The 241283-nt window shown below is 42.9% G+C and overlaps 1 protein-coding gene, 1 long non-coding RNA gene and 1 other non-coding gene across 5 annotated transcripts; 1 reads left to right on the top strand and 2 right to left on the bottom strand.

Moving 5' to 3' along the window:
• Positions 1-2992: 2992 nt before the first annotated feature.
• On the bottom strand, positions 2993-165504 carry EEF2K (eukaryotic elongation factor 2 kinase). 3 transcript variants are annotated; one of them, XM_089674796.1, is made up of 20 exons: positions 165329-165504; positions 109553-109866; positions 83212-83262; positions 79579-79679; positions 71242-71302; positions 66498-66535; positions 59732-59903; positions 41604-41753; positions 40431-40563; positions 36734-36861; positions 35280-35481; positions 31998-32065; positions 31834-31905; positions 30274-30333; positions 29055-29114; positions 19409-19543; positions 16478-16666; positions 15642-15766; positions 15238-15416; positions 2993-10968 (listed from the first exon to the last, which is right to left on the bottom strand). In XM_089674796.1, the coding sequence occupies exons 2-20, from the start codon at positions 109784-109786 to the stop codon at positions 10859-10861; spliced, it is 2268 nt and encodes a 755-aa protein (XP_089530922.1). In that variant the 5' UTR covers positions 109787-109866; positions 165329-165504; the 3' UTR covers positions 2993-10858. The 3 variants fall into 3 exon arrangements, with proteins under 3 accessions (XP_089530922.1, XP_089530924.1, XP_089530923.1); XM_089674798.1 differs by lacking the exon at positions 29055-29114 and having other exon boundaries at positions 165329-165503; XM_089674797.1 differs by lacking the exon at positions 83212-83262 and having other exon boundaries at positions 165329-165503.
• A 2337-nt stretch (positions 165505-167841) lies between these two features.
• On the bottom strand, positions 167842-178848 carry LOC149463778 (uncharacterized). Its single transcript, XR_016312390.1, has 2 exons — positions 178676-178848; positions 167842-168130 (listed from the first exon to the last, which is right to left on the bottom strand). It is a non-coding gene; the product is annotated as an uncharacterized LOC149463778 (long non-coding RNA).
• A 20021-nt stretch (positions 178849-198869) lies between these two features.
• On the top strand, positions 198870-198951 carry TRNAL-UAG (transfer RNA leucine (anticodon UAG)). The gene has a single exon. It is a non-coding gene; the product is annotated as a tRNA-Leu (tRNA).
• The last annotated feature ends 42332 nt before the right edge of the window (positions 198952-241283 follow it).

Genomic DNA, 241283 nt, shown 5'->3' with positions numbered 1-241283 from the left:
GACCCTGATGTTTATGTCCAAGGATCCATAAATCCAATTTATTCCAATTATGTCCAAGTATCCATAAATCCAATTAATTCCAAGGATTTACAATCGCTCATTCTGGGTGGCAGGGCATTGAACACTCGTTCTGAGTGGAAGAGCATGGCTACAAGGTCAAACGCACACTGTACGGAAGACGTCAACACTACGTATTGCTCGACAAATTTTTTTTTTCGATTTGTTAATGTCGGCCACGATTTCGACCAACGAACGGTCGTCGGATGACCGATTGGTTGATTTTCTTACCGTGTATACCTGCCATTACTGTTGACTGACTCACTACCTCTGCTGGAAATCCATTCCAAGCAATTAAAATAATACTTTCTAAGGCTACATGTACACTGGTACTGCCTTAGACGTTACTGGCAGCAGAAAAATGCTAATGGCTGCAAAAACATATGTAAACAATTTACCGCATTTAACGGTGTTTACCCATGTTTAGCCGCAATTAGTGCTTGGACATTTATTCATTTAATTGGCCAGAGTACTTGCCATTGAAATGAATAAACGCACAAGCGTTTGGCATTTTTTGGCCAAAAAGTTCTCCTGAACATGATTCTTTGGCACTCCGGAGAGGGATTTTTAACTGCACAGGCCTGAACAATTGTAAAGCGAGACAGGTTTGGTATCTATTTACTCGGCACAACATCATCTTCTTTATTCTACAAAAATCAGGCAATGTATTGTGTTTTTTTTGCATTACAATTCAAGAAAGTTAATTTTTTTCTCAAAAAATTGCATGTGAAAAATGCTGCACAAATACCATGTGATATTAAAAAATGCAACACCCACCAATTTATTCTGCAGGGCCTCTGATTTTAAAAAATATATAATGTTTGAGGGTTCTAAGAAATTTTCTAGCAAAAAATAAAAATTAAAAGTTTAAGTCGCCATAAAGCCACTTTTGTTTTCAAATGTCCCAGACATTCCCTAAAATCACCCTTCATATTTTCTATCCTGGCAAAAAATTATTTTTTTATCAGGACAAGTAGATTGCCATGAGGGACAAGTAGATTGGGACCCCCATTTAGTCCCTTGGACAAGTAGTTCTTTAAAAAAAATTTCCACACCCGTGTTGCAATATTATAATATTTTTAATATACATTTTGGGTTTAGTATCGCTTTAAAGCTGATCTCCAGCTTTTAGTGAAGTTTTAAATAGTTTGTTTGGATCAAGCCGGTCCAAATGAACTAATACCTTCACCAAGAGAAGCAACGGCTGGAAGCGCTGTATAGACTGTATTTAACCTCAGCTACATACAGCGCTGTGTCCCGGCAGTGGGATGGGAACTTCCATCCCACACCTGAGTACATTCACCTTGGGCCTTTCACAGGTGGCTTTTTATTCTATGAATGAATACATACAATGGCTAGCCGAGGAGGAGAGGTAAACAGATTTGACTCAGCTTCCACTACTGAAGGGGGAACCTTCCCTCCTGCAACATTTTTGATGAATTTGTCAAGTGCCTCACCAAAAAGACTGGGAATGTCTTTTTTAGATTTATCCTTGTGCTCAAAGGGGCATGACGAGATGGAGAGATTCAAGTGCAACAATGCCAAGGCTTTTGACCAGAGAAGTGAGCATATCAACATTGGCAATCATACTGCATGCAACTGCAACTTCAGGTGTATAGGAGTGTGAGGGTGAGAAATCTTCTGCTGCCTCCTCTAGCATTGCCTCCTGGTCCTCTTAATTCCCTTCTGTGTCTGCATCTTCTAGAGCAGGCATATTGAGATCTGAATCGTGTAAAGACAGTAGAGCTGGAGAAGGAGCTTGGTACCTTGGAGTCCTGGACAGCAATGGCTGCATCAAAGCTGTTAGGCCCCTTTGACACTGATGGTCCAACCGTATTTGCCTGTCAGTTTTTCAGGTGGACCCGATTGGACCATCCATAAACCTCTATGGACCGGTGGGTGTTAGTGGACAAGTCTACTCTGACACCCACCATCATCTGATCCTGTATGCCAAAAACAGATGGATGGGGATCTGTTCCCCATCCGTCTGCCGGATCGGATGACAGTTGGATGGAAAAGGACAAGTGGTCCATTTCCATCCAACCGCTCCATAGGAAAAAGCAGGCCGTGTCTGCTCTGCAGCAGCGGAGCAGACATAGAACTGTCATCCGCCTGTTCTGCAGCCATCAGCAGAGAGATCCCCCGCTGAGCAGGAGGATTCACTGAAAGGTCTGTCCCATCTTAAAGTGGCCTTAGTTTTTTGAGAAATTGTGACATAGTTTCAGAAAAATCTGCCTTTGTCAGGTAGAGTGCTTGTTGCATGGCTGAAATAGTACTAGAGTCAGATGCAGAGACAAGTGTTAAGATCAGATAATGCTCCGGAGCAAGGGAAGCATTGTCACACTGAGACTGAGTGTAGTGCAGGTCTTCGGCAGAGCAAATGTTCATCTGTGCCTTTTGCTGTGGGGGGGGGGTAACTCACAGAGTAGGGTGTGTAATATAAGGTGTGTCCGGAAGGAAAATGCAGCAACCCAGGTGCAAATCAAATTACATAGCAAAGTCCTCAAGGCAAAAGGTTCCTCCTCTTGCCCTGAGTACCATATAAAGGCTCTAGGTGGAAGTGGCTGTAAAGTGCGAGACCTGTAGTGTGATGTAACACTAAATCCTCTGGAAGGCAAGTGGTTAACACCTATGTGGATGTGTTCAGGTGCATTATGACACACATATAAGCACACCACAATATGCAAATGTGAACTGTGCGTTGGGTGTGCCAAAATATTCCAGGTATGCATTTTTTAATGAATTGGGTTTGTTAAGGGCCCTCTCAAAGTGAATGAGCTAATAAAAGAGCTTTATGGACAATAGGCTGCTGTAAGGTAGAGACTGGTGTGACTGGTTTTATGTATTGAAATCCCTGCTAAAATATGCTAAATGAAAATACATAGGGAGAAATTCTAGAGCCACACGTTCATCAAAAAGTACAAGTGCGCAAATGTATGAAACAGTATTACTGTTTATTTGACAAAATAAAATAAAACATTGAGACGATGAGTTAAAAACTCATATTACATGCTCTTTGCACATAAAAGTTATTTTGCACATTCTCTCAAACAAGCTGCTCTGTTATCAATAAAACTTAATCTAGACATAATATCTGCTTTTATTTTTTAACATACAGCTTATTGTAACAAACATAGTTTTTGCCAAACAGGCATCGCGAGCAATATCCCTATAGGATTTCAAATACATTGCATATTTTTGTTTAGTTTTTTTTGTTTTGTAAACATTACATTTGGAACTACCCATCACATTTTGGATTAAAGTTTTTTTTTTCAAAACCATTTAATAAAGGTGAGCTTGGATATAATAAAAAATAAGCATCTGCACAAAATATGAAGTGTGTGTAATTAAAAAGGTAGACAATTACATTCAACCTTGAATTCTAAGTATATGAAAAGAAACAAGTGATAAACTGCAAAAACGCTTACAAAAAGTGAACTACAGAAAAACACAACTCCTGAAAATCTCAGTTTTGTTTGTAGGCTAGTTATAAACAGATCATGGGGCAATGGAGTTTAGCAGATTGGGTGTTGTCAGACTAAATTTCAGACAGGGTTCGGGTTGGATTCAGGGAAACAGAATCCTAAATCTAGATTTAAATTTGTGAAAGTCATGGACAGTCCTAATTCAAGTGAGCCTAGTTATAGTTAGGAAGACATTTTGTCAAAAGCAACATGTAATGAAAAGTTTTCCTGTAATTAAATCCCAACTCAGGGAAAAAAGCCCACACTGCAATGGCTATTTGCTCTTTTATGTCTAGGAAAACAATAAAAGGAAATATACTTGCTCGCTCCTCCCCGCAGCTTCTGCATCCCTGCACTCTAGCGGTCCAGAGTCCTGACACCATCAAGACCAGAGCAGGATCCATAGGCCTTGTTCTGGACATGGTGATGCTGAGCGACAGCCCACGACCAAATCATGGGGGAGTAGAGGATCAGGCAAGTAAAATTCATCTCCCCTGGACAAAACAAACCTTGCAGTGCAGGAACAAGCCCACTGTTAGAGACTTTTTTTTTTCACAACAAAAGAATTTGACATTTTAGAGGGGGAACATACATTTGTCAAATATATCTGAAGAATGAGGCATCACACCCTTCTGAATGAAGTCAAAATACAAGATTTCAAGGCCGCTCTTTCCTCGGGTCAGGGCAACTAAGGAACAAGTATAAATACATCCTCATAAAGGATAAGTTTACCTTTAAAACCATATTCAAGGTGTAACGCAAGGGTGTCAAACTGGCGGCCCTCCAGCTGTTGTGAAACTACAAGTCCCATCATGCCTCTACCTTTGGGAGTCATGCTTGTAACTGTCAATCTTGCAATGCCTCATGGGACTTGTAATTTGGCAACAGCTGGAGGGCCGCCAGTTTGACACCTGTGGTGTAACGTGTTACTGTAGCACTGACCCATGCAACCCCCCTGATCCTCCCGTGTGAATGGGAAACTACAAGTAATGACAGCTTTGCGGCTGTCGGCTTGTAGTTCTCAATGAACTACCATGGCACTGTGAGCACTTTGGTAGTTCATGGACAGCTTACACTGACAGTCCGTATAAGTCCTGCATGGCATCTGCATGTGCTGGTGCAATGTTTTTCAAGCTCCTACAAAAAAAAAATTGTAAATGAACATTTTTTTTTACCTTAAGCAACTTATCCTTTAAAAGTTGCTTAAGGCATATTTCCACTTTTGAAAAAAAAAAAAAAAACACTATAGGTTTGTTATATGTTTCTATTTGCACAGCATACTTTTTTTTTTTTACCTAATAGATGTTTCTGGGGAGAAGGTGTCATGGCTGACTGCAAGCATTTCTCAGCTAGCTCAGCGTGATCTGTCCCAATAGCTGGGCTGGGGACTTGCTGAGATTAGTTCTCATTAATGTACAAGGCAGATGCCCAGCACCTAAATATTTAACCCTCCAGAAGAGCATGTAAAAAGCTAAGCTGCAGTATTTTTTGCTATATGAATGGGAACATGTAACAAATACGACATATTATCCCAAAAGTGGAAATGCCATTTAAGTAAACTCAACGAGAAATAAAACATCTTTTTTTTTTTTAACAAACACTCTGAAATTGCAAGTTAAAGCGGAGTTACAGCTGAAAAAAAAGACAAAAAAGTCAGCAGCTACAAAAACTGTAGGTGCTGACTTTTAAAATACAGACATTTACCTGTCCCTTAGTCCAGCAGTGTCCTCACCACCGCTGGTTTCACCGTCCATCTTCTCTCCCTGGCATCTTCAGTGTGGGCACCCGGCTGTGACAGCTTGCGGCTTCACAGCCGGGTACCCACTGCGCATGCACGAGAAGCGCTGCACTTTGTGAATGGCCCCGTAGTCTTCTGGAACCTGTCACGTGTCCCAGAAGACTACGGGGAGGGAGAGGGGAGGACAACTTCCTCCGCTTCTGATTGCCTTAGTTGATCGCAGTGGAAGTGGGAGTGAGTACTTGTCAAATTTGGGTACCCCCCCCCCCAAAGGTGCCAATCCTTAATGGGGAGCAGGTCAAAGTGGAACATCCCCTTTTGGGCGCAGCTCCGCTTTGAGAATTGTATATGCATTCATCTGCATTACTGTTTGCATCATCTGGGTTTCATATTAACTATATACTGTACAATCTTGACTAATTTGTACATATACTTTGCCAGAACCGGGCATGTAATAGGGCAGTTCTATCCTCACCCAATACTTCCTCTCTCCTACTGCTTATAAGCTATTACTTGTTACTCCTTTAAAAAAAAAAACACAGGGCAGGAGTAATCTGTTATGTGCAGTAATGATCTCCTCCCATATGCAAATATAGGAGAGTAAGGACATACTAAAATTGCCCATACACGAGCAGATTTTCAAACAAATGTTTGTTTGAAAATTCTCATCAGTACATTCAATGACTTGATTAATGATGTTCAAAACTACTTTAAAATTTTGTGTGCTTTAACACTCGCTTTTGGAATTAATGTAATTTCCTGAGCAGAAACACCATTCACTGCTAGAAATTAGTTGGGAGAAAAATTTCTCATCCTGCTTTTTCAAATTTTCTCATCTCTGTTTTGGAAAATAATGGTCGATATTACCCCACTAACGAAAATCGAATGACTGTTCCTGAAATTAAAGTTTTCAAAAGAAATTCTTCTATTGTATGGCATGGAAAAGCCACAAAACACTTAGCTTTGCATGCATGATTTCTTTAAACTTGCAATATAGAAGCATTTGCATAAAAAAAAAAACAAAATCCTATTGTGCTTAGTATGGCCAAATACCACTTAGTCCCCTTCAATGCAATTACAGCCTCACGGTCATGTAATATTGTAAAAGATTGGTAGAACATTTCAGTTTCCTGGGAACCTTGGTTTTCCATTGTTTAGCAAGTGCCAAAATTCCTCTTATTTTCCTGTGTGTAAATGTGTATATACCTGAAATTACACATTTCTAGTATTCATTTTTTTTACCTCAATGCATTCTGTGCATTAAGATAAAAAACCTTTCACTGTTTTTGCCTCAAACCCCCCCCCCCCTCTCAATATTTACCCTGCCTTGCTCTGCATTCTCTTCCTGCATTCACGGGCTTTACAGAGAGCAGAAGGGACCTTTGGCTCCTGCTGCTGTCAGTCAAATCCAGTAAGGAAGGAGTGTTGGTGCTGAGCCGTACTGTGTGCATGTCTATAGACGCACACAGCCCAGCTTGGGAACGATCCAGGACCAGTGCCCCCATAGCAAGTGGCTTGATATAGGGGCACTTGGAGAAGAGAGAGTGGCAGCAGGGGGACCCCAGAAGAGGAGGTTCAGAGCTAAATACAATTGCACAGAGCAGGTAAATAGAATATGTTTGTTATTTTAAATAAAAAATAGCTTTACAATCACTTTTAAGGAATTTAGTAAAAGGTCTGTATATATAGAAATAGCTATTCAGAAAGGTTACTGAACATTTTTGTGGTATTTACCAGCAGCCATTTTGTTAAGCTTACTCCAAAACCAGAATCATGATTTGCTTAACAAAGTCTGTAGCATAAGGCAAATATAGAATATATAAAAAAGTGACAGGAAAGGCTGCTACCAAGAAGACAAAACATGTCCCATAGACATATTATGTATTAGCACACTGACTCTCATGCATACAAAGTGAACAGCCAAGAATATACAAAATTGAAATCAACATCTCTTGTATTGCCATAGGCCACAGATAATGTTCTTCAGTCAACTGACATCACTATGCTTTTCCTTATTTTTTACTGATTATAATACATCAATTTCTCATAATAATTATCAGTTAAATATTCCAAAGGCTTTCTGTTGCATATTCGTCTGCAGCACCTAACAAATATTAGTTGTAAACATGGCATTACATTTTGTATTCCCATTTCATATTTTATTAACCTATCAAGTGTACTTAAATATTACTTTATAATCCTTGGCTTAGCTTTTGTAGCCTTTGAAAACCTAAAGAAAAATTCTACAGCAACCTCAGTGTTGATTAAAAAATAACCCCCCCCCCCCCCCCAAAAACACAGACATCAATCAATTGATGTTCTTTCAAACTTTTCAGATCAGAAGCTTAGAATATCACTTTTTCAGTTTTGTTCAACAAGAGAAAACAATTTTTGCTAGGACAATGAAATGATTAAGCATATTCTTGAAAATTAGAGGAAAAAAGCTGCAGGCTAAATTTTGCTAAAGCACAACTAACAGAAGTGAACAGTGTTTTTGTTCCCAGCTGATCCCATGTGGTTTGATTCCTTACCAAATTGCAGGACAGTAGAAATTGACGATGAATATTTAACATTAAGTTTGGTTCCAGTTTGCACCACCTTATCTTATCTGGGCTCCCTGAAACTTCTGCAGTGTTTTGCAATACCTCATTTATTATAGGTGCTTATTTAGCATTGTCAATTTATGCATCACTTTACATATATATATATATATATATATTACATATCACATCAGTCCCTGCCCTCAAGGAGCTTACAATCTAAGGTCCCTAACATTCATACATACACACACTAGGGCCAATGTAGACAGGATCCATTTAACCTACCAGCATGTCTTTGGAGGGTGGGGGGAAACCGGAGTACCCGGAGGAAACCCACGCAGGCACAGGGAGAACATGCAAACTCCAGGAAAGTAGTGTTTATGGTTGGGATACACATTAACGCATTATATGTTAGCTGGTTGAATGGGTCTGAATAGGCCATCCAAACACTACAAGGTACGATAACATGGGCATGCATTTTTAATCACACTACACTGCAATGCACACTCATTTGCAAAGTGTTCCCAGGTGCCATTCAACATTGCCAATGAAGCATTTCTGCAAGGCACAGATGTAAAGCCCGCCTTAGTGGGGTATTAGTGTAGGCACATTGTTCAAGTTTTCAGGGTCCTTCAATATATAAACCAGGGCCCCAAAAAATATCTACACTACCAATAACGCCTACCATTTACATATTCCGCACAAAATAAAATGGTGACAAGGAAGTCTATTTCATATAATATAATGATCATGACGAGGTTTCCATTGGTGAAATGAAGGTAAAACCGGAGATAAAGTCCCCATCTCGCCTAACTTGTGGTTGCATTACTCTAGTAATCTGTAGAAGTGAAGAAAGTCAACTTACCACATCAGAGGAGGTACATATTAAAGGAATGCTAAATAATATATCCTAAAACCAATTCTAATAGGTAAATTAGCTATTTAAAACGTAAAATGATTGTTCAGAAACTATACATGAAGCATGAGAGGGTAGTGGCAGTAAACGTACATATCAAGGGGTACTGGAGACAAGCTAATCCATGCCAGAGGGTACTTGGTAAACACGGACATTTTTGTGGTTTTGTTAAGGCATATGCAGTCCAGTAAAAATAAAAAGAGCTGGTTTATGCAAAGTTATTTGTTGGCAGGATGTTGTTTAGTATAATTGTGAACATTACCAAGAATAAAATTGGCTTTCATGCCCCTAATTAAGTCAAACTTCATATATTTTCCTGCAGTACTGTCTATGCTTATATAAAAAAAAAAAAAAAAAACAGGACTACTCAATGAAGTCTGCACAAAGCAACCATCATAGGCAGGAGCAGAACAAAAAGGGGGCACAGATTTTAAGCACAATAGCCAACATCTATGTACCTGAACACAACCTGCTAAGCCTTATGGATAAGTAACCCGGTACGGCAAGGGAAGTCAGTCCTAAATCTTTAATTGTTGCAGTAATTTATTTGTAGTTAATAAAAAAAATAGACGTTTTGAGTAACTCCAAGAGCTGTCAGTCTGGGCCTTATTTTTAAGCAATAGGAGAGTAAAATTTTTCTAAAAATTAAATATACCGCCCCCCCAACCCCCCAAGCTTTTGGGAGACAGCAGTAGTGCCTTCTTCCACAAAATGTCACATGAGTATTTTATAAGCTACATGGCAATTTCACAGTTTTAGTAAAAGATATCATAAATGATCTACAATAGGCAGTCTTAGGTCTTAAGTCAACAGGCATTTTTTTCCCTGCATTTGGAATGCACCTTAAACACAAGCCAGCAAAACAGAACAGTACACATTGCAGTTAAGAGGCCGCATCTGACCTGCTTTGCGCTGCGTTTCCTCAGATGCAACGTGCTACTGGGGTGTGTTTAAACTGCTGGCAAAGCAGGTCAAATGTAGCTTTTTCTTGTTAAACACTGCATTTTCCATTCAAATGCAGTATTTGGCTAGAACATCTATTGACATAAACCTCTAAAGAAAGGTGCCACAAAGCCTGCAACCCATTCTATATGAACAAATCAAAATATATCAGCACCCATCATCTTTTCAGTTTAATCCCACCTAATTGTAGAGCTATAAAAGTGAGAAGTCAGTGTCAGCCCTTTTTCAGTAATACAAAATATGTCAAATAAAAATGAAAAAGACAAGTAACATATTTCTACATTATGTTTGTTTCACTGCCCTCTATGCTTATACTAATATCTCTATTAGCTAGTAGTGGGCTAAAGCCAAAGGAAACCATGAATCCCCTAAGTAAGGTACAACATGATGCCAGATTCTTCTTTCCATCACCACCTCTCTTTGACCAGTCAAGCACTACTTGAACTATGTAGTGTACAGATGGTGCTGCCCCATACAGACTTGTGCATTGTTGAGGTACAGATTCTGTATATGTATCATATATGAATGAATGAGAAGCAAAAGTGAGCAACCTGAAATCTGCACAAGTCTAATGAATTTGCAATACTTTAATGAAGTCAGTCCACCCAAAACTGGCATGTACACTATAGGCAGGTGCTGATGGTCAGAATGAGAATTGGTTTCTGAGTATCCCTAAGCATTTCAGTGCTGGAATCCTAAGCAAATACTAGAATGAATATTCAAGCCTCTAGTTTTGTTCAACTTAAAAGAAAAAAAAAAAAGAGAGAGGTCAACCCTATAACACAGTGAGAAGCACGTGATACTGTGACTGGAACTTTATTCCTGAGAGATGGTGATACACCTCAGAGTGTAATGGGACTTCGGCCAGCAGTTAGATTATGTGAGGTCTGTTGATTTTTGCCAATGCAGCAGAAGACAGCAGTGTCACTTACTGTCACATAAGGTATGCACCGGAACAGTCATTCCACATAGGTTGTACTGTTGGATCTGCACGCATTCGTATACTCTATACAACATCTAACAAAAATACACATTTTTTCTTTTTTTTTTTTTTTTTTTGGTCAGTGTAAACAATCAAGAAGGAAATCCAGAAAGAAAACATTTTGTAACATCTACAAAATAAACTCCTTATTGGATGAATAGCTGAAGCTGCCATTGTCTTTGCTCTGAGTAGGGCAGATCACTCCTCCATGGCTGCCCAGGCTTCCTCTGCCTTCTGGTAATACTGATTTGCCAGTCTTCCTTTCATAGCCTCCATTGCAGCTTCGGCAGCCTCTGTGTACAAGTCACCTAAATGGAAAGGAAGACAGTGTGAGTGTCCAACAAATTAGACTGACAGAAGAACATAATTCCATACATGTGTGCTCACATGTAATGCAATGCTGGTGTCTTGACAACAAATTACAGGGTCTGCACTGCACTGCATGGAGCCAGTCACTATATGATCACTGCACTTTCAAATCAGTGCACTGTGATAAGCTTTAACCAGACACAGGTGCATAGATCAGTCATTAAAGAAGAGTTCCAGTTATGGCATTTTTACATAGTTACAATGGTCCAGATTGGAGCAATGTAACTATGCATATACAGTTGCAAGAAAAAGTATGTGAACCCCTTGGGATTACGTGGAGTTTTGCATGAATTGGGCATAAAATATGCTCTGAACTTCATCTAAGTCACAACAATAGAAGAACACAGTCTGCTGAACATAATACTACACAAACATTAGATGTTGCCATGGTTTAATTGCACATAACATGTAAACATTCACAGTGCAGGGGGGAAAAAGTATGTGAACCTTTGGACTTAATAACTGGTTGACCCTCCTTTGGCAGCAATAACCTCAAACAAACGTTTCCTGTAGTTGCAGATCAGACCTGCACAACGATCTGGAGTAATTTTGGATCACTCCTCTTCACAAAACTGTTTCAGTGTAGCAATATTCTTGGGATGTCTGGTGTGAATCGCTCTCTTAAGGACATGCCACAGCATTTCAATCAGGTTGAGGTCAGGACTCTGACTGGGCCACTCCAGAAGGCGTATTCTGTGCTGTTGCAGCCATTGTTTTGTTGAATTACTTGTATGCTTTGGGTCATTGTCCTGTTGCATCACCCATCCTCTGCGGAGCTTCAGTTGGCAGACAGATGGTCGTACGTTTTCCTGCAAAATGTCTTGATAAACTCTGGAATTCATTTTCCCATCAATGACAACAATCCGTCCAGGCCCTGAGGCAGCAAAGCAGCCCCAAACCATGATGCTCCCTCCGCCATGTTTTACAGTGGGGATGAGGTTTTGATGTTGGTGTACTTTGCCTTTTTTTCTCCACACATAGTGTTGTGTGTTCTTCCCAAACAACTCAATCTTGGTTTCATCTGTCCACAGTATATTTTGCCAGTAGTGCTGTGGAACATCCAGGTGCTCTTTTGCAAACTTCTAACGGGCTGCAATATTCTTTTTGGACAGCAATGGCTTCCTCCGTGGTGTCCTCCCATGTACTCCATTCTTGTTTAATGTTTTCCTTATTGTAGATGTGTCAACAAAAATGTTAGCATGTGCCAGAGATTTCTGTATGTCTTTAGCTGACACTCTGGGATTCTTCTTTACCTCATGCAGCATTCTGCGCTGTGCTCTTGCAGTCATTTTTACAGGACGACCACGCCTAGGGAGAGTAGCAACAGTGCTAAACTTTCTCCATTTGTAGACAGTCTGTCTTACCATGGACACATTAACATCAAGGCTTTTGGAGATACTTTTGTAACCCTTTCCAGCTTCATGCAAGTCAACAATTCTTGATCGTAGGTCTTCTGAGAGCTCTTTTCTGCAAGGCATGGTTCACATCAGACAGTGCTTCTTGAAACCAGTAAACCCAAAACAGGTGTGTGTTTTTTAAGGGCAGGACAGCTGTCAGCAACACATCCAATATCATCACACTGATTGGAGTCAAGGTTGGCTCACTCCTGGCTCCAATTAGCTCTGGGAAAAGTCATTAAGCTAGGGCCTCACATACTTTTTCCTCCCTGCACTGTGAATGTTTACATGTTATGTGCAATTAAACCATGGCAGTATCTAATGTTTGTGTAGTGTTATGTTCAGCAGACTGTGCTCTTCTATTGTTGTGACTTAGATGACGTTCAGAGCACAATTTATGCCCAATTCATGCAAAACTCCACGTAATCCCAAGGGGTTCACATACTTTTTCTTGCAACTGTACCATATCTGTGGGGTCCATTTAGAAGCTGGAATTCATTGCAATAGAGACACCTACTTCAGTGATCTCCACTAGTTTCCAGATCCTGTGGCTGACCTGCTTCATTCTAAACACAGGAAGTCAGCCGCTTGGCATGGGTGCCATTCAGAGATGCTTTGCAGGTGCTCAATGAATGCAAAGTTTTCTCTGATTGGGCAAGATGCAGAGGCTGAGCAGGATCCCACAGGTATGGTATGGTATATGCATAGTTACATTGCTCCAAGCTGGGCCACTGTGACTTAGAAATCACTCAGTAGAATAATAAAAGGTGTCTGTACAGCCGCTGTGTCCCAAATGAAATGAATGGGATTGCTTGCATGTGGATTCATGAAACACCTGTGCATCCCATGCAGGAAAAAAATGGTCCACACACAGGTGTATGCTTAAGTACGCCTCATGTGAATGAGGCCATAAATGGGCACCATATGTCAGACTCTTAAAGGATAAGTTCACCTTTAAACAAAAAATAATAAAAATGCACATTTTTTGCAGGTAACAAAATGTGCATTTATTATTTTTTGTTTTTGGAGCCTCTAAAGCACAGGTGTCAAACACAAGGCCCGCGGGCCGAATCTGGCCCTTCCAGCCATTTCATGTGGCCCCTGCACCTCTCCTGCAGGTACTCCCTTGTCTCCACCCCCACCTCCTCTCAGCAGTCGGCAGCAGAGAGGAGAATAGAACTCCTCTGCCAAATCCTGCACCTCTCAGTGCAGCTGCAGCACTCCCTCATCTCTGCCTCCCCTGGTCAAGCATTCAGCAGACTCTGGTAACTGACTCCACTCCTCCTCTGGTCCTCCTCCGGACCCTGCACTTCCTGCTCTGCCCCCAAAGGGGGTGCACGGTGATGAAAGGAAGGGCGTGGGATTCTTGACATCTGATATCATGGGGGTGGGGTGCTCTTGACATCTAGTCTTACAGATACAACCGGCCCTTTGAGGGCAAGCATAATGCTGATACGACCCACGATGAAATGGAGTTTGACACCCCTGCTCTAAAGCATTGCACCAGCAATCAGCAGCTTGCTGGTGCCATGCAGATCTCCTTCTGACCTGTCGGTACATGCTTGCTCGTACATCCCGTTCTATGCATGAAGGTAAAATCTTTCTAAGCATCCCCCCTCAGTCTCCCGTTATACTCACCTAAGCCTGATCTTGATCCAACGATGTGCACGGGAGCGGAGGCTCTCTAACTTCCTATTGGGGTAGAGACAATGGCTCCCGTAGATGTCAACCACAGCCAGTGAGGAGGGAGCGGGTGGCAGGGCTGAGCCATGCTCTGTTTGTTATGGACACACAGAGGAGGCTCAGAAGCAAACCCGCACGAGTGCTCCCATAGCAAGCAGCAAAGAAGAGGAGGATCAGGGCTGCTATGTGCAAACCTATTACACAGAGCAGGTAAGTGTAACATGTTTGTTATTTTTAAAAAAATTAACATTTAAAATAATTTTAAGGGCATATTTATAAAGCAGTGATTGCGACTATCATGAAACATTTACTGCTGGTGAATGAATCACTGCTAGTTATAACATTCAGCTTGACTATTCACCAGCAATGGATCCCTTAGGGCTCATGAACATGGTTGGAAAGCATCCAGAGCTTTTGTAAATGCTATCCTGAGACATGCAGCTACTGTGTACAGCCAGATATTCTAATTTCTGCGACAGTCTGCATTTGGAGCATATGCCCGAGGGTGTGCTTAACATATCCCCCAGCGCATAACCACATACAGCCTAAACATTTATCTGCTGTCTATTGGCAGCTGTGCACAGGAAACCTTTTTACAGAGGCTCTGAATGCTGTGTAGCCCTCTTACAGCCATGTACATTAGCCCTAATAGTGAAAGGCCAACCATCTGTTTCTAGGGAAAGAAGCACAGTAGCCAATTTCCATTTTCTGCTCTTTGTTTTTAGGAACTTATATCAGACTGGTTACCTGATGTTTGAAAATTCCACATTCTCTGAAGCATTAATAGGAGTAAGCTGCACACAAAAATATATGGGACAGGACAAACCGCCGAAAGGTAAGAAAAAAAAAAAAAAGAGAGAGAGACTGGCAGAATAAAGAAGCTCCAAAGTATGTCTAGAGGCTTGTCAGAAGAACACAGAAAAATTCAGAGTGAATCAAAAATGAACACATGCTAAAGCTTAATGACAGTAATTACTGGCTTGGAAAACAGATATATAATATATGCTGACTAAGAGACACTGTCAGTGACCATGCTTTCTCCCTGCCCCCCACCACAACTCCTTAAAATAAAAGCTTTAACCCCCCCCCCCTTTTAAAAAGGTTAATTATATGGGGTTAAAATTTTACCTGATCGTTGTGGGTCTTTCTCCAAGTTATGTTCCCCAGAGAGCAGCATTTCAGCCTCCCTAGCCAGCAGTAGGTATTTGGGTTCATCTTGGGTGCCATCGTATTCTCCACCTTCATCATAATCAGTCATGTTCAGAGCAGAATTGTACCAGTGCAGAGCTTCGTGCCAGTCTTGTGCCCTGTACAGATATGTTTATTAGCAAATCATAGGCCATCAAGCTGCAGATAGCCCATAGCCCATTATATTATCCATAACAAGGGCAACTCAGATATATATTCAGCAAATCAGATCTAGAATTAAACTAAAACCCCAAAACCAGGTATGTCAAAAGAAATACTGGACACTGATATACATTATTGTTATTATTGTAGCAGAAGGTATATTTATAATCTTTAGTTATTACCTGTCTACTGCAAGATTCATTCCTGTGTCATAAGCTCGAGCAATGTGTATCATAGAAGGACGGTCACCAGCTTCTGCCGCCATCAATAAATAGTTAAAGCCCTTAGTTCTGTTTTCTTCTGTGTCCTTTAGGTAAAGAATGTAAAAAGCTTATATAAATTCAGGGGTCACTGGGCTTTTTTTTACACAGTAATGCTATGGCCAACCAAAGTTGAACTTCACTCTCTCAATCAACATTGACTATGTTGAATCCTTATGCTGCTAGCATTAGTAAATAGATAGGGAAGTATTTTATATTTACTTGTTTTAAACATTTTGTTCACATTTCTTTAGATACTTCATACATCTAAGGAGTCTTCAGGAGGGGTTCTCCCAGCTAAGCACAGCCTCCTGCCTGAGGGCCTGAGCTAAGGGCAGATAGATTCCAGGAAGTAAATGCTCCATGAATCATCTGCCACAACCAGTAATGCTAGAGGGTGTTTTTCAAAGTGATTTCTCAGCAAAATAAAGCATGGAGACATGGATGGATAGGGGAGTTTGGGTAGAATATTAAAACTAAATTAAATAGCACTTTTGGTTTGTGGTGCTCAGATACAGTGTAGTTCCACTTTAATTAGTATTTGTTAGCCCAGATTTCAGCTTCAAAATCTAAATAGTTTCTAAGCAAGCAAAAGACACAAACCCCTACCCAACAAACAAGTACCAAAATAAAGATATTGAATTAAAAAAAAAAGCCTTAGCAACGCAGAAATGACTTATGATGGTTTTCCAGAACAGTGTAACCCATGACATTCATTCACAAGGACATATGTGTTTATCTTTGGAAAAGGATTTCACCTGCACAGAAACTTCAGTCAAGATATGATGAGGCAGCTGAGAGTACATGAGACCAAGGCCGATGATGGCTTCCAGTTCTCCACAATGAGCAGCATGTTCAAGATGAAATATGGCAGATTCCTGATCCCAGTCCTGATCCTTCTCACAGAAACGCCCTCCTTCATGGTAGCGTACCATAGCCAAGTGAACCTACCAAGCAATTAGAAAAAACAGAAATATAATAGTGTAATAAGTGGATTGGAGGTGGATTTAAACTTCCCATTCTCATTACTGCAGATTTCAGAGTAGCATGCTTTTTGATACCCATCCTTTATACAGTACTCTTTCTTGGAGTTGTCTGCAAACACTGTTTTCTGTCTGCTGTAATGCAGGCAAGCTTCTAGGCACATTGAAATGTTACCTGACATTTTATTAATATGGATGATCCCCTCAGTTGTTAAGCCTGACCCTTTGAAGCCATGATGAGTTCCAGCTCTCTCACATCAACAATAAGCTGCAAATTTGCTTCCTTCCTCACCTTTTCTCAGTCCATGATGAGCTCCCTTCTCAGGTTCCTCTCTCTTTACCCCCAAGTCAATGACAAGCATCTTCTCCCAATGGAAGATCAGCTACAGCACCTCTCCCCCGTACACAACTCAGCATCAATCAATCCTCCCACCTCCGCTTTCATTCTAACTATTCTTCCAACAGTCCACAGTGTGTTCATGATAGGCCTCTTGTGTTGTATGCCCTGTCAACAATCAGATTTCGCTCTCCCTACTCTTGCTTCCCAACAATCCTTGGTCATGCTATGTTCCAGCAGCTCTATTATTTCCTTCCCAAACCCATGATCAGCTCTTGTTTTCCTTTCCAATATTCCATGGTCAGCTATAACTACCCTCTTTCTTCCACTCCATGATTTTATCAGGTTCCTCTCTAACTCTCTGTGCCTTCCTGATCTAGTCTCTGCCTCCTATCTAACCATCCCTATGTCTACAATCAGCTGCCACTTTGTCCCTCCCTATAATGTCCATTGTCAGCTCCCATTCTCTCTCTCTTCTCACAGTGGTGCACAATCTGTTTCAGCCACACCTCCTCTAACCCCACTACCACCATGTTTATTCAGCTTCCACTCCAACTCACCACTAGTCCATGTAAGACAGCACCACCCAACTTTATGTCAGACGGGTGATTAATCGCCGATACAAATCACTAATGCCATTGTTTAACAGTTCTATGTAACTGGTAATGTAAATGGTATATTTCTGACAATTTCTACCAAAAAGTGACTTAGCAGAGTTACAGGTCAACGTCGTGCTACATCAAAACAGTAACATTCGCTGTTAGAAATCACTCTCCCACTTTTCGCTAAGCAAAAGAGGTGAATACACAGCAGTGGTTGGTGACAAAAAAACATGGCAAAAACTCAGTTGATAAGCTATAAATTTGTAATATAAACAAAATGTAGTCACAATCTTTCTTGTGAGAAATTGTTTAACCTCCCTAGCGGTATGATTATTTCAGATTTTTGGTGCTGAAAGCGGTACCATTATTTTGCATGGAAATATGTAGTTTTTTTTATTGTAGGCTGTAATATTTAGGAATAACTCACTGAAATCTGTCCGAACAAGAGTCTATTAAACATCCCGGGTATGATAAAATTTGAAACACAAAATCATAAATTATAATTTAATAAATAATCATAAAAAATAATATAATAATATTACATTTAATTCAATAATATAATCAAACAAAAACACTGAAATTTGAAATATAGAGCCAAGTTCGCACATCGCTGAGCAAAGTCGCAAAATCGTTTTCAGTGTCTGATGACGAATTTCTCCACAAATCATTATCACTCAATTCTGCAAGTAGTTCTGATTTACTATCGCTGTTCTCTAGCTGATCTAAACCCGCTTTTGACCTAAAGGGACACTTTTTGGACGCCATGGACATTTCTAAGTTTCCAGGCAGAAAGAACAGTCAAAATGCAGACAGGGGACAGGACAGAGCACTAGGGACAAAATGTATGTGAAATGGGTTGAAACAGCAATGTTTTACTATGTAAAATCGTTTTGAAAAAAATGACATTTTTTTTTAAATTTTCAAATTTCCCGCCACCGCCGGCGGCGCCCGTACGTCCCGACGTCACAGGGACCGGTACACAGGAGCCAGATGCCGGCATCAGCCGGAGGAGATGGCCTGGGACGCTGCAGGGGACACATCGCAGGAGTGAAGGACAAGGTAAGTGCTGCAGGGACTCTCTATGCAGCGCCGCATGGTAAGCCTGAGTGTAGCTCGGGGTTACCGCTTTTGGTACAGACATTTTACCCCGAGCTACACTCGGGAATACCGTTAGGGAGGTTAAAAAAACAAAAAGAAAATGGATTGCTGCAAATAAATCACCAGTGTGACACGGCCCTTAACATGCTAAGTTTTAGCAAATCAAAGTTAACGTTTTACCAGCCTAGATAAGGAAAACAGATAATAGGATTAAAAGTGCTTAGCCAAAAATTTATTTTAGTGAAAACTGAATGTAATAGTGATAGATCCAGATATACAGGCAGCTCGAAGGTAATGTCAAAATGTCTACATTCCTGTAAGTTGTGCTTGGCCTAACCCCTACTGCCTTTCAACACCCCTTACTGGACCTATAATACAAGGGGAAACTGAAAAAGGTAGGCTTGTGAATGTACAATGGAGGGGGTTAGGCTAAACTTAAAAAGTTGAGATTTGTGTAAAAATTTGGATGTTTCTAAAACTATTACTTTGGAATTGAGCTTTCACTCAAGGTCAGTCAACTTTGCTGGTACTACTTTCAACTTTAAAAACTTAAAATGCAGATACAGGTAAGGCAACTGCTGGGAACTATACAACAAAACTGTGTAATGTGTTTGCTTCTGGAACTATCCCCTTTTTTATGATTTCATATTGTATTCTTCAAAATTTTACCTTCCCAAGAATGGACTTTCCAATCTTCTTTTCAAGATCAAGGGCATTAAGCCTTTGCATTTCAACTGCAACACAGGAAGGTCGATGAATATGCACACGGTCTGCATGAAACTGGTTCCACTTCTCTACTGTCACCTGAAAGAATCAAAGAGAGAGAATTAGTTTAATCTACGGTATCTAAATAGAAATTAGCGCACAGTACAACTACATTCCTGTATAAAGACTGCCCGCATATAGCAACACTTTTATGACCACAGGTTATTGTTACCTAGATTTCCATACCCAATTTAGCAGCATCAGCATGTGTCAGTTAACCTAACAATTACTCTATCACTGATTTTCATTCGTATATATATTTTTAAATGACATAAAAGGCTTTTTTTGGTTCATGTTTTTTTGGAAAAATACTGTGATCAGTTTTTATTATAGATTGAAAAATGCACAAAGTGTAAAAAAAATAATTTTTTATAACTGTATGTGACAGTTACACTTTTAAATAAATAGCACAGCAGATGAACACTGCCACCTGAAGCTAGCAGTACTGATCTTCTAGCTGAAGGCTATAATTTGTCTTAACGAAGTTTCCAGCCTGTATGCAATTACTATATTAGAGCTGAGATAGCGATCATCCGATTGTTAGTGGTTGTACTGACAAAAGAGAGCCAACAGCTGTGCAAAATGGAGAACCCAAAATGGCACAGATATTTGGTGCATTTCTGGTAGCTTGGTAACAATGGTTTCCAGGAGAAAAAAAAAAAATCTCCTCAACAGAGACACAAACAGCAATAACTTGACAGGCGTCTAACCCTGCCACACCTACCAAAAATCTAGAAAAAAAAAGTTTTGCATTTCCATACACTTTAGGCATTGTAAAAAAAATACAAATTTATCTCTATGGTATCATAACAACAAGATTTTCTTTCCTAAGCTTCCCGATTTGATCTTTGCCCCAACTATTTTTGCTTAAATTAGGTAAGAACAGATAATCTGACAATACTGAACTCTTTACAGCAGGCATGTCCAAAGTCCGGCCCGCGGGCCATTTACGGCCCGGGGGTCGGTTTAATACGGCCCTCCAACAGCCCTCCCTGCTCTGTGTAATGTGGCCCTCCCACGGCCCTCCCTTCTATGGCAGACAGTCTTCTGCTTGAGAGCAGAGGGCAGTGCGCATGCCTGACTGCGGCGCGTTCTCCCTGGTCTGTGTAAATGCGGCTGTCGCACGGCCTTCCCTTCTGTGGCAGACAGTCTTCTGCTTGAGAGCAGTGCACATGCGTGACTGCGCCGCGCTGGGAGCGACAGAGGGCGGTGACGTCAGGGCCGGGCTTCCAGCGTGAAGTGTGTTTCTCTTCCCCTCCCGGCTGCCGAGCAGAGACTTCAGCTCCAGCTACCTTTTTCACCCTTCACATTAGTGCAGGTAAGTTTTTTTTTTTATTTATTTTCAATACATTGTGAAAACTCAGCTGTCAGTTGATCTTAATGTTATGAAATGAAAAGTATGTCGTTTGCAATTAACTTGGCATAAAATAATTTATTTGCATTTAATTGTAATGGTTCAAAGAATGTTTGGAAAAATGTTCGGCCCTCCACCATGTTCACTTCATCCAATCTGGCCCTCTTTGAAAAAAGTTTGGACACCCCTGCTTTACAGGGTTCAGTGGTCCTGATGTTCTCATTCTGCAAAAATTCAAAACAAAGGTAATGGCCACAGCATGAAGGGGGGAAGGCACACTTGCTGACCTGCTGATTGGTATCTTACCAATACTGTCAAATATATCTCAACAATAGTGTCACCAATAGTGTCAATATGTAGTGAAAGGGCCTGCTTCACTGCATAAAAACTGAATAGATTGTTTTGGTGCCACAGTTGATCCAGAGGAAGGCAAAAAAACCCAGCAAAGCATGATCCTTGCTCTTGCAGGGAAAAAGATTCTTTCCTGATCCCCAGAGAGGCAATCGGATATTCCCTGGATCAACTTTACCTATAAGTGTTAGTATCCAGTTATATTCTGTGTATCTAAGAAAGAATCCAGGCCTTTTTAAAGCAATCCACTGAGCAGGCCAGAACCAACTCTTGAGGGAGTCTATTCCACATTGTCACAGCTCTCACTGTGAAGAAACCTTTCTGTGTTTGGAAATTAAATTTCTTTTCTTCCAGATGCCCCCTTGTCCTCTGTGATGACCTCAGGGTGAATAGCTCTACACCAAACTCACTATATGAACCACTGATTTATTTATACATGTTGATCATATCCCCCCTTAATCTCTTCTCAAGAGAGAATAAATTCAGTTCCTCTAATCTTTCCTGATAGCTGAGCTCCTCCATGCCTCTTATCAGTTTGGTTGCCCTTCTCTGTACTTTCTCCAGTTCCCCAATGTTCTTTTTTTGTAATGGCCAAAATGTCAATGGAAAGGTACTCTAGTGAAGAGGCCTACAGGATTCTGAGCATGCCAGATGAGAGCAAAGGGGAAGACTAACTGACACAACCAGCCTTAGAATACGAACCTGTAGACAGCAGCAGCACCCTGACAGATAGCTCAGACGATGGAGAAGAGGTCCCTGCTAAGATCAGGCGTACCTGACCTTGTTCCCAGGTTGCTGAGATGTTACAATCGCATGATGACTCTCATATGCAGCAGAATGCCAGTACTAGTGCCTCTCTACCTTCTTGTGAACTGGCGAGCACCAGCGGCCTAGTACATCCTGGTCTTTCACATTCCAGCACTGCAGTATCACTTGGTGACTTGGCAAATCCCTCAAGTGCAGTACAAGCTGGTGCAGTGGCGAGCACAAGTAGTATCCCGCAGCCACCAAGAATTGGCACACAGGCACATTGAGCCCACAGTATCCTTCCAGATGTGCTTGTAAATCCCGATTAGTAGCCCACAAATTCTGCAGCACCCGTACTTCCCCCATTCACAGCCAAACCCGGAATTCAGGTGGAAACAGCAAATTTAAATACTCCCCTTGATTTTTTTGGAGCTGCTTTTCACAGAAGATCTGTATGCATTGATTGTGGATCAAAGCAATTTATATGCACAACAGTTTATTGCCGTCAACACAAATTGGAAACCCATTACGGTTTCTGAATTTAAAGTTTTTTTGGGCCTAACCCTCCACATGGGCATTACTAAAAAAAATGAATTGTGGTTGTATTGGTCCACAGACCTGATTCATCATATGCCTGTGTTCTCTGCTGCCATGACCAGGCATAGATATGAGAATATTATGTGTTTTATGCATTTCAATGACAATACACTCTGTCGTCCACAGGGTGACCATGAATTTGACTGGCTCCACAAAATTCGGCCCCTTGTAAATCACCTTAACCAAAAATTTGCAGATGTTTATACTCCCCAGCAAAACATATGCATTGTTGAGTCCCTCATTAATTTTTCTGGCCACCTTGCACTCAAACAATTTCTCCCCAGAAAGTGTGCCAGATATGGGGTCAAGATGTACAGTGGGGCAAAAAAGTATTTAGTCAGCCACCGATTGTGCAAGTTCTCCCACTTAAAAAGATGAGAGAGGCCTGTAATTGGCATCATAGGTAGACTTCAACTATGAGAGACAAAATGAGAAAAAAAATGCAGACAATCACATTGGCTGATTTGGAAAGAATTTATTTGCAAATTATGGTGGAAAATAAGTATTTGGTCACCTACAAACAAGCAAGATTTCTGGCTCTCACAGACCTGTACCTTCTTCTTTAAGAGGCTCCTCTGTCCTGCACTCATTACCTGTATCAATGGCACCTGTTTGAACTTGTTATCAGTATAAAGGACACCTGTCCACAACTTCAAACAGTCACACTCCAAACTCCACTATGGTGAAGACCAAGGAGCTATCGAAAGGACACCAGAAACAAAGTTGTAGACCTGCACCAGCCTGGGAAGACTGAATCTGCAATAGGCAAGCAGCTTGGTGTGAACAAATCAACTGTGGGAGCAACAATTAGAAAATGGAAGACATACAAGACCACTGATAATCTCCCTCGATCTGGGGCTCCACGCAAGATCTCACCCCGTGGGGTCAAAATGATCACAAGAACGGTGAGCAAAAATCCCAGGACCACACCGGGGGACCTAGTGAATGACCTGCAGAGAGCTGGGACCAACGTAACAAAGGCTACCATCAGTAACACACTACGCCGCCAGGGACTCAGATCCTGCAGTGCCAGACGTGTCCCCCTGCTTAAGCCAGTACATGTCCGGGCCCATCTGAGGTTTGCTAGAGAGCATTTGGATGATCCAGAAGAGGATTGGGAGAATGTCATATGGTCAGATGAAACAAAAATAGAGCTGTTTGGTAGAAACACAACTCGTCGTATTTGGAGGAGAGAGAATGCTGAGTTGCATCCAAAGAACACCATACCTACTGTGAAGCATGGGGGTGGCAACATCACCACCTCTGTCATTGCCAACAAAGGATATATAACAAAGTATTGAGATGAACTTTTGATATTGACCAAATACTTATTTTCCACCATAATTTGCAAATAAATTCTTTCCAAATCAGCCAATGTGATTGTCTGGATTTTTTTTCTCATTTTGTCTCTCATAGTTGAGGTCTACCTATGATGCCAATTACAGGCCTCTCTCATCTTTTTAAGTGGGAGAACTTGCACAATTGGTGGCCGACTAAATACTTTTTTGCCCCACTGTATAAGACCTGTGAGAGGACAACAGGCTATACTTATAAGTTTTGGATTTACAAGGGAAAAGATAGTCACGTGGAGCCCCTCGGATGCCCAGACTACATGGGGAGCAGTGGCAAGATAGTTTGGGACTTGGTGTCATCCTTTTCCATATGGGGTACCACTTATGCGTGGACAATTTTTATTCAAGCGTGTCACCATTTAGACATTTGTATAATCTTGGAATTGGCACATCTGGAAGCATGGGGGCCTGGGATGGCCAGTGAGTGGATGGCCCCTATGCTTCAGCATATATATTTTATAATATTTTTTATAATATTTTTTGGCACATTTCACATTTCACACTCTTTCTGACAGAGATTTCTTCATCCACAGGATGCATAAAAAAAAAAAAAAAAAAAAAAAAAAAAACCAGCATATACAACCCAACAAGGACCAGCAGCATACTGGTACATCACTGGATTTTGAGTGGTTATACCAGGCATCATCCTGGTATCGATTTTTTCAGCTGGCGATCGGCTTTCATGTAAAACCAATCCCAGTGACTAATTAGCTGCAGGATTGCTTTTACAAGCAGTAGGAGAAGATGCCCCCCTCCCCCGCTGCCTTCTTGGGAAGTCCCGTGCCATCAGGGGAACCTGAGAATGCAGCCGGTGTTTCTGCCAGCTGACCATTGAGCTGATTGGAGACCAGAATGGTGCTAATCATCTCTATAGTCTAAGAAATCAGAAGCTACGAGCATTTCATCACTTCAGTTGCGCAGGATATAAACAGCGCCATTTGTAAATTGGGAAAGCATCTGATCATACCGATCTTGGTGAGATTAGATAATGTAAGGGCAGAGGAGATATCTAGAGTCTGATAGACCCCAGATTTCTCAAAAAAGAATATATAACAATGCCCATTGAAATTAAAGGGGATATTTGTGTTCCCTGTGATAGCATTAAAAGTGATCAAAAAAAAAATTAAAGGGACAGTGTAAAAATAATTTAAAGAATCAAATTATCATTAAAAAAAAACAGAAAAAAAACCCATCCTCGCCCCCCGCGCGTGCACCTAAGTGCATGAGCGTTGACCTTGTGCCAGTATGTAAACAGCGGTTGCACCATGCATGAGAGGTATCGCCACGAACGTCAGATCAAGGGCAGTCATTCCAGCAGTAGATCTCCTCTGTAAATCTAAAATGGTAAGCATTGTCTATGGATATTAAAAATGTATGCAGCTTGTCGCCATTGCACGGGGCATGTGCAGTTTTAAAGCATGTCATGTTTGGTATCTATTTACTCAACATACCATCTTTTCTGATACACCAAATAATTGCCCAATATATTGTGTTTTTGTGCATTAAAAGTAAAAAAAAGTGTATTTTTAAAAAAATTTTGCGTTTGAAAAATTGCTGCGCGAGTACTATGTGAATAAATAAATTGCAGCACCTACCATTTTATTCACTAGAGTGTCTTCTTTAAAAAATATATAATGTTTGGGGGTTCAAAGTAATTTCCTAGCAAAAAATACAGATTTTTTTCATGTGAACAAAAAGTGTCAGAAAAGGCTTAGTCTTCAGGTGGTTAAAAGAGTAAGTGATATGTGGCTGTGTAGATTCCATTATCTATACCATAGTTTGTAGATACTATAACTTTCACACAAAGCAATCAATATACACTTATTGGGATTTATTTCACCAAAAACATGTAGCAGAATACATTTTGGCCTAAATTTAGGACGAAATTTGAGGTTTTGTGATATTTTTTCTGACAGAAATGAGAAAATATCGTTTTTTTTTTCAAATTTTTTGGTCTTTTTTTTGTTTATAACGTGAAAAATAAAAAGTGCACAGGTGATCAAATACCACCAAAAAAAAGCTCTATTTGTGTGAAAAAAGGACATAAATTTAATTTGGGCACAGCATTGCATGACCACGCAATTGTCAGTTAAACTAGTGCAGCGCTATATAGCAAAAAATGGTGTAATCTTTTTCCATTCTAGATTCCCCCAGAGGTTCTCCCCCTAGCGATAACTTGCATTCATGTTTTTACCCCCCAAGTGCATTACTTTACATTTTTCAATATTAAACCTTATCTGCCATATAGCTGCCCACTCCTCTATTTTATTGAGGTCTTTTTGTAAAGTTGCTATATCCTGCTGTGAAGTTATTGCCCTCCTTAGCTTTGTATCATTATCAAACACTGATATTGAACAATTTATTTCAAACTCTATATCATTTATGAACCTCATCATTGGTTTATCTCAGATATTTTATGTGGCACACAGGGAGCATGTGAGCTCAGATGGAAAATGGCTACAGGGCTAATCAGAATGCAAAATGTTTAAAAAAAAACAAAACACAACTATACAATATCAAGTAGGCTCTGCTGCTACTTTTCTGAACATTTGTTTGAACAAATATAAAATCACATATTACTCATGCATATCCACTCGCATAGAAACTTCAAATTTTCACCTTGAAGTTTAGAGCTTTAAATTAAACCTGCGCAATTAGGAATAAAGGATATGGTGGAAAAATTCATAAGCAGAGGTTAGATCTGAGGAAAGCTTCAAATTAGATTTGTTAGTAAATTAGGATTTATAAGCAAATCCAGATTTTTCCTGTAAAGTTATGACTAGCTCTGCCTTGTTCACCTCCCTACTAGTCTTTAAATGCAATGGGCTACTTTACTAACCAATAGTTAGATTTGGAAGGCATGAAGGGAGAGGCCAAGCTCAACCTAGAGAAAGCTGAGATTTTCACACAATTCTGATGGCCTAGATCTTTTGATCTCATGATGGCATGTGCATTTTATTGAAGGTAACCTCTAATGCATTTTCCCACCATATACTCAGGTGGCTATATGGTTTACATTAACGACATTTAAACAAACTAAAATAACATGCATACTGAATTTAAACAGGTATAACTGAACCAACCTAAATAATTGTTAAAGTTTCTCTGTTGCTAAAATCAGACTGTCAGTACAAGTAAATATAATACATTTTCAGTGAATTCAACACTGCAATGAAGAACAGTCACCTAGAATCTTTGGAAACCAACACTTCGGTTGTCTGAATGATTGGTCCCACCACTGAACTCTGTGGTTTCTTCTGTCATCCCCTGTTACTATACAAAACATAAACAACAGACTAGTGCAGGCATCACCAAATTGCGGACCGAGTCACTATCCCCTCCGGGCCCATGCAGTCCCGCCATTTAGGAGCCTTTTCTTCCCCCAGCCATCTTTCGGTATCCTCACAGAGCTGACAGCGAGAGACAGGACAGTTCTGAATGGAGGGCGGGAGCTGCCCGAGTTTATCAAGCAGGTGATTGGTTGCTAGGATGAAGGGCAGTTTTAGCAAGCAATCACTGTCTGTGTAAGGTTAGGAGTGTTTGTGGGTGGGGCAAAGTTAAAGGGGCTAAGGACATTACAGTGAAGGGGGGCTGATGTGAAAAGGAGGCGAGGACTGAATGTGGGGGGGGGGGGGGGGGGCTGAGGACTGAATGTGGGGGGGGGGGGGGGGAGGACATTAAAATTAAAGTGGAGGAGCTGAGAATTTAAATGTGTGTGTGGTGGCAGAGAACATTAAAGTGTGTGTGTGTGTGTGGGGGGGGGGGGGTGGCTGAGGACTGCGGTGTGTGGGGGCTGAGGACATTAAAGTGGGGGAAAGTGGTAAGTGTGAGAACACTACTGTGAAAGGGGTGGAGGGGGGGGGGGTGATGTAAAGGGGGAGCTGAGGACACTCATCACCTTGAGAAACACAAAGAAGTCCCTTTTTGTTTTTCAAAATTCACAGCAAAGTTCACAGCAACACGTGGTTTGGTGTACACAAAAATGCACCACAGGGGCCTACATGAGATTCGGACCTCTGATGGATGAACATTTTACTGCCTGGACCACGGTGAATTTTAATTCAATACCCCTGGCCTAGTGCATTACCCTTGACATTTTATTGTGCAAAACAAGTATAAAATATACTCACAAACATTGCAAGCTTAATAGCATAAAAATGCATAAAGCCACGTAAAAGAATCCACTCTCCACCTGGAGACGAGATGACAACAAGCCACTAATGCGTTTCAGGGATCCAGTACCCTCCCTCAGAGTTATAGCTTTGAGGAAGGGGACTGGATCCCCGAAATGTCTTGTCTCCAGGTGGAGTTGGAGAGTGGACTCTTCTACTGGCTTTATGCATTTTTATGCTTTTAAGCTTGCAAGGTTTGTGAGTATATTTTATACTTGTTTTGCACAATAAAATGTCAAGGGTAATGCACTAGGCATTTGCGCCCTGTTGTATATGTTTTGTACATTGCTGGATTTCCCCAATCTGAGGAGGGCTGCATCGCCATTTCCCTTTCCATACCCTGGTTGTTATAAGTCTGGCCATCATGGTTATGTGATGGGTGCCTCTGTTCACTTCTGAGGATTTGAGTGTCAAGTTTGCTTGTTCTATTCATCCCCTGTCACTACCCTGTCTTGTAGTGAGTTAGGGGTTGGCAGGAGAAACCACCGAGTACAATGGGGTACCAGCAAATCAATACTTACGGAACTGCCAGTTGGTAAAGAGTCTTCAGGTGACGATTGCTCTCCATTACTATCTTCTTTGCAGGTAACATAATTGGCAGTTTGATTCTAGCAACAGCAGCTTTAAATATTTATACTGTGTTCACAAAACAAATGACATGTTTTTGCAAATATAGTTTATGTATCATGCAACCAACTTGAGACAATGTTGGTGTTATTTAGCAAAGGAAACCACAACAACCAATCATGACAGACAAAGCTGACTTCTGATTGGTTGGTATATATATTAGCTATTCATAAACAGATATCTGTGCATTATTTTTAGGAATCTGCACTGTAAAGCCATGCATTAGCCACTTCTTGTTATCATATAAGTATCCATCCAAATCATGTGCAAACAACACAATAAAGATGGCACCATTAAGTAACATAGATGGCACTCATTGGAAAATTTGGCAGGGCAGCATGCAGAATCACCAGTTTATTCCGGGGGTTGTTTTTAGGGATCACATAGGCCTTATTTAAGGGACATTTGCTCTAGTTGAAGAAAAGAAATTAGAAACAAAAAGATGATGTGATGTATTATGTGATGAATTAATTAAAACAGCAGTACTATCCTTCTGTTGTATTGCCAATATTCCAGAATAGGACCATTTACAAACACCCACCTGCTTCACCTAAATCATTCAAAGTATACACCCTTCCATTTAAAACCTGAGATTTTTAAGAAAAAAAAGAAATCTGAGAAGCAACCCAGAATATGTATAGAAAGCAGTTCTGGAGCCACTGACTCAAATTATACATTAAAGAATTACTTGTCAGTTTTTTTTCTGGTAATCATTTTTACTAAAGTAAAAATGCAAATTCCCTTTAAAAACATCTTCAGATTAGACATTAAAGACATAAAATGTTTTAGTTGGAAATTATAAAAAGGACTAAAGGTGGCCATAATCAGGAGGATATCTCCTTGTGAACTACAGGTAGGGAGATATCTGCCCCTCCTTGTGCAAGTTGTTAGTACCAGCTTTGGAAACTGTCCAATGATGATATTGGTGCACGCAGAGTCATTTCTCCTTATTCAAGTAGGGACAGAATGATTGGGCCTCCTTCCGGAGAGCTTTTCTAATCAAATAAAAACATAATCCTGTACAATGGGAAATACCTGTGTTCTTTATTGCCAACTATAAAAGCAGGAATGGTGCTCAAAAAGCTGTGTATTATCTGAGCCATTAATGGCAAGGCTTAAAGAGACCCTTCTGGCAATAGTGGGTGCAAACACTACAGGTAAGAAGTGCAGGCAGTTACTGCAACAGCCTCCCAAATCCTTTTATCTTAGCTAAACCTTAGTTAGCTCTCACAAAACTAATCAGTGTAAGAGCTTGCCACTAAGCAGCCCACCTACATCTCTACTGGTCCACCACCATGTGGTGGATGTTTTGGAGGCTGCTGTGAGCACATGCATGCACCTCTAGGCACTGACACCTCATTCCTGCACCAGTTTTTTTTTTGTCCCCTGACACAGCCTTTTTAAAGCTAGCACAGGGACGAAAATATATGACAATTTTTACAACTGAAAATGGGTACAAGCAATTTTAAGCAGTACTGCTGTTTTAAGGACTAAAATAAAAACAAGTAACAGTGAAATGATAAGAGTAGAGAAAGATTATGGAAGACATATTGATTCACTACTACATACCTTGCCGAAGCTGTCCTCGGACTCTGATTCCAGTCTTCTCCGGTTATAATTTGCATGAGTCTGTGTCAATAAATGAACAGGGATTAAAAATACTGTTTGTCAAGAGACAACTAGCATCACTGTTAAACTTTCTAAAAAGCTTACTGTATGATGAGAAGAAAGTACACACAAGATGCTAACTAGATGCACCCATGTACATAACATCATAGTCAATAGTGAGGATTCGCCCACAAAAATCCGCAGCCTTTGGTACATATTCTATTATAAATTTGGGTTAAGTTGAAAAAAAAAAAAACTAAGATTCCTCCATCCATGCTACACAGAGTAGATAGACAAATCTCCTGCTGTGGATATTGCTGCCGGCTCCACTAGCTGATAAAATGCTCAAATCTGATTGGAAGCAGGTGCCATTTTGGCAACAGTTTTCTGTCTGGCTTTTTTTGAATATTCAATCGACAGATGTTGGGCAGGAGGGGGCAGACTGGGTCACCCACTGAGAGGGTTTTGGCTGGCTGGAGAACTCACCAAAAATTTGCTTTGTGTGTGGCCAGCTTAAGAATCATGGCATCGGGTTGTTTACAGTAATCATTACCGGAAAGAGGGACTAACTTAATCCTTTAAATCCTCTAAATGCAGGGGCACGTTTGCCACGAGGCAAACAAGGCGTTCACCTTCGGCGGCATCTTTCAGTGGGGCCCATGAAGAAGGGATGCTGGTTTTCCTGGGCACTGGGGCTGGACTGCAGAGCAGAGTTAGGGCAGCATCGTCCCCCAGAAGAAGGGATGCTGGTTCACCTGGGCACTGGGGCTTGGCGGCAGAGTGGAGTCATGGGAGCTGCTGTGATGGTGAGTCTCTCTCCAGGAAGGGGTTGGGATGGAGGGTGTGGGTCGTGGGGCCATTGTGTGTGGGCCGGGGGGATGGAGGGGGGTTGTCGCTCATGGGGGGATTGCTGGGTGGTGGCAGGGGGATGTGATTTGTCAGATTTTTTGTGTTGCCTAGGGCAGGACAAATTCTAAATACACTCCTCACTAAATGCATTCTAGATGTGCCATATGAAAGGCGTTTTAAAGAAGAATTATCACTTTTTTCAACAGTATTCAGTTCCCATTGGGACAAAGTACATGTATTTCTTTGTCCTATTTTTCTAGGTGCCCTGTAACATTAGCTGCAATGTTGGACATGGCAACCCCCTTGGCACATGGCCACCCAACACTGCTAGCAAGGAGCGCAAGCACAGCTAGCAAGGAGATGGCTGCTTTACTAGTGAGCAACTGTCTCCAGCTCCCAGCACTTGTCAAAGGCAAGCACCAGGAATGCAGGACAGATCGATAAAACATTTGGTTTTACCTATACAGTACTTTAGGGATTCATTTTAAAAGAAATCTGTACTAAACAAGTAGACAGACTGCCCCTTCTGGAAATCTATCTCAAATGGCAGTTGGCTGAAATCAAGCCAAGTTCACATGCTCATGATAGTTCTATGTTAAATATATTAAATTACAGGAATGCACAAAATGTATTAGTAATATATGGATATAAAATAATAAAGTTAGAACTTACTCGATGCTCCATTTCATCAGATTCACTTCTTTTTTCACTGGGACAGCCGCTGTCACCGCCATTTTCGGAATCCTTCAAAATGTAAAATCAAATTGTTGACCAAAAAAACTATAAAAAAATAAATTTTTGCTATTTGACAACATAGAAAATCAAGTGCAACATACTCTGTGGCTATCCAGACTGTTATTATCTTCATGTACCAGATTATCAACTTCATTGAAAATAGGCCAACCTGTATAAAAAGGTTTAATACATAATTATGAGAGCTAGGTAAACTGTTTTGTGTAAAAAACATTCCAAAAAGTGAATTGTTGACTGAGCAAAGATTTGAGAAACAAAAATAGAAAGTGATATTAGCATCACCATAACTTATCGTGCTCTAGATATATTTTTAAAGCTTTGTTAATGATTACAATATCCTAACTGTATGTAAAATATTCAGTATTAATAGTTACTACATTACAATAGTAAATGCATTTATATGAATTTTAGAGGTACCAACTGGATCCTGGATGATCCAGAATTTTATTTTCTCTAAATGCAACTAAACCAACTGCACTTAAAATGCAGGTAAACATGTAGCGTGACTGGCAGCCTTGAAAAATTATTACATGCGTTTATTTGCATTTTGAGATGCCTTCTAAATGCATATAAATGCAGGTGTTAACGAAGCCTAACAAGTACAACAGCATAATTTCTAAATATCTGTGATACCAGGTTTCACCTACAGATGGCACTGAAACACACATTTGAAATCCTAAACCACAAATATCAGAAGGTGGAGTACAAGAAGCAAAGCGTAAACCTGGAAATTCATTTAATGCAGAGATTTTATGCCACATAATCCACATAAACCTCTGCTGGGAGAAATATGCAGGCTGCCATTGCAAATTTCTCCATTTGAAAATTCTAGTTTGGCTGTGATACTGATCCAATAGCCTCAATATTCTGAGTTACTGACCCTGAAACAGTTCCGACTTTACTTAGAACATAATTAAGCAAAAGATACAACATGACAACACTGCAATGTGGATTTTTTTTTTGTTTTTGAAGGAACATTCACAACTATTTGGAAGATCTCTCTGTGTGTGATAACCAAGAAAACTGACTGCCTGAAGAGCTTGTGATCATTCAAAAGAAGAAGAGAAACTGACAAATAATTGCAAAAACAGCTTGAGGCTGGGAGAATCGCTTGCTTTTATAAAATTATCTCTGACCATCTTTCAGTAACTGCAGAGATGTATGTAATAAAGACAGCTGAAGGACATGGCACAGTGTTCACTAGGTTCCATAGTAAAAAAAAAATACATTAGGGGTTATTTACTAAAACTGCATGGTGCAAAATCTGGTGCAGTTCTGCATAGAAACCAATCAGCTTCCAGGTTTTATTTTCAAAGCTTAAATGAACAAGCTGAAGTTAGAAGCTGATTGGCTACCATGTACAACTGCACCAGATTCTGAGTGCTCCAGTTTTAGTAAATCTACCCCATTATGCCTGCCACAGCCTTGAACCTTCAGATCTGTATCTAGCAGATTCTAAGCAATGTCTTCCTTTAACAATAGAGAATTATTATTTGTGCAAAAAGATTAAAGGCTTGTTCACACTGCCCTTATGTTAAATGCTCTGTTCTGGAGTGTAGGTAGCTGTCAGTTTTGCCCTGAGGTAATGGGGCAGTGTGATGCTTATTTCAGCACATTGTATAGATGCAGTGATATTTCATTCATGTCCCTGCATAGCAGCATGGCGCGTTGCAAGGCAGTGACATTCAGTGCCATCCAGTGCTCTGCAAAAATATGTAGCATAGTGTGAAAGTGCTCTGTTATTTCTGATGTGAAATTCATCAATCCTAGAAAAAAATTTTGTTCAGGGAGCCAGATTGAAGCTTTTCATAGACATGTCATGACCCTCTCCTGATTTCGACAATCTCACATCTAGAACAGCAGTTGACACTCTACAGCATACTCTCAACATTTTCAGACCAGAGGAACCCTTAAAATAATCTGCAGGAACCCTTACTAAAACCTAGTAATGATGGATCAATGGAAAAAATGCCTCTTACATCGGTGGTTGGTAGATAGAATGAAACTCTTACAGTGGTGGTTAGAATGGGGACAATCCTTGCAGACAGATAAACAATACATTGGTTCATTTGCCAAGTGGCATTTGCCCTGAAACTATGCAGGAATTATCAAACGGGAGGCCAATGAGCCACTCCTCAAGGAAGCTGCCAACTTGGCCCTTGTTGGATCTGCAGTTGCCATGGAGGCTGTAAAGGATAAGAGGGTTTAAGTACCGCTTGAGGGCGATTTTATCTTTTTAACCACTTTCCACCCAGCCCCGATGTCCCCTTAAGTGAGTTGTCACACCTCAAGGAAGCTGCCAACCTAGCCCTTGTTGGATCTGCAGTTGCCATGGAGGCTGTAAAGGATAAGAGGGTTTAAGTACTGCTTGAGGGTGATTTTATCTTTTTAACCACTTTCCACCCAGCCCCGATGTCCCTTTAAGTGAGTTGTCACACCTCAAGGAAGCTGCCAACCTAGCCCTTGTTGGATCTGCAGTTGCCATGGAGGCTGTAAAGGATAAGAGGGTTTAACTACCACTTGAGGGCGATTTTATCTTTTTAACCACTTTCCACCCAGCCCCGATGTCCCTTTAAGTGGATCTTTAGACTCCGGGCTGATCGGCTGTAGCAGTAGTCACATGATCAGGAGCCTGTCCCACCAGCTCCCGACTATATATACAGAGACAGTCACTGTACTTGGAGCATGCAGTGAGCACACTCTCTGCATGGAACCCTCAGCCATCCATGGAGTCATATGTACAGAGTGTGAACATTAAAGGCCACAATTTTGCCACTGAACATATGCGTTATGTAGGTGGGAAGAAGTTAATGACAAGCTCAAAGGGACAGCAACAACTACTGAAAATGTATCCAACATAGTAGAGATCACTGCTCCAGGTGAGACGCCATTAGCCTTGCACAGCTCTCATGTGGATGCCCACCACGGCTTGCCACTGCAATACTGTGAGAAAAGAAAGGAATGGCTGCACACAACTCTAATGCTGTTCTATAGTTTATTCTGTCAAATCTTCAAAAGGACAGCACAGGGATACAAAATAAGTTTGTTCACACGTTTCACAAAAAATTTTACTTATTTATAACTATGAATAACACAATTATGTGTGAAAAGTGTCAACAAACTGCTATTTTATCCTTATGCTGTCTTGTTGAAGATTTGACAGAATAAACTATTGAACGGCATTATGGTGGTGTGCAGCCATTCTTTTCTTTTCTTACTGGAATGAAGATGTTTTATTTTAGCTGGTACACTGTTTCTTAAATACCAAGCAAGTCAGATACATAAGCTAATATGCTGGACTGGTTGATGGAATGGTAAGAAAATACTTTGTATGAACCAATCCCTTTAACGGAAGTTGGTCTTACCATGCACATCAAATCTGTGGCCCTGTGGGGTGACTGGGGAAGGGGAGCTTGGCAGAGAATCAAATGTCATATCACTCATGTTCTCATCCGCAGAGTTCTCTGAGAGGCGAGACAGGAGAGGTGGACGGCTTCCTGACATAGTCCTCACCCGACTGCTGCCACATCGCTCTTCTATGCCGCGCACCACTGTCTGGGCAGATTGCTGTAACAGAAAAAGAGACTGTTCGGGAATGCTGTCATTTTACAAGACACCGCTCCAGATTACAAGGCTTCTCGTACCCACTGTATGCAGCAGAAAGAATAACCTTTTTCCCAAATAGGCCCACAGCAAGCCAATGCTGCAACTTTATCCTCCTGACATTACATCTACAATTCATCTCATATTGCAGGTCAACAGGTACCTGACCCAGTCCAGAAGTCAATGGATCAACAGAGACCACTTCCAAGAAATGGGAACATCCATAGCTGAGCATTTCCAAAAAGTCTGTATTTATTTTCCACAGAGATGAAACAAGTCAAGCCAAACTGACCCAAGATCATTGGCATTGAGGGGAAAATTAAAGTAGGTCTCAGATGTGATTGAATCAAATAGACACTGCCCAATCTCTCACCAGCTGCAGCTTTCATTTACAGATCTGATCTTGTATAGCCAAACATAAAACAGGTATTTACCAACAAAAATTTGGACAACTTGGATACATTATAGATCTGGTGGTGACCATGGTCAATCCTATTTACTCTGATTCACTGTAAGTTGTGATGCACTTGATTTCTCAGTCTTCCTTTGTGATACACCATTGTATTTACTCATGAGATGACAGATTAAGGTACCATGCTATACACCCCTACATGGTTTAATGTATTTGTTGTTTATCTCCTGTTCCTTGTTATTGTCTTTTTTTTTTTATCTGTGACATATCTTAATAGCATTGATCATATACCTGTAATAAATGTGAACATTGTAACAACTTTCTAGAGGTTTTTTAGGAATATGAGGTTTTGAGCATGTTGTCACAATTTTTTTTTCCTCTCGCTTATGCCCATTACAAAAGAGCAATGTATGCGATGTTTAATACACTGACCTTCCTTTCCTCTTATAAGATCTGCTGGCATCGCTCTCCAGGCTGCTAGAAAGGTACCAGGTGAAGTGCACTTGTTGTCTCTTCCTGGGACAGGTGCTGGCGCCACAGAGAAAGCATCGACTTATGCAGCTCCTGCTCCCACTGTGGCCGTCTCCTTCATCCACTGCCTGTGCCAGCTCAATGCATGATAATCTGGGATGGTGGGTCAGCAAGCCCAGATCACAATCAATGTTATGCAGATCTCAGGCATGCGCTTTCCCTGGTTTGAGGTCAAGGGCCGCATCAGAGGGCTCCGTGGGCCACAGGTTGAGCACCCCAGCTTAGAATTATGTCGAAACCTCATAAAAAAGATATAAAAAAAATGGTATTTACCAACATCTTGCTGCTGTTTTCCAGAACTGATTTTTCCTTTGGGGAGAGGTCGAATGGCGTCAGCCCCATGCTTTTGCAAATTCGGTTGCAGGCGTGGGAATGGAAGAACAAAGCCATCCCTCGAACCCCTAAACAAAAGTAAAGTAAAAAAAAGTTCACTATGAAAAATTGAGACTCATTAACCAAGGGAGTTTCCTAGTCAGTAATAAAAATAGTTTACCATAACAGACCATTTTATAAAAAATGTTGCTGAATAAGAACAATGAATCAACACTTGCAATCTTTGTTATTGGCTTTCTTTTTTGTGGGTTTCCTCTATTCTCTTTTTCTTTAAACTCTAAATATACCCCAAAAATATAGACTAATAATATAAAAATAACCCCCTATGGGGTTTATTTAATAAAGGTAGATAGTGCAAAATCAGGCTCAGCTCTGCATAGAAACCAATCAGCTACTAACCTCAGCTTGTTCAATTAAAACAAGCTTTGGAAATAAAACCTGAAAGCTGATTTGTTTCTATGCAGACGTGAGCCTTATTTTGCAATCTCCAGTTTTAGTAAATAAACCCCTATGTTTCTTGCTCAGTTTTTTATATTCCTATGAATCCTAAAAGATACTCTGCTGCAAAATTATATAAAATGTTACTTGTTTAGTAAAGTTAGAAGATCTGATAACATAAATTATACATGGGGATAAGGGCCAGACTTTGAGCATCTCTGAGGCCAACAAAAGTAAATTTTACCACTGTACCTAAAAAGAAGTACATATAGTACAGGATAAGTGCTTATGCAAACATGCACTGCTGCCAGATTTATTTTACAGAATTGTTTATTCAAGTGCATCTATGAGGACTGATTAATCCTGTGCATTTTCTCTATAATCTCCACATAATCTCCCTTTTCCTTTGCTCTAAAAGCATCCTGGCAGATTAGTTATAATAACCTAAATGCAAAGATCTCAAATATTAGTAACTTGATTAGACATCAAAATCCATCTACAGAGAACCTGTCACATTTGAGAGAAGGATGGGTGGCACTGGATCCCTAAAATGGCTTTGCTTCCACCAGAGAGTGTTGAAATAGTGGCATGCAGTGTGTTGACAACAGGCTGGCAGCTCTCCCAAGCAGAAAGGCTCTCAGATATGTTGTGTACTGCAGGGAGAGGTAATAACACAAGTGCCACAACACAATGATGAAGTTCAAGAGTGTACAGCCAGTCTTGCTCACAGATGGATTGAATCTCCGCTGGTCCCTGCTGAATCGGCCGAGATTTAATCTGTCTATGGCCAACTTTTAGCAAAATCTGTAAATTTAACCAACAAGTTTTGGGGACTTGAAAGTACCCTTTCAGCAGGGCTTGATCTATCGGTAGAATATCAAAAGATGGACTCCAGATGTTGGTGGATAATCAGTGAAGGTTGCAGCAACCAGCTATTGATAAGAGTGCCTATACAATTAAATGTCCAACTTAACTGTCCATTTCACCCTGATTATCCACCAACTTTTGGAGTCTCCCGATATTCAACCTATAAATGATGCCCTGAAGAAAAAAAACCCTTGAGCCTCTAAAATGCATTGGGTAAACATACAGATTTTGCTTGTTCCCTGTATTGAAATAACACTTTAAACTGCAACACTCTGGACTGGCTCTCCTGTTTTTGCCTCTCCCTACAATACTGTTAATGGGTTACACAGATTACACGGATCAATTTTTACTGTGTGAATGAATCTTTTAAAATGGAACTGTATTCTGTTCAGTGGTTCAGGATCTGCACATGAGATCAAATTTAATGTATGAATGTAAGTTAGGGAACTTAGATTGTACACCCCTTGAGGGTTAGGGACTGATGTGAATGTTCAATATATATATGTAAAGTGCTGCGTAAATTGACAGCGCTATAGAAGTACCTGAAATAAATAAAAAAACATAAGAGAAGCTGTGTAATAAAAATACAGAAGTAGAAAAGAGAACCAGCATCAATGTCTTCTCCTAATTTCTACTAGTGGATGACTCCCCTGAGATACCTAATGGTATGGACTATAGTAAAGGACACACTGTAAAATTGGTTTATAAGAATAATACTGAAGCTGCCAATGCTAATGCCCTTTCAAAAATGTTAGTTGACTAGCTGCTGTCTCTGGGTGCAATACATCATGACTCACTGGCCATAAGCTGCGACTCAAAAATTGCTAAAGCCAGAGGGTCAAGAATGGCCGGTTGGGAACTAGCATTTTCAGAGGACGATCAGCAGTGGCAGCCAAGATTATTTTCACATGACAAATTTCTTTAATGCAAATAATTGTTTCAGCGTCCATTATTATTTTAAGAACTTTTTTTTCTCTTTGAAGATTTTAATTAAGAGCACCAGGGCAGATTTTTTGATCCTTTAATCTTGCTGCTGTTTAAAAACAAACTCTCTGCAGCAATAATTGCCAGCCAAAGAACGTGGAACTTAGGCCTGTAGCTGGGAACACCAGTTTTTTTTAATTCACATTAAGAAAGAGGTACTAACAAAGTACTGTAATTTGGTAATGTCAATAAGATCCTTACTGATCTATGCAAAGAGATTTATGCTTTACATTCGGTGGGATTTTTAAGGCAACCTTAAAATATATAAATCAGAAAATTTTACATTTTATTTGACACATCAGTACACATTTCCCCTATAGAGTATAACAATTCTTGAAAGCAAAAAAATATATATATATACCCCAATTTTTTTTGTAAAATATGAAAGTGGATGTTAAGGCGAGTAAATAGATACCCAACATGTCACGTTTTAAAATTGCGCACACTTGTGGAATGGCGAGAAACTGCGGTACTTAATCTCTACAGGTTAGCAGTGTAAAGTTACAGAGGAGGTCTAGTGCTAGAATTATTGCTCTTGCTCTGACATTCATGGCGATACCCCACATGTGTGGTTTGAACACCATTTACATATGTGGGCATGGCCTACGCACACATTCACCACTATGTGCGAGCACAGGGGGACGAGGGCACTTTAAACTTTTTTAAAATATGTATTTAATTTTTTGGGGTTTTTTTTTTTTTGCACTGTCACTTTTATTCTTATCACAAGAAATGCATGCATCTCTTGTGATAGAAATAATTAGTGACAGGTCCTCTTTATGGAGAGATATGGGGTCAATAGGACCCCATATCTCTCCTCTGCAATGTAAAGCATTGGATAAAAAAAAGCATTGATCTAGTACTTTAAAAAAAAAAAAAATGGTTGGAATGGGAGCTGACATTGCTCTGGTCCTCCAAGGGCATAGAGATGAGTGATGGCCATCTTTCCTTCACTCATGTCTATGCGCAGCGCAGGGATCGATGGATTCTCAGGTAAGGCTGAGTGGTGGCGGTGAGGGCGGGCGGCGGCGAGGGCGGGGGTTTTTGGCACCTGTATCCGAGCTTTTTTTTTTTTTTTCATTTCGGCCAACAGCTGAAAGGGGTGTTTTTGGCCGAAACGTTTTGGCCATTTAAATGTTGGTGCATCCCTAATAAATTCTAAATAAATAAAGGGATAATGGAATCATGGATGTGAGAAATATTAAGTTCTAGTGACGCTACAGTGGAAGCATCCAATTATACAGTAATGTTGTGCCCATAGTCTTCTAGAGACCTCAGCAAATGTTATTATACAGGACAGCCTTCCACTCCAATACAAGCATGAAGGTTACACCATAATGTAATATACCTAAGTTGCCATCTCCAAAGTCAGTGCCACCCTCTGTGTGGATTTGAGGATCCGTGTATAAATCTCCTACTCCTTGAATGTCAACAACAATCAGCTGATGTCCTGATCGTTCAAATGTAAAGTGACTGAAAGCCTAGGAGGCAAAAACAACAGAAAAATGATGAGAAATGTGCAAATAAAAAGCATTAAAACATACACTTCACTACATAGTGGCAGCAAGGGCCTTTCTGCTGCTCTACATCAGTCAAATGGTAATCTAACATTGGACAGAAAGGCAAAACAAAGCACAGCCCAGTAATTTTGTTAAAAAAAAATAACACATTTTTGGAAAACAATCTCCTTTTCTGATGCAAAATAGATGTGTAGGGTGTAGAGGAAGTGCAGGGCCAACAAAATATATATTAAAAAAGAAGAAAATTACATTAAAAATTAATTGCCGTTTTAAGTTTAGTGGCCGCACCAATACGACAGTAGTAACCCAAGAGTGCTTTAAAAAAGACCACCGAAAAAATCAGAAGATTAACAGCCTGCAGTAGAAAATTGTAAATACTTATATCTTTGTTAGGTGGTAACTTCAAACACCTCTGTCTTCCAGAGTGGCTGCCTCTAACGAAGTCTTCATCATTCGTGTGGAATGCCTGTATCCACCCATTTTACTATGGCTCCTCACTTTGGCCCCAGTGTCACTACAGGATTTAGAAGTGATATATTGGCCATTGGCTTTGAAGGCTTTGCTGAAGGCGACAGCACTAGAACATAGAGATGGTCAGACTCGATGGCTGCTGGAGAGGTAAGTAGTCACAGTGCTTTATTGTAGGGAGCTACGTTTTGTATCTTTCTGGAGAAAGCAACAAAGTCACTTTAAATAATGTGACTGTGGGAGACCACCAGGAACCAACGTGCATTTCTGGGATACGTGCTGCAAAACATAGTTCTTTCGTTCACAGTGGGAACTCTAAAGACAGACGTGAAAATGATCAGTGCAGCTTTCTCCACCATTCATGATGTAGCAAAGGAAAGCAGGCAGAATTTCAATGGAAAGTTATCGTGCTTTATGTTCCTGGGATTCCATCATATTAATGAAATGTGGCCAGACTTTCACCTCAGATGCCAATTTTTGCTTTCACAATGCAGTAATGTGGACGGGACCTTACAGTCTTTAATGAAGCCTACCTGTGGAGTGAGCCGAATATTGTCATCCCTGACAAATCCAGAGTTGGAGTTATATTTGATATATTTGCCCTCAATGTAATGTTCAAGGTGGAACAATGGTTTTCCAGGTCGGTCTTTCATCTCTAGGATGCACATCTGCATGATGTCCACCTGTCAGAACAAAACCAGTAATTACCCTACAATACCAAAGCATGCACAGTTTTTGAGAATACGATCATCATCTAGCTTACTTTGGGGCATAATGTAACATTGATGACTGGATGAAATGTGCTTTGGTCAGTCAGGGTCATGCTGTGCCAAATTCATAGCTGCCTGTGTCAATTCTGATTCCCCTGACCAAAATGTTCATTATGTTTTGCATTCATCTCGTCACTGGTCGGCTCACTGACTTATGAAGGACCATCATTGTTTTTCTAAATATGTGTTTTACATTGCTGTTTGTGTTCCTGTTTAGGGGATTACTGATTTTCCATGGATACAAGGAGAGGATGTTAGGGAAAATACCCCACAGACAGCCATAAAAGCAATTTTTTAACAAGGTGAGGAATGTACAGAACTTTTGCCATTGATTGCTGACTGTGACCCTGCTGAGGTGTCACTAGGACAAGATATATAGAGAAAACTACAAACGTTTTATATGAAGGTCCACTGTATGTTAGGAAGTTTTCAAAATATGCTTCTTTTTCATTTTTTTTATATTAAAGAACAGCAGGTTCCAACAACGTAAAACATTGCAATAATATCTGTACAGTGTAACCAAAATGTGGTGATAATCAGTGGATCTCCTCAGTGTGTCTAGTAAACCATGAACATCTTGTACAAAGAATACTAGGTAACCCCTGGAAATTGGAAGGCCAGGGGGTAATGCCAATTAGAAGTCTTTCCACACCTTGTGGGCAATGGAGGGCACTGCTGAGTGTTTTTGTCTTCTTCAAGAAGACTGCATCAGAAAGAATACAGTCCAAGATGATGACAAATAGAAGGAGGGGAAGAGGATGGATGAAGGAAGGAAGGTAGAAGGGGGAGGGTATATAAAATAAAAAAGGGGGGGAAGGGAGGGGGAAGCAAAAATATGCTTCTGATGTCATACAATAAGTAAGATACTTTTTCAAAGTATACAAAACAAGCTCAGAACGCTGTTCTATCAGATATTTCTGAAGCCGAGTTAAATTATTTGGTATAAACACCATGTAAAAAAAAAAAAGAAAACATTTTTTAAAGGTCATCAGTGTGTGAGCCCTCATGCACTCTGGACGTTTTGATAACGCTGGTAATGTCAGCTCTGTAAAGTCATGTTAAAAACGTGAGTTTTTCAGCTTTTTTTTGTGTTTTTGCATTAGCGTTTAGCGGAGTTTGCGTTTTGGGGGGGTTTGAAAAAAGTCCAAAAACACTGGTTTGCTGTGTTTTACAGTGTTAGAGCGTTTTTACAGCTAAAAAACGCCTCTAGAAACCCACTAGTCCTGGGGGTGTTTTCCAGCCAAAAAATGCCCCTGCCAAAAAAAAAGTTGATTACAGTCTCTGTGTGCATGGACACATAGGATAACATGCTGGGGAGTTTACTGACTGTAGAAAAAACCCATCAAAAGCCAAAAACAGCCGCTGTAAAAATGTCAACTGTGCATGAGGACTACATTTCAACAAAATGGTAAAAGTTTTAAAAAGCACAGTATGTACAAATGTTTTTAGCAAAATCCTGCCTATCAACAAAACATTTCCAAGGACAACATTTTTCACAAGACATTCTTTTTTTTTTTCAGTTGTGTCTACTTTAAATAGTAAACTGATGCACTGTTTGGCTTCATGCACACAGTGGGATAGGGTCTCAACAGCCTGCAGAGCCTGTGTAATCACTCTCCTTGGACTTACATTTGCCCATTGCGATGAACTAGAATATGGCATGGACATATGCTCTAAACAATGTGCGTTCAGAGCTTATGTCCGTGTGTACTTGTGCTGTATGACCGCCTACAGCCACCTCTTCTAATTTATCTCATTGGGCAGCAGTACATGGCAGCTACGGGTCCCAGGATAGTAGTTGCACAGGCTCTGCATACTGTATGGCTAAGGCTACATTCACACTAGCGTTGTGTGCAGGCGGCAGAGAGGCGTTTGGGAAGCAATTTTACCGCTTCCCAAACGCCTCGGACAATTCTGCCCATTGCAGCACATGGTGCTTTTCTAACGGGAGCGGTAGTGTCGTGGAAAAACGGACGCCTCTGGTCGAGTCAGGAGGCGTTGAAGCCTCCTACTCTAGTCTATGGTGCCGCTGCTGAAATGCCGGCCGGCGTTTGCGGTGCGGTTGCGATGCGTTTGCGGAAACAACATTCAAACTTCATTATAGGCGTTTGTGGGGCATTTTTAACGCTCGACAAACGTCTAGCAACCTCCGCTAAACCGCGCATGCGGCGTTTGCGGAGCATTTGCCGAGCGTTAAAAACCGCTATAGGGGCGTTTGGCAAGCGTTGGTAAAACAGTCAAGTGTGAACGAGCCCTAAGTGCATGAAGCCTTACCTTATAGTTTCTCATATGTTAAATAAAAAGTCAATCAATAACAAAAATTCCTTGTTTGAGACTTCCTGCCTTTCTCCAGACTTTTCATACAGCCAATAGAGGCATGTACATTTGTTAATAAAACCATATTTAACACTTGAATCAAGTGTCAAAGAGCAAAGATCAGCAAACCTCACATAAATGCCACCATAAAAACATAAAGGAACACAAATGAATACTAAAAATAAATAAGGAAAGCTGGCATCCTTGATATGTAGGTACCCATCACCATGCTTTTTATACTTAAAGCGGAGCTCCACCCAACAGGGGAAGTTCCGTTTTATGGACTGGTTCCCGGTTCCCCATTAAGGATGGGCACCTTTGGGAAACGGGTACCCGAAATTGACAGGTACCCACTCCCACTTCTACTGTGATCGCCTAGGCAATCAGAAGCAGAAGTTGTCCTCCCTCCCCGTAGTCTTCTGGGACAGGTCCCAGAAAACTACAGGACCATTCACAAGGCGCAGCACTACTCGTGCATGCGGAGTGAGCGCCGGGCTGTGAAGCCGCAAGCTGTCACAGCCCGGTTCCCACACTGAAGATGCCGGCACTGGGAACACAGGGCGGCTGGTGAAACGGGCTGCGAGGGGAGGGACAACACAGGACCGAGGGACAGGTAAGTGTCCGTTTTTGTTTTTTTTTTTAATTTTCACTGGAACTCTTTAAACTGAAACTTCATTCTCTTAATCAGCACTGATTTTTCAAAATTCTTATGCTGCTAGCATTAATAAAAAGATAGGAAAGTATATGATATTTACTTGTTTAAAACTTTTTTTGTAACATTTCTTCTGTTACTTCCCAGTTTCTATGCTTAGGCAAATTATATCACACATCCCATGAGTCTTTAGGAGAGAAGGAGGAGTTTTCCCAGCTAAGCACACCTTCCTGCCTGCATGTCTGAGCTAAGGGCAGATGGATTCCAGGAAGTAAATGCTACATGAATCACGTTCCCTTAATCAAGATGGCCAAGGCCAGAAATGATAGGGGTGTGTTTCACAGTGATTTCTCAGCATTTTTTTTTCGCCTGCAGGAGCAAATTGGACCATGCTCTGATGGTTTTTTTCTGCCTTCCTCTGTATCAATTGTGGGTATGGGATTATAACTTTTTCTTTTAATGGTGGAACTGGATGGACTTTTGTCTTTTTTCAGCCAGACGAACTATGTAGCTAGCAAGATAAAGCATGGAGACATAGATGGATGGGTAAGTTTGCTTTGAATAATAAAAATGAATTAAACAGTGTTTTTGGTTTATAGACCTCAGATGCAGTGAAGTTCCACTTTAAACATTTCTACTGACTTTACAGAGGATTATGCACTTATTGTATCCTACTCTACCTTGCCACAAAGTTGTCATGTTGTTGATCAGCTTTTTGTACTGTAACTGTATGTGGTGGAGCAAGGAATTGTACTTTTGGAACAATTTTATAACAATTAAATAAATAGGAACTACAATAAAAAAGGTCATCAAACAGCACTTTATATGACCAGTGTATATTATAGTCCACTTTGATATGCACACAGACATTTGCAAGCCCATTGTCCTCTTGCGTAAAGCTCCTGGGGTAGAGCATGGGGAAACACTGGGAATTCTGTGCTAAAGCAAGCATCTGTGTGCATGCACCAGTACACAAACAATCATACAAGTTAGAAAATTCATTTAAGATTTATCCTTAAATGAAACTAAATGTAAATTTTATCAATAGGACAGAAACAAGAAAACTACAAGTCTTTTTTAGCCAACCATATTAAAATATCCTGATGTACTTTCTTTTCTACCTCTCCATTCCATATCTCTAATCGCTTCTTTTATTTGTAATTTGTTCTTTTCCTCAATCAAAAAAGACTTCTTAAAGCCAGTCACGCATATATGATTATAATCTCTGCATTGTCAACATGTGCATGCACCTTCCTATACATACATCCCACTTCTATCTTCATGCTATTTCCAGGTCACTACGAATTCATATACTAAAGTACTGTGTGACAATGATTTATAAACATGTGTACTTTGATATGGCTGTTGATTGGGAGACCATGGCACCCTGATATTCCTTTATTTATCCCTTACGTGAATGGATAACCTGTGTTAAACAATGACCTGTATATAAGTGGTGCACCGAAATGAAAATTCTGGTGCAGAAACTGAAACTTCAAAATGCACTTGGCCGAAAACCGAAATGTGCAGTTTTGAATATGAAATGAATATATATTTTTTGGAAAAAAATACACTGATTAAAAAAAAAACAACAACAAAAAAAAACAACATATACCCCAATTGTTTTGTAAAATATGAAAGAGGATGTTACGATGAGTAAATAGTTACCCAACATGTCACACTTTAAAATTGCGCACGCTCATGGAATGGCGTGAAATTGCGGTACTTAAAAATCTCCATGGGTGACGCTTAAAAATGTCTACAGGTTAGCAGTGTAAAGTTACAGAGGAGGTCTAGTGCGAGAATTATTGCTCTGGCTTTGACGTTCATGGTGATACTTCACATGTGTGGTTTGAACACCATTTACATATGTGGGCATGGCCTACGTATACGTTCACCACTACATGGTGGGGGCACTTTAAACATTTTAAAGAAAAATGTATTTAATGTTTTTTTTTTTTTTTTTGCGCTGTTCCTTTAAAAAAAAAAAAATGTAATCACTTTTATTTTTATCACAAGGAATGCATGCAACCCTTGTGATAGAAATAATTAGTGACAGGTCGTCTTTATGGAGAGATATGGGGTCAATAAGATCCCCCATCTCTCCTCTGCAATGTAAAGCATTGGATCAAAAAAAAAAAAAAAGCATTGATCTAGTGCTTTAAAAAAAATAAAAAATGGCCGGAACGGGAAGTGACATCGCTCCAGTCCTCCAAGGGCATAGAGAGCGGCGGCCATCTTTCCTTCACTCATCTCTATGCCCAGCATCAGGATCGATGGTTTCTCAGGTAAGGCTGAGAACTACTGAGTGGCGGGCGAGCAGAGGCAATGGCGGATGGGCGGCAGCGAGTGGTGGGGTTTTTTCAGCAACTGTATCAGTGCTTTTTTTTTAAATTTCGGGCAACGGCCGAAAGGGGTGTTTTTGGCCGAAATGTTTCGGCCACCAAAATTTCGGTGCATCCCTAGATAATACTCTACTTTAATTCTTTGGAAAATAACATCTTTGTATAAGAAATTATCATGATATAAGATCTGTAATTGCATCATACTATATTCTAGAAATTATTATTATACAGGATTTATATAGTGCCAACAGTTTGCTCAGCGCTTTATAATATGAAGAGAGACAATACAGTGATACAGTTCAACAAGAGGGTTAGGAGGGCTCTGTTCCTTGGAGCTTACAATCTAAGAAACTTAACATATACAAAAAACACACACACATTAACTAGAAAAAAAATTAAATTAGGTTTTAAAAGTACATTTGTACATGGACAATTAAGATACATCTACAGCTTTGTGTGCCTAATACAAACAATAAAATCCCTATACTCTTCAGGAATGTATGTATATATTAAAATCCATGCTTTCATTTCAACACACATAACTGCGGTGGGCTAGAATAAACCCGTGGGCCACATGGCTTTCTAAAATTAGACCTCTTGTGACCCATGTTTTCTGATGAGACATGTAGAACACACGTGTGCCGTTTACTATGGATTTGCAGTGTGAAATGATTCTATATACATAAGATAAAGCTAAGTCAAGCAATGATCAGAGCGGGAGGTGAGTTTTCCTTCTTCTGAAGGCTGTGTCATCTGCAGGGCTGATTAGATGTCTCATTGTACACAGCAGAGCGGACTGAAGAGGCTGTGGGTAGTGATCACACGCTGCAGCAGCCATTCTTCTCGCTCTCAGGCTCACGTTTCAGGAGGAGCATAACATAGAATGTAAACAAGTCAGCGCACAATCTGCTTCCTCACGTATACCACGTCTCAGAAGGCCGATAAAAAAAACTGGAACTGCAGGATCTGTTTATATACCTCTGTACAATATGTACGATGCCCGAAGGAACATCAGCTGTCAGTTCTCACTTGCTTACATTACAGGCTATAACTGGAGACACGCTGTATGATTTAACATACACCATAACATAAAGGGAGGAGCCAAAAATGTACAGACAAGAGTCAAAGCTGAACAGTGTAATGTCTCTGCTAGTTGGGTGTCAAAGCAGGAATAGAACACCGAAAGTGTTTGCTAAATACTTGGTATGTACAGTGGATATAAAAACTCTACACACCCTTGTTAAAATCTCAGGTTTCTGTGATGTAAAAAAATTAGTGGTGCACTGAAATAAATATTCTGGTGCTAAAACCGAAACTTCGAAATGCACTTGGCCGAAAACTGAACCCAAAACCAAAACCGAAACGCCCAGTTTTTAAAAATAAATATATATTTTTTGGAAACAAATACACTTTGATTAAAAAAAAACAATATATACCCCAATTTTTTTGTAAAATATGAAAGAGGATGTTACGGCGAGTAAATAGATACCCAACATGTCATGCTTTAAAATTGCGCATGGAATGGAGTGAAACTGAGGTACTTAAAAATCTCCATGGGTGAGGCTTTAAAAAGTTCTACAGGTTAGCAGTGTAAAGTTACAAAGGAGGTCTAGTGCGAAAATTATTGCTCTTGCTCTGACGTTCATGGCGATACCTCACGTGTGTGGTTTGAACACCATTTACAAGTGGGCATGGCCTACGTATGAGTTCACCACTGCATGCGAGCACGAGGGGGCGGTGGCACTTTAAACTCTTTTTATTATGTATTTAATGTTTTTGTTTGTTTTTTTGTACTTTCCCTTTAAAAAAAATGTTATCACTTTTATTCTTATTACAAGAAATGCATGCATCCCTTGTGATAGAAATAATTATTGACAGGTCCTCTTTATGGAGAGATATGGGGTCAATAAGACCCCACATCTCTCCTCTGCAATGTAAAGCATTGGATGAAATTCTTATTCTTATTACAAGAAATGCATGCATCCCTTGTGATAGAAATAATTATTGACAGGTCCTCTTTATGGAGAGATATGGGGTCAATAAGACCCCACATCTCTCCTCTGCAATGTAAAGCATTGGATCAAAAAAAAAAAAAGCATTGATCTAGGGCTTTAAAAAAGAAAAAAAAAATGTCCGGAATCGGAGGTGACATCGCTCCGGTCCTCCAAGGGTATAGAGATGAGTGGAGGCCATCTTTTCTTCACATCACTATGCCCAGCGCCGGGATCGTTCGATGATTTCTCAGGTAAGGCTGAGAACTACCGAGCAGCGGCTGGTGGCGGCAGCGGCGGTGAGGGGCGGGGTTTTTCAGCACCTGTATGGGTGCTTTTTTTCATTTCAACCGGTGGCCGAAAGGGGTGTTCTCGGCCAAAACTTTTCGGCCACTGAAATTTCGGTGCATTCCTAAAATAAAATGAGACAAAGATAACTAATTTCAGAACTTTTTCAACCTTTAATGTGACCTATAAACTGTACAACTCAATTGAAAAATGTAAATCTTTTGGGGGGGGGGGGGGAAGTAAACGTAAAAAAACTAAAATAATGTGGTTGCATAAGTGTGCATACCCTCTTATAACTGGGGCTGTAGCTGTGTTCAGAATTAAGCAATCACATTCAAAATCAGGAGTCAGTACACACCTGCCATCATTTTAAGTGTCTCTGATTAACCCCAGATAAAGTTCAGCTGTTCTAGTAGGTCTTTCCTGAGATTTTCTTAGTCACATTCTACAGCAAAAGCCATGGTCTGCAGAGAGCTTCCAAAGCATCAGAGGGATCTCATAGTTAAAAGGTATCAGTCAGGAGAAGAGTACAAAAGAATATCCAAGGCATTAGATATACCATGGAACACAGTGAAAACAGTCATGAAGTGGAGAAAATATGGCGCAACAGTGACATTACCAAGAACTGGACGTCCCTCCAAAATTGGTGAAAAGACAAGAAGAAAACTGGTCTGGGAGGCTGCCAAGAAGCCTACAGCAACATTAAAGAACTGCAGGAACATCTGGCAAGTACTGCCTGTGTGGTACGTGACAACAATCTCCCGTATTCTTCATATGTCTGGGCTATGGGGTAGAGTGGCAAGATGGAAGCATTTTCTTATGAAGAAAAACATCCAAGCCTGGCTAAATTTTGCAAAAACACATCTGAAGTCTCCCAAAAGCCCGTGGGAAAATGTGTTATGGTCTGATGAATTTTTTGGCCATAATTCCAAATTATATGTTTGGAGCAAAAACAACACTGCTCATCACCAAAAGAACACCATACCCACAGTGAAGCATGGTGGTGGCAGCATCATACTTTGGGACTGTTTTTCTTCAACTGGAACTGGGGCCTTAGTCAAGGTAGAGGGAATTATGAACAGTTCCAAATACCAGTCAATATTGGCACAAAACCTTCAGGTTTCTGCTGGAAAGCTGAACATGAAGAGGAACTTCATCTTTCTGCATGACAATGACCCAAAGCATACATCCAAATCAACAAAGGAATGGCTTCATCAGAAGATTAAAGTTTTGGAATGGCTCAGCCAGAGCCCAGACCTGAATCCAATTGAAAATCTGTTGGCTGATCTGAAAAGGGCTGTGCACAGGAGATGCCCTCACAATCTGACAGATTTGGAGTGATTTTGTAAGGAAGAGTGGGCAAATATTGCCAATTCAAGATGTGCCATGCTGGTAGACTCATACCCAAAAAGATTGAGTACTGTAATCAACTCAAAAGGTGCTTCAACAAGTATTAGTTTAAGGGTGTGCAAACTTATGCAACCATATTATTTTTGGTTTTTTATTTTTACTTCCCTCCACCTAAAAGATTTCAGTTTGTTGTTCAACTGAGTTGTACAATTTATAGGTCACATTAAAGGTGGTAAAAGGTCTGAAATGATTCATCTTTGTCTCATTTTCTACCTCGCAGAAACCTGACATTTTAACAGAGGTGTGTAGGTGTAGGTGTGGATATTTTTTACCATAGATTTACAAACGTGAACACGGAAAATAACTGCGTTTGCTTGACAATAAAAAAAATTGAAGGGAGTATAATATACACAATTTTGGACAAAAATATAACACTCCAACACTACGATACAAAGCCAAGAAATGGGGCACCTGGTAGATGACCATAATGACCACAGAGCACTACTAGAATCAAGGGAAGGAAATCTTCTAAAGCCTAACTCTAGGTTATGTGTTAGTTCGATTAGTTTGTTAGGGCCCAATCAAACGATTTCCTTTTCTACAGTAACTGCTGTGGCCACTGTCAGCACTGTATACCTATGTATAGTATAAGCTACATACTGTATACAGTGCTGTGTTCTGGCTGAGGTTCGGGGGCTTCCTGTCCCGTTTTCATACAAAACTGAGCAGAGTTGAGTACAGCTTAGCCATTCACAGAAAGTCTTGTATTTTATCAGTGAATACAATGCTTCCTTTGATTCTCTGAGGTGGCAATCGTGATATCATTCGCCCGCCTCTCCACCTTAGCCAAGCAGTGAAAGTCTTGTATTCATTGAGAAAAATACAAGGTTTCCTGTGAATGGCTGAGCAGTGCTTAGCCTGACTTGATTCCGGGAACAGGAAGTCCCTGAACCGCTGCCAGAAAACATTGCTGTATACTGTGTATAGCTGATGTTACATACAGTTTATACAGCGCTGACAACAGTCACATTTCTTAGTAATGGGAATAGTTTGTCTGGGCCAGCTTGGCTCAACCAAACTATTTAAAGTAACGCAAAACTGGGAGTTAAAGTGTTCCTAAACCCAGGACCCTGCATTCACTATATCTGGTCTCCCAGGACCCTGCATTCACTATATCTGGTCTCCCACAGAACACACAACATGGACATGTAATAATTTTACAAAATATAAACTGCTAAATAAATTTTCTCATCATCAGTTAGAGCAGTCTTGTAACTTCTATCAGTGTCCAGCAGAGCACTGGTTAAAGCTTTTAGGAGGAGTTTTCCTTCTTCTCTAGGAGGATGCAGAACCCCTGACTTCTGTCTGGACAGTGCTGATTGTCCCTGTGCTGATCACATGCACTCTCCCAAGAAAAAAAACAAAACAAACCTCTATAACAATACACACCAAATTGAGCATGTGCAGAGTGACTTCACCCGATATGTCTTATCGGCAGATAAGAGGGGGACACTGGAAGAAGGGGAGGATCAGAGAAAAAAGGATCCAACAGCCTTTTTACACAAAATGGAGGATTAACTCTTTAGATTCCACAGTGAGTATAACAGGCATGCCTTACTGCATATACAGTCTGATTTTACAGTTGTGGGTTTAGTAACACTTTAAGCTTTGAAGGAATTGTCATAATAGTTGTCAAAATCATTCCATACAGAGCAAAATATTTAGCAAATGTTAGCCCAACAAAGTCACACCAAAAAAACTAAAAACACTTCTCAAAGAATGCAATTGTCATCCAATCAGTTTCTAACAGTTCTGCACTAGCATCACCTTAAAGTGGGCCTGTCGCTTCAAAACTGACTCCAATTTCTTTTACAGGAGTTCACTGAGAATTAAACCAAGATAACAGTTGACAAAGACACGTCAAAATGACATCAGATAGTCAACAATACACAGAAATAACAACATGTAACAATGACAAGTGTGAGAGAAGTCAGATTAGGATTCCTATTTAGGTAGAAGATAAACATAGGGGGGTATAGATACAAACACCCAGTAATCCAGGCCATAGATGGGTCGTTTATCGTCCGAATTTTCGTCCGCACGAAAAATCGGCCGATAATCACGCTGTTAGTGGGGCCAGCCCGTTGGCCGTTTTTCGCGGATCTCCTCATTTATTTTTATCGGTCATGCTGGAAAATCTGCAAAAAAACGGCCATTTCTCGTGGACATGGGTGGCAGCATTGGCATACGGGGCCGACTGATTTTTCGTTTATCGTCCAAAAATTTGGCAGATAAACGGCCCGTCTATGACCTGCCTAAGGAATATTTAGGGAAAATAAGGGAGAAGGCTATAGATGCAGGAAGAAGATGAAGGAACGAGGAAAGATCTGAAAAGAGAGGGGGGGAGCAATAAGGGGACATAGAAAAAAAAGAGGAAGGAAAGGGCCCCAATCCAGTGTGGAATCAATTGGTCAGCAGAGATTCATCGAACCGTGGAGAAGATATCCAACGCTGCCAAATACAGAGGAATTCATGGTGGGTATTGGCCGGAACTACAACTGACTAAAATTTTTTATTTTCTGGGCTGAAATCTATTCACCTGAGCTATGCCACCGATCAATAGTTCTGGGCCAAATGCTGCATTATGGGGTTCTTATGTCAGTATGTATGTCACCCCTCACATTTTTTGTAAATATTTTATTCTATCTTTTCAGGTGACAACACTGAAGAAATGACACTTTGCTACAATGTAGAGTAGTGAGTGTACAGCTTGTATAACAGTGTAAATTTGCTGTCCCCTCAAAATAATTAAACACAGCCATTAAAGTCTAAACCGCTGGCAACAAAAGTGAGTACATCTCTAAGTGAAAATGTCCAAATTGAACCCAAAGAATCAATATTTTGTGTGGCCACCATTATTTTCCAGCACTGCCTTAACCCTCTTGGGCATGGAGTTCAAAAGAGCTTCACAGGTTGGCACTGGAGTCCTCTTCCACTCCTCCATTATGACATCTCGGAGCTGGTGGATGTTAGAGACCTTGCGCTCCTCCACCTTCCATTTGAGGATGTCTCACAGATGCTCAATAGGGTTTAGGTCTGGAGACATGCTTGGCCAGTCCATCACCTTTATCCTCAGCTTCTTTAGCAAGGCAGTGGTCGTCTTGGAGGTGTGTTTGGGGTCGCTATGTTGGAATACTGCCCTGCGGCCCAGTCTCCAAAGGGAGGGGATCATGATCTGCTTCAGTATGTCTCACTGGCACAGAAATGTATTTATTTAATTCAGGTACTTATATAGCGCTGTCAATTTACCCAGCGCTTTACATATATATTATACATTCACATCACTCCCTAACCCTCAAGGGGTGTACAATCTAAGGTCCCTAGCTTACATTCATACATACAAAAACTAGGGCCAATTTAGACAGGATCCTATTCACCTACCAGCATGTCTTTGGAGTACCCGGACGAAACCCACACAGGCACATGCACCCACAATTTACATTGTATGGCATCGTGCCATGTACAAGAGCAAAATGTTCACCTGACTGGTGCAAAATACAGAACCTATAGGAACCGATCTGAACCTATTATGTACTGTATCTGGATTCTGGAAAATTATTTCTGATTGGTTTCTGTATGTTGCAGGGCTTTGCTCCACGCACTGGTAATTGAATAAACTGCATTATCACCCACAATAATTAAAAGAATTCTATTTTTGTTTCCAGAGGCTGATATCAAGCCAATTTCATATACTAAAACTTCTTGCACTTTTTAATACATTAACAGTTATAATTACTATAACAACATTTTAGAAAGTGGACCTGTGGCATATACTGTATAAATGGCACCATAGCCCCCCCCCCCCCCCAAATCAATGACAATGCTGTGGTTATTCAATAACACATTAGATTTTAGGGAGAATTTCCCAAAGGCAAATAAATAGACCATGCACTCTGCAAGTGCAGTTGCACACATTCTATCCAGAGCATACTGGATGTGGTGAAGCTCTGCCGATTTCCATCATCCAATAATGTGCAAGCAAAAAATGCTGCTTTTTATTCTCCTTGCACCTGATTTGGGTATTCTTTGCAAAGTGAAGCTTCACCAGTTACACTAAGCTCTGGGGAAAATAAGTGCAACTGCACTTGCAAAGTGCACAGTCTATGCGCCTTTAGAAAATCCACCTTATTGAATATGTTATGAATACAAAATGCTATTTATTCCCTTTTTTGCAGTTTCCCCAATTTGAATGACCTCAGAGCTTGTTTTGCTCAAGCCCTAAGTGACGAGTAGGTGTAGTAAAATGTAAGTAGAACACAAGGTCATGAGTTAAATTCCCAACTCTCACCTGTCTGCCAAAAGCTGTGTAAACTAATATATCACATTACTGTTCCCAGACAAATATTACTTCATGGCTCGTAGTGCTAAAATAACAAAATACAGCAATTGGTATTTTCACAAAAAGATAGCACTGGAAATGTGCAAAAGGGAAAACCAAAATTTAGTTCCTTCTAAAAAACAAAATGAGGGCATATTGGCCATCAGCTACAACTATCATCTCACAAAAGCTAAAAGAAATCATTAAAATGTTGTAGAAATCTAGAATAACTGACAGCATTGCTTGGAAAAACTGGGAGGACACTTTCCTATGATAGGGAAAACAGAGGTGGGCTTCATATGCCTCCTGCCCTAGAAAATTGCATGATGCTCCATAAATGTTGGCGGTTTCCTTGGATTAAGATGGGGACTCAAATACAAAATAGGGAAATATCCTACAGAATGAGGGACACTAGGAAGCTATCATCACAAACAACGAGAAGTTCTACCCTGTCTTCTGTTTCTTAGGACAGTCCATTTTTCTCTTTTAGTTAAGGTAACATCACCATTAGGCTCCATGCACACTGGACGTATTAATAATGCTGGTAATGTTACCTGTGTAAAGTCACATTAAAAACTTGAGTTTTTCAGTGGTTTTTAGCGTTTTTGTAATAGCGTTTAGCCCCCTTTTTTAGAGGGTTTTTTTTTTGGCCAAAAAAAGTTCAAAAACGCTGGTTTGCTGCGATTCACCGAATTTTTCAGCGTTAGAGCATTTTTACAGCTAAAAAACTCCTCTACAAACCCACTAGCCTTGGGTTTTTTTCAGCCAAAAAACGCTGATTACAGTCTATGTGTGCATGGACACATAGGATAACATGCTGGGGGGTTTACTGGCTGTAGAAAAAAAAACGTCAAAAGCCAAAAACAGCCTCTGTAAAAAGTGTCCAGTGTGCATGAGTCCACATTTTCAGGGGAAACTCCTGGGTCTATTCCCAGGAAATTGGTATTCCTGTATCTTCCCTGTCAGCCTAGGCTAAATCTTAGCGCTGCCAATGCTGGTGGACGTTTCTAAACATCCCCCTGCATCCTCCCTGGGAGTGCGCGGCTCCATGATCAGTGCCCACTGTGTCTGGAGGAACACAGATCGCTGTACGGGACGTCTGCGCGAGGTCCCAATTCATGTGATCACTGATTGGCCAATCAGTGATCACATGAATAGTAGTAAACAAGATGTCACTTCCTGATGTCATTACTTACTACTAGTGAAATCTGTGAATGATCACAGAGGTCACATGGTACAAGGCTATTCACAACAGCCTTGTACCATGTGACAAGCTGTGACCAATCACAGCTCTCACAGTATTTCTCAAAGGCTGCAAGAATGCAGCCAGAGAGAAGGACAAATGATTGCTTTTACAGCCTTTGTGGGTGTAAAGTAATCAGCGTAAAAAAAGAAAAAAACAATCAGTGTAAAAAAAGAAAAAAAAAATCTTCATCACCCCTCACAAGTAGTACAGTGTCACTATGGTGACACTGTACTGCTAGGATGACAGTATGTTAAAAAAAAAACCCAAATAATATGAAAAAATAAAATAAAAATGTAACAAAAAATAATTTTTGGTTGTAAACGAATTTTGTTTTTTTACTAAAAAGATAGATGAATACATTTTGGACAAGATTTATGAAGAAAGATTATTTATTTGCAAAATGTTATAAGAAAAACATTTTTTCCAACATTTTTGGACTTTCATTTATATAGCAAAAAAATTAAAATGCCAGAGGTGAATAAATACCACCAAAATAAAGTTTTATCGGTCTCAAAAAAATTCATATGGGTACAGTGTTGCATGACCGCATAATTGTCATTCAAAGTGAAATAGCACTGAAAGCTGAAAATTGGCCTGTACTGGAAGGGGGTTAAAGTATCTGGACTTGAAGTGGTTAAAATATACACTTATGCACTTTTACCTTGCAATCTGTGTATTACTTGCTATAACCTGACCTCTGCTCCTGACCCCCTGAGCTTTAGGTTACTTGCTCTTAACCTCTGCTATTGATGTATTACTTACTACTGATGTCTCCTGCAGATCTCTTTTCCCCACTACTGACTTATGCAGGCCATAGACGGGGAGAAAACCGGCAGAAAATTCGTCCAAAAAAATAATCGGACGATTTTCGGATCGTTAGTGGCTGAATTGGTCAGCCGTTTTTCTTGATTTTGACACTTTTTTTAATCGTTCATGTTGGGGAAAAAAACGTCCGATTTTGCCCATCGGCTGATTTTCACGGCAATGATGGGCAAATCGGACGATCTTTTTCCCGATTAAAAAAATGTGCATGAGCCATGACCAAAAGAAAAGAACATCTGTATCTATTTGTATCCATACAAATAGATGCAATGTTTGCAACCGCAATGCTTCTGTCAAATCTATTAGCGGTGTCCCTACAGAGAGCTCCACTATGATATTTGACATTTAAAAGTATAAGGGTTGCAACATTGTATCTATTTGTATCCGAACAGAAACATCTGTATCCAAAATGGATACAAATAGATACAATGTTGCAACTTTTTCTTCTTATTATTCATATTCTATTTCTTCTTTTAAATGTCAAATATAGTGGAGCTCTCTGCAGGGACACCGCTATTATATTATTGCCGGCCGTAGACGGGACGAAAATCAGCCGACCAATGGTGGTAACTTCGGCTGATTGAACGACCAATTTTTAGTTTTTCTAAAAAAAACAAAACAAAAAAAAAAACGCCGGTTTTCTCCCCGTCTATGGCCTGCATTACTATACCTGTTGTGTACTGAGTCTCTGTGTGGACTGGCTATCTTGCTAGAGGCAAAGTTTTGCTTTCTGATGCTGGAGCCTCCAGCAAGGAGAACAGTGTGCATCACAGTAGTGACATCTCAAATTCTGACTACAAATTTCCCACAACTAGCACAGTCAGAAGCAGAGGTTCCTTAGCTCTCATTCTCACAAATACAGATATTAGGCTGTAGGCATAGTACATCAACATACTAGTAAGTTCCCCGTAGTAGCTGTCACTTTTCAAAAATCACTCGGGCTTTTGTACGAGTAAGCAGATATTTTGACAGATCTGCAGGAGACCTGCATGGCTCCAGCAATCTGCTGATCCCTGGTGCAATGCTTTACAGGCTTCTGCAGACAAAAACAATAAATGCACATTTTTTTACCTGCAAAAAAAATGTGCATTTATTGCTTTTTACTAAAAAGTGAACTTACTTCACAGGATGAATTCCTAAAAAGAGCAAATCTTGTTTTTTGTGTTCATGTCCACTTTAAAGGGTAAGTTCACTTTTTAGTAAAAAGCAATAAATGCACATTTTTTTTGCAGGTAAAAAAATGTGCATTTATTGTTTTTGTCTGCAGAGGCCTGTTTAGCATTGCACCAGGGATCAGCAGGTTGCTGGAGCCATCTGTCAAAATATCTGCTTACTCGTACAAAAGCCCGAGTGATTTTTGAAAAGTGACAGCTACTACGGGGAACTTCTCCCTGTACTTCTATCATAGGGAGAAGGGGGCGGTGGCTGCAGGATCGGGAACAACCCAGCCCAGTGGATGGAGCGAACCACGTTAGAGGGCATGGCCAGAACGGTGGCTAAGGCCATTCCTCAACACTGGACTCCTGGGGTCGGCTGAGCAGCGTCCATCCCTTCACTTATTTTGGCTGACATTGGAATCGCTCAGACTCGTGCTCCCCTTTTCTCACTTGCCAGTGGGGTGATCTTTTTCCTTACATCCATAGCTTGGAGTGGTGCAATCAGGTAAACCTTTCACTAGGATCAGGAACATATTACATGTTCCACCCTAACAACTGGTGGAACATGTAACATGTTCCCAACGGTGAGCTTATCCTTTAACAAGGCTTGCAAGGACCTTTACAATTAGCCAGTACTAGACCAGGTTCATCCAGTGTCCAGGGCAAGGATGCAGAATAAAGCACCCCTCCCCTGCTCCTAATTCATTTCATAGAATGGGTGTAACACCCTGCGTCCATTCTCTGCCCCTTGCTTTGACTGTTCATGGTTGGCATGGAGTATGCCCTGCACATGCACGGCCAATCACTTGCTTTCTACCAACTGGAAGATAATTGCACAGTCCTGGTGTGTTTTTTATGTCAGCTGCGGGAGGATGGGGTGGAATATGGGCACGCTGGAGCACAGATTGACAGCAGTAGCTGGTAGAACATACATGAAGCTGTGGCCTGCTGGTTGCCAGCCACTGATCTGGAGCTTGCGTGGGCCTACTGCTGTGCCCTGCACGACTGCCCCTCATGCCCACCCCTTGCTCTGGGCCCTTCTGTGAGCACAGAAAAAATGCATGAGGTCCAAGCTGTCAGGATATTGTCAACCTTCCCCCACCCAAGTCCATGTGCTTGTGCAGTTCTCCCATTACTGGAAATCTTTCTACATGCTTAACACTTAAAAATCATAGATAACTTCATAAACCAATGCAGTAGCTTCTTGAAAACAGGGTGTGCCTGTCTATTAACAAAATCCACAGAGATGAGCAGAAGCACTTAATAGGAATATGTGTGCCTTTATTTTTAATGACACATACATAGCGAGACACATAAACAGTTCCCAGGAAATAAACTAATCCTACCTGCTTTGGTGGTTTATGCCGATTGTACTCCTCCCCCCATAGCTTGGCCTCCATTTGGAGTCGGACATCTTCAAAATAGACATCTCTGTCTACAGTCTCTAAGTACCTCTTGGCTACATAGTTATAGGCACTTTTCCACTGCTGACTGTGAGAGAAATTAGACAACTTCTTCCTGGGAATATGGAAAAGTTAGAGAAATTATTACAACGTATGTATAATCAGAATGAAGACTAACTTTAGTAGCTGTCAATGTTGTATTGAGAACAGAGATCACTGAGGCAATATATCTCTACAATTACCTTTCCACCTAAAATGGGCATTAAATTGATCAAATTGTGGCCAGTTTCAGATGAACTAGGTGAAATTCGGACAGTGGATGGCCCTGTTGACACCCTACTGCTTGACATGCTTTAATCCAAAAATCTATGGAGCCCAGCAGATGGCTCTTGGCCGAACAGTGACTGCAACCAATCAACTGAAGTTACCATTTTCAATGTCCACTGTATTTTAATAGCCATCAGCGCTGGCTGTTAGAATGCAATATCATCAGTGGGAGATTTATCCACCCTTGCTGTATAGGGTGGAAGAAAGAATCAGTGATTCAAAAACTCTGTTGATTCACTATATACTGCATACATTTTTAATATACTTAATTTGGATATATAATGCAAATTTTTGGGTCACTCACATTTGTATTTGTATGGTATAAGGTAGTTTTATGTAGCCATACAAGTTCACAGGTATAAATTTTTAATTTCCCCAAGTTTTATTCTATTTCATTGGAAGGAAGAATCAGATTGATTTCTTTGCGTTCAGCCTGGAGGCCAAATGAAACAAAACTGATTAATGAAAGGACCACTTAAAGCTGATGCTGATGCCGAATTTGTAAATCTTTGGCATATTTCAATAGAAAAATGTCCATGCTGTCTTTGTACCAACTTTTTTTGGAGTCTCACCTCTCCAGCTGCTTTCTCTACAGTATAAAACAAATATGAAAAAAAAAAAAATACCAGACCTGTATACAGGAGGTGGTAAAGAAGAAATCATTAAAATCCAACTGATCCTTAAGTCACCATGCTGCTCATTGTTGCCCTCCATGCATTTCTGCACTGTAAACAGACACATTATAAATCTGTGCTGGGTGCAGAAAAAATGTGCTTGTGACGTTGTGACTGAGGATAGGGGGGAGCAACAACAGGTAGGTACAAGGATCTGATATGCCCAGAAATGTCAGACTGGCTAGTGGCGCTCATGAAACTGGTAATTGTAGGATCAACATGCAATTGGTTCTGCAGGGAAAGGCTGAATTTCGATCCATGTGTAGCCGACCCTGTTCGACAGAAGTTGATGGAAAGATTGACTTTTGTTGGACAGGAATGTTAGAAAACTATTGGCTGGAGCAACTGACTAGCGTATTCTGACAGCAAGAGTCCCACTGTCAAAATACAAAGACCCGGCAAGGGAGCTGGTCCATCCACCTCGCATGTGTGAATAAAGAATCTGTTTTTTGTTCCTGCTGGCTAAATGAAAAAAAGGAAAAAGTGCGTGGTTGGCTAAACCAGAATGTTCGTGTACCTTAGGCAGGTATACATTCAGCATTTGTAAATGATGAAGCATCAAATAAGGATGGAGTGTCACTTATATTTGCATTATGTCATAAGTCATTCATTCATTTAGACAGAGCTCACTTATGTGCAGGGTTGGTTTCAGTGCAATTTGTAAAAAGAGCCCGGTGCGATTTCGTTCAGCGGTTCAGGTACAATTCAGTTGCAATTTTTTAAAGTGTATGACACTGGAAATCGCACCTGAACCAGACTGAAATCGTACCCGACTCTTTTGAAAATCGCACTGTGGCCGGCCTGCACATATGTGAACTGGCTCCATAGAAAACCGGTTTGGTTCACATGTCATGAAAATCCGGTGCGTTTCGAAATGCATCCAATTCGCATATATGTGAACTGGGGCTTAAGGTGAATTGCTGTTTAGTCACAATGAGGAAAAAAAAAATAAGGGTAGCCAACAGGGCAACCCACGGCTCAAATCTCAGGTGGTGCATCACAAATTGGTCAAAATCCTAATGCAGGCCATAGCCGGGTCGTTTATCGGCCGAAATTCACACCGTTAGTGGGGCCAGCCCGTCGGCCGTTTTTCGCGGATCTTCTCATTTATTATCGGTCATGCTGGAAAATCCACGAACATTGGTGGCAGCATTGGCAACGGGGCCGACCAATTTTTCATTTATTGGCCAAAAATTCGGCCGATAAACGGCCCGTCTATGGCCTGCCTAACCCTTCATGTCTAGCTTTCGACAACCTGATATCAGATTCTCTGGCATCTTATCAGGACTGTAATAAACAACTGGTATGTGGTTTAAAAACCTGTTTGGGGCAATTGTGGAAGCCTTTGATAGATAATTTACAGTTAGCAATGTTGACCCTTCTCATTCTTTGTTCCCTTTTGTCTGAAAAACAGCAGAGTTTGCTGGATAGAAGCATTTTATAATATATGCACAATACATACAACTGTAACTTTGGGTGTCAGGTCTCACGGTCCTACATAAAATGAAGTTCCTGAATGTGCTATGACTGACCATACAAAACGTCAAAGAAATAATAGTTGTATGCAAACTATTAAAAAAAAAAAAAAAAGAGTTAAAGTGTCATCTAATGTTGTTGCTATACAAATATGATTATACATAAATATTATAAATAATAAATATAAAGTTTAATAGTAGCACATTTTATAACGCAGATTAGAAAATAAACTGTCTGACTAATATGAAAAACAATTTCTTTTCTCTGGCTATGAAGCCCCTTATATGGTCATAAAAGCTCTATAGAGCTATATGGTGCTTGGTCCCATAGGAACTCCCTTTAGGAAGCTGTCAAACAGGAAACCCCATCTATAGAGGCCAATTACAGTACAGTACAAAAACACAAATAAAAGAAAAAGAACATCTGCCATACATAGCAGCCAATCAGATTACAGCTGAAATTTTCCCACTACTGCCTGGAAAATAAAATAAACAGTAATAAAGACCAGCCAATGTGAATTGGTTGATAATGCTGAGTTCCAAATTTAAACTTGGCCTAAACATTCCTATATTTATTTATTTATAATTTATTTCAGGTACTTATATAGCGCCGTCAATTTACGCAGCACTTTACATATACAGTGGGGATCGAAAGTTTGGGCACCCCAGCTAAAAATTTGTATTAATGTGCATAAAGAAGCCAAGGAAAGATGGAAAAATCTCCAAAAGGCATCAAATTACAGATTAGACATTCTTATAATATGTCAACAAAAGTTAGATTTTATTTCCATCATTTACACTTTCAAAATAACAGAAAACAAAAAAATGGCGTCTGCAAAAGTTTGGGCACCCTGCAGAATTTATAGCATGCACTGCCCCCTTTGCAAAGCTGAGACCTGCCAGTGTCATGGATTGTTCTCAATCATCGTCTGGGAAGACCAGGTTATGTCAATCTCAAAGGTTTTAAATGCCCAGACTCATCAGACCTTGCCCCAACAATCAGCACCATGGGTTTTTCTAAGCAGTTGTCTAGAAAACTGAAACTGAAAATAGTTGACGCTCACAAAGCTGGAGAAGGCTATAAGAAGATAGCAAAGCGTTTTCAGATGTCAATATCCTCTGTTCGGAATGTAATTAAGAAATGGCAGTCATCAGGAACAGTGGAAGTTAAAGCAAGATCTGGAAGACCAAGAAAAATATCAGACAGAACAGCTCGCAGGATTGTGAGAAAAACAATTCAAAACCCACGTTTGACTGCACGATCCCTCCAGAAAGATCTGGCAGACACTGGAGTTGTGGTAGACTATTCCACTATAAAGAGATACTTGTACAAATATGGTCTTCATGGAAGAGTCATCAGAAGAAAACCTCGTCTACGTCCTCACCACAAAAATCATCGTTTGAACTTTGCAAATGAACATATAGACAAGCCTGATGCATTTTGGAAACAAGTTCTGTGGACCAATGAGGTTAAAATTAAACTTTTTGGCCGGAATGAGCAAAGGTACGTTTGGAGAAGAAGGGGCACAGAATTTAATGAAAAGAACCTCTGTCCAACTGTTAAGCATGGGGTTGGATCAATCATGCTTTGGGGTTGTGTTGCAGCCAGTGGCACAGGGAACATCTCACGAGTAGAAGGAAAAATGGATTCAATAAAATTTCAGCAAATTTTGGATGGTAACTTTATGCCATCTGTGAAAAAGCTGAAGTTAAAGAGAGGATGGCTTCTACAAATGGATAATGATCCTAAACACACTTCGAAATCCACGGGGGATTACAACAAGAGGCGTAAACTGAAGGTTTTGCCATGGCCTTCACAATCTCCTGACCTCAACATAATTGAAAATCTATGGATAGACCTTAAAAGAGCAGTGCGTGACAGACAGCCCAGAAATATCAAAGAACTGGAAGACTTTTGTAAGGAAGAATAGGCAAAAATACCTCAAACAAGAATTGAAAGACTCTTGGCTGGCTACAAAAAGCGTTTACAAGCTGTGATACTTGCCAAAGGGGGCAGTACAAGATATTAACTCTGCAGGGTGCCCAAACTTTTGCAGACGCCATTTTTTTGTTTTCTGTTATTTTGAAAGTGTAAATGATGGAAATAAAATCTAACGTTTGTTGACATATTATAAGAATGTGTAATCTGTAATTTGATGCCTTTTGGAGATTTTTCCATCTTTCCTTGGCTTCTTTATGCACATTAATACAAATTTTTAGCTGGGGTGCCCAAACTTTTGATCCCCACTGTATATTATACATTCCCATCAGTCCCTAACCCTCAAGGGGTGTACAATCTAAGGTCCCTAACTTACATTCATACATACACATACTAGGGCCAATTTAGACAGGATCCAATTAACATAACAGCATGTCTTTGGAGTGTGGGAGGAAACCGGAGTACCCGGGGGAAACCCACGCAGACACAGGGAGAACATGCAAGCTCCAGGCAGGTGGGATTCGAACCAACAACCCTAGTACTGCCAGTCGGAAGTGCTAACCATTTAGCCACTGTGCTGCCCACTAGAATTTTGATTTATATCTGAAAAGTAAAAAATAAAAAAAAAAAGCACTCAAAAGAAATTATAATTATGTTCTTTCTATTTTAAGGCTGTTGCACACTCCCTATTCACTTTAGGTGACAGACCAAGCCAGTTATAAAAGCACATTGATATAAATGACTAGTACATATTTCAGGAAGCAAACATTTTGATTATTTAATCTTAATTCTGGGACTATATACTGTGATGGGACATTGGTATTTGGAAGTCTACTGGGTTGCATATTTGTTTTTCATTTTCATCATGAAGGTCCATCGAATTGTCCCTGAGGAAGAGCAAGTCTTGAAACGCATCAAGAATATGGGCATGATATTTTTCCACAAGGAGCATGGGGCATTATATCTGTAATGACTGAGAATAGCATTCTACTCTGTGCATTACATATAGATATATGACACATACAATATGTGAGGTGCAATAGTATATGGCTTGTGCAGAGCTTCTGGTTTTTACCTTTGAAATTATAGAGACTTGTTACGCATTTTCATTTTTTATATATAGTGCCTACAAAAGTCCCTGCCACCCAACACCTCCTCCTATTTTTGTATTTAGCACTTAATCTAAATCCCACCTAGTATTTTACCTCTTATATTCATGTTGGGTTATATACTGATTTGTAGCTTCTCATACTACTCGTAATCTGCATGTCAGGCAGTGCAATAAGAAACACTGCTGAATGAAAGCTGATAAAAGAACAAAACAGGCCCCCAAGTATTTTCTGTGTTTGTGCAGATTTGTGGGTCAACTCAGACCCATGGTCAGTTCGAGATCACAGAATTTATTATTTATTACAGGTACTTATATAGTGCCATCAATTTACGCAGCGCTATATATATATATATATATATATATATATATATATATATATATATATTACATTCACATCAGTCCCTAACCCTCAAGGGGCATACAATCTAAAGTCCCTAACTCACATTTATACATACACATACTAGGACCAATTTAGACAGGAGCCAATTAACCTACCAGCATGTCTTTGGAGTGTGGGAGGAAACTGGAGTACCCGGAGGAAACCCACGCAGGCACAGGGAGAACATGCAAACTCCAGGCAGGTGGTTACATGGTTGGGATTAGAACCCACAACCCTAGTACTGCAAGGCGTAAGTGCTAACCATTTATCCACTGTGCTGCCCAAGAATTAACATAATACAATATTTTCTGCCTAACTAAACAAAAAACAGAGAATATCATACATGTATGCAGCCATTTCATATAAATTTACAGTGACAAACGATAAAAATAGGGCTCATGACACCAAAACTGACAGTCTTTCAGGTTTAGAGCCGCTGGGACTGGAGAATAAAGGACTCATGTTGAATAAAAGGTACTGTAGGAGACCCCTCTGAATGATTCCTTTATTTGAAGAAAAAAAAAAAATATCCAAGGGACATTCAAAAGAAAAATATTAGCCCCCAGTTGGACTATGAGAATATATTTTCCGTTCCCTTGCTTTTACAAGTTTATAAATCTTCCCAAAAATTACATTTTACAAGCAACACTGAGCACACCAATTTATTATTATGATAAAAGATGATTACCCTACATTGCAATCCATGTAAGATGTTGTGCAAGCACTAACTTGTATTACTAACTTGTATTACAGTACATTAAAAAAACAAAAATAAATAAAATAAAATAAAGAACCTATACTTACGTCCGGTAGCATTCCCTCATAGCACCTCGGCCAAATGCCTGATATAAAACAGAAACAACATACATGAATAATTGCATTAAGGCTTCTAAATTCTATTTGTATGCTGTGTATTGTACAATGCTTTTAGCTGATTATTCTTTAAGGGGAAACTATATTGTATATATAGCAAGAGCTTACTTTGAGATATAACTGCAGTGCTTACCCATATACTCTCTTCTAATATAATTTGGGAAAAACAATCAACATTTTTGCTGGGATTACATCAGTCACACAGAACAGAGTGCATTACACTGCAATCAATCTCAACAGACTTTCATGAAGAGTGGCCATAGATGGCCCAAAAGCCTGGCTCCCTGTTTCATAGGCCCGTTAAAACACTTAGTCCCCGGTCACACAGGTGAGACTTGCCATGCAATTTGATAGTTTCAAATCGCATGACAAGTCGCACCCTACTGTTTGCAATGGAAGCGGTCATATCAGTACGATTCAAACTCCGTCGGAGTCGTAGCGATTTTGAAAGTACTTCATGCGCTACTTTTTGCAACTTCAGTTGCGACTTTCATAGACTTCTGTGCATGAAGTCGCAGAGATGTATTCCAAGTCGCACCTGAAATCGGACTGACATCCGACTTTGAAGTGATGCAAATTTAAGTGATGTCGCACGATTCCAAAGATTCAGTGTGACCAATTCGGCTTCTCCAAACATTGAAAGTACTCATAATCACACATACACAATTTGTTTTGTGACTAGAGAATAAAAACTTGCGATATGGGTGTTTTCGTGTGTTTTTCAGGAGCTAGCATTGAAGTCTATTTGGGCAAAAAATATTTGAAGCTTGTAGCTCAAAAAAGAAGATTGTGTACGGTTTTGAACTACAAGTTTCAAGCAACACTACACTACAGGTGCAGAGGAACATTTAAAAACCATGGGGTTTTGCATGTTGATCGATTTGGTGCTTACAGCTGTAAAACGCACAGATGCCTAGGCACCCTCTATTCTTCTAGCCTCAGCGGTGCCTGTTAGGACTTGGCATCATCATCAGAACATGATGCCCACTCCTATTTCTGATCATAGATCTACACTGATTGTCTCATCAGGGGGCTCAGTTGAGAACATATCGAACTGGCTGGTGGCAGCTTGCAGAAAGAGCAAAAGATCCGCTCCAGGTGAGTGCCGAATCTGCATAACTCCTCCACAGACACGCAGGTGCTGACCCGATCCGTGATCACAGATGCAATGGAAAAACAGAACGGTTGGCCACACAAACAGCAATGTGGTGGATGAAATCCTTTATTGGAATCCTATACATGCAATATAAGAATATGACAGGATAGAGGAGCAGTAGACGCGTTTCACACGAACACATGCTTAGTAAGTAATGACTAAACGCGTTCGTATGAAACACGTCTACTGCTCCTCTGTCCTGTCTTGGAGCTGTCATATTCTTATATTGCATGTATAGGATTCCAATAAAGGATTTCATCCACCACACTGCTGTTTGTGTAGCCAACCATTCTGTTTTTCGGTGGCAGCTTCCAGTCACACAGCACTGTTAAATAGATGGAAAACAAGCCTAGGCTAACAAGCAGCCGCAAAATGCCCACTGTATGTGCCAGATCATTCACAACTGATGTCTCTCACACATACTACACGGCTTCCCAATTCTAGGTTCACTTTAACCACTTCAATACCGGGCAGTTTTACCCCCTTCCTGCTCAGGCCAATTTTCAGCTTTCAGTGCTGTCACACGTTAAATTACAATTGCACGGTCATGCAACACTGTACCCAAAAGAAATTTTTACTATTCACTACCTTCATAGAAATAGAGCTTTAGTTTGGTGGTATTTAATCACTATTAAAATTACATAAATAGTGCAGCGCTCAAAACTAACTTATATACACAAATAACTGTGCTCACATACAATGGTGACACACATATAGTGAAATGACCTCAATTATAAGTGCCACTTAATGATGATCTAAGGTGCCCACATAATCACACAAATATATGTAAAACGCATATAAACAACGTATGAAAACGCATATAAAAAAGTCCTCACTGGAAAATAATTTTAAATAATTTAAAAAGTGCTCCAAGTGTGGTGATGTAACCACACTTAATTAGATTTATCCTCAAAAAATCAAACACAAACAAAATTGTCCATAAATACTAGTGGCAAACACATGCAAAGTGCATAAAAGTGCAAAAAATGCAAAAAAATTTGTGCAAAACAAATGTGTCCTTATTCCACAGCAGTGCAACTCTTCCCCTCCTATGGCTAGATTGCCTCCTCACCTCCTTACATCGACCCCTAAGGGCCACACAGCATTCAGGATCTCTCTGGATCCTTATCCCCTGGAGATCAGCACTTCTCCTGCCGTCCTGGATCACTTTGAGGGTATTTCGATTACCCCCACTCAGAAGCTTCTATAGGATGATTACTCACCATCCAGTGAGCAAGAAAGAAAGAGATCCTCTAAGTGCAGTATTTTAGAGCCAAAAAACACTTTAATGACAGTGTTTAAAAGACATATAGTGTGTCTCCTTAGTGTGCAATCATCATTTTGATGTCTATTCACAGGGTGGGAGTGGGGTCGGGACCTGTAAGTGAAACTCCAACAGAGAAAGATCAAGTCCTCTCCCCTGCTATAAAGGGCTGAGCTGCATAGTAGAGCAGTGCAAATCTAAGGATTGGATGGACATACTACAATCCAGGTTAATAATCTCTCAGAGAGAGATTATTAACCTGGATTGTAGTATGTCCATCCAATCCTTAGATTTGCACTGCTCTACTATGCAGCTCAGCCCTTTATAGCAGGGGAGAGGACTTGATCTTTCTCTGTTGGAGTTTCACTTACAGGTCCCGACTCCACTCCCACCCTGTGAATAGACATCAAAATGATGATTGCACACTAAGGAGACACACTATATGTCTTTTAAACACTGTCATTAAAGTGTTTTTTGGCTCTAAAATACTGCACTTAGAGGATCTCTTTCTTTCTTGCTCACTGGATGGTGAGTAATCATCCTATAGAAGCTTCTGAGTGGGGGTAATCGAAATACCCTCAAAGTGATCCAGGACGGCAGGAGAAGTGCTGATCTCCAGGGGATAAGGATCCAGAGAGATCCTGAATGCTGTGTGGCCCTTAGGGGTCGATGTAAGGAGGTGAGGAGGCAATCTAGCCATAGGAGGGGAAGAGTTGCACTGCTGTGGAATAAGGACACATTTGTTTTGCACAAATTTTTTTGCATTTTTTGCACTTTTATGCACTTTGCATGTGTTTGCCACTAGTATTTATGGACAATTTTGTTTGTGTTTGATTTTTTGAGGATAAATCTAATTAAGTGTGGTTACATCACCACACTTGGAGCACTTTTTAAATTATTTAAAATTATTTTCCAGTGAGGACTTTTTTATATGCGTTTTCATACGTTGTTTATATGCGTTTTACATATATTTGTGTGATTATGTGGGCACCTTAGATCATCATTAAGTGGCACTTATAATTGAGGTCATTTCACTATATGTGTGTCACCATTGTATGTGAGCACAGTTATTTGTGTATATAAGTTAGTTTTGAGCGCTGCACTATTTATGTAATTTTGATATTTTCACTGTTTGGGTAACAGATTAAGTGTTGGCAGCTTACAGTAGGGCTATTTCCCTTTTGCGCAGGAGGATCTCTGTTTATAATTTAATCACTATTGGTTTTTTATGTTTTGCAAAATAAATGAAAAAATTACCTAAAATTTTTAAATCCCCCCCCATATTTTTTCTGCTACGCAATTTTGCAAATAAACAAACTTTCTTCATAAATTTAGGTTAAAATGTAGTCTGCCACATTTCTTTGGTAAAAATAACTCGAGAATCCCTATACGATGTCTTAAAACTGTAGAATTAAACAATAATCATCTCAGGTTTTTTGTTTATTTTACATATCTTAAAGGGTAAGTTAACTTTTTTGAAAAAAAAAAAAATAAATGCGCATTGTAGTGTGAACTGGCCCTTAAGACAAGGCCCGGTCAGATACAAACTATAGGTCTCATGACTGAAAACCTGGCCATAAAGTTATGTATATTGCTGGAGGTAACCAATCAATAGAATAGATGAAGAAACTGATTGGCATCTGCTTTTTGAGAATACAATTTTTTCAGAATCAAAAGATTATAATCAATATCACTATATTCATTATATACATTGACATATACAGGCGTACCTCGGTTACGAACGCCTCGGTTTACGAATGAAAGTCCATTGAAAATAATCCAAACTGATTAATTGGTTTTCAATGCATTTACAAATTTTGTTTTAATCATGTGCCTGTACAGTACTATGCCTTTAAAGTGTACTTTATAAAGAGTTTTGAACAGATAACACTTTGACTTTATTCTGACCTCCGGAACGGATTAATTGGTTTTCAATGCATTTAAGAATTTTTAATCATGTCCCTGTACAGTATTTATGCCTTTAAAGTGCAATTTATAAAGAGTTTTGAACAGATAAAGACTTTTTTTTTTTTCTGACCTCTGGAACAGATTAATTGGTTTTCAATTCATTCCTATGGGAAACCGCGTTTCAGTTTAGAAATTTTTCGCAATACGAAAAATCTAATTTGTCTAAAAAGGATTGGTGGCAGAGATCTTAGTAAAAACACATAGATACATAGAGCCATCAGTGGCTTCTATTTAAATTTCAGGAGCTTTTGAAAAAGATTAAACATAGAAAAACCGAGATCACTTACCTGAGAGGCCATTTTGATTAGCACATCGTCCTGCACCCATTGGCCAGACACAGCATTGTATCTGCATACAAAACATTGTTGAATATTAGAGCATAGCTAAATATTTTACATGGAAAAGAAATCTAGTGTATTTTTAGATTATTTAAGTTCAGTACTAAAAAAAACCATTTACATATTTCCAATGTCGTGTTTATTACATTCAGTATGTAGAGCCCTGGTGTCCTACCTGCAGCCCTTTGGTGCCTACGGTGCCACCCTCAGGCCCGAGCAGCCAGTAGATAGTGTTTTCCTTGCCTAGGTTCTTACTTACGGATAGTGGAGGAAACTGTTCACATTAAACTAGCTTGTGCTTGCAAAATGTTTTGGTTTATTTCTTTCACACATTCTAACTTTCACCGTACTGTCCATGCTTTTTTCATAATTTGTATATTTATTTCTCTGACCTTTTAGAATGGACCTTGTTGACAGGAATATTAAAATGTGGTAAGTTTTTTTTTTTTTTAACGGCGCCTTAAGGAGTGCGGACTTGTAATGGGACTATAATGGCAGTGATCTCTATCAGTCTTCTGTAAATTGTTCCCAGTCTCCAGCAGTCTCCTGTTGTATGTCTGTGGTCTGTAGTACATCAATTGTCTTCTGAGCATGCCCACTGGTTTCGACCATTATCTGTGGTATGTTCAATGGCCCTGGTCGTTTCCTGTAGCATTACAAAAACGTAACAGTATGCGTGCCCTTTAGTGAAGTAAGGGGCTGCATTTGAGGTCTCCTCTCTCTATCCCCTCTATTTAGAGCTCTGTGCAAGTTCTGTGTTCTTCAAAGACTCTTCCTTACAGCTGAGGTGCCTAAATTAGAACTGAATGACTTGGAGTTATGAAACTACTCACCATTCCTAAAAGAAACAGAGAATTTCCTGATCCAAAAAGCATGTGGGAACTACTAGGACTTCACTTCTTTCCTAAAGATACAACAGGAAGTAAGAGGAGATCTCTCCAAAGCCAGGGGATATCCTTTCTTAGACAGTAGTCACTAAAGCAGGTGTCCCCACTGAAGGATTTACCTTTGTCTCCGCTTCCAATGACAACTGAAAATTTTTGGATTTCCCATCACTTTCTATATTGTGACAATGCCCACCAGAAGAAACGAGGATCGATCTCCCCAATGAGGACACTGACAGAAACAGAAACCAGACAGTAGGAGAATCTTTCCCACCACCACCACAGCCACAATGAGTTTTTGCTTGCCTCTGTTTGAGGTTGCCACCTAGTTTTTTTGCATATTTGTTTCAGGTGTGTACTGTACCTACGTGTGTTTCTGTTTTGTATCTATCACAAGTTTTCAGGACTGGTGATCAGCATAGGGTCTAAGTTGCCACTCCCACTGTAAAGTGAAATAAGTACAGGGGTTAGACAAAAAAAATGGAAGCACTACATGATTTGCAGATGTAACATTTGTTTGCTTCCGCTGTGTGATGAGACACCTAGCTAACAGGTGGGAAGCCTCACTTTCATCATTCCCTGTAGTAATACGGTCATACATACACTGTAGTAATCTCTCTAGTAATACGTAGTCATGTCAGAACTTACCGAGCTTTAAATAAGGCAAATTGTTGGTGCCGCTTAGCTGGTGCCTCTGTGACTGAAGTTGCCAATTTATTTACCATGTCGCAAGATACTGTATCAAAGGTTATATATAAGTCCTTACACAGTCTCAGGGAAAACTTTGTTTGATAAGCATAAGCACAGCTGACATGGTCAACTAACCAAAAGAGACAAAAGGACATTGCCCAGGATTGTGGCCCACAACAGAAACAACTGCTGCAAGTGACTGCAGAGCTCAATCTAAGTCCTGTGAAGACGGAGATTGAGCTCTGCAGTCACTTTTGCAGCAGTTGTTTTCTTATATGCCATCATAACCTTTGATATTGTACCTCACGACACAGAAAATAAGTTCAATTTCTGCAACTTCAGTAACAAAGGCACCAGCTAAGCGGGAACCAACAATTTGCCCTCTTTGAAGCTCAGTAAGCTCTGACATGACTCCGTATTACTAGCAGCGCATGCCGTGAATGGCGAAAGTGAGATTTTCCACCTGTTAGCTAGGTGTCTCATCACACAGCGAAAGCAAAAGAATATTACATCACGTCCGTTTTCAACGCAAAACATGTCGTCACTTTCACACCTGTGAATCATGTAGTTTTTCCATTTTTTTGGCCAACCCCTGTAGACTGCCATTACTGACTTAGGACAAGCATGCAAGATGACATTTGATATACTTACCTATTCCAGACAGACAACGACTATTGACTAGATGACTATTGTAACTTCCTCCTCACTAGCCTACCTAATTGCAGGCTTTACCCTCTTCAGTCTATCATGAATGCTGCTGCCAGACTCATCCATCTCACTAACCGTTCCATATCTGCCATTCCTCTCTGACAAACCCTCCACTGGCTTCCCATTGTCCAACAAATAAAATTCCAAACAATAACATATAAAGCCATTTATAACTCTGCCCCAAATTACATCATCAATCTTGTCTCCAAATATCACCCAAACCGTACTCTCTGCTCCTCCCATGACCCCCTGCTCTTTAGCTCCCTTGTCTCCTCCTCCCATGCTCATCTCCAGGACTTCTCAAGAGCCTCCCCCATCCTTTGGAACGCTCTACCTCAGTCTATGAGACTATCGCTTACTCAGCCCACTTTTAGGCGATATCTGAAAACCTTTCACTTCAGGAAAGCTTTCTATCAGTTCATCCCCCACAGTTATTACCTTTTGTACCACCAGCCCCTTCCTCTTAGATTGTAAGCTCCTAACCCTCTTGTATTGAACTGTATTGTTGCTGTATTGTCTCCCTCTATATTGTAAAACGCTGAGCCAACTGTAGGCGCTATATAAATCCTGTATAATAATAATAATAATTTTCACAGAAAGTGGTCCGCAATGGCAATCTTTACATTCTCCAAAGTACAGGTTTCATTTAATATCATACAGAATCCAAGATAATGTGTATTTATTGCATTCAAATGAAAAGCAGGTATTTGTCAGATATTTAGGGTTTAATGGATGGATTTTTTTCCCTAAAATTGATGTAAAGGGTATTGTTCTGAGCCACATAATTGATTTCAAAGCCAAGACTTCCATAGACAATATAGTGTCAGGATTTTGAGCACAGGTTAAATGCCATTTAGAAAATGTTTATTAAACTGACAAAGCACGAGGTCGGTAATGGAATCAGACAGCCCACATGGCTCGGCATAGACAGACTATGAGCACTTCATGTCAAGAGGCCAATGCTCTCCCCAGCACAAACATCCCTTACTGTTCTATTTTTGGCCTTTTAAGGGCTCTGTATGATGTTACCCCAGCAGCTGAGCCATATATAAAAACATGACTATGTTTAGCATAATCTTGGCTCACGTTCTATAATGTTAGACATAAATCATAACTTAGATGATTAGATCTATCTATCTGAAGCACACGTGCTACCAGTTCAGGTGGGGCTAGGACTCCGTGAAGGTCTGATCATATCTAAACTGTTAACAAAAACAAAATATATATAGTGCACATATATACCCCAGCGCCCAAATAAACAAACTCAGTGATTATGCAGCTGTGCAACAGTGAAAAACACCAATCAATAACATCAAAATAACAGCGCAAGATCAAGATCTCCAAATACATATATTATAAGTGCATAAATCCAAAATCAAATGTCCAAGTGAAAAAAAATGCCCTTGTTTTCATTAAATTTTAGTGTATAATTTATTCAACATATGCTGCCACCTTCCACCACGTGCAAAATAATATCAACCGCACTCACCAGATGCAGGTGAGTAATGAGCCTTATAGGATATTAGGGATTCTAAGCCCTCTAGGTAAGATCAAAACTTCTTATTCACCATTAATGGGGATAAAACGCCTCCACTTTATTCCTCCATGAAATCCTCAATATTGCAGAGAAAAAAAGAAACCACATAGTGTAATACTGCCATACACTCATAAATAAAAGGATAAATTCAGGCCATTCACATGGTCAAATATAATAAAAAAGCCTTGTTTAAGCGCCTGTATGGCTTAAAAACATCAAAGTTCCACACTCAGAAAGATACGTAAGGATCTCATGCTTCAGTTGGATGGCAGCATATGTTGAATAAATTATACACTGAAATTTAATGAAAACAAGGAAATTTTTTTTCACTTGGACATTTGATTTTGGATTTATGCACTTATAATATATCTAAACTGTTCTCCTAAATACCACTGCAATTCCAGAAAAACAACAACCCACTGTGTGTCCTGGTATTGGTTCCCTCGAGACGCGGGAGAGTTTACACATTACTGTTTGGGGGTCAGCATGACACTAACCATCCCCGAAGTGTAAAAAAATTAAAAAAATGCAGCATTCTTGAACTGTTTTTCCCCCGTCTTTTCCTGTCAATGCAGACCAGTTCTAGGTCATAAAAATACAAAAGTCTGCTGCCAACTAATAATTCAGGTGGTTACATACCAGGGTTTGTCAACCTAGGAGCTAAATGGGGCCTCAAATGTGGTCCCTGACATCACCTCACATAAGGGCCACATATAATGTTCAATTTATGTAATACTTGAGAAGACTTTCAGAAACTTCAGACCTAATAAAGGAAATGAAGGTCAGAGAGTGTGGACATTTTTGGATGGGGATATGCTGCAGAAGACAATATGCAACTGGAAACGTTATATGAGGCTAGTAGAGATCAATGCTATTACCCTAATCAGTATTCCCACTACAGACTGCTGAGGTCCGAGGGCCACACATATACCAAGTACCAGGGTTACATACGCTACGACTTGAGTGTGTTATTTTCCAACATAGGGAGTAACCTAAATAAATGTTAAAAAGTGTGGGATACCTGGCTGGCCACATCTGGTCTGTTGCCAATTGACATTGTGCTAAAAGGAGTCTGTGATATATCTGATTCCCTTACTATGCTGTATGACTAAAGTCCAATCATGCTACACTTCTGGAATGGTTTTGTGATAATCAGATTACTTCTACAATGTAACGTTGATGTAAACCAAGCTGTATTTAACTTGAAGGACTTCTATACATATTGAGATGAACCTGTATCCATTCCTTATTCAACACTTTCTCTGGAAACCTTTAATAACATTTTCCTGATTATAAAAATAATAATTCTGGTGTTTGGGTTTGCAGGAAAGCTTTTTCATTATGGGGACTTGACAGATCACATCAGTTATAAATATTTCATTGATATATCTGAACAAAAAAAACAGGTTGTACAACTTCTTGTCAACGCCCTATTAAAACCCAAAATGCAAGTTTTCACGTGATGGCATTTTTATTTGAGTACAGTATTAGGGGGACTTAACCATTTTCCAATTTCCAGGGCTCATAACATCATGCATATTTCCGGGGGTACAGGCAAAAAGCATATATGCTTTTTGGAGTTTTCTGAGATACACCCAGCAAGTTGAATGAATTAAAATGAGCTGATTCCCCTATCCACACACAATCCTTCCAGCTGTGGTATTGCATTCTGACCGCGGGGAGCCTTCCCTGCCATCAGAATACACTGATCAGTGCTGATGGATATAGCCAGCAGCACTGATCATTCGGGAAATACTCGACAGGCTAGTTGTGCACAAGTCGATCGATAAAATGACTTGTGCACAACCAGCTAGCCCATACATGGATCGAAATCCAGCCCAAAAACAGACAAAATTTTGATCCATGTAATGCCGGCTTACACACAACAAGGGATGCTTGATGACACTCTTTTTTGAACAGTTACATTATTTTTTAAAAATTGTCACCTATTTAAAATTCTGAAGCGGACCTCCAGAGGTAAAAGCAGACCCTATGAATTAAACTGCATTTGGCAGCCAGTTTTAACCCTTTACTCCCTGTTGATGTGCCTAACTAAATAGTTATAATTTTAGAAGAATGAAAAAAAAAAACATTTGTCCTGCAGTAAAAGCAGATAGAACTGCATGAAAATGTGATACTCTGTCCCTAGCTGGCTGTATATATTACCTAAACTTTTCTAACCATAGGGCTACGTGTCACAGGGAAGCATTCCAAATTTACTGGGAACATTCTTGGAACTCAACCAGGTTTCTGAGTGTAAGAGCCTGGCAGCCACTTGCAGACCTCCAAACAGTCCTTGTCTTGAATTGCAACTGCAGGTCAATGGGAGCAAAACAAACCCTTGCACAGTAGAATGACATTTCAGCAATATACAGCTTTTTAACATAAATTCTAAATGTCTCATCGCGTCATTAAGAAGCAGCTGGTGAAATGATTGTAGACAACGGTGTTTATTTTATCAATGGACAGTACAAAATATAATTGAAGGGCATGTTCATTTCAGATATGCCAAAATATTTGTAATTTTGTTCAGCCACTCTTCTAATTCACATTTCCCTTGCAAAGGTAGGAAGGCAGGGCAGCACAGTGGCCAAATGGTTAGCCCTTCTGCCTGGCAGTATTAGGGTCGTTGGCTCGAATCCAAAGACATGCTGGGAGGTTAACTGGATCCTGTCCAAATTGGCCCTAGTATGTGTATGTATGAATGTGAGTTAGATTGTACACCCCTTGAGGGTTAGGGACTGATGTAAATGTACAATATATGTGTAAAGCGCTGCGTAAATTGATGGCACTGTATAAGTACCTGAAATAAATAAATAAGGTGACACCACTGTTTAGTACTGTGACTTTCTGTACCAGCTGCTTATTGGATAAGCTATGAACAGAGATGGATTAAAGCTGGCGATAGACTGTCAGCCAAACAAAGCCTGCATCCAAACATATACAGGTACTGTTTGGGTATTCTGACAGCCGGAGATGCTGGCTGTCAGAATACAGTAGCTGCAATGGAAGATTCATCCATCTGGCTGAACAAAAAGAAATCTCTGGGTGTATAGACACCTTTGGGCAAAATGGGGCCCCAAGTAAGGCAGTAGCTTTCTCTGCCCCCCCAAATCCCAACCCTCTTGACCTAATAGCTGTTTTTTTCTCCGGTTTTTGATTGATTATTCATTAACTGTAATAAAGCCATCAATTGATTTTCCTGTTTAGCCTTCATAGTTGACTAGGTGGTCGATCAAGTTTGTGGGTGGTAGATTGCTTAGTTTCCAGTGATTACTTATGTATGCATCATATGGGCAGCACAGTGGCTAAATGGTTAGCACTTCTGCCTGGCAGTGCTAGGGTCGTTGGTTCGATTCCCAACCACGGCACCACCTGCCTGGAGTTTTCATGTTCTCCCTGTGCCTGCGTGGGTTTCCTCCGGGTACTCCGGTTTCCTTCCACACTCCAAAGACATGCTGGTAGGTGAATTGGCTCCTGTCTAAATTGGCCCTAGTATGTGTATGTATGGATGTGAGTTAGGGACCTTAGATTGTACACCCTTTGAGGGTTAGAGACTGATGTGAATGTACAATATACATATGTAAAGCGCTGCGTAAATTGACGGCACTATATAAGTACCTGAAATAATTAAATAAATAAATATGTGCAATTCCTGGTGGATGGAAACTGACTGCAAATTTCAACATTTATGGCCACCTTAGGGAAAGGACCCCCAACACATCTGAAAAATGCAATTCAATGTGGTTACCTGTTCATTCAAAATCAGCATTAAAAGATGTATCTATGGTTTTCACACTATGTACAAAGATGTTGGAGGAAACATGATGCAGTTAACAATCAGCTTTCTGGTTCCTGGATCTGTTGAAGGAAAATCCTGCCCTACTACATTCCACAATGATATTTCTGACAAGAGCTCACTGACAGAAGAAGAAAGTAGTATTAGATAAGAGGTGATTTTATCAGTGTGGTGATCACTACTTATTCAGCAGACTGGCAGAGTCAGCCATCCAGCTGTGCTACAGAAGAGCAACCCATCTTTATTACAGTGTCTGGCAGGAATACTTTGATCACAAGACTGGCTGCACAGAATTACAAAATATTTTGGCAGAAACAATTGAGTACTGTTTTTATTTGCACTAACAAACAATTTTGAGGACAAGCTTTCGGAGAGTGTCCCCTTCTTCAGGTCAAAGCAGTACTGGTTCAGAAATATATTTTGGTAAAATACAACAATGCACATATATGTATTTTAGATGTGTGTATATTTTGGTCTCTGTCTGCAGTACGGCTTTAAAAGTAATTTTACTTTAAATAAATATGTCTGAAGTAGGTCGTTAAGGAAACCGATCGCCCCCCTGCCATGTCAGACAATAGAGTAGACTCCACATTCCCAACAGTGACCCAGGGTCTCCTGCATCCTATTCTTCTGAAATCTCTTATACTATAGCGGGAGCTGAAACAAACCTGTGTCGGATCGCATGCTCTGTTTCTATGTCTTCCAAGTGAAACTCAGCCCATGGGTCAGGCATCTGCTTGGCTTTCTGGATGGCATGTTTCCAGGCCTCCTGTGTGTGAGAGACAATGACTTTAGTTCTCATCCTGGACCAAGAGATGAATTCTCAAATAAGAGGAAAAACAACATATAGTCCATAGCATTTTATTACAATCAAGGGAACACGCAAGACAGAGTTGGATGGAGCATTAATAAAATAAAGATTAGTAGTGAATGCAAAAAAGATGTTTGACTCGACAAGATGCATTCACACCATACAATCTTTATGTAAGATCTCCAGCATTCAATTTAGGCATGTAGACGACAAGTGACAACAGGGTTAGACACACATAGATGGAAGGGAAAATGGGATCAGATACACATACTTTGTGCATACAGTTATCTAAAGCAGTGTTTCCCAACCAGTGTGCCATCTGAGTTGCCCCAAGGTGCTTCAAGGTCAGGGTAGGTTCCCATGTATGGGAGCTCTGGAGATGGGGGCCTCTGATATTAAGGGGAGACTCTGATGTGAAGAGGGATGTTGATATGATGGGCAGGGACTTTAATGTGATGGGGGGGCCTCTGATGGTTAAATTTCAACAAGGCGGTTTTGAGGCTCAGATTTCCCATTAAAGAGTAACATTTTCATTTTTCACATTTTAGTGTTAAGGGGTGCCATGACTGAAAATAGGTTGAGAAACTCTGATCTAGAGGTAGGATTGGGGTTGCCATCCCATCCCTTTAAATTCGAACACATATTAATTACACAGGTTCTGTGGTTGATTAAAGGTGTTAATTAAACTTATCTGCATTAAATTTGCCTCAGTAATTAACGTGAGTTCGGGTTTTAAAGGGATGCGACGGCAACCCTAGGTGATCTGCTGGAGGAGATATTGCTTTGTAATCTGTAAAGGCTGATAAAGAAATGCTCTGGGAATAAATGGTTAACAAAGAAAGCAATGCATGGGTCTGTTAATTGCCTATGATGTGTATCTATACATATTGGGCAGCAAATGTACTTTGAGATTTGTTCTAACCAACCAAATATCCCTTTCTCTCAGAATTTACAAATACAAATTTGTCTGTCCATACAAGTGTGTATGGACAGACAAATTTGCCAATAGATAGAAAAATAGAACCAGACAGGGATACCCAATCTACTGCAAAAGAAAGAAAAAAAACCAATGGGGAGATTAACAACTGCACTCTAATGGCACAATCACAGTCACTGCAAACAACAATTTTTACCTATATGTATCTGAAAGGATAAGGATCTTCCTTGTCTGAAACATGCAATTTCAGAAACTTCAATATAAGGAGTAATTGTGACTCCTACAATTCTTTGAGTTTTAGAACACAATGATGCCAACCAGAATGGAATACTTTACCCACCGGTCTTTTGCTCCCCATTCTAACTGCAGTGTTGAAGTGAACCTGGGGAGGGGAGGACGAATTGTAAAGTCCCTACACAGGTTAGCTGGCAACAACCAGTCCCAACATGTTAGCTGGCAACAACCAGGTTAGCTGGCAACAACCAGTCCCAACTATAGAGCCTCTAAACCTAGTAAAGTGTGTAAAGCAGATAACAGCAAAGCTTTGCACTTTATTGGATAGTAAGACAGCCCATCAGCCCAAGTGACACAGCAATAACAAACCACAATCAATGAAATGGGGAGAACCGGATCCACCAATCTCAGGGATGTTCATTTCCTATCGACCAATGCCCAGGACATGCAGTTCCGGCACCGGGCAAGAAGTATTTTTTTACATTTAGCCCTGTTGCGAGCAAGCAGCAGGGTTTAGAGCTCTCTTGTAAAAGCAATCTTAGCAGCTAACTAGCCACTGGATCACTTGTACAAGCAGCAGGAGGGGATAGTTCCCCCCTCCCGCCACCTTCCACGGGCTGTCCCGTCCCACTGGGACACGCGAACGATCAACTGGCATTTCCGCTGGCTGATCATAAAGGCGCACAAAGATTAGAAACAGGAAAGAGATCAGCATACATCACTTCCGGTTTCCCTGGATGTAAATGGCACCATTTTCAGAAATGGAAAGCATTGAAGTGATCAAATACTTTTAAAGGGCAGAGGAGGGATCGGGGATCTTTATGATCCCAGATCTCTCTATACAGAGTACCTGTCACTACTTATTGCTGTCACAGAGCATGTTTATAGCCGTTGTGACAGCAATAACCGTGATAAAAAAAAAAAAAACTAAAGCGACAGTGTAAAAAACAAATTGAAAAAAGAAAATTCAAAAAACACCCCTGTCCTTTGTGCTCACCATCAAAGGCAAACACACATATCGGTCCCATGTGAGGTATCACCGCAAAGTCAGATCATGGGCAGTAATTTTAGCACCAGACCTCCTGTGTAAAATTGGTAACCTGTAAAGGCTTTTAAAGCGTTGCGTATGGATTGTATAATGTATGTTGTTTGCAGGTTGTTGCTTGGGTTTGTGCAATTTTAAAACATAACATGTTTGGTATCTATTTACTCAGCATAACATCTTTTATATTTTACAAAAATATTGGTCTCTGTATTGTTTTTTTTTTTTTGCATTAAAATTCAAAAAAGTGTATCTTTTCCAATAAAATTGCATTTGAAAAACCATTGTGCAAATACAGTGTGAAATAAAAAATTGCAACACCCACCAATTTATTCTCCAGGGCCTCTGCTTTAAAAAAAAGCATATAATGTTTGGGGGTTTTAAGAAATTCTTTAGCAGAAGATAAAAAATATTAAAAAGTCGCCAAAAAAGCCCAGTACAAAACATCAACCTTTTATATTTTCCATCTTGGTAAACAAAAATGTTTCTTATCAGGACATGTTAATTGTCACAATGGACAAGTAGATTGGGACCTCGATTTAGTCCCTTGGACCAGTAAATTTCTATATATAATTCCACACCCATAAACGTGGTCAACATTTCCATTATAAAGCACCTTTGCGTGTCAGAGGTCCTTGGGTGCTCTTCTGAAGATTGAAGACAATGTTTGAGTATCTAAAGGTACTAGTTTAAAAGGCTTTTTTCTTTGCCCAAATAAAAAAAAAAAACACATAAATAAATATATACTTGTAGGGCAACGTATGAACGCATTGTGAGGCTTTTTTCTATCTACAGTATAATGTCTCAGGAATATCCTACTTCACAAAATGGAATGCCAATAATTGAACAGCAGCCAACTCAACTGAGAACGGGACAAGATGATGATATAGTAAGTCACATGATTAGCCATAATTGTTGCTTTGAAAATAAAAATTGAGGAATACATGGAACCCATGAACACGACACAATTTCACAGCTCCCAGCACCACAATGAACAGTGAAATGTATGGTAAAATGAAGAATGCAATTTATGTTCTGCATTAGGCAGGGTACAGCAGAGATTAATGCATACAAGGCTGCCATTCTCTGTGCTTAGAATAAAAATAAAATACAGGTGATAAAAGAATAAATGTATATCAAATATACTTTAATTAGAATGCATCGATTAATTTTAAAAAAGGAATAAAAAGCAGTAAACAACACAGAGAATGGGGAACATATACTCCTAGGACGTGTTATAGAGCGGACATAATAAACAATGATCAAATAACACATACCCGACCTCGCTCAGTCAAGCAGCCATGCTTATTATTGTGGTGTTTGTCACTCTAGAAATGCACGAAAAGTATTAATGAACCATCACCCAAATCAAACTGCAACACTCACATACAAAGCACAGAACACAACTAATTAAGAGTGCATAATAACATGCATAAATTCCAGCGATTCCACGTTGCTCACTTGCAGCCAATCTGCTTCAGGTAGACTGATACAGAACAGTCACGGAAATGTAGTTGCAATAGGAAGCGATTAGTGGAATATATAATTATATTATTTAATTTAACCTACACATGGTTTATGCAGAGTTTCATTCAGTGCAAGGCAAATGGAGGTCAACTAGCATTGCAAGGAATATCCATTGAACACTATGGGAAATTTCGAGGGCAGTGTACAGCAATGGTGAATCATCTACATCAGGGGTCTCCAAACTTTCGAAACAAAGGGCCAGTGTACTACCCTTTAAAATATTAGGGGGGCCGGACTGTGCCCAGAGGAAGTAGAAAATGCCCTGGCATCGGTGGGAGCAAACAACGACATAGGCTTGGTGGTTAGTGGGAGTAAATAAAAATGAAATTATTGGTGTCAGTTGGAGAATTAGTACACAGTCTATGGTGTCAGTGGGAGGAATAGTACCCCATTGATGATGTCAGTGGGAGGAATAGTGCCTTGTCTTTGGTGTTATTGGAAGAAATAGTACCTCATATCAGTGGAAGGAATAGTTCCTCAAGAGCCAGATAAAGGCAAGCAAAGGGCCACATCTGGCCCTCGGGCCACAGTCTGGAGACCCCTGATCTACATGGTGACAAGTAAGCCCCAGGAACAGGTCATGATTTATAGTGAAGCGTCCATTGCACTGTCAAAACTCAGCTCAAAAAACATTGATGAAAACAACAACAAAACATATACTGATTTTTTTTTTTCGTTTTTGTATCTATAATGGTACAGCAGTTTTCATTATTAACTCAGATTAATGGATACCTTTACCTGGCTATTATAATTTCAGTCCATCGTCGTTTGTATAAAAATGGGTTAGACACTTGGAGGCTGATTTAATAAAATGAACTGGGGATCCACAAACAAAACACTAAAATTTAGATTTGATGGTGAGAAATTAGTTCTACATCCAGAAAAAAAAACAAAAAAAAAAAAACACAAACTCCATGGGCTCCATGAATCATCATTTTGTTAGAAATTGCCCTGCAGATTATGACAGGAGTTGAAAGTTAATATCTCAAAGCTTGTACAAGCATTAACTGCTATGGGCATGTCATTCAACTTGTTGAGGCTTGCAGAGTTTTCTCACTTAGTAAATGCTGTTCTAAGCACAAACAACAACTACCTTTGAAATGGTTTTTAACAATGCATATCGCATAAGAGAATAAAACATCTCAAAAGGTGTGAAAGCTGATAATGAGGGACTGTTTACAGGTCAGAGATATTGTAAGTAGCACCTATCTACCACCACTCAACGGTTTTCTTTGGAGTCACCTGAAGTCAGTAGTTTATCAGCCCAGGACAATTGTTGCACTAAAGGCTTGTTCACACTTGCAACTCCCCAAAGGCACACACAAAAAAAAATTGTTTTTATGTGTCCTGTTCACACTTGACCTCTGAAATCTGCAACAGATCTGTTTGCCACTGCAGCTCACCTTCAGCTCTGTTTCTCTGTGTTCCTATGCACTCCCCCAAAAAAGTGCATAGAAATCCATAAATGTCACACATTGTTAAAAAAAAAAAAGTTGAAACTTTGGTAAAGGAACTGCTGGCCAGAACAGACACTTCCTGCACAGTAAAACAAGACTGTTTACCATGTGGGAAGTGTGAACCAGAAATAAAGAAGTAAATGATCTCTGCATGTATCATCAGTTTTGCTACATTAAGCAATGTTCAACTTTCTTGGATTCACTGTATATACATATGCTGCAAACTCCAAGGCCAACAATTTGAGCAGTTAGTGGAATAAAACTCTTACCTATGGATAAAGGCTTTGGGACGGCTGTCCATAAGATTTAGGAGTGCATAAGGGAATGTTTGACCATTCTTTCAGAAGCACATTTGTGAGGTCAGGCACTGATGTCGGATGAGAAGGCCTGGATCACAGTCTCCTCTCTAATTCATCCCAATGGTGTTGAGGTCAGGACTTGTGCATGTCTTTATGGACCTTGCTTTGTGCACTGGTGTGCGGTCATGTTGGAACAGGAAGGGGCCATCTTCAAACTGTTCCCAAAAAGTTGGGAGCATGAAATTATCCAAAATGTCTTGGTATGCCGTCGCCTTAAGAGTTCCCTTCACTGGAACTAGGGGGCCAAGACTAACCCCTGAAAAACAACCTCACACCATAATCCCCCCTTCACCAAGCTTTACACTTTGCACAATGCCGTCAGGCAAGTACCGTGCTCCTTGCAACCATCAAACCCAGAGCTGTCCATCGGATTGCCAGACAGAGAAGCTAGATTTGTCACTCTAGAGAACATGTCTCCAATGCTCTAGAGTCCAGTGGCAGCGTGCTTTACACCACTGCATCCAATACTTTGCATTACACTTGGTGATGTAAGGTTTGGATGCAGCTGCTCAGCCATGGAAACCCATTCAATGAAGCTCTCTACACACTCTTGTTGTGCTAATCTGAAGGTCACATTAGGTTTGGAGGTCTTTAGATATTGACTCTGCCGAGAGTTGGTGACTTCTGCTCACTGTGCACTTCAGCATGCGCTGACCCCGCTCTGTAATTTTTTGTAGCTGAGTTGCTGCTGTTCCCAGTTGCTTCCACTTTGTTATAATACCACTAACAGTTGACCGTGGAATACTTAGTAGCAAGGAAATTTCATGAATGGACTTATTGTACAGATGGCAACCTACCACACACAGTACCACACTTGAATTAACTGATCTCCTCAGAGAGACCCATTCTTTCACAAATGTTTGTAGAAGCAGTCTGCATGCCTGGGTGCTTGATTTTATACACCTGTGGCCATGGAGGTGATTGGAACACCTAAATCCAATTATTTGGAGGGGTATCCCAATACTTTTGGCAATATATATATACTGTAGATATATACACACATACGAGATATATATATTTATTAGGTAGTACAATGGCTTAGTGGTTAGCACTTCTGCCTTGCAGCACTGGGGTCATCACTTTAGATACCGACCAGTAGACTACCTACATGGGGTCTATATGTTCTACTCAGGTACTTCCAAACTCCAAGGACATGCTGATAGGTTAACTGGCTCCTGTCTTAACTGGCTCCTGTCTAAATAGGCCCTAGTATGCATCTGCATGGAGGATAGGAATCTTAGATTGTAAGCTCCTTGAGGGCGGGGACTGATATAAATGTAGATTATGTATAAGCATTGCATTAATTGTTAGCACTATATAAATGCCTGTCATCAATAATAATAATAAACATAAAGGCCTTGTTTACATGAGATGTACATACCTGTATGCCTGTGGAGGGCTGAGTTTACCCACACAGGGATGCACAAGTGTTCACTGCACCCTCGTGCTGCCAGTCCCATTGCTGTCAATAGGGATGCAACAGCTGCAGAACACAGACACTGCCCCCCATTATACTTTCCCTGCACATAGACAGGATGTGTTCGGGGGGCCATGTACCTGCATGGATGTCACAATGGAAGCAGCGGTTGTGCCGTGGTTGTGCCTGACTGTGTCCCAATTGACAGCTACATGGGACCATACACCTGTGCATACCTGTGTGGGTAAACATGGTACTCCATAGGTGTATGGGTATGTACGCCCCGTGTACATGAGACCTTAGTATGTTAAATATTGCAATGACAGGTAGACAGATACTAAAGCACAATCAGAATTGCTGTTTTATCTGCAGTGATATAAAGCCGTGAACCATTCAAATGTCAAGGCAAACAATGAAATATTCTAGGACAGATGCTTCTGACGGCTCACTGTTTTCACTGCTATTACATCTCTTGTTTATATTTTTCTAGGAATAATTTCAGCATGGAATTACACAGCTGTATATTCCTGTAGGGAGCATAGGACTTCAAACAATATGACTCCCTGCACCGCTTCCCTGCCAAGTGCTCAGTGTACCATGAAACGTCCGGCTGCCTCTGCTTCTTCATGTATTTTGTTTCACAATTATTTGCTTTGTTGCTTCATTTGCTGCCTGCAGACTGATTATAGCTGCCCTGCTAGTCTTTCAGAAACAATTGTGCTTTCTCTGGGTAAGTAAAACTCTGGAGGTCTTTGGTATCTTTCTATCCCATGTGCCCTGACCATCCTCAACACAGAATTAAACTACCGTATTTGCCGGCGTATAAGACGACCCCCTACTTTTCCTGCTAAAATGTAGTGTTTGGGCTATACTCGCCGTATAAGACTACCCCTCTTCCAATGCACAACAGTGGGAGGAATAATGCCCCATCATTGTTGTCAGTGGGAGGAATAGTGCCGCATCATTGGTATTAGTGGCAGGAATAGTGCCCCATCATTGGTATCAGTGGGGGGAATAGGTGCCCCATCATTGGTATCAGTGGCAGGAATAGTGCCCCATCATTTGTATCAGTGGGAGGAATAGTGCCCCATCATTGGTATCAGTGGCAGGAATACTGCCCCATCATTAGTATCAGTGGGGGGAATAGTGCCCCATCATTGGTATCAGTGGCAGGAATAGTGCCCCATCATTAGTATCAGTGGGGGGAATAGTGCCCCATCATTGGTGTCAGTGGGAGGAATAGTGTCCCAACATTGGTGTCAGTGGGAGGAATGGTGTCCCATCATTGGTGTCAGTGGGGGGTGGAATAGTGCCCCATCATTGGTGTCAGTGGGGGGTGGAATAGTGCCCCATCATTGGTGTCAGTGGGGGGGGGGAATAGTGCCCCATCGTTGGTGTCAGTGGGGGGGGGGGAATAGTGTCCCATCGTTGGTGTCAGTGGGGGGGAGAAATAGTGCCCCATCGGTGGTCTCAGTGGGAGGAATAGTGCTCCATCATTGGTATCAGTGACACCAATGATGGGGCACTATTCCTCCCACTGACACCAATTACACTTGCTGACCCTGTTCTAGTATGGTGCTGCTGCAGCCAGCATATGTGGTTGCAGCAGCACCTCTACACTGAACACTTACCTGCTGCTCCTGCACTCGATTTTCGCGGGGCCGCTCGGCTCCGCCCCCTCGCCGGAGCCGAGCAGCCGTGCGAACATCCAGTGGCCGAACTGAAGGAGCAGCCACGCTTCCTGGACCGGATCGTCGTGAGACCGGAGCCAGGTAAGAAACAGCCCCTGCCCACCCCTGTACTTAGTGTCCCTTCCATTGGAAGGGGGGGGCGGCGGTGGCACCGCGCCGCCCCCCCCCTAAAAAGTGTCAGTATGCCGTATACCGGCGTATAAGATGACCTCCGACTTTTGAGAAGATTTTCAAGGGGTAAAAAGTCATCTTATACGGTATATCTTATAATCTACAAAAGATGTATTATATTGCAGCTTTCCAATCCTAGATGTGGTGGCTGCATCCATTTTCTTTTTTAGGCTTTATTCCACTTGGCTATCTGGCCAGTAAGTCTGTTATTTTTTTAGCTTCCTTTACCAGACCAATCTGTCCAGCAAGAGTGTGAGGCAGGCCATAAATTATGCAATTTTCTTTCCTCCCACCATGGGTAGAAGAAAAAGAAAATTACTCAATTCCCCATCAACAAAATCAGTGTTGATGGGGAATCCTTCCCACAGCGCTTTCTGTTCTGTTTGCAGGAAGCCTTCCCCACTGGCAGAACACAATGATCACTGCTGGCAGCTACAGCCACTGGCAGTGATGGCATGAAAAAATTTGACAGGCTGGTTTTACTAAAATTAATGGATCAACTTCAATACAACCAGCCTGCCCATACATGGATCAAATCTCACTGACTAAGCCACTGTGCAACATTAACCTATAAAATGTACATGCCTTAAAGCTGTATTAAACCCAAACACAAAAATAGAATATGTTGCAGCTTACCAATCATTAGATGTGGTGGCTCCATTAGTTTTATTTCTTTAGGCTTTTTTCCCCCTCTCTTTTTACCTGGTGATCTAGTCAGTTACACACCTCCTGTATTAGAGTGTCTACACTCACAATGAAGAGAGACAGCCTTGGGAAGCAGCATTTTCAATCTGGGGGAAGGGTAATGTTCGGTGTATTTGTAGGTTTAGATACACTAACAAACACCTTGAAGCCAAACCTACAGTTATTTTATAAGCAGTTACAACAACAGTTTTTTTTTGGAATAAAGATTTTAAAGTACAGCGGGGAAAATAATTATTTGATCCCCTGCAGATTTTTTAAGTTTACAAAGAAATGAAGGGTAATTTGTATCATTGGTGTACTTTAAATAGAGACATAATATCAACCAAAAATCCAGTAAAAAAAAAACACATGACACAAAGGGTATTAATTGAGTTGCAGTTCACTGAGTAAAATAAGTATTTGATCCCCTACCAACCAACCATAATTCTGGTTCCCACAGACTGGCTATGTGCTCATGTGGTACACAGATTAGTCCTGTCAATTTAGGAAGATGCTCCTAACAAAAACTTGTAATGTGTATAAAAGACACCTGTCCACATAATCTCATTCTTCCTCACCATCATGGGCAAGAGCAAAGAACTGTCAAATGACCCCAGGGACAAGATTGTAGACCTGCACAAGGCTATAATGGGCTACAAGACCATTGTCAAGAAGCTTGGTGAGAAGGAGACAACTGTTGGTGTGATTATTCGCAAATGGAAGAAATATAAAATAACCATCAATCGCCCTTGGTCTGGAGCTCCATGCAAGATTTCACCTCATGGGGTAAGGATGAATATGAGAAACGTGAGGGATCAGCCCAGAACTACACAGAAGGAGCTTGTGAATGATCTGAAGGTAGTTGGGATCAGTCATCAAACAGACCATTGGTAACACAATACGCCACCACAGGTTGAAATCCTTCAGTGTCCGCAAGGTCCCACTCCTGAAGAAAGCCTGTCTGAAGTTTGCCAATAAACATCTAAATGATTCAGAGAAGGATTGGGAGAAAGTACAGTAGTTGATGAGACCAAAATTGGGCTCTTTGGCATTAACTCGACTTGCCGTGATTGGAGGAAGAAAAATGCTGAATATGGGCCTAAGAAAACTATCCCTACAGTCAAGCACGGAAGTGGAAGCATTATGCTTTGGGGCGGTTTCTCTGCTAAAAGTAAAGGCTGACTTTGCCGCATTACGGGGCCAATGGACGGGGCCATGTATTGTAAAATCTTGGTTGAGAACCTTCTTTCCTCAGCCAGAACACTGAAGATAGGTCATGGATGGATCTTCTAGCATGACAATGACCAAAAACATATTACTAAGACAACAAAGGAGTGGCTCAAGAAGAAGCACATTAAGGTCAAGGAGTGGCCTAGCCGGTCTCCAGACCTTAATACTATAGAACATTTATGGAGGGAGCTGAAAATTCAAGTTGCCAAGGGGCAGCAAAGATACTTTTAGGATTTAGAGAAGGTATGTAAAGAAGAGTTGACCTAAATCCCTCCTGAGAAATGTGCAAACCTGGTAAGTCCGGTTTTGCTTGGGGATCAAATACTTATTTTACTCACTGAACTGCAACTCAATTTATAACATTTGTATCATGTGTTTTTTTCTGTTTTCTAGGTTGATATTCTGTCTCTGTCATTTAAAATACGCCTATGATAAAAATTATAGACCCTTCATTTCTTTGTAAGTGGGCAAACTTACAAAAGCTGCAGGGGATCAAATACCGTATTTTTCGCTCCATAAGACGCACCTAGGTTTTAGAGGAGAAAAACATGGAAAAAAATATTCTGAACCAATGGACTGCAGACATAGTACAGGAGATGACCAGAGACTGCGGACATAGTACAGGGATGACCAGAGACTGCGGACACAGTACAGGAGATGACCAGAGACTGCGGACACAGTACAGGAGATGACCAGAGACTGCGGACACAGTACAGGAGATGACCAGAGACTGCGGACACAGTACAGGAGATGACCAGAGACTGCGGACACAGTACAGGAGATGACCAGAGACTGCGGACACAGTACAGGAGATGACCAGAGACTGCGGACACAGTACATGAGATGACCAGAGACTGCGGACACAGTACATGAGATGACCAGAGACTGCGGACACAGTACATGAGATGACCAGAGACTGCGGACACGGTACAAGAGATGACCAGAGACTGCGGACACGGTACAGGAGATGACCAGAGACTGCGGACACGGTACAGGAGATGACCAGAGACTGCGGACACGGTACAGGAGATGACCAGAGACTGCGGACACGGTACAGGAGATGACCAGAGACTGCGGACACGGTACAGGAGATGACCAGAGACTGCGGACACGGTACAGGAGATGACCAGAGACTGCGGACACGGTACAGGAGATGACCAGAGACTGCGGACACGGTACAGAAGATGACCAGAGACTGCGAACACGGTACAGGAGATGATCAGAGACTGCGGACACGGTACAGGGGATGACCAGAGACTGCGGACACGGTACAGGGGATGACCAGAGACTGCGGACACGGTACAGGAGATGACCAGAGACTGCGGACACGGTACAGGGGATGACCAGAAACTGCGGACATGGTACAGGGGATGACCAGAGACTGCGTACACAGTACAGGAGATGACCAGAGACTGCGGACACGGTACAGGGGATGACCAGAGACTGTGGACACAGTACAGGGGATGGCCAGAGACTGCGGACACGGTACAGGGGATGACCAGAGACTGTGGACACGGTACAGGGGATGACCAGAGACTGCGGACGTAGTACAGGGGATGACCAGAAACTGTGGACGTAGTACAGGAGATGACCATAAACTGTGGACGTAGTACAGGGGATGACCAGAAATTGCGGACACAGTACAGGAGATGACCAGACACTGCGGATGTACAGTAGTACAGGGGATGACCAGAGACTGCGGACAGTTATTTATTTTAGTGCTACTAAGTTTTTAATTTATATTTTTATGGATGATGCTCGGCTAACAGAGTGAAAAATTATTATTACTATTATACAAGATTTATATAGTGCCAACAGTTTGTGCAGAACTTTACAACATGAGGACACTCAATACAGTAACAATACAATTCAATACAGGAGGAATCGGAGAGTCCTGCTCGTTAGAGCTTACAATATATAAGAACATCTATAGCAAGAGGTATTTTTCAAGCTGGATTGGTACCTTTAAAAAAAATCTAAACCCCTTAATTAGAGTTGTTATGGGAACATCCAAAGGTTTGAGCAGATTGTAGAATGCCCTTTGTTGAATCAGAGGCGGTTAGAATAGAGTCAATAGGTGGTTAATTACAATTAGCGTGAGGAACTAATCCTAAAAATTCACCAGAGCGCATTGCAAATAATCACATACAGTCTAATCTAGCAGCTTTCACTGCTAAAGAAGTGATCACAAAGGTCATCACAACCAAGAATTTGAAGAGCGAGCGGTTTTGTCACTCATAGCTGCCAATCAAAATTTTCCTAGTAACAGGCAGGAGAGACTAGAGGACCTCATGCACACTGGAAATTTTAAACATTTGGCATTTTGTTTTTGCCTCTAAACACCCGTACATGTTAGCTTACGTGTCCATGTACACATAGGTGCTTAGAGGAGTTAGGAGGCAGGGGCATTTAGAGGGAGGAAAAAACCCCACTGCCAGCACGTCCAGGAGCAGCAGCGTTTTGTCAGAAAAAACACCTGACACATGTAATTGCGTGGTAGTGCTAGGTGTGTTTACCGTTTTAGAGATAATTCATTTCAGTGGTCAGAATAAATCACTATTCTGGTCAAACAAAATAACTAAAGTGGTTGTAAACCCTTACATATACCCAGTGACCTGACTGGCCTCAGGCGATACACAGAAATTAAACAAATCCTCCTACATAAGTTGTATCTGGTTATCTGCAGTCTTCTCTTTTTTACATCCGTTCAAAGTCCAGAATTTTATAGCTTGTCTGCGAGTTCAGAAAAAAGGGGGCGGAGAGCTGAAATTACGCTACAGAGCTCAGTGAGGAGAGCTCTGAGAGTTGATTGGAGGGAAGGGACACACCCCCTTCCACACAGCTCAAAGGACCAGAGCTGAGGATGTCAATCTGTTGGAAGTCCCTCCCCTGTCACCATTTTTCTCTTGGTGTCAGGAAAACTTGTCAGAAGTGATTCATGCTGATAGCAGAGGAAGGAAGCAGAGGACAGAAATTACACTTAGTGCTCTTAATTGAGACAAGTACACACTATAGAGGGATATGCTTTGTTCATATTTCATATCTGAGGTTTACAACCACTTTAACACCCAAGCGATTGACGTGCCTAAACACGTTATACGCATTTACAAGCATCAAGCATTTTTCTCCCAAAACGCCATTACCAGGAGGAAAGGCATCTAGGAGAGTTGGCCAAAGCATGCAGTGTGTACATGAGGCTTAAAGTGTTACTAAACCCAGGACCCTGCATTCACTATATCTGGTCTCCCACAGTACACACAACATGGAAATGCAATTATTTTAGTAAATATAAACTGCTAAATAACTTTCTCATCGGCAGTTAGAGCAGTTTTGTGACTTCAGCAGATCACTGGTTAAACCTTGTAGGAGGAGTTTTCTTTCTGCTCTAGGAGGATGCAGAACCCCTCAGCTCTGTCTGGACAGTGCTGATTGGCCATGTGATGATCACATACACTCTCCCAAGAAAAAAAAACCTCTCTAGCAATACAAACTCAACTGAGTATGTGGCTATGGCTTCCGTCTGTCTTATCAGGTGGACATTTGAACAAGAGGAGGGACAGAGAAAACAGGATCAAATTGTGATATGGAAAATGTGTGAGTTTAATAATTGAAATAATTGTTTATTTTATAATGTTAAAACCAATAAAAGATATAACAACAACAACAACAAAAAAAGGATCAAAATGGCCTTTTTACACAATGCAGAGGATTAACCGCTTAGGTTCCACAGTGAGTATAACACGCATGCTTTACTGCATATACAGACTGATTTTACTGTTGTGGGTTTAGTAACACTTTAAGGTGTAACAACCTTTATGAGGACATAAACCAAAAGATAATTTTGATAAGAGTTTGGCATAATCAATGCTTGAACTTTAAAGCTGGCCATACTCCATGCTACAGAAAATGCTAAAGATGGTCAGTCTGACCTCTGGACATGGAGGGGTTAGAACCAGAAACAGCCAAGTCAGCACTGGCAGCCTAAAGGTCTCTTTCAATGCAGGCTTCCTTGAGCTTGGGTTCACATATGTGCGGTTTGGTACATCGCATGTGATTCGCACAGGAACCGCAGGATTTCCTGTGCAAATCACATGTGATTTGTGTGCGGTGTGATTGAAGCCATATATTTTGTATGGCTCTAAATCGCAACGCACCAAAAACGTGCAGGACCCTTTTTTTGGTCTGCACTAGAATCGGATCGCATGGCTATTGACACCTATGCGATCTGATTCTGCACATCGCACCACATTTTGCGGACCGCTTTCGGGGTGTTGTTAACATACACACCCGCTGCGGTTCGCATGAACGGGGTGCGATTCTGATGCGGTGCAGAATTTGCACAGAAAATGCTGCGCATTCCACACCGCATCAGTGTGAACCAGGGCTTAAATAGACATTGTTGAGCGTACAACCCAATTCCCTTCTACAATTAAAACCAACTCAGGATTATGCTTGCTTGTGCAGTCACAAATCAATTTTAAATTGGGCAGCTGTACATCAATAAAGCCAGGATAATGCATTACAGATATTTCCAGTGATGTCACTTTCTGTGATCAGAGTCCAAACACCAGGCTGGGAAAACTAGACTGCACACTAGGATGCATTTTGTGATTCAGGCAGTCAGGAGAGGAGATGTAGGAGTGTTCACAGGGTCCGGCCACTGAACTTTAACCTGTGAAGACTGCTGAATGCTGAGATACTGGTTTCAGCTTGATGTATAGAGACCTAATCCTACTCCAAAAACCCAACAGCTTTTTATTATGCATCAGTGACCCTTCTATAACCAGACTAGCTGTTGTAATCAGAAAGAATGAACTTGTACACAAGGGACAAAAAGAATTTAAAAAAAAAAAGCCTTTAAAAGATATTTATTGAAAAAGGTTTTTGTTGAGGATGCAGAACAGGAACATTGTTAAAGCTGAACTCTAGGCACAAAATGTTCATTTAAAGCTAAAAATATAAGCTATTTAAATATATTGCTCAACTGCCTCAAAATCAACTTTGTGTGCACCAATGCCTTTGCGAACCTCGATATGACCTTGTAAAAGTAATGCTGACATCCTCACTGTGCTGCACATAGCCTGTACAGACAGTAGAGTTGTAGGAGGACCCAGCAGACTCCACCCACTAGAGGCTGCCTGCAGAAAACTACAGAAGGGGGCGGAGACAAGACCAGTCAATCTGCACAAGTTGAGAGAGCAGCAGTGGCAGGTCTTTAATATTGAAAGCTCCTGCACAGAGGCAATGTTTTACACTGGGCTACTGCACAGGTTTGGGAGAAATACACAAAACATTCATACAAGGGGCATGTGTATTCAAGTATGAATGACAATTGCGCGGTCATCTAACACTATACCCATATGAATTTTTTAGCATTTTTTTGAGACAGATAACACTTTATTTTGGTGGTCTTTATTCACCACTGGGATTTTTATTTTTTTTTGCTATTTAAATGAAAAAGTCCAAAAATTTTGTAAAAAAAGTGTTTTTCTTATAAAATTTTGCAAATAAACAATCTTTCTTCATAAATCCTGCCCAAAATGTATTCAGCTATCTTTTTAGTAAACAAAAAAATAATAATAATCCAAATTAGTTTATAACCAAAAATTATAATTTTTCTAAATTTGTTTTAAATTTGAAATTTTTTTTAGATTAGTATTTATGTTTTGTTTTTTTTTTAACATATGATCACCCTAGCAGTACTACTTGTGAGGGGTGATGAAGATTTTTTTTTTCTTTTTTTACACCAATTGCTTTTTACACCCATAAAGGCTGCAAAAGCAATCATTACTACCGGTATTTCTCTCTGGCTGCATTCTTACAGCCATTGAGAAATATTGTGAGAGCTGTGATTGGTCACAGCTTGTCACAAGGTACAAGGCTGTTGTGAATAGCCTTGTACCATGTGATCTCTGTGATCATTCACAGATTTCACAAGTAGTAAGCAATGATGTCAGGAAGTGACATCTTATTTACTACTGCTCATGTGATCACTGCTTGGCCAATCAGTGATCACATGAATCGGGACCTCACACAGAGGTCCCGTACAGTTATCTGTGTTCTGCTGTGTCCTCCAGACATAGCGGGTAGCGGATTGTGCTGCTGCGCGCTCCCGGGGAGCGTGCACAGGCAAGTGAATGCGGGTGACGTTTAGAAACGTCAAACCACTTTGGCACTGCTCTCGTCCAGCCCAGGTCTATAAACAGCCGGACAGGAGCAATGCCGAAGCAGGTTGACGTTTCTAAATGTCACCCGCGTTCACTGCCTGAGCGCGCTCGCTGGGAGCGCATGGACCGCAATCCAGTGCCTGCTGTGTCCTCCGGATACAGAGGAACACAGATCACTGTACGGGTTAAATTATGTGATGCTGCCGTTGTTCGTCATCAATGAAAGTACTAGAAACCTGTAAAGTAGGTCACCGTCATATAACTGCCAAGCACATGGAGGGCGACTGGGATGTGGAACAATTTCAAGAGAGAACCTGCAGACACGGGACAGATACCTACATAGTAACCATAACAGTGTCCTATGTAATCTATGTCCCCCTGCATGTTAGTGGAGAAATTTTAATTAAAATCAAGGAGTACAAGAAAAATACTTTAGGAGTCCATGCATTTTGCATTTTTTCTTCAGTCTGTAGAAGCAGCTCTTTGTTAGTCTATGTGTCCATGCATATTAGGAAGTTTAACACAAAAATTTGTGCTAGTAAATAAATATTACAATATACCTGTGAAGAAAATATGATATTATCCATGTAAATAATACTTATAAGTACATAATTAAAAACATTTTTTTTATATATATAAAAAAATGTGTCTATAAACAGTCCAAATTTAAGATGTGTAGTGCACAAAAAAATGTGTGACAATCCACCACCAAAAGCACTAAATAAACTCACCAGAGCTATAAAAAACTGAAGCATATATTGCTCTGGGAGCGGTGGTATTAGCAGAGTAATGAACCACTCATGGATGTGTCTTCAGGGAGTAATATTCTGCAGAACCCAGCTCCAAGCAGACCAATTTCAATGAAGCAATGCTCTATAATCAAATACTACTAAGGAAATCCACTTCTCCAAAAGATCACTTTAATCGGAAGAAATAAAAAAAACTTCATGGTGCAGTATTGTTAAAAAACAGCTTCATTTATTATGCACTCATTGCACTTATCTCAAAGGGTGTCCCAGCCGACACCAGCGTTAGCAGCATATAGGAATCACAGTGAAAACGAACCCAGCCACTCGGCACATGCGCAGTAGATCGCTGGGAAACGTAATGACGTCACATCAATCAAGCCCTAGCGATCTACTGCGCATGTGCCGAGTGGCTGGGTTCGTTTTCACTGTGATTCCTATATGCTGTTAACGCTGGTGTCGGCTGGGACACCCTTTGAGATAAGTGCAATGAGTGCATAATAAATGAAGCTGTTTTTTAACAATACTGCACCATGAAGTTTTTTTATTTCTTCCGATTAAAGTGATCTTTTGGAGAAGTGGATTTCCTTAGTGGTATTTGATTATAGAGCATTGCTTCATTGAAATTGGTCTGCTTGGAGCTGGGTTCTGCAGAATATTACTCCCTGAAGACACATCCATGAATGGTCTATTACTCTGCTAATACCACCGCTCCCAGAGCAATATATGCTTCAGTTTTTTATAGCTCTGGTGAGTTTATTTAGTGCTTTTGGTGGTGGATTGTCACACATTTTTTTGTGCACTTTTCTTCGGATCTGTACTACACATCTTAAATTTGGACTGTTTTTGGACACATTTTTTTATATAAAAAATTTTTTTTTTTAATTATGTACTTATAAGTATTACTTACATGGATAATATTATATTTTCTTTGTTCACAGGTATATTGAAATATTTATTTACTAGCACAAATTATTTTTGTGTTATTTTTCACATTTTATTAATTTATGGTGGATTTTGCAGCTGGTATATCAGTTAGTGACCCACATTTTTCTCTTTCCAAAGGCGCCATTATATTTATTTACTTATATATTAGGAAGTTTACTGGCATATTTTCAGAGGAGCATTTAGAGGAAGAAAAAAAACTCTTCAGAATCGGAGCTTCAGAGGAGTAGGTTTTGGGCAGAAAACCGCTTAACACTCATAAATGTGCCTAAACATGCAGAAACAAGACTTTTTGGAGCGTTTAGAGTTTTCAAGTGTACACTGAAAAATGAGCAGAGGGGAATGTTTTGAAAAAATATGCTTTCAGGTTCCGTGCACACTAGCATTTTTTAAGCTCCTAGAAGCTATTATAAGCATATTTTTTTTCTGCCCCAAGAAGTTAATAATGTTTTCCTGTGTCCATGCACACTACTTTATGCTAGAAGCATTTTTCAAGCTTCAGCGTTTAGGAGCAGAAAAAAAAACAACAACTTGTTTTTGTAGAGCTTTTGGGAACATTTTCCGAATCCTGGCAGAAAAAAAAAAAACGCTTCTAAACACTACTAAAATGCTCCTAACAGCTATTTTCCAGTGTTTTTTTTTTTCTTCGTGTACTGTAAAAACACTAATAAGAAGCAAATGCTCCTAAATGATTCTAATAGGCTACTACAAGCCGGCACAAAAATGCTATTATCAGCGTTTTTCTTCCAGCTTTTTTTGAGCGTATGAAAACCGCTAGTGTGCATGGATCCTTAATGCCCATAAACTCTCAAATTTTGTGCAATGCAAGCCATTATGAGCATTTTTCTGCCATTTTCTTTCTGTCTGAGATTCTGGCATTTTTTTTGCCCCTGGAGTACATGGACACTAAAGCTAAAGTTCATTGATTTTATTTCTTTTAAAAGCGAAGTTCATCTTTAACTTAAAAATAGTAAATGAACATATTTTTGCAGGTAATTAATTTTTTGCAGTTTATTATTTTTTCCTACAGGAGCTTGAGAAGTATTACACCAGCAATCCACTAATGCCAGTCTCTTACACAATCTCCCTCCAGCTTTCTGCCCATACCTCTGTAACCCTAGGTTCACAACTAAGCATTTTCGACAGCATTTTTCAGAAACGCAGTACAGTCCATTTAACATGATTTCCTATGGGATATATTCATACCTGTGCGTTTTCACCCAGTGCGCTTTTTGGAAAGGGTCAGGGACTTTTTTGAACGCAGAACGTTGTGTTTTGGGTTCTATAGATTTCAATGGAAACGCTGCAGAAAAGCACGTATTGCGTTTCTGCTGCGTTTTAAATCTGCCTAGCAACAAGAAAAAAATTGCAAAATGCGTCAAAAATGCAACGCAAAAACAGCTCAAATGCAACCTGCATAGATGGGAACCTAGCATAAGGGCTTTCAGTTAGAAAGTTGGAGAAAGTGTGACTGGACTAAGAGCACACTGATCAGTGCGTTCATATTCCATTGAGAACTACAAGTCTGTCTCCCGCAGTGGCAGATGGGGCTTTTAATTTAGTCATTCACAGAAACTGGTGAATCAATGATGCAGCTGTGTGGGAACAGCCACATAAATTTTAAACGTGATAGCGCCTGCAGGAGAGAAAGGCAGGATTCAGGAGGTGAGGGAGATCTGGTAGAACAAGTTACATGCTCAAAAGGTGAACTTGTCCTTTAGATTAGGGGTCTCCAAACTTTCTAAACAGAGGCTAGTTTACGGTTCTTCAGACTTTTGGGGTTCCAGACTGTGGCCATTTGGAGTATAAAGGTCTGATCATCAGTGGGAAAAAGCAGTGCCTCCTCTTTTGGTTTCAGCAGAACTGTGCCCTGTCATTGGTGTCATTGGGAGGAATTGTGCCCCATCACTGGTATAATTGGGCCCAATTGTTGGTGACATTAGGAGGAATTGTGCTCCTTCATTGGGGTCAGTGGAGGGGATTATGCCCCATTGTTTGTATCAGTGGAAGAAAAAGTGCCCCAAGGGCCAAATAAAAGCAAGCAAAGGCCACATCTGGCCCCTGGGCTGCAGTATGGAGACCACTGTTTAAGATCAGTAGGGATAGTACTTACATAAATGAACCGTGCTGGGGGCTCCTGTGTTCCTGGAAATACTCAGTCCTCTGTCCCCCACCTATAAGCCGCTGATCTTGTCACGGGCACTCGTCAAAGGAGCCAACTATTGTCCCACTTTGTGCCCTCCTGCTCTAGTCATAGAAGCTCTACTATCGGGTCCCACAATCAAAAGCACTCCATGAATGTAGGAGATGGACCTTTCATTCTTTCACCTGCCCTGCATTCATAGAGGTCTTTTCACTGCGGGAACAGAAAGTACGGCATCTATGAATGGAGCAGGGGGGTGGAATGAGCAGACACAGTTGCTACTTTTGACAGATGCCTGTGACAGATGCATATTAACCCCCATAGCACTGGAAGATCACAGCTGCAGGGGTATCTGGGGGGGCAGATGAATGAAGATTTCAAGAAATACAAAAGCCACTAGCACACGGGGCACTCTTTATTCATGTAAACTTCAGTTTTAAAATATATTTTGTGATTATACAGCACTATTTAAATATAGGAAGAATCCCCCTGCGCTCCACAGAACCTTTAACTTAAAGTCAGCTGCTATCACCTTTTCCCTATACCTTAGGATATGTGCACATAAAATTTATATATTTTGTGATGAAGCGCTCAACTTATATAGTGTATACAAACCCTTTTTACATTAATAATATTGTGAAAAATTCAAAAGAAGTGCTTAATTCCCTCTTAAATTCTATAAAACTATACAAAATCATTTATAAAATTTATAAATAACTGGTGCAAATTCACACTCCTATTTATGCCCCCTAGTGGTCAAAAAACCGTGAAAATTCTAATACAAATGATAACACTTTATCTGTGCAAAGTGATAAGTGTATCCAATTATATAAACTAAATCAAATAAACAGTCCAAAGACTTGTGATGCCACACTGTGCAAATAATAAGTGTTCAATACACAGTGATTATAACTTCACTCCATGCTGCAAACGTGCTCTTCGTGACACTTTGATGTGACTCCCCTGGATTTAGCCAAAATGCCTCCTCACCTTCCACATTCGACCCTTGCGGGTCACAAAGCCTTAAATATATAATATCTCAGCCAGGTTTTCATGCTCCACTGACTCCACCGACTCAATTAAGATCCCCCTCCAAGCAATGAATTCCTCTCAGATCACTTTCCTCACAATATGGACTCATAAACACAGGACGTATATGTAGAAACAAAGACAAACCTCCATAGTGCAACACTGTTTTAATGCACTTAAAATTTCAAAAACAAATGAACACTCACATGTCATCCAACAGAAAGAAGCAGTTTCCCATGTGCTATGGGTGTACTAAGGTGTACCAAAATGGCATCCGAACCCGGAACCGGAAGTACGTCACCCCTTAACCGGAAATGCGTCGACGCGTTGCGCCACGATGACGTGGCTTGTTCAGGATCTGATCCTGAAGAAGCCACGTGATCGTGGCGCAACGTGTCGACACTTATCACTTTGCACAGATAAAGTGTTATCATTTGTATTAGAATTTTCACGGTTTTTGACCACTAGGGGGCATAAATAGGAGTGTGAATTTGCACCAGTTATTTATAAATGATTTTGTATAGTTTTATAGAATTTAAGAGGGAATTAAGCACTTATTTTGAATTTTTCACGATATTATTGATGTAAAAAGGGTTTTATATACACTATATAAGTTGAGCGCTTCATCACAAAATATTTAAATTTTATATACAGATCTATTGGCCAGAGACTTATTTTTGCAATGTTGACTTACACTGAGCCTACACATGTGATGTTAAATGTCTACGTGCTCTCCAAGCAGTTTTTAGCCATGATAATATCCAAAGGCAATATATAGAAACCATCTGTTTTGTGTTACTGAGGATGGAGTCTCAGCTGAGTGTTTTCATTCATTCTTCTTCAGATAAAAAGGAAAATGTTTTCCTCTTGACTGTACAGGTTGCTGGCATGGATATCTAATATCAGTGAAGCAGCAGATTTCATTTAAAAGACAATATTGTCTTTGTTTTGGGGAAGATCACATGACCAGGCAGCATGCTCCAAGCAATTAGTACGACATGCAATCAACCAATACAACTGGTGTAGATTGAATCAGGAAAAACTCATTGATCCATAGAGACACTTTCATCATAGTTGCTATGCTGCCTGTCCAAAGAAAATGATATGCTTTTCTTTTTGCCTGCATTTACATTTCATAGAAGAGACTCTCATTACAAGATCAACATTCTCTTTGTAATGCAAATGTAAATCAGGATGATTTACTGAATAGATCTGTCGGAGTCTAAGGACCACTATCAAAACAAATATTGAACTTCGATAACTATGTGGTTAACACATGGAGGATTCCATATATGAACCTTCACTATATAAACCAAAATATACAAATTTAAACAACAAAGTGCATGCATGTTCTGTTTATTTTTGCTTGGACTATTAGAAATACTCAAACGTTTGAAAGAATTATGTTCTATTTATACAAGTTATGTTGTCTATCTGCACCAGTGTCACTAGCTGTATATACATTCATATGAAAAAATAAGTACACCCCATGGAAATAGTTGACTTGTTTAACATAGTAGAACAGGCAAACAGATTTTTACTCAAAGAGTGAATGCAAATAAAAGTTATACAACAAATGACATATAATATTGATATGATGTATTCATGTTCTCAATCTAAACTAACAAAAAATACATCTTTTTCATGTGGAAAAACTGGGCATACCCTACTTTAATCACCACTTTAAATTCATAAAAAATAGAATCAGAAGGTCTAGATTAGATGCCAACACTTAGAACCTCCTTAGGGAGTATGTAGGTGGAATCCGTCTTACTGATGTGTGTGGCATCATGCCAAGATCAATAAAGCTCTCTAGGGTCTTCAGAAAAAAAAATTGTGGATGCCTATGAGTTTGTAAATAAAATGATCTACAAACGCAGATTTCAAACGCTAATTTGCTCAGGATCAGCCGACTAGCAAATTCTGCCCAAGAGATGACCGTCCGCTGCTAAAAGAAGTCTCCAAGAAGTTTCATAGTGGAATCGGAGGCTAACTCCTGCAACAGTTGGCATCAAATTGCTTGAATCTACAATCAAAAAGAGATTTCCTGGAAAAGGCCTCCCCTGTCCAAAAGGAACATTAGAGGAAGACCATAGTTTGTAATTAAACATATAGACTTGATCTTCTGGAAGAATGTGCTGATAGCTGATCAAATAGTTCTTTAGCCACAGCAACAGTAAACATCTTCGGCACAACCAAAGATGGCATTTAACCACTTCCTGTCCGGCCCATGTATATAAACAGCTGGACGGGAGCAGTGCAGGAGCGTGGAGCACCGCGATCTGGTGCCCGCTGTGTCCGTAGGACACAGCAAAACACTGATCGCTGTACAGGACCTCTGTGTGAGGTCCTGATCATGACATCACAGATTGGCCAATCAGTGATCACATGAAGAGTAGCAAGCTAGATGTCACTTCTGACATCATTGCTTACTACGTGTGAAATCTGTGAATGATCACAGAGATCACATGGTACAAGGCTATTCACAACAGCCTTGTACCATGTGACAAGCTGTGACCAATCACAGCTGGCACAGTATTTCTCAATGGCTGCAAGAATGCAACAAGACAAATAGGAGAAATTATTGCTTTTACAGCTTTTATGGGTGTAAAAGCAATCAGTGTAAAAAAAAAAATCTTCATCACCCCCCACAAGTAGTACAGTGTCACAATGGTGACACTGTACTGCTAGGGTGACCATATGTTAAAAAAAAAATGTAAAAAAAAAATGTAAAAAATTATAATTTTTGGTTATAAACTAATTTGGGTAATTTGTTCTTTTACTAAAGATAACTGAATACATTTTGGCCAAGATTTATGAAGAAAGATTATTTACAGTCATGGCCGAAATTGTTGGCACCCTTGATATTTTTCCTGAAAATCAAGTATTTCAAACAAAAAAGGTATTGCATTAACACATGTTTTGCTATACACATGTTTATTCCCTTTGTATGTATTGGAACAAATATAAAACAGAGGCAGAAAAGCAAATATGACATAATGTCACACAAAACCCCAAAAATGGGCTGGACAAAAGTATTGGCACCCTTAACTTAATATTTGGTTGCACACCCTTTGGAAAACATAACTGAAATCAGTCGCTTCCTATAACCATCAATAAGCTTCTGACACCTCTCACCCGGAATTTTGGACCACTCTTCCTTTGCAAACAGCTCCAGGTCTCTCTTATTGGAAGGACACCTTTTCCCAACAGCAATTTTAAGATCTCTCCACAGGTGTTCAATGGGATTTAGATCTGGGCTCATTGCTGGCCACTTCAGAACTCTCCAGCGCTTCTTTGCCATCCATTTCTGAGTGCTTTTTGACGTATGTTTGGGGTCATTGTCCTGCTGGAAGACCCAGGATCTTGGACGCAAACCCAGCTTTCTGACACTGGGCCCTACAGTGCGACCCAAAATCCTTTGGTAATCCTCAGATTTCATGATGCCTTGCACACAGTCAAGGCACCCAGTGCCAGAGGCAGCAAAACAACCCCAAAACATCATTGAACCTCCACCATATTTTACCGTAGGTACTGTGTTTTGTTCTTTGTAGGCCTCATTCCGTTTTCGGTAAACAGTAGAATGATGTGCTTTACCGAAAAGCTCTATCTTGGTCTCATCTGTCCACAAGACGTTTTCCCAGAAGGCTTTTGGCTTACTCAAGTACATTTTGGCAAACTGTAGTCTTGCTTTTTTATGTCTCTGTGTCAGCAGTGGGGTCCTCCTGGGTCTCCTGCCATAGCGTTTCATTTCATTTAAATGTCGACGGATAGTTCGCGCTGACACTGATGCTCCCTGAGCCTGCAGGACAGCTTGAATGTCTTTGGAACATGTTTGGGGCTGCTTATCCACCATCCGGACTATTCTGCGTTGCAATCTTTCATCAATTTTCCTCATCCGTCCACGACCAGGGAGATTAGCTACAGTGCCATGGGTTGCAAACTTCTTGATAATGTTGCGCACTGTGGACAAAGGCAAATCTAGTTCTCTGGAGATGGACTTGTAACCTTGAGATTGTTGATATTTTGCCACAATTTTGGTTCTCAGGTCCTCAGACAGTTCTCGTCTCCTCTTTCTGTTGTCCATGCTTAGTGTGGCACAGACAGACACACAATGCAAAGGTTAAGTGAACGTCTCTCCTTTTTATCTGCTTTCAGGTGTGATTTCTATATTGCCCACACCTGTTACTTGCCCCAGGTGAGTTTACAGGAGCATCACATGCTTGTAACATTCTTATTTATCCGCAGTTGTGAAAGGGTGCCAATACTTTTGTCCAGCCCATTTTTGGAGGTTTGTGTGACATTATGTCGAATTTGCTTTCTTTCCTCCCTTTTTTTGTTTTGTCCCAATACACACAAAGGGAATAAACATGTGTATAGCAAAACATGTGTTAATGCAATACGTTTCGTGAGAAATACATGATTTCCTGGAGAAATATCAAGGGTGCCAACAATTTCGGCCATGACTGTATTTGCAAAATTGTATAAGGAAAAAACTTTTTTTTTAATTTTTGGACTTTTTAATTTATATAGCAAAAAAATAATCCCAGTGGTGAATAAATACCACCAAAATAAAGTTTTATCTGTCTCAAACAAATGCTAAAAAATTCATATGGGTACAATGTTGCATGACCGCGCAATTGTCATTCAAAGTGTGATAGCACTGAAAGCTGAAAACTGGCCTGGACAGGAAGGGGGTAAAAGTGTCCGGACTTGAAGTGGTTAAGGAGAATAACCTCAAATGCACTGTGAAGTATGGCGGTAAAAATGATAGGTTTTGGGTGGCTTTGCTGCTTCAGGGACTTGCATTTATAGAGTCAACTCTGCATCATATTAAAGAGTGCTTGATAAGAACGTGAGGCCACAAGTTGAAGATGAACCAGAAATGGATCTTTCAACAGGATAGTGATGAAAAACATGTCAACTTATCTAACAAGGAATAGATCCAAAAAAGTGGGTTACAGGGTGGCCTAGACACAGCCCAATTTGAATCCCATAGAAATGGTGTCGGAGGGGGGGTTGAAATGGGTAGTTCATACAAGTAAACATACAAAAGCTTACAAATCAATGGATTTGGCATGAAGTGACGGTCAGAGACTGGTAGACAGTTATACAAAAGACCTACAAAAGGTCATTTCTGCTGAAACGGGGCAGAAGCGGCTTCAGGGGCCAAGGGTGTACTCACTTTTTCTACACCATCACATCTACCGCTATTGTTGAATAAAGGATTACAAAGGTACCTTTTCCTTGTGTTCTTATTCAAATAGATCACCTTTATCTGTTGGTACTGTTTGACTGTTGATCTAATGTTTGCCTATTCAAATATGAAAAAATCAACAACTTCCATGGGATGTTCTTATGTTTTCACATGACTGTATACAGAGAATATTTGTAGCTAAGGTAGATTGGCTGGTCCCATGTGTACATTGCAAAAGGCAATTCAAGATCTGTGAAGGACATTTGTATAGCAATGAGAGGAGTCTTAAAAAAAAAAAAAAAAAAACATGTGCAATTAGATTTTTGTACTTTTGGAATTCATCTGACCTAGAAAAAAAAAATCTGCATAGGATTAAGGTTTAATGCATGTTCACTTGGCATCTCCTGCTGACACTGCTGCGCAGAGGGCAGCAAACAGATAGTCAAAATATGTGGCTTATGTCAATGGGGAAGTGGCAATTTATTGTTACAGCATTATAGAACATAATCTCGGTTATTGCAGCCTGGGATTTTTATATCAACAATGCGGCTGTAAAGTACCTGGCTGTTTCACATAATTACACGGGTTTTATGCTGAACCTTATGGTCCATGCAAGGTCTAGTTTCTAAATGTGCTTCTCCCCGCACCTTGCTAAAATGCTAAATTAAAAGCTAGAGAATGGTCACTGTTCCCCCAGCTCCCTTAGTGCAAGGGGTGATCTCATCATCCAGCCAATGATATCCCGGGAATAAGGAGTAATCCAACACAGTGCAGAATAGTCTTTTCAGCAAGATTTAGGCTACTAGGTAAGGATGATGTCACCCTCGCCTTGGCACCACAGGTAAAATCCGGGGGAAAGGTAAGTAATCTAACGTTTTTTCCTCCATAGGAGTTTCAGTAGGGGGGGGGGCACACCCAAAAAGTGGATCTTCTCTATTATGTGCGAAGTCCACTTTAACCGCTTTTTGAATACCCTATAGCACAACTAAAGCTACAGCGTGACAGGGCTGTGCAAAATCGTGTATATATTTTGTATTTCCGGGTAGGTGGCGGCTTCAGCTGTCAATCACCGGGTCCTGGCCGAGGAATACTGACAGAGGAGAGGTCTGTATGTAAACAATACAGATCTCTCCCCTGTCCAGCACGGTGCTTTGTATTGCTCCGTATAGCAGAGTCATATAAAACAGTATTCTTACACAGTAAAGCACACACAGACAACACAGTAAAACAGCATACAGTTAACCCATTGATTGCCCCAGATGTTAACCCCTTCCAGCCCAGTGTCATTAGTACAGTGTCAATGCTTTTTATTAGCACTGATCACTGTATTAGTGTCAGTGGCAGTTAGTCAGTTCCCCCCAGTGTTAGAATGCCTGCCGCAGTCCCGCTGCAAGTTGCTGATCGCCACCATTACTAGCATAAAAAAAAAGTAAAAAAGAATTTCAGTATATAAACCATCATTTGTAGACGCTATAACTTTCACGTAAACCAATTAAATTACATGTTTTGGGATTGTTTTTTTAGCAAAGACATGGAGCAGAATACATTTTGGCCTAAATTTATGTCAAAATTTGATTTTTTTCATTTTTTTACTGGATATGTTTTATAGCAAAAAGTCAAAATTATTGTTTTGTTTTTTTTTTCAAAATTGTTGATCTTTTTTTGTTTATAGCGCAAAAAATTAAAAACGAACAGGCGATCAAATACCACCAAAAGAAAGCTCAATTTGTGGGAGAAAAAGGACATAAATCTCATTTGTGCAGCGTTGCACGACCGCGCAATTGTCAGTTAAAGTAACACAGTGCCGTATCGCAAAAAATGGCCTGGTCAGGAAGGGGGGGGGGGGGGTAAAACCTCTGAAGGGCAAGTGGTTAAAGAACAACTAAAGCCAACATTTTTATTTTGTAGTCTCCAACAGAGTGGAGAAGGATTACAACATCTGTCAGGTTTTATTGCTGCCTGTGTTCCCGTTAGAGAGATTCACCCTTCGTATTTGTCACATTTACTGTTATCACCAAGAGTAAAAGTAAAACCCAAATTTGGGTTGTCCCAGGAACAGTAATAGAGGGGAAACTCTTCCAGTGGGGATACTAGTTCTGGTGACAACCTAGGATTTTCCTTACTTTAGATGGATTTCTTCTCACTTTCTGTCTTGGCTATGGGACAGGAAGTGAAGGGAAATCTTCCCAATGTGTCATAAATGGCAAAAAAGCTTGATAGGGGTTATAACCCTCCCTTACATTATCCAAAATGGAGAAAAAAGTTTTGCCTTTAGCTCTACACGCCCGTACATAACTTCCTGCAATCTTTTCTAAACCCATTCCAGTTGTTTTGTATGGTTTTGCATTGTTTTTAATTGCTTTTTGATTCCCTAAATTAAGATCAATCTCTGTTGGATTGTTTGTATATGATTCTTTCATTTCGGAGAGAGAAAGAAAAGAGAAAGAAATTCCTGATCATAAGCCACCATCCCCAAAATTGCAAAATAGGTGAAAAAAAGGAACCATCTATAAGGCTTGGGACTTAAAACAATTTTTTGACAAAATAAAAAGTTTGTACTTTTTATAAAAACTCTTTTGGTATATATTCAAGCCTTCAAAGTCCCAAGCCTTATAGGGGGTTGCTTTTTTCACCTATTTTTCATTTCGGAGAGCAGCATTGTGCGGTGCTACTTGAACATCAACCTGTATAAACAATGCATGTAAAGTGCACACAGAGAAAAACGCAGGATATGCAATACATTTAGAACAATAAAAGAAGTGTGTACAAATGAAAACACCAAATTCATCTGAAGGTGGAAAATCGCTTTTAAACACCCTTCTATCACTGCCACACATTTTAGTATTCTTACATACCCTGAAATTGAAGGAGTTTCTAGGAGATGAACTGGTTCCATACTCGTCTGACTTTGGCAGACTGCCAAAGAAGCGGGTCTTTTTCTTCTTAGCCTCACGGGGTGATGATGAATAGTCATCTGTGATGGGGCAGATGAAGTAATTGTCCTCCTCATCGCTGTCACCCTTACAATCTTTTAAAATGTGGCCATTATCCAGCCCCTCCATCCTAAAGATGAGATCTTCGTCTGCCATTGTGTCAGGGATGTAGGGAATATTCGCTGTATGACTGATCTAGCCAGAGTGCTGTTGTAGATTTGCATTCAGGAAAAGGCCTGCAAGCCAATACACACAAACAATAATCAATATATATTAATACAACCAAGAGGCATGTCACGTCAACACATAATGAAAAAAGCAATTTCAAGCAAATCAATTTGTATCAACTAGAAACCATATTTACAGTTTAGCGCAGATGATGAATGTCTTTTTATTGGTTAACATTGTTATTTAGTTTATGGCAAACCACTAGTCACTAGAATTGTGACATTAAAGACTTCCACAGAGCATAAAAAATAAATAAAAATGAAAAAAATAAATACGTAAATAAATACAAATTACAACATAAATATTCGCATTAATATCAAAGAAATATGTTAAGCTACGTTTAATAGCTCCCTGCAAAAGACAGCGGGGAGAAATTTAAATTCCATCTCCAGTGTACAACCACAGCCATATAAGCCTGAAAGGAGCTCATTTCCTTTGATGCAACTGGAACCTTTTTTGGTTTACTCTGTTTAAAATTACTGTAAAGGCAGATTTTTTTTAATAGCAAGCATGGCAAACGTATCTGCTCTGTGCAATGGTTTTACACAGAGCAGCCCTGATCTTCCTCTTCTCTGGTCCCCCCGATGATGCTCCTCCCTCCTGTCAAGTGACCCCAGAGAAAGCAGCTTGCTATGGGGGCTCCCAAGCCGCTGCTCTCTGTGTCCATTCACACATAACCACCGCTTGGCCCTGCCCCCTGCTCTCTCCTCATTGGCTCACTGGCTGTGATTAACAACAGCAGGAGCCAATGGTTCTGGCTGCTGCCTCAGCTAATTAGGAGGAAGAGACTTGGGACAGCCAAGGCTCTTGTGCACATTTCTGCATCGAGAAGGGGCTAAGGAAGTTATGGGGGGGGGGGGGGCTGGTGCACACAGAAGGTTTCATTCTATGCATGAAGGTAAAAGACCGAGAAACATGGAGGAGATCAGCTATGAGGAAAGGTTAGAGGAAATTAATTTATTCTCTCTTAAAAAGAGGAGATTAAGGCGGGATATGATCAACATGTATAAAGACATCAGTGGTTCATATAGTGAACTCGGTGTAGAGCTATTCACCCTGAGGTCATCACAGAGGACAAAGGGGCACTCTTTACGTCTGGAAGGAAAGAAATTTAATCTCACAGTGAGAGCTGTGAAAATGTAGAACAGACTCCCTCAAGAGTTGGTTCTGGCCAGCTCAGTGGATTGCTTCAAAAAAGGCCTGGATTATTTCTTGGATACACAGAATATAACTGGATACTAACATTTATAGGTAAAGTTGATCCAGGGAATATCCGATTGCCTCTCGGGGGATCAGGAAGGAATTTTTTTCCCAGCAGGAGCAAATTGGACCATGCTTTGCTGGGGTTTTTTGCCTTCCTCTGGATCAACTGTGGGTATAGGATTATAGCTTTTGGTTCTATGTAACGATACCAATGTTGGGTACTAAATTACATTAAGGATACTGATCAATAATTTTCTATCTCTCTATCTGGGGTGAGATAGCCATACCTCGCAATTTCATTTATTAACAGTATAAGGTGAGGAAATCTACAAGTTCCTTGTAAATGGGGAAAAGCCTCCCATGCCCCAGGAGGCCGCAGAAACAGCCACCCTGAACTGTGCAATCATGCATATGCAGTGGGGAGCCATCTGCAATTCATCAGTCACAGCCAGCTTCCAAATCCAAGATGGTGGTGCCAGGGATCTGGCAGCACTGAGAAGAATTGGCTGTGGAAAGACAGCAATGGACTCCGGTAATTGTAGTTGCTGACTTTTAATTTGTAAAATAATGGGTGAAGTTCCTCTTTAAGCACGCCAACATTTATAGGGCTAGTCCCTATGGAATCTATAGGAAAGATTGCCTTTTATTGCGGTTTCCCATGTGAAGTAGTCTGTACTGGTTTTATTTTGCTCTCTGCCTATGGGGAAAAAACTGTGCAATAATAAATCACTAATTTATATCCTGTGTGTGTTCTTCATTTAAACGTGACAGTTCGCTTTCTACCATTCCTAAGGAAATTGTAGATTTACTAACCTTATACACTAAAAAGGAACAACTTTCCATTGAAATAAAGAATAATCAATAATAATAATACAGACGGGATCGGCTGCCATATTAGCCAAGTTACTAATTAAAAAGTGAACTTCAAAGCCGCCAACAAGAAAGTGTAGATAGTAGAGAATGGTGACTAGTACCATTGATTTACCCTGGGAAGTGTTGCATTGTTTACAGACATGTGGATACAATCCAAGTGCTAAAGGATGTTTTTTTTTTGTATAAGTAGGCATGCTTAGATTGTCTGTGTGTGTATGCGTATGTAATGGATGAGTGGAGAAGATCAGAAGGATACCTCCAGTGTCAGCTCTAACAATAACCATCAGTTGAAAATGTCTAACATAGCTGGTTACTTATTCCATCATATATAGTCAGCTGAGAAGCCTCTTGCCTGATCCAGCCAAAACAAGCTTTTGTTTGTGTCCCCACTAGTGTGATTTATACATCACTTTCTGTCCTGAGAGATACTGAGATAAATCTTCTCAATAGGTACAGAGAGGTTAATTAAAAGAGAAGTTTGGGCTTCACATACATACAAACACATATTCTCAATCATGCTGTAACACTAGTGTGATGCTGCAGTTGTCCCACGTTGGCTCTAAGCCTGGCAACTGAGTGATCCCATGACCACTGATTGTTGAGTCCTTGGTCTGTTTAGAGTGGAGAGCAGTGACTGTCAGTCACCATTCTCTGCTCCTCCAGTTCTCACGCCAAAGCCAGCTGTTATTCAGGCAGCTGGGTGGATCCCGGCAATATGGTCAGGATCCTTCCAGAGCCTGGGGAGGCTCTGTGACATCAGCAGACAGATGGCTTTAGCCCACAATCAGCTGACTCTGGTCCAAAGGAGAGCCAAAGTAAACAAAGACAAAAGAAATTTGGCAATTCTGCTCTTTTAAAAACATGACAGAGTCTCCAACCATTTCCCGCTCCATCCAAAATAAAATCTCCACCTCCATGATACCTCCTCCAAATGCCCTGTTACAGCTGATTGATTAGACATTTAGGGCCGGTTCACACCATATAAACGCAGTCCAGATGCATTTCCGCATGCAAATTTCTGACATGTTCTGATTGCGTTTTTGATGCATTTTTGAGGAGTTCAGGTTAATTTTTTCCTCTCTCTTTTTCTTCAGTTTAAATAGGGACATGTGTGTTCCGGTGCCTTTTTGGTAAATTTTGGTGCGTTTTTGATGTGTTTTACTGTGTTCCAGGACAGTTCTGTGCAGAAAAATGAAGCCTGTTCTACTTTTTTTTTTTGCATCCGGAATGCACTGCAACTGCAAGCACTGATGTGAACTATGACATTGACAATCATATAACCTATTTTCTGTGCGATTTGGATGCAGAAAAAAGCAACTGAAACGCATGTAGTATGAACTGGCCCTTAGCCATGCATGTAAAATCCCGAGGTACAACGTCCAGTCTGTTGCCTGCAGCCTGAAAAAATCTAGGCGGAACACCATACAGAGTGGAAAATGCTTTTAGAGCTGTATGCGTTTAGAGGTGTGTGTCTGTAACACAGGTATTCTGCCTTCTGTGCATGCAGTATGTTCTGAACGATCAGGCCCTAAACACGAGTATCACCTAGTACAGCGCTCAGCCACGGCCAGCTGCGGTGTATTTCAGCCTCGCATATATATTGGCAGTTTGCAGGCAGTGGAACTGGGCGCTGCACCTGTGCCTCCTGGGTACATTAAAACACTGAGATTACACGCACCCAGGCAAACCACCTATTGTGCAAAGGGCCATAATCAGCCATAGATTTTACAATTTTCTTTCCTTCCACCACAGCACTGCAGGCAGAACACAATGATCACTGCTGGCAACTACAGCTACCGGCATTGATCGCATGAAAAGAAAAAATCCTAAACTGGTTGTACTGAAGTCGATCAATGGATAAACTTCAATACAACCAGACTGCCTATAGATGGAATGAATCTTAGCTGGTCCCTCCTGAGCCGAGATTTGATCCATCTATGGCCTGCTTTAGGCAGCAGAATCCCGACTTGGTGAGCGTAGGAAACAGTCTGTACACAATGGTGTATGACCAACTTATCAGTGTCAACACAACATACTGTAAAAGCAAACACAGAAACGCCACAGCGGATGCATGCTGGAAAGGTTCTATTCATAGAAGTTCTTCCTTTATAACCCTACAGTTGTATGCATACAGCCTTAACCTTCCTAGCGGTATGATTATTTCAGATTTTTGGTGCTGAAAGCGGTAACATTATTTTGCATGGAAATTTGGCGTTTTATATTGTAAGCCTGTAATATTTAGGAATAACTCACTGAAATCTGTCCGAGCAAGAGTCTAGTAAACATCCCGGGTATGTTAAAATTTGAAACACAAAATCATAAATTATAATTTAATAAATAATCATAAAACGTAATAATATAATAATAATAAATTGAATTCAATAATATAATCAAACCAAAAACACTGAAATTTGAAATATAGCGCCAAGTTCGCACATCACTGATCTTAGTCGCAGAATCGTTTTCAGTGTCTGATGACGAATTTCCCCACGAATCATTATCACTCAATTCTGCAAGTGGTTCTGATTTACTATCGCTGTTCTCTAGCTGATCTAAAACGGCTTTTGACCTAAATGGACGCTTTTTGGACGCCATGGACATTTCTCAGTTTCCAGGCAGAAAGAACAGTAAAAATGCAGGCAGGGCACAGGACAAAGCACTCGGGACAAAATGTATGTGAAATGGTTTGATACAGTAATGTTTTACTATGTGATTTTAGTGTAGTTAGTGAATGTCACTTTTTATTATTTTCAAATTTCCCGCCGTTCTGTCCCCCGTACGTCCCGACGTCGCAGGGGGCGGAACCCAGATGACAGATGCCGGCATCAGCTGGATTACATTGCCGGGGACACTGCAGGAGGGACATCGCGGGAGCGCAGGACAAGGTAGGTGATCGAGGGATACCGGAGCAGCGTCGCATGGTAAGCCCGAGTGTAGCTCGGGGTTACCGCTTGTGGTGCCGAAACTTTACCCCGAGCTACACTCAGGAATACGAGGAGGTTAAAGGTTAACCCCCCCTTTTGTATCATGCTACATCTGTATTTAGGGTGTAACATGGTGCAAAAGGGGCACCCCCCCCAAACCCCACTCTTAGTCCGTTGACCCTCCCACCAGCTCTTCAACTGAAAGCCTGCACTGAGACATGGACAGAGAATTGGAGAAGCCTGGCATTGAACTCACTATCCACTGATCACGGGGCCATGGGTGTTTTTTTTTTTTTTAAGTGGACTTAGCTTTTAACTATTTGCCCTGCAGAGGATTTACCCCCCCCCCCCCCCCCCCGACCAGGTCATTTTTTGCGATACGATGCTGCATTATTTTATCTGACAATTACATCCTTTTTCCCACAAATAGAGCTTTCCTTCGGTGGTATTTGATCGCCTGTGCGATTTTTATTTTTCGTGCTATAAACAAAAAACCCTGCAAATTTTGAGAAAAAAAAACATTTTTGACTTAAGAGAAAAAATAAAATTTCATCATAAATTTAGGCCAAAATGTATTCTGCTACATATGCTAAATACTGTATGTGCATTCTGCTACATATTTCCTAAAATAAAATCCCAGTAACTGGAAAATAATTTGTTTACGTTAAAGTTGTAGTGTTTACAAATGGCGGTATATATACTGGATTTCTTTTTTTTTTTTAAACTAGTAATGGCCATGATCTGCAACTTATAGCGGGACTGCGGCGGGCATTCTGACACTGGGGGAAACTAACAGTGTCACTGACATCCCCAGTGACACCAATACACTGATCAGTGCTAATAAAAAGCACTGACACTATACTAATGGCACTGGGCAGGAAGGGGTTAACATCTGGGGCGAGCAGAGGGTTAACTGTGTGCGTTTTACTATTCTGTCTGTGCTTTCCACTGTAAGCACACTGTTTTGTATGGCTCTGCTATGCAATCTACTTGTCCTGGCACAATAGTGGGCTGGGTGGAAGCAATCAAGCGGCAGTGCAGCCGCCTGAATGAATGCTTCCACCTGACAGGTGAGCCCTGCTGCTTGCCCGCAGCAGGGCTAAAGTTTTAAAAAAAACTACCTACCCGGCGCCCGCAACTACATGTCCTGGGCATCGGGCAATATGAAGTGAACATCCCTGCGGTATCACCTAGATCTTCCCTTCTTAGCCTTACTGGCCCTGGTCCACCCCCAGCATTCATTGGATTTCAGTTCTTTCAATTATAGAGGCTCAGCATCACATGCAGACGTTACCTAGAGAGGTCTGCTTAGGAATATCCGCTCCTCCACACTGACATCCATCCAACAAGGAGTTCTGAAATTTGCATAACTCCTCCCAAGAGTCGGCCCACTGTTTGCATTAGGGCCGAGGGCTCTTGGGGGGAGTACTGTACCAGTGTGCCATGATCATTGGCGGACTAACCATTTGGAAACTCGGGCACTGCCTGAGGGCCCGGGGTCAGTAGGGGGTCCCATGAGATGCCCCTGGCACCTTTTTCATAGGCTTTTCTGAGTTTGGGCAAGGACACAGGGGCCCCATGATCCCCTATTGCCTGGGGGCCCCATGAGTTGTCAGTCCGCCCCTGGCCATGATGATCTCAGGAGACTTTATACAACACCCTGCCAGCTCTGCCCACAAGTCATGATCTGTCTGCATTGCTTAGAGAGGCACAGAGACCCAGTGATGATGTCACGGGGTCTAAAAAAACTGATGAAAACAGAAAGGTTTTATTTAAAAAACAAATTAGTATATTGAACAGAAGATAAACTGGGACCCAGAAAGGACAAAATATAACCAGATTACACTTGAGTTTAAAAGTGCATGTACAGGTTTTCTTCTAGTTTGGAGATGAGTAAGGGATGAAAAGAACCCTTTCAAGTTTTTATTATAGCCGCAAAATAATGCAAGAAAATGCAGCCTTTATCAGCAGGAGAACAGCGGAGGCTTTGTTCAATTTTAATCCTTAGTTACGTGTCACAATAGCACCTTTATAGCAGAAATCCACTGCAGCTACAAATCTCTCTGATGTGTTATAAAGTTGATGATGTAACTGTCTACATTATGTCTCTGCTCAGCTACAAATCTTTTTTGCTCCCTGACCATCAGCAGTTATATGGATTACATGAGCAGCTCCTGAATCCTGTGTCCAATGCTGAATAAAAGTTTATATGTCAGTAGCTGAGCTACAATTTGCTTGGAATCTCTAAGGACTCATTTACATCATTTGGCAAGAACGTTTTCAAACCTTTTTTTGGCATCAGTTTTTTTCTTTTTTGCATTTACATGCGTTTCCAGTACATTAACATGTGTTTCAGTGCAAAATAAATGCAGCATGCTGAACTTTTTTACACTTGTCAAAGCACCACAATAGCTTAAACTAGGCTCATTGATATATATTAATTTTTTGTTCATATGTATTCATACTGCAATGAATTCATACTACATCATGTCATCAGGGCTGGAACCTTGTTACTGGAACCTGTAGTAGGCCCACAAATGTTAATGTTTATACAGTCATGGCCGAAATTGTTGGCACCCTTGATATTTTTCCTGAAAATCAAGTATTTCACACAAAAAAGGTATTGCATTAACACATGTTTTGCTATACACATGTTTATTCCCTTTGTATGTATTGGAACAAATATAAAACAGAGGCAGAAAAGCAAATATGACATAATGTCACACAAAACCCCAAAAATGGGCTGGACAAAAGTATTGGCACCCTTAACTTAATATTTGGTTGCACACCCTTTGGAAAACATAACTGAAATCAGTCGCTTCCTATAACCATCAATAAGCTTCTGACACCTCTCACCCGGAATTTTGGACCACTCTTCCTTTGCAAACAGCTCCAGGTCTCTCTTATTGGAAGGACACCTTTTCCCAACAGCAATTTTAAGATCTCTCCACAGGTGTTCAATGGGATTTAGATCTGGGCTCATTGCTGGCCACTTCAGAACTCTCCAGCGCTTCTTTGCCATCCATTTCTGAGTGCTTTTTGACGTATGTTTGGGGTCATTGTCCTGCTGGAAGACCCAGGATCTTGGACGCAAACCCAGCTTTCTGACACTGGGCCCTACAGTGCGACCCAAAATCCTTTGGTAATCCTCAGATTTCATGATGCCTTGCACACAGTCAAGGCACCCAGTGCCAGAGGCAGCAAAACAACCCCAAAACATCATTGAACCTCCACCATATTTTACCGTAGGTACTGTGTTTTGTTCTTTGTAGGCCTCATTCCGTTTTCGGTAAACAGTAGAATGATGTGCTTTACCGAAAAGCTCTATCTTGGTCTCATCTGTCCACAAGACGTTTTCCCAGAAGGCTTTTGGCTTACTCAAGTACATTTTGGCAAACTGTAGTCTTGCTTTTTTATGTCTCTGTGTCAGCAGTGGGGTCCTCCTGGGTCTCCTGCCATAGCGTTTCATTTCATTTAAATGTCGACGGATAGTTCGCGCTGACACTGATGCTCCCTGAGCCTGCAGGACAGCTTGAATGTCTTTGGAACATGTTTGGGGCTGCTTATCCACCATCCGGACTATTCTGCGTTGCAATCTTTCATCAATTTTCCTCATCCGTCCACGACCAGGGAGATTAGCTACAGTGCCATGGGTTGCAAACTTCTTGATAATGTTGCGCACTGTGGACAAAGGCAAATCTAGTTCTCTGGAGATGGACTTGTAACCTTGAGATTGTTGATATTTTGCCACAATTTTGGTTCTCAGGTCCTCAGACAGTTCTCGTCTCCTCTTTCTGTTGTCCATGCTTAGTGTGGCACAGACAGACACACAATGCAAAGGTTAAGTGAACGTCTCTCCTTTTTATCTGCTTTCAGGTGTGATTTCTATATTGCCCACACCTGTTACTTGCCCCAGGTGAGTTTACAGGAGCATCACATGCTTGTAACATTCTTATTTATCCGCAGTTGTGAAAGGGTGCCAATACTTTTGTCCAGCCCATTTTTGGAGGTTTGTGTGACATTATGTCGAATTTGCTTTCTTTCCTCCCTTTTTTTGTTTTGTCCCAATACACACAAAGGGAATAAACATGTGTATAGCAAAACATGTGTTAATGCAATACGTTTCGTGAGAAATACATGATTTCCTGGAGAAATATCAAGGGTGCCAACAATTTCGGCCATGACTGTATATACAGGTGAAACTCGAAAAATTAGAATATCGTGCAAAAGTTCATTTATTTCAGTAATGCAACTTAAAAGGTGAAACTAATATATGAGATAGACTCATTACATGCACAGCAAGATAGTTCAAGCCGTGATTTGTCATAATTGTGGTGATTATGGCTTACAGCTCATGAAAACCCCAAATCCACAATCTCAGAGAATTAGAATATTACATGCAATCAATAAAACAAGGATTGTACATAGAACAATATCGGACCTCTGAAAAGTATAAGCATGCATATGTACTCAGTACTTGGTTTGGGCCCTTTTTGCAGCAATTACTGCCTCAATGCGGCATGGCATGGGAGCTATCAGCCTGTGGCACTGCTGAGGTGTTATGGAAGATCAGGATGCTTCAATAGCGGCATTCAGCTCTTCTGCATTGTTCGGTCTCATGTCTCTCATCTTTCTCTTGGCAATGCCCCATAGATTCTCTATGGGGTTCAGGTCAGGCGAGTTTGCTGGCCAATCAAGCACAGTAATCTCACGGTCATTGAACCAGGTTTTGGTGCTTTTGGCAGTGTGGGCAGGTGACAAGTCCTGCTGGAAAATGAAGTCAGCATCCCCATAAAGCTCGTCTATGGAAGGAAGCATGAAGTGGTCCAAAATCTCCTGGTAGACGACTGCGTTGACCCTGGACTTAATGAAGCACAGTGGACCAACACCAGCAGATGACATGGCTCCCCAAATCAACACTGACTGTGGAACCTTCACACTGGACTTCAAGCATCTTGCAGTGTGTGCCTCTCCATTCTTCCTCCTTACTCTGGGTCCTTGGTTTCCAAATGAAATGCAAAAGTTGCTCTCATCAGAAAAGAGGACTTTGGACCACTGAGTAGCAGACCAGGTCTGTTTTTCTTTAGCCCAGGTAAGACGCTTCTGATGTTTGTTGTTCAGGAGCGGCTTGACAAGAGGAATATGACATTTGAAGGCCATGTCCAGGATCCGTCTGTGTGTGGTGGCTCTTGATGCACTGACTCCAGCCTCAGTCCACTCCTTGTGAAAGTCCCCAACACTTTTGAATGGCCTTTTCCTGACAATCCTCTCCAGGCTGCGGTCATTCCTGCTACAAAGTTGGGAGCATGAAATTGTCCAAAATGTCTTGATATGCTGGCACTTTAGGAGTTCCCTTTACTAGAACTAAGGGGTCAAGTCCAACTCCTTAAAAACAACCCCACACCATAATCCCCCTCCACCAAACTTTGCACTTGGCACAATGAAGTCAGACAAGCACCATTCTGGCAACTGCCAAACCCAGACACGTCCATCGGATTGCCAGACAGAGAAGAGTGATTTGTCACTCCAGAGGACACGTCTCCACTGCTCTAGAGTCCAGTGGCAGCGTGCTTTACACCACTGCATCTGACGCTTGGATGCAGCTGCTTGGCCCTGGAAACCCATTCCATGAAGCTCTCTATGCACTGTTGTGCTAATCTGAAGGCCACACGAAGTATGGAGGTCTTTAGCTATTGACTCTGCAGACTGTTGGTGACTTCTGCGCACTATGTGCTCCATGATGTGCTCACCCCGCTCTGTCATTTTACGTGGCCTTCCACTTGGTGGCCGAGCTGCTGCTGTTCCCAGTTGCTTCCACTTTGTTATAATATCACTAACAGTTGACCGTGGAATATTTAGTAGCAGGGAAATTTCACGTATGGACTTATTGCACAGGTGGCAACCTATCACGGTATCACGCTTGAATTCACTGAGCTCCTGAGAGCGACCCATTCTTTCACAAATGTTTGTAGAAGCAGTATGCATGCCTAGGTGATGATTTTATACACCTGGGGCCATGGAAGTGGTTGGAACACCTGAATCCAATGACTTGGAGGGGTGTCCCCATATTTTTGGCAATATTGTATGTGTGTATATATATATATTGTGACAGTAGGCAGGTGAAATCACCTGGTTGCGTCCTGGATGGACGATATATTTGTCCAAGGTTCAGGCTTTATGGGGATTTGTACCACTAGAGGGAAGTGCTGAGTCCTTCAGCACTGAGGTGTTTAATGAGCCCAGCTGAAGGTAGTGGGCTCATTAAACACCTCTATAAAACCTCCCAGAGTGCTTAGGGAGTTGCTCCACCCTGGAACCAGATCTGTGCCTGAACTGTCTGGGGAGCTGACCTGTTACCTGTGTGCAGAGAGACCAAAGCCTGTGTGGCTAGCCTCCAAGTACTAGCAACTAGGTATAGCAGCAGGCTGTACCTAGTGGGTAGCTAGGGAGAAGCTGTTGTTGCAGTAAGTAGCCAAGTTGGCCAGGATTTATTTTGATGTTTCTTTTTGTTTTATCATTTTTTCTGTAAATATTGTAAATAAATTGCACCTGTTTGTTTTCACCTCCACTATTGTTGTGCTGTGCCTATTTTTTTTTGTGTTGTGCACCCATCCAGGGGGTCACACACACCCGCTGCCGAGCTAACCCTGTTACATATGGTGGAGGATGCGGGCAGTTGTGGTAACTAAAGGCCAGCATGGAGGAGATAATCAGACAGTTGGCTCTGGCAAATGCCAATCAACAACAGGCAAATGCAAGTTTCCAGCAGAGCATTGCAGCCCAGCAGAGGGCCTTGGAACAAGCAGAGGTCCGCCATAGGGAATTGCTGGTGCAACAGGACCAGAAACACCAGCAACAAATGGAGGCTGTTTTGAAGCAGCTCCAGCAGAGGCAGCAGACTGAGGCTGATTCTGGTAAAACACCATCATTTTCTGTGGGCCGTTTATTGCCAAAAATGACGGGAGAGGATGATCCGGAGGTGTTTCTAACCACCTTTGAAAGGACTGCTGAAAGGGAAAAGTGGCCTAAAGAACAGTGGGCTGGATTGATGGCCCCATTATTAACTGGAGAGTCGCAAAAAGCTTACTATGACCTAGAGCCGGACCAAGCCAAAAACTATGATGTGCTAAAAGTGGAAATTTTGGCCCGGTTGGGTGTTACCCTCGCTGTCCGTGCTCAGCGGGTACATAATTGGACTTTTCGGCTTGGGAAACCTCCCAGGTCACAGATGTATGATCTCATTCACCTGAGCAGGAAGTGGCTGCAGCCAGAGACTTTGACCGCCCCAAAAATTGTGGAACGTGTCGTCATGGATCGGTTCCTAAGGTCTCTGCCTACTACTATTCAAAAGTGGGTCAGCCATGGAGACCCAGAAACTGCAGACAAGCTGGTGGATCTAGTGGAGAGATACTTGGCTACTGAGAACCTGACCTCCTCTTCCAGAGACTCACGGACTTTCCACCCTAAGACCAGACCATCCCCAGCGGCGGGTAAGATGACTACAAGGGGTGAGGGTGGAGAGAGTGAGAGGGTGGGAGTATTACCCAATGTCTGGCAAGAGCGGCCAGGAAGGCCAAGGCTGCAAGAAGCGGTGAAAAAAATTGTCTGTTACCGCTGCCGGCAAGAGGGACACATTGCAGCTAATTGCCCAGTGGTGGATGAGCCTATGCAGTGTGACTTTCTGAGCAATAGACGTCAGTCGCTGTTTGCGACAGTGGTATGCACGGCCAGCCCGGGCACTGAGAAACATTTGTGCAAAATGACTGTTAATGGAAATAATATTGTGGGGTTGCTGGATTCAGGTAGCCTGGTAACCTTGATAAGAGAGGAGATGGTCACTACAAAGGTCTCTGGGCATAAAAAGGTGGCGGTGATTTGTGTGCATGGGGACACTAGGGAGTATCCCGTGGCTACTGTGTTTTTTGAGACCCCCAAAGGTAACCTGTCTCATCAGGTAGGATTGGTACCTCATTTACCACATGATGCCATTGTGGGGAGGGATTTTCCAAAATTCTGGGAACTCTGGGATTGTTCTGACCCCCCCACTGTCTCCCCTGCAGACCAGGAAGGTGAATCCCAGAAAGCGTCTGAGTGTGGTGAGGTCTCTCCCAAGTTCCCCTTGTCGGTACTAGCTGGGGAGACCCAAGGAACAGAGGAGGAGCCCGCCTCCTCAGATGAAAATCTGCCGGTTGTGGAGTTCTCGGACTTAGAGGTGCATAGGGAAAATTTTGCAACCGAACAGCTGAAAGACCCCACACTGATAAAAGCCCGGGAAAATGTAGTAAAAGTAGATGGTCAACTAGTGAGTCCTGAGAAAACTGCTGCTTATCCATACTTCCTTGTGGAAAGGGACCTACTCTATCGAGTTGCTCAAGGGGCAGAAGAAACCATTGAGCAACTGGTGGTGCCCAGACCTTACAGGAAGTTGGTGTTGGAGTTGGCCCATGGACACATCCTTGGGGGTCATTTGGGGGCGGAGAAAACACGGGAAAGAGTACTGCAGCGGTTCTATTGGCCTGGGGTCATTAACCACTTGCCGACCGCGCATAGCCGAATGACGGCTTCACCGCGGCCGGCCAGTTCTGAGTGGACGTCATATGACGTCCTCCCAGAACGCGCTCTCCTGCGCGCCCCAGGGGGCGCGCACCCGGCGATCTCCGTGATCGCTGTGTCCTACGGACACAGCTGATCACGAGATGTGGTGAAAGGCCGATCCCACCGGCCTTTTACCACGTGATCAGCGGTGTCCAATGACACGCTGATCACAGGAAAATGCAAGTGCCGGTTCTCGGCTGCACTTTCCTCACGCTGTCAGATCGTGAGGAAAGTACTGCCGAGAACCGGCAGTTGTCAGAGCGGGGATCGGCACCGATCATCAGGGCACTGATGATCAGTGCCCTGATGATCGGTGCCCAGCAGTGACCCCCGCAAGTTCCGATCAGCTGTGCGCCCACTAGCCCCGCCCACCCATTCCCAGCAGTGCCCCCACCTGTGCCCAGCAGTGCCCCCACCTGTGCCCAGCAGTGCCCCCACCTGTGCCACTCTGCAGTGCCACCTACCTGTGCCCAGCAGTGCCACCTACATGTGCCCAGCAGTGCCACCCACCTGTGCCCACCCACCTGTGCCCACCAGCGCCACCCACCTGTGCCCACCAGTGCCACCCACCTGTGCCCACCCACCTGTGCCGTCCACCAGTGCCACCCACCAGTGCCACCCACCAGTGCTGCCAGTCAGTGCCACCAGTCAGTGCCCAGGGGTTGTGCCAGTCAGTGCCGCCAGTCAGTGCCCAGAAGTGATGCCAGTCAGTGCCGTCTATCAGTACCCATCATCAGTGTCACCTATCAGTGCCGCCTATCAGTGCTGCATATCAGTGCCGCCTATCCGTGACCCCTAATTAGTGCTGTCTATCAGTGCCGCCTATCCGTGCCACCTCATTAGTACTGCCTATCAGTGCCCTTTAGTGCTGCCTATCAGTGCCCATCAGTGCCGCCTATCAGTGCCCATCAGTGCCGCCTCATCAACGCAAATCAGTGAAGGAGAAAAAATACCTGTTTGAAAAATTTTATAAAAGAAACAAATAAACTTTTTTTTTTTTTCCAAATTTTTTGCACATTTTTAATTTATAGCGCAAAAAGTAAAGTGCCCAGTGGCGATTAAATACCACCAAAAGAAAGCTCTATTTGTGAGAAAAAAATGATCAAAATTTCATATGGGTACAATGTTGCATGACCGCGCAATTGTCAATCAAAGTGCGGCAGCGCTGAAAGCTGAAAATTGGCCTGGTAAGGAAGGGGGTATAAGTGCCTGGTAGGCAAGTGGTTAAGGAGGTGGAAAATTACTGTTCCTCTTGCCCTGTGTGTCAGAAGTCGGCCCCTATGCCCCATTTCCGTAGTCCACTGGTACCTCTTCCCATCATTGAGGTCCCCTTTGAAAGGATTGCCATGGATTTGGTAGGTCCGCTGGTGAAATCCGCTAGGGGGCATCAGTACCTGTTGGTCATACTCGACTATGCCACCCGCTATCCAGAAGCAATTCCACTCCGAAATACCTCTGCCAAGACAATAGCTAAGGAGCTATTCCTCGTTTTCAGCCGAGTGGGTATTTCAAAGGAACTGCTGACGGATCAGGGAACCCCCTTTATGTCCCGGGTGATGAAAGAGCTGTGCAAACTGTTCAAGGTCAAACAGTTGCGCACCTCTGTGTATCATCCCCAAACTGACGGGTTGGTGGAAAGGTTCAACAAAACCCTGAAACAAATGCTAAGGAAGGTGGTAGATAAGGATGGAAAGGGTTGGGATTATTTAGTACCCTATTTGATGTTTGCCATCCGGGAGGTACCCCAGTCCTCCACAGGGTTTTCACCATTTGAGTTGCTCTATGGGAGACACCCAAGGGGGCTGTTAGATATCGCCAAGGAAACTTGGGAAAGTGAGAGTTCTCCCCACCGGAGTGTGATTGAGCACGTCGCCCAAATGCAAGATAGAATTGCCCAGGTCATGCCTATCGTAAAGGAACATTTGTCCCAAGCACAGTTAGCGCAGCAGAGGGTGTACAATCGGGGGGCCCGGACCAGGTCATTTGCTGAAGGAGATAGAGTGCTAGTGCTAATCCCTACGGTTGAAAGCAAATTCCTGGCCAAATGGCATGGCCCCTACGAGGTGATTGAGAAAGTGAGTGAAGTGAATTACAGGGTCAGACAACCAGGAAGGCGGAAACCGGAGCAGATCTACCACATTAATCTGCTAAAGGCCTGGAGGGACAGGGAATCCCTAGTTGCTGAGGGTTTGTCACCAGCGCCATCTAACTGCTTGGTTCCGGAGGTTGGAATAGCAGTCACGCTGTCTACAGTTCAAAAACAGGAGGCTAAAGAGTTTGTGCTCCGCAACACAGATGTTTTTTCTGAGCTGCCGGGACAAACCTCGGGGGTGGAGCATGACATTATCACCCCACCGGGTGAAAGAGTAAAACTGAAACCCTATAGAATCCCAGAGGCTCGACGGGAGGCAATACGTGGGGAAGTACAGAGAATGCTAGATTTGGGGGTGATAGAGGAGTCCCAAAGTGACTGGTCCAGCCCCATAGTGTTGGTGCCCAAACCAGATGGGAGCTGGCGATTTTGTAACGACTTTCGACAGTTGAATAAAGTTACAAAATTTGACACCTACCGCATGCCAAGGATAGATGAACTAATCGACCGACTGGGAGCAGCCCGGTACATGACAACGCTAGACTTGACAAAAGGTTATTGGCAAATTCCCCTAGCTAAGTCGGCAAAGGAGAAGACTGCATTTGTAACCCCAGAAGGGTCATTCCAGTATAAAAGAATGCCGTTCGGGTTACAGAATGCACCGGCCACCTTTCAGCGAAAAATGGATCAGATTCTTCGTCCACATCAGAAGTATGCTGCAGCGTACTTGGACGATGTGATTATCCATAGCGCAGACTGGGCCTCACATTTGTCAAAAGTTCAGGCTGTGCTAGACTCAATACGGAAAGCTGGGTTTACGGCCAACCCAAAGAAGTGTACGATTGGACAGGAGGAGGCCAGGTACCTGGGGTACACTATTGGGAGAGGGGTAATAAAACCTCAGATAAACAAAGTGGAAGCAATACAGAATTGGCCACGCCCAAATAACAAAAAGCAGGTACAGGCTTTTCTAGGAATTGCTGGCTACTATCGGCGATTCATTCCCCATTTTGCTTCTATGGCAGTATCCCTAACCAACCTGACAAAAGGGAAGGAGCCTGTCATGGTTAAGTGGTCCCCTGATGCTGAAGCAGCCTTCCAGTCTTTAAAAAGGGCCTTATGTAGCCAGCCAGTCCTATACTCCCCAGACTTCTCAAAAGACTTTGTGGTCCAGACGGATGCATCCAATGTTGGCTTAGGAGCAGTGCTGTCCCAGGTTTGGCAGGGGGAGGAGCACCCAGTAATCTATCTCAGCCGAAAGCTAAAGTCTCACGAGGAAAATTACGCCACGATTGAGAAGGAGTGTTTAGCGGTGAAGCGGGCCCTAGATTCCCTTAGGTACTATCTGCTGGGCAGACATTTTGACCTGATCACAGATCACGCTCCCTTGAAATGGATGGCTCAAAATAAGGAGACCAATAGAAGGGTAAATAGGTGGTTTCTGGCCCTACAGGAATTTACCTTCATGGTGAAGCATCGCCCTGGTGTTCAGATGGGAAATGTGGATGCTTTATCCCGGGTACATGCCTGCCTGGCTACTGGTGTTACAACCCCAAGGTTGAAACAAGAGGGGGGGGTATGTGACAGTAGGCAGGTGAAATCACCTGGTTGCGTCAATATTACTTGATTATATCATAGCTTAGAATATTGTGACACATAAACCATTTTATACAAGATTGCTAGTTTTAACAATTCCACCAATAAGCCACCTCTGTGCCTCTATAAGTATCATGCACATGGAGGTTTGCAGCCTCAAATGTACTCTAAACGTAAATGTTATAAAATTATGAAAAAAAGGAGACAAAAAGCTAAAAAGTGGGAACTTTAAAGCGGAGTTCCACCTGAAAAAAAAAAAAAAAAGTCAGCAGCTACAAAAACTGTAGCTGCTGACTTTTAATATACAGCCACTTACCTGTCCCTCGGTCCCGCGGTGTCCTCCCCACGGCTTGGTTTCACCGGCTGTCTTCTCTCCCTGGCGCCGGCATCTTCAGTGTGGGCACCCAGCTGTGACAGCTTGCAGCTTCAGAGCCAGGTGCCCACTGCGCATGCGCAAGAAGTGCTGCGCTTTGTGATTGGCCCCGTAGTCTTCTGGGACCTGTCATGTGTCCCACAAGACTACAGGGAGGGAGGGGGGATGACAACTTCCACTTTCGATCACAGCCTAGGCGATCACAGCGGAAGAGGGAGCGGGTACCCGTCAAATTCGGGTACCCGCTCCCCAAAGGTGCCAATCCTTATCAGGGAGTGGGGGACAAAGGCTTAAAGCAGAACTTCCCCTTTTGGGACTTTACCCACAACAACTTAATAAAAAAGAATGTTCTTTAGCAAGGAACATACATTCCGCATTAATAATAATGCTACCAAAATTAGAGTGTGCTATAAATTGTCTCCAGCATTTTTACTGCTTCTTCTTGCTGGAGACTTCCATTTTGTTGAAGCCGAGAGCCACTGAGCAGCAGTAAATCTTGAGGTATCAGCAGATCGGCCTCTACATTTTCAACACAGTGCCAAAAGATAGATGGCAACTAAGCATGTGCACAGCAGGGTGAGACATTGTATTGCTCGATTTTAAAGTTCCACGCCAAATACACACATATACCAAGTCCCCGCACAGATCTTCCATACACATGGGAGCCAAAACAAAGGGGGGGGGGGGCAACTTCCTGCCTAAAATCACGTGCGCATGTCCTCTTCAAGTGTAAACTTCCCAGCATTTTCCCATGCCTTGGGGGAGCCGCAGGTGGCGCAATCAGCAAGCCACAGCAGTGAATGGATGGATGGTGTGTGCAAATGTAGCCCCTCTTGCATCTGTGCTTAAAGTGTTACTAAACCCCGGACCCTGCATTCACTATATCCTGTCTCTCACAATACACAAAACATGGAAGTGCAATTGTTTTAGTAAATATAAACTGTTAAATACCTTTTCTCATCAGCAGAATATAGCAGTCTTATGACTTCTATCAGTGTCCAGCCGAGCACATGTTAAAGCTTGTACAAAGTTTTTATTCTGCTCTAGGAGGATGCAGAACCCATGCTCTCTGTCTGGACAGCACTGATTGGCCCTGTGCTGATCACATGCACTCTCCCAAGAGATAAAAAAAAACCTCTCGAATACACACCAAACTGAGCATGTGCAGAGTGTCTCCACAAGATATGTCTTATCAGTAGAGAAGAGGGAGATACTGGAAAAAGGAGAGGATCAGAGAAGTCAGGATCAAACAGCATTTTTACAGGATGCAGAGGATTAACCCCTTAAGTTCCACAGTAAGTATAACCAGCATGCTTTACTGACTGATTTTTTTTTGTTGTGGGCTTAGTAACACTTTAATTCACCAAAAAAAACCCTGAGGGCCTGGTTCACACCATTGTGTTTTATGTGCATTTGGAAATGCACAAAAAGTTGTGTTATAAACATCATCCACTGAATCCCAATGAGGCTGTTCACATCTTTGCTTAAAAAAATAAACAAATGGGCATGTCTGCTTTTCTGCGTTATTTCAAGCACTGTAATGCAACAGAATAATGAAAATGCATGAAAACGCATGTTAACAAACGACTGAAACCATCGACAAAAGCGGACACTGATACATGTGAACGTGGCCTAAAGGCTGGTCTCCACTACTGGCAATTAGGGTCGTTTTGGGTGCAACAATGCAACAGTACCCATGGGCAGCATTGCGGGGTGTCACAAAAACATGCTGCATTTGCAGTGGCAACAAGAACAAGGGGCAACCTTTCAAATTCCCAAAAAAAGGTGTACATATGCTTAACCCCTTCCCGCCGGCACCTCCCGGCCCTTTAAGAGCTTCAGACGCCAGGAGCGGCGTGGTTTAGGGATCATGTGACCGCTGTGACACGTCATCACGGCGGTCACATGATCGGGAAAGGTCCCAATTGAAAGAGCAGACTGGGACCTTTCAGTGAGTACCGCACACGTGTGCTGGGAGCGCACAGGGCATGCGCTCTCAGCACATATATTTTTTGTTACATGGGTCCAGACGCCGAGAGGCCGAACATTTGTGTGCGGCCGGCGTAAAGGGGTTAAACACATTTTCAAAGCACTTGTGAGGGCCAGTTCACACTACATGCGTTTCAGTTGCTTTTTTTCTGCATCCAAAACGCACAGAAAGTAGGTGATATGGTTGTCAATGTCATAGTTCACATCAGTGCTTGAAGTGCCAGTGCGTTCCATAGCAGAAAGAAAAAGTAGAACAGGCTGCATTTTTTCTGCACAGAACTGCACTGGAATGCGGTAAAACACATCAGAAATGCACTTGAACGCACTAAAAACGTGCTGGACTGCACATGTCCCTATTTAAATTGAGGGCCAGTTCACACTACATGCGTTTCAATTGCTTTTTTTTCTGTGTCCAAAACGCACAGAAATGTACCGGAATGCACTGGAACGTACCAAAAATGTCCCTATTTAAATTGCAGAAAAAGAGGTAGAAAAATGCACGGGAATGCATGAAAAATGCACTGGAATGCAAAAATTGCGTAAACAATGTGCATGTGGAAACACATCTGGACTGCGTTTCTATAGTGTGAAGCAGCCCTGAGTGTTAATATTGAGCATTTTTTATCCAGCATTTTTCTATTGTTTTTTTTTTTTTCAGCTCCTAGTGTGCATGGAGCCTGAATATGAAGTGCAAAACAGCTGCAGACACAAACTTCCGGATATTCAGGAACTAAGACACACGACTGTACAGATATGAGTCAACTGCAAAGAGAAAGTTCCTTTCAGCCAATTAATGATTTACAAACGGTCAGCCAGAGGAAGCCTGGAGAGGGCAGAGTGCCCATAGAATGATGAATGATTCCTGACTTGACAGTAAGGCTCCATGTATTCGGGGCATTTTAATAAAGCTGGTAGCTGTGTAAAGTCGCATTAACGCATGTTTTTCAGCGTTTTTGCTCCAAAAAGGTCCAAAAATGCCAGTTTACTGCGATTTCCAGCGTTTTTACAGCTAAAAAAAAACTTCTCTAGAAACACACTAGTTCTGGGTTTTTTTCCAGCCAAAAACCGTTGCTTACAGTCTGTGTGCATGGACACATAGGATAACATGCTGGGGGGTTTACTGGCTGCAGAAAAAACCGCCAGAAGCCAAAAACAGCCGCTGTAAAAACGTCCCGTGTGCATGAGGACTTAGGCAGGCCATACATGAGTCAAAATTCAACCGATTTTTTTTGTCCGAAAATAGTACCTAAGAATAATCGGTCGATTTTTGCTGTTAGCGGGTCAATGGCACCAGCAAATTTTCGTGGTTCCTCCCCTTTTTGGTGATCGAGCATGTTGGAAAATTAGTGAAAAACGACCGATTTTCGACTCAATGATGGTCCAAGCGTACGATCATTTTTTGAAAAAGGAATATGCGCATGAGCCGTCAGCTGAAAGGAACAGAAGTTTCGCCTGTTATATGGAGTGAACTTTATGATTTGGTCGGCCGATTTTCGAAATCATTGATAGTACCATCTGATTGTTTTCAATTTTCAGATGAAAAATCGTTCGGAATTCGAACCATGTATGGCCTGCATAAGGCTACTTTCACACTGATCAGCTGCAAAAACACAGCAAAAATGCACAGGCGCTTTTACTGCACTATTGCTTCGCATTCTGAGCGTTTTTAAAGGACACGTGACTTAAAAACTGCACCTAAAAACACTTCCAGAGGAGTTTTTGGGGCATTTTTTTTTTAACTCACCAACATGCCCCAAAAATTCTGCAAAGGAGTTTTTACACCGCAAGTGCAACACCTCAAACACACAGATATACATTCACATACACAGAGAAGCATTTTTCTTGAGCTTTTCAGGCATTTTTTTAATGCAAAAACTCTTCAAACACTCCTCAGTGTGAAAGTAGCCTAAGGCTACTCTCACACTGATCTGCCACAAAAATGCATAGGTGTTTTTACCGTGCTGAGCATTTTTTAGAAGACACGTGACTTAAAAACAGCACCAAAGCGATTCTCAGAGGCATTTTTTTCAGGCTTTTTCCATTCATTTCAATGGGAAAAGGCGTTTTTTTTTAACTCACCAAATATGCCCCAAAGACGCTGCAAGTTTTTAGGCTACTTTCACACTGATCCGCCACAAAAATGCATAGGTGTTTTTACCGTGCTGAGCGTTTTTTAAAAGACACGCGACTTAAAATCTGCACCGAAACACTTCTCAGAGGCATTTTTTTCAGGCATTGTCCATTGATTTTAATGGGAAAAGGCGTTTTTTTTTTTATTCACCAAACATGCCCCAAAGACGCTGCAAGCAGCAGTTTTTAGGCTACTTTCACACTGATCTGCCGCAAAAAACGCAGTAGAAACGTATAGGCGTTTTTGCTGCACTTTCTGAGTGGTTTTAAAGGACGTGACTTAAAACTGCTTTTCAGCATTTTTCCAGGCGTTTTCCATTGATTTCAATGGGAAGAGGCATTTCTGGGGCGTGTTTGTTAACTCACCAAACATGTCCCAAAGATGCTGCAAGCAGGAGTTTTTACACCGCACCGCCTCAGTGTGAAAACACACATAGATGTACGGTACATTCGCATACACAGAGAAGCATTTTTCTTGAGCTTTTCAGGCATTTTTTTAACGCAAAAACGCTTCAAAAACTCCTCAGGGTGAAAGTAGCCTAAACAACAGGACCGGGTGATAATTACTGAATGTGTCTGGGCATATTGGGATCAGTCCGTACCCTTTCCTAATGTTAGCAGAAATGGCGGCTTTCATGGAGACGCGAAGCAATCGTGATCACAAGGGTTGGGCAGGACATTCTGTAATAAGCTTTGGGCACATTCCCTCTTCAATAAAGGTTCTAAGACTCGCCCAAACCCACAAATTAAAATGTATGACTAATAACGCTACAAAGAAAGAGAAAAGAAACTGCCTGAGAAAAAAACCAGTGCTGCTTTACATGCATTGACTGAAAAGGAAAAAATGCTAAGAAAAAAAAAAGAGATGGAAAAACACAATGTAAATGGAAGTGATGGAGCTTTTCAGTACGGACTTGTGTCCAGCCGCTCTTTGTATTCCTGCTAGCTGACACTAGAATCAATACACCTAGATGTGTCAAATGCTGGACGTGTGCAGCTTCCTGACCCAATCCAGGCATTGCAATACTGTGTCACAACCACGTGTCAAGCAGAACCATGGGGTCCCCGCACCAGCGAGAACATTGGGAGCAGCGTCTGTGTCCGTACAGCTACTGCATCCCTATAGACATGAATGGGACTGGCTGCATGCGGATGGAGAGGGGGGACATCCCATGGAAGCACACACAGCCCTTCTCATGGATGAAAGCTGGAGGGCTGCATCACACTATAGAAACGCATTCCAGATGCATGCCGGACATATTTCTGCATGCGCGTTTTTGACGCATTCCGGAGCGTTTTTGATGCTTTATGCATTCCCATTCATTTTTTCCCCTCTTTTTCTTGAGGGCTGCATCACACGATAGAAACGCATTCCAGATGCATTCCGGACATATTTCTGTATGCGCGTTTTTGGCGCATTCCGGAGCATTTTTGATGCTTTATGCATTCCCATTCATTATTTCCCCTCTTTTTCTGAGGGCTGGTTCACACTATAGAAACGCATTCCTGATATATTTCTGCATGCGTGTTCTTGACGCATTCCGGAGCGTTTTTGATGCTTTATGCATTCCCATTCATTTTTTCCCCTCTTTTTCTTGAGGGCTGGTTCACACTATAGAAACGCATTCCTGATGCATTCCGGACATGTTTCTGCACGCGTGTTTTTGACGTTTTTCTGAGAATGTTTGATGCGTTTTTGACATGCTCCAGTGTGTTTTTATGCATTCCTGTTCATTTTTTCCCCTCTCTTTTGCTGGAGGGCCAGTTTACACTGTAGAAACGCAGTCCAGATGCGTCCTGGACGCGTTTCCGCATGCCCATTTTTGATGCGTTCCAGTGTGTTTTTAATGCATTCCCGTTCATTTTTTCTCCCTTTCATTTTCTTCAATTTAAATAGTGACATGTGCGTCCCAGAGCGTTTTACTGCGTTCCAGTACAGTTCTGTGCAGAACAAAATGCAACATGTTCTACTTTTTTTTCCTGAAACCGGAACGCACTGGAATTGCAAGCACTGATGTAAACTATGAGATTGACAACCATATCACCTACTTTCTGTGCATTTTGGATGCAGAAAAAAAAGCAGTTGATACGTATGTAGTGTGAACTGGCCTGAAACTCTGTTCACATCTCACAGGTGTGACGCAGTAAGCGCACCCACATTCCTGTACAGCTATTTGCACATTATGGCAGACCTATGTATCAATGCGATCCCCCTCCAGTGCTGCAGCAAGCACACCCACATTCCTGTTCTTTGCATTTAGGGCAGTCCAAAAAATGCACAAAAGAAGTGCCTGACCTATTCTACAAATCATACCGCACTATACTACAGCACCATGCATTTTGGCGTGTGCAAACACACCCACATTAGGAAGATGCATGAGGTGCCGCCACCCATATACAAAAGTTCAGCACGTTTTTGTGCGTTGTGGAAAAGCTTGCGATTTTGCACACAGGTGCGAATGAAGCCTAAGTATACCTGTGTGAACAAAGCCTTACCCACGTATACAACATTTTTTTACAATAAACAAATGAATTGTGAAAGAATAAAAAGTCCCTGATCCTTTCCAAAAAATGCACCGGGTGAAAACGCGGAGATGTGAACGTGTCCCATAGGAAATCATGTTAAAAAAAAACACTTAGGTGTGAATCTAGACTAATGAAGGTTAGAGCAAGTCTCCCCCACCTCTGTGTACACACGCGGTTATCTGCTGATCTTACAGCAAATTTGTATTTTCTAAAAGAGTTATGCAAACCGCTCAGCACTCTGAAGATGTACTTAGTAACAAAACAACTCAGCATCACTGCCAAGAATCAGTAGGCCTATATGGACTGATGTTAGTTCTGGCAGTACTATTAGCAATAATTGACACTGAGCTAAAGCTGCTTTCTGTAACACAAAGCAAAAAGAACTGATATTATGCCAGGTGTAATAACCCCTTAGTAACCAATCGGTTTTCTCTTCTTCCTTACCAGACTACAATAAAGAAAATTCTAAATAGTTGCTATGAATCACTTCACTCTGTATATCAGTGGTCTCAAAACTGCAGCCCTTTGCTTGCTTTTATCTGGCCCTTGGGGCACTATTTCATCCTCTGATATCAACAATGGGGCATAATTCCCCCTCATGACACCAATGATGGGGCACAATTCTTCCCAATGACATCAATGATGAGGCACAATTCTTCCCAATGACACCAATGATGAGGCACAATTCTTCCCAATGACACCAATGATGAGGCACAATTCTTCCCAATGACACCAATGATGAGGCACAATTCTTCCCAATGATACCAATGATGAGGCACAATTCTTCCCAATCATACCAATGATGGGGCACAATTCTTCCCAATGATACCAATGATGAGGTACAATTCTTCCAAATAACACCAATGATGGGGCACAATTCTTCCCAATGACACCAATGATGGGGCACAATTCTTCCCAATGACACCCATGATGGGGCACAATTCTTCCCAATGACACCGATGATGGGGCACAATTCTTCCCAATGACACCAATGATGGGACACAATTCTTCCCAATGACACCGATGATGGGGCACAATTCTTCCCAATGACACCGATGATGGGGCACAATTCTTCCCAATGACACCGATGATGGGGCACAATTTTTCCCAATGACACCGATGATGGGGCACAATTCTTCCCAATGACACCAATGATGGGGCACAATTCTTCCCAATGACACCAATGATGGGGCACAATTCTTCCCAATAACACCAATGATGGGGCACAATTCTTCCCAATGACATCAATGATGAGGCGCATTTCTTCCCAATGATACCAATGTTGGGGCACAATTCTTCCCAATGACACCAATGGTGAGGCACAATTCTTCCCAATAACACCAATGATGGGGCACAATTCTTCCCAATGATACCAATGATGGGGCACAATTCTTCCAAATAACACCAATGATGGGGCACAATTCTTCCCATTGACACCAATGATGGGGAACATTTTCTCCCAATGAAACCAACAATGACCCCACTGATGGGGCACAATTCCTCTCACTGACACCAACAATGGGGCACAATGACCCCACTGATGGGGCACAATTCCTCTCACTGACACCAACAATGGGACACAATTCCTCCCCGACACCAAAGATGGGGCATTGTTTTTTTCCCCACTGACATCGGGACCTTTCCTACTCCCAATGGCCACAGTCTGGCCCCCCCTAAAGTCTGAAGGACAGGAAAGTGGCCCTTTGTCTAGAAAGTTTGGAGACCGCTGCTGTATATCATCAATGCTTTCTGCATCTTGCCAAATATATAGTAGACTTGACTATATCGTTTATCTCATACCACTGAATGCGGAACTAAATCCCCAGACCAAATGAAAACGTTTGGGGCCACCAGGAGCTTTTTGACATAAAAGTTATTATGCACAGCTATTTGTACATTATGGGAGACCTATGTAGCAAAGCGATCCCCCTCCAGTAAGGTAGGGACCACTCTCCCCTTCACTCCTGGCACTTCCATCTTCTCCTAGTCAACTTCAAGGTTCTTGGTCCTAGGCCATTTGATTGGTTGGGCTGGGATGATGTAAGCCCTGTGCATTCACACAGAAGTTACTTCACCCTGGCACAGAATGGTGCCAAGACTGTACACAGAGTTTTTTTTAATGAGTTTACACGTTTAGTGCCACTTTAAGGGCCGGTTCATACTATAGAAACGTAGTCCTGATGTGTTCCGGATTACTGGAACCGATCCCCTGTATGGTTCCTTCTGCAGCAGCTGAAAACTTGCTTCTCGTCCTATCCCACCTGCTGGCTTTCAGCTGCTTTGAAAGAGCCATACAAGGGATTGGTTCCAGTAATTCCCCCACCACCACCACTGTGCCCATCACCCTCCCTGTGCACCCTACATTTCACCCTGCTGCCCAGGCCCCCCAAAGTGTCCCCACCCCCCCAGCGCTGCCAGCTTCCATCCTCTCCTTACCATCGGCAGCTGCAAACACACAATGGGATCCTTTAGGATGGAGAGTGGGGGAATGGGTCCGGTAAATAAGTCACATTTACCTGCCCCTTCCTCTCCAAAATGAACACAATGAGTGATCGGTACCAATCACTCCCTGTGTTCATTCATAACTGAAGCATAGTAAACTGTAGAGCTTTTTTTTTAGGGGGGGACTTGTCAGGTTGGCTATATGGGGACCCGTGGTTTCTAACAGCAGCCCTGAGTATGTGTATGTATGAATGTAAGTTAGGGACCTTTGATTGTATGCTTCTTGAGTGTATGTGAACGCACATATATATATGTAAAGCGCTGTGTAAATTTACAACACTATATAAGTACCTGATATGAATAAAAATAATAAAATAAACAACAACAGGGCAATACTGTGAGATTTAGAGATCTTCTTTCCTGACTGCACATCAATGTAGAATCATTTTGGCAGCAATTTTAAATGGCTTTCAATGAACGTGTATTTAATGGTGCCTTGAGGCTACCAGCATAGTCCGCTGGTACGCAGCGCATGAAGTGCTCCCTGTGGCTGCAATTATGTCACTGCGACCAAATACATCAACAGAAAGGAAGCATTACATAACAACTTTCCACCTCCACACACACCGAGGGGCTGATCCACCAAAGAATAACATTTTACACTGGCCTGTCTTTATGTGAAACAGCCTGTCAGTCACAATGGATTGTATTTATTGCCTGTGAATGCCAATGTTTTGTATTTAAAGCCTAACACAAAAATAGATTCCTTGAAGTGGGGCTGCGCTTGCTCGACAAGGGTTAATTCCTCATTTAGGTCTAGGGAACTTAGAAAAGATCTACTCACCCGATCCTCTGTCCTGCTAGAACAGACCCCACAGCATCTTCTCCGCCATGCTGCAGCATTCTAAGGTCCTGAGATCATTAAGACAATGCAGGGTCCACAACCCTGCACTGGATGTGATGACACAGACAGACAGTCCACCACCGTAGCATGGGGGAGCACCTTCTGCCAGGGAAGTGGAGGATCATATAAGTGTAAAAACTCTCTGCTAGACTACACGAGTGGTTAATCCCTGCAGTAAAGGCACAGCCCCACTGCAAGGTATCATTTTTACGTTTCCCGGAGTTGGGCTTTAAGATCAACGATGCAGTTCCCATTATTGGCAGCACATACAGTGGGGCAAAAAAGTATTTAGTCAGCCACCAATTGTGCAAGTTCTCCCACTTAAAAAGATGAGAGTAGCCTGTAATTGGCATCATAGGTAGACCTCAACTATGAGAGTTGAGGTCTAAAAATCCAGACAGACAATCACATTGGCTGATTTGGAAAGAATTTATTTACAAATTATGGTGGAAAATAAGTATTTGGTCACCTACAAACAAGCAAGATTTCTGGCTCTCACAGACCTGTACCTTCTTCTTTAAGAGGCTCCTCTGTCCTGCACTCATTACCTGTATCAATAGCACCTGTTTGAACTTGTTATCAGTATAAAAGACACCTGTCCACAACCTCAAACAGTCACACTCCAAACTCCACTATGGTGAAGACCAAAGAGCTGTCGGAGGACACCAGAAACAAAATTGTAGACCTGCACCAGGCTGGGAAGACTGAATCTGCAATAGGCAAGCAGCTTGGTGTGAACAAATCAACTGTGGGAGCAATAATTAGAAAATGGAAGACATACAAGACCACTGATAATCTCCCTCGATCTGGGGCTCCACGCAAGATCTCACCCCGTGGGGTCAAAATGATCACAAGAACGGTGAGCAAAAATACCAGGACCACACGGGGGGGGACCTAGTGAATGACCTGCAGAGAGCTGGGACCAACATAACAAAGGCTACCATCAGTAACAGACTACGCCACCAGGGACTCAGATCCTACAGTGACAGACATGTCCCCCTGCTTAAGCCAGAACATGTCCGGAAGTTTGCTAGAGAGCATTTGGATGATCCAGAAGAGGATTGGGAGAATGTCATATGGTCAGATGAAACCAAACTAGAACTGTTTGGTAGAAACACAGCTCGTCGTGTTAGGAGGAGAGAGAATGCTGAGTTGCATCCAAAGAACACCATACCTACTGTGAAGCATGGGGGTGGCAACATCATGCTTTGGGGCTGTTTCTCCGCAAAGGGACCAGGATGACTGATCCATGTACAGGACAGAATGAATGAGGCCATGTATCGTGAGATTTTGAGTGCAAACCTCTTTCCATCAGCAAGGGCATTGAAGATGAAACGTGGCTGGGTCTTCCAACATGACAATGATCCCAAACATACCGCCCGGGCAACGAAGGAGTGGCTTCGTAAGAAGCATTTCAAGGTCCTGGAGTGGCCTAGCCAGTCTCCAGCTCTCAACCCCATAGAAAACCTTTGGAGGGAGTTGAAAGTCCGTGTTGCCCAGCGACAGCCCCAAAACATCACTGCTCTAGAGGAGATCTGCATGGAGGAATGGGCCAACATACCAGCAACAGTGTGTGCCAACCTTGTGAAGACTTACAGGAAACGTTTGACCTCTGTCATTGCCAACAAAGGATATATAACAAAGTATTGAGATGAACTTTTGATATTGACCAAATACTTATTTTCCACCATAATTTGCAAATAAATTATTTCCAAATCAGCCAATGTGATTGTCTGGATTTTTTTTCTCATTTTGTCTCTCATAGTTGAGGTCTACCTATGATGCCAATTACAGGCCTCTCTCATCTTTTTAAGTGGGAGAACTTGCACAATTGGTGGCTGACTAAATACTTTTTTGCCCCACTGTACATGAAAGCAGGAAACGTTTGTGGGCACAGTGTATAGAAGCTTCTCTGACACAGAACAATGCATTAACACCCCGGTTACACTGATCTGACTTTGAAATCGTGCGACTTGCAAGACATCTGTGGCTTGCAAGACACAGATGTCTATGCAAATTGCACCTGAAAGAGTACATGCACTACTTTAAACATCAGTGTTGCTCCGACCAGGTCAGAATTGCACAGAAATGACCGTTTTAATTGCAGACAATAGGGTGCGACTTGTCATGTGATTTGCAAGTCGCATGGCATGGCAAATCGCATGGCAAGTCACACCTGGTGTGACCGGCGTCTTAGGCCTCATCCACAAAGCCATTACCGTAGAACACCAACTAGAAACAGTGATTCTATGTGGCAGGGATTACATGTGTGTGCAATCATCCACAGCTAAGAAGCCGGTACAGATGAATGACAGGTTGACAGGTGCCACAGCAGTACACGTGACCGCACATCTGAGCAGTTAAATGCAATTAGGGACAGATGAGCAGAGCTGGATGCAGACCTCATCTGTCCCTAATCACATGAAACTGCTCAGATGTGCTGTCACATGCGTACAGCCGCAGCGCTCATCAACCTGTCATTGTTTTGTACAGGCTGCAGGTTGTGGCTGTTCACACACACCTGTGATGCCTGTCACAGAGAAATGCTGACTCTAAATGGGAATGCACGATTAGACGACCGAGAGGCGTTTGTTCATTGGTCGAAACTGTGGCCCACATTAACCAATCTAAAAAAAACATTCATCGGGCAATACGTAGTGTTGATATCTTCCGTACAAGTGGAAGTGATGCAGTGTGCGTGTGACCTTGTAGCCACGTCCTTCCGGCCAGAACGAGCGATAAACACAACAATTACCAGCAATGAGTATAATATAGTTTATTACATTATCTATATACATAAATAGGATACATAAGAATATAATATGCATCATTCTGGTTTCATTATCTCGTTAGGCCAATCTACTTTTAACATTTGGATTTTTCGTTCATGTTTATGAAGATTCCTTGGACATAAACATCCGAGTCATCTTCTGTTTCCACTCATGCGTGATAGCGCTTGATAGATTTTTTTTGTACGACCGTTATACCACCGCATAGAAAATCGGTAGTTCGTACGCGAAACGACAATATTTTTCACCATGGTTCAACCGGATTTTTTCGTTCACAATATCGTTATCGGTTAAAACATCTTTGCTCATCAACGAAGAGAAAATCGTTCGATCAGTGGTTCCGCAAAATTTTTCGTACGATTTTCTTATCGTGTGTACGGGCATTAGCACTGCACAGCCTTCATCGGCCACGTGAATGACGCCTTACCGGCACACACCAATCTCATTTAAAGCATTGTCACATTTAGGCCCTGGCAGATTTCACTTGCAGAGACATCAGTTTACATCAGTTTTTACGCGCTTCAATGAGTTTTATACACGTTGCAGATTCTTGCGCAGAAAAAAATCTGCACGTGATCCTAGTGTTGTGGTGTGAACAGGACACATATTAATATTATTATACAATATTTATAAAGCGCCAATAGTTCGCTCAGCGCTGTACATTACAAAGGGGGACAGAACATGTGACAGAACAATACCAATACAAAACATGAGGGGATCGAGGGCCCTGCTCTTTCGCGCTTACAATCTAGGAGGGAGGGGATGATGGCACAGGAGGAGAAAGCTGTGGGGGATGGGGTGGTAGGAAGAGTGGAGGAGGTCGGCAAGTTAGCAGGGGGTGGGGTAGGCTTCCCTGAAGAGGTGGGTTTTCAGGGTGCGCCTTAAAGAGAGGAGAGTAGGTGATAATCTGATGGGTTGGGGCAGGGAGTTCCAGAGGATGGGTGACACCCTGGAGAAGTCCTGGAGGCGGGCATGGGAGGAGGAGACCAGGGAACTAGAGAGAAGGAGGTCTTGTGAGGAGCGGAGTGTGCGTGCTGGGTGGTACTTGGATATTAGGTCAGTGATGTCGTTCGGGGCAGTATGGTGGACGGCTTTGTACGTCAGTGTTAGGATTTTGAATTTGATCCATTGTGCAATCGGAAGCCAGTGGAGGGATTGGCAGAGGGGGGTGGCGGAAATGGAGCGGTTGGAAAGGTGAATGAGTCTGGCAGCCGTATTCAGGATCGACTGAAGCGGGGATAGCCAGCGGCGAGGCAGGCCAGTGAGGAGGGAGTAGAGAACAATTGCTTTCGCTGTGCCCTTGCAGAAAAGTTGATGTCTCTGTACCATCGTGTGAACGAGCCCTTACAGACTATAAAAACGAATGTTACTGGGCAGGCAAACTAGATTTTCTTAAATATCTGCCCAAAACCAGCTCCTGTATTACCGCTCTACAGCCAGAGAAGCAAAGAAGTTAACACAGCTCTACTGAGTACAGATCTGCTGTAAACAAAACCCTGAAAGCCAAACCCCAGGCAAACAGATAAAAACACAGATGGAGTACATATACTGCAAAGGAGACATGTTATCTGTCCATCCAGTGCTGAAATTTACACACACCCATCACATAGCCCAGTCAGGCAGATGACAACACTTACAGTTGAAGTAAATCTAAAGGAAATTTTTTTTTAATTATTAGGTAAAGGGTTAAACTGCTGTCAGTTTTGTATTTTTTGCCAACTGTGGTTTGACCTTACTACAGGTATTTATTTTTATTACAAGTACTTGTATAGCGCTGTCAATTTACGCAGCGCTTTACATATATTGTACATTCACATCAGTCCCTAACCCTCAAGGGGTGTACAATCTAAGGTCCCTAACTTACATTCATACATATACATACTAAGGCCAATTTAGATAGGGGCCAATTCACCTACCAGCATGTCTCCGGAGTGTGGGAGGAAACCGGAGAAGGGGGGGGGGGGACCCGCACAGGGAGAACATGCAAACTCCAGGCAGGTGGTGCCGTGGTTGGGATTCGAATCAATGACCCTGGTAGTGCCAGCAGAAGTATTAACCATTTAGCCACTGTACTGCCCATATATAGAGAAGTGTAGCCGCGCGTTTGGTGCAGGTTAGCAGTGCTTTCCCATAGTTCTATTAAGTCCCCTGGTTTTGGTTCGCTTTCTGAAAGCGCAGCAAAACTCAGACTTTTGATGTACATTCAGAAAATCTCTTAGCCTCAAAGAAAAAAAAAAAAAAAACAATTACAACCGCCACATCAAAGGATTGCTAGGTTGCAATATATTACATTTTGGGGTTTAGTTATCCTTTAACACTTCACTTGGAACCTGAAATTTTGTGACTAAGGCTAGGTTCACACTGCTGAAATCTGGTTTTGATCAACTTTCAGTGCGAATATGTAGTGTAGCTTGGATGTGGTTTGCACATCCTATGGAGCTGGAATCACACTAAAGTAGTACAGGAATATTTTCCAAAATTGCACCATGCCTGATCGAGTTGCATTGGTGAAAACGGGCACCACTGAAAACAACATGATTTCCACTGTCATGCGATTTTGTGTGACTCAAGTTGCGTCTGAAATCACACTAGTGTTCACGCACGGAGCCTTACATTATAGGCAAACACCTCTGTAATGGGAGTTACATATTGGGTTAGGAACCATAAGGGCCATGGCCTAACCTGACCCAGAGACTGGTTGAGGCCTTGTGTACAACCTGGACCTGTCACAGGGCTCCATGGGGATGCAGGAGTTAATCTAAAGACTACCATGGTACAAATAACATAAAAATTTCAAATAACATAAGGTGTCTGCTCTTCGGTACTTGTGTTACCCTAGGCAATGTTTTAGGAAGGGCCCCTGGAATGTGCATCAGAAACTGAAGCCTGCAGCGACAAAACAAACCCCATTGCGTCAAAATCTCACAACTCTGAGATGTTGTTGCTGGAAGGTCAGTACAGGTCTGCACAATGGATGACAGCAGCTGGAATAATATGGTAGCTCCAGGCAAGACAGAAAGTTTTCCTTCCCACCAGACTATATAATTCACCCCCCAATATTGAGTGTTGACGCTTCATACTCTGAAAGGTCTACGTTTATTAGTGGTCTACCCTAAGGCTCAGTGTTGGGACCCTCACTATTTAACCTTTTTATAACTGAGCTCAAATTTGGGATTGAAAGTACTGTTTTTTTTGTGTTCCAGGTGACACCAGGCAATGTAGTGGAATAACGTCCTTACAAGATGTCTTCAACTTAAAAGTAGACCTCAGTGCACTATGTCATTGGGAAATATCACCCACAGACAGCTAAAAAGATCATTGATGTCACACAGCTGGCTTTGCCAAGTGACCTTGGCCCTGGAACTATGCAGCACCATCATATAGGACAGGGGTCTGCAAACTTTCTAAACAAAAGGCCGGTTTACCGTCCTTCAGACTTTAGGAGGGCGGGAGTGGTCAGTGGGAGTAGAAAATGTTCCGGGGTCAGTAGGAGTAAAAAAAAAAAAAAAAAATTACATAGTGCTTGTAGTCAGTGGAAGGAGGAATAGTGTTCAGTCATTGGTATTAGTTGAAGGAATATTGCCCCATCATTGGTGTCAGTGGGAGGAATAGTGCCCCATCATTGGTATCAGTGGGATGAAGAGTGCCCCATCATTGGTGACAGTGGGAGGAACAGTGCTTCATAATTGGTGTCAGTTAGATGAAAATGTCCCATCATTGGTATCAGAGGAAGGAATAGTGCCCCATCATTGGTGTTAATGGGAAGAATAGTGTCCCATTATTGGTGTCAGTGGGATGAATAATGCTCCATCATTAGTGTCAGTGGGATGAAGAGTGCCCCATCATTGGTGTTAGTGGGATGAAGAGTACCCCATCATTGGTGACAGTGGGAGGAACAGTGCTCCATAATTGGTGTCGGTTAGATGAAGATGTCCCATCATTGGTATCAGAGGAAGGAATAGTGCCCCATCATTGGTGTCAGTGGGAGGAATAGTGCCCCATCATTGGTGTCAGTGGGAGGAATAGTGCCCCATCATTGGTGTCAGTGGGAGGAATAGTGCCCCATCATTGGTGTCAGTGGGAGGAATAGTGTCCCATCATTGGTATCAGAGGAAGGAATAGTGCCCCATCATTGGTGTTAATGGGAAGAATAGTGCCCCATCATTGGTGTCAGTGGGATGAAGAGTGCCCCATCATTGGTGTCAGTGGGATGAAGAGTGCCCCATCATTGGTGTCAGTGGGATGAAGAGTGCCCCATCATTGGTGTCAGTGGGATGAAGAGTGGCCCATCACTGATGATTGCTGATGAAGTCACGACGCATGTGACGCAACGCGTCGGTTCGTCTTTTCTGGTGACGCGTGTCCGGACGCCGCGGCCATATTGGATTCCCTAGTACCATGCAAGTACACCCATAGGATGTGGTAAAAGGCTTTTTTTCATTGGGATTAAGATGTGAGTGCAATATCTTATTGTTTTAATCTCTAAATAAATGGAATTACTACACTATGGAAAGGTTTTCTGTATTCACTTATGTGCCCTGGAGTGGAGATGCAAGTGAGGAGATTCAGTAAGGAGGAGCCATTTAAACTGCACCTGGATAAGGAGCTTACCTAAGAGGATATACCACTGAGGTGATAACAGCTTTTTGGCCCTGTGTGGGTCAACGTGGGGAGGTGAGCTGGCATTGCTGCCGTTTGGAGGATTTATTTTTCACATAAGAGTGGAGAACACGGTTTTTGAAACACAGATTCACATGCATGGACTTTTCACTAATGATTTATGCATTGTATATTTGTTTATGGCACTAATGAATGTTAATTAGTTCATTCATGTATTGTGGCTTATAGTCACTGGTTTGTTTGTTCACTGCTTATCTTAGTTTGTGGAGTTTCAATTTTGAGTCCAGTCAGTTCACTTAATATATATAAAATATTTTTTTTCTCACTGTGTGTTAGTTCACAATTTATTATTAACACTATTGGTTTTTCACTAATTCCATTTCCCAAGGAGGGGAGTGCTATTAATGTGGATTGTGTGCATTATCACTGAGCACTTTTTTGGCACGGATTTATCTTTATGTCATTTAATTCTATTTAGCGCTTCACTATTTTTTAAGTTTTTGGCCCATCATTGGTGTCAGTGGGATGAAGAGTGGCCCATCATTGGTGTTAGTGGGATAAAGAGTGGCCCATCATTGGTGTCAGTGGGATGAAGAGTGGCCCATCATTGGTGTCAGTGGGATGAAGAGTGGCCCATCATTGGTGTCAGTGGGATGAAGAGTGGCCCATCATTGGTGTCAGTGGGATGAAGAGTGGCCCATCATTGGTGTCAGTGGGATGAAGAGTGCCCCATCATTGGTGTCAGTGGGATGAAGAGTGCCCCATCATTGGTGTCAGTGGGATGAAGAGTGCCCCATCATTGGTGTCAGTGGGATGAAGAGTGCCCCATCATTGGTGTCAGTGGGATGAAGAGTGCCCCATCATTGGTGTCAGTGGGATGAAGAGTGCCCCATCATTGGTGTCAGTGGGATGAAGAGTGCCCCATCATTGGTGTCAGTGGGATGAAGAGTGCCCCATCATTGGTGTCAGTGGGATGAAGAGTGCCCCATCATTGGTGTCAGTGGGATGAAGAGTGCCCCATCATTGGTGTCAGTGGGATGAAGCGTGGCCCATCATTGGTGTCAGTGGGATGAAGCGTGGCCCATCATTGTTATCAGTGGGATGAAGCGTGGCCCATCATTGGTGTCAGTGGGATGAAGAGTGGCTCATCATTGGTGTCAGTGGGATGAAGAGTGCCCCATCATTGGTGTCAGTGGGATGAAGAGTGCCCCATCATTGGTGTCAGGGGGAGGAATAGTGCTCCATCATTGGTATTATTGGGAGGAATTGTGCCCCATCATTGGTGTCAGTAGAAGGAAAAATGCCCCACAGCTAGTGCCAGTGGAAGGAATGGTGCTTCCTTGTTTGTATCAGTGGGAGGAATAGTTCCCGAGGGCTGGATAGAGGCAAGCAAAGGGCCGCATTCGGCCCACGGGCCGCAGTTTGGAGACCACGGATACAGGACATCAATCAGCCACAGTTCAAAGTACTCCTAGCAACCTCTGGAAGAACTTCAGCATTACACAGAGAATGGCTGGGTATACACAGATTTTCTGTCTTTCTATTTTTTATTTTTATTCTATTGGTTGAACTAATTTGCATCTTTTTTTCAACCTGACTAGGTAACTGCATGACTTAAAAGCTGAGATGTGTCAGAGCATAATATGCATTTATTTCCAGAGCATCCCATTTACAGCTTAGGTGATACTGTATTATTACAATTGCACACATCATCTATTTTCAGGTTAATTAAATGAAGACACATTCTTCAGAATATGACTCTTTCCTGGCACATTTCCCAGAATGCTGTGCACACACCATGTGATCTGTAGGAGTATGGTGTTTCATAGTGTAACTGCACTGCAAAATGAGCTTCGTTTACAAGAACCTACGATTGTCTTTAATTTGCCAGTCACATACAAACATTAGCGGATGCATCTTCTTGTACTGTCCTGTTCATGTGCAAATTAAACGTATGCTGTGCTGTTACTCATGTTAACTCCGTGATCATAGAAATAAAAAAAAAAACAAAAAAAAGTTTAATGACTGACTACTAAAAAGGAGCTATCCTGGGCATAGGTGTAGCAAAATTCCAAGCTGAGATAAAAATTAAGGTCTATGTGGATGGTATATACAGAACGAAGGGGCTTCCCAGGAACACCAATATAATCTGAAAAATGCAAAAAGTACTTTTAGTGCCTTTTTATTTAACACACAAAGTGTATACTAAGTTCGCTTTCAAACCGACAACACATACATCACATGATTACCAACACTCAGAACGCAGACTAAAGATAAAGAAAATGTTACGCCTTCATTTCAGCCCATATTTTGGATTAGCCAGCAGCTGCCATTAGAAGGAAACCTTTGCAGAAATTCATGGACTAAGCTTGGGTCAGTTTCACCAAAGTTGGCGACACATTTAATAGCAGAACATTCCTATGTAGTGGGTTATGCTGAAGAGTCTACGACGGCCGTGAGCTAAAATGGCATTTACGATCACACATCTCTTCATATGTACTATTTTACATATGTAAATGGAAAAGATGCTTAGGTCCATTGGTTTCTTTTTTCAAGTACCGTATTTTTTGCTCCATAAGACACACCTGACCATAAGAGGCACCTAGGTTTTAGAGGCGGAGAACAAGAAAAAAAAAATATTCTGAACCAATGGACTGCAGATATAGTACAGGAGATGACCAGAGACTGCGGACACAGTACAGGAGATGACCAGAGACTGCGGACACAGTACAGGAGATGACCAGAGACTGCGGACACAGTACAGGAGATGACCAGAGACTGCGGACACAGTACAGGAGATGACCAGAGACTGCGGACACAGTACAGGAGATGACCAGAGACTGCGGACACAGTACAGGAGATGACCAGAGACTGCGGACACAGTACAGGAGATGACCAGAGACTGCGGACACAGTACAGGAGATGACCAGAGACTGCGGACACAGTACAGGAGATGACCAGAGACTGCGGACATAGTACAGGAGATGACCAGAGACTGCGGACATAGTACAGGAGATGACCAAAGACTGCGGACATAGTACAGGAGATGACCAGAGACTGCGGACAAAGTACAGATGACCAGAGACTGCAGACACAGTAGAGGGGATGACCAGAGACTGCAGACACAGTAGAGGGGATGACCAGAGACTGCAGACACAGTAGAGGGGATGACCAGAGACTGCAGACACAGTAGAGGGGATGACCAGAGACTGCAGACACAGTACAGGAGATGACCAGAGACTGCGGACAGTACAGGAGATGACCAGAGACTGCGGACAGTACAGGAGATGACCAGAGACTGCGGACATAGTACAGGAGATGACCAGAGACTGCGGACTGTATAGGGGGTGACCAGAGACTGCGGACACAGTACAGGAGATGACCAGAGACTGCGGACAGTACAGGAGATGACCAGAGACTGCGGACAGTACAGGAGATGACCAGAGACTGCGGACATAGTACAGGAGATGACCAGAGACTGCGGACTGTATAGGGGGTGACCAGAGACTGCGGACAGTGCAGGGGTGACCAGAGACTGCGGACAGTGCAGGGGTGACCAGAGACTGCGGACAGTGCAGGGGTGACCAGAGACTGCGGACAGTGCAGGGGTGACCAGAGACTGCGGACAGTGCAGGGGTGACCAGAGACTGCGGACAGTGCAGGGATGACCAGAGACTGCGGACAGTGCAGGGATGACCAGAGACTGCGGACAGTGCAGGAGATGACCAGAGACTGCGGACAGTGCAGGAGATGACCAGAGACTGCGGACAGTGCAGGAGATGACCAGAGACTGCAAACAGTGCAGGGGTGACCAGAGACTGCAGACACTACAGGAGATGACCAGAGACTGCGGAGAGTGCAGGGGTGACCAGAGACTGCGGAGAGTGCAGGGGTGACCAGAGACTGCGGAGAGTGCAGGGGTGACCAGAGACTGCGGAGAGTGCAGGGGTGACCAGAGACTGCGGAGAGTGCAGGGGTGACCAGAGACTGCGGAGAGTGCAGGGGTGACCAGAGACTGCGGAGAGTGCAGGGGTGACCAGAGACTGCGGAGAGTGCAGGGGTGACCAGAGACTGCGGAGAGTGCAGGGGTGACCAGAGACTGCGGAGAGTGCAGGGGTGACCAGAGACTGCGGAGAGTGCAGGGGTGACCAGAGACTGCGGAGAGTGCAGGGGTGACCAGAGACTGCGGAGAGTGCAGGGGTGACCAGAGACTGCAGACAGTACAGGGGATGACCAGAGACTGCAGACAGTACAGGGGATGACCAGAGACTGCGGACAGAACAGGGGATGACTAAGACTGCGTACCTTTGGGGAGGAAGGGGAAGCGGGTACCTGAATTTGACAGGTACCCGCTCCCACTTCCGCAGAGTTGTCCATCCTTTAGTATGGGCACCAGGCTGACAGCCGGGTGCCCAGTGCGCATGCGAGAGAAGTGCTGCACTTTGTGATTGGTCCGGCGTCTTCTGGGACCTGTCATGTGTCCCAGAAGACGCCGTACCATTCACAAAGCGCAGCGCTTCTCGCACATGCGCACTGGGCACCCGGCTGTCACAGATGCCGGGCGGGAAGACTGTGCCGCGCTGGACCGAGGAACAGGTAAGGTCCTGCAGGAAAGAACAGCTGAGCGGCCGGCCCGGTATTCTGACACAGTGGCAGGAAATACCGGACCGGCCGCTTTATATTCGCTCCATAGGACGCACTGACATTTACCCCCCTTTTTGGGGGGGGGAAAAGTGTGTCTTATGGAGCGAAAAATACAGTATTATAAAATCCCATGGATCCATATGACATTCTATTTCTATTTATAAGATGGTGTTTTTCTAGGACTCTTTCCTTGTGTGTGACAGAAGTATTTGTGCAGTTGACTGAAAAAAGTCATAGAATAGCATTCCAAATTAGTTTTAGTTTAGTAACGTTTCATTACCTAATTCAGCAGTCATGTGACTAAACAGCCGTCCCTTCCTGTCCCTCTGCCAAGGATGGTGGACATGTCTCTTTGGCCAGAGGGAGGGAATGACTAATTATGTCAAACACATTAGGGAAGTATGCTACATTCCAGAAGTGTTTCCTTTCTGGGATCCATGCCCTTAAGCCCCATACTCATGAATATCGCACAAATTATTGCCGGTTTTATTTTTGCATGCTAGTCTCATATCGAAAGTGAAGATGTTACTAAAGTTGCGAAAATTCTTGTACAACAGAATAAAAATTCAGAATTGATGCAATTATTTTACAGGATTTATATAGCACCTACAGTTTGCGCAGCGCTTTACAAAATGAAGGTAGACATAACAGTTACAATACAATTTGGTACAAGAGGACACAGAGGGCCCTACTTGTTAGCGCTTACAATCTAAGAGGAAGGGTTGAATCTACGAGGAAGGGTTGAATCTACGAGGAAGGGTTGAATCTACGAGGAAGGGATGGATCTACAAGGAAGGGATGGATCTACGAAAAAGGGTTGAATCTACGAGGAAGGGTTGAAGCTACGAGGAAGGGTTGAAGCTACGAGGAGGGGTTGAATCTACGAGGAGGGGTTGAATCTACGAGGAGGGGTTGAATCTACGAGGAGGGGTTGAATCTACGAGGAGGGGTTGAATCTACGAGGAGGGGTTGAATCTACGAGGAGGGGTTGAATCTACGAGGAGGGGTTGAATCTACGAGGAAGGGATAAATCTACGAGGAAGGGATGAATCTACGAGGAAGGGTTGAATCTACGAGGAAGGGTTGAATCTACGAGGAAGGGATGAATCTACGAGGAAGGGATGAATCTACGAGGAAGGGATGAATCTACGAGGAAGGGATGAATCTACGAGGAAGGGTTGAATCTACGAGGAATGGATGAATCTAGGAGGAAGGGTTGAATCTAGGAGGAAAGATTAACTATATTGTATTGTATTGTATTGTATTCTGGTATCCTACGAGAAAGTTTTTGTGCCTGCCCCTTCAAATAATTTTGGACAAAAGCTGTATACTAACGATCAGATTATCGTACAATTGCTTCGAAAGCGGTATTTTTCGTACAATTTTCTGATCATGAGTGGTAGGCTTTACAGGTTGCAGCAGAGCTAAACAGGAGCACGATACCAAAACTGTTAACAGTACAGGCTCAATGTAGAATGGCATGCCGTCCTGTAACTTCGATCAGCTGGATAAAGCAAGCAACGTGGCCGTGGCAGCATGGATCTGCTTTGGTGCTTGACATGGTCAGAGTTAGACAAGAAGATAGGGGATCTAGATCATCAAGAATTTCAATGTAAAAAGGACTGCAGGAAGATAAGAGGCTACAAGTCAATGACCATTCATTGGTAAAAGGAATTAATTAATGCAATTTTAGGTTTAATATACACTTTAAAGTAAAACTATAGGCAATACCTTTTTTTCCCACTTTAGAGGTTTGGGTTGTAACCCAGGTCAGATTTTTTTCTGCCATCTATGTTCCATAATAGTGATTTCTCTTTACTTCCTGTCCCATTGCCAAAGAGGACATGAGAGGAAATCCCTGCAAATTAAGATTTACCGGAAGATTTACCCCCTTCCTGACCAAGCCATTTTTTGCTATTCGGCATTGCGCTATTTCAAATGGTAATTGCAATGCTGTACCCAAACGAAATTTATGTCCTTTATTTTCACACAAATAGAGATTTCTTTTGGTGGTATTTGATCACCACTGTTTTTTTGTGATATTAACGAAAAAAGACAGAAAATTTTGAAAAAAAAAAAAAAGTTAGTCATAAATTTAGGCCAAAATGTATTCTGCTACATGTCTTTGGTAAAAAAAAATCCCAATACATGTACATTAATTGGTTTGTGTGAAAGTTATAGCGTCTACAAACTATGGTATACAGTCAGGTCCATAAATATTGGGACATCGACACAATTCTAACATTTTTGGCTCTATACACCACCACAATGGATTTGAAATGAAACAAACAAGATGTGCTTTAACTGCAGACTGTCAGTTTTAATTTGAGGGTATTTACATCCAAATCAGGTGAACGGTGTAGGAATTACAACAGTTTGCATATGTGTCTCCCACTTGTTAAGGGACCAAAAGTAATGGGACAGAATAATAATCATAAATCAAACTTTCACTTTTTAATACTTGGTTGCAAATCCTTTGCAGTCAATTACAGCCTGAAGTCTGGAAAGCATAGACATCACCAGACGCTGGGTTTCATCCCTGGTGATGCTCTGCCAGGCCTCTACTGCAACTGTCTTCAGTTCCTGCTTGTTCTTGGGGCATTTTCCCTTCAGTTTTGTCTTCAGCAAGTGAAATGCATGCTCAATCGGATTCAGGTCAGGTGATGGACTTGGCCATTGCAGAACATTCCACTTCTTTGGTTGCTTTTGCAGTCTGCTTTGGGTCATTGTCCATCTGCACTGTGAAGCGTCCAATGAGTTGTGAAGCATTTGGCTGAATATGAGCAGATAATATTCCCGAAACACTTCACAATTCATCCGGCTGCTTTTGTCAGCACTCACATCATCAATAAATACAAGAGAACCAGTTCCATTGGCAGCCATACATGCCCACGCCATGACACTACCAGCACCATGCTTCACTGATGAGGTGGTATGCTTAGGATCATGAGCAGTTCCTTTCCTTCTCCATACTCTTCTCTTCCCATCACTCTGGTACAAGTTGATCTTGGTCTCATCTGTCCATAGGATGTTGTTCCAGAACTGTGAAGGCTTTTTTACATGTCGTTTGGCAAACTCTAATCTGGCCTTCCTGTTTTTGAGGCTCACCAATGGTTTCCATCTTGTGGTGAACCCTCTGTATTCACTCTGGTGAAGTCTTCTCTTGATTGGTGACTTTGACACACATACACCTACCTCCTGGAGAGTGTTCTTGATGTGGCCAACTGTTGTGAATGGTGTTTTCTTCACCAGGGAATGAATTCTTCGGTCATCCACCACAGTTGTTTTCTGTGGTCTTCCGGGTCTTTTGGTATTGCTGAGCTCACTGGTGCATTCCTTCTTTTTAAGAATGTTCCAAACAGTTGTTTTGGCCACGCCTAATGTTTTTGCTATCTCTCTGATGGGTTTGTTTTGTTTTTTTAGCCTAATGATGGCTTGCTTCACTGATAGTGACAGCTCTTTGGATCTCATCTTGAGAGTTGACAGCAACAGATTCCAAATGCAAATAGCACACTTGAAATGAACTCTGGACCTTTTATCTGCTCATTGTAATTGGGATAATGAGGGAATAACACACACCTGGCCACTGAACAGCTGAGAAACCAATTGTCCCATTACTTTTGGTCCCTTAACAAGTGGGAGGCACATATGCAAACTGTTGTAATTTCTACACCGTTCACCTGATTTGGATGTAAATACCCTCAAATTAAAGCTGACAGTCTGCAGTTAAAGCACATGTTGTTCGTTTCATTTCAAATCCATTGTGGTGGTGTATAGAGCCAAAAATGTTAGAATTGTGTCGATGTCCCAATATTTATGGACCTGACTGTATATATTGGAATTTACACAGCTTTTACTTTCTGACTACCTATCATATTTCTTGAGGTGCTAAAATGCCAGGGCACTACAAAACCAAATTACCCGTTTTTGGAAAGCAGACACCCCAAGGAATTTGCTGAGAGGCATGTTGAGTCCATGGAACATTTTATTTTTTTGCCACAAATTTTTGGAAAATTACAATTTTTTTTGTTTTATTATTTTACACAAAGTTGACATTTAAATGATATATTGCTCATGTATGCCATAGCTATATGTGGGATAACACCCCAAAACACATCCTGCCACTTATGCAAAGTATGGGGATACCACACGTGAGAGACTTTTTGGCAGCCTAGCCACATACAGACCCCCAAAATCCAATGAGCACCTTCAGGCTTTCAAACGGCATATTACCTCATATCACTTCCTCACTACCTATCACAGTTTTGGAGGCCTTAAAATGCCAGGATAGTATAAAATCCCCCCAAATCACCTCTTTTTGGAAAGTAGACACCCCAAGGAATTTGATAAGAGCACAATGAGTATTTTTCAGATATCATTTTTGTCACAGGGTTTTGAAAATGAAAAAAAATGAAAAGAAAAATTACATTTTTATTTTATTTCTTCACTATGCATAAACCTGTGGCAACAAATGAGATCTGCAAAATACCCAGCATGCCCCTTAGCAAATACCTTGGAGTGTTTACTTTTCAAAAAGGGGTCATTTGGGGGGGGGGGGGAGGTGCTTCTACTATCCTTGCATTTCAAGGCCAACATTAGAAGCTTATGCCACAGATCACCTACTCTTCTGACCTCTTGATGAAAAAGTCTTTTTTGACACTTTTTGTTTACATGAAAACCATTTTTTTTGCTAGAAAATTACTTTGAACCCCCAAACAATATATATATTTTTTTAAAGCAATGGCCCTAGAGAATAAAATGGTGGGTGTTGCAATTTTTTTTGTCACACAGTACTTGCGCGGAGATTTTTCAAACACAATGTTTTTGGAAGAAATACACTTTTATGAATCTTAATGCATAAAATACAATAGATTGCCCAATTGTTTGATCAAATATAAAAGATAATGTTACGCTGAGTAAATAGATATCAAACATGACAGGCTATAAAACTGTGCACGCCCGTGCACTGGCGCCAAACTACATAAATGTTTAATATCGATAGGTGTCATTTAAAAGCCTATACAGCTCAACACTTTTTATTTACACAAGAGGTATAGTGCTAGAATTGCTGCCCTCGGTCTGACGTTCACGGTGATACCTCACATGCATGGTGCAATCTCTGTTTACCAAGACAGGACCGACGCTGTGATAGCAATAGGCAATGACAGGTACTCCTTTCTGAGAAATCTGGGGCCTATTAGACTCTAGATCTCTCCTCTGTCCTTAAATCATCTGATCACATCAAGATTGGTGTGATCAGATGCTTTCCCAATTTAAAAATGGTGTTTTTAATATCTGTCGAAACACAAATGATTAAATGCTCGTAGCTTCCGGTTTCTTAGACCATAGAGGTGACTGGAGCCATTCTGGTCCCTGATCAGCTCTATGGTCTGCTTGTAAAAGTGATTAAGTAGCTAATTAGCCCCTAGGATTGCTGTTACATGAAAGCCGATCACCAGCTGAAAAAAAAAAATACCGGGATGATGCCTGTAGCTGCAGGCATCATCGTGGTATAACCACTTAAAATCCAGTGATGTACCAGTATGTTGCTGGTCCTTGTTGGGCATAGTTGCAACAGCAGAGAACATGGGTATATGATGAATCGAGTCTGTGGACCAATATGACCACAATTCATTCTTTCTTGTAATGTCCATATTGAGGGTTAGGCCCAAAAAAAGTTTAAATTCACAAACCAAACTGTCTGGCAAGAGATGAATTTGGGTAAGGGTACGTTGTTTTGCCAAGAGCCGCCGCTCGCCCGTAAACAGGGAACAGGCGGTCGGCAAGTAGTTAAAAAAAAAACCTTAAAAAATGTTTTTAAAAATTCTCAATACAGTATTTTTTATTTTAAGTATTATTTTAAAAAAATACTTTTATCAGAGTACTTCAATGTTACCATAGTAACATTGTACTACTCTGGGGGGGGGGGGGGTGATCAAGGATTTTTTTTTTTACACTTTGAATGCAGAAGCAATAAAGATCGATGCTCCTGCCATGCAAAGCTTGCTTTGAACGGTCATGAATGGGTTAAGTTCATGACAGTTCAAATTAATAGTGATCTGTGATTAGCTAGAGCTGGTCACATGGTACAGGGTGCTGTGATTGGCCCCATGTACAGTGAAGGAACTAGGTATTTGATCCACAGCTGATTTCAAATGTTTGCTCACTCACAAAGAAATGATCAGTCTAAAAATCGAATGGTAGGTGTTTTATAACACCGAGAGACAGAATAGCAAAAAAAATTCAAAAGAAATGCATGTCTAACAAATTATGCACTGATTTGCATGTTCATGAGGGAAATAAGTATTTGATCCCCTATCATTCAGCAGGATTTCTGGCTACCAGGTGTCCTTCATACAGGTAACAAGCTGAGATTAGAAGAAGTCTCTTCTAAATAAAGGGAGTGCTGCTAATCTCATTTTGTTACCTGTATAAAAGACACCTGTCCACAGGAGCAATCAAATAATCAGATTCCAAACTTTCCACCATGGCAAAGACCAAAGAGCTGTCCAAGGATGTCAGGGACACTGTACTATGTGAGAGCTGTGGGCCAATCACAGCTCACCAGGAAGAAAAGTAGAGCTGTTATAAATCAGATTGACTCATAACAACTTTGCTATCATTGTGATCATATTCACCAGGATCTTCATTTGAAGGTCGCGAAGTGGGGAGCGCTGCACGGCCACTCAAGTGTGCAGCACCCCCCCTGTGTTAATACAGCCAGAGCAGCGTACCCATACATCACTTTGCATGTAGCTGCTGCCCGTCTGCAGTATATTGCGCGGACAGGCAGCAAGCGGTTAAAGGAATTCCTTGAGGACCCTCAGGCCACCAAAACCAGTGTCCCCATTAGAAGATTTCTCTATTACGTTTCTGGAGACAACCCAAAATTTGGGATTTTCTTTTTCTTTCAATGACAATGGTAAACATGACAAACAGAGAGGGTGAGTCTCCTTAACGAGGGCACAGAAAAAATACAAACCTAACAGGTGTTCTAATCCCTCACCACTCTATCCAAAGCTAAAAAAAAAAGTTTTGCCTTTAGTTATACTTTAAAAGCCAAACTTCAGCCAAAACTTTGGATTTCATTTTGTATAGAGCTAGGGAAGGGTTAGGGCCTCTTGTCAGCTTTTTATTGCTGTGTGTCCCTAGTGGAGAAATTTCCCCCGGCTTCTTGTCAGGACAGGAAGTGATGGAAAATTTCTCCAACAAGGAAACACTAATAATAGAGAGAGGATGAACTAGAACATGTGACACTGTTCCTATTGCTGTGTGCCTTCTTGTCCTGGACGCGACACCACACAGCAATTCTTGTATGGGCTTCAAAGGAATAGGAATGGGGTCACAAAACGAAATAAAAAAAAATCATAACTCTACCCCATTCTCATCAATTCATGCACATTTTTGTGCAAGGCATAGTAATGAATCCATATCATGAAAAACTGGAGTTGGTGGGATTACCCCTACCAATGCTGTAAATAGCTGGCCAAGAAAAATCAGTGATTCATGAACTAGTATCATATGACATATGTATATATTATAGTTCTGGTTCATTTCAGGATAACAAATTGTGTGATCAGCCATTCATGTGAATGCGTCTGTGAAATGTCACGACAATGAAACCAAAAAACGGCAGCAGCAGCATAATTCAAGTCACAGCTGTCTAATAATCACATATACTGAATTCATTTTACCCAAGGAGAAGTTCATATGGATATTAAAAGAGTTTCTTGGCAGGCGCTATCAACGCCTGCTAAGTCCTTCTCAACTATCAAGTCCAAAAGGGTATACTTTTATGTCCACTGGGCTCAGCATGGCAACGCTGAATGCATTTAATTCAATGGCTTCCCTGGGCAGAGGGCCAGGGGGGTTGAAACAGAGACTAAACGTTCCCCTGTATCTACTGCTTATGACAGCAAAGCCCAACTAATTCGGACACAAAAGCAGAGATTTACTAAAACTGGAGCACACAAAATCTTGTGCAACTGTACATAATAAACAATCAGCTTCTAGATTTTGTCAAAGTTTAATAGAGCAAACTGAAGTTTGACACTTTGTTACTATGCACAGCTACACAGAATGTGCTCCAGTTTTACTAAATTCAACCCATAATGTCACTATAGAATAATGCTCATGACTGGGGATATGATGCATTTTTATGCAGCACAGCATAATGTAACGCACTTGGGATAGTGGATGGCGCCAGGCTAGATGACCTCCTTTCTGGAAGTCTCTTTTAACCACTTTCCTGCTGTCCTATAGAATTACTGCTACAGGGCAGCAGGGCTGCATAAAATCACGTATACATGCGTGATTTGCATTTCCGGGCAGGGGGCGCGCGCGGCTAGGGATGTCAATCACTGGGTCCTGGCCAGAGATTCCCCGCCAGCACCTGGCGATTGCCGTGTAAACACACAGGTCTCTCTCCTGCCAGCAAGGACATGCTGCTTTGTTTTTCTCTGCAAAGTAGAGAAATACAAAGTAGCATGCCTCCATAGTAAAACGCACACAGTACATAATGTTAAACAGCACACAGTTAACCCTTTGATCACCCCAGATGTTAACCCCTTCCTGCCCAGTGTCATTAGTACAGTGTCAGTGCTTTTCATTAGCACTGATCACTGTATTAGTGTAATTGGGATTTCAGTGGCAGTTCCCACCCAGTGTCAAAATGTCCACTGCAGTCCCGCTATAAGTCGCTGATCGCCGCCATTACTAATATATACACATATATATATATATATATATATATATATATATAAAAATAAAAAAATTCCAGTATATATACCGCCATTTGTAGACGCTATAACTTTCACGTAAAGCAATTCATTCACACGTATTGGGATTTTTTTTTAGCAAAGATATGCAGCAGAAAACATTTTGGCCTAAATTTATGACAAAATCTTATTTTTAAAACTTTTTTATCGGACATGTTTTTTAGCAAAAAGTCAAAAATATTATTTTTTTTTTTTCAAAATTGTCAGCTTTTTTTTTTTTTATTAATGCGCAAAAAATAAAAAACGCAGAGGTCATCAAATACCACCAAAAGAAAGCTCTATGTGTGGGAAAAAAGAATATACATTTACTTTATGTACAGGGTTGCATGACCGCACAATTGTCAGTTAAAGTAATGCAGCACCGTATCACAAAAAATGGCCTGGTCAGGAAGAGGGGTAAATCCTCTGGAGAACAAGTGGTTAATGCTTACATTATGGATGCAAGGGTGTTTTATTTTAACACTGGGCTGGATACATGGAGGGGTTTCATTACATTCTTGAAATTTGTCCTTTTCTACACTTGTGTCTCTCTATTGCGGTGGTCCACCATGTCAGCTGCCTACTAAAGGGTGATAAAAAAAAAAAAAAATAATATTCCACATGGCTATAGGCTCCTGTTAATTCATCATGATCCATTTCCACAAGGTCTGTATTTTGATTACACACCAGATAATGATTAAACAAAATATGTATACTTACATGATAAGTCTGTTTTGTCACAAGATTATTCTTATCACTTTAATCCAGATGCATCCTTGAAAAAGTGGACTTTGTTCCAAGAAATGCATTGGATGCAAATTTAGGATGTGCAAGATCATTTGTGGTGTATATCATACAAATATGACCCCACAAAACCATATTATTTGTATTTTCCGTGTAAAACACATGCAATTTAAAGGCACATTCCACCTTTTGCAAAAATGTAATAAATGCACCCACATTCATTAAATATAAAAATGCACATACTACATTTTTGCATTGGCTGCACATCATTGCAGCTGTATTCAGTGTGTTGTGGGTGCAATGCACAGGCTCTTTGCAAACTCTTTCCCTAGTCCCCGGTATGGGGGGTACAGGCATTCGGTACACAGTTGGAAGAAGTAAATAAAGGAGTACAAGTGTGGTGACGTCACCACGCTTGTACTCTGAGATCTGTGAATCCCTCTGCCAGTGGCAGATGGGACTTCCATTCCCAAATCCCTGTTAATGGATCTGTGAATGGATGACCGCACCCTTCCTCCCACCCCCTTTCCTTCCACCTATCTTAACTGCACTCCCTGCAGCATTCTGTTTTCCTTTGATTTTGCCGCACTTGTGCATGGCTCCATCCGCACATCCATGCCAAATTCACAATGAGGAGCATGCTTGAACCCTAGGTTCACATATGTGCAGCTCTGCGAGCCACAGTTTATGCCGCCAGGGCAGCTCAATTATTTGTAGGTGGTTTAAGTATTTTTATAGTACAAAAATGCACATGAGATCACACATTTTCAAGAATGGTATGTTCCAGTAACAAGACTTTTCCTTAAAGTGGTTGTAAACCCTTACATATACCCAGTAAAGCAGGGGTGTTAAACTGGTGGCCCATCATGCCTCTGCCTTTGGGAGTCATGCTTTTATCTTTCAATCTTGCAATGCCTCATGGGACTTGTAGTTTGGCAACAGCTGGAAGGCCGCCGGTTTGACACCCGTGCAGTAAAGTGACTGGCCTCAGATGATACACAGAGATGTCAAAAATCCTTCTAAATAAGTTGTACCTGTCTACTAGCAGTCTCCTCTTCATCCCTTCAAAGTGCTGAATTTATAAAGCTTGTATGAGAGTTCAAAAAAGGGGTGGAAAGCAGAAATGACACACTGCACAGCTCAGTGAGGAGAGCACTGACAGCTGATTGGAGGGAAGGGACACAGCCCCCTTAATACCGAACAGAGAAACAAAGCTGAGGCCGTCAACCACAGGCTGTGTGCTGGAGGTCCCTGCCTTGTCACTATTTTTTCAGGAAAACTTTTCATAAGTGATTCATACTGATTGCAGAGGAACCAGGCAGCTGACAGAAATTACACTTAGTGCTCTTAGTTGAGACAAGTGCACACTATTAGAGGGATATGATTTGCTCATATTTCATGTCTGAGGTTTACAACCAGGTCAGTGCTGAACATTTGCACAATAAAAGTTGCTAATTAGTACTGCTATTAAACATGTGCGATCACTTATATATTATTCTGTCAAATTCAGTTTTTTGCAAGCGACACTTGAGCCCATCACATCCACAGGTAAAAGTTTGATTAGAACCAGTAAACAATTAATTGGGTCACCAAACAGGAGCAACGTCACCTTTTAATTGGATGCTCTGCATGTATACTTTGTGACAACTTCTTTGCTTTCACAGTTGTCGGTATAGCCCTCAGACCATACGCCAAGGCCTCCTGCACACAGACACAGGATTTTCTACATGTGTGTACATGTATGCATGAATACACACATGTGCTATACAGCCCATCCTTTCATTTCTGCCAGGATTAGCTGATGTTCACACATTAGTTCCATGTATCCTAATGCACATTAGCACAGTAAACAATGCACCAGACCCTTTCACACACAAATACAAGAATTTACATACATGATGTTGCAGTGTGCTTACTGGGGACCAATAGAAAATCAATAGGTAGATGCAACATAGGTTGACAAAACAAAGTGCCCAGGCAAAAACGAGTCTTTAACCACTTGCCCTCCAGAGGATTTACCCCCCTTCCTGACCAGGTTATTTTTTGCGATACGGCACTGCATTACTTTAACTGATATTTGCGCGGTCATGCAACACTGTACCAAAATGAAACGTATGTCCCTTTTTTCCCCACAAATGGAGCTTTCTTTTGGTGGTATTTGATCACCTTTGACTGACAATTTTAAGAAAAAAACAATATTTTTGACTTTTTGCTATTAAACATGTCCAGTAAAATTTTTTTTAAAAAAATCAAATTTCATCATACATTTAGGCCAAAATGTATTCTGCTACATATCTCTGCTAAAACAAAAAATCCCAATACATGTAAATTAATTGGTTTATGTGAAAGTTATAGCATTTAAAAATGGCGGCATATATACTGGAAATTTTTTTAATACTAGCAATGGCGGCAAGCAGCGACTTATAGCAGGACTACGGCGGGCATTCTGACACTGGGGGGAACTGAATAACTGTCAATGACATCCCCAGTGACACTAATACAGTGATCAGTGCTAACAAAAAGCACTGACACTGTACTAATAACACTGGGCAGGAAGGGGTTAACATCTGGGTTGATCAAAGGCTTAACTGTGTGTGTTTCACTGTGTAAGCACATTTCTCTGTGTGGCTCTGCTATGCAGAGCCATACAAAGCAGTGTACAGGAGCTGATAGGGGAGAGATCTGTATTATTTACATATAAACCTCTCCCGTCAGTGATACTCGGCGATTGCCGGGTGCTGGCGGGGAATCATTGGCCGGGACCCGGTGATCAACAGCTGAAGCCGCCAATGGCAGTGCAGTAAATGCAAAATCATGTATATATACCGCCCTGTAGCAGTATTGTAGCTATAGGGCGGCGGGAAATCGGTTAAAGGCTTAGTCCACTTTTCCCACTATGTTTCATGTTTCACTTGTTTTTAGTGTGTAACATGATATATGATTGTATTCCGTAATCCCACCCAACCTCATACCCCCTCACTTACCTAAATCGCTAGGTGCCTCTCCCTGCTGCCGCCTGTTTTTTAATACATTTGGTTCAGCCCACACAGCAATGTCATCCATTCACAGGGATCTGTAAATGGAAAGACTACAAGTCCCATCTACCACTGCAGCAAATGGCTCACAGGGGGTTATTTACTAAAACTGGAGAGTGAAAAACTGGGTGCAACTCTGCAGGCAAACCAATCAGCTTCCAGGTTTTATTGCCAACACTTAATTGAACAAGCTGAAGTTAGAAGCTTACTGGCTACCATGCACAGCCGCACCAAAGTTGCACCAAGTTTTAGTAAATCTACCCCACAGATTTCAATAGTGCACAAGTGTGGTAATGTCACTGCACTTGCGGTCCACTGTTTACTTCCTCTAGCTCAGGGGTCTCCAAACTTTCGAAACAAAGGGCCAGTTTACTACCCTTCAAACTTTATGGGGGCCGGACTGTGGCCAGTGCGAGTAGAACATGCCCTAGAATTGGTGTGAGTAAACAATGCCAAAAGGGCCAATTACATCACTGGTGTCAGTGGGAGGAATAGGGCTCCATTATTGGTGACAGTGGGAGAATTCGTTCCCCATCTCTGGTGTCGGTGAAGGAATCGTGTCCCATCATTTGTGTCAATGGGAGAAACAGTGCAGCGTACCAGTGGCTGTAGTAGTGCCCCAAGAGACAGATAAAGGTAAGCAGAGGGCCACATCTACAATGCTCTGCAGACTCAAATGCACAACATTAATAAATGCACATTTTTTAATTTATCAAAGTGGGTGCATATATATTTTTTTTTTTTTAAGGTGGAGTCTGCCTTTAATGTCACACAGAAATTGGGAATTCTGCCACAATTCTTCACTTCCACATGTAATGGAACAATTTCCAGTTACTGGAGATTAATCGTTATATTCAAGCCAGTGCTATTTCATATAGGAAATAGTACTTCATGAATACCATTCAAAAATATTTTTAAACATAGATATTACTGCAATAAAAAATGTCTGTGAAAATGCAATAAAAAGAATGGGATCTCAATGGCCAGGACCTTGAAAATTCAAAATAATAATTTAAACAATTACAAAAAAAAAACACATGAGAATATAGCACTTCATGAGTAACTACATAAATATTTTAAATAGGTTTTGCTGTAATAAAAAAATGATTGAGCAATTACATTAAAAAAGCAAGTGAGATCTCAATAGGATCTCTAATATCCTAAAAGTCTGTATATTATTTAAAAAATAATATACATGCTCTGGATGTTCCACCAGTGCAGTTACCCACCTATAATTATTATATTATACAGGATTTATATAGCGCCAACAGTTTTCTCAGCACTTTACAATATAACGGGAGACAATACAGCAACAATACAGTTCAATACAAGAGGGTTAGGAGGGCCCTGATCTTGGGAGCTTACACTCTAGGATAATGCTGATGGCTGTTTTGCTCTGCATTGTGCCCAATCCATCACTTTAGACCACTTCAGCCACCAGCATGCAGGGAAAACAAAATGAAATCCCAGAATGCTGTACCAAGCCAATATGCTGGGTTTTCAAACACATAATAAACATTCAAATATTTTGTAAAATCCCAATTTCAAAGAACAAGCTTGTAAAAATAATTTGGATGGTGATCCAATTAAACTTTATAAATAAAATGTTTAGGATTATTGAATAAATGTTCTTGGTCTCTGAGATAATTTTCCAATTAAACTTTACTAATAAAACGTTTAGGATTATTTTAAAAATTAACCCAATATCTCAGATAATGATCTATTCAAATTTAACAAATAAAGCGTTTATAATTTATTTATTAAATTAACTCAATCTTTCAGATGATGATCAAATTAAACTTTACAAATAAAATGCTTATGATTAATAAATGAACTCAGTATCTCAGATGATGATCTATTTAATCGTTACAAAGAAAATGTTCAGAATTTATTAAATAAATGAACTCAGTATCTCAGATGATCTTTTAAAATTTTATAAATTAAATATTTAGAATTGATTTAATAAATGAACTCAGTCTTTCAGAAGATGATCTATTTAAACTTTACAAATAAAATGCTTGTGATTAATAAATGAACGCAGTATCTCAAAGGATGATCTATTTAATCTTTCTAAATAAAATCTTTATTTAGGAAATAAACTCAGTATCTCAGATGATGATCTATTTAAACTTTATAAATAAAATACTAACAATGGATTTAATAAATGAACTCAGTCTTTCAGGTGATGAACTATTTAAACTTTACAAATAAAATTCTTATGATTAATAAATGAACGCAGAATCTCAGATTATGATCTATTTAATCTTTACAAAGAAAATGTTTAGAATTTAATAAATTAACTCAGTATCTCTGCTGATGATCTATATCAGAGATCTCTAAAAACTGTGGCCCTTTGCCAGCCTTTAACTGGCCCATGGGCCACTATTCCTCTGAATGATGCAAGGCACTATTCCTCCCACTGACACCAACAATGGTGCACTATTTCTTCCACTGATACCAACGATGGGTTACTATTCCTTCAACTAATAGCAATGATGGGGCAATACTCTTACTGACCACCAACCCTGAAGCCATATTTATTCTCATGGAGACATTTTCTACCTCCACTGACCACAATCTGGCCCCCTTAAAGTCTGATGTACAGTAAACTGGCCCTTTGAATGAAAAGTTTGGAGACCCCTGGTCTGTATTACTAAATGAACACAGTATCTCAGATGATGATCTATATTAATAAATGAATGCAGTATCTCAGATGATCTTTTTTAATCTTTACAAAGAAAATGTTTAGGAATATTTAAATAAATGATCTCAGTCTCTCTTATGTAACCATAAAAGGCATTAAATGACTGGAGAGATCTGTATATACATCAGGACACTCTTGCTATAGGCCAGGACCACATCAGAGAAAAACATTACATATGGCTGCCTTTTAAATTGTTCAGTGTGTTTCTTCCACATGCATGCTGCATGTAAACAATAGTACATGAAGACTTGCTGCATGTCGTGTGTACAATTAATAGTAAATCGATCTAATCAGGACAATCGTTTAATAGACAGAATCAATGTATTGATAAATACAAGGAGCACAATGAATGCCTTTGCAGAGCAGCATGGATCTACAGTGCACAGCAGGACCAGGCAGTGTGATCTAGGTGTAGACAGCTGTGAAGAGAGGATATATGGAAGAAGTCCAGACACACATTTCATACAATAACAATGACACCCAGAATCGCACAGAGCAGACACACAAGATGACATAATGAAGCCGGCTCACCTTGCACAGACCTCACACCCTTTGGGCACCTTGCTGGGGTCGGAGAAGTGTGGATGGGAAGGTTTGGCTGTTTCTGGCTGTCCAGGAAGTTCACACAATGACACCGACCCAGGCTGGAACCGACGAGAGCTTCCACACTGCAATCCCCTTCTACAGAAACAGCAAGACACCCAATTCCTGCTGTCTGCTGGAGCCCCGCCCCGTCACCGCCCATTGGTCAGCACAACGTTCCCTGTCAATCATCTGTCTCTGAGCACGAGCTGTGCATGGAGGAGACCGCGAGATCTATTGACTGCAACCAATCCAATGACTGGACAGGCAGTGTGGAGCCTGCATGGGGCTCTCCTCTATGGTTCTCCCCCCGTGTGCCCTGCATGGGGCTCTCCCCTATGGTTCTCCCCCCCGTGTGCCCTGCATGGGGCTCTCCTCTAAGGGGTACTCCCCCGTGTGCCCTGCATGGGGCTCTCCTCTAAGGGGTACTCCCCCGTGTGCCCTGCATGGGGCTCTCCTCTATGGTTCTCCCCCGTGTGCCCTGCATGGGGCTCTCCTCTATGGTTCTCCCCCGTGTGCCCTGCATGGGGCTCTCCTCTATGGTTCTCCCCCGTGTGCCCTGCATGGGGCTCTCCTCTATGGTTCTCCCCCCGTGTGCCCTGCATGAGGCTCTCCCCTATGTGCTGTGTACAGCACATGATAGGGAATGTCATTATACAGAGACCAGAAGATTCGATCACTAATACCCGTCTGTGACCAGAGCCCTCTCCTCCCAATACCTCCACTCAGTCCAAAGAATGTATATTGCAGCTCCTTAGATGTGGCGGCTGCTTTAGTGTTTTTATTCAGCCGTTTCCTTTATTTTCACTTGGTGATCCTGCTTTTAACCTCTTGCTGGACGAGTAATGCATATATGCCTCATTTGCAGATACTGTATCACCCAAACCATCCTCTCCGCTCCTCCAAAGACCTCCTGCTCTCTAGCCCCCTTGTTACCTCCTCCCACGCTTGCCTCCAGGACTTCCCCAGAGCCTCTTCCATCCTCTGGAACTCCCTGCATCAGTATGTCCTGTCAGGCCCTACAGTGTATCTAGCCCCAGGCCCCACCTGCAACCCCCCACACACCACGGCCCCCGAGATCCTTCCCCTCGTCCCTGGAGAGAGATTCACCATCACAGTGTTCCCTGAGTCTCACAGCCGCTCCCACGACTCCCCTCACTCCGCTCTGCCGCCCAGTGCCCAGAAAAACCAGCGTCCCTACTTCTGGGGGGTGGTGCTCCCCTCACTATGCTCTGCCACCCAGCCCTGGTGCCCAGGAGAACCAGCGTCCCTACTTCTGGGGGGGTAGTGCTCCCCTCACTATGCTCTGCCACCCAGCCCCGGTGCTCAGGAGAACCAGCGTCCCTACCTCTGGGGGGGGGTAGTGCTCCCCTCACTATGCTGTGCCACCCAACCCCGGTGCCCAGGAGAACCAGCGTCCCTACTTCTGGGGGGGTAGTGCTCCCCTCACTATGCTCTGCCACCCAGCCCCGGTGCCCAGGAGAACTAGCATCCCTACTTCTGGGGGGTGGTGCTCCCCTCACTATGCTGTGCCACCCAACCCCGGTGCCCAGGAGAACCAGCGTCCCTACTTCTGGGGGGGTAGTGCTCCCCTCACTATGCTCTGCCACCCAGCCCCGGTGCCCAGGAGAACTAGCATCCCTACTTCTGGGGGGTGGTGCTCCCCTCACTATGCTCTGTCGCCCAGCCCTGGTGCCCAGGAGAACCAGCGTCCCTACTTCTGGGGGGGTAGTGCTCCCCTCACTATGCTCTCCCACCCAGCCCCGGAGCTCAGGAGAACCAGCGTCCCTACTTCTGGGGGGGGGGGGTAGTGCTCCCCTCACTATGCTGTGCCACCCAACCCCGGTGCCCAGGAGAACCAGCGTCCCTACTTCTGGGGGGGTAGTGCTCCCCTCACTATGCTCTGCCACCCAGCCCCGGTGCCCAGGAGAACCAGAATCCCTACTTCTGGGGGGTGGTGCTCCCCTCACTATGCTCTGCCACCCAGCCCTGGTGCCCAGGAGAACCAGCGTCGCTACTTCTGGGGGGGTAGTGCTCCCCTCACTATGCTCTGCCACCCAGCCCCGGTGCTCAGGAGAACCAGCGTCCCTACTTCTGGGGGGGGGGTAGTGCTCCCCTCACTATGCTCTGCCACCCAACCCCGGTGACCAGGAGAACCAGCGTCCCTACTTCTGGGGGGGTGGTGCTCCCCTCACTATGCTCTGCCACCCAGCCCAGGAGAACCAGCGTCCCTACTTCTAGGGGGGCAGTGCTTCCCTCACTATGACAAAAATAGACTAAGGGAAGCCACCTATAATGACACTGATAGCTAGTGTCATAATCATATCTCCGACTCACTTAACATGTAAGTGTGGATCCATAAACCCAAAAAGAATTGCATACTAAACAATATGGTAGTGTGACCAGAGCACCCCTACCCAAGGAAAGGAGGTTATTAAATGATCCACGCGGAGTAATATGGGTTCAAAGATTACAAACAGTATTTTATTCGATCACATGGATCATAGGGAGGTTAAACATGAGCACGGTGTACATATCAAACAATTAAAATCATTTTAAAAGCACTTGGCGTCCTCATTTCTGGGTCATTTTGGCAAGTAGAGTACCATATAAGGCAATGTAAGGTGGTGGTGTGGCTTTGGTTCTAGGTTTCCATAGATCTCCAGCTTGTATTAGGATAAACCATATATTCGGTAAGTATATTTTCAGTATGAGCCAGGGTGTGTAGAATAGCCTTCTGGCCCGTGGAAACTGGAACATAAAAATAGAAATAAGTATATATGAAGATGTAGGAGTTAATCACAGCTAAGCCCCACCAGACCTCCCTGTAAAGTGGTCCCTCACTATGCTCTGTCGCCCAGCCCCAGAGCCCTCCAGCACAGCGCTGCCACGGCTCCCTTGGCGCTTTCATCTTCCCGTGTTTCAAACCTTCGGCCACTTGAACGGCCATGCAGCAGTGGTATCACTCCCATGCATGCACATAGGAGATGAATGGCTACGGCATGCAGGTGGGTCATAAATGTGATCTAAACTGTGCATGTGTGGCTCAGGTCACATTACCTTCTGACAGGCATAGGAGAGATTTATTACAGACTACTAGGGTCTCTTCTGTTATAAAAGCCCTACCTGTCAGCAGATTTTAGATAGTATGACTTTACTACCACTTTGGTTCTAAAGCCAGAAGTTTTTTTTTTTTTACTTAACCATATCAATACTGCACACTTCCACTCCCTTCCAGTACAGGCCAATTTTCAGATTTCAGTGCTGTCACACTTTGACAATTACTCAGTCATGCAACACGTTACCAAAATGAAATTCTTAGACATTTTTGAGACAGATACAGCTTTAATTTGGTGGTATTTAATCCACTGGGTTATTTTTTTTAGTATATAAACAACAAAAAAAACTAAAAAAAAAAAAACATTTTTGTATGTTTGTTTTAAAATTTTGCTAATCTTTCTTCATAGATTAGGCCAAATATATTTGCTACATTTCTTTGGTAAAAATATTTTATTGAGTCTGTGTGAAAGTTTTAGAGTCCACAAACTATGGTACAGTCAGGTCCATAAATATTGGGACATCGACACATTTCTAACATTTTTGGCTCTATACACCACCACAATGGATTTGAAATGAAGCGAACAAGATGTGCTCTAACTGCAGACTGTCAGCTTTAATTTGAGGGTATTTACATTCAAATCAGGTGAACGGTGTAGGAATTACAACAGTTTGCTAATGTGCCTCCCACTTGTTAAGGGACCAAAAGTAATGGTACAGAATAATAATCATAAATCAAACTTTCACTTTTTAATACTTGGTTGTAAATCCTTTGCAGTCAATTACAGCCTGAAGTCTGAAACGCATAGACATCACCAGATGCTGGGTTTCATCCCTGGTGATGCTCTGCCAGGCCTCTACTGCAACTGTCTTCACTTCCTGCTTGTTCTTGGGTCATTTTCCCTTCAGTTTTGTATTCAGCAAGTGAAATGCATGCTCAATCGGATTCAGGTCAGGTGATTGACTTGGCCATTGCATAACATTCCACTTCTTTCCCTTAAAAAACTCTTTGGCTGCTTTTGCAGTATGCTTTGGGTCATTGTCCATCTGCACTGTGAAGCGGCGTACAATGAGTTCTGAAGCATTTGGCTGAATATGAGTAGATAATATTGCCCGAAACACTTCAGAATTCATCCTGCTGCTTTTGTCAGCAGTCACATCATCAATAAATACAAGAGAACCAGTTCCATTGGCAGCCATACATGCCCACGCCATGACACTACCAGCACCATGCTTCACTGATGAGGTGGTATGCTTAGGATCATGAGCAGTTCCTTTCCTTCTCCATACTCTTCTCTTCCCATCACTCTGGTACAAGTTGATCTTGGTCTCATCTGTCCATAGGATGTTGTTCCAGAACTGTGAAGGCTTTTTTAGATGTCATTTGGCAAACTCTAATCTGGCCTTCCTGTTTTTGAGGCTCACTAATGGTTTACATCTTGTGGTGAACCCTCGGTATTCACTCTGGTGAAGTCTTCTCTTGATTGTTGACTTTGACACACATACACCTACCTCCTGGAGAGTGTTCTTGATATGGCCAACTGTTGTGAAGGGTGTTTTCTTCACCAGGGAAAGAATTCTTCAGTTATCCACCACAGTTGTTTTCTGTGGTCTTCCAGGTCCTTTGGTGTTGCTGAGCTCACCGGTACGTTCCTTCTTTTTAAGAATGTTCCAAACAGTTGCTTTGGCCACGCCTAATGTTTTTGTTATCTCTCTGATGGGTTTGTTTTGTTTTTTCAGCCTAATGATGGCTTGCTTCACTGATAGTGACAGCTCTTTGGAGCTCATCTTGAGAGTTGACAGCAACAGATTCCAAATGCAAATAGCACACTTGAAATTTACTCTGGACCTTTTATCTGCTCATTGTAATTGGGATAATGAGGGAATAACACACACCTGGCCATGGAACAGCTGAGAAGCCAATTGTCCCATTACTTTTGGTCCCTTAACAAGTGGGAGGCACATTTGCAAACTTGTAATTCCTACACCGTTCACCTGATTTGGATGTAAATACCCTCAAATTAAAGCTGACAGTCTGCAGTTAAAGCACATCTTGTTTGTTTCATTTCAAATCCATTGCGGTGGTGTATAGAGCCAAAAATGTTAGAATTGTGTTGATGTCCCAATATTTATGGAGCTGACTATATGCTTTATTGGCACACAGTTGAAGACATAGAATCCATAAATCTGCCGCGTTTCCGCCACAGCCTTTGTCAAAGCTTACAAGGTAGGTAATCTTTGACAAAGGCTGTGGCCGAAATGCATCAGTTTATGGATTCCATGTCCTCTACTGTGCGCCAATACAGCATATATTCTGTCACATATCTTGGATCCTAAATCCAGCCTGAGCATCAGCTAACATTCCTTTGCTGAGCAGTATAGTTTGGGTGAGTTGTTGACTATGTATACTCCTGGGGAGAAAGTGCCTTGTCCACAATGCCTTGTCTCTCATAACTTAAACTGCAAACATCAAGCTGCCAAGGACAGCTTAAAGCTGCATGGCAAAAATCATTCCTTGGGAACATGTGATCCTGATCCAGTAGATCCCTTGGAGCAGCTGTTCACTGTTCCCTTTAGCTTGTTTACCACATCTGCCTTGGTCAGCCTGGAACGATGTCTTCCATCCCCAAAAAATACCAGCCAACAAGAGGGAAGGAATAGGTCAGAACGTACTGATCCCACAGAGTCATTCACTTCATCAATCAGAGGACCACTGCGTCTGAGCCAAAACTGTCTAGACTTTAGTTTGATCTCCATGCCAAGTAGTCAACCTCTGAAGATGCCTACCTGCTACACATCTCCAGGAATAACCCCAGGGGTAGGAATCACTCACACAGGTTTAGGCATTGCTGTCTGATGCAGTTGGCCTGCCACTGTGCATACCTGGAATGCTCATGCCAGATAAGGATGGAGCCTGACGTTTTGCCAAGTGTACCAATCTATCTTTTTGCTATGGCTGGATCCACCTGAAAATTTATATATGCCACCTTCATGGCATTGTCTGCTTGAATCCAGACTGTATGACCTTCCACAGTCAAATTGTCCAGAATTTCTGGATATTACTTTGGGAAAGGAACCATCAGAGACAACCAAGCCCTTTGTAATCAAAGGTGTCCAAGTCTCTTCCCCAGACTGACCTGTAGAGGCAGGGGTTAGGGATCTGTCCATGTAATGTAGCTAGGTGCAATGACATGGGTTGACGCCAGGAAATCTATCCCCTGTTGGGTTCTTCTGGACTACGAGTCACTTCCCTTGCACATAGGTTACCTTTATTTGTGCTGTACCCATCAATGCCCTGGGAAAAGATTAGATTAGAATACTCGATCTTAAGGAGGACCTCTGACTTTAGAGATGGCCATACACCATGTACACTTGGACAACAACTGTCCTCCAGTTAATTCTCTTGTCCCCATGTCAATGTACACCTTTCTGTAGATTGTTGCATTTAGGAGGGACACATCGAGTGGACTCCATACATGCAATCACCTAATTCTTGTTCTTCCGTACTAATGAACAGACTGAGGACTTCTGCGGAGCAGCTCTGCTCCCGTTGTTATGGGAGATGGACTGCTCACAAAGAGAGTGCCGATGACTTCTCTCTCACTGCAAAATGTCAGTCTCACTTATCACAGGTACATGTTTTACAACAGGCTGCTTGGTAGACCTCTGTTACCCTTGGTATCTACTTTACTGTTTGCATACCCCAATGTGCTTTCACTGACCCATGCTATAGACTATGTGTGGTGTCAGTTACTTGCATTATACCCCTTTTAGCAACTTCAGACCAGGCACAGGACAAAGTTTCAAAAGCTTTACTAAAAAGTTCCTGAACATTACAAAGTCCAAAACAAGTTAATTCTTCCCTACCATCCCTAACCCCTAACTCGGGCTTATTGGCTGCCCTGCCATACCTGCAAAGGTAAAAGTCCATTCTTGGTAGCGTCCATTATGGCAGAATCCAGGCTTCGCATCTTCAGGGCGGACTACGAGTCCATATAACCTCCCTACATAGTGGAAGGCTCTCGATGGCAGGCAGTCTCAAATGAATACTCCTGCATCGGCATCAGCAGGGAACCCCAACAGTAGCAACGGCAGACTCTCTGGGCTTCAGACCACTGCCCCTTCTATTGACACATGACCAGTGAGTCGGACCCCAAAAAACACCAAGAAGCAGCTTGGGAAACACAGGTTACCCTAACCCTCCCATTCGCGGCAGCATCTAACTAAACTACAGATAAGCACCCTGCCTACAGACCAACTGGTATCTGCTATGGGGATTTCTTAAACAGGAAGGGAGGGCTCCCATACTCCAAATACAAACCCTTGGGCAAATCAACTTTTCCCTTGAAAAATAAAGTCTGGCCCTGGGTTGAAACTAGGCCAAAGGAATTGCCTCACATGAGACTACCTCCTCTCATACAAAAGTGGAGAGCCAAAGAGGTTCAGGTCCAGAGAGCTTGAATCTGAGACCAGAGTTTGTAAAGATATCAGTGAGGAAAAGCACTTTGTCCTGAGCTGTGTACGGGACTATTCAGATATTGCTAAGGTGAGTCGGTTGCAGCGACAATCTCTGAAGCTTCTGGACCCATCCAACTCACTGAAATTTCTGGAGGATCTTGCTAGGTTGCTCAATAGAGCCAGTGCCGATTATTCCCCCAGCCGGAGGTCATCTAAAGATCCAACCATGAGAATGTTTCAGGATGGCAACAAGGATAGTACTGGGTCTGGCAACCTAGTACCGAGGTGCTGAAGAGAGGATGAGGGCCTGGACCCCAGATTATTAGTGCATGGGCCCTATACCAAGGCACTGAAATTGAGGAAGAGATGGGAACATTAGTTATCTTCGATGCCTACAAAACTATATTTCTATGGAAAACTTGCATCTGAACCCATCCCTATAGAGCTTCATAATGCAAAATAGTTTATGCCTGATCTGGGCTTTAGAACAATTAACTGTTATGCCACCAGAACTGGGGCAAAACACCTTGACCAAGAAACCTCCAGGGGATATGCTGAGGCCATGAGTGAAGAACTGTAGGTTGCTTCTGTTGTAAATGACAGGTGTTCAACCTCAGCAGGATCTCTGATGCTGTTGTCCTGGGCTGTCTCAAAGAGACACTGACCTTGAAAAGCCATGCAGACTACTCTCTGATAGAGGAAATGCATTAGCAAGTTTCTTACCTTGAGCCCTTTGGCTCCTCTGGTTCTCTTCCACACATGGTAAACTTACCTGACTTAAATAAAAAATAGCCTCAGGCTGAACATGAAGTACCAGCTTATCCTTTCTGGCCAGAAAAAGCTGGCTTACTCCCTACTGTGGCAGGCTCTATGCAGTTGGTAGCAACAGTATTGGAATGCAGTTTGAGTTATTTGCAATATCTTGGTTATGGTAACTTCATGCAGGGCTCGCAGTAATCCTTCACATAGGGTTCACAGCAGTTCTTTGCAGCTGCGCATAGTGGTCAGAAAAGTTTCTGTCTACCCCTTTAAGGCAATCTTGACACATTCTACCTTGTAAAGGAAGCTTCACCCAGGCTTCACGGTAGTTCTTTACGGCTACACATAGGGTGCGGAAGAACTTCTCTCTACCCTTTTAAGGCAGTCTTGACACACTCTACATTGTAAAGGAAGCTTCTCCCAGGGCTCACATGAGGTCTTTGCGACTAAGCATATTGGGCAGGCAAGCTTCTGTCTTCTTCCATAAGTCGGTCCTGATGCACTTTTTAGGCCATAATACTGTGGTTTGCCATCTGAAAGAGGATTTTCTATAATTCGGACTGGATTTCTGGCATTCCTCTTATGTACAGTATATTCATGTCAATAAGACAGCCTAAACTTCTTAGCCGAGGGAGAGGCCCTAGTGCCTGAATGCACTAATTTGCAGCAAAATGCCTACCTGGTCTGACGACCCTTACATTTAGGAACCATGTGGATCTTTATTGTGCAGTGAGCTCATAATGCAGGTCAGCTGCAATACTTACATTTAGTCAAGTATAGTAACAATGCAGCACTGAGACATGAGCAAGGGCATATCTATTGGTAAGTTAACAGGAAATGGCCCTTGATGCAGGGTTTTGTGGCTATGGGCATGCTGGCATACAAGCCTAGCCCATGAATGCCTGATCTCTAAGCAGCTAGATTTTTAAACCCATTTTTCTCCACCCTTCTGCCTGCCTCCCATTCCTTGCAATCTTCTTACTTCGGCCATTTCCAAGATGGCTCCTGGGTAGCTCTACCCAACTCTAAGATGGCCACTGGGGCAATGCTTGCCCAAACTCAAGATGGCCCCCATGTGAGATCTTGCAACTTCACATGTTCAGCATTATGCATCATTCCCTTAGCTCATACTCGGCTTTCCAATACACAATGGCCACTAGAATACACACTGGAACACAGTGCAACTGTGGCCCATTTTGAGGGGAGATGTAACACAATTGATTAAGACATTCACAGATAAATTCCAAAAAAATTAGAAAACACACTTGTCTTGGAAATGCAGTGCCACAGCTCCATGGATCCTCTCATTCCGCTCTGGATGCAAGCTCCAGACAAAGAGATCACTTCTGAGGAAACTGCTCCAGCTGCACTGCTGCATGCAGGGATAGTTAGCACGCAATTTTTCACCCCCAAAAATCCACAGAAGGAGTTCCCTGCCGTATCAGAGCCTTTTGCATCCCAAGGCCAGGGACTGTGCTACAGGAGAGGCTGAACCTGCATGGAAAACCATCAAAAGTGGCAAGTAAGGGTCTCTTCTCTTCACACTGGCTGTGAGTTCCGTGAGGACAAAAAAGGGAATGGGCTGTTGTGTGGGCATGAACTCTTTATAGCTTTGTACTGGTCCTGTAGGCGGGACTGCCACATGTATGCTACCATTTTGGTGGCAGGAAAGTAATTTTCGTAATTGCATTCCTGTCAGATCTATTCATGCTTCTTGTTTTGGTTGCTGCTGGGACAGGAAGTCATGGAAAATCTGAACAGTCCTATGGATAGTACTGACATGGGTGCTTACCTTTCCCAATTCTTTTCAGAATAAAAACAGATGGGGCTAGTGATACACACTTTGTTGTATTGTTATGTGTTTGTGGATTGTATATCTGTCATAACACTTTTAGGGCCTATTCACACCATTTGCCTTGGGCTCCCCTTGGCAGTCTTGTCTAGCTGAGTACCAAAGCAAAGGCAAGGCAATCTGACATATTTCTTAGGGTGTGAGTTCACACCACTGCATTGCAGTGGTGTGCGTTAAAAAGAAGTATGGCATGCAGAACTTTTTTCAGCACAGCAGGCTGCTACACAAACCACCGTATTGCAACACTGTTGTGATTAATAAAAGATAATGAATTGTCACGTAATATTTCAATAAAGTTATAAAAAAAAAGTAAAAACAGTGTGATGCACAGGATTCAGTAGCCAGATATAAGATTGGTGAGGAAAAGCCCTAGGGCAGTTGCGGCATGGGAACTCCACATCAGTACAGATGTAACCAGAACATGGAGGCCCTGGACAGAGCTGCAGGCTGGGGAGAAGTAGACCTGCACCCAGGTTAGCTGGCTGTAGACTTCCTGATCCTTATGGAGGTGGGGTCTAGGGCGGGTGGCAGGCCAAGAATTCCCTTAGTGAGGCTATTCCCCTAAAGAACCCTACAGATATCCAATTCATGTAATGATCACAAGTGGAAGGATAGACTGTTAGAGGGAGATGGCTGCTTTAAAGTGCTGCATAATGGTTTCACATGTGGCTGCTGCTGACCGTCCACTGAAAGTATGTGATTGACTATGTACTGTCAAGTGACTCTGGAATTTATGTCGATGTGATGTGACTGATTATGCCATTTCCTCAATACCACCATAAAGTGCAACAACCCTATTCCTGTATGGACATTTCTTCCTTGGAGATATAAAGGTCAATGGCAAGGAATGTCATTTGAAGGCATCTGGGATGGAAAGGGCAAAATATGGCAGACGTTTCAGACTCAGCAGGAGCGACCGTGTTCTAGCAAAGACAGGAGCAGGGCAGGGACATGTGCTTTTAGAGCCAACATCCAGCTAATCGCTAGCTGACTGCTTGTGTGTGTGCTACCGCCAGAAGGTGACTATGTTTGCAGTGGGGTTGGGGACCAAAAATGTTTCCCTCTTGAGACATCCTCCCCCTGCACAGCCCTTCATGTCTTGCTTAGGACACATTCATAATTACAGTGTTCTCTGAAGAGCAGTCTAAGTTCAGATCGCTTTTCCGAGAGCATTTGACAAGTGGTGAGGAGGCAATATATCACCTTCTCACAGCCTGATTTAACACTGTAAATACCACACAGCAATTGCGTGCATTGCATATGGTTGTGGGGCAGTTGTAGCACAGCCCCATTGATCATCACATTTTAATTGAATAACATGATAATTTTCATTTATTTATATGTCAGGGCTGCTTTTAGAGTCAGTTTAGCACAGGTCCCAGCCTTGGCCTCCATTTCAATTTTAGCAGATTATACTAAATTCCATAACTCTTTGTGCATGTCAAGCACCTGTCCCCTATAGCTTGACGTGGAATGTAGAAGTGGAACCTGAACTTTAGTGGTCCCATTTGACTTGACCCTAGGCTTGTTATGTCATGAACTGTCACATGGCTATCCTGGATGTTAGGGACGCCAAAGTTCACACATGCCCCTGCAGGGTGATAATGTTTATTTGGAGTCTCCCAAATACATAACAGCACTGATGGATGACGACCGTGTACATACCACTTCCTAATGCTAGTGTATTAGATTTCACTTGTGTTTGCAGATTACAGAAAGGTCTTAATAGTCCAAACGCATTATGCTAGTTAGGATTCACTGGCTACAGGTTTTTGGTTACCATGTACTGTACATTTACTCACATGCTTCATGACTCAGAGCTGAAAAAACACCAGTGAATGCATTTATTATAGAGTAACTAAAAACCATTCAAGAGCATGCATACTTATATTTGCTCATTCAAAATGATATATAAATGAAAGAAACAAATTTTGTGTACCTACTGCCTAAAGACCCCCTGCCTTGCTCTCCTGAGCAGCAGAGGCGTGAAATACTTAACTCAGTCTGTGCCTGCTATTATACCATATATTTCTACAGGGAGCCCCTCTACCTGTAGGCTGCAGCATTGAGAAGTGAGTATCAGCAGACTGGAGGTAAATATTTTGCTGTGTAGGTGGGACTTTTGGTAACTGCTAACAAATTTGAATCTATCCTATGAATGTAATTTTTTATGCATTTAACCACTTGCCCTCCAGAGGATTTACCCCCTTCCTGACCAGGCCATTTTTTGCGTAACGGCGCTGCTTTAATTTAACTAACAGTTGCAATGCTGCACCCAAATGAAATTTACGTCCTTTTCCCCTTACAAATAGTGCTTTCTTTCTGTGGTATTTGATCGTCTATGAGTTTTTTATTTTTTACCCTTTAAAAAAAAAAATTACAATTTTGAGAAAAAAACAATATTTTTGACTTTTTGCTATTAAACATGTCTAGTAAAAAATTTTTTAAAATCACATGTCATCATAAATTTAGGCCAAAATGTATTATGCTACATGTCTTTGCTAAAAAAAAATCCCAATACATGTAAACGAATTGCTTTACAAGAAAGTTATAGCGTTTACAAATGGTGGCATATATACTGGAATTTTTTTTTGTAATTTTTACTAGTATTGGCGGCGATCAGCAATTTGTAGGGGTATTGCAGTGGGCATTCTGACACTGGGGGGAACTGACGTGGTGTCACTGTCATCCCCAGTGACACCAATACAGTGATAAGTGCTACTAAAAAGCACTGACACTGTGCTAATGGCACTGGGTAGGAAGGGGTTAACATCTGGGGCAATCAAAGGGTTAGTTGTGTGCTGTGTTAGTGCTTCACTGTGAGCACACAACTATGCAAAGCAGTGTGCAGGAGAGAGAACTGTATTGTTTACAAACGTACGCCCCCCTACCCGGAGCTGCTAAATCACGTATATATACACGTGATTTTGCGCACCTGTGCCGTCCTGTAGCAGTACTACTGGAAAGCGGTTAACATAAAGACCTCTGTTGTGATCTCAGCCTCCTGTAAACCCCTGCGCAGAAGGGCTCAGAAGCCAATAAAGTTCTGTTGCAGGCAATGTCCTGCCATGAGAGAGCAAAGTGAGCGGAGAGATGACCTCATCAGTTTACCTCTGCTTCGACTGTGTTCTTCTAAACCAGTCAGCTGGCTAGGGGCATGTGTCATGTACCTTGGTTGGAGGCTCAGTTGATGAGAGGGCTTCCCTTACAGCTCTGGTCCAAGCACCCTGAATGTAGTGACAGAGGTAGAAGGCTCAAAGAAGCATGGGTGCTGGTAGCTTGATAGCAGATGACTGCCGCGGTTAGAGACATAGCCAAAGTGAGCCAGGGTCATACACTGTGAGACAGCAGCACAGTCAGGAAGCAAGTCGAGTCACTGCCAGGGAAGTAGGCAGAGCAAAGTCCAGTAGCAAGCCGAAGTCAACACTAGCAGATCAGGCAGAGAATAGCCAGAGGCAGCCGGGTTCATAATCCAGAATCTACAGAGCAAGATCAGGAACAAGCTGGATCAGTAACAGAAGATCAGTCAGCATAAGCACGAACATAGGAACATGGGGAGCTGAAGAACATTCAGCAATTAGCACACAGCGGGCACCCATACGCGAGGTCGTGCACGCTGATGCGCCTGGCACCAATACGCGAGGTCGTGCATGCCGATGCGTGTGTCAGTGCATGCTGGATATTAGCCTGAGCTTGTCTGTGTGCTGGTAGATGTAAAACATAGAATATGCAGCGCTAGATGTTGTATGAAACCATGATTTATAATAAAACAAGATTAATATAGTCCCAAGTACAGGGTCCTCAAAGACAAATTTAGTATATGTCAGAAATGTTCCATAAAGTGATCAAGAAGTCCACCAAATAGCCAAACTGGTTAGGTGAGCAAATAGCAAATTCCTTGTAGTAATGGTTTTATAATGTGCTTACCAGAACTACATACAAAATGCGCATTGTATGTATATAATCTGTAGAAGACATCAGGGTCTGGTCACCGGTATGATGTCATCAGAACGCCTTAGCAGACTCCCAGAGATGATATTTAGTCACGCTCCCGGTCCACCTCAGGACTCACCAATAGGTCTACCGTCGCTCAGACACTAGATGTCGATCCACCTTAAGGAGGCTTTATTTGATTCTGACTTTATCAAAAGGAACCTTCTAAGCGTTACTTTCCAGCCATCCTTCTGAAGGAGCTCTGACAGAGCCAGCTCTGAGGAAAGTTTATATGTCAAATTGAAATGATTATATCTGCTGTGGAGGATGGCTGGAAAGTAACGCTTAGAAGGTTCCTGAACACATTGTTCAGCTTCTACAGTGGATTTCGAGGGATAGGGTGTGCTGTCTGTCAGGAGTGCCAGGATCTAAACAATTATAAAAGTAACATGTCAGTATGATTGAATTTCTATAAACTTGCTATGGCCTACACTGAAAAATTGATCTATTTACATACAGGCAAACCGAAATGAGGTTTCCCATAGAAATGCATTGATAACCAATTAATCCATTCCGGAGGTCAGAAAAAAAGTAAAAAAATGTCTTTTATGTGTTCGAAACTCTTTATAAAGTGCACTTTAAAGGCATAAATGCTGTACAGGGACATGATTAAAAATTTATTTGTAAATGCATTGAAAACCAATTAATCCGTTCCGGAGGTCAGAAAAAAGTAAAAAAAAAGTTTTATCTGTTCAAAACTGTTTATATAGTGCACTTTAAAGGCATAAAGGGACGTGATAAAAAAAAATAAATTTGTAAATGCATTGAAAACCAATTAATCTGTTGCGGAGGTCAGAAAAAAGTAAAAAAAAGTCTTATCTGTTCAAAACTCTTTATAAAGTGTAATGAACCTAATGGAAATAAAAAAGGCCAAATTGCGGACTTTAGAGGCACTGCAACAAAAATATCATTAAAATCAATTTATTATTTGAATGTAGACCATTACATAATGCATAAAGGTTATTCCGCTAAGAATGCAAGACCCCCAGGGAGGGGTGGAGCATTCTATGCAGATTACAAAACTCGTCAATAATAGTTTAAAATTGATTCAGATATACCGTGTCCCGGTCAGCGTATCAAAAGACATAATTAACAACATTATATTATGTTATATTTATATCCAACTTTCTTTCATGTAGTAACTCCTGAAGAAGCGATACTCTCGCGAAACATGTTGAGTAACTACAGAGTAACAGTTACTGACATCTGATCTATGTCTTTTGATACTCTTACCAGGACACAGTATATTTGTATGCTGCAAGCAGGGCCCTCCTAACCCTCTTGTATTGAACTGTATCATTGCTGTATTGTCTCCCTTTATATTGTAAAGTGCTGAGTAAACTGTTGGCGCTATATAAATCCTGTATAATAATATTAATAATATATACACAAGCTGACTAAAGCAAATTTTCTATATACTGTATGTGAGTGGTTTTACATGTATAATTAAGTGCAGGCATTCTTATTGTCCAGCTGTTTCTGCCAAATAGTACAGCCTTTGCCAAGACCACTAGTGTGGCAACAAGGCTTGGTGAAGTATCTTGGTCAAAGCACTTGTCTGGCTACTGACTGGATGATGAAGAAGAAGGAGCATGCTGATAGCGTCATCTGGATTGGATGATGAAGTAGAAGAGGCATACTGATGGGGCTATCCCTCTGCTCACTCCGTTGTCTCCTCTTGTCAACGAAAGACTGGACAAAATGTTCCTTTCCCTGGCCATATCTGTGCAGAAGATCACCATAGACTCTTATGGGGCCTTCTCCTGATCAGGGGCGGACTGACAACTCATGGGGCCCCCGGGCAATAGGGGATCATGGGGCCCCTGTGTCCTTGCCCAAACTCAAAAAAGCCTATAAAAAAGGTACCAGGAGCATCTCATGGGGCCCCCTACTGACCCCGGGCCCTCGGGCAGTGCCCGAGTTTCCAAATGGTCAGTCCGCCCCTGCTCCTGATACAGAAGATGTTCCAATAGATATCCAAGGGGTTTTAAAGTGCAGGTGTGCACAAAGGAAAAAAAAGGTTTTAACTAGAGGGGCAAAGTTCTGCTGCATGTAGTTGTCAGATTATTACAGTGAGGGACAGGGGGGGTCTAGTTTAGGTAAGGGGAAAGCAAAAGGTAACTGTAATTTCTGTGAAAGTACAGTTATTTAATCAGTTAGATTACCGCACAGTTGCTAAAAAACATGAAGGAAATTGTGCATTCAGACTGTATTGTGAATAGCTGCCTTAAGCCCTGGTTCACACTGATGCGGTGCAGAATTCGCAATGTTTTCTGTGCGAATTCCGCACCGCATCAGAATCATACCCCGTTCATGCAAACCGCTGTGGGTGTGTATGTTAACAACATCCCGAAAGCGGTCCACAAAACGCAGTGCGAGGTGCAAAATTGGATCGGATAAGTGTGAGTACCTATGCAATCCGATTCTAGTGCCGACCCAAAAAAGGGTCCTGCACATTTTTGGTGCGGGTGCGGTGCGAATCGAGCCATATAAAATGTATGGCTCCAATCACACCGCACACAAATCACATGTGAATTGCACAGGAATGCAGTGCGATTCCTGTGCGAATCACATGAGATATACCGCACCGCACATATGTGAACGCAGGGTTAGTGATCCACTTTCTTTTCTTTTCATATATACAACTATAATAGAATGCACAAATACACAAACAATAATGCCATCCCCTGATTTACCAAACATCTTCTAGAAAGCGCATCACTATCAACATTTTATATGCAAATAAGTCAATGTGGAAAACATGTTATTTTAGTACATAGAAATAAGACCATTTATGTATTTTTCAGAACTGCTGCAGAGCATTCTTACTATCAAAAGGTGTCTGTTCATCTGTGTCCTGCATGCATGCTCCCATGGGCTTTGAAATGGAAGAAACAGGTCTTAAGACAGGAGGAATGCTGTACAATTTGTCCTGTAAACAGAGCAAGATTGACATATTAGCCCAGCAAGTCCTTCTGCAGCCTCAGACCGCCTGCTGTTTTTTTTACTGTATATGTATTATGGGAAACTCCTTAAAGTCTTACAATTTTTTTATATTTTTTTTGTTTTTGCACAAGGATTGCTAGTTGTTTCGCTAGGAACAATTAACCACTCGCCCTCCTGAAGATTTACTCCGTTGCCTGACCAGGCCATTTTTTGCAATATGGCGCTGCGTTTCTGTAACTGACAATTGCGCAGTCATACAATGCTGCACCCAAATGAAATGTATCTCCTTTTTTTCCTACGAATAGAGCTTTCTTTTAGTAGTATTTGATCGCCTGTGAGGTTTTTATATTTTGCACTATAGAAAGAAAGAAAGACTGACAATTTTGAGAAAAAAAACAATATTTTTTACTTTTTGCTATTAAACATGTCCAGTAAAAAAATTTCAAAAATCAAATTTCGGCATAAATTGAGGCTAAAACGTATTCTGCTACATGTCTTTGCTAAAACAAAATCCCAATACGTGTAAATTAATTATTTATTTTTTTAAGTCTGCAAAAGTGCGAAAAACAAAAAACCCGTAAGTGAACAAATAACGTGCTAGTGCAAAACCAACACAAAAAAGTGCACATAGGAGTGTGCTTTGTCCATCCCCCACAGGGGTAGGACCTCTACCCTGATCCCCCGGGGCGCGAGGCTCCTGACAGGGACTAAGGTTTCTACATTGGTCCGCCTAGCCAAAAGGCCTGGCGGACCCCTTTCCTTGTGGCTAGCCGAAGCCAGCCACCAAGTACTAGGTCAGGGGATTCTCCCGAAGAGAGACCCCCCAGAGACAGGGGAGAAAGGAACCAAAAGGCCACACATCCTCCCCCTAGACTTCAGGGTAGGCCCGAGGACCCACACCCTACCGTCCGTGAGAAAAAAACACACACATAAGTGAAAAGTGAAACAAACGTGGGAGAAAAAATAAATTAAATAAATAAGTAAGCAAAATAAAAAAGTGGCTGTGCAATTGTGCACTGGCTAGGCCCTGAGGCCTGTAGCATAAAAATTGCCGTGGACGTAGCCAAAAAGCCTAGCCCTAAAAGTCGCAGTGCAGATAAAGTGTTTTGGAGCAGTGACCATGTGCACGTTTCACACTTGGAATCCCATCCGCATGTGGTACTAGGAGCACCCCTGAGGCAACCATTAAGGGGGCACTGTTCAGCGGACTCTCTTCTTCCCCGGCCCCTGGCCAGACAAGGTAGATCAGTTCAACCCAGGAGGAACTGGGCCCTTCTGGCATTCCTGGGGGAATTACTCCCGGGCCCCAACTGCCTGTGGGCACCTCGGTTTCTGTTCCGGCCTGTATTAACCATCAGGGTCCCAATGCTTCCACCAGGGGTGTTATACAGCCAAACATACTCGTTAAGCAAGAATGATGGAGAAGCACCCACACTGGACACTGATAAGGACAGATACTACACTTGATCTTACCTGTAAATTAATTGGTTTATGTGAAAGTTATAGTGTTTGCAAATGGCGGTATATATACTGAATTTTTTTTTTATCACTTGTAATGGTGGCGATCACCAACTTATAGCGGGACTGCGGCGGGCATTCTGACACTGAGGTGAACTGACTTGGTGTCACTGACATCCCCAGTGACACCGGTACAGTGATCAGTGCTAATAAAAAGCACTGACACTGTACTAGTGGCACTAGGCAGGAAGGGGTTAACATCTGGGGCGATCAAAGGGTTAACTGTGTGATGTTTTACTATGGGGGCTGTGTGTCTGTTTCATTGTAAGCACATTGGTTTGTATGGCTCTGCTATGCAGAGCCATACAAAGCAGTGTGCAGGAGCTGACAGGATTACATACAGGTCTCTCCCCCATCGGAAATCCTTGGAGATTGCCATGTGCCGACGAGGAATCCCCGGCCGGAACCCAGTGATTAACAGCTGAGGCCGCGAATGGCAGCGTGTGCCCCCTACCCAGAACTGCAAAAATCACATATATACTGTATACACATGTGATTTTGCACACCCGTGCCACCCTGTAGCAGTATTTCTGCTATAGGGCAGCGTGGAAGTGGTTAAACCCCAATAGCTGGCTATATGCCTTGAACACGGCCCTCCACAGGCGTACAGTTATGTATGCCCCACGTGAATGAGACCTTAGTGTGAAAAATGTCTCAGGAAGCATTGTCAGTGGGTTTCTTGAATCCACACAATTTTTAAAATTATTTTTTTCTGCGTGCTGATAGGTGAGAAGTTGGTTAGGTATAAAGTTCTTATAGGCAGCTATCCATAAAGAGAACTCCAGGGGGTAAAGAACCCACTGGAAGGAAGGTATCCTTACTGTTTCATGCAGTTTAACTTATACAAAATTCTTATTTTATAAATTCTATATTAATTGCAAAATTATAAAAAATTTAAATATCATTACCCAAACAATTATTCAAATAAATATCTTATCTCTCAGGGCCCCTACAGTGGTCAAAATAGCAAATAAAAGTATGAGAGTCATATACAAAGAACTTGGAGCCTCTTCCTGCAGCCCAAAGAACAGATAGGGTATCGACATTCCAACAAGCTCATCCAGGCTAGCAGAAGAAAATCAGAAGACAGAAGGAGGAAGCACTGCACAGCAGAATCCATCCATTAAACAGAAAGGTGAAGATACAGCTTCAGCCTAAGCTCCTCCTGATTACACCCCTCTGACATGTTTCGTCCCTCCTGTGGGGCTCAATCATAGCGATCCCGCAAAAAATCATAGGGGAGTATTCAGGAAGAGCTTAGGCTGAAGCCGTATCTTCATCTTTCTGTATAGTGGCTCGATTCTGGTGTGCGGTGTTTCCTCCTTCTGTCTTCCAAAAGTATGAAAGTGCCACAGGTTTATGTAAGACCAGCAAATGTTTATTTATCTTGACAACAGGTCTGAGTATACTTATCCTACTTAGTTTGTGGCTCACAACTCCCCCTTCAACAGGGCTTGTCTACTGGCAGTTATTTTGGTAAGACCTTTGCCTTTTTCACAGTTCAGTATAGCCAAAAGACTGCCAGCCCATAAGCCATGATGAAGGGAAAGTTGTGAGTCCCTGAAATGCATTGGCTATGTCCCCAGACCTGTTGTCAAGATAAATATATTTTGCTGTACTTGATATAAACCTCCCCCATAGGAGCCACTTGTATCTTGTCCAGGCTTTACCCTAGATCTTCTCCCACAGCAAAACACACAGCATTTCCTATAGCCAGGTGCACACAACTTCCACTCGTTACTCAAATGATCAGTCTAATGCAGGCCATAGATGGGTTGAAAATCGGCCGAAAAAAAAAAATCGGCCGATTTTCGCACCATTAATTGGTAAATTGGACGGCCGTTTTTCTGGATTTTGTCAGATTTTTTTGATCAGTAAAGTTGGAAAAAAATCAGCCGATTTTGCTGATCGGCCGATTCTCACGGCAATGATGGGCAAATCGGCCGATCTTTTTACCGATAAAAAAATCTGCGCATGAGCTGTGACCTGCAAGACAAAAAGAAGAAGAGAAAAAAAATAAAAAGAAGAAGAAGAAAAAAAAGAAGAAGAGAAAGAAGAAGAAGAGGAAGAAGAAGAAGAAGAGAAAGAAGAAGAAGAGAAAGAAAAAGGAGAAGAAGAGGAAGAGGAAGAAGAAGACGAGGAAGAAGAGAAAGAAGAAGAGAGAAAAAGAAGAAGAGAAAGAAAAAGAAGAAGAGAAAGAAAAAGAAGAAGAGAAAGAGAAAGAAAAAGAGAAAGAGAAAGAAAAAGAAGAAGAGAAAGAAAAAGAAGAAGAGAAAGAAAAAGAAGAAGAGAAAGAAAAAGAAGAAGAGAAAGAAAAAGAAGAAGAAGAGAAAGAAAAAGAAGAAGAAGAGAAAGAAAAAGAAGAAGAAGAGAAAGAAAAAGAAGAAGAAGAGAAAGAAAAAGAAGAAGAAGAGAAAGAAAAAGAAGAAGAAGAGAAAGAAAAAGAAGAAGAAGAGAAAGAAGAAGAAGAAGAGAAAGAAGAAGAATTCCAGTCCTGTTATATTTGACATTAAAAAGTATTGCGGTTGCAACAATGTATCTACTTGTATCTGAAAAGAACCCCATCTGTATCCGAAATGGATATAAATAGATACAATGTTGCAACTGCAATACTTTTTAATGTCAAATATAATAGCGGGGCTCTCTGCAGGGACAGAAGTCATTAAATGCCGGCCGTAGACGGGAAGAAAATCAGCCGATTTTTTTTACTGTTGGTGGTAACGTCGGCCTATTGAACGACCGATTTTTCATTTTTTTTGTTAAAAAAACAGCCGGTTTTCTCCCCGGCTATGACCTGCATAAGAGTTGCATTTTTTGTTGTTTTTATTTTATTTTATAACTGGGATAGGAAAGGGATATAGTGGGATACACCAAATAGAACTATGCACAACTGAGGACAGCTTTCTCTAAGTAGATCTGTGCAGCAGACTGTACAAGGAATGGAACAAAGTCCCTCTGTAGAAATGCAGAACTTAGTGGACAGTTGCTCTTCTGGACACCAGCTGGTGTCCCCTCTAGCTTACACCCAGAAACTGACTATATAGGTCCCAAGGGGGTTAAACAGCACAAGGCCCAGCATCCATGTAGAACAGTCTGTACTCACAAGGCCCTTGCCACAGGTCACCTTCCTCCGTGGTACCAGACAAGACCTGTAGACATCCCCCTCAGTCAGCTGTCAGAAGCACCCTGGGTTTCAGCATCCTGGCCCATAGGTCGCCTACCTGAGACCTCCTGGAAGCATGAGCCAGGGGAGGCTGCTTCCTCTCTGGCTAGAACTCCCTTCTCAGAGGAGGAGGAAGATGAACCCAGATGTGCTCACTGAATATAAATATGAGTACCCGGCATGTTCAGGGGCACCACTCCCTGTAATTGGCTGGAACTGCTTCCATATTCTTGCTGCTGATCTGCATGGGTCACTCCTGTTCACCCAGACCCTTCATGGTCACCTGGATACAGAGGAGCCAATCACAGCAACAGCAGCATTGTGAGGCACACAGAATATCCTCATTAAACAATTGTAGCTTTTCTGTTAAACAGGAGATCACACTATACTAAACTCGACTATACACATCCTAGCAACCTACTGTATGTACCCTGTTTCCTCGAAAATAAGACCTACCCTGAATATAAGACCTAGTACAATTTTTGGGTATTGTTAAAGTATAAGACATAGTTCGAAAATAAGACCTAGTTGTGATCTTTTTTCAGCCTGAACATGGCAGAAGGCCATTGCGCCACCTCCGGGACTGGCCTTGTGCACACCAATATCTACTGTCTCTTATAAACGCAGAAGCGTGGCTTTTGTGTCTGCAAGTGACAGTCCCTCTTGTAAGTGACAGCACCATCCGCTCCCACAGAACCTCCCTACCTCTGTACTCACTGTGGGACAGGGAAGGAACAAATATCTGCGGGTGCAGTATGCAGTGTGTTTAGGGGTGGGGCATCTCGTCCTGCAGCCTAATGCATGGAAGCCGATGCCCCAGGGGGTGATCACCAACCAGTGGGGAAGAGGCGGAGCAGTGAGTGCGCTTGGTGCACTGTGTAGGAAGATAGGACCCAAAATGGGAGCTACTAGAGAGGGGCCGGCTGCTGACAATTGTGTTTTTCAAATCTAGCTAACCATATGAGGGCAGTGGAGGGGGGGGGGGGGGTGATGTGCATAGGTGAGTTGCAGTCAGGTGTTGCAGAGGTAAATTGACCGGTGAGTTGCAGACAGGGTGCATAGGTGAGCTGCGGCTGGGGGGGTGCAGAGGTGAGCTGAGTTGCTACCCACCTCTGCACCCCCCAGCCACAACTTGCCTCTGCACCCCCCAGCCACAACTTGCCTCTGCACCACCCAGGCACAGCTCACCTCTGCACCCCCCAGCCACAGCTCGCCTCTGCACCCCCCAGTCACAGCTTGCCTCTGCACCCTCCAGCCACAGCTTGCCTCTGCACCCCCCAGCCACAGCTCGCCTCTGCACCCCCCAGTCACAGCTTGCCTCTGCACCCTCCAGCCACAGCTTGCCTCTGCACTCCCCCAGGCACAGCTCACCTCTGCACACCCCAGCCACAGCTCGCCTCTGCAACCTCCAGCCACAGCTTGCCTCTGCACTCCCCCAGGTACAGCTCACCTCTGCACACCCCAGCCACAGCTCACCTCTGCACACCCCAGCCACAGCTCGCCTCTGCACCCCCCAGTCACAGCTTGCCTCTGCAACCTCCAGCCACAGCTCACCTCTGCACCCCCCCAGGCACAGCTCACCTCTGCACCCCCCCAGCCACAGCTCGCCTCTGCAACCTCCAGCCACAGCTTGCCTCTGCACTCCCCCAGCAACAGCTCACCTCTGCACTCCCCCACCCACAGCTCACCTCTGCACCCCCCAGTCACAGCTTGCCTCTGCACCCTCCAGCCACAGCTTGCCTCTGCACTCCCCCAGGCACAGCTCACCTCTGCACACCCCAGCCACAGCTCGCCTCTGCAACCTCCAGCCACAGCTTGCCTCTGCACTCCCCCAGGTACAGCTCACCTCTGCACACCCCAGCCACAGCTCACCTCTGCACACCCCAGCCACAGCTCGCCTCTGCACCCCCCAGTCACAGCTTGCCTCTGCAACCTCCAGCCACAGCTCACCTCTGCACCCCCCCAGGCACAGCTCACCTCTGCACCCCCCCAGCCACAGCTCGCCTCTGCAACCTCCAGCCACAGCTTGCCTCTGCACTCCCCCAGCCACAGCTCACCTCTGCACTCCCCCAGCCACAGCTCACCTCTGCACTCCCCCAGCCACAGCTCACCTCTGCACCCCCCAGCCACAGCTTGCCTCTGCAACCTCCAGCCACAGCTTGCCTCTGCACCCCCCCAGGTACAGCTCACCACTGCACCCCCCCAGCCACAGCTTGCCTCTGCACCCCCCAGCCACAACTTGCCTCTGCACCCCCCCAGGCACAGCTCGCCTCTGCATTCCCCCGGCCACAGCTCACCTCTGCACTCCCCCAGCCACAGCTCACCTCTGCACCCCCCAGCCACAGCTCATCTCTGCACCCCCCCCCCAGGCACAGCTCGCCTCTGCACCCCCCCCCCAGGCACAGCTCGCCTCTGCACCCCCCACCCACAGCTCACCTCTGCACCCCCCAGCCACAGCTTGCCTCTGCACCCCCCCAGGCACAGCTCACCTCTGCACCCCCCAGCCACAGCTCACCTCTGCACCCCCAGCCACAGGTCATCTTTGCATCCCCTGCCCGCAGCTCACTCCTGCACTGTGTCTGTGGCTTATCTCTGCACGCTGTCTAAAACTCACCTGTCAATTGACCTCTGCAACACCTGACTACAGCTCACATCTGTCATCAGCTGGCCCTCTCTATAGTATCCTCTTCCACAACTGCCTGAAGCTCACCTCTGCACCCCCTGTTTTTTTTTTTGAGCCAAAAAAAATATAAGACAGTGTCTTATTTTTGGGGGAAACACAGTAGGAGGGTGCTACATATACTGTTTTGAATCCAGAGAGGGAATAGCTGAGGAGAAATGTAGTGAATAGTGAGACTACTGTGATATGGCAAACATTGAGTTATATCTGATTCTAGCATAAAGTAAGCAGCACAAAAAGAATTCTGCAATTCATAGCCAGCAGCTGTTAGTGACATACATTTACTGTGGCTACTTTTGGAATGATTTACGGGTTTTGTTGTGGGTTGGTGTTTGAATGGCTTTGACTGTACATGAAAGTGATATCTGGCAACCCCTGAGCCTGTTCTTTGCATAGAGAGCCTCTGAAGGCCATGCCTTCAACTAGCACCTACCTCCCATTGGGGATCTGTTTCATCTCTGATTTTGGAAATGGTCATAACTCTATTATGAGTTCATAGTTGACACCTGTCCTTAAATGATAAGGCTGATACTTATCAATCAATTGTATTTAAATGTTAAAGAGCACTTGAAGCTAAACATAATAAATTTGTAATGGTGTTCTGTTGACATCAGCGACAGCCAAGTGCAAACTGGGTCTGGAAACATATATGAAATGTTGTTAATTATATAAATGTCTTTAAAACAAAATGCAAGGAGTACCTAGGTTTGTTTCAGTAACCATTTGCAGTAGTGCAAGTGTAGTACTACCCTAGGGGTGGACTGACAATTTGGAAACTCGGGCACTGCCCGAGGGCCCGGGATCAGTAGGGGGCCCCATGAGATGCCCCTGGTACCTTTTTCATAGGCTTTTTTGAGTTTGGGCAAGGACACAGGGGCCCCATGATCCCCTATTGCCGGGGCCCCATGAGTTGTCAGTTCACCCCTGTACTACCCCCTTAGGAGTTGCTGATGAATTGGGTCCCCCTATAGTCCTGCACAGCCAGGCATCACACATTTCTACAAAAGCTTTCATCCAGAGTCAGAAATCAATCCTTGAGCTTTGTTTTTTTGTTTGTTTTTTGAAGATTTGAACTGGGATAGGGTTAAGGGTGTACTGGATGCCCAAGGGTACTGATAAATTGAGGACAACTTCCTTGAACTCTTTACAAGCCTTCTCTGTAGCACAGTCTCTGTTGGAGAACTAGCCAACGTCTCCTTAGTGTAAGGGATTTCCGGTGAGACGGCTGGCTAATAGAAATGCGCATGCTTGCGACAATCTCCGCAGAATGGTGAACAAGCGTGCGCATGCTACACAGAAATGTGCGATCGTGCACAGACACGTGCACACGCACAGTGCATGTTGGCGCCAGACTATTTAAAGGATGCTTCTGCCTGTGCTCAGTGCTAAATGGTCTTCATCTGTTTTCCCTGTGTCCTGTTGTATTCTTGTATGATTCCCTTGTTGCTTACCCGGCTTGTTCCTGACCTGACTTTGGGTTCTGCTCCTGACTTGTTGCTAAAGTTCCAGATCCAACTCTGTTCCTGACTTCGGCTCTGCTCATGATTTGGTACTTCGCTGCCCTCCTGTTGATGACCCTGGCTATTCCTGTGACCTCGCTCCTGTCTCCAATTCCGGCTTCCTGTCTTGAGTGCCGTCTGGCTGTCTACTATGAAATAAATTATACAAATTCCTCCTGCGCTTATATGGAGTATATGGAGTGATATAGTGCAGCGCTATGAAAATATTAACCCAACATCATATCATGTAAATATAATCAACACATATAACTAATAAAAAAGTGTTACAAAATTCTATATAAATAAACTGCCACACTGTGCTCCAATATGAGTGTTCAAATACTATGTGACCTGAGGTCCTGGTAAAATTTCAGAACCTGTGCCTTATTAGCCAATCAATACGTGTATCATTACATATAAACAAACCCCTCATGGATAAAATAAATAAACTACACTTCAAGTGACCAGTGATAAAAGTGACCAAATTAACTCAAATATATGATTCTATATATTCCACTCAAAAATGAATAAAGTTCATAAATCCTCCAAATAGTGCTCCAAACAACAATAATTCATGCAGAGTGATGAAAGTGATGATTTCTGTGTTGGTGTCAGTACACTTATCCTCCGTGGCTAAAATGCCCTCTCACCTCCACTCTGTGACCCAAAAGGGCCACTAAGTCTCCAGGATCAACCCTAGCTCCTTCTCCAGCAATGGCTGGTATCCTCTGTACTCCTCCTTTGGTTCCCCTCTCAGGTAAGTGATCTGTACTCCAGACCTCTCAGGATAGGTACACCAGCTCTCCTCTCAGGATGTCCTCAATAGACGTACTACTTCAAGATCCAACACCAGTCTTGGAAGAAGAGTAATTCATGTGGCCAATCGGCGCGTCCCTCAGGCCATCCAAAAACGACCCGCGAGGAGCAACAACTTGGGCTATCCTGACGGAAGCAGACCACTAATCACGAGCACCCAAACCATCCTACCAATTTTTTCAAATGCAGTTGAAACTGAAGGAGTGCCAAAAAACATTTAAGAGGCCAGAAATATTTTATTTCTATAGTGCACAAAAGGAAAAACAGAATGCATCTAATGCATTCTGTGGACAAACAATCACAATCAATCACCCTTCAACAGTACTTTAGCAGTTATCATGGTGCCAAGTCAAGTAAAGACTCCTGGGTAAATAAATCCAAGACAGAAGAATGATCAGTGAAATATGTGTAATTATGCAAAGCAGTTGGTTCAAGTACATTTAGACTTCTCAGTTTCGGTGACCCCTGTGTCCCCCCGCCCCTCCTTTGTGGAGCCAAAGACAAAGTCCTTGGGTTCAATAAAGGACCTCTTCCTCCACTAAACTGAGGATCAATGTTCAGCGCCTCACTTCCACATTTCTTTCAGCTACAAGCTTTTCAAGGGATATTGACAACTACATCTACATACACAGTTCAAAGATGCAGTCTATGCTATACAGAATTCTTCTATAATTCACTGTATTCAAAAGAAGTAAAACAGGCATGGTAGTGATCAGGACCGGCTTAAGGGCAAGGTGACTAAGGCTGCAACCTTGGACCCCCACAATGAGAAGGCTTCATATCAGAAGGTGCCTTCTCATCAAAAGCTTGTGCTCCAATCTTCAGTTTTCTGCTTCTGAAACTATGCCAGCACTACCCCACAGTACCTTCATAGTTCCAGCACCAGCTTGATCGGGCAGAATGAAGCAACTACATAGGTAAGTAATCAGCACTGGGACATTCCTAATCTCACTGATGCCAATGATCAGAGAGTCTACCTCCAAATGACTGATTCCTGTACTCAGTGGGTTAGATTGCATGTTACATACTCTGATCCCTGTACTCTGTCTGTTAGATTATATATCACATACTCTGATCCTTGTACATTGTATGCTAGTATGTACATGACATATTCTGTGCTCTACATGTTAGCTTGTATGTTACATACTCTGATCTATACTCTCTATATACAGTACTAGCTTGTATGTTACAACCTCTGATCTGTAACCTCTATATACTAGGTTGTATATTACATCATACTCTGATTTCTACACTCTTTATACTAGGCTTTAGGTTACATATTCTGATCTCTACACTGTATGTACTAAGTTGTATATTACATACTCCAATCTCGGTGCTCTATATACTAGGTTCCAGGGGCGGACTGACCATTCGGGCACTCGGGCACTGCCCGAGGGCCCAGGGTCAGTAGGGGGCCCCACGAGATGCCCCTAGTACCTTTCATAGGCTTTTTTGGGTGTGGTTTGAGTGTGGGTGAGGACACAGGGGCCCCATGATCCCCTATTGCCTGGGGGCCCCATGAGTTGTCATTCCGCCCCTGCTAGGTTGTATATTACACACTCTGACCTGTACAATCTATATACTAGGCTGTAAGTTAAACTCTCTAAACTCTACACTCTGTATGCTAGATTGTATGTTACACTATCTAAACTCTACACTCTATATGCTAGGTTGTATGTTGCACACTCTGATCTCTACACTCTATATACTAGGTTGCATATTACATACTCTGATCTGTATACTCTAAATATTAGGTTGTATGTTACACACTGATCTGTACACTCTATATACTAGGCTGTACGTTACACACTCCAATCTCAATGCTTTATATACTAGGTTGTATGTTACACACTCTGATTTCTATACTGTATATACTAGGCTGTATGTTACACACTCTGATCTCTATACTGTATATACTAGGCTGTATGTTACACACTGATCTGTAAACTCTATATACTAGGCTGTACGTTACACACTCCAATCTCAATGCTTTATATACTAGGTTGTATGTTACACACTCTGATCTCTGTATTGTATAGACTAGGCTGTATGTTACACACTGATCTGTAAACTCTATATACTAGGCTGTACGTTACACACTCCAATCTCAATGCTTTATATACTAGGTTGTATGTTACACACTCTGATCTCTATATTGTATAGACTAGGCTGTATGTTACACACTCTGATTTCTACATTCTATATACGAGGTGGTATGTTACATACTCTGCTCACTGTGCTCTGTATCAGGGTCTCCAAACTTTCTAAGCAAAGGGCCAGTTTACTGTCCTTCAGGCTTTAGGGGGGCTGGACTGTGGCCAGAGGGAGTAATTTTTTTATAAAATATATATTTTTTAAATATATTCTTCAGATTTTTTAACATATAAAAAAGTAATTTTAACATATATTTTTACATACATTTGTAAATGCATTCCAAAAATGTAGATTTGTATTTTTAAAGACATACAGTATATTTGAAAATGTATTTTAAAAAATATTTTTTCATATATTTTATAATAAAAGCGCATTTCAACATACAGTGTATATACAGTGAGGAACAGAAGTATTTGAACACCCTGCGATTTTGCAAGTTCTCCCACTTAGAAATCATGTAGGGGTCTGAAATTCACATTGTAGGTGCATTCCCACTCTGAGAGACAGAATTAAAATTCAGAAAATCACATTGTATGATTTTTAAAGAATTTATTTGTCTTGCACTGCTGAACATAAGTATTTGAACACCTAAGAAACAGCAAGAATTCTGGCTCTCAAAGACCTGTTACTGTGCCTTTAAAAAGTCCACCTCTACTCCGCTCAATAATCTAACTTAGTAGCACCTGTCTGAGCTCTTTAAAGACACCTGTCCACCCCACAGTCAGTCAGATGCCAACTACTACCATGGGCAAGACCAAAGAGCTGTCGAAAGACACCAGAGACAAAATTGTGGACCTCCATAAGGCTGGAAAGGGCTACGGGGCAATTGCCAAGCGGCTTGGTGAAAATAGATCAACTGTTGGAGCAATTGTTAGAAAATGGAAGAGGCTAAAGACGACTGTCAGTCTCCCTTGGACTGGGTCTCCATGCAAGATCTCACCTCGTGGGGTATCACGGATGATAAGAAAGGTGAGGAATCAGCCCAGAACTACAAAGGAGGAGCTGGTCAATGACATGAAGAGAGCTGGGACCACAGTTTCAAAGGTCACTGTCGGTAGAACACTACACCGTCATGGTTTCAAATCATGCATTGCACGGAAGGTTCCCCGGCTCAAGTCATCACATGTCCAGGCCTGTCTGAAGTTTGCCAATGACCATCTGGATGATCCAGAGGAGGCATGGGAGAAAGTCATGTGGTCAGATGAGACCAAAGTAGAACTTTTTGGTCTAAATTTCACTCGTCGTGTTTGGAGGAAAAAGAAGGATGAGTTGCATCCCAAGAACACCATCCCTACTGTGAAGCATGGGGGTGGTAACATCATGCTTTGGGGGTGCTTTTTCTGCGAAGGGGACAGGACGACTGCACTGTATTAAGGAGAGGATGAATGGGGCCATTTATTGTGAGATTTTGAGCAACAACCTCCTTCCATTTTGAAGCTCCTCCAGTTTGCTCCATGTCCATTTCAGGCCCCATGTTTTACATTCACCTTAGGCTCCCCATTCACATGACCAACACCTATAAGACCCTGGAGACACTGGGTGTGACTTGCCATGTGATTTGCCATGCCATGCAACTTTCAATTCGCATGGTAAGTCACACCTTATTGTCCACAATTAAAGCGGTCATATCGGTGTGATTCTGACTTTGTTGGAGTCGCACCAATTTCTAAAGTAGCGTATAAATTACTTTAGGTGGGATTTGCATAGATATCTGTCTTGCAAGCTGCAGATGTCTGGCAAGTCGCACCTCAGGTCAGAATAGCATCTGACTTTGAAATCATGCGACTCCACTGGAAGTCGAACAATTTAAAGTCGGAACGCTGTGACCGGGGTGCAATGGCGTTTCCTTTCTATAAAGAATGTTTTTTCCCAGCCCTGTAAATATTGATGGCTGGCCACTTATTGGCTTGCTTCTCATTTATCTAAAGCACATTGCTAGCAAAGTATTATTCTTTTAAACAACAGTGCCACCTAGTGGTTGCAAGTGACATTTGTGTATACAGCAAAGGCCAAAGTGTATGGAGCTTTGAGACACACAGAGACACAGGGCCTTATACAGGTCTATACCATGAATACGGGGCCTTATACAGGTCTACACCATGAAAACTGGGCCTCATACAGGTCTGCACCATAAACACGGGGCCTCATACAGGTCAGTACCATAAACACGGGGCCTCATACAGGTCTGCCACATGAATACGGGGCCTCATACAGGTCTGCCACATGAATACGGGGCCTCATACAGGTCTGCATTATGAAAACGGGGCCTCATACAGGTCTGCATTATGAATACAGGGCCTCATACAGGTCTGCACCATAAACACGGGGCCTCATACAGGTCTACACCATAAATACGGGGCCTCATACAGGTCTGCACCATGACTACAGGGCCTTATACAGGTCTACACCATGAAAACGGGGCCTCATACAGGTCTGCACCATAAATACGGGGCCTCATACAGGTCTGCACCATGACTACGGGGCCTTATACAGGTCTACACCATGAAAACGGGGCCTCATACAGGTCTGCACCATAAATACGGGGCCTCATACAGGTCTGCACCATGAATACGGGGCCTCATACAGGTCTGCATTATGAAAACGGGGCCTCATACAGGTCTGCGCCATAAACACGGGGCCTCATACAGGTCTGCACCATGAATACGGCGCTTCATACAGGTCTGCACCATAAATACGAGGCCTCATACAGGTCTGCACCATAAATACGGGGCCTTATACAGGTCTGCACCATGAATACGGGGCCACATGCAGGTCTGCACCATGAATACGGGGCCTCATGCAGGTCTGCACCATAAATACGGGGCCTCATACAGGTCTGCACAATGAATACGGGGCCTCATACAGGTCTGCACCATAAACATGGGGCCTCATACAGGTCTGCACCATGAATACGGGGCCTCATACAGGTCTATACCGTAAACACAGGGCCTCATACAGGTCTGCACCATGAATACGGGGCCTCATACAGGTCTGCACCATAAATACGGGGCCTCATACAGGTCTGCACCATAAATACGGGGCCTCATACAGGTCTGCACCATAAATACGGGGCCACATGCAGGTCTGCACAATGAATACAGGACCTCATACAGGTCTGCACCATAAACACGGGGCCTCATACAGGTCTGCACTATGAATACGGGGCCTCATACAGGTCTATACCGTAAACACGGGGCCTCATACAGGTCTACACCATAAACACGGGGCCTCATACAGGTCTGCGCCATAAACACGGGGCCTCATACAGGTCTGCGCCATAAACACGGGGCCTCATACAGGTCTGCGCCATAAACACGGGGCTTCGTACAGGTCTGCACCATAAACACGGGGCTTCGTACAGGTCTGCTCCATAAACACGGGGCCTCCTACAGGTCTGCTCCATAAACACGGGGCCTCCTACTGGTCTGCGTCATAAACAGGAAACAGCATGTACTTGGTATAGAACGGGTGTCGGCAACCCGCGGCTCCGGAGCCGCATGCGGCTCTTTTTCACCTTTCCTGCGGCTCCGGAGCACGCTGCCTACCAGGTGACAGGCAATAAGGTCGGCAAGCCGCGGCTCTTTTAATGCAGCTCTTCTGTGTGCCGGGCGCCCGCTTGCAAACATTGGCTGTCAGGATGTAGGCGGGGCAGCGTGACGAACTCTTCTCCTCTCACAGTCCGCCCTGAAGACCAGAACGGCGCGGGAACACGGCGAGAGGAACGCGCGGAGCAAAGGTAAGTGAATTGACACAATATGGGGAATTAATTACTATAGGGGGGATGAATTACTATATGGGGGATGAATTACTATAGGGGGGATGAATTACTATAGGGGGGATGAATTGCTATGTGGGATGAATTACTATGTGGGATGAATTACTATAGGGGGGATGAATTACTATAGGAGGGATGAATTACTATATGGGGGATGAATTACTATGGGGGATGAATTACTATATGGGGATGAATTACTATGGGGGATGAATTACTATATGGGGGATGAATTACTATGGGGGATGAATTACTCTATGGGGGATGAATTACTCTATGGGGGATGAATTACTCTATGGGGGATGAATTACTATATGGGGGATGAATTACTATAGGGGGGATTAATTACTATATGGGAATTACTATAGGGGGGATGAATTACTATAGGGGGGATGAATTACTATGGGGGATGAATTACTATATGGGGGATGTATTTTCAGTTTTAAAAATGTTTCTCTCAAAATAAATTTCAATCGTGGTTTTGGCAAGATTTGTCTCAGTTGAAAAAAAAGGTTGCCCACCACTGACCTAAGGCTATGATTGTGATTATGACGATACTGTGGCCCTGATTAACCCTTTGCTTACTGGGCCCTTAAACCCCCTTCATGACCAGAGCGCTTTTTGCAATATATGCAGTGTTGGATTTGTTTTAAATGTTGCAATGGTTTTGCGGCTCCCAGTCTTTTTTTCCCTCTCGGAACGGGTCCAAGTGGCTCTTTATGTCTTAAAGGTTGCAGACCCCTGGTATAGAAAATATATTCAATAGATTTTAATCATTATATTATATCTGTTAAAAGCAGAAGACAGAATGATATTGTGAGACGGTAGCGTGGCCGAGTGGTCTAAGGCGCTGGATTTAGGCTCCAGTCATTTCGATGGCGTGGGTTCGAATCCCACCGCTGCCAGCTGTTTTGTTTCTCCCAATATTGATTTTATTTTTTTTTTTCAACAAACCTGCAGTAGTGATATTGGAGAATAGGGGAGCCATTTGTAAGAGAAGGGGTTACACATCACCTCAGCGCTGCAAAATGCCTAACAGTGCTAATACTTGTCTCTTATTTCCAGCACTGCCTTCTGCAGAGATTTCCTATTATATTCATGACTCTTCTCTAATCCTCACACAGGACAATACGGACCACCAGCATCTCCTGCAGGATATCCCTATATTAGGGGAATGTTGGTAGATTAGTACCTGCAGTACGCGTAAAACTCGGCAGAGCAGCGTGCAGCGCCCTCTAGCAGAAATACAGCGAGTTGACACCTAGTGTGCACAAATATATTTCTCACTTCCATTTCTTGAGGGTTCTGAATTTTTTACATACTGATCTGTGACGGAGAAATTCACTATCTTGTCACCATTGACACCGCTGCGATTTAAAATGGTGTGATTTGTGTGCAATTTCAGTGCAATTTCAAGTGTGATTTCTGAAGACTTTACACCCTGGTCACACCAGACACAACTTTAAAATCATGAGACTTACAGTAAAGTCGCACGATCCCAAAGTTGGGGGACCTGCCGATTTCAGGTGCGATTTGCAAGACATCTGAAGCGGATGTCTATGCAAATTGCACCAAAAGTAGTGCATGTACTACTTTAGAAATCAGTGCGGCTCCGACCAAGTTGGAACCGCACCGATATGACCGCTGTATTTGTGGACAATAGGGTGCGACTTGGCATGCGATTTGCAAATCGAATGCCAATTCGCATCCAGTGGGACCGGGACCTATTGCTACTTCTGCAGATTTCTTGCAATTTCCAATTATATTCTATGTATGTGAAGTCGCAACAAAACTGCAGAAAACGTAATGCAAGAACTACTTTAGAAAATCGCACGTGTTAATACACTGACAGTCACATTCGTTAGATGCAATTTCAGGTGCGATTTCCATTCGCAGATCGGACCAGTGTGACCAAGCAAAGCACAACAGCAGCTTTTTGTATAAAAGTTTTGGAAAATTCATTCTGTATAGAGAATGAACTTTGAGCGACAATGCTCCTACTCCTCCCTTTTCAAGTATTTTGTTTTGCAACTTTTAGGCCTCATGCAAACAGGACATGAAAATTCTCCCAGAAGCCTTCCACCTGGCAGCAGTTTTTTTGCAAAAAAAAAAATGCCTGACACTTGTAACAGTGTCTAATGCTTTTACAATTGTTTAGGTGTGTTTACAGGCATCAAGTGCTTGGGCGTTAATTCATTTAATTGGCCAGAATAATAATTCATTCTGGCCATTGACATGAATTAATGCTCAAGAGCTAAATATGCGTTTAACCACTTCCAGTCCGGACACTTTCACCCCCTTCCTGTCCAGGCCAATTTTCAGCTTTCAGTGCTATCACACTTTGAATGACAACACTGTACTCATATGAATTTTTTAGCATTTTTTTGAGACAGATAAAACTTTATTTTGGTGGTATTTATTCACCACTGGGATTTTTATTTTTGTTTGCTATATAAATGAAAAAGTTCAAACATTTTGAAAAAAAAAGTGTCTTATAAAATGTTGCAAATAAAAAATCTCTCTTCATAAATCTTGGCCAAAATGTATTCAGCTATCTTTTTAGTAAAACAAATAAATAACCCAAGTTAGTTTATAACCAAAAATTATAATTTTTCAAAAATTTTAAATACTTTTGTTTTTATTATTATTTATGTTTTGTTTTTTTTTTAACATACTATCACCCTAGCAGTATAGTGTACTACTTGTGGGGGGTGATGAAGATTTTTTTTTATTTTACACTGATTGCTTTTACACTCAAAGGCTGTAACTTCAATACTTTCTCCTTCACTCTGGCTGCATTCTTGCAGCCATTGAGAAATACTGTGAGAGCTGTGATTGGTCACAGCTTGTCACATGGTACAAGGCTGTTGTGAATAGCCTTGTACCATGTGACCTCTGTGATCATTCACAGATTCCACAAGTAGCAAGCAATGATGTCAGGAAATGACATCATTGCTTACTACTATTCATGTGATCACTGATTGGCCAATCAATTATCACATGATAGGGACCTCACACAGAGGTCCCGTACAGTGATCAGTGTTCCGCTGTGTGCTCCCAGGAAGCGCGCACAGGCAGGGAATGTGGAGGTCGTTTATAAACAGCCACCAGTTCCTGCACTGCTCCCGTCCAGCCGTTTATGTACATGGGCCGGGGGGGAAGTTGTTAAACTATGTGTGCATGAACATTAGGCTAACATGGAGGGGCGTTTGGAAGCATGAAAAAAAAAAAACGCCTGACGCCTCTAAAACTGGCAGTAAAAACTTTTTGTGTGCATGAGAACTTCAAGATAGCTGCTGACTTCTGAAATATGGCATTATCATATTTGCTGATTTTTAATAACATCTCACACCACCCTTATCTTTTTTTATCTCATGTATTAAATAGAAAGTCCTATTAAACCTATTAGAACAGATACACTAACCAAATACACCTGTGCCACCATCTGTGCAGCTGCTATCATAAAGTGTAACTAGTACACTCCAAAATCTAAAACAAAATATATTAGACTGCATTGCTATGTGAGCACCGATATCTCAATGTGGTGGTATGTATAAAAAAAAAAAAAAAAAAAAAAAAAAATATATATATATATATATATATATATATATATATATATATATCTCGAAAAATAGGTAAAAACCTCTATATGAATAAAATAATGTGCAAAAATGAATATGTGCAACTAAGCAAAAATAGTGCCCTGAGCATGATAAATAAAATTATAATACAAACAACACATGAATAATCAATACGTATTGCACAAAAAATCATATGTATAAAAATTTATTAATGCAAACAAGGTGTCCTGTGCTTTGCAAAAGTGCTTGTGTTCACCCAGGGCCGGAGCTTCCACTAGGCCAGGGGTAGGCAACCTGCGGCTCTCTAGCTGTTGTGGAACTACATTTCCCATGAGGCATTGCAACATTACAAAACTGACAGTTACAGCTATGACTTGCAGAGGCATGATGGAACTTGTAGTCCTGCAACAGTTGGAGAGCTGCAGGTTGCCTACCCCTGAAAATTAAAAATTTACTTGTGAGCCAATAAGGTGTATAATAAACAGCTTCTATCAATAAGATCGCAGGCTATCTTGCTCAACCTCATAAATGTGAGTTATCAGTGCATACAAATGAAGAAAAAACTGTATTTACATTAAATCTCTAATAGCTGCATGATCTCTTATGTGTAACCATACATGATTGTAATGCCAATCAATACCCAAACGTGTTAATAGTAAATAAATTAATTAGGAAAATATATATCAAAATTGGTGATATAAAAAAATAAATAAATAATAAAAGTCTGTACAAAATTATTCAAATTTGTGTCCTTCGATGATTAAATAAATAATCCAATTAATACATTGAAAAATATGAAAAATTAATAAAAGGTGAGATTCAATAAATATTGTGCAAAAACACAAAACAAACTTGGTGCAGAGTTCAGCAAGGATGAAATATCTGTGTGCTCTCCTTCCAATCAGCCTGAGGTGATACAGGTGAAGGTTGCAGATAGAGGGCTACTATGTAAGCCTGAATGGTCATATGGATCTCTCCCTCCTCAGATCTTCCCTTGATCCAGCCCTTTATGCATTCCTCATACGGATCATGTAAATAGAGAAAAGTGCATAGTGCTTTATCATTGATAGAAATAAACAATTTAATTTGTGCTCAGTATGCACTCACATTGATTAAAAACAATCTACACTTTGCCGCTTAAAGCGGTGAAGACCAGCCTCTCGGGTGTGCTCGCATACACTACCAGTGCTCGCCGTGTAAGGATGCGTGGTGATGTCACTGCCCCTCCCCAACACGTATCTCCACAGGGATTCGTGGCTTCGTATGGGGGATGTAGTGTCCTACATCCTAGATGCATGTGTAAGCCGTGTACCAGGGTGGGCTCCCCAGGATACAGTGAAGTCACGAACGAGGAAAGCAACCCCAACACCAGGTTTTGCCACAACAGAATTTTACTTAGATGTGGCAAATAAACACAACCAGAAATGCTGAAAACATACAATAAACTTACATACACCCAGCCCAAACGCTGAGGCATAAGGGTGCATTCCGACCCTGTATCAACTAGGCAGCGTACCTTTTGGCCTTCCATCTCGGCTTCCATAACGGGGCTGCTGGCATACAGGTCGTGTTCCTCATGCTTAGGGCTTAGCTTCTGGTGTACTGCCGCAGGACGCCCAGCTACTGCGGCAGTCAGAAGTTTAACGTCGGCTCGGACTTCATCTGTTCTGCCATGTGGCCGTACTGTCGACAAGCCCAACAGAGGGGTCCCCTTTTGACGTGCCCCCGCAGCTGAGTTATCCTGAGTGGAGTGGCGCGAGGTGCTAAGGTAATTTCCGGAGACCAGGGAGATTCTGCCTTCATCTGGAACACTTGCAGCCGAAGTTCTTTTAATTCTGTCTGCAGGGCCTGGACCACATCCTTTAAGGATTCTGAGTCTTCAGATGCAGACTGACCTCTTGTAGCATGAGTACTACTCACCATTCTCGCCGCCACAGGTATGCACTCCTCCTCTCTCTCCACGGCAGCTAAGTAGATGCTGTAGAATGTCATGTTGGGCGCCGTCCGGGTCATCTCTTGCAATTTGTCCTGTAAGAACTTGTTGGAGAACCCCACTATGAACTGGTCTCGTAGTAGCCGGTCCACCTCCCGGAAAGCTCCCATGGCCTCTGGATCTCGCCCCTGTATTTCATTTAGCGCCTCCTGTAGGGCATTGGAATACTGCATCAGGGTCTCGCCCTCTTGCTGTGGTCGGTTAAAAAAGTGGCTCCGCAGCTGCATTACTTTAGCACGCCCCCCTTGGGCTCTCTCCAGCAGGGAAAAGATTTTCTCTAGGGTGTCTCTCTCAGATTCGGGCCTTACCATTACTGTCCATCTGACGTCACCCTCTAGAGCCCCCAATGCAACCTCTGCCCACAGTTCGGACGTCAGGTTACACATTCTAACAGCACTTCACACTCTTTCAATCCAGTCCTGCAACGTCATATTTTTACCGTTAAACTTTGGCAGGTGATTCAACAGTGTCCCCACGGGAATGTAACCTACTGGTATGGGCAAGCTGCATCAGTGGTGTTGGGGCAACATGGCCTTGCACCGGCGCACCCTGAGCTGGGTCCTGGACCGGTGCCATTGGCGCCGGGGGAAGATCTCCCGCCGCATTCCCGTCCATAACGGTCGCTGTATCCTGCCGACTACGCCAAGTTGTAAACTGTGTACCGGGGTGGGCTCCCCAGGATACAGTGAAGTCACGAACAAGGAAAGCAACCCCAACACCAGCTTTTGCCACAACAGAATTTTTCTTAGATGTGGCAAATAAACACAACCACAAATGCTGGAAACATACAATAAACTTACATACACCCAGCCCAAAGGCTGAGACCCTTGTGCTGCACAGCACGGCGCCTTATGATGGATGAAGGTAGAAAGAGAAGTAATTTACCTACTGGCGGGCACAAATAAGCTGCCACACCTTACCTGTTATTACCCTAAAAGAGCAGGAATCAGTGTATGGGTGTATGGTATGGGCTAGCCTGCGGTGCAGCACAACAGCTTACAATCTTACACAAATCTACAGTATTCCCCCTCCCATAACTGGTCCTGTAGCACGTGCCTGAGTATTCCTTCTGAGCAAAACGCCAGTCTGGCTTGAGTTTGTAGGATTTTATCAGCTCTCCAATGTGAAATGTCACTTTAAGTTATGGAGCCCTTCCAATAATCAGTAACAACACTTCTGGCCGGACACAAAGAGAGACCCTAACTATAGGACTGGCCTCAGTCTCAAGGCGCCAACATTGAAATGAGGTGCGTGCACGATCTTACCGACCCGGGTCTGCTTTGCATCCGCTGGTGACAACAAGCTTGCGATCTTGCAGTGTATACTGCATTGTTTCTCTGCTCTCATCAGCATTACTGGCAGCAATCTTCCTTTCTCTGAACAGGATCAAGGTCTTGGACATGATCAGCTTCACCCAGCTTCAGTTCTGGCCACGGAGGGAAGCTCCCACACCGGGATGTCATCGGATTCTCAGCTCACGCGGCCTACTCATTCAGCATCGTCCAAAACATGGCTGCAGTCTCCTCTTCCTGTTTTCTTAACTCTCTCTGTGAAAAAACTCCACCTCTTATGAATATACAAATATCTATGCAGTCTGAGCCTGTGTTAGAAAAACAGTGACATCTTGTGGCTAAACCGCAGAATGTCAGTCAAAACATCAATTTACTCCACACAATAATTTACTGCACACAGTGTTCAAACAATGAGAGCTGTTTCCCCATCTCACACACGGCCCTTACAGAACTCTGGCAAAGCAAATGCTAGGCTTCCCTATTCCCTCTGGTGGTGTTCTCCTGAAGACTTCTTTCCCAGTGGGTTCTTTTCACTGGCCTAATTTCTACTGTATGCCTGTATGCCGAGGCCATTTATCCGGCCCGCCAGCAGGGACAGGAAGGGACACTAAGTACAGGGGCGGGCAGGGGGCTGCTGTACCTTACCTGGCTCCGATCCCAGTCCCAAGACGATCCAGTCCAGGAAGCGCTGTTTCTTCATTCACTCCTGCCACTCGGCTCCGCCTCCTCACCGGTGATTGGGCGGCAGAACTGTAGCTCACCTGCGAGGAGGCGGAGCCGAGTGGCCCCGCGAACATCGAGTGAGAGAGTGAGGGACAGCTGACAGGTAAGTGTGCCGTGCTGATGGTGCTGCTGCAAACAGGTATGCTGGCTGCAGTAGCACCTAGGCTGGAGCAGGGGTCAGCAAGTTAAGTGTCATTGGTGTCAGTGGGAGGAATAGTGCCCCATCATTGGTGTCACTGATACTAATGATGGGGCATTATTCCTCCCACTGACACCAATGATGGGGCACTATTCCACCCCCCACTGACACCAACGATGGGACACGATTCCACCCCCCACTGACACCAATGATGGGGCACTATTCCACCCCCCACTGACACCAACGATGGGACACAATTCCACCCCCCACTGACACCAACAATGGGGCACTATTCCCCTCCCCACTGACTCCAATGATGGGGCACTATTCCTCCCACTGACACCAATGTTGGGACACTATTCCTCCCCCCACTGACACCAACGATGGGGCACTATTCCACCCCCCACTGACACCAACAATGGGGCACTATTTCTCCCCCCCACTGACTTGAATGATGGGGCACTATTCCTCCCACTGACACCAATGTTGGGGCACTATTCCACCCCCCATTGACACCAACAATGGGGCACTATTTCACCCCCCACTGACACCAACAATGGGGCACTATTCCACCCCCCACTGACACCAACGATGGGGCACTATTCCTTCCCCCACTGACACCAATGTTGGGACACTATCCCCCCCACTGACACCAATGACGGGGGACTATTCCCTCCCCACTGACACCAATGACGTACTATTCCTCCCCTTGACACCAAAGATGGGGCACTATTCCTCCCACTGACACCAATGATGGGACACTATTCCCCCCCACTGACTCCAATGACGTACTATTCCCCCCCACTGACACCAGTGACGGAGCACTATTCCCCCCCACTGACACCAATGATGTACTATTCCTCCCACTGACACCAATGATGGGGCACTATTCCTCCCACTGACAGCAATGTTGGGACACTATCCCCTTCCCCCACTGACACCAATGACGGGGCACTAATCCCCCCCCCAAACTGACACCAACGATGGTGCACTATGCCTCCCCCCACTGACACCAATAATGGGGCACTATTCCTCCCCCCACTGACACCAATAATGGGGCACTATTCCTCCCCCCACTGACACCAATAATGGGGCACTATTCCTCCCCCCACTGACACCAATAATGGGGCACTATTCCTCCCCCCACTGACACCAATGATGGGGCACTATTCCTCCCACTGACACCAATAATGGGGCACTATTCCTCCCACTGACACCAATGATGAGACACGATTCCTCCCACTGACACCAATGATGGGGCACGATTCCTCCCACTGACACCAATGATGGGGCACGATTCCTCCCCCTGATACCAATGATGGGGCACTATTCCTCCCACTGATACCAATGATGGGGCACTATTCCTCCCCCTGATACCAAGGTTGGGGCACTATTCCTCCCACTGACAACAATGATGGGGCACTATTTCGCTCCATAAGACACATTTGGGGGGAAATGTCTGTGCGTCTTATGGAGCGGCCGGCCCAGTATTCCTGTCGCCATTGTATGTCCGCAGTCTCTGGTCATCTCCTGTACTGTGTCCGCATTTGTTCAGTTTTTTTTTTTTTTAAAACTATAGTCCGGCCCTCCAATGGTCTGAGGGACAGTGAACTGGCCCCTGTTTAAAAAGTTTGAGGACCCCTGATCTAAAGCCTAGTTCATGCTGGCATTGAAAGCAATTGTTTGAGGGGTGTTTTTAATGCTCCTCAAATTCCTATGCAGTTAACAACCTGGACACCGCAAAGTGCTGTTCACAGTATCAAAATATGAAGTGTTAGCATCGCCTCCCTTCAAAATTGACAATGCGGGGTAGATTTTCTAAAGCTGGTTCACTCAGAATCTGGTGCAGCTGTGTGTGGTAGTCAATCAGCTTCTAATGCAGGCCATACATTGTTCGAATGCTGACCGATTTTTCATCTGAAAAAACGTCGTTCGTTCTGTAATGGTGCCACCAATGATTTAGAAAATCGGTTGTTTTTCACGAATTTTCCAGCATGCCCGATAAACGAAATGGGCAGGAACCACGAAAATCGTCCGATGCCATTGCCCCACCAACAGAGCGAAAATCGGTTGATTATTCTTAGGTCCGATTTTCATACGAAAATCGGTCGGAATTCGACCCGTGTATGGCCTGCATTACCTCAGATTGTTCAATTAAGTTTTGGCAATAAACCTGGAAGCTGATTGGTTGCAGAAGTGCATCTAATTTTGCACTCTCCAGGTTTAGTAAATAAACCCCTTCATGTCAAGTTTGAAAGAAATTGAAGCATTTCAACTCCATCCATTCAAGTCTATGTTGGACGTGCTGTGGCATGCAGTGTGGTTGCAGCATGTTAGTACATTTAGGTTAATATTAGGCATTAGTGGTGCAATTTTAATGTGCCAAAAATGCATGTCAACTGTGCTGTAAATGCACATACTGTAGGGCATTTGGGGGAGTGTTTTTAACGCCCATTAAACTTTTATCAAATGCACCTATTAACGCACATTAACTCTATAGGCGTGTTTGATAAGTGTCAGCATTTTGAGCAAGTGTGAACAAGCCCCAACGCACATCCCAGTGCTCTTCACAAACACTGTACCTCTGTCATCTCTGTGTCTTCCTGTCTCACTGCTGCTCTGTCTCTCTCACAGGCAGACATGCATCTCCTTCTCTCCCTCCCCCTCTCTCTCTCCACCCCCTCTCCCACCTCTCTCTCTCTCCCTCCCCACCCCTCTCTCCATCTATCCCCCTCTCTCCTCCCCTCCTCTCTCTCTCTCTCTCCCCCCTCCTCTCTCTCCCCCCTCCCCCTCTCTCTCACCCCCTCCCTATCTATCCCCCTCTCTCTCCTCCCCTCTATCCCACTCTCCCCTCTCCCCTTCTCTCTCTCTCCCTCTCCCATTCCTCCCCCCTCCACTTCTCTCCCCCCTCTCTCTCCATCTCTCTCTCTCCCTTCCCTCCCTCTACCCTCTCTCTTCTCCCTTCTCCCCCCCCCTCTCTCCTTCCCCCTCTCTCTACCCCTCCCCCTCTCTATCCATCTACCCCCCTCTCTCCCTCTCTCCTCCCTTCTCTCCCTCTCTCCCTCCCCCTCCCCCCCCTCTTTCTCTCTCCCTCTTTCCCTCTCTCTTCCTCTATCCTCTCTCCCCCTCCCCCCTCTCCCTCTCCCTCCCTCCCCTTCTCTCCCTCCCTCCCCTTCTCTCCCTCTCTCCCCTTCTCTCCCTCTCTCTCTTTCTCCCTCCCTATCCTCCCCCCCTCTCCCTCCCTCTCTCAACAAGCCCCAACCCTCTCCCCCTTCCTCTCCTCCACTCCCTTCCTCTCTCCCTCTCTCTCCCCCTCTCCCCCCTCTCTCTCCTCTCTCCCCCCTCCCCTCTCTCTCCTTCTCTCCCTCCCTCCCCCATCTCTCTCCCTCTCTTCTCCCCCCCCCCTCTCTCTCTCCCCCACCTCTCTCTCTCCCTCTCTCCCCTTCTCTCTTTCTCCCTCTCTATCCCTCCTGTTTTTAACGCCCATTAAACTTTTATCAAATGCACCTATTAACGCACATTAACTCTATAATGTGTGTTTGATAAGTGTCAGCATTTTGAGCAAGTGTGAACAAGCCCCAACGCACATCCCAGTACTCGTGCACAAACACTGTACCTCTGTCAGTTCTGTGTCTTTCCTGTAGCTCACTGCTCCTCTCTCTCTCTCACAGGCAGACATGCATCTCTCTCTCCCTCTCTTCCCCTCTCTCTCCCCCCTCTCCCCCTCTCTCCTTCTCTCCCCCTCTCCCCCTTCTCCCTCCTCTCTCTCTCCCCACACAGCTAACCCCTCTCCATCTACCCCCTCTCTCCTCCCCTCTATCCCTCTCTCCCCTCTTCTCCCCCCTCTCTCTCTCCCCTCTCCCCCTCTCTCTTTCTCTAACCCCCTCTCTCCCCCTCTTCCTCCTCGCTCCCCTTTCTCCCCCCCTCTCTCTCTCCCCCCCCTCTCCCTCTCTCGCCCTCCCTTCTCACCCTCTCTCTTTCTCCCTCCCCCCTTTCCCCTCTTTCCCTCTCTCCTCTCTCCCTCCCCGTCTCCCCCTTTCGCTCCCTCTATTTCTCTTCCCCCCTCTCCCCCTCTCTCTTTCTCCTTCTATCTCCCCACTCTCTCCTCTCTCCCTCCCCCATCTCACCCTTTCTCTCCCTCCCCCTCTCCCCCCCTCTCTCTCTCGCCCCCTCTCTCCCTCTCGCCTCTCTCCCTCTCCCCATCTCTCCCTATCTCTCCATCACTCCCCTCTCCCCCCCTCTCTCTCTACCCCTCCCCCCTCTTTCTCTCCATCTATCCCCCTCTATCCTCCCCTCTCTCCCTCTCTCCCTCACCCTTCTCTCCCCCTCTCTCTCTCTCCCCTCCCCCTCCCTTCCCCCCTCCCCCTCTCCCCTTCTCTCCCTTTCTCCCCCTCTCTCTCTCCCTCCCCACCCCTCTCTCCATCTATCCCCCTCTCTCCTCCCCCTCTCTCCTCTCTCTCCCCCCTCTCCCCCTCCCTCTCTCTCTCCCCTCCCCCCTCTCTCTCTACCCCCCTCCCCATCTATCCCCCTCTCTCCTCCCCTCTATCCCACTCTCCCTCTCCCCTTCTCTCTCTCCCCCTCTCTCTCCCTCTCCCATTCTCTCCCCCCTCCCCTTCTCTCCCCCCCCCTCTCTCCATCTCTCTCTCTCCCTTCCCTCCCTCTACCCTCTCTCTTTCTCCCTCTCTCCCCCCTCTCTCTCCTTCCCCCTCTCTCTACCCCTCCCCCTCTCTATCCATCTACCCCCCTCTCTCCCTCTCTCCTCCCTCTCTCCCTCTCTCCCTCCCCCCTCTATCCCCCCCTCTTTCTCTCTCCCTCTTTCCCTCTCTCTTCCTCTATCTCTCTCCCCCTCCCCCCTCTCTCCCCCTCCCCATATCTCACTCTCTCTCTCCCCCCTCCCCTTCTCTCCCTCTCCCCCCCTCCCCTTCTCTCCCTCTCCCTCTTTCTCCCTCCCTATCCTCCCCCCTCTCCCTCCCTCTCTCAACAAGCCCCAACCCTCTCCCCCTCCCTCTCCTCCACTCCCTTCCTCTCTCCCTCTCTCTCCCCCTCTCCCCCCTCTCTCTCCTTCTCTCTCCCCCTCCCCTCTCTCTCCTTCTCTCCCTCCCTCCCCCATCTCTCTCCCTCTCTTCTCCCTCTCCCCCCCTCTCTCTCTCCCCACCTCTCTCTCTCTCTCCCTCCCTCTCTCCCCACCTCTCTCTCTCCCTCCCTCTATCCCCTTCTCCCCTCTCTCTCCCCTCTCTCTTTCTCCCTCTCTATCCCTCCCTGTTTTTAACGCCCATTAAACTTTTATCAAATGCACCTATTAACGCACATTAACTCTATAATGTATGTTTGATAAGTGTCAGCATTTGAGCAAGTGTGAACAAGCCCCAACGCACATCCCAGTACTCGTGCACAAACATTGTACCTCAGTTCTGTGTCTTTCCTGTAGCTCACTGCTGCTCTCTCTCTCTCACAGGCAGACATGCATCTCTCTCTCCCTCTCTTCCCCCTCCCCCCCTCTCTCCCCCCTCTCCCTCTCTCCCCCTCTCCCCCTCTCTCCCTCCTCTCTCTCTCCCCCTCTCTCTCCTCTCTCTCCACCCCTACCCTCTCTCTCCACCCCCCCTCTCCATCTACCCCCTCTCTCCTCCCCTCTATCCCTCTCTCCCCTCTTCTCCCCCCCTCTCTCTCTCCATTTCCCCCTCTCTCTTTCTCTAACCCCCCTCTCTCCCCCTCTTTCCTCCTCGCTCCCCTTTCCCCCCCCTCTCTCTCTCCCTCCCTCCCTCCCCTCTCTCCCTCTCTCGCCCTCCCTTCTCACCCTCTCTCTTTCTCCCTCTCTCCTCTCTCTCCCCCCTTTCCCCTCTTTCCTCTCTCCCTCCCCGTCTCCCCCTTTCACTCCCTCTCTCTCTCCCTCCCTCTTTCCCTCTATTTCTCTTCCCCCCTCTCCCCCTCTCTCTTTCTCCTTCTATCTCCCCCCTCTCTCCTCTCTCCCTCCCCCATCTCACCCTTTCTCTCGCCCCCTCTCTCCCTCTCGCCTCTCTCCCTATCTCTCCATCACTCCCCCTCTCCCCCTCTCTCTCTACCCCTCCCCCCTCTTTCTCTCCATCTATCCCCCTCTATCCTCCCCTCTCTCCCTCTCTCCCTCCCCCTTCTCTCCCCCTCTCTCTCCCCCCCCCCTCCCTTCCCCCTCCCCCTCTCTCTCTCCCCCCCTTCCTCCTCCCCCTCTCTCTCCCCCCCTCCCCTTCCCCCCTCCCCCTCTCTCCCTCTCCTCCTCTCTCTTTCTCCCTCTCTCTCCCCCTCCCTCCCTCTCCCCCCTCCCTCTCCCTATCCCCCTCTCTATCTCCCTCCCTCCCTCTTTCTCCCCCCTCTCTCTCCCTCCCACATCTCTCTCTCCCTCCCCTTCTCTCCCTCTCCCCCTCACTCTTTCACCCTCTCTCTTCCTCCCTCTCCCCCCTCTCTCCCCCTCTCTCTCCCCCCTCCCTCTCTCAACAAGCCCCAACCCTCCCCCCTTCCTCTCTCCCACTCCCTCCTCTCTCTCTCCATCTCTCCCTCCCTCTTTCCCTCTCTATCCCTCTCTTTCTCTCTCCCTCCCCTTCCTCTCTCTCCCCCTCCCCCTCCCCCTCTCCTTCTCTCCCCCCTCCCTCTCCCCCTCCCCCCTCTTTCTCTCCATCTCTCTCTCCCTCCCTCCCCCTCTCTCCCTCTCCCCCTCTCTCTTTCTCCCTCTCTCTCCCTCCCTGTTTTTAACGCCCATTAAACTTTTATCAAATGCACCTATTAACGCACATTAACTCTATAATGTGTGTTTGATAAGTGTCAGCATTTTGAGCAAGTGTGAACAAGCCCCAACGCACATCCCAGTGCTCGTGCACAAACACTGTATCTCTGTCAGCTCTGCGTCTTTCCTGTAGCTCACTGCTGCTCTGTCTCTCTCACAGGCAGACATGCATCTCTCTCTCTCCCTCTCTCTCCTCTCTCTCCCCCTCCCTCTCTCCCCCTCTCTCTCCTCTCCCTCCCTCCCTCTGTCCCTCTCCCACCCTCTCTCCCTCCCCCCTCTTTCTCCCCCTCTCTCTCCCCCCTCCCCCTCTCTCTCTACCCCTCCCCCCTCTCTCTCCATCTATCCCCCTCTCTCTCCTCCCCTCTATCCCTCCCCACTTCCCCCCCTCTCTCCCCCTCCCTCTCTCTTTCTCTCACTCCCTCTCCCCCTCTCTCTCTCTCCCTCTCTCCCCATCTATCTCTCTCTCCCTCCCCCTCTCCCCTTCTCACCCTCTTTCTCCCTCTCTCCTCTCTCCCTTCCCTGTCTCCCCCTTTCTCCCTCCCTCTCTCTCTCTTCCTCCTCCCCCTCCCCTCCCCCTCTCCCTCTTTCCCCCCCTCTCCCCCCCTTCTCTCTCCCCATCTCTCTCCCCCTCCCCCTCTCTCCCTCCCCCGCCTCCCCCTTTCTCTCCCTCTCTCTCCCTCCTTCTTTCTCTCTCTCCCTCCCCCCCTCTCTCCTTCTCTCTCTCTCCCTCCTCTCTCCCACTCTCCCCCCTCCTCCCTATCCATCTCTCTCCCTCTCTCCTCCCCTCTCTCCCCCCTCCTCCCTATCCATCTCTCTCCCTCTCTCCCCCCCTCCTCCCTATCCATCTCTCTCCCTCTCTCCCTCTCGATGCCTCTCTCTCTCGCTCCCTCTCTCTCTCTCCCTCCCCCCATCTCCCTCTCTCTCCTAGTGGAGCCCTGAACTCTAATCCTGACCTTCCTAAAAAGCCAGCACACATTTGTGCCATCAGTGTGCCTGGTTTCTACAAATCCTGGCCTAGACTACCATGTTACACAGTGGCATGTCCTCCCCCTGCCACATACCCCCCGCTTTTTTCTCTCTAATGGGGAACTCTACCAACATCTTTTTCTGAGTGTGCTTCCACAAGCACTTCTTCCAAAACTTTAATGGGGTCCTCCTGGTCTCTCTATCACCCCTTCTGCCTTTTCATGTTGGGTTCCAGTGTTTCGTTTTACCTCCCCCAGAACTACTCTCCCAGGACTGTATGGGGCCTACTTCTATGCCATCTGTCAGGGAACCACCCCTTTTACTATTTGTATCAACCTCAGCCACAACCATCTGTTTTTCAGATTCACTAATACATGTGTGTGTTTACGCTTGGCAACCAGTCCATCTAAGACTAACAGTACATTGTTCTGTTTATCACCAATAGCCACATTCCACAATGCATTACCCAGCTCATTATTGTCACCATCATCCAGGACTCTTGTCCCATTATTTGCTAGAGCAGTGTCTGATGATGGACCACATACAGGCAAGTGGTTACTCTCCATGGGACCTTCCCAAACTTTCACATCGCCTCCTGTTGTCCAACACTGCATAAGCGACTGACCTACAATTTCAACACAACCTTTCTTAACAGCAGTCTCTTTAACCATTTCTGTTTTGTCTGGTATTTTAACCAACACCTCTGACCTATCCAACAGTGCTCCGGAGTGCCTCTCATACACAACACTAGAAGGAAGCAGTCCAGCAACGCACCGTGAGACCACTTTCGGCTTTATGACGAAACATTGCATCACGCAATTCCCACACTGGCTATCTTTGTCCAGTACAGCCTGCAACATCCAGCTCTAATTAGTGGTACTACGCAGTATGAGTTCTCCTGGCCGAGGAGAAGATGGAAAGGTATGAAGGAAAAGGGGGAAAAAAAAGGTCTCTGGGCCCCCCTTTCCTCATGGGACTGTGACAGTGGAGTTTCAAGACTCCCTTAAGGGGAAAAAGTGTGGAAATGCTCCTGATAGGTTACAGCGGCCCTAGTAACAGGGCGAACCTTTGACCCCTAGAGCCTCTGTGAGCGGGAAAAAAGGGGTATATAGAGGGGTCCATCACTCCTCCGTTCAGGCTCCTCCGAAGGCATAGTCTATGGTGCTCCCTCCCACCCGCCTCAGTTGTCGTGGCCATTATTATGTGGTAGTGTCACCTTTAAGGAAAAAAGGGGGACAGTTTTGTATGGAACCTGGACTGTAGTGGTTGGGTTTTCCTTTTTAAGTCATGTGTATGAGTAGTAATATATGGATATTTTCATTTATTACATTACTTTGGCTTGAGCCATAGTGGCTGAGTTGATGGTTATATGTTTGAAACCAATAATAAACGGCTGCGGCCTATTTTATCCAGCCTGGTGTACTGTGCCTTTATTTTTTATGTAGGTAATTTGAATGTTGCTCCTGCTGCCTGCTGTCCCATATACTGTCTGTACATTCTCTAGTTTGTCTTTTAGCATGTCTGTCATAACAGGACACACTACACCAGTCATTTCTTTGCCCACAGGCGTTGTGGGCAAAACTCCTGCTGTGCGTTTGCACTCACTCGGTCCTTCTGTCATGGGAGGGTTAACTTCTGCAGCAGCCAACGTGCCCTTGACTACAAACTGTGCTGAAGACCCTTCTCCTGACACAGCAGCAATAGTGTCCACTTCACTCTTCCCAGCAAAATTTTCATTGATCGCTGATAGCCTGAGCCAGGTGCCGGACCAGGCTCCTGGGTTGGTCCCAACCATGTGGTCACAATCTTTCCTCAGCCTAGGCTGGCTGAGTGTCACCAACCAAAAGCAAACCTTAGCCTCGTTGGCTGAAAACGGGTCACAGAAGTGCAGAGCGAACTTCACTCCTGTGATCCACAAGGGAAGTACAGCCAAATGAGCTTTGGCTGTTCTTCTCCATTTAGCCTGGGTTCACACTTCTGTGGTGCGGAATATCGCATGTGATTCGCACAGGAACCGTACCACATTACTGTGCAAATCACATGCGAATTCTGCGATTTGAGCCATACATTTTGTTTGACTCAAATCGCACCGTATCCGCACCAAAAAGGTGCAGGACCCTTTTTTTGGTCCGCACTAGAATCGGATTGCATGGGTATTCACACCCATGCAATCCCATTCTGCACATCGCACCGCATTTTGCAAATGGATTTTGGGGTGTTGTTGACTTAACATACACACCTGCAGCGATTTGCATGAACGGGGGTATGATGTGGTGCAGAATTCGCACTTAAACTGGTGCAAATTCTGCACCGCATCAGTGTGAACCCGGGCTAAGCCATTATTCATCAGTAAACAACACATCATTATATTCAGTTTACCACTCTTCTCCCTGCTACACATATGACTGCATGGAAGCAAGTCCCTAACAGTCCTCAATCTTGCTGCAGATTTCCTCACTGGACCTGCAGTCATTTCACCGGAATTAGACTCCTAACCAGTCTCTCTCACATTTGTATCAACAATAGTCTTACCATTCCACTTGGAAGGTGTTGCATCCTTCCTTTGCGTGTGTCACCTCAGGAACCATTCTTCGGCTGCACTTTCCCTGGCACATTTTCCCCATGCTCTTGTGCCATCAGTGTGCCTGTTTTCTACAAATCTTGGCCTAGGCTACCTTATTACACAGTAGCATGGCCTTACCCTGCTACACCAGTTTTATGACTTATGCTAGCCATACACTAATCAAAGAATTGCTTGAACGCATTTCCAAAAAACAAACACATGGCCAATAAGAGCAAGCAATATTACCATCATGTAATGACCAATTTTTGAACAATAAATCATTGCAAGGCAACGTTGTCTTTTGCAATGGAGAAGATGTAAAGTGCTTTTTTTTTTACTAATGCTGTTTTACTGGTAATCTACATTTGTAATAAAGGTTAAGGATTAGTTCAATTTATATTATTGTATTTGATTTTGGATTGGTTAAATGCTGTGGGGTGGTCTCTTTATTCAGTGTGGAGGTGAGGGGTTGATTTGCATGTGATTTGCATGTGATAATTATGACCACCTGGACAACATAGTTACATAGTTACATAGTTAGTCTGGCTGAAAAAAGACAAACGTCCATCCAGTTCAACCATAGAAAAAAAAAACAAAGCTATAATCCTATACCCATAGTTGATCCAGAAGAAGGTAAAAAAGCCCCCAGCAAAGCACGATCCAATTTGCACCTGCTGGTACAATAGGCGCATTGGTGCATCATACAATAGGTATGATGAGATTGGCACACAGTAATCTGTTTATTAATTTGCTCGGCATTTTTGCTATTTCTTGTTGTTGTGGAACACCTTATGCTGACCCCACATCACTGACAAATACTAGGAAACAGGCACAGGAAAATGCCAAGCCAGTGTCAATTATGTTTAATAAAAGAGGTAATGGTCAAGACCAGGGTAAATGTATTACTACAAGAAAGTATATGAGAGAGTACAGGAGTATAAACTGCCAGTAGTCTGTTGGGATAAGTTTTAAATTTTGTGAAGTATTTTTAATCCAAGACTTCATGGAACCTCACTCCTCAGCTGTGAAAGCAGAGTTGTACCCCCTGGAGCATGTATACAGAATCCAGTGAAACTTCTTCCTTTTGAACTTCTCCTCCTTGCCTCAGGACCTCAGTGATAGATTCCACAGAATGATTGTCCGCTACTTTAGACAGCCACAGCGAGGGGGGGGGGTCTCCTGTTTCCAAGAGGCCCTTGCTGCATTTAACAAGTGAATAAGCATAGGTCTCATATCTGTGTTTCGGGTGATCAGAGTGATGCAGAAGGAACCTGGCATGGTCCGAGCCCAGATCAAAGTCAGTAAGCTGCTTAATGGTCCAAACTAGAGACCAAGATCCATCCAGTGTCTTTCGAGCCCAGAAAACTTGTAACGTGGTGCCCTCTTCCTCCCCACAGTACGAGCAGATACTCACAGCCTCAGGGTAGATTTTCCATTGAAGCGCTGGGAGCTTGTACCATTGGGTAAGGATCTTATAACTTAACTCCAGGTATTTACTCACAGTAGTCAAATAATGGGCAAAATAGAGAATGTTTTCTCTTTGTTCAGAGGAGAGCATTAGGCCTAGATCCATTTCCCACTTCAGCAGAAACAGGGGGACAAATCCTTCAGATGGCCTTTGAGAAGAGGATCCAGATTCCAGACAGAGATTTTCAAGCAGGGTATTGGAATGGGTCGATAACCCCCATGCAGCAAGCCATGAAGAAAATTAGTTCATTGTTGGAGCCGCTAGTGGTCCGGAGGTGGGTCAAACATCCCTTTTATATCCAATGGGGTCTTCAGGCCAGATGTAGAGACAAAGTCCACAGGCGAAACACACCCTACAAAAACAGACTTGGGAGAAGCATCGAATTACCCAATACTGTAAATAATCTAGTAACCGCATTGCTCAGCTGTGGAAACTGTTTTCAGTGTTGAACTACCCTAGGAACCGCTCCCATCAAGGGATGGTGTTGTATTGTAAAATATTATCATATATGGCTTATATTTGATAAAGCTCTATAGCAATCCTTACAGCAATTTTTATACATATTATATTTATTTATTCACTATATTCATTTATTTATTTTATACAGGACCTTCATGGTCTTCCCTATTTTAACGTAAAAAATATACATACAATTTTGTAAGTGATAGTTACAAATCGATGTATGTTTTCAGTTAAAATGTGATGTACAATTTCTTTTAGGGAAGACCTCTAATGGACAGCAGTGTCAAGTACCACTCAACCTGCTTGAATTGTTCCCTTTGGCCACTGCCCATTTTTACCATCTTTAAGATGATCATCAGCCACACTGGATTTGCTGTAAGCACCACTGACTCTTTCTTACATCAGGAAGCACTAACATCAAATATGTCCATATAGGAAGCCGAGTTGTGTGCTGTAATCAAAGCATGTCAACTAGTAAAAGATCAGAGGGGCGTAGCACCCTCCTAGATAGGTGCTAGGATGTAGATAGTTGAGTATAGCATAATATGGTCTTCTGCTTAACAGGAGAGTGTTAGGCAAATTTAGTCTCTCTCTCTCTCTGCTTATCAGTGATCACATGCAGAGTAGTGAGCAAGATGTCACTTCCTGACATCATTGCTTACTACATGTGAAATCTGTGAATGATCACAGAGGTCACATGGTACAAGGGTATTCACAACAGCCTTGTACCATGTGACAAGCTGTGACCAATCACAGCTGACACAGTAGTTCTAAATGGCTGCAAGAATGCAGCTAGAGAGAAGGAGAAATTATTACACTGTACTGCTAGGGTGACAGTATGTAAAAAAAAATAATAATAATAATATAAAAAAAATAAAAAACAATTTTTTAAAATATTATAATTTTTGGTTATAATCTAATTTGAGTTATTATTTTTTGGCCAAGATTTATGATGAAATACTATTTATTTGCAAAATTTTTATAAGAAAAACACTTTTTTTTCAAAATTTTTGGACTTTTTCATTTACATAGCAAAAAAAATAAAAATCCCAGTGGTGAATAAATACCACCAAAATAAAGTTTAACTGTCTAAAAAAATGCTAATAAATTCATATGGATACTGTGTTGCATGACTGAGCAATTGTCATTCAAAGTGTGATAGCACTGAAAGCTGAAAATTGAGCTGGACAGGAAGGGGTAAAAGTGTCCGGACTGGAAGTGGTTAACCCCCTTAGGTCCTACATAGCTTATGGGTGTAAGCTAGAAGGGACACACCATCTAGAGAGTGAAATATTTGTCCACTCCTTTTTTGCAAAATAGCTCAACCTCTGTCAGATTGGATGGGGAATGTCTGTGAACAGCAATTTTCAAGTCTTGCCACAGATTTTCAATTGGATTTAGGTCTGGACTTTGCCTGGGCCATTCTAACACATGAATATGCTTTGATCTAAACCATTCCATTGTAGCTCAGGCTGTATGTTTAGGGTCGTTGCCTGCTGGAAGGCTAATTTCCTTCCCAGTCTCAAGTCTTTTGCAGACAGGTTTTATTCTAAGATTGCCCTGTATTTGGCTCCATCCATCTTCCCATCAACTCCAGCCAGCTTCCTGTCCCTGCTGACGAAAAGCAAACCACTGCCACCACCACCACGTTTCAAGGTGGGGATGGTGTGTTCAGGATGATATGCAGTGTTAGTTTATTCCGCCACACATAGCGTTTTGCTTTTCGGCCAAAAAGTATAATTTTGGTCTCATCTGACCAGAGCACCTTCTTCCACATGCTTGCTGTGTCCCCCACATGGCTTCTCGCAAACTGCAAATGGGACTTTTTATGACTTTCTTTCAACAATGGCTTTCTTCTTGCCACTCTTCCATAAAGGCCAGATTTGTGGAGTACACAATAATAGTTGACCTGTGGACAGAGTCTCTCACCTGAGCTGTGGATCTCTGCAGCTCCTCCAGAATTACCATGGGCCTCTTGGCTGCTTCTCTTTAATAATGCTCTCATTGACTGGAATGTCAGTTTAGGTGGATGGCCATGTCTTGGTAGCTTTGCAGTTGTGCCATCCTCTTTCCATTTTTCAATGATGGATTGAACAGTGCTCTGTGAGATGTTCAAAGCTTGGGATATATTTTTTTATAACCTAACCCCGCATTAAACGTATTCATAACTTTATCCCTGACCTGTCTGGTGTGTTCCTTGGTCTTCATGATGCTGTTTGTTCACTCATGTTCTCTAACAAATCTCTGAGGGCTTCACAGAACTTGTGTATATATTGTAAATTCACATCAGTCCCTAACCCTCAAGGGGCATAAAATCTAAGGTCCCTACCTTACATTCATACATACACATACTAGGACCAATTTAGGATCCAATTAACCTAGCAGCTTGTCTTTGGAAGTGTGGGAGGAAACCAGAGTATCCAGAAGAAACCCACGCAGGTACAGGGAGAACATGCAAACTCCAGGCAGGTGGTGACGTGGTTGGGATCTGAACTAATGACCCTAGTACTGCCAGGCAGAAGTGCTAACCATTTAGCCACTGTGCTGCCCTTGTGTCTTAACTGCCTCCAGCCCACCATATAATGTAATGACGGGAGGGCGGCACGGCAGTTCTCTCGTTCTGAGAGGAAGTCATTTGACATCCTCCCACTCTAACTGTGCATGCAGGACCTCGGGTGCGTGCGGCGTGGCGATCGGTGGTTTGCTGTGTCCCTGAGACACAGTGGATCACCGATCACTGTAAATCACAGCTGATCACATGTAAATAGGAAATGCCGGTTATTGGCAGTCCTCTCCTCCCGCTGACAGCCCGTGAGGAGAGGAGACCCTGTAACCTACACTGATCATCAGAGTACTGATCAGCGTAGCCCCATTATTGCCACCTGTAAGTGCCCATCAATGCCACATACCAGTGTTCATCAATGCCACATATTAGTGCCTACCAGTGCACATCAATGCCACATATCAGTACCTACCAGTGCACATCAATGCCACATATCAGTGCCCATCAGAGCTGCCTTTCAGTGCTGCGAAGAAGTGCCAGTCAGTGCATCCTAACAGTGCCCATCAGTGCCGCCTATCAGTACCATATATGAGTGCTGCCTTTCAGTGCCCATCAATGATGCCTGTCAGTGCCCACTAGTGATGCCTACCAAGGCCCATCAGTGCCACCTTTTAGTGCTTCCTCATCAGTGCCCATCACTGCAGCCTCATTAGAGCACATCAGTGAAGGAGAAACATTTCTTATTTACAAAAGTTTATAACAGAAACTAGAAAAAACTTTTTTGTCCCAAAATGTTCAGTCTTTTTAGTTTGTTTAGCAAAAAATAAAAACCCAGTGGTGATTAAATACCACCAAAAGAAAGCTCTGTTTCAAAAAAATGCTGAAAATTTTGTTTGGGTACAGTGTTGGATGATCGCGCAATAAGTGCGACAGCGCTGAAAGCTAAAACTTGGCCTAGGCAGGAGGGGGTTAAAGTACCAGGTAGGCAAGTGGTTAATATTCATGTTTGCTGGGAAAAAACCCTCCAACCAAAAATGATGTTTTGAATGGAGATTGTATAATTGTAATGACCTTGCTAGTCTTGCTATTTAGATCCCATCAAGTGAAGTACCTCCATCAATCTCCTTTTTTTGCCACTTACAGAACCTGTACTAGAACTGTGTATTGGACCGCTAGGGTAGCTCTGCAAAATGCAGGAGAGAGCAGCAGGATCAGCAAAGAGAAGAGATCATCTGAGGACTTCACAGTTATGAACCTAAATAGAATTGCTGAATGGGTTACTGTGTGCTATATTGTACTCTCTATGGCAGTGGTCTCAAAACTGTTACCCAGGGGCTGGATGAGGCCCTATGCTTGCCTTTATGCAGCACTTGGGGCACTATTCATCCCACTGACACCAACAATTCCTGCAATGGATATCAGCAATGGGGAACTATTTCTCCAACAGACAACAATGAAGAGGCACCATTCCTTCCCCTTATACCAAAGATGGGGCACTGTTTACTCCCACTGATGCCAAGAACATTTCTACTTCCATTGGCCACAGCTCGGGCCCCTCAAGAATCTAAAAGTCAATAAACTGTCCCTATATTTAGAAAGATTGGAGACCCCTGCTCTAAGGCATATGTGTTTTTTAACCCATTTATCTCAGCATACTGGGATTAAAAATAATAATTATATATATATATATATATATATAAACAGGGAGATGTGGAACCATGCTAAATCAATGTGTCATCAATATGAAAGAGTGTAATAAATTAGATTTTTAATCTGCACACAAAAAATGTTTTGCCTGAAGCACAATAGCAGGTTGCTCCTGTCTTTAGCACATTTTGGAGTACAACAATTTGTGTCGCCCACACACTTTCTTTTATCATTTAGAAAAGAACTTATGCAGGCCATAGACGGTTTGTTTATCGACCGATTTTCCGTCCGGAAGAATAATCGGCCGATTTTCGCACTGTTAGTGGGGCAATGGCATCGGCCGATTTTTGCAGTTCCTCCTCATTTCTTTTATCGGTGATGCTGGAAAATTTGTGAAAAACGGCCGATTTTTGCAATCATTGGTGGCAACATCGGTTCACAGAAAATCGGCCGATAAACGAACCGTCTATGGCCTGCATTAGACTTGATGAGCTTATAGTATGGGGAAAAATGCATCTGTGAGCTTTCTTAGGGTGCACTCAGACTGGCAGTTTGAACCAAGCCTGGGCACAGTTCACCCCCTTGGGTGCAGCTTGTTTGTGTAGTGTGAGTGCTGTTAACTGTGCCCCGGGATGGTTAAGTGTACCAGGACCACTTGGAAGATGTGGTCCTGGGATCAGTTCACTTGTGGTCTGGTTAAGTTTGCTTCAGTGTGAGTGTAAATGGTGGCCAAGCCCAGAACCTTCCATAGATAACTGAGCACAGAAGCAGGATGTACTGTGGTCTGGTTAGCAGAGATGATGAAAGTGTGCCTGGGAACACGTGCTATTAGCCCAGTGTGAGTGCAGACCAGTGCAGGAGTGGGGGGAGAGGGGACAATCGAACTTGGCCATGATTCAGTCCAGCTGTGCCCAGAGTGAGTGTACCTTTCATTCACATTCAGCTGTTTGTTTTCAAAGTTGCATAAAAAAGGAAGCAATCAGATAGTTTGGAATACAGTATTGTATTGTGTAAAGTAAAAACGGATTATTTTTATTCCATTTCACCATCTATGAAATGCAGAAAAAAACCTGAAGATTTATTAAAAATGACTTTGACTACAATAGAAAAATAGTTACAAGGGGGGAGATTTACTAAAACTGGAGCACTCCAAGTCTAGTGCGGCTGTGCATGGTAGCCAATCAGCTTCTCACTTTAGCTTGTTCAGTTAACAGTGATTACTCACCGGTGCCCGGTAATTGCCAAGCATCTCTGATGGGGAGGAGAACTGTTTGTAAACAAAACAATTCTCCTCCCTGTCAGCTTGTGCACACTGCTTTGGATGGCTGTGCAGAGCAGTGTGCTTACAGTGAAGTACACGGACACAGCACTTAGTTAAACAGCACACAGTTAACACTTTGTTCGCCGCTTATGGTACCCCCTTCCTGCCCAGTGCCATTAGTACACTGTCAGTGCTTTTTTTTTTAGCACTGATCACTGTATTGGTGTTACATCCCCAGTGACACCAAGTCAGTTCCCCCCAGTGTCAGAATGCCCGCCGTAGTTCTGAAGTCCCGCTATAAGTTGCTGATCGCCGCCATTACTAGTAAAAATAAGAAAAAAATCTCAAAATATATACCGCCATTTGTGAACACTATAACTTTCACGTAAACCAATTAATTAAGACATGCTTTGTTCACAAGGTTTACAAGCACTTTAAATATCCAGTGCTGCCCATAGTGACCAATCATGCATCCAATCAGCTGCAGACACTGTTCAGGCATTCTAACAGCTTGCAGTGCTGGTTGTCAGAATACAATAGCCGCAGTGGGAAATTTGTCCATCTGTGTTGTTTAATTTGGCTGAAGGAAAAAAAATCTGTGTGTATGTCAAGCTTAAGATGCCCCCAAAATGAGAAGAGAAGATGGCTGCATATGGAAATATGGAAAAGGAGATCTTACTGTTACAGAAGCTTTTGAGTAGTTAAACTCACTGGCATCTAACCAAACTAACAGGTAGACTAACCCCCTAAATGTCTGTATGTTCTACATCCTAAATGACTGGTGTGAATTCATTTATTTTTTATCAACTGACAAGTTATATCCTGGGAACACTGGGAACACCAGACTTTAAAGAGAAGGAGGACATGTATGATGAGAACTGAAGAAGGTATGCAGGACTGATATGTCAATTCATGTTAAAAACATGCCATTAAAAAAAGAGAAAGATTCAAATTTTGCAGCATCTTTATGTTTTCTATGTTTATACTCTAGTTGCAGCCTTGTTAGTACCACCTAATGATACAGTAACACCCAATATTTTTTCTGCAGTCTCTAATTTCCTAATGAAATTTGATGGAACATTGTCCTGTTGTTGGCCAATTTCTATCAGCTAGAACAGGGATGGCCACAAAGAACTACTGACCAATTCTATCTGCCAGTCCAAGTGGGCCTTATTACCGTTTGATGTAAAAGCATGTGTCACTGTAAAGCTGCTTAAACAGTGGGTTTTTTTAACTTAAAAGTAAACTTCAGGAGTTTAGTCACTTTCTAAAATGTGCCAGCTTATATGGGATAAGGCCAACAAAGTGCATGACACCTCATAGACCTATCTTAATTCTGGTGCTCCAATGCTGCACCTTCGGCTCCTGCAGATTCTGAGTCATATGCAGCCTTTCTGCCCACCCCTCCTCTTCGCTCAAGCTCTATGTATTATGTTCACTCATTCAGCAATTACAAAGCCTTCTGTGAATGGACAGAAGAGCAGAGGGATGAGCAGAGCAGGAGCTATGTGAGAAAGCATGATCACTCCTGGATCTCTTAAATCCCTGATGCATTCTATGCTTGCAGTGCCTGTAGATGGAGAGGACAAAGTCCCTGAACTGACGCTTGCCAAGCTGTTGCCTCTGGGATTCTGAGGCCCTGAGCCCAAAAGTGATCAGAGCTAAGCACTTCCAGGTTTAAATCTAAGCAGAAGAGATTAGCCACCTCTCTTTCTATGTGGAACTTACCTACAGGAATCCTGGGTACACAAAAAAGTGTTGTGACTGCTGGTAGGGTATCATACTACATGTTGGTAGGAGTGATCAAGTAGCTTTACATCTACATGTAAAGATATAAAAATCATCTGTATTTTATATGTTTAGCAAATCAGATTCTTCTGGCTGTAAAGCCACAAAATCACTTCTATCTGCAGGCCCTTATTTACCCTGCACTTGTGTGCACTTGGGATGAGTTTTAGCAAAAGTGGAGATGTTTGTAAATGGGACTGTGTACATATGGCATTGGTCACATGAGAGAGCTGAGCAGTAAAACAAATATAAAAAAAAAAAAACAAAGCAACTAATATGCATTTGTAGAATTTTATTGAGCTTTTATGCTCTTGAAACAATCTGATTAATTTGTGCTTCATCAGCTTTAAAAGAAGGTCAGTGAGATGTGTCCCATTAGAAAGGAAGAATAAAAATATTTATATCTTCTATGGGATGATTTTCCCTATAAGATATGAATAAAGTTTTAGTAAAAGTAAAAAAAACTTAAAAAAAAAAAGTTTCATCTAAGCTAAATATCTCCCCTAAAAATTTTTGAGCCCATCCTGCCCCCACGTGCACACAGGAATGTCATTGCACCCATTGGGGGCACCTATGTATGCAAACTAAAAATTCTGAATGAACCCTCTACACACTGCTCAACCCCCTTTCTAGCAAACTTTGCATAAAAATAGGGATTTTTAGTTCACATAGATTGCAGTACATGTTTAAGCTGGTGCACTGCATCGCCATAATCCCTCTCTGGCCAGCCTCTTCTCTACTCAAAATGCAAAATACTTGCTTATAGAAAACTTTAGCTGATAAAGTGCCAATATGGGGCAAATAGACACAAGATGTAGATGAGCTACAGGTTGAAGTCTGGTCACTGACCTGCATTATGCAATAGAAATAAAATATACCTGTGCTCAAATCCCAACAGTTATAAATATACATACAGCGGGCAAAGTAAGTATTGAACACGTCACCATTTTTCTAGGTAAATGTATTTCTAAAGGTGCTATTGACATGAAATTTTCACCACGTCGATAAAAACCCATGCAATCCATCCATACAGAGACCAAAACAAATACGTTCAGAAGATAAGGCATGTGTAATAAAATGGAATGACACAGGGAAGAAATATTGAACATATGGAAAAGGGGAGATGCACAAAAGGCATGGAGAGTCAAGACACCAGCTGAAATCTTTCAGTAATTAGAAAGCAATCCTGCCCGTTGTCAGTGCAAATGAATATCAGCTGCTTCAGTCTCAACTGATGGCCTGTAAAAAGGTGTCTCATTACCAAGGTGTCACACAAGAAACATCTCATGATGAGTAAAATCAGTGAGCTCTCTCAAGACCTTTGCAACCTTACGGTTGCAAAACATACTAATGGCAGTGGTTACAGAAGGATTTTTAAACTTCTGAATGTTCCTGTGAGCACTGTTGGAGCCATAATCCATAAGTAGAACATAATTTCACCATAAACCAGCCACAACCAGGTGGTGCTCACAAGATTTCCGACAGAGGAGTGAAAAGAATTCTCAAAAAGGTTGTACAAGAGCCAAGGACCACTTGTGGAGAGCTTCAGAAAGAAAGACATTTAAAGTTTGCTGCACAACATTTAGATAAGCCTGTGAAATACTGGAAGAATATACAGTGGGGATCGAAAGTTTGGGCACCCCAGCTAAAAATTTGTATTAATGTGCATAAAGAAGCCAAGGAAAGATGGAAAAATCTCCAAAAGGCATCAAATTACAGATTAGACATTCTTATAATATGTCAACAAAAGTTAGATTTTATTTCCATCATTTACACTTTCAAAATAACAGAAAACAAAAAAATGACGTCTGCAAAAGTTTGGGCACCCTGAAGAATTTATAGCATGCACTGCCCCCTTTGGCAAGTATCACAGCTTGTAAACGCTTTTTGTAGCCAGCCAAGAGTCTTTCAATTCTTGTTTGAGGTATCTTTGCCCATTCTTCCTTACAAAAGTCTTCCAGTTCTTTGAGATTTCTGGGCTGTCTGTCACGCACTGCTCTTTTAAGGTCTATCCATAGATTTTAAATTATGTTGAGGTCAGGAGATTGTGAAGGCCATGGCAAAACCTTCAGTTTACGCCTCTTGATGTAATCCCCCGTGGATTTCGAGGTGTGTTTAGGATCATTATCCATTTGTAGAAGCCATCCTCTCTTTAATTTCAGCTTTTTCACAGATGGCATCAACTTACCATCCAAAATTTGCTGAAATTTTATTTAATCAATTTTTCCTTCTACTCGTGAGATGTTCCCTGTGCCACTGGCTGCAACACAACCCTAAAGCATGATTGATCCAACCCCATGCTTAACAGTTGGACAGAGGTTCTTTTCATTAAATTCTGTGCCCCTTCTTCTCCAAACGTACCTTTGCTCATTCCGGCCAAAAAGTTCAATTTTAACCTCATCGGTCCACAGAACTTGTTTCCAAAATGCATCAGGCTTGTCTATATGTTCATTTGCAAAGTTCAAACGATGATTTTTGTGGTGAGGATGTAGAAGAGGTTTTCTTCTGATGACTCTTCCATGAAGACCATATTTGTACAAGTATCTCTTTATAGTGGAATAGTGTACCACAACTCCAGTGTCTGCCAGATCTTTCTGGAGGGATCGTGCAGTCAAACGTGGGTTTTGAATTGTTTTTCTCACAATCCTGCGAGCTGTTCTATCTGATATTTTTCTTGGTTTTCCAGATCTTGCTTTAACTTCCACTGTTCCTGATGACTGCCATTTCTTAATTACATTCCGAACAGAGGATATTGACATCTGAAAACGCTTTGCTATCTTCTTATAGCCTTCTCCGGCTTTGTGAGCGTCAACTATTTTCAGTTTCAGTTTTCTAGACAACTGCTTAGAAGAACCCATGGTGCTGATTGTTGGGGCAAGGTCAGATGAGTCTGGGCATTTAAAACCTTTGAGATTGACATCACCTGATCTTCCCAGACGATGATTGAGAACAATCCATGACACTGGCAGGTCTCAGCTTGGCAAAGGGGGCAGTGCATGCTATAAATTCTGCAGGGTGCCCAAACTTTTGCAGACGCCATTTTTTGGTTTTCTGTTATTTTGAAAGTGTAAATGATGGAAATAAAATCTAACTTTTGTTGACATATTATAAGAATGTCTAATCTGTAATTTGATGCCTTTTGGAGATTTTTCCATCTTTCCTTGGCTTCTTTATGCACATTAATACAAATTTTTAGCTGGGGTGCCCAAACTTTCGATCCCCACTGTAGTCTGGTCAGATGAAACCAAAATTGAACTCTTTGGATGCCATAATACACACCATGTTTGGAGGTCAAATGGCACTGCACATCACTCCAAAAACACCATACCAACAGTGAAATTTGGAGGTGGGAACATCATGGTGTGGGGCTGTTTTTCAGCATACGGTACTGGCAAACTTCATATCATTGAAGGAAGGATGAATGGAAAAATGTATCAATACATTCTTGATAAGAATCTGCTGCCATCTACCAGGATCATGAAAATGAAACGAGGGTGGACAAGACTAACACAAAGCCAAGGAAACTCTCAATTGGTTTCAAAGAAAGAAGATAAAGCTGCTAGAGTGGCCCAGTCAATCACCTGACTTGAATCCAATAAAAAATCTATGGAAAGAACTAAAGGTCAGATTTCATAGAAGAGGCCCACGGAACCTTCAAGGTATGAAGACTGTGTGGAAGAGTGGACCAAAATCATATCTGAGGAGTGCATGCGACTAGTTTCTTCATACAGGAGGTGTCTTGAAGCTGTCACTACAAAGTAAGGATTTTGAACGAAGTATTAAACTTCAGTTAACATGTTCAATACTTTTTCCCTTTGTCATTTTATTTTATTACACATAATCTCTGAACTTATTTGTTTGTTTCTTTGTATGTATTGATTGCATGGGTTGTGTTGGACATGTGGTGCAAATTTCATGTTAGTAGCACCTTCAGTAATATATATATATAAAATATGTGTGTTTTATATATATATATATATATATATATATATATATATATATATATATATATATATATATATAAACTTGAATTCAGTTACAGAACCAGGCGTCTGATGATGAGAAAAATAAGTGGATCACATGCTATGCTGCACAAATTTGGCAGGGCCTATGGAATGCTGAGAACAAGTGGTGTCTACCCAAGAGTTTCTTATCCCTATAGACTATTTTAGATGCCTAGGATAGGCACTTATGAGTATGCTGTAGTGTGCATTGACATGTTCTCAGGTTGGTCTGAGGCCTGGCCAGGGACTAAGTCTAATTCAAAAACAACAGCAAAGAAAATTCTGAGTGAAGTAGTTTCCAGATGTGGAGGCATTTAATATAGAGCAAGCCTTCCATATCGTATACAACCCACAAAGTAGAGGCAAGGTTGAGAGACTTTTGGAATTTATAAAAACAGATGTGCAAAAATTAAAGCAGAAACAGGGAAGGGATCCCTATATTCTGTACAAACTACTCCTAAGCAACCACATGGACTACCCCCTATGAAATTCTTTTTGGAGGACCACCCAAAACATGGCTATATTTCCCCTAACAGTTACAGGCTTCTCACTCTAATCTACTCTACTATTGTTATGTCCCAAATCCAAAAATTACATAGAACCCTTTAAAGTACTAAATGTTCAAAGTTTCCAATTTGTTGAAATCTCGATTACTTGTGATTCCACGTTATCGCATCTAGTTTTATAGGAACAGCAATACCATCCATACATAAAGGGTTATATTTTTTATGTTTAAACAAAGCTTATGCCTGGCTTCCTAAAACTGATACAGGAACTTGTTATATTGGGAAGCTATTACCTGTGTTAGCTGTTTCTCAAAGATACAAGATGAACAGGGCAAAGTTAGAACATCCTTTAGGGTCGGTTTACACTCCCGTGACTTTGGATCTGATTTGCGACACCCAAAGTCACAGGACATGTGAAATGCCATTCTTTTCTATTACAGATATTCCAAGTTGTCACTGCAACTTCAGAAAAGATTTCTTGCACTACTTCGGTACAACTTTCTTGCCATATAGAGTGTAAGAGTCGCATGAAAGTTGCACTGAAAATCAAGAAACTTTGGAATTGCCTAGTGTGAACAAAGTGTTCAAAAGAACTGTTCACAGAGGGTGACATGGTATGGTCATGGTTCCTGTGACAGGCTTAACCGGGACAGGGTCTTTTGGACAGGACTGTAGGCTAACCTCTTGCCTTCTGACCATGGGCCCTGGCATCTGAGGGGCTCTATTCTTTGGGAGGTGTGTGCCTTGGGAACCTTTGGAATAGTTTTACTTTGGATTTAAGTCTATGCCTCTCTGAAACACACAGACTGTGAGAACTGGAGGACCCAGTTTTGGGGTCACTGTGCCCAAACCAGGATTAAAATTAATTTGATAATGGTATCCCTAATATAAAAATCCCCACAAACGCATATGAACACTTTCACCCCAAAAAGTGTACAAAGCACTAGAAATATTATGCTTACTAACAAAATAGTGCTCAAAATGAACCAGTGCTCAAATAATCCAGAATGATTCACATCTTCATGTAAATAAAATAATAAATGCAATATAAAGTGTCCACCAGAGTCAATATAATCATACAAAAATTGAAGTCCTTCATACAGTTCAAATGAAAAATCGCCTTGTTGCAAACAACTCGCAAGTGACTGGACCAGAAACCTCAAAGAAGAAAAAAACTCATATAGTGCATTATCCTTAGCAAAAAAACACACGTGATCACTAATAGTGCAAAAAGTGAACAACCGTGTAAAACGTCCCAATGAAAACTCTACCGTGAAAAAACATTCGGTAAAAAAGTGTACAAAATTGTGTACACTTCTATAGTGTGCAGATCAAATACCCTTACCGAATATCATAAACCATAAGACTTGTAATCATTAGGAGGATGATGTAATGAATTAGCTCCAACAGAGAGATCCTCACAGCCACATGGATGTACTCCTCTCTAACCACCAATCTCCATGCTCCAAGCGATGCCAGCCATATATAAAAAAGATGATAGTGTAAATCCGTATAAATCTTAGCAAATATACTTTATTTATATGCTTACATGGTATTACATCTTTAAAATCGCCATCCACAAAATTTATCTGGCTGCCAGACCTCTGGAGATCCTCTGAAACTTTTCCTGCGTTTTAGATAGGAACTTCCAGGATCCAAAATGGCCGCCCAATCACATCCAGTTCCGCTGTGCGTCTTGACGTCACTTCCCTTTGCGTATTTCGTCATTAGACTTAATCATAAAGGGTAAGGACGTCTAGCAAGAGGGTCATACTTATACCCCTCCCTGACATGAGCGCCGAAGCCATGTCCGCCATGTCAGCAGAGGGATCGCTGCCCATATCACACTATGTATACCGCAACACAAATTCCCGCGGCTGACATACCCGCTATCCTCAACTTTATAACGGAGAATGTCCCCAGAGAGAATATATACATTATATTGACTCTGGTGGACACTTTATATTGCATTTATTATTTTATTTACATGAAGATGTGAATCATTCTGGATTATTTGAGCACTGGTTCCTTTTGAGCACTATTTTGTTAATAAGAATAATATTCCCAAACCAGGATTGACTGCTTCAACCCCCTTCTAGACTGAGAGCAGATGTTAATAAACTCAATTCAAAACAGCCTGATGCTGAGGTCTCTTGCTGTAATCTGTTTATTAACGTGTGATGTGTTTACTGTTGTGTCTTTGTTATTTGAGTTAATTGAGTTACCTATTGTTTCTGTCTGTTGATGAGTCCTCCTCAAGGTTCCTACATGAAGGGATTAGTCTGGTGTGAGCTTTACCTTGTTATCTAATCAGCGTGTGATGTTTTTATCAATGTGTAATATTTGTTTTGATTGTCCTGTGGGGACGACCCCTATTTCTGAGTATATAAAAGCCTGTATTTCTGTTGAATAAAGAGTTTCAGTTTTGCACCAAAGCTAGTGTCGCCTAATCTTGGCCGCAATGCCCAGCTAAAATACCTTGGTCCTGTATCCCAGTAGCAAGGAAGCAGTTCTGTGATGGAATCTCCCAGGCGGGGTGACGGGCAGTACGTCATAGTTCCCTCCCTGGCCAGTATGGGGAATTCAGGCAATGAAATTAATAAATAATTACACTAGAATTTTAGATACTATAATTAACCTTACCACCATTGATAGGTGCAAGCCCAAGGAGAACATGTAAACTCCAGAATTTATTTAAGCCTCTCAGAGCCTAAGTATTTTCCAAAAAGCTCTGAAGAAGGGGAAGGCAATTCCCCTGAAACATGTTGGCTCTACTTATATTCTTTTATCTTCAGTAAATCATTATAATAAATCAACAGAGATATTTTCTGGACACTGGGTGCTCTTCTTCAATCACCCAAGTGCCTCATTGACATAGGCATACTAAATGAAGAAGTAGCTTAGTTTAGGAAACAGGTATTGCAACAAAAAATGACAATAGATTATCTCATGCAGATCAAGGTTGGATGTGTAAGGTTATTCACCCTGACTGACACACTATGGTGTATATACATATTTTATAATGAAGACATGGTTAAGGAACATCTTGACAAGATAAAAGAATTATAAGATCAGATGGATGGAACTTCTTTAAGATATTTGAAGGTTTTGATAACTTCTTGTATGGGATAGCATCATGGGTACAAAAATCTGTAGTTTATATTGTAATGTTTCTTTTCCTTATACTTGTCTTTTTTTTTGTCAGGCTGTGCCTCTGTGCATTTACACACTGTACTAACAGATGCTTCACCATCCCTGATGAACCAGTCACTCTGAGAAAACTAGGGGAGCGATAAACAAGAAACGGTCATTTCTGCTCCATTGAAGCAGGAGCTGTCAGCAATCAGCTGAATGTACAAATAGTGTCAAGTTAACAAAAAGAAAGAAATGACAGAAAAATTCACTTAAGCATAAGAACACCCATTCTTTGCAATAGTTTTTGTAGTATTTTGTTTTTAGTATTTAGAATGAATTTTGAATACTTCTAACTAGAGATGAGCGAATCGAAGTATCCGAAGTGGAATTCGAGTCGAATATCGGAAAAATTTCGATTCGTGCCGAATCCGAAAAACAGCCTAATTCGGACGCGCGAATCGAAATTTTTCCGAAAATGGCGGCTGACATGTGCGGCGACGGAGCGGGGATGTCGGGGAAGGCGCGCAGACAAGGCGCGCTGCCCCATAATGCATTCCTCAACGACATGTGATCGCATCAGCCAATCAGCAGCCAGCCAGCCAGCACTGTGTAATGGTCGAGGTATATATAGCGGCCATTTTGGAAATCTTCATTTGCCTGCAGTCATTGAACAGAGGCAGACCGCTCTGTACTAGGGACAGGGACAGAGTTAGGGCCACAGAAACGAGAATTGGGGACAGAGAGAAGTTACTTAGGGACAGAGAACCATTACTCAGGGACACAGACTTGTTAATGAGGGCCACAGAATCGTTATTTAGGGACAAAGAAACGCTAGTTAGGGCCACAGAATTCATACTCAGGGACAGACAGAATTGTTACTCAGTGCCAGAGAATTGTTACTTAGGGCCACAGAAACGTTATTAGGGCCACAGAATTTTTACTCAGGGACAGACAGAATTGTTACTGAGTGCCAGAGAATTGTTACTCAGGGACAGACAGAATTGTTACTGAGTGCCAGAGAATTCTTACTCAGGGCCACAGAATTCATTCTCAGGGACAGACAGAATTGTTACTCAGGGACAGACAGAATTGTTACTGAGTGCCAGAGAATTGTTACTCAGGGACAGACAGAATTGTTACTGAGTGCCAGAGAATTGTTACTCAGGGACAGACAGAATTGTTACTGAGTGCCAGAGAATTGTTACTCAGGGACAGACAGAATTGTTACTGAGTGCCAGAGAATTGTTACTCAGGGACAGACAGAATTGTTACTGAGTGCCAGAGAATTGTTACTCAGGGACAGACAGAATTGTTACTGAGTGCCAGAGAATTGTTACTCAGGGACAGACAGAATTGTTACTGAGTGCCAGAGAATTGTTACTCAGGGACAGACAGAATTGTTACTGAGTGCCAGAGAATTGTTACTCGCACAGACACAAAATTGTTACTTGCACAGACACAGAATTGTTACTCGCGCAGACACAGAATTGTTACTCAGGGCCACAGAATTCATACTCAGGGACAGACAGAATTGTTACTGAGTGCCAGAGAATTGTTACTCAGGGACAGACAGAATTGTTACTGAGTGCCAGAGAATTGTTACTCAGGGACAGACAGAATTGTTACTGAGTGCCAGAGAATTGTTACTCGCACAGACACAAAATTGTTACTTGCACAGACACAGAATTGTTACTCGCACAGACACAGAATTGTTACTCAGGGCCACAGAATTCATACTCAGGGACAGACAGAATTGTTACTGAGCGCCAGAGAATTGTTACTCAGGGACAGACAGAATTGTTACTGAGTGCCAGAGAATTGTTACTCAGGGACAGACAGAATTGTTACTGAGTGCCAGAGAATTGTTACTCAGGGACAGACAGAATTGTTACTGAGTGCCAGAGAATTGTTACTCAGGGACAGACAGAATTGTTACTGAGTGCCAGAGAATTGTTACTCGCACAGACACAAAATTGTTACTTGCACAGACACAGAATTGTTACTCGCACAGACACAGAATTGTTACTCAGGGCCACAGAATTCATACTCAGGGACAGACAGAATTGTTACTGAGTGCCAGAGAATTGTTACTCAGGGACAGACAGAATTGTTACTGAGTGCCAGAGAATTGTTACTCAGGGACAGACAGAATTGTTACTGAGTGCCAGAGAATTGTTACTCGCACAGACACAAAATTGTTACTTGCACAGACACAGAATTGTTACTCGCGCAGACACAGAATTGTTACTCAGGGCCACAGAATTCATACTCAGGGACAGACAGAATTGTTACTGAGTGCCAGAGAATTGTTACTCAGGGACAGACAGAATTGTTACTGAGTGCCAGAGAATTGTTACTCAGGGACAGACAGAATTGTTACTGAGTGCCAGAGAATTGTTACTCGCACAGACACAAAATTGTTACTTGCACAGACACAGAATTGTTACTCGCACAGACACAGAATTGTTACTCAGGGCCACAGAATTCATACTCAGGGACAGACAGAATTGTTACTGAGTGCCAGAGAATTGTTACTCAGGGACAGACAGAATTGTTACTGAGTGCCAGAGAATTGTTACTCAGGGACAGACAGAATTGTTACTGAGTGCCAGAGAATTGTTACTCGCACAGACACAAAATTGTTACTTGCACAGACACAGAATTGTTACTCGCACAGACACAGAATTGTTACTCAGGGCCACAGAATTCATACTCAGGGATAGACAGAATTGTTACTGAGTGCCAGAGAATTGTTACTCAGGGACAGACAGAATTGTTACTGAGTGCCAGAGAATTGTTACTCAGGGACAGACAGAATTGTTACTGAGTGCCAGAGAATTGTTACTCAGGGACAGACAGAATTGTTACTGAGTGCCAGAGAATTGTTACTCAGGGACAGACAGAATTGTTACTGAGTGCCAGAGAATTGTTACTCAGGGACAGACAGAATTGTTACTGAGTGCCAGAGAATTGTTACTCAGGGACAGACAGAATTGTTACTGAGTGCCAGAGAATTGTTACTCGCACAGACACAAAATTGTTACTTGCACAGACACAGAATTGTTACTCGCGCAGACACAGAATTGTTACTCAGGGCCACAGAATTCATACTCAGGGACAGACAGAATTGTTACTGAGTGCCAGAGAATTGTTACTCAGGGACAGACAGAATTGTTACTGAGTGCCAGAGAATTGTTACTCAGGGACAGACAGAATTGTTACTGAGTGCCAGAGAATTGTTACTCGCACAGACACAAAATTGTTACTTGCACAGACACAGAATTGTTACTCGCGCAGACACAGAATTGTTACTCAGGGCCACAGAATTCATACTCAGGGACAGACAGAATTGTTACTGAGTGCCAGAGAATTGTTACTCAGGGACAGACAGAATTGTTACTGAGTGCCAGAGAATTGTTACTCAGGGACAGACAGAATTGTTACTGAGTGCCAGAGAATTGTTACTCAGGGACAGACAGAATTGTTACTGAGTGCCAGAGAATTGTTACTCGCACAGACACAAAATTGTTACTTGCACAGACACAGAATTGTTACTCGCACAGACACAGAATTGTTACTCAGGGCCACAGAATTCATACTCAGGGACAGACAGAATTGTTACTGAGCGCCAGAGAATTGTTACTCAGGGACAGACAGAATTGTTACTGAGTGCCAGAGAATTGTTACTCAGGGACAGACAGAATTGTTACTGAGTGCCAGAGAATTGTTACTCAGGGACAGACAGAATTGTTACTGAGTGCCAGAGAATTGTTACTCAGGGACAGACAGAATTGTTACTGAGTGCCAGAGAATTGTTACTCGCACAGACACAAAATTGTTACTTGCACAGACACAGAATTGTTACTCGCGCAGACACAGAATTGTTACTCAGGGCCACAGAATTCATACTCAGGGACAGACAGAATTGTTACTGAGTGCCAGAGAATTGTTACTCAGGGACAGACAGAATTGTTACTGAGTGCCAGAGAATTGTTACTCAGGGACAGACAGAATTGTTACTGAGTGCCAGAGAATTGTTACTCGCACAGACACAAAATTGTTACTTGCACAGACACAGAATTGTTACTCGCACAGACACAGAATTGTTACTCAGGGCCACAGAATTCATACTCAGGGACAGACAGAATTGTTACTGAGCGCCAGAGAATTGTTACTCAGGGACAGACAGAATTGTTACTGAGTGCCAGAGAATTGTTACTCAGGGACAGACAGAATTGTTACTGAGTGCCAGAGAATTGTTACTCAGGGACAGACAGAATTGTTACTGAGTGCCAGAGAATTGTTACTCAGGGACAGACAGAATTGTTACTGAGTGCCAGAGAATTGTTACTCGCACAGACACAAAATTGTTACTTGCACAGACACAGAATTGTTACTCGCGCAGACACAGAATTGTTACTCAGGGCCACAGAATTCATACTCAGGGACAGACAGAATTGTTACTGAGTGCCAGAGAATTGTTACTCAGGGACAGACAGAATTGTTACTGAGTGCCAGAGAATTGTTACTCAGGGACAGACAGAATTGTTACTGAGTGCCAGATAATTGTTACTTAGGGCCACAGAAACGTTATTAGGGCCACAGAATTGTTACTCAGGGACAGACAGAATTGTTACTGAGTGCCAGAGAATTGTTACTTAGGGCCACAGAAACTTTAGTTAGGGCCACAGAATTGTTACTCAGGGACAGACACAGAATTGTTACTGAGGGCCACAGAACTGTTACTTAGGGCCACAGAATTGTTACTCGCACAGACACAGAATTGTTACTCAGGGACACAGAATTGTTACTCAGGGACACATAATCGTTGAATTAAATAGTATGTCAGACAACATGCAGAGGAGTGGCAGAGGAGGCAATGTTTTAGGAGCGAGCAGACGTGGCAGCAGAGGAAGGGGTCGAGGCAGCACTATTCGCAGCCAGAGGCCAGTGCTCCCGGTGTCATCCAGCGGTCGTGTCTCCACCGACAACCCTGCCGTTATCGATTGGTTGGCTCGGTCGTCTTCCTCTTTCCAGGTCACCTCTGACACCTACAGCCAACGGTCGGTGGGTACGTCAGACACAAACGTTAGTTGGCATGGCCCGGGACCTAGCCCACTGAAATCACGTGTCCTCTACCTGCCCCTGTCCTTTGGTGTTCCCTCACCAAGCGAAGTATCGCATGCTGTGGGCTCAGCCCCACTGTACAGTGAGGAAGAGCTAACAGAGGGCGGTCAGGAACGGGGGGAGACATCCGCCTTTTCAGCAGCTAGGCGAAGAAGTAGTGGCGAGGAGAGTGGCCCGGTAGCCGGTCTGGAGACAGGTCTGTCTCCTGACCCAGACGCAGCCGAGGGGGCTAGTAGTGAGGCGGAGACCCTACTTGATGATGAGGAGGTTGATCGCACTTGGCAGCCTCGTCGTCATCAGGCAATTTCTTCCGCATCATCAGGAGAAGAGGGTGGCAGCTTGGCAGTGAGCGAAACAGTCGGTGGGTTGCCCAGGAGACAGCAGCAGGGTCGCAGCAGTGTCAGTGGAAGCAGTGTCAGTGGAGCCAAACGGCCACGGAGTAGAGCACCAGCTCCACTGCAGCCTACCACCACGGCCAGTAGTGGTGCCGGTGTGCACGGAGGAAGCAGCAGTCAGCCAGTGAGGAGTATCGGGGGCAAAGTTTCCTACTCGGCGGTGTGGCAATATTTCGTCAAGCCGCCCGAGGAAGTAAACGTAGCCGTATGTCGACTATGTGGCCAGAAAGTCAAGCGTGGCCAGGGGGCCCATGTTGGGACTATTTGGGCCATGTTGGGACAATGGGAGACCTCCCATTGCTGCTGTCTCCATCGCCACACTCTGCCATGTGCCACTTTCAGGTCTCCTCACACACTGCTGGTGTGTTCAGTTTTTTGACATAGGGTGCTGGCAGATTACGGGCCTCCCATAGCTGCTGCCAGGCCCCTAATCTGCCATGGGCCCCTATATACCGCCTCCTCATGCTGCTGCCAGGTCCACAGTGTCTCATGCCATGTGCCACTTTCAGGTCTCCTCACACTGCTGGTGTGTTGAATTTTTTGACATAGGGTGCTGGCAGATTATGGGCCTCCTATAGCTGCTGCCAGGCCCCTAATCTGCCATAGGCCCCTATATACCGCCTCCTCATGCTGCTGCCAGGTCCAGAGTCTCTCATGGGTCCCTGTACGGCCTCCCATTGCTGCTGTCTCCATCGCCACACTCTGCCATGTGCCACTTTCAGGTCTCCTCACACACTGCTGGTGTGTTCAGTTTTTTGACATAGGGTGCTGGCAGATTACGGGCCTCCCATAGCTGCTGCCAGGCCCCTAATCTGCCATAGGCCCCTATATACCGCCTCCTCATGCTGCTGCCAGGTCCAGAGTCTCTCATGGGTCCCTGTACGGCCTCCCATTGCTGCTGTCTCCATCGCCACACTCTGCCATGTGCCACTTTCAGGTCTCCTCACACACTACTGGTGTGTTCAGTTTTTTGACATAGGGTGCTGGCAGATTACGGGCCCCTAATCTGCCATAGGCCCCTATATACCGCCTCCTCATGCTGCTGCCAGGTCCAGAGTCTGTCATGGGTCCCTGTACGGCCTCCCATTGCTGCTGTCTCCATCGCCACACTCTGCCATGTGCCACTTTCAGGTCTCCTCACACTGCTGGTGTGTTGAATTTTTTGACATAGGGTGCTGGCAGATTACGGGCCTCCCATAGCTGCTGCCAGGCCCCTAATCTGCCATAGGCCCCTATATACCGCCTCCTCATGCTGCTGCCAGTGCCAGAGTCTCTCATGGGTCCCTGTACGGCCTCCCATTGCTGCTGTCTCCATCGCCACACTCTGCCATGTGCCACTTTCAGGTCTCCTCACACACTGCTGGTGTGTTCAGTTTTTTGACATAGGGTGCTGGCAGATTACGGGCCTCCCATAGCTGCTGCCAGGCCCCTAATCTGCCATAGGCCCCTATATACCGCCTCCTCATGCTGCTGCCAGGTCCAGAGTCTCTCATGGGTCCCTGTACGGCCTCCCATTGCTGCTGTCTCCATCGCCACACTCTGCCATGTGCCACTTTCAGGTCTCCTCACACACTACTGGTGTGTTCAGTTTTTTGACATAGGGTGCTGGCAGATTACGGGCCCCTAATCTGCCATAGGCCCCTATATACCGCCTCCTCATGCTGCTGCCAGGTCCAGAGTCTGTCATGGGTCCCTGTACGGCCTCCCATTGCTGCTGTCTCCATCGCCACACTCTGCCATGTGCCACTTTCAGGTCTCCTCACACTGCTGGTGTGTTCAGTTTTTTGACATAGGGTGCTGGCAGATTACGGGCCTCCCATAGCTGCTGCCAGGCCCCTAATCTGCCATAGGCCCCTATATACCGCCTCCTCATGCTGCTGCCAGTGCCAGAGTCTCTCATGGGTCCCTGTACGGCCTCCCATTGCTGCTGTCTCCATCGCCACACTCTGCCATGTGCCACTTTCAGGTCTCCTCACACACTGCTGGTGTGTTAAATTTTTTGACATAGGGTGCAGGCAGATTACGGGCCTCACATAGCTGCTGCCAGGCCCCTAATCTGCCATGGGCCCCTATATACCGCCTCCTCATGCTGCTGCCAAGTCTAGAGTCTCTCATGGGTCCCTGTACGGCCTCCCATTGCTGCTGTCTCCATCGCCACACTCTGCTGCCATGTGCCACTTTCAGGTCTCTTCACACTGCTGGTGTGTTTAATTTTTTGACATAGGGTGCAGGCAGATTACGGGCCTCACATAGCTGCTGCCAGGCCCCTAATCTGCCATGGGCCCCTATATACCGCCTCCTCATGCTGCTGCCAAGTCTAGAGTCTCTCATGGGTCCCTGTACGGCCTCCCATTGCTGCTGTCTCCATCGCCACACTCTGCTGCCATGTGCCACTTTCAGGTCTCTTCACACTGCTGGTGTGTTAAATTTTTTGACATAGGGTGCAGGCAGATTACGGGCCTCACATAGCTGCTGCCAGGCCCCTAATCTGCCATGGGCCCCTATATACCGCCTCCTCATGCTGCTGCCAAGTCCAGAGTCTGTCATGGTCCCTGTACGGCCTCCCATTGCTGCTGTCTCCATCGCCACAGTCTGCTGCCATGTGCCACTTTCAGGTCTCTTCACACTGCTGGTGTGTTAAATTTTTTGACATAGGGTGCAGGCAGATTACGGGCCTCACATAGCTGCTGCCAGGCCCCTAATCTGCCATGGGCCCCTATATACCGCCTCCTCATGCTGCTGCCAAGTTCAGAGTCTGTCATGGGTCCCTGTACGGCCTCCCATTGCTGCTGTCTCCATCGCCACACTCTGCCATGTGCCACTTTCAGGTCTCCTCACACTGCTGGTGTGTTGAATTTTTTGACATAGGGTGCTGGCAGATTACGGGCCTCCTATAGCTGCTGCCAGGCCCCTAATCTGCCATGGGCCCCTAT

Source organism: Staurois parvus, unplaced genomic scaffold, assembly GCF_062004578.1.
Source record: "Staurois parvus isolate SC_StPar_1 unplaced genomic scaffold, SC_StPar_1.0 ptg000152l, whole genome shotgun sequence".
In the NCBI taxonomy this organism is placed as follows: Eukaryota; Metazoa; Chordata; class Amphibia; order Anura; family Ranidae; genus Staurois; species Staurois parvus.
Note: the sequence above shows the minus strand (reverse complement) of the source record. Positions and strands in the feature narration are given on the sequence as shown.

What these genes read in the sequence shown, in the direction of transcription:
- EEF2K (XM_089674796.1), bottom strand. Translation starts at nt 109,786, where the DNA reads ATGGCAGACGAAGATCTCATCTTTAGGATGGAGGGGCTGGATAATGGC. An exon ending in GCTTGACTGAGCGAGGTCGG is followed by an intron (nt 79,680 to 83,211) that starts GTATGTGTTATT and finishes TCTCACACACAG; the next exon opens with GAGGCCTGGAAACATGCCAT. An exon ending in AAAACAGCAGCAAGATGTTG is followed by an intron (nt 35,482 to 36,733) that starts GTAAATACCATT and finishes TTTCTGTTACAG; the next exon opens with CAATCTGCCCAGACAGTGGT.